General features: G+C 36.2%; 4 protein-coding genes across 15 annotated transcripts in view; 2 read left to right on the top strand and 2 right to left on the bottom strand.

Annotated features, from left to right (window-relative positions):
- RSL1D1 (ribosomal L1 domain containing 1) overlaps nucleotides 1-18 on the bottom strand; it is a 6083-nt gene extending 6065 nt beyond the window's left edge. For both annotated transcript variants that reach the window (XM_075058579.1, XM_075058578.1), the window contains exon 1: nucleotides 1-18. This exon is cut by the window's left edge and continues 66 nt beyond it. The gene's annotated coding sequence lies outside the window, so the exon portion shown is untranslated.
- A 5625-nt stretch (nucleotides 19-5643) lies between these two features.
- Nucleotides 5644-33567, bottom strand: GSPT1 (G1 to S phase transition 1). Its single transcript, XM_075058892.1, has 15 exons — nucleotides 33137-33567; nucleotides 21864-21911; nucleotides 21408-21449; nucleotides 20450-20677; nucleotides 19361-19394; nucleotides 17773-17850; nucleotides 15234-15414; nucleotides 14750-14904; nucleotides 13147-13287; nucleotides 12325-12418; nucleotides 11903-11983; nucleotides 10087-10260; nucleotides 9547-9636; nucleotides 9037-9205; nucleotides 5644-8301 (listed from the first exon to the last, which is right to left on the bottom strand). The coding sequence occupies exons 1-15, from the start codon at nucleotides 33435-33437 to the stop codon at nucleotides 8249-8251; spliced, it is 1869 nt and encodes a 622-aa protein (XP_074914993.1). The 5' UTR covers nucleotides 33438-33567; the 3' UTR covers nucleotides 5644-8248.
- A 4605-nt stretch (nucleotides 33568-38172) lies between these two features.
- Nucleotides 38173-53072, top strand: TNFRSF17 (TNF receptor superfamily member 17). Its single transcript, XM_075058452.1, has 5 exons — nucleotides 38173-38294; nucleotides 40201-40288; nucleotides 51130-51264; nucleotides 51597-51728; nucleotides 52510-53072. Exons 3-5 carry the CDS (start codon nucleotides 51150-51152, stop codon nucleotides 52764-52766), a joined length of 504 nt encoding a protein of 167 aa, XP_074914553.1. The 5' UTR covers nucleotides 38173-38294; nucleotides 40201-40288; nucleotides 51130-51149; the 3' UTR covers nucleotides 52767-53072.
- Nucleotides 53073-54379: 1307 nt separating this feature from the next.
- SNX29 (sorting nexin 29) lies at nucleotides 54380-199150 on the top strand. Of its 11 annotated transcripts, none has more exons than XR_012654569.1 (22): nucleotides 54380-54466; nucleotides 60214-60278; nucleotides 61132-61184; nucleotides 64807-64931; nucleotides 70900-71080; nucleotides 72984-73054; nucleotides 73920-74168; nucleotides 76233-76602; nucleotides 77326-77444; nucleotides 81393-81474; nucleotides 81975-82057; nucleotides 90451-90514; nucleotides 91791-91919; nucleotides 102198-102280; nucleotides 106532-106638; nucleotides 118118-118234; nucleotides 121026-121081; nucleotides 122112-122193; nucleotides 141382-141522; nucleotides 160047-160186; nucleotides 193600-195127; nucleotides 195675-199150. XR_012654569.1 is itself a non-coding variant. In XM_075058763.1 (21 exons), exons 1-21 carry the CDS (start codon nucleotides 54460-54462, stop codon nucleotides 193727-193729), a joined length of 2454 nt encoding a protein of 817 aa, XP_074914864.1. In that variant the 5' UTR covers nucleotides 54380-54459; the 3' UTR covers nucleotides 193730-199150. The 11 variants fall into 11 exon arrangements, 5 of the variants coding, with proteins under 5 accessions (XP_074914864.1, XP_074914865.1, XP_074914866.1 ...); XR_012654570.1 differs by having other exon boundaries at nucleotides 196386-199150; XR_012654571.1 differs by lacking the exons at nucleotides 193600-195127; nucleotides 195675-199150 and adding an exon at nucleotides 157896-158012 and having other exon boundaries at nucleotides 160047-160180.
- The last annotated feature ends 42283 nt before the right edge of the window (nucleotides 199151-241433 follow it).

Below are 241433 nucleotides of genomic sequence, written 5' to 3' on the forward strand. Positions count from 1 at the left end.
CGGCTGCGCACACGCCGCCTTCCGGGGCACGGCCGGGGCACGTCCGCCGGGTGGGGGCGGGGCTCCCGACCGCCCCTCCCCTCCCCGCCCCGCCCCGCCCCGCCCCGCCCCGCCCCGGGCGGCGGGCGGCGGGCCGGAGCCGAGGTGAGGCGGCGTCGTCCCGCGTGTCCGTGGCGGGGGTCAGCGGGGGGTCCTGGCTCCGAGCTGAGCGGCGGGGGTGGCGGCCGAGGCCGTCGCGCAGCCCTCAGGGGGAGTCACCGGCTCACGGGCTAATTGGGCTGGGAAGGGAGCGCCGGAGGCCGCCCGTGCCGCCTGTCCAGCAGCGGGGGCCAGCCCGAGGTCGGCACCGCAGAACCACAGACCCGCTCCGGTTGGAAAAGACCTTCAAGGCCATCGGGTCAGGCCGGGCTGCTCTGGGCTGTATCCGGACGGGGCGGGAGGCTGCGCTCCCTGGCTGGGCGACCCGTTCCTGCGCCCGAGTGTCCTCACGGTGAAAAAAAAGTTTCTGTCGTGCTGGCCTCGACCTGCTGCTGGCGCTGTGCTGGCCCGGGCCGGGGTGCTGCTGGCCCCCTTCGCCTGCAGGGAACGCGTCCGGGGGGCTCGTGTTTCCCTTGCTGCCCCCCGGGTCCTTTCCAGCAGAGCCGCTCCCCAGCCAGCCGTTCCCCGGTGTTGTCGCACGGGGCTGCTCCTTCCCGAATGCGGGTTTGCATTTGCCTTGGTTGAGTGCGGAAGGGGTGGTGTTGCCTAAACCCCCCAGCCTGTCTGGGTTCCTCTGCCCGTGAGCCGTGCCCTCAAGGTTATCGATTGGTCCCCAAGCTTGATGTCGTCTGCAAACTTGACGTGACCGTGCTCCAGGTCACTTCTAAAGGTATTAAATAGAACAGGTCCCAGGATAAATCCCAGCAGCCCATTTGTTACCGGCCCTGGGGTAGAGTACAAGCCATTCTCTCTGCCCTCAGAGGCCCATTGTCCAACCAGTTGTTAGCCATCTAGTTGGCCACCCGCCCAGACCATAATGATTAAGATACAAGAAGATTGTGGGAGGCTGTTGAAAGCTGTGCTAAAGTTGGGGTGAATGCCATCCACTCCTTTCCCCTCATCTGCAAATCTAGTCATTTTGTCATGGAAAGTAATTGGGTTGGTCAGGATGATTTGCGGTTGGTCGATCCACACCGATTGTTCCCAAGCACCTCCGTCATGTGTCAAAAATGTATTCCAAGAAGACTTGTTCCATGATTTTCCCAGGAGCCAAGTGAGCATGACTGGTCTGTGACTCCCAGATTCTCCTCTTGGTGTTTTCTGAAGGTGGGGGAACATTTGCTTTTCTCCAGTCATTGGGACCCTCCCTCAGTTTCCTCTCAGAGCTGACAGTCTTGCTGTGACTTCAGCCAGCTCTCAGCATACTTGAATGCAGCCCAGCTGGACCCAAAATCACTTGCCCCACTCAGCAACCATGCCACATGTCCTTGTTCGGCCTTTTGTCACTACTGTAGCAGTAGAAGTTCTTCTTGTTGCCCTTGTCATCCTGGCCCGGTTCAACTGTAGGTGAGCTCTTATTCTCCTAAGACACTCCCTACATGCCTGAGCAATGTTTCTAAATTCCTTGTTTGCAGCCTATCCCTGATTTTACCTCCTGTATTACTGCCTTTTTGCACTGGCGTGTTGTCGTAAGTTTGCTGTGTAGCCAAGCCAGTCTCCTGATAGATCTACTTGTTTTCCTGGGTATCAGGAGGAACTGTTTTTATGACTGGAGGAGGTTTTCCTTAAAGACCTGCTGCTAGCTTTCCTGAGCTCCTTTGCCCTTCAGGGCTGCCTCCCATGGGATCCTGCCTACTGGTTCTCTGAGTAAACCAGTCTTTCTCCTGAAGTCCAGGGGCTCTACTCTGCTACTTATCTTCCTCACACACCTCTCAGCACCTTGAACTTCCCTATTTCCAGTTTGCTACAGTTGAGGCTACCACTGATTATTACATGCCAAACCATTTCTTCCTTATCTGTGAATAGTAAAGGCAAAACTGCTGCATCTCCATTTCAGTTTAGAAATGCATTGACTGACTACAGGAAGTAGCTTAATTGTGGGATGCTTACTCCATCCAGTTCCATGGTGGGTAAGTGCATTGTCTTCAGATCAGATCTAGCCTGGAACTATTTTGGCCTCATACTGACAGTGCTGTGTGCACCCTGGCAGCTTTGGGCTGTCTGCATTCATCACACAGGTGAGCTGCTACCTGGATAACATGGCTATGCACAACCAGGGGTTAAGTACCCATGAAATTAGGAGTCTTAGTCATTCACTCTTCTCCTCAAGATTTTTTCTCTTCTTTGCCTTTCTAGTTATGGCTTTATTCCTACTCATCAGATGTCTTCCAAAAAAATGTGTCAGTCAGAGTGCCAGTACAAAGAGAAAGGAATTAAAATACCCTAGTCTCTTGACAGGCTGCTTTATATAACAATGATTTATGTTTTCATTCTCCTGGTAGTGTTCATGGAGCAACAGTGGAATAGTTGATGGCTTCAAGACTTCCGCACACTTAGAGTGAAAAAAAATCCTGGAAAATGGAAGTTTTAGTTTTCTGTTGTGTGATTTGTACAAATGAACAAAATAAATGGAACTGGCTAAGAAAAAGAAAAGCTATCCTTTGTTGCCATGTAGTTGTATGAAGTATTCAATAGAGAAATTACTGAAAGGCTAAGAACATGCAGAGTAGCCAAATAGGGCAGACTCAGTAAAATCTTTACAGCATGGGTAGAACTTACGCATATGATACTAGCTGTGGTGTTTTATAATCTGATAATTGTATTAGTCTTGCTCCTATCTCTGCATAGGCTTTGCATATTTTAGAGCAGCCATGTTTTAATAAAACATCAACATATTATTGTGATGTGTTAAAATAGAAAAAGTCAGATGACTGGGACATCTCTCCGAAAATAAGCTAGGCTAGTCTTGCAAGATATGATTGAACAATATATTTGAAGCCTGACTGTACTGGGTCGGCATAGCATTAATAGGATAAAACTAAAGGGACTATTATTAGTGACTCAAATTCAAATTTTTCACGTTAGTCTCATCCAAGTACATTTTTCTGCAACATTTTAAGTCTGACATGACTAAATTTTACTAGATGTGGTTTAACTGACTTAGTATGATCATTTTCTCTTGAAAGGTGTTTGACATAGCTAATAGAGCTGTCTTGGAAAAATAAGTTAATCTCTGGATAAGAAATATTTCTGCTTAATACAGCATGCAATGAATATAAACTATAAAGAGAGTACTTTTAGTTTAGCAAGTTCACAAATTAATAGTTACTCTTACAAGGGAAATTAGGTTACTTTCATCAGTGTTATCGCTGTACACTAAACATATTCTGCTGTAGCCCTCAATTTAACTTTAATTATGAAAGTATATGTTTTTCCTTAAGCCATTTGTCACTTATTTTAATGCTAGGATTTAAAATGACATAATTGCAAACCACTCTACCTCATTACTTATTTAAGAGGATGTTTCTACATATCCCTAATTTTATACTTTCTCCTAGCAAAAGGAATGTACAAGTATCAATTGTTTCTGCTGTAAATAGGTCTTTGAGGTTTAAAATTATTATTTTAGTTTGCATCCCAAAAGTTCCAGTACCAGGCTTGTGTTCCTCCAGATTATTTGATGGCAGATGTCAAAATCCAGTTCTTTATAAGTGTACTTCTTGCAACAAAGCTACCACAAAGAATATGCAGAAATTAAACCAGGAGTAAGAAGTCCCTTACAAAAGAGATCTCAGAAGAGAATCTCCCTGCTAGATCTGGAGTTCGAGCCCTAGTTTTCTTTAGATTGTGTTCCTTTGCAATCCTAGTGTAAGCCTCTAGCTATAATCTAATTAACTGTCAGACTGATGGATGCTTACAGTGCAAGTTATTCACTTATTCAAAGACTACTTTCTCGGAAGAGCAGAGGCACCTGTCTTTGTGACACAAGCTGCAAAATTTTCTTGTTACAATCTTTTGCCTATCATCAGTTCTACAGGCTTAACAGATGACAGGAACACAGCCTCAGGTACCTTTTTTCATCCAACAGTTAGTCTGTCATATATTATTACTCTTATTCAGAAATACGTGGACTTTTTTAGGTGTAAGTAACTGAAGGGAGATGCAGAAAAATCCAATTTACATTGGAAACTGAGACTTTTTGGGAAGGAAAACCAATGGAAGGATATGTATTATTGAAAGTTATATATACACACAACAGATTTTCGGTTTGTTAGCATAAATTTCCACTTTATATTAAGACTAGACTCCTTTCTAGCATTTCTTCAGAGAAAAGAAATATTGTCGGGTTTATAGTGCATTAAAATAAACACAAGGAGAGAAACAGGTTCACAATATAAAATCTTCAGTAGTAACTCCAGTTTTGTTGGTATATTTTTCTTTACCAAATCCTCTAGCGTATACAAAAAACAGCAGAATAAGTAAGAGCTTTTAAGTATCAGTTCAGGAAGAAAACAGTCTTTGTCTGGAGTACATTTCATCTGCTTTAACATCATCATTTAAACAGTCTGCATTAAGAACCAAAAAGCCAGAGTAATACAGAATCAAATACTTGGGACATTGAAACAATCTTTTTTTCTTCGGTAATATTCAGTAGTAAACACTTATAAAAACACATTTCTCATAATTAACATAGTTTTTAATATATGGACTGGTGCCATAAGTAGTCTAAAACAGAGGTTCTTCACTGAGCAATTTTCGCTGGGCTTTTCATGCCACTGAAAGAAATCTGTAGAGGGGCATAAAATTTATGGCCAGCAAATATCCCCATGGATAAACCTCCTTAAAGCAGCCATTTTTCTTACAACACTATTACACCATCATCAATAGCTTGTTGTTCAAGAATACAATTTACTACCAGAGTAAGTGTCTCAGGAAATCCATGCCATTGTGTTTGTGTATCAGTTCCCGATTGTCTGCAAAGATGACCAAGGTAGCTGGAATGGTTTCAAGTAGGTAGTTGATGGCAATGTTAGTCAACTGATTGGTATACCCATTCCTCCATTTAGTGTGCTTTACTTCTTGTAACTTGCAGAAACAAGTAATTACTTTCCTGTTGCAAAATAATTAGTACTGCTGCACATTCAGGTTTGGGTTTTTTTTTTTTACATTTAATTATTGTTACATATACCAAGGCTTTCAAGTTTAAGGACATACAAGGTCTTAATTTATAGAATTATAATTTATGTTTTTATAAGTTACATCATGGCTATGCACTTAAGCCATATCTACACTACAAACTTTGGCCAACAATCAGGGAGAGTAGGTGTGATCTCATCAGTATCACACTGCACATACAGACTGCTGTAAATGCCATTATACTGGGGGGGAAAAAAACCCCAAATCCCTCCTTTCCACAGAAACACACTCACAGTTTTGCTGGTGTTACATCCACACCAGGACCCAGGAATACTCTGCCAGTATCATATGCTAGCACAGTTACGCTGGCAGTGCTCCTAGGGTTCCTGTAGCTTCAATCCAACTTCTGTTTCCACCCCCCCTTTTTTTTTCCCTTCCTTTCAACTGTTGTGGTTGCACAGCTCCTTTATTTTTTTCATCTTCAACACAGCATACCACATGTTTTCACAAAAGGAAGTATTCAGAGTGGTCATTTAAAAAAGTTTATTACATCAGTGAATCAGCAAATAGTATTTATTTCAAACAAAGCCACATTATCTTTTTTTCTTCTTTCATCTAGATTTAGCTGTACTCAATAGCAGTAAAAATGGGACTATAAAATGTGGAATGGAGATGAAATGAAAAAGTTGAGATGTAATCTGAAGACTATTCAAATGTAATATACTTTCAGCTCTTCTAACCAAAATGCAGCCAATTGGTGTAGATTTGTGCCTTACATTTTTGTATCGGCGTATTTGTTATAGAATGCAAATATTTCATACCCCAATAAAACCCTGTCACAGGTTAGCAGTATCTTTAATTGTATAATGTAGATTCTGTTAATGAACTTGAAATAATTTAGCCTCCCTTTACAGACAAGGTGATGTTAACTGGATTTATGGAAATGGTAATCAAACGCACTAGATGGGATGGAGTAATGGAAATGCTCAGACTTCTTCTATCTACTGGTATTGCAACCCACCAGATGATTTTTCAGTTTAATAATAAATACTCAGTCCAGCCTTAAAATAATGAAGTTTTAGAATCCCTCATTAAGTTTGCTCAAAAGTGGGAAAATTCTACTGGAGCATCATGCAGACTTGAGTTGCATTTCAATGCTTTAAAAAAAAAAGTTTTAAAAGTTCTAACAATTTAGGAATCTAACTGTAAGTATTCTCCAATAATGGTCTTTGCAAATTTCAAATCCATGAGCTTACTTCAAGAAAGCAGCCAGATACGTGGAAATCTTAAGTCAATCCAGAATATGAACAAGACAGTAAGGTTCCTTGGCTTTTAAGTTCTTCGTTTAAGATCCAAGGAACTGTGGGTTTTGTTCACTTGGTGGGAAAAAAAAGTTACTTTTAAACTCTGATTTACCAAAAAAATAAAAGCCCAGAGATTTGCAGACATAATAAAATTTATTTAAATTCCATGCATTACGGTAGCTACAAGTGTAGTCATATGAAACTGAAGGACAATAACTTCTTCTGTCCATACAATGTAGCTGTAAGTGAAATGAATGGGAGTTCCACAGTTACAAAGAAACAAACAAAACAAAAAAAAAAAACCAACCCAAAAAGGTTAAATCTGTTTCAGTTTTGAGTTATCTGTGAATTCAGATACAGTCACTAGACTGTAAACTTTTGGGGGAGGAGATGGGCTCACCACAATTGTACAACTGAAAATGTTTAGTTTAAGACATTCTGAAGAAGCTCTGAAGAAACCTTTTAATACTTAACTACTAGTACTCTGGGAAATCAAAAAAATCCATTAGCCTTCATCCTAATTGTTAGAATCAGGATAGCAATTGTAGACAGTCCACTTTCAAAGTGCAGCTAAATAGGGTTTTATTATGCAGCTCCTTCAAGTTGTACTGAGTAAGCTTTATTTTGAACCAGTTTTGCTTTAATTTCTCAAGAAAAACTTCACTGGTCCTCATAAACTTACATTGCTTTTTGATATGCAAAAATTTACAGACTGTGCTTGATTCTGACCCTCCCATATTTCCATATGTGCAAACTCTTAGGGATTTAAATAGTTTTTCTCCCTCTCAGTTCAGACTGATCTTTAAAACAGCAAGGATTATCCAGCCCTCTAATTTAAAGACAGGGTGAACTGAGTAACTTACATAACTGGCACTTTTTAATTAGCCCAGTTCTCCCACAAAATGCAGCTCTTATAAATACTAATAGGCACTATTGCCACAAATTCTCTTATTTTTGCAAGTTTCGCTGATTTACTGGTGGCTAGCATTTTCTGCAGTTAAAAATTTAACAATGCTGAATTTTTATAAAGACACAATATGTAGTTCTAGCCTTCAAAATTGACTTACTGTGTCTAGTAATGATGTTAAGTCAACCTAAATTTGCTGAAGATATTAAGAAATATAAAGCTAATGAAGGTGCCACATTTGCATGAATGTTTTTTAATTTTAAGAATGCATTCAATGAAGGGAAGGGGCAAACTTAATTATTTTAATACAAACTTGGTTGAGTGCCCAATTGCCTCATTTAAAACTGTGTGTGTGGGGAGGCTGAGGAGTTTAGAAAAGTCCAAGTAACCAAATATCTAGGTTACTGGAAGGTTAAAAAGCTAATGCAACTGTGTTACATCTGGATAAAAAACATTATTCAAAAGCAATTCAAATACCGAAAAAGATTTCAAATTTAATAGTTTATTAACATGGTAGTCATCTTTGTAACATGTGCACACACACTCGCACACTCTGAATGATCTGCCTGGAAAAAGAGGTCTTAATATATATGCTGGGGGAAATTAAACATTAAAAATCCTTTAGATTTTCATAATTATAGGCAATTATGTCCACATCACTTACAAAGCTATTGCCGAATCTTTCCAAGGAAGCAGAATTTGGGAGAAAAAAAAAATTCTTTTTGGGAAAATTCAACAGTGGCATAGCAGAGCTCTCAATATGAGAAAGCTGACATAATGTGGACCTTTGCTGTGAAATTTGTCTTTGCAAAATATGGGGAGAAGTTTATCAATGGGCAGAAAATAAGAAGGCGGTGTGAAGTAGGCTTTTGCAGAGTCGATTTTCCTCACAGTATTGTGCGGGGATCATTGAGAAAAATGCTTAGTCCTTCTCTGGAACCAGTTTCAGAACTTTTCCAATTGCAATGGTCTTACCTAAACCAAGGAGACAAACAGTAGAGTTACATATACTGTGAAAAGAATGTGTAAGGCTCCAAGAACATGAAAACTTTCCCCAAAAATACAGGCTCTTCAGAGTATTAGAAATAATACAGAGAATAAATTGTTGTATTGTAGAATGAAAGCACCAGTGTATTTCAAAAGCACAATAAAATCTTAAAAATGGTAAAACTGCTATTCTCACAGTAAAGAATACAATGTGGATTGCAGAAAGCCTGCTCTATAGTCATCTAAGGAGAAGGCAAGGCAGAATCGTTCTACCAGATCTGTTTACTGCTTTTAAAGATAATTTATTTTAAATATGTCCCACAAATCTATGAGTTTTACCAGGGTAAGCATGAGTTAAAAGCCCGACATATAACTACCCTTATCTTTTCTAACTTTAAATAGACAAACTATGGTAATCATATTGCATCCTGGAACGTCTACCTACATTAAGAAACAGTGCTGGTAATTTTTCAAATTCAACCTTTTGTTTCACAGTGCACATTTTTGTACATTATTCCTCTAAAATAAAAACCACCTTTTTTTACTAGTGAGAACTCTGCACAACAACAACAACAATTTTCTTAGATTTACTTTTCCACTGTTACCCAGACAGTGATTTCCACTAGATACCAGCTTTTTCATACCTCATTGCCATGCACGATCTCCTATTTCGAATAACTGTATTTTTGCAGCAGTTAATAACTGTTGATCAAGCAGTCTTACCCTCATCTCTTAAGGTAAAGCGACCCATCTGAGGGAAATCTTTGAATGTCTCAAGGCAGATAGTTCCTGCTGTCCTTAAACGGGCAATGCATACTTGATCTTGTTTCACAAAACGGGGCCGTGTCTTACTTTTTTCTCCTGTTTTTTTGTCTACCAAGCAGATTAAGGCCTGTATAAGAAAAAAAAATAATAGCTATGAGTGCTAAAGTAAGTATTATTTTTTCTTTACAAACAAAACTGAAGTGGTCTAAGAAAGAAAATACTTAAATTAAAAAAACCTTCTAAGATTTACTGCATAAGAGAGTCAGTCATGACTTACCACACTTTTCTGAAGTCTTATGCTAACAGTTACAGACATTTTTGGTTATGGTACTGACCAAAGATTCCATTCAAGGCTGGAGCTTTGGTGCATTAGTTGCTCTACAGATGTATGTCACGACAGAACTTCTCACCCCAACAAGCACAAGCGTGTGCGACTATATTCACATCACAACTTAAAAGGACACTTACTGTTATCTCAACTTCTTCAATACAGGTGTGGATGTGCAGCACAGCATTATAACCTGGGCAGATAATGGATTTGTGCTCAATTATCACTATCTGTAAAACAATTAAAAATAAATGATTTTTTCCTTGTTTCAATTATGAAAGAGCAGAGAATAGCCAATACAGAACTATATTAAAATGTATAGTTGAACAATAAACACACAACAAATTTTTGTGAAAGAAACAACATTTTAAGCGATCAAGTTGTTTACAATATGAAAGTATAAAATGAAGAATTGGCCTGACAAGATCTTGCTTTCACAATTATAGGTATCCAAAACTTCATTGAGAAGTTACATTCAAAAGAAATTATATTTTAAAAAACTCATATTGATGATGTCAGAGTGTTAGGTATATATATTATTGTCAATTTAGAGATATGATAGTATAAAGAAATCTGAACTGAAACTTCAAACTACTAAAGCTTAGATTTGGTGAAACACAAGCAAACTATTTTAATGCTTTTTACCCATCTATACAGCAATTAAATGCTAGTTATTCTACCTGGGCATCAAACGTGCGTCCAGAATGACACAGGTTGTTGGGATCACAGAGAATAAATCCTGGAAGGATCTCTTCCTCTTCAATTCCCTTCAGTCTGATCTTTAGATTTTCACCTGGGGCTACGGAATCAGTTTCTACATCATCAGAAAGGATTCCAAGAACCTCCACATTGTGCTTAAAGAAAGCAAAGATGCAGTTTTCTATTGTGAATATTTTAGTCTGGTACCGAATCATTTTAATACAACAGGATTTCAATAAATAATTCCGTTACAGTTTAAATTAATTATATTCAGTTCTGCAAGCTTCAGAACATTTAAAATATTTGAATGACAAATTACTAATGTTTAAAATAGAATATTTAATCAAATGTATTCTAATATAATTCTGTAGTATATATTCAATGGAAAGCAAATTTTAAAAATATCCATTATTTCTCAAAGTGAAATGAGTTTAAAACTTATAAAGATATGAGAGATACAATGAATGCATATTATCTAAGAAGAATGCAAAAGCCATATTGTTGTATAGACTTGTTACATTCAAAATATAACAGTCTGAATATTAACATAATCCAGGAAATCCTAGAATCCCAAAATTCTACAAGACTTCCTGGAGAAGATGATAAACGTACCAAATGTATATTAATGAATGCACTCCAAGCAAACACCAAAATGTATTTCCTAATGTTCCTATATGTTGTAACCTCTCTTCTGATTTTTCTATCTTTACACAGTACTAGATACCAACAGAAAATAAATATTGGAAAGGCAGAAGAGTTAAAAAAGGAGTAGTTTCAGAAAGATGCCTATTGTTCTGACTTCCTGAAGTTTTAGTTCAATCCTTGTGAGCTGATAAAGTAATAAAAAAAGTGTGTAATCAAAAGCACTATTTACTGAATACAAATTCTGTAACAGTTTAGGTAAAGCCATTTACAGTTTATTAATTTCTCCTAATCAACCCCCAAATAACATGGGTGTCAGATGCATGTCAAGCAGTTTTATAAAAAGCCACTGTCTGTTAAATTACCTTAAAAACTGAAAAGCGTAATCTTAAATTAAGTTTAGTTTCAACTTTCAGCAGCTCTTGAGAAAAGTGACATGGAATTCAATCTAATTAACATATTTTGATTAGGAAATACCAACTTTCATATAAGCTGTAGATTTATTGTACATTTGAGTATTGAGACATTTTCTAGCAAACTACCTCAGCCTACAGAACTGGAAAAAGTGTATCAGCTTAAATCAAGATGATATGACTAGGTGAGAAACCAATGGAAACAACACCATTAGTTGAATACACTATTCTCATCCACCGCCTCTCCCCAACTATGTTTTCACATCCTTAATTTTTTATATTTTCACATTCTTCAGGGCAGCACAATGATTCCAAATAATGATCTTGCATTATGGAACAGCTACCCACCATTCTTAACTAAAGCAAACTTTGGGTCTTTCATTGGAACACACCGTGTACCGTCTGCATCCTTTAATTTTTTTTTTTCCTATTTCCCTTTGGGGAACAGAAAAAAAAAAAAAGGTGGAAAAAAGAAGGAAAGTTTTGAGCAATATTAACCCACAGCAGGAAAAAGGTTTTGTGGGCCAACTGGACAAATGCAAAGTTCAAATAAACTACGATACCCAGCAATTGAGTTTACTAAGGAGAGACAACCTGAGTTTTAAATGCTAAGGAAACATGAAAGCCTAGTTGTGTTCAACTGAGCAACAGAAAATTTTCTGATTTAAAGTAATGAATATCTTTAAGAATCAAGCTCCTTTTTAGGGTAGTGACATTTTTTAATATCTAAACCTTACCATACCTTGTTTGGCATCATCACAAGCTGTTGTCCTTTGCAAATAGAGCCCGACTCCAGCTTCCCAAGGACCACAGTGCCCATATCCTTCACAAAAAGAAGTCATTACATAAAAATTGGAAACATTTTTCTAAAAATTCTGCTCTATTTATGATTTAACTCTAAGTATGGTTACTTAACCCTATGAAGTTATTTAGCACTGCTATACTTAATGTTTTAGAAACTGTTCTCATGAAAGATTACAGATTTTAAGTCTCATATAATGCCAAAATTATTTACTTCCCCTCTCCACCTCTATTCTACAGTTAGAAATGTAGACATATCAAAGAAAAAAAAAAAGATACCCTCTAAAAATACAGTAAACAGCCCTTTTACTGTTTTCTGAAACAGTCCATTTATACTTTCAATCCTATTATTTTAATTTGTACCTTATATTTATCCACAATTGGCAGCCTGATTGGTCCATCAACTGAACGGTTGAAGTTTGGCAAATTATCCAGGTATGGAATAAACGGTAATCCACTAGAAGAGCAAAAGGCATTTGTTTCAATTTCATGAGCACCCTTCCATTTAAAAATTACTCAGAATGGATAAATGCAGTCCAACAAAAGGAATGATTTTCATTCTGTCATCATTAAGAACAGTGACCCCGAAGTTAAATCTATCATAACATCCCATCATTAGTGTCCACTTTACCCTGGCTAACATGTTAATACCCAGAAAGTGCATGGAGTTTTTAAAGTTATGGTCCAGGCATATTTTACACAAATTAATTATTCCTTTGAGAATCTTGCTAGATGTGTAATATGTTTCAGAAATACAAAAATATAAGCTAGGTCCAAACACGATTTTCATTAATATGTTTTAACTGCCACGAACAGTATTGGAGAACATGACATCCAGTGAGAGACATGGCTTGTCACTAAACTGTTCACATCAGTTACTCATTCTAGCAACATGTCAACTGCAGTATCACTGGGAAATTCAAGGGCTAGTATGGCACTCAAACTCAAAGACAAAGAATATTGCTAATACTATTACTGAGTCTGCTAACTTAATCTTCTGCAGTTAGCAAAGGCTTTTATTTGGCTCATTGTGTGGCTGTGTTCTTGTTGCCCTGATCTTATTTCCTCAAGCACTTTAGAACACAGCTGCAATATACTATGCTATACTTCTTCCTAGCTTCACTGTAGCATTTACTTTTATTGAAATATAGCAAATACCCAAGTTGTTCAATTTAAGATACATACATATACCAAGGACAGAATTCTGACTGTTCTTTAAGGTTTGCTCCAGTCAGTCCTGAGCAGGGCATGAAATGAATATCCTTTTTGGGATTGAAGCCAACTTTCTTCAAAAATGGCACCAGTTTCTCTTTACATTCCTCGTATCTATTCAAATGACAAGCAGATCAAGATAAGTTTCAATTATTCCAGCATGACATAATACTTGTGCTTTCAACAAAACCCACAGATATTTAATTTTCATCAGTTAAGTTATTCTGTGAGCAGCAAGCAAACCTAATAAAGCTTAGTGGCCTGTTTACATCTTTTCCCCAATCTTCCAGCACAACTTGGTATTGCCTATTCCCCCTCATTCCTCTGCTCCATAAAGCATAATCAGTTTTATCCATATACCTCCATTACTGGGCTGGACAAGCAGCAGCATATGCTGTATCTGCTTTTAAGCAAAAGATCCAGGCCAAGATAGCAAGAGAGACCAGGCAGACAGCTACTGAGGTCATGCTGCAGGCTTTCACTTTAGTAGTGGCTTGGTCTCCTCCAACCTCCTACATAATCTCCTAAGACTTAATGCTATTTATTTCTATTACTCTACTTCCCCTCATTCAGTTTCAGCTGAATTCAATAATGTCAGAAGGTTGGGGCAGGACAAAGACAGCACAACTGGGCATGCCTTATTGTCTTAGTAAACTAGGCTAATGTTCTAAGGTTGCATAGTCCCTCATAGCTTTCCACAAAAACTTTCCCAATTCTCAACAGCAGAGCAAGTTCTCTAACAACTCTTTCTATTACACTGTAGAAGAAAACTGTACCCCATCATTACACAAGTATCTCTAGGGAAGGACTAAGTTATACTTTTTAGCACCCATCTTGAAGGGGTGAGAAGAAAGATGTGACAGAAGCCATAAAAAGACCCAAGTTTTGACACATAGGGAAATTAAAACCCTTTAGTAACATTTGAGCATTAGGGCAGACCCCCCGCCCCCTTAATCCTTTTTATTAGTTATTTACATATTACATATTGACTTTCTAGTTATTTTTATCTGGCCTGTATCATCATAAGATTCCCTCCCTCCCCACTTCTCAGACTGTAATCATGAACCAGATTTAATGTATTATTTGCTTATTCAATTCAGCTTATCATAAAAGAACAACTCCAAATAATACATGGTGGACACATAAGGTGAACAGGATAAAGCTGTTCTCACCAAATCTAAGCTATGAGTTTAGCAGAAACATGACCAAGCAATCAAGAATCTGGCAAACTAAACTACTGAAAACAGAGTCACTTCCTTTTAGGTTCAGTGTAAAGTTTCCAAGTCAACAATTAAACTATGTTAGAATGCATGGATTTGTTAAATATGGCTGCATGGATCCAAACAGTTGAAAGGGAATGTTTTAAAGTAGCGTAGAACTTCAAGCTTAGTTGAGAGGCACTGTCCTACACACTATGCTTCTGTTTTTCCCCGCAATTTTGATAAACTCTGTCTTTAGTCCAGCAGTCTAGCATTCTTTCAGGAACAATGGGAAGCAAAAAATTACTTAGGAATTACTTGATTTCAGTATCTTTTAATAAAAAGATGAATTTTTTTTAAAAAAATATTAAACTCACCTTTCATTACTCCAGTTTACAGTTGGATCATCCATCTTATTAATAAGAACTATTAAATGTTTTACACCTGCTGTTTTTGCTAACATGGCATGTTCTCTTGTTTGTCCACCTTTCTCAAATCCAGTTTCAAACTCTCCTTTTCTTGCAGAAATAACCTAATTAAAAATACACATTTTAATAGAAGTTCTACAATTCTCTCAAGAGAACAATCAACAATGGGTAATACCGCCTTATTAAAAAATAACTTTGGGTAGTCAAAACTGGTAAAAGCTTTCAAAATGCACTGGTATATCTCCTCAATATTACCTGTTAGTTTCTGCACCAACATATATAAAAATCACAACACCTGTGGACAATTTTATGAAGCTGTTAAGTTACTCCAAAAACCACTCAACTTGGTAGACTTAACAAGGTAACAAAAAATAAAAATTAAAAGCTTAACTCCAGAATATATTCAAAATAAAAGAATCTGATTTGTCCTTACCAGCACAGCAAGATCGGCTTGAGAAGCCCCACCAATCATATTTGGAACAAAGCTCTTATGTCCAGGAGCATCTAGAATAGTGAAGTGTTTCTTCTCAGTTTCAAAATAGGCACGACCCACTTCTACTGTTTTACCTTTGTCTCGTTCTTCTTGGTTTGTGTCTAAGGCCCATGAAAGGTACCTAAAAAAACCAAAACCAAAAACACACCAACCCAAATATTCTATTTTTGTATTTTTTAATAAATTTATGTAATATTTGTTTATCATAAAATGTCTTTTTTTTCTGCTCAACTATTCTAACCACCTCAGCATTACTGAACTTAAGCATTTCCAAGACCAACAGTGACTTTCCATTAAATGTTTTGTATATATACCATTGGCTGTAGTGCCCAGTGCTAGCTCTCCCTCACATTGCTAAGACGCAATTCTAAAAAATGATTTTCAATTAAGTTACACACGTATGATCTAAGCTCAAATACTTTAAGCTTTGCCTCAGTTTGAAAACCACCTCTGGATCAATTACAAACCAATTCCTCTTTCTCAGCATAAATAAAAAATTAGTTCCGATTTGCACATATTCATATTATGAGAATCATTATTATTAGTTCTTATTTATTTGCACATATTAAACACAAGTTGGGTATGAAATAGACACCACCTTTATTCACCCTATCTTTGATACTTTGATCATATCAACTCTTGTCCCCTCCCAGTCATATTTTATCCCATTGGCCATTGACAAACAAGTTAGATTTAAGTTAAACAGATGAACTGAAGTTTCAAAAAAAGATTATTTAGCTCCAGGTTTTGTGAAAATAGAATAGAAAATAGAATAGGTGAATAGAAAGGAGAGAGAAAAAATACCCCAAGGAGAAGAAAAGTAGTAATAACTAAATGGAACTGGCTTAACATACCAGTATTTTTCACTGTTAACAGCAGCTTATAAAGATCTTTAGCTAGTCTTTTGTATTGACTGGATAATGTCTGAAGAGACACTGCTAACTCAGCTGACCAGCGATGAGGGAGGGAGTGTCAGGGACTATTAAATACAAAGACGTCCTTTCCAGCTCAAGAGGTTCTTCAGTCAGAGAAAGCACTAAGCATTGGGAATTATGGATATATAATCACAGTCTTCCCTAGGCAGTACCTGTTTGTCACTGATAGAGGTCTAGATAGCAAGCTAGATGGCTTTTGGTTTGTACTAGTATGCATGTTCCTATGTGTCATAATCTTCACCATGGCCTGTGTTTCTGGAAGATTTCAGCCAAGCCAAAGGTCAGGTTTCACTCAGCTAACAAGAGTCAAGCAGGAATTTATGCCTGGTAGCTGGATGGGAAGTCGTTTTTGCACACAGCGTTTTTTAGGGAAAGATGCATTTCTGACTGAAATGTCAGCTCTGCACTACGGTATAGAATTTTCTGAATCACAAAGTAAAACCTCTCAAATTTCAAGACTCTCAACATAAGAAGCAAGCTAACAAGATCTTTGATAATGACACAGAGGTACATCATACTTTCTGCTGTGTATCATGACATATTTAAAAGAGTAAAAATAGCACTCAAGGAGGCACTTCCTGCAACTCACTCTCTAAAAGAGGAGGGGGGAAGAGGAAATCTGTTTTTCAAACTGTCCAGGGTTTTTGAGGAAGGTCCTGAAACATTTATTACTATGGTCAACTCCCAATAGGGGGATGATGCTTGCTTGATAAAAAGAACGTATGTCACCCTTTCTATCCCCCCTTTCTCACACATAATACCATTAGTTCAGGTCAATGCCCACCCCTTGAGTGCTCCATTGCTGCTCTACCCCTAAGGAAGTCTTTAGCTGCTTTTTTTCCCAAGCCCTTTGAACCCCTGTTTTCCTCCACCACAGCCAAAAATGGAAAGGTTCCAGAAAGAAAATCAATTTTGCAGTTGTTTGAAGGAGAAAGCAGGCTTTATGTATACGTATATATATAGCAGGCGTATATATACGCACACATACACCAGCCCCCTCTCCCCCCCAACCAAACAAAAGACAACAACAAAACCCAAAACAAACAAGAAGCCTGCAAAATATCCATACATGACAGCAGCAGTATCTTACCCAGAGGAAACTTAAGAACTGTGGACTCTACCTTTATTCATATAAAAATGAGATATAAGGTGACAGCCAAAACTATCCACCCACTCTCTCCTCGTCTGCCAAACTGACAGCTTTAATCTCTGTCCCTTGGATAACTCTGCTGTTTACAGGTGAAAGATGTACAGATAGAATGACCCCAAGAGCTGCCTGAGAAAAGTGGTTGCCTTGTATTCCTTTTTACCAGCTAGGTTTACCAAAGCATCAGAGCAGCAAAACCTGTTCCAATGTGAATTGCGCTGTTTTGTATAGTTTTAGTTAAAGAAGTACTGGAGAAAAACAAGAGATTCCTCCCCCCACACTCAAACCCCATTCCAGCAGGCAGCCAGCGCTAAAGGGACAGAGCCTAAAAAACAGTTTCCCATTTTCATCACGGTGCAAAGAGAAAAGCAGGCTATTATCCTCAGTAAGTTCATACCATGTTTCTCTGTTTTTTTCTTTAGCTTCTCTTTCATATTTTTCAAGTGTTCTTTTGTCAACCATTCCTGTCAAATACCTAAGAAAGGAGGGGGTGGGAAAAAAAAGTGCAATTTTACATAAGCAGAAACATAGTTCCAAACAGCTAAATACTTATACAATCCCTACAGATTATTTTAAAAAACTGGAACAGCCTGATGTGAGCAGCAGTGGAATTTTTTCCTCCACAAAAAGCCACACCATTATCTGATATGTAAAAGTACACCAGCACCACTTCAGCTGAAGTATGAAGAATGTCTTTTTTTAAGCCTTAGTTATAAAATGTTCTGCAGAGGCAAGTTTTGAAAAGAAACTACATCTGTTAAGTCCATTTCTGACACTAATCCAATATTTCAAAATTAAGTAAAAACCGTGATAGAGTTTTTCACACCCCACCTCACCCATTTCTGAAATGTAAAGAAAAATATTTTTTGTTTAATTCTTTTTAGTTAGAACAAAGAAACTGATATTTTAAGAGATATCTTTCAGTTACAGAAAGAAGTGAGTATTGAACAGTTTTATTATATTAAAACTTCAATATTTTTCCCTCAGATATTTCTACCTGATTTTCTAATAAAAGTAAACTACTTAGTTTATAAGGAAAATTAATTATAACAGTAAATAAAGGGTTAATGACAAAGTTGGTATAAGCACCAAATTCCCCCCTCCATCTTACAACAAAGGGATATTCTGCCAAAAAGTGAAAGACCACAAAAAGCTTTAGGAACGTAACATATCGGTAGGAGTGTTCAGAATAGGCATCTCCTTCTACAAGGATACTCAGACACATCAGATAATAAAATGCTAATTTGCTCTAGTATGAACTACAAGGTTAAATGTAGCATGACAATTCCAACATTCCAGTTTGGTCAAAACAAAACAAGATGAAGATGCCAAGACAAAGACCTCCCACTTTTGCTGAGAATATTATTTTAAAAACCTAGAAATACTTTGCATCAGCAGGATATCATTTATTTCTTCATGTACCACTTCCCGTTCTTGCTTTTTTACAAACTGCAAGATCTAGCTGCATTTATTTACTTTTGTCTCAAAAATATTGCAGTCTTTAGATACTGTTTCTAAAATAGACTTAAAAGATTAACTACTATAATTTCACATTTTGAAATCAAATTATGCCTGACAATGTTAGCACCAGGGAATAAGGATATTAATTTTTTTTTTTAATCTTCACAAAAAGGACAAAGTTTAACAAAGGGTACAAAGCAGTTTCAAATAGCATTTTAAAATGACAAAGAAAAACAGAATCATGTTCTAAGAAAGGGATTCAGTTTTTTAATTTAATAATGGATGCTTTTGCATAGCTGTTTCCATTAAGTGAGTGAAACTCCTATAGTGATAAGATTTGATCTGCTGGAATTCAGAAATTCCAAACATAATAAGTAACTAAATTGACAGGGAGAGTAACATTTTATTATAAAAATATTAATCTATGCTGATTTAAGCCATAAAGAAAATATTACTCATTTTACTTAATGTACTTTTAATTCACAAGAAAGAACAGCAAATCAAAAGATTAAGAGTTTCCTTACATTATTTGTCCTCCAATAGTTGACTTGCCAGCATCTAAAAAAAAAATTAAAAAATTAAGTCATTCACAATTTAAAAGAAAATCCTAGAAAAAGAAAACAATTATGAACAAGGTCATCTAATTTATTTCCAAAGATATATTTTTAATTGTAATCTAAGTTTTGGAAGCATCTCTCAGCTTCCCTTGTTTCCATAATATTTCATTGTCAATTCAATTACACTGAATTTTGAAAATTCTGTTTTCATACATATAAACCTGGCATTATCCATAACAAAAAAAGCCTCAACAAAGCAGTGATCCAGCAAAAGCATGGGCTAAGAGTGTGGGAAGCTCTTGCAAAAGCCCCTTCCCTGCTTCCTTTCTCCCTTGTACCTAACTTCTGTAGGCTGCTCTGCAATATCAGGATGTACCTCTGCCCACTGCCTCTTTACTTTGTGTGACTCCATTCTGAATTTACCTGAGGACTAAGTTACAGTACTTTTAAGGTGATAAGAGACCATACAAATGAAAATACAGAATTTAGTGTAAAACTTGTGATTCAATAATTTTTCTGTACTTTTGACACCACTTAAGATTTTTCTGAAGCTTGTTGAAACTATTCAATTGGGACATTTTGCTATAAATGCTTCTTTTAACCTTGAATTATGTTCATCTATTGTTTATAGCTCTACAATTTTTAATATTTTGAATAATAATTTCTTAATTTAATAACAATTAGTAAGAACCCTTTGAAAATATTTAAAGCAAGCAGAAAAGGAGCACTGCTTTCTGATTTTGATCTTTGTATCATAAACACAGATATGTCACTTAAGCCCTCAACAGAGCAGGTACTTGAGAAACCATGAACACAGACACTGTTGTGTCCAAGAGAACACAGGCACTCTATCCTTGGCACTCTACCCCTGAAAGACTTTCTTTTAAGTTTTTTAATTTTTCCAGAGTAGCTTCACTAGAATGAATGTTCCTATTAACCTGAAGACATAGTGAATGCATACATCCCTATAAAGAGCAGGATTAATTTCTAATCGCCCAAGTTCTAGATAATACAAAACACAAAGATCCAATTACTTCACATTCACTTACAACTTACCTACGTGCCCAATGAATACTACATTTACATGCTCTTTTTTAGGAGCACCTGGTGGAGCTACAACAGATTTCGGTTTTGGTATTTCCTCCTCCTCTTCCATCATTTCCTGAGCGCTTTCTTCAGAAGGCCCTGCATCCCCTGCGGGACCACCTCCTAGCTCTGCTTCACTTGTTTCTTCTTTGTGGTCCCATGACTCTTCCGGGGACATTTCTGTCTCTCCATTTTCCACTAAAAATTAACCAGTTAGATATATTCAAATAGATAATGAAATTAAAAGCAGTGACTATGGAGAAAAGCCCCTGCCCCAAAGATGCAATCAAAAGACTTCAACTATCCAGTCTGTTAATGTCTTCCAAGCAACTGCTGCTTGTTTCTGAAATTATTATTACCGGGAGCTTTCAAACTAGCTTGTGTGCTGACATCAGAAAACTATGATTCACAGGGGTTAAGAGACTTCTGTTTTAACAAGGCAACAATTTTAAAAGGAAAAAACAAATCTGAAGATCCACTTAGACCATCATGCTGGTCTGAATCCACAGAGACGTACGCCACCATATGTTTAGAAAGAAAAGGAGGGGTAATGGTTTAAGTTCTCTCGAAAGCCATACAAATACAAGCAGAAAGATACTATTTCCATGTTCTGATTGCTCATATTACTGATCACTTTAACATTTTTTTTAATCACCATTTCACACATATTTGTAATATGAAATTATTTTTAATAAAGCACTGAAGCTTTTTCATGTCCAAGTAATCCAATTGCACCTGTCAATGCATACTAGTGTTCAATTACCTCTTTCCTAATCTTAAGTATAAAGGCACAACAAAAGTTAGTAAGGACCAAAAATGCAAAGGCTCAATAAGGCATTCTTCAATTTTGTTTGCAATGATTCAGCAAAACCACTATAGTAGTATTTTATAGTACTATCATAGTGAAATGGAACAATTCTCATCTTACCAACAGATTCTGAAATTTCCATGTTAACAGCAGCATTTGAACCTAGGGAAAAAAAAAAAGAAAAAAAAAGCATCATTAAGGACACATATTTACCATGACAGTATCAAGAACAAAGAAAAACGGAGTGACTAAATAAATAAAAGGATAGTTCAGATGTTTGGGCACTTGCCAATGCTATTTAATATACAGATTGAATTAAAAAAAAATTCTGCTTCATGCAAGCTTTATGACCTTCAATAAACCACTTGGTCTTTATGTGCCTTGCTCGCCTGGCTATAAAATTGTAAATAACCACAGATAACCACACTGCATTACAATAGTAGTATGAGGATAAAGAGAATGAAAATTGGAAAAGGTTCATAGAGATTTTTAAAAAGGAGATTCTTTGCAATAATTTTTTTTACATCATGTTTAATGGAGCTGTGTTGTGTACCATCAGAACATGAAAACAATTACCTTCACAAGAGGCTGTCTGCTCCTCTGGAGAAGTTTCTACAGGTGCACCTGAAGAGAAAAATTTTAACTTTTAAAATGCACTGATGTAACCAATTTCCACACTTAGGCATAAAAGACCATCTCCCAATTTTATTGCAAGATGTGTATTTAAGAAAAAACACCTCCCCCCTGAAAACAGTATTAAGTATAGCCGCCAAGCACAAATATTTCTAAAGAACACTGCCTAGAAGTTGTGAAAATAATACGCCAGGTCTAAAAAGTTCAATTCCACCCCCCCGGAAAGATACACTTAAAGCAAGTTTTAAAGGAAGCAATTTTTTTATAGGTAGTATTTTATCTGCCCATCCCTTTGGGGCATACTGGCTATTTTAAATGTTAGTATCTAATCAGTGTTTAAAAATCTCAAGCCAGTTTCATTGTATCCAAAGAATACAATGTGTGTGGTGTCACAACTGTATGGAAAGGTTCTGCCAGCTTCAGTTTATAGGCATACCTACAATGCTATTGCGCCTCAATTTCACATAAGCATTGAGTAGAAAATTGAAACAAGCTATTAAGAATAAATTCTTAAGATCTTCTGTAGTTATTAGGATCAAGAGATGACAAACTCATTCATACATCTGGTAAGTTTGCCAGTCCTCTTAAACATCATAATATAGTCACATTACTCAGAGGGCAATCTCAGCAGTCACATGCATATCAAAGCCACAGGTATGTTTTCTGGATAGATCACGCAATCTTCTCATGCACTAAACCATGCCACTAAACTATATGCTGAGGTATAACTAATTATTAAAGCTACTAAGAGTGATATGTTCCAATTAACAATTACACCACTTGACATTTCAGGACATTATTCCACATGATCAAGAGGCATTCTATAATTATCCCTAAAACCTCAACCTACTTAGTTTTCTCTTGGTATAAATTCAACTTTGTAATTCTTTGAAACAAGTTCATTATCTTACATTTTTCAGCCACATACCAAATTCATACCCTCTGTTTAGCTGTACTCCATCTCTCCTTCAATGTCATTATAAAAACACAGATCTTACAGCATTACTTGCTCTATACGCATGATGGGACCTAAAGATGAAACAAATCCGCTCAAAAGAACAAAAACATACAGAGAAGGACCTGATTCTAAGCCTCTTTGCTTTCGTGCTGTTTGCGTATTTGCTACAGACTTCTATAAACTGGAGCAGTGCTGCAAAAGCTGGAAGATGGCCAGAGGACAAAGCTTGCAGGCAGGGTGAATGTGGGTCATAGCACAACACCCAGTGACCAGCAGAAAACAGTGGAGTGAGCACAGCAACACAGGAGAGGAGACTGTTCCCTACGCTCCTGTGTTATATCACATATGATCTGCACTCCACGGTCCCAAGCCCACAGCAATAAAACTTTAAGAGAATGACTTAATACAGTAAGTAAAAGCATAAGAATAGAATACCTTGAGATTCCTTGTAAGAAATGATATATTACTCTCATTTGAGAGCTGGAAAAGACTCAAATCAGCCCATTTGAGTGTGGTAAGCAGGTGGCACATAACCTAGATATGAACCTAAAGCCTCTGTTTTGTAACACATCAAAAGACTGTTGGCTATTTCACAGACACTATGGTTGGGATGCATACATATTTTCATTACAAGATCATTTCAACAAGCTTTTGATTTTACTCCTGAAGTTTATCCATAATGAAAAACGTATTAAATGACAGTATTTATGCACTTGCCTTGAAACAGAAGCCTACAAGTGGCTGAAGAGTTATTTAATTCATTAGAAATACACTGTCAATCAACAGCATTCATAACAAACTCAGCTTTTACTTTCTGGTCTGTAATACAACAGGCATGCAGACAGGAGAAAAGTTTCTTCACAAATAACAGAGAGGAGATACGGAATTGTTAATCTGAACAGGTCCATCTGTTAAATTTTGTACGAGTCTAGCACACAAGAGAATCAATAAGACAGTTTGTGTATGGATCCTAAACAGTACTAATGCCACACAATCAAGGGGTAACAGGTATTAAGTTATGACCACAGCCACTTATTAGATTCTGGTCACTTTGGTACACAAGTGGCAGGCATGCTTTGAAAGAGGACACTGAATGACATGAAACATACACTGTTCCTTCAGAGCAGAAAAGGAATACAAACCGCTCTCCAAAAAAATTCATTGTAAAGAAACAAAGTAAAATAAATAATCTTAATTTCAAGAAGAACAGGCTTTAAGTGATAAAGATAAACACCCCTCAATAATTGTTTACTTCCGATAAACAATTTCAGGTTACATGAGGTTATTTCAGACACTGGTACATTGCAAACAAATGTACAAAAGAAAAGTCTGACTTTAAAGGGGCAGGTTTATCATTTGTGTGAAAATGAACAGATTGCCTGAACTATGTCTTTAAGACTATCACCTGAAAAGAAGGATGCAGTCCTACTGCTTCTTAGACGGCTGGGTTGCCGCATTTTGCTCTTTGTCATCTCTTGTCTCGTGTCAGCCCTTAGTGCATGTATAACTACTCCACAAAGGGAGCTGGTCTGACCAAAAACTGAACTAGCAAAGAACCTATCAGCTTTTGGGTGGATCAGCACTCTGAAGCGACGTATCAGCTGGGTGGAAGAGCACTACTAGTGCCATGGCAGAAAGAACAGAAAGGCAATCTCAGTAATTCAAGGAAAAACACTTCACCTTTAAGTTTCAGTTCTGAAACACCCAGGGAATCTTTGGATCACATAAAAAGGAGATGGCAATTCTGCATCTAGTTGATAGGCTTACTACCTAGGACTCAATCTGGGTTAAGACATGAGAAGAAGTCCAAACTCTGCACTGTCCCTGTGGCAAAATGTTTGGGCAAATCCAGTGAACTGAAGTAACCTTGCTGATTTTGCCCATGAGATAAGGACAGTCATTGTAACAAAATACCTTTAAAGATGAGAGAAACTGAGAAAAGTTTTAAGTAGTCCTTCTAACTTACCCTGATCCCTGCAAAATATTGAAGTAGATATGCAAAGTTTTTAATTTTGTGTTTTCTGGAAGTCAGGAAAATAACTAACAATATTTACTGTTAACAGTTTACTGGTAAAAACATTGCATATGGCAAATTAAACACAAATTAGAAAAATCTGTAACACATTTCAAGTTCAGCTTGAAAATTTTAGATCTTCATCAGTGAAAATCATTCAGATTGGAATCTTGTCATATGAGAGAAATTAAAAAAGTAGTTTGTATGAAATCTGGTTTTAAAGTGAGAACATGTCTTAAATGATGCCAAATCTTCAAGTAATGCTTCAGATTCTTGGATTTACACGTGACAAACAACAATTAGTTTTTACATAGCATCCTCCATACTCCATCTCTCCTTAAACCATAAGTCAAGAACTGTTGTTGCAACCTTATTCACTGTATTACACAAGGTGAGCAGTTTATCTTTAGTCCTCTTCAGCATCAGAGTTCTAGGACATATTTTGGAATACCTTTATTGTCAATGCCAAAGACAAAAATGGATACACATGCTGCATTTATCTACTGATAGACCATCAGACAACGACATTATGTAATTCAGAGTCTTGTCTGAATAAGGTAATTTTTTTTTTTTTATTTAAAATTCACTGGAGGAATATGCATCCTCCAAATAACGACTCCAAAATTGCACAACTTTTAAAACATCGTGATTGGTCTCTTTAAAATACAGCTAATGTCCTAAAGAAATACTGCAAGAGTCCACTCTGCCCATTTCATTCCCACAGCATTCTACTATATCCGATGAGTTTGTCACATATTACATCAAGTTTTGTACTTGCATCTTTGTTGTATAATAACCAAAGCTGCACAGGTAGAACGAATTAAAAGTTATAACTCAACCTCTGAAAATATTGTTTTAAAACAGTATAAGCCAGGAACTTCATAGCATTAACAGTTTAGAATGCTTGTACAGAAACAATAGAAAATTGCTTTATAATTAAATTATATTAGAATGAAACAAGAACAGGTATAGCTGGTAAACTGGGAATCAATGTTAGAACAACTGCAGTTAAAATACAGTACTCAAGTCAAACTCAAGTGCTAAGCAGTAATGACAACTTCCATCTTCACGTAAACTGCAGTATTTACCAGATGCACAGAATAAGCTGAGAGACATCTCCACACAAGTGGATACTGTTCAGTGCTTAACCAGTAACTCCTCAGCAGCACTTACCTGAGCCACAATGCAAATGACTTCACAGAATTTATGAGGCCACAATTTGTTGCTATGCCTGGCAGCACTCACAGATGCCAGCCTGCTTTGCTGCTGGAGTGATAAGAACCTAGACAGTACTGGTACCTGGCAAGTGAGGTAGACTATGGGGTTAATGAAACTGCATGGGGGGGGGGGGGAAGAGAGAGAGAAAAGGCAAGTTCCCTTTGAAAGAAGTGTCTTATTTACAAAACTGAGATGGTCTGTATAGTGAGTTTGTTGTTGCTCCTCCAATACAGGCAAGTTCCTTCACAGGAATTCCTGGAAGGCTGAAGAGTAAAGAAATGCATAACACCAACCTTAGGCCATCACCTTTTCATACGTGTGATCTGAATACCTGAGTTCAGTACATATTTACACTATAGCCATATGGTCGCAACGGTTTTCATGAATCACATAACAGATATTCCCCCACCTCCCCCCTTTTTTTTTAAACGAAAGCATGAAGGGAATTACACCAGAGTAAAAAATAAAGGTCCAAGTCAATCACCCAGAGCATGAGAATCAGAATAAAAAAACCCCAAGAGATTCTTAGTTAACAAAAAGCCACAAGAAACTACTTTAAGCACAAATAAGTGCTAGAGCTAAACAAAGTATTTCATATTCAATATATTAAAATACACACAAAAAAAAGGTTTTCAGGAGTTCGCTGTAATAAGGCAGTTGTTCTGAAAGTTAACTTAAACCCAAAATTATTTTCTCCCTGTCTCTGCCCTGCTTCATAGCCTATGACCTAGCTTCACCAGTGGACACAGAGATGTAAGCCCAATTTTTAAAATGCACCAATATAAGAGCAGCTTTAATAGTTTTAACATGACTGTAAAATTCACAAAAAAATTAGCACTTGCTTTGTATTCACAGCATTTTATTACATGTTAGCTTAGTACAAGACCCACCTTTTTCCTTCCCAACTGAGGGGACACCTTAAGTTTATCTTATCTAAAACCAACATGCTTCTTCACAACTAAGTCTATGAAAGTTTATGAGGATTTTCAGAGAACATAATGAAAAACCCTCTTCCTTAAGGCCAAGCATTTGTTCTCAGTTGATAACTTGATTTGAGACAGATAGTCAAGAAATCAAGCTCTGTACTAGAACAGTTAAGGATTCCACTCTCTAACAAAGATCTCTGATAACCCAGTAGGAATAGAAACAAACAAAAAAAAACAAAAAAAAAAAACCCCCACCAACCAAAAAAAACCAACCTCAAAACCAAACATAAGAACCCCATGGATTTTTTAGCAGGCTGAGCTCAGGATTTTAACATTTACACGTAAGAGTAAAATTTACACATCAAGTCTCAGACTGTTCTAAAGAACACATTTTTAATATTGCATCACCTGTCCTAAACTAACTTTTGTACTGAAAGTCAATCAGTGTCACTTTCATATAGACCTCTTCAAAACACAGCCATAAATTTCACTGATTTTTACTACTTTATTCCTTCATAATAAAAAAACCAAAGAAACAACCCTCCGTATTTCTATCTTGGCTTCATACAATCAGCTGCTTCTCTTGCTTGCATGGCTCTCATCACAAAACAGGAGAGAAATCCCAAAATTCTGAAAGTGGAATTGTAAAACCAGATTGCTGATAGAATTCAAGATTTATCACAAATTATTTTTGTGTTCATTTTGATAGAGCAATCAAGTTTTAAAATAACATCATGCTTTCAGATACGTTAATTCAGTAGTCCAAACCAGGGTGCTAAACACATGGTCAGCAGACTGCATGTAGACTCTAGAACAGTTCACCTAGTCCACAGCCAGCTCCCAGTGGTCTGTCTTTTACTGGAGTCATGCAAAGGCCACAAGCGTGATGAATTATTCTAACAGGAGCAACACAATCCTGGCTACCTTCCTGGGGACAGTTCAGATGTAGACAAAGGACATCTGTGTAATACATTGGCACCTTGGCTGCATCACACAGGAATATTATATCTGATCATCTGGCAAGTCAGTGCCAAGACACACAGCCTTTCTGTGCACTGACTGTTTCAAAAGAGGTTGTGCAGCTCATCTGTCTAGAGGAGCTGATACAGAAGAACACTGCTCTAGATCATCAAGTGATGACTCAAATCAAGATTTTTTTCGATAATAAGAATTTATACCATATCCTGGCATTCACAATACAACACTGACTTGCTGTCATGTAAGCAGTTCAAGTTTACAGTTATGAAGTGCTAACAGTAGCATTACCAAACACCCTACTTGTGAAGAAATCATCAGCATATGGCTATTCAAATATTGATACGAGTAGACCATGTAATCCTTTAATATGATAGCTTCTTGAATGGTGGACTACTAGCTTTAGACAAGACTTTCTTAGCAAGTTCATATGCAAAGTGAAATCTCAAGGACTGAATTCTTGAAGACCCTTAAAATACTGTCTACAGAGAATGGTATAAAACAAGATATGACCAGTTTTGGGGAACACGATGATACAGATAACTCATCATCCTACTCTGGAAATTATAGGCTTCAGAACTGAAGCAGAAGATATCAAAACTCCTTCTTTTGTTTCTGATTAGTGGGGTGGGGGGGAATATATGGATGTCCCAACTAGCTACAAGGTCAAGAAAAATGAGGGCAGGGAAAGCCAGAAAGATAGATGTTATATCCATTTATTTACAGCAGCTAAAAGGCTGAGGATGTCCAGCTGCTTGAACATAACTATTTCAAAAGTAACTACTGCAGGTGAGCGAGGATATTGAGGGCGTGAAGCAATCTGAATCTTAAGCCAGATATTTGCATGGCTCAAGAATGTAGGTGCAAGTTGTCTAAATGTAGTTGTTAGCAAGTATGTTCAGAAATTTACCTGAAGTGGTCAGGAAAGCTACTAAATGAAGCAGTAGCACCAATACCACCAAAAGCATAAATGCTATCTTCCTTACATTAGCTGCTATGTGTATCACACACTTTTTGTTCTTGTTACTGTTGTACCAGTGACACTTTTTTCTTACCATAACCACTGCACACTTCAAATCATTGAACAACTCAGGTTGGAAGGCACCCCAGGAAGTTATCTGGTTCAGTCTCCTGCTCCAAGCGAAGTCAACAGTGCATACTTAAAAATTACTTCTAAAAAGAAGAAAAACTAACATAAAATACAGTAAAGCCCGTACAAGGCAGCTGTGATCAATTTTACCAAGAATCCTTTGGATATTCAAGAACTATGACAAAAATTGAACCACAAGAATGCAGGTTGATGCTGCATTTTCAGAATTTTTTCACTTCTCTCACACCTGAGATCCAAACAAAACTTGGATAATAGAAATCTTACTAATGGGGGTGGTGGTGGTGATGAGGCAGTTTTAACTATTCCCTTACACCTCCAAACCATGCCTTGACATAGAAACAAACAAAAAGCTATCCAAATGCAATTACATCTCATACACACTTCCAAGATTAATAAACCATAGTACAAAAATAAGTCATAGATGGTACAGAACAGTGAAGCTGCAAGGTGCAGTTGCGATTAAGAATGTTTAGAGGCCCTAACACAATCCACTGTCATTTTATTGACTATCACACCTTGCCTTAACTCAGGTGAGTTTGCTAGTCCAGCAACTGCTATCTACAGTAAGTTTCCCTAGAAGCACAACTTGTTCATGACATACTTGACATGCTCACTGGAAGGAACTGTGGTACTGCGATGTCTGTTGCAGACAGAAAATTGCCGAGTCTCTGTTCACATTTCTGGTAGAATCCAAAAGAGAGAGATTTTACACAAACAAGTTTGACTTGGACAGAATTTGATAAAAGCAAGTCCTTGCAGCTACAACATTTAGGACATAATGCTTTTAATCTGTTTCTTAGGTTCAAAAATTTAAACAACATGCTTTTTGCATATAATCAAATGATAATTTAATTCCAAACTAATTCTGAAACTATCTGCAAGCAAAAATTATATTAGTGGTAAACATCGGTCAGATATTCTCCCCACTATACAATTTGCAATCAAAAGAAAGCATGCATAAACCAGAAGTTTTAAAGTAAACTACTTGGAATGCAGGTCTCTGGAGTTTCCCAATTTTAGAAAGTTAACGTCTTGTTCCCTAAATGGCTTCTGTGAGCATTATTTCAGTGCTCTAAACAGAAGTGACAGGAATTTTATACAAATTACTAAAAAGATGAAGTTAGTGTGTAATAGTGTTTCCTTTTATGCACACTACAGCCACATAATGGAGATCAGTTCTGTGGAATTTTTCTATATGCCGTGCTGCTACTACACATTTATCTTGACCTACAACATCCTTTGAATTACTAAGGAATTATAACTCGAACAAAACCTCACCAAGAGGAAGTTCAAAGAAGAAAAGTGTCGCTAGAACTTAACTTTAGGCCACTTAAGTCCTCAAATGGACACACAGCTGTTTAGATCCTTCATAAGAATCAAGAATAATTTAGACTTTTCCCAGTACAAACCAGTATTTGTACACACCTCAATAGAGATGACAAATAGAAATATTTTTTTCCTCACAACGTAATGAAGAATGAGTGTCACGAACACCTAATTTCCTATGGGAGCAAAAGCAAACTGGGTTGCTGAAAGTAACCTATTCAGCACCATTGTCTAATCACATGTTGTTCTGACTTATTTCCAGAGCAAGCTCCACCTAGTTCTTCTAGCTAGCAAAGTAGTTGTCACGTTATATGAACATCTGCAAGAACAAGACTGTCAATTACTTTCAATAACTGAGACCTGGAAAAGTATGTAACAAGTATAGTATTCCAGTTAAGAAACTATTTTGTGGTTTGTTTTTTTTTAACTGCAGATTTTTGTCTGCTTAATCTTAGGGACATCCAGGTTAATTACAGAAACTCAAAATTCTAACCCTTAAAGATGATACAGAAGCAAGGTGTATTCAAACCAGTTAGATTATAGCACGATGTAAGAAATGTACTCAGCAACTAAGATAGAAAGAAAAGCTATCCTGATCACTCCAGATGACCAGGAAGCTTTCAGTAAAGTAATCTCTAGTCTCTGGAAAGACAAAGCTCATCGTAGGCCTCAGAAGCAGCAAAAGAGTGCAGAAAAGGAGAGCATGAAGAAATAAATATAGTGAGCAGATGAGGAAATGTAGTTTAAATCCTACCAACAAAAAATTAAATATAGGAAACCTTAGAAGAAACCTTACAAAAGTAGCCTGGGAGAAAAAACAAAGTTATTGGAATAACTTCACAACCCCAAGAAAGTTTTCAGTCACAGTATTGATTACATAGTTAAAAAAAGACTTAGATTCAGGTTGCAATGGCTGAAAAACACACTGAAATAAATTCTGAAGATTATCCAAAGGTGCACCACATGTTCAGCACAGCCTCAAGCTATCTACTCTACCTTTACATTTGTGAACCTTAACATATACATTTATTCTAAATGGAATCCAAGAGACTGCCCATGGCTTCTTGGAAGTGTATTTTAATGCACTTATGTATTGCCTGCCTGCACAGCACATAAGCTACAATTTCTCATAAAAATCAGGAGTGCTGAATAGCTGTAGAGAACACATAATCTAACATTTGCTCTAACACAAAAAACGGGTTAATTTTCTGTTATGAAAATTTTAAAGCCTCATATATGAAAGTTATAGATTTTAGCTGTTAACATCTGATAACTTTAGATACTAGGGAAAGCAAGACTAATATATTAAATCAGAATGCAATAAATAATAAGCCCCAATCAACAGGAAATCATGACAAACAACATAAGTAGTTGTTTTAGTGAAATTAAATTACTAGAACAAATATCTGAAATACTAGCTTGTTTCATTTTGTACCAATAGGGATACAGAAAATTATAGAAAAAAATAGGAAGGTGTTAAACTATCACACTCAATCAGGTCTCAGACTCCTTGAGTGACATTAAAATACTACCACAAAGTTAACCAGCACGTCTGATGTTTGGAAGGACCTTCAGTTTGGAGCTGGAAATTAAAAAGTAGCTCTCCTTTAATTTCCCATACGCAAAGTAAATCTAGTATAAACGTTGGTTGCATACACAAAGATCCTTTGAAATGAAAAGCAGGGTAAATTTCAAGTCAGTCCATTGACTGAGGCCAGCTGGACAAACCTCTCTTCCCTACTAATCATTCATCAGCATTTTATGAGAAAAAAATAACTAACTGATATAATCTTCAAAAAGACATTTGAGATACATCTGAACCACTGGTGGCTGAAGCGGTGCCATTCTCCCCAGCAACACTGAATTTATTACCACCAAAATCTTTGACAACTTCTCTAGTGCTTTAGCAAGAAGACAGCTGCGTGGTTTCCTCTCGTCATGGGCGACCCTTTGCGAGCAAAGGTACCAGGGAAACGTACACAGGATCCACGTACTGCCAGACCACACCAGTTACTGCTGCTCCTTGAGCACAACACCTGTACCAGGGCTTGGCCTCCCGCAGCGCACCCCGCGGAGTCCCCACCACCCCAGCTGTACCACAGCGGCCTGCGGACCCCCTCCCAAGGCCCCCACAAATTCTCCGGGCTGCATCAGACGCCGCAGCCAGCTCCTCTGCCATGCCCCATGGCTCCTCTGCCCAGACTCGGCTGCCTTACGCCCCTTCCCCCAAGCCCCTCTCCTGCGCAAGGCTCCCCCTCCGCGGTACCCCCAACCCTGCCTGCCCTCCCCCCTCGCTGACGAGACCCTCCTGCCGTCAGGACCCAGGGCCCCCACCCCCGGGCCGGGTGGCCTCTCTGCCTGCCCCCCCCAACCCCACCTCGGCCCAGCATTACTCTCGGCGCCCCCCTCCAGCGCTGCCGCCCAGGCGCCCCGCCCGCACCCACCCGGCCCGCGGGCTGCCGGCCACGTCCCAGCCCAGCCCGGCTCCCTCGCCCGCTCGCCCGCCGGAGGCCCTCCGCGCCGCGCTCCAGCCCCGCGTGGCCCTTCCCCTCCGCCGCCGCGGGGGGCCCAACAGCCCTCGCCCCGGGCCCCTCCGCGGCACGGCCCCGCGCCCTTCCAACATGGCCCCCATCCCTCCGCCCTCAGCGCCCACCCGCCGGCGCAGCCCCGTCCCAGCGCGGCAGTTACCGTGGGGCGGCGGCGGCGGCAGGCCGGGCGGGGGCGAGGGTGGCGGCAGGCCGGGCGCCGGGCCCCCCCTCAGGAAGGACGGCACGAACTCGGCGGCATGGACGTTGGGCACGAAGGGCTTGGCGTTGACGTTCAGCTGCCGGCTGAAGGCCGCCCCGAGCAGCTCCTGCTGGGCCTCGGCCTCCGCGGCCGGCGGGGCGGACCCCGGGCCGGCGCCGCTGCCCGGCTCGATGTCCGCCTGATCCCAGCAGTCGGGAGCCGAGTCGCTGCTGCTCCCGCTGCCGCTCCCGTTCGCCTCCATTTTGTGGCTGCCCCACAAGCCTCTGCGGCCCCGAAGCGTCTCCCAGCGTCCGGGGTAAGGGGGAAGCCGGCGGCGGCACCGACTCAGCACTCGCTCCGGCGATTCCGCGTGTACTCCACCGCCCCGACTCGAGCGCAGTATGGCCTCCCGGAGCTCCCGTACCGTCTCCCCACAGCCTGCCCTGCCGCCATTTTAGTAGTTTTTAGCTCCCCGGCGCCTCCTCCCGCAGCACGGCCGAGTGGAGGCGCCGGAACTACGATGCCCATCATGCCTTGCGCGAGCCCATCTTGGCCCACCTCCCTGGAAGCCATGGGAAATGTAGTTGCCGGCGTTTTCTGCGTATTAAGAAACTACAATTCCTGTCAGCCTTTGCGGTCGCCTTTCCTTTTATGCCGTCTCCGCCTCCAATTGCGGGGGGGGGGGGGGGGGGGGAGACGGGACATGTAGTTGGCGCGAACGCCTCAGGCGGGACAAGAACTACCCGTCCCAGCAGGCAAGGCGCCAGCGTTCCCTCAAGCGACGCCAGCGTCTTGCCCCGCAGGTCTCTGGGATGCGCAGTTCGCAAAGGCTGCGGGAGGGCAGCGCCGCCGAAGGGCTGCTCCCCGTTCCCTCATCCCACACGAGGGTCTTTTCAGTTGGGGACGGGCAGCAGCCGTGTGGGACGCTGCCTCGCCAGGGGACATGAGCCTGTCCCGGGCGCTCCCAGGGGCCGCCTGCGCCCGTCGTCGTCGAAGGGCCAGCCCGGCCGGCGGGGGGGCGCGGCGGGCGCTGAGGAGAGCGGGCCCGGCGCGGGTGTCGCCTCACTGGGTTTCCCGCCTCCCTTAAGGACTGAGCCTCTGGAGTCAGGTGAAGACATGCTCGTTTTAGCTTTTATCTATGCAAAATTGCACCTACCTAGTCCTGGAAAGCATAGGTACGGAATGACAATAGTGATGGCACCTGTGTTGGGTCAGTAAACCTCCCAAATGACGCTCACCTGAGGTGAGAGCCAATGTTTCTGTACGTGTCCAGCTGTAAGTTGACAGGATGCGTTAAAAGTTCCAATTCTGGCAATTCTACAGCACACTTTGACTTCTTTATTATAATTGAAAAAAAAAATCCAGCCAAGCCAAATTCATTAGGACTTGTCGAGTACTGAGGTCCTTGACTGGTAAGACTATTAGAACATATAAAAAAAAAAAGCCAACAAAAACCTAAAACAAACCCAAAAACATTGCTTGAAGTTAAGTATGTTTGGAGGAGACAGGGAGGAACAGAGGGGAAACGAGTAGATTTTGGTTAGTAGGCTGCACATGGCTGTGGCAGCTTTTCATTTTGGAAGGTTCAGTGTTAAGTGCTTATAACTAAATGAAGTGAGTGCTTGGGAGAAGGGAGTTTCTTGGAGTGCTCACATGTGAGGACTGAGTCATCTGCAGCACTATTTATATTGAACACTGTAGGGCAGGTTACGGAGTCGTTTTGAAAGCAGATGGGCTTAGAACTAAAATGTAAAGATCTCCATTCAGTACAAAATCCTGTGCATTTTTGGTTGGAGAACGACACAAACTCCCCTGAAGTGGCATTTACGTAACATAATCCTGACACAAGAACCAGATGTTTTCTGGCTGCACACCAGCAGCAACATGTACACCCTTGACAAGCAAAAAATTCTACATGGCAGGCAATACATGTGTTAATGGAAAAAAGTGCTGTGTTAATGAAAAATGTGCTTCCAATTGACCACATTCAGGGAAAACATTAGTGTACAGGGCAGCACTTCTAAAAATAAAAAAAGAAAAATCCCCACTGACATCACAGATAATTCATTTTGAAAGAAAAAAATGTAATTCATAACAAAAGACTATACACCTCTGCTAAGTGGAAGTCTTTCCTTCAAGCACCAAGAGCTTACACTCACCAGAGCCTGAAGAATGAGTTTTAAAGACCTTGTAAAAGCCACTCTCTGGTTATTCTCTGGTGCAGATCTCCTTTCCAGTTTTCAGACACACATTGTTAGGGCCCCTGTTGTCCAAAGTTGAGTATAATTAAGGAAGATTCTCACTTGTGTTACTGTTGTAATATTTAGAATTTTGTTAAACTACAAGTTTCTCAGCTGTGTGTGGCAATCACGTTTCTGTTTAAAAAAAAAAAAGTCATATGCAGTCCCACTGAGGGCTGGAATAGGATATGATCCTTTTTTATCAGGGGAATGGAGGAAGGAGTTTGAAGTAAAGCTACAGGAGTAAGAAATAAGTTTCCAAAGCAGCTAGTATCATAAGGAATACCTCAATATAGGTTTGTTTGGTTTTTTTTTTATTTATGTGGATTTGTTGTTGTTGTTGTTGTGGGTTTTTTTTGTTTGTTTGTTTTAAATACTAACTTTTGCCTCTTAGGTGACATTTATTAACCCCTAGGTATCAAATACATTTCTTTTAGTATGGAAACAAGGTAACACCGTTTGGAACAAACCAGCTCATGGGTTACTACTGTTGAATAATAGATACCTAAGTCCAGTGGAAACCAAGCTTCATGAATTCTGCTGACAGAGTGGCTTGTTATTGTACACTTTTAACGTCATTATGAGCATTTAATAGCTCAGGTTTATAATGACTGCAATGCTGTATTGCAAGCTTGTTTTTTGTTTGAGCCTTGACACAGCCTACAAGTCAGGGAAGGCTTAACTGGAGGCAGGTACTGTATTTTCAGAGCATTTAAGACTTACCTTAAGATTACCAGCACACAGAACATGTAGGCAGCAATTCTTACATACACTTTGGCATTCCTTAAAAAGGCTTCTTGAAGGTTTTTGAAATGGAGCTTCATTCTGCCAGTTCCTAAAGTCCCAAGTCATAATTTTTTATTTTTTTTTTGGGGGGGGGTGGTGGTGGTGCGGGGAGTGGGGCCAAATATGTGTTTGATCAGAGGGATGGAAGTATGTATTACCGCTGATCTCGGGGGAGAAGAATTACTTGTGTTATCCAACATTCCTTCCTTCCCTGACAGGTACTTATTCCCTAGGTACTTGCTAGGATATAAACAATTAGTCCACAGAATTTCAGAAGATGCCAGATGTCCTTCAGAGTGTACGAACCTGTTTTACAGGCTGTGCCGCACATAGGAATTGTGTAAACTCAAACGCTAAATTTTAACAGGGCTAGTAGTTTGTTTTTCCACTTACGAACAGCTGGTACTCAAAACAAAACCTAAGTGGAATCATGATAATTTTACTGGCAAAATATGTACTGGAATGTAAATGGTCATGTTCTCTTAAGGTTTTAAAGCATTATAAAAGCTTTTCTTGTTTAAATCTCTTTTGCATCAAAATGTTTAGCTCTTCACTTAATAAATATTAAAAAGCTTTCCTTATTGAGAACCACCCATATACATCCATCATCACATCATGACTGACCTAAATTATCAAAGCACTGCTTAGAAAAGAAGAGGCTGGAACACCTCAGGGTTAACATGTCAGGACTGGGGTGCAGAGAAACTGTTTCCCCCCCAGTCATGGTTCTACCCATCCTTGCACTGCCTTCTAGCTGTTGCTAGACACTTTGCTGAGTCAGTCTATCTCACTAGATTTAGCTACAGAACAATCCACTTTCTTTTTCCTCCTGGGTTACTGAGATGAATCAACTCTTAAGAGGTGTTTGACAAATGCCAAAGCTGGTATAAAGTAAGAATGGGGAACAGGACTTCTTTTTTAATGAGAGCAAGCTATTCACATATTAAGCTACCTCAAGGTAGTTTCACCACTAGTTTGCAGCCTGTGATAAGTCAATCCTATAGCAGTGAAATGGAGATCCTCATTCATATGATATTAGGAATAGTATTGTGTACTTCAGTAATAACTTTCATCCAAGGTTCCCACAAGCACTTTACACCCTAGCAGATGTACCAAAGAAGTACCAATGTTTAGTTACGTGAACTGAAGCAGAAAAGAAAGATACCCTTCACTAAAAGGCTTCAAGCAGTTAACAGCTCACCACCAACAGGTAAGCTTATTAAACTCCATAAAATAGCAGCGGTCTAAGGGGGAATGAGAGTGGTTTTAGGGTCCTGGGTTACGACTGAATTGACTTAGTTTAGCTTGAGATCAGGTAAGTTCCTGAGCTGCTGCAAAATGGGAAAGAAAGCATTTGGCTGAGATTGGGAGGAGCAGGAAAGGAGTAAGACTTCCCTTTCTGGTGTGGCAGCAAGCTGAAATTCAACTGACGCACTGCGAGCCGTGCCCTGAAATTTAAAAGTATTCAAATATGTACATTAGTTATGCACTTAAATGAGTAGCCTGTTATTTAGAATTGCTTTGAAGCCAGAATGAGCCTTTAAAAACAAAGCCAAAAGAATAAGTTATTTACCCAGGAGGAAGAAAAGACAAGAGTTACAAGGTAAATTACTAAAAGAAAAATATAGGAAACTTTGCTCAGATATGAAAGTGCCATTCTAGAAGTATAGCTCTTTATCTGAGGCTTATGTGAAAGAACAATCTCAAAAGACATTCTAGAAATTAAGTTTAGCATTACTTAGAAAAAGTAGGTAGAGTTAAATGAGTCCAGAAAGTTTTTTTGGAAAAAGTGAATTAAGGCTGTACCTAAGTACAGCTGATAGACCTCTTGAAGGCTGTGTAAGAGTTTTTCTAAATATTTTTCATATTAATGAGGCCTGACACAGAACTGAAAATACTGAACTAGTTTAAGTTTGATTAGGTATCAGGAGATTACAAATTAATATTCATAAACTCTGGCAAATTCTCTTTCCAGGTAGTCTGTGGAGACGTAGCTCAGAACTAGAGAACAAAAAACACACTATGTTTCACCATGATGGCTTTTTCAAGAGCCAAGTCTATCCTAAGCTTTGCTGGTGTTCCTGGAAGCACAAGTGAGTTATAAAGAGGCTTTTATATTTGCACAAGGCCATGTATAATCCAAACTAAGATATCTTGACCTGGAAACGTCTTTTCACTGATTTGTTTGTTCTAACCCTGCTATTTAATAAATGCTGTTTCTGACCTATTACTCTCCCTCTGCTGGACACTCACATAATTGCCCTATTTGTGTTGTCTTAACATTAATGTATTTTAAGCTATTTGAATGGAAGAGATTGAAATAAAAGTCTCCTTTGGTTTTCCAAATGTTTGAGGTCTCCAATCTAGACTTAAAGCCTTTATTTTAGAGCAGTTAAAGCACATATTGCAGGTTTCAAAAAAAGCATAAAATTACTTGTTTTTACTTTAGACAGCAAAAGAAATACATGGACCTATATACCAAAATACCAGTTTATAGTTCTCTGTGTCTATCTCCTTACCTCTCAAATAGTTCATATGCTCAGCTCATTATTTTCCAAGCTAACCACGCATCTCTCACTTTTGTATGTATACAAAACCTTTATTTCTCTTACTTGTGTATCTCTAGAAATACAGAATGAAAGGTCATCCTTTTTAGAAGTGCCACCCCCTTTCTTCAGGTTACTTTAATTGGAGGCTCAGAGTTCTCAGCTGTGTGATCTAATGCTTAGTTAGCCTGTTGTTTAGATTTGAGAAATCTGTAAGTTGGGTGCTAGCTAGTTCTTTTTTCAAGGTGCCCTCTTCAAATGCACAGCCACTGCAGTTTACTCCTTAGACAGAATTTCTTCTGTGGTTTAGATACCATGAGGCTCCAGACTGATAAAAAGTAGGGGGAGAGTGGTTTAGGTAAGTAGTTTTGCTATCAAAACTGTTTGTTATGTGTGGGTTTTTTTGCTATCAAAAGCTCAAAATAAACAAAGACGTGTGTTTAGGTGTGCACGTTGTGAAGAATCTATACATAGTTTATAAACCTTATGACAGTTGAAAATGTGGTAAACAGCAGAAGGATTGCTTAATGTGGAAGGAATGTGCTGAGCAAAGAACACGCATCCAAGGAAGGGAAAAATGAGATCACTTCAATGATATATACAGTGACTGAGTTAGGATTGGGAAGGTTAGAGACAAGAGGGAATCTATTTTGAAGAAAGGCAGAGATTGTGTGGTTCTAGAGATCTGAAAGTCAGGTGTAGGACTGGTGGGAGGAGGCATCATGTCAGTTAAGATACTGAACCAGCTGAAAATAAATCCTGTTAAGTACAATACAGACCTCTCTTCAATTGTTCTTGTGCTTTCATCTTGATTAGTAACATTGTGATTAGTAAATTAACCTGCTGCTTTGTTAGAGTAAATTTGTTTTCACCTGTAAATCTGTTGGATGGGGAGAATAAATATTACAAGCATAAGTTATATAGATTCTCTGGAAATGATGAATGGAAACAGAGGATAATTTTGCTCTGTGCAGAGCATCACAGAGCATCATCACAGGCCATCTCTGTGGCCTGAGACAAATTTGAGAAACTCAGGGGCTGGGATGCTGAGGTGATCGAGCAACAATGATAACTTTTAAGTGCCAGATCCTCAGGAGATTTTCTTCCACTGGCTGTAAGCTAGTATTGTTCTAGCAGGAGACAAGTAACAGAGAGAATTTGCAATTCTGGATACCATCAAATTGTCAGTCTTGTAGCTTGATATAGAGGTAAAAAAAATGTAGGAAAGGTGGCTGGCATTTAAAGTGGGGTTTATAGTCTAACACAGATGCACAAGGTGAGTCCCCACTAGCAAACAGAGTTCAGTTGTACTTCATATACTTTTTCTAGACTGTTAATAAAGAATGTTTTTGTGAGATAATGAAAACGTTGAACTTAGCACTGAAAATATCAATACAGGGTGTTAATGCAGGGTATGTAACATGCTGTTTATTCTCACCCTTTCTTATTGCAGTGACTCCCTGACAGGGAGAAGCTCAGAGCTATGTCCACTGTTGGGTTCCATAACAACTCTAGGCCAGACCTCCTGCCTTATACATGTGGTAAGAGTTTTATAACACTTGTGTTTTACATGGTATCTGTCTGTCTCTAGGGAGGTGGGAATACAAAACTAGTTCCATGTGGGATTTTCATGTGCTTTCTTTTCCTCTTCTTAATTCTCCAGAATTCCAGCTGAGGGAGCATTTTGTCCATTAGAGATCCCTTAAGATTTTAGTTTTGGTAATGACTGAAGCAAAATGGCATTATTGTCATGAAGAAAGAATAACAGTGTCATGGTATTTTTAAAGCTGTTCTTCTATAGCTAGTTAACATGTTCACATTTTTGCAGAAAATAATTACTTCATGATGACATTGTGAGAATGAAATAGTGAGCTAATTTCTAAATAGGACTAATTACTCCAGAATTATTCTGTGCCAGTATTTTTATTCCAGAGAAGGCAATTTGCATGGGGAATTATTCCAGAATAGGGATGACTAAATCAATTACATTTTCCCTTCTGTCTTGAGAGAGAGCACATATTGGTACTGTGATGTTGGACATGGGAATTTGAAATAAAGTAACTGCGTGTTACCTAAACTTGTCCACAAACACTTGAATAGCTAGAGGATTTGGTTAAAATTATCAGAAGAAAAATTCTTGTTAGACTTTAGTGTATGCCAAGCACTTTTTGTCATTCATAGGTGTTCATGCATTTATTTTTGTTCTAACTCCATTACTCCTGTTGGTATTATACCACTGATTAGTTTTAGTTTGTTTTGTCCATCTGCAAAGTCACTAAAATAGTACTATGTGGGAGATTATTTTTCCAACACAAAATGAAAGTGCTTACATGAAAAAATGAAGAAAAAAATTAAGTTTACATTCCGTAAAAACTATTGCACCAACATAAAAATGTCACTGGCATTCTACTAAGTATTAGCTTAATCCAAACTTGCTTGCACAATTATTGTTTTATGCATTGTCCTTAGTAGTTACATAACTATGTTGGCACATGTGGAACGTCAAGACAAATGAAAAGGTATCTTTCCCCAGAGGGTTTATTAACACTGCTTTTCTGTGCTATGCACTTAATCTTTTCCATAACTTGGTTCCTAGCTAGGTAAACTTTGAACGTAATAACAGATACAGAAGCTGTCTGAGATTTAGTTGACAATGTTTATACTATTGTTATTTTAATTACTATTTTTAAGGGACATTTTTTTCTTCAGTTGTTTTCTTCTTTAATCTTTTTTGGAAATACCAGATGTGGCAACAGCAACATCACTCTTTTCAAAGCAGTGGTCTAATTAAAGTGTGTTGAACCAAACAGGCAAAATGCACATTGTTCTTGATTTTGCACTGTGCCCAAACGACATTAAACAATATTGTGTCTAAAAAGAGCATTGTTCTGTGCAGCTTGTAAAAGTTAATGAACACGGTGAATCCTTTAATAACCCCTTCCTTTTGTTTATTAGCAGTGTGTACCCCATTCCTAGAGCAACTTATCTCCTCCCTACCATACAGTTGAAGCATATGCTTAACAAAATACGGATTTCTGAAAATAACTGTTTCGGAAAGTTTTAATGCTTTTTTAGGAAATAACTGTCTGTAAGACTGCTGTTCCTCGAAATGCAGTAACTTTTGGGAAGAAAAAGTGGTGGATTTTTTTTCTATGTACATTGATCCCTCAGATTTTTAGGATTGTTGTGATGAGGTGATTTATAGGGGATTTTTTTTCTTTGGATTTTTTTCTGTAAATAGCTTTAGGGAATTGGAGAGGACTCAGATCAAGCCTGTACTATAAGGCTTGACAGCATAGGTCAGTTGCCTTAGTGAGTGGAAAAAAAAAATTACATGTGCTACCCAGAAGAGCTGTGCCAGCACAAAACGACAATGTAGAAGCAACTATACAGCCAGAAGAATTCCTTTGTCAGCCTAGCTAATGTTGTTTGTGAAGGGAATGTAATAGGCCTAGCAGAAAACCCTCTTTCTCTTGGTAAGTGCTATGTAATTATGCCAGCAGAATTTCTGAAGTACAGTCAGGCAAAAAAGCTGGCACAAGCATGAACAGAGAAACCCCAAAGCAGTGTCAGAACAAAGCTTTGTTGTTGAAGTTATGTGTGGTAAATAGACCTTAATCTACTGTTCTGTGAAAGATTAATTTCAATCTTTGTTTAATTATTGCCATAATGGTATTACTTTCTTCGTTTTTTCCATTCAGAGTTTTCATTTTATTATTTCAGTGTTGAAACCCACAATAGCTTTTTTCAGATTAAATAGTGAAAGATAAAATTCTCCTTACCTTTTTCGGGTGACTAATTTCTGTCACATAAGTAATACCATTTTAACACATGTTAAAAACGGGCACTGACATGGATTTCTGGAAGTTTTAGGCTTCTGCAGATGTTTAAGGAAACGAACAGTCAAATTCGGGTTCATGTCAGGAAATGCTCTGGCTGGATGCTCAGTGCTTGGTATGCTTGTATTCTGCCAAAGTGGCATGTAACTCTAGGTCTTCTGCTCACACGATAGAAGGTTGTAAACCTCGAGTGTGTGTGTGTGTGTGTACAGCTCCAAAATACTACCTCCTGGTCTGTGCTGTTACCTACCTGTGCTCCCTTCACCAGGGAAAATTACTTGATTTCTTGAAATCCTGTTCAGTAGTTTGATACCCTAATAGAATTGACAGTATGCTAAAATTATTATTCTAAACAACAAATAGATGTTTTACTGCCTCCAGATGTAGATTTGAAGTTAAGAGAGGAGTTGTCAGTGGTTGATAATCATAATAGGAGAGCAAAGAAGTATATTTCACACTGGTCTTTATAAATTGTCCCTGGGTGTCACTCTTGAGTCAGACTGAAACACTTTAGAAACAAATCTGAGAATTGTTTTTCCTTTTCTTCTTTCTGTTGTTTCCGCAGGTGACACTTTTCTTCTTAAATTTATTTCCCATTACTCTCCATAATGATGTCAACTCCAGCAGGCCAGCTTAACTTGTCTGAATTATATTATTCTTAGAGGATATCTTGGGGAGTTTTCGAACTTAAGTTACAGTAATGTAACAGCAGAAATACCTCCCTGGCAACACTTTCTGGATTTGCAGTTAAATGACCGATTACTATATTGATAAATCTTTTCTTATTTTGTAAAACTCTACTAATTTCTGTCAGCTTTTTGGAGCAAAATCAAGTGACGAGGAGAAAGCATTTGTTAGTATCGACATGTAATTCTATGCGGAAAGCCAATGCAAGCCCTGTAAATCCCATAACTGAGAAAAAGCTGAAATGTAACTTCACTGTTAAATAAGCTATATATTTATTATTCCCTAAAGGTAAGTATTGCTGTAGGAGAACCATCAGTATATCCAGTCATCTCAGACATATTTTTTTTGTGTGTGTGCACAGCCTATATATAACAAAATAGTGTGCTGCTTAGAGGATTTAATATGTATTATACAAGGCAGTGGATAAATTATTAGCAAAACATAACTACAGTTTCTAAGTAACAATATCCTTATCTTAATGTCACTTAATACATTTATTCTTAGTGCTTCTGGTTTTTGTTTCATTTGTTGGCTGAATCCAAGATTCTACTTTATAATCAGCTTCTGAATTCAGACATTACATCTCACATTAAAGCCAGTTGGTATAGTACACTTCTCCCAATAAAGTGCTAAAAGTTTTTTTATTTTTAACTCCCTCCTATCAAAATTACTAAAAAATGAAAGTTGCACAACAATCTTGTTAAGATAGAAAATGTCTTCCTTACTTCTGTAGCACAGCATTTCCCTAAATCTGTTTTATTGCAAGTGCCATCACCCATCTACATAATAACTATCAAATATATTTCCTGCACACTGCACCAAATAATCCTCTGTTGAATGAGTTAGCTTTTATCTGGCACAGTTTGACAATTGTTTTTGAGAGTGAACAACACAGTGTTTTACTGAATTGAGAAACAGTTATGTTGGATTAATTTCTGCTTTAAGAATAAATATTTGTAGTATGCTTTTTAGAGGCATGGGCAGATAAGAAATGGTCCTCCAAAATGGAATTTCAAAACTGCTATATAGATACTTGTCTTCAGAAGTTCCGGGGAATCTCATGTAGTCAGTGAAAACAGCAGGTGAACCACAGGACATAGATTTTGAAATAATGTGTGTTTTAGATGTGTAGCAAGGTCTGTCACTGGGAATTACTGCTTATCAAGATCTTCTGATTACATGCCTGCTTTCAGACCCTTTGGAAGTAGGACTTCTGAATGTTAGGATGTGCAGAAAACAAAGGCAACAGGCCCTGACAACTGTAATTCCTCATAGTTTTTCTACCATTTGTCACCTCTGTTTCATCATTACATACATCAATAAAACTATATATAGCTAAGGAGAAAAGACTGACTTTTATGGTGGTTGTTTATATGAATGACACATTAGAGACCCTTTACTATCATTGCTCCCCAGTTTGCTATGTGTGAAAAATGCATTGCTTAATAATCAAGGATTTGTGTTTTGGGGCACATCTATCAAAAAAAAGTAATTTATCTCTAAAGGCTGAAAGCTTTGGGAAGTAGTAGTCCAACTGTAGGAGGAAAATAATTGCTGTAAGAGACAGCAGTATTCTCCAGAGCTCTGATGAAATGAGTTGTATTTAGCCTTTTACTTGAGGGGAGGTTTCCTAGAGTTTGAAAAAATGAGACTTCTTTGTATTTACTTCTGTGTCTTATAATAAATGTGTTTGAAGTCTAACTAGCCACATAGGAAAACTGTTTCTGGCCAACTGGTTATAAAGAGTGTAGACATATCTGCCACGATATCTTATGATCCCATATACACAATATCTAATAATTAGACATAAATTAATTTCTACTCAAGAGTTTGACAAGACTTTTAAAATGAAGACTTTGGTGCATTAGTTCGCCAAATTTGTACTTCTGTGGTGGACTTGGTTTCACATCCCCACTAGGTAATCAGCTGTTTATCTTTCTGTTCTGTTTCTGGCCTTTTCCCCAGGCCCTAGGGAGTAAAGCTCTATGAACTGACTGGATTAGCAAATTAAAGCTGCTTGCCGTGTGGTCAGGTAAGCCTTAGAGCCCTTCCTTGAGCTTCAGAGTGAAGAGCAGGACTATCCCTTTCACTAACACCAAGACATTTAATCAGCTTAGCTGTATATAATCTAACCACATCTTTGGTGACTTACAGACCAGTCTTACTAATTAGACATGAATTATCTTTGTGCCAAAATAGGCTGATTTAAAATATATCTCATTACATTTGAGTGACAAAATATTTTAGGAATCACAATTTTAACACTTCTGCATATCATATAACAGATGTATTAAAGTACAATAACAGCAAGCTGTTTTGGGGAGAGAGGTATTTTGGGTACACAGGAAAAGTCATTGCCAGTAAGTAAAATCAGATGCACTTCTGGACTAGGAAAACAGAGGAAAGAGTTTAATAGCAAAAAGTAAAGTAGTTGTGAAGACTCTAATAATACTACCTGTGGTAGGAGTTACATCCTGTAGTTCATTCCATTGTTAATTGTCTCACAAAGTAATGTCAAGTCTTACACTCCTCTCTAATATTTTTTTCCGCAAGTCCTATGTTTGGGTTACATCTGCTGGGAAGCATCTCTGCCTCCAGGAGAAGCTACTTGTGTAGTGTCAATAGATCATCTTAAAATTATGTTTCACATAACAGCACTGAGTTAACAGTATGCCTTGAGAATCTCTGGTTGTTTTTTTTTTTTTTAATTATTATTATCTGGTCTATGCATTTTCTTCCAAACTACTGTCAGTGTTGCTCTGTCAACATGTGCAGAGGGTTATGGAAAGGGGAAGAATGTGCATTGCCTGGAGGACATAAAACTGTATGAAGTTACCATTATCTACTTGCTTCCATTACCCCTCTGAACTTCTTTGTATTACCAGCGACACCCTCAGTAAGAGTGGCAGCTATGGGTTCTTTTTACATAACACATCACGACTTAAGTTACTTTTCCACAAATGTTCTTAATCTGCTTGAGAAAGCAGTGTTGATTTAATCACATAAGTTTCAAACTTAGAAATAGAATGTGTATCTTACACATTACTGAAATGGTATTCCTTTTTTTTTTTTTTTCCCTTTTTCCGGATTATCCAGAAAGATGCTATGATCTGGAAAGGAAAACTTAGGTCCACATCATGAACTTATAACTCTTCATTTCATTAGACCATTCTAAACAGATTCAGACCAGTCCAGTCTACCTTAGACTTATGTGAGTTATTTTAGACAGTTGTTTGAAAAATTCTTGAGCCATCTGGTTTTCTAGAAAAGATTTATCACACCTATTGCATAATAGTATCTTTTGGAATGTATCTTACTTTTAAATTATCAATGATGTATTTTTCTTTGCATCAGTAGGGCACAGAAGCCTGAAGTGTGATTTCAGACTTCCTTTTGAACCTCAGAAGAATCTGAGCTATAAAACTGGTCAACTTTTCAGAAGGTTCTTTAAGGGTGTCACTTTACATTTCAGAAATGAAATTTGTAAGTTTCAGGGATGAAATCATGTCTGCATTAACTGTACCAGAGAAAGTATTCTTACTGTTGAGTGTTAATTTAAATGGTTGTTGTGTTGACGATTTCACTCTACATTTTCCCTGGAATTTAGAAATCCTATTTGGGTATAGCAATGGTGGGCATAGAGAAGCAATGTTATAAGCAGTGTGTCTACTCATTCTAGACATATTTTATTATTTCTCTTGTTGCTTTTAGATCAACATTTCTCTCTTTAGGTCCATTTTTCACAGTTTTTATGAATAGTACCATATCATATCAAATACATATCAGTTGTAGGATACATTATGGTAATAAGTAGAGCAGGAGTGCATAACAAAGTTCAACAAAGACCAATGTAAGGTTTTGCACCTGGGAAAACATAATCCAGGAGTGCAGCACAGGCTGGGATCTACCTGGCTGGGAAGTAGCTCTGTGGAAGGGGACCTGGTGGTCCTGGCAGACAGCAAGCTCAGTATGAGTGAACAGTGAGCTGCTGCGGCAAATCAAACCAACTGGATGCTGGGTTGCATGAACAAGGGCATCACCTGCAGAGATAAAGTCATTATCCCACTCTACTCAGCGCTTGTCAGGCCACACCCAGAATACTGTGTTCAGTTTTGGTCCCCGCTATACAAAAAATATGTGGACAGGCTGGAGGGGGTCCAGAGAAGGGCCACAAAGGTGATCAAAGGACTGCAAAGTCTGCTGTATAAGGAAAGGCTGAGAGAATTGGGTTTGTTCAGCCCTGAGAAAAGAAGGCTTAGGGGAGACCTTATCACCATGTTCCAGTATTTAAGGGGTGGCTACAAAGAAGATGGAGACTCCCTTTTTAGAGGGAGTCACATGGAAAAGATGAGGGGCAATGGGTACAAGTTACTCCTGGGGAGATTCTAATTGGACACCAGAGGAAGATTTTTCACAATGAGAACAATCAGCCATCAGAATAATCTCCCCAGGGAAGTGGTGGATTCCCCAACATTGGACACTTTTAAGACTTGGCTGGACAGGGTGCTGGGCCATCTTGTCTAGACCATGCTTTTGCCAAGAAAGGTTGGCCCAGATGATCCTTGAGGTCCCTTCCAACCTGGTATTTTATGATTCTATTGACTCATACTTTGCATGGGTTTAATAATTTTAATTGAAAGGACTTAGCGAATTTTAATAAAATTACTTTGTAGTGTTCCTGTGAAGTAGATAAATATTACCCATGCAGGTATGCAGGAAAGTTAGACTAACATTTTCCAAGAAAAGCTACCTCCTTCAGTCAATATGTTTGGAAGATACCTTGTAAGTATCTGTGTGTGTGTTTTTTGTTTAAGGCCTGTTTTTTTTGAAAACAGTAAAATAACTACATGCATTGACTTCTGGAGTGCTAAGCATTGTTTTTTACTCTTTGGTCCGTGATACAGAATGTGGGTGCATATGGAAAGAGTCAGACAAGTCTCAGTAGAATCCCTCTTCCATTAAAAAAATTCTGAAGATGACCCGAAGTGGCCCATAAAGGTATTCTGTTTAACAGAACCTATCGCTAGCAAGCATTTCAATGTTTCTTTCTTCAAGGTAACAACACTGAACTTTAAGGAGTTTATCAATTATCATTGTTCAAGCTTAGGATTATCTGTGTTGCCTACTTGGGATTTCTACACACTATTTTAACAACAGCATTTTGCTGTCTCCCAGCAAAAATACTCACTGCTGTCAATCTGAACTTCTTTCTCCTCTTTGTGAAGCTGTGAATTGATACCAACATGCTATAAACCTACCTATTTAGCAAAACTACTTTGTTGAAGAAAGTGTTTGAAATAAACTCAGTCAAAAGTCAAAATAAAAAAAAGTGTCATTATTGTACATAAAAAATGAGGCAGGAAAACTGTAATAAAAGCAGCTGAAACAAAGACAGTCCTCCCCCACACCCCTAGTAGAACTGGTGAAAAAAAAAGTGTGAAACTGATTAAAGAACTGATTCATTCATCTGTTAGAGTGCACATGTGATTTCCCTAGACTACTAAAATAATGTTAGAAGCATTCAGCAGCTGTGATATAGTTTGAAAGTTTTGGAATATGAGAGCTGTCAATTTCATATGGAATTTTACTACAGTAAAGACTGTACCAATCCTGCAGGTGTATAGTGTTGGAACCAGCTGCAGAAAACAATTATAGCATTAGTCAGCTGGTTCCTTTCTAAAAGAATAAGGGGTCTTAGTACAAGTTACAGATATGAATATAAAAATGCAAGAACAATGAAAGTTGTGGCACAGGAAAATATTCTATTTAAGTAAAATTAGAGAGCATTTCACTGAACTCAATGGAATTATTGATAAAAGATTAAAGCATTGGACCCAGCTTGTCTGTCCTGAAATTCACTTCTTGTACCTGTGGATACCATGAAGATACTTTCACGAATATCTGTCTTCTGATCACAGCTGAGAATGTGATTGCCCTCTCCATGATTGAAAAGGTTAAACAGCATCTTAAAAGCAAAACCTCAAATCGCTCTATGCATAAGCTAGCAAATGGTGCTTCATCAGAAATAGGAATGATATTCTAGTGATAACTTAGTTTTTTTCCCCTGAAGTGTGAATGTGTGAAGCAAGTCAGAACCAGTTTTATGACTTCAGTACGAGCATTGACTTCCTGGTGAAATTTCTGGCATCGCCCAGGGTCTGTATCCATATTTTCTTTTGTCATGCCTAAATCAGATTTTGTCAATTCCTGTTTATCCACTAATCTTGAATAGGGAGAAAAGCCCATAATAGAAAGCCTACAGCTGTGCACCTGGCCTATAGAAACAAGTGCAGAAGCCACAATAAGCAGTTCCATCTGCTAGAGACTAGAATACAGACTGCTTTGTTAGACTATTCCACTAAAAACAGTTTGTGTATTCCCACATGTTGCATTTCTTGGGAAAATAAGTCTCACACATAGTAATGTAGTATGAAATTATAATTCCTTATACAATATTTTTCTTTTCTCTTTCTGTAGCCAAAAAGCCAATTAACTTAATTGTCAGGGAGAAATTTAACTATAAATAAGCCTGTAATTCTAATCTATCTGTGGCAGTGATACTGGATAGAGGCTGTTGTTGCAACTTGCTAGATATTACTGGTTAACTTTGTATTTAAAATAAATTCTATTAGATTAAAAAGTCAAGATACAAGTAAGCTGTGTGAATTATTTTCATTGTGGCAGTCTGTTATCAAAGCTTTTTTTACTTGGGAGAAGACCAAATGCATTTTTGGAAATGTTACACTCACTGCATATACACAGATAAATCTATGCATGGTCAATGTGCCACCTCTTTTTCCATGCTGGGTACCGCAGTTTTAGTACAGTGACAGTTTTGCATTATGGAAAAATAAGGGGGAAAATGCAGATAATGCCTTGAATCAAAATTGTAAAATATTCATATAATTCTTCTTTCACTATTAAAACATAACCTTATTAAATTTTTCATATAGCTATGGTTATAAGCAAAAAACCAGCTAAAAACCAAAAAATTAACAAAGCAAAAAAGCTGACCAAACCCTAATAGACTAGATAAGTGAGGCTAATTTGGAATCAAGGAGCAATATACCAGTGGATGAATCTCTAGATTTTGTCTTTCCATTATAACTGAAGGTCTTAGATGTATTTTGTACAACACAATTATGAAGTAACTGCTCAACTTGTACTTTAACAGTAACTCACTTAAAAGCAGAAGACCATTCATTTACAAAAAGTAATTCTTTCGTCACCTATGTGTTCTAAATATTATTGTCCATCCAGGGAAACAGGTATGAAGGAAGTTGTCTGAAGTTGCAGAATGAGTCAGGCAAACCTAGAAACTGAATTGGTCATATCTTCTTACTGCTATGCCTCCTGCCTCTATTTTTTTCATCTTATGTTCCTTGGACTGGAACAAAAATAAAAAAATTAAGCATTTCATAGTTTGCATTTTACAGGAAAACATAATTACTGTGGCCCATCACCGTGAAAAAAAACCCAAAATTCTGAAGACAAGAACAATTGTTATGAACTCCTGTTTGGAGATCATCTTGCTTTTCTACAGTTTGTAATGTTTAGCACCTGTTGAAGAAATGTCTTCTATAAATAACTGTTTTCTGTTTCAGGCAAAATTTACATTGAAAATTATCTTGGTGCAGCTGTTCTGTTTTTCTACAATTGTGAATTGCCAAAAAAGGAACAGTAATTCCTTGGGGGCCTCAGAGTTAAATCCTTTTTTTTTTTAACATGATACTATGTAGTGGAGCTGTGATCAAAGTCTAACTATTATTGCTAGCTGTTCTTAGATTTGCTAAAACTGAGAACTGAAAAGCCCTTTGTAGATGATCCTCACTCTTTTACAATTTCTGGCTTTCCAGTTCCATAATTACTGGCCCTGATGGCACACTGCCCCAAAAATGAATACTTTGATAATTTGCTGCTCTCTTGTAAGCCTTGTCATCTTCGATGTTCTAGTACACCGCCGCCTGCATGTGAAAACTACTGTGATAAGAGTAAGTAATATTTCTGCAATACTTTGTGGCTATGCTGGGCATTTTCATGTTGTAATTGTAAACATAAAAACCTAAAGAAATCTAAAACCTGGAAAGAGTTTATCAGGATAATATATGGGCTCAAAAATATTAAAGTAGTATGCACTGTGTCCTGTATGAGTATGTGTGTTAAGAAGAATAAATTTTTAAAGCTCTTAAAGCTTTATTTGAGCTGTCACTCAATAGAAACAAATTGCTCCTTTGATATAGAAAAAGTTTTATGTGTTGGACATGTTTACTGTTCATTCGTTATTGTTTACAATTAATTTAATGCATCTCTTTTATTTCATAAGGTGCTGATTCAAGTGGAGTTGTTTGGACTTGTTTGATCTTAGGAGTAATTTTAATGTTCACGCTGTTCACCTTAATGGTCTTGTTTAAATGGAAGCACCTGAAGCAACTAAAACAAAACCTGAAAACCACAGGTGAATAAATAAGATTCTTTATCAAATAATTTTAGATCATTGTACATTTTAACTACTGTTACCATGTATAAATTTTGCATATAATTTATATTCCAGATTCAGATAACTGTCTTTGTTGGATTGTTTTGTATTCCTGAAATAGTCTCAATAAAGTTATTAAAGTTATTAGGGAATAAAATATCCAGATGATAACTTGTAAAAGCAGCAGTCTCTCTTTGTTGGTTCTGGACAATGTCAGGATTGTTTTGTTGCATATTCATACCTGGCTTGCTTGCTGGTGTTTGAGAAATCATTTATGAACCCTCAGTAGCAAAAGATCTTCATAAGGATTTCATCCTCTTCTCACTGAATGCTAAAGGAATTCTACCCAGGTAGAGGATACACATTCAATACTAGGTTTCCATCTTATAAGATATTAAACAGTTTTACTTAATATTCTAGCCTGTGAGAAGCCTATATAGTATATTTTGGGAAGGTGAAAATAATTGAGTTATTTTTACATTTTACAAACACTAATATCTGTGGAGTGTTCAGCCAATAAATAACAACTGATTAGAAAATATGTGTTAGATTGCTTAAATGCTTATCCTGAAGTATAGGGGGTATATTGTCATAGAACAAAGATTATCATATGTAACTACATCTTAAAACTTTCACTATATCTTAAAACTTTCACTAAGGTTAGGAACATAGTTGGAACATAATGAAGTTTGGATTTTTAATAACTGTATGTCTGGAATAGCATGATATATATACTAAATTAACTTCTGTATATTTACAGACTCTTCTGTGGAGCCGAATAACATTCTCAAGGCTAATACTGAAAGCAGTGTGAATACAGAAGGAATTAGACACTCACTTCAAAGTGAAACTTTAATGTATTCAGTGGAAGAATGCACTTGCAGTGACTGTGGCTTGGTAAAACCTGAGACTGGCTGTGAAACTTCATTTCCATTACCAGCTACAGAAGAAGGAGCTACTGTTCTAGTTACCACAAAATCTTTTGATTATTGCAACTATATTCTGGGTGCTGGGTGACTATGAGAGAAGTATGTTTTTACTGCATAATAATAAATGAGTTATTCCAGTATAGCTATTAATCTAAATACTTGCAGTCAGTGGAGAAGGCTAGTACGTCCTTATAGATCTTACATTGTGCTTTCATTAATATTGTCATATTATTTCTAATTCTAGTACCTCTTTGGTCAAGTATTTCTACATTATTCTCAGGTACTAGATTAGTTATTGGAATTCTTAATTTCTGAAAGTCCCTATGTAGCATGGCTTTTTCTGTCTTTAGAGATTGTATCTATTTATGCCAGATATATACAAACCCATCAATAAACAAGTTTGCAAGTATATATTTTATGTTAAACTCAGATCTTATGCCAAAAATTACTTGATGCTACACAAGGAATGTTCCAAGAGGCGGAAATGAAGACCCACGTTACGTCCCCAGTCTTGTAAAGAATAATTTCAAATAGCCCCCATGATGCTTGAAATAGGAATATTCTAATGATGAATACCTTTGTAGACTACGGAGTCACGCCCAGTTCAGATAGTATCTCAGGGTCACGGTAAGGGAGGCTGTGGTGCTGTGGAACACCGTACCTGCAATCCCTATGTATTTCCTGATGGTGCAGACTTTCCTTTAAGTGCCAAATGTTTTTCAGACTGTATTCTATAAAGACTTCTTTCTATTTTACTGATTATTTATTTACCCTTGTCATATGTACAAGGACTGCTAACTGGATACAGTCATGCTAGGATACTGTGTGTCCTAAAATTAGGAAAATACTTTTGTCACCTTGCCTCCCAAGCATTAATGTTATTTTCCTAATATTAGGCCAGTTTTATTCCTGGAAAACTGCAACAACAACAGAAGCAACAACAATCTTTTTATTTGTAGATAGCTTTCTATTTCAGGTTCTTGGATGAATGATGAACGAAAATGTTTTAAGACTAGTAAATTATTGCACAAAATCTATGAACGATCACTATTACAGCATCTTTAGGAGGCTGCCCACAAAGCCTGGGCCAGTTATTAGTCAGCTGTGTAGGTCTGGCCATGTGTATAGCCCAAACCCCTGAAATAGGTCTCCAGAGCTATCAAATGTATTATTATTATTACTCAATAATTACTCACAATTTCCATACCCGTTTTTTGAAACATGAACCTTTCCGGACTTTAGCTCACGTAGCACGTGTGGCAGTACGGAACACTTTAACTCCGTTTTTCTCATCTTTCCCTTGCCCGGTATTTCTTCACTTGCCCGCAGAATTTCTGCAGGGGGTAGACGGTTAGGCTTTCTGTGAAGCGGAGGGGTTGCCTCAGGATTTCCCGCCGCGCTACCGCGTCCCCCCGCCCGCGCTAAGCTTTGCTGCTTGACGGAGGAGCGGGCTACAGCCAGCGCCGGCAGCCGCCCCTCGGGAGGAGCCGAGCAGCTTCGCGCCTTTTTCCCAGCAGCGGCGCCCGGCAGGAGCCCGCGCCCGGCGCCTGTGAGGGAAGGCGGCGCCCCGAAGGCTCGCTCGGGACGGGGCTGCGGGCGCACGGGAGCTCCCTGCCGCCCGCCCGGCGCGACGCCGCGGCGCGAAGCGGGGCGGTGTTTACCTTCCGGGGCCGCGGGGCGGAGTTCCGGGGCGGAGTGCGTGCGCTGGCCGGCCCGGCTTCGCGCTGCGCGGGAGGTGGGATCGGGTCCGGCGGACGGAGGGGGCGAGCCCCGCGGCCACCATGAGTGGTGAGTGGAGGGCTGGAGCGGAGCCCTCTCCGCTACCGGGGCGCGCTCGGTGGGGCCGCCGGGGCTCCGGGGCACTGTTGGGGCTGGCGGGGGCAGAGCTTGCCCGGGCGGTCCCCGCCGCTCCGCTGCCTGCTCGGTCTGGCGTGGCCCTGTTCCCCCGGGGGCCGAGGCCCCTTTCTTCCCCCGTGCTTCTCCCCGGCGGGGCTGGGGGCTGTAGCGTGGTGAGGCACAGGAGACTCTGGCCTCGCTGGCCCCGCGGCGAGGGGCAGGGCTCGGCCGTTGCCCGCATCGCCGCACCCCGCTCCTCATTTTGGCTCCCAAAGCCGCCCAGAAGTGGTGTTTTACTTCGTTTTAAGTCCTCAAGCCTGCCCTTGAGCGTGACACTGGCTCACAGCACGAGTGATGATGGTCTCGGGGATTTCTGTTGCCTCAGCGGTGCAAAATCACAGGAAATATTCCCCAGAATATAAATGAGCAGGAGAAATTAATAATGAAAAAATAATACGAACTTACTAACGTGCAGTTGGTGAGAAGCATGACTGGTGGAAAAGAGTGGTCCCTTCCGATAATTAGGGTGTGTTGTTGCTGTTTCTCTAACTCAGCCCTGACGAGGATGTGTCGGTTGTGGATGTGTCTATTGCTGGTCTCCGTGTTACAGTCAAGTGGTGCGTGGGTGTGCTAAATCCTGAGGGTTTTGAGGTGTTTGTGAGGGGAATATTTAAAAGCTTTGCACGAGAATTGGGACCCATAAACTTCAGGGCTGGAAGGAAGCATAGCCACTTGAACGGGCCAGCGTAGAGACGTATTTGGTAGGATGGAGGAATACATTTTAATAGATTTTTCCTGTAAATCAGTGGCACTCAGTATGTCTTAAAACACACTGGCAAGGGTTTGTTTGGTGTTTTTTTAAGAAGGGAGGTGCTTTAATAAATGCTTTCATGGGTCTGTTTATACAACTTCAGTAATGGAAGTTGCGAACAACACTCCGCACTTGAAAATTAGATTGTATGTTTTTCTCCCACTGTGGTGGGAGACCTCTTGCCAAAGATAGTGTAAAAAAAAAAAAAAAAAAAAAATCGAAGAGTTAACTGGAGTAAATAAATGCTACGTGTTTTATGGATAGTAGTAATTTCTGAAAATGAAACAGAAAATGAAAATGAAAACACTAAAGTTGTATTTTTCTCTGTTTTGTTCTCACCCTTGTGGTAAGAAGAAAAAAAAAAAAGACTTTTATGGAAGAATAGATAAGGAAAAAAAATAGCTTGTTGTGGGGAAACCTGTTAATTAGCATTGTGAAAAATGCAAGTAACATTCAAACCATGGAAAAAAAGTTTCTCAAATGTTTCAGATCTTGACACAATATAGACTAAATCCCAATTCTGAAGTTTTTAAGAGTCTGCATTTTCCTACAGAAAACTTCAGCCTTTCAATGATGAATTCAGACTGGGACTAGCCTTGTGCAAATTTGTGCACATCAGAGCCTAAATCTTCCTAGGCGACTCATCTTTGGGAGCTCTGTTTGAATTCTGTGACTTAAAAGGCAAGGTGGCACCTCTCATGGCATAAAGCCTCATCATGTAGTTATTTTTAATACCTTTAATCTTTTTTTTTAAACGGTGAGGAGATACAGGTTTATGAGGAGAGAAAACATTTAATTACTTAATATAGAATAATGCCTAAGGTTACATTAAAGCTAGTAGTTCAATTGCATGGCTAACCTACCCCTGTGTAGTCCTTGCCAAGACCTATATGACATTTCCAACAATTTCAATTAGACAGCAAGATAAAAAAAAGAATGCTAATTGTGCACTCTGATAAACATTACTGTTACACAATACTGTACAGTATTTTTCCAGAATAATGTAAGTGGAACAGATCAGGACAGAGAAATGTGTATCATTATCATGCTTGTTTCAGATAAAAGAAAGAGCTAATGTTAACATCATCAGATTTAACCACGTCCTTTGTTTAGTGGCAGTAACAGCACTGTCTACACCTATTTCCCTGCCCAGTTTTTGCCCTTAAAAATGAAAGGGCTGTTCCTAAGATACAGATAGAAGAAGCTCTCTTCCTAATGGCTGTAATTATTTTAAACGTATATTTTTTTAGCTACAGTGTATTTCTAGTGGATGTGAAGGTAACTTCCTGTTGATTTGAGCATTGCTTTAATATTACTAATGCTGCTTACTAATTACATACTCATTTTGTTGGACAGTGTTGAATAGGCTAAACTTCAAAGGGAAGTAACACAGGGATACTAGATATATGTACTTGTCAAGAATTAGGGGTGGTGTCATTTGTTTAATGACAGTTTCAAAAACCATAAAAATGTGACTAATTCAGGATGAGGCAGTAGAATCATAATAATGTAGTACAAGTTAGTATTTAAATTAGGTCTGTGTTTGTTTTATCTTAAACTTGTACCCTCAGAACCTGTACTACAGCAAGCAAAAGGAATTGCAGTCTGAAATTTTGCATACAAGACTTCAGGAAGTATCTAAGGGCAATCTGAGGTTTGGGTTGTTTTTTTTTTTTAACCTTTATGCTACATATGGTGCTGAAGAGAGCTGTACCTATAAAGAATTGGATGAAAATCCTGTTTTCCTTTATTTGCATAGTCAGTTTTCTTCTGCTGTAGGTGTGGATATTTCTGTCAGGGTATGGAGAGAAGTTTGCTTTAAAAATAGGAAAGTATGACTGTGAACAAGAAAAGATGACAAGGGTCACAGAGGCAGGTGCAGTACCTGAGACTATTTTTAACCCTTTTTGACTGAGTAGATCTTTATGGGAGGGGTCTCTTTAAGTTTCTCAGTTTTTGCGGCCTTATATTTTCACAATTATTTTTAGACTCATGTATAAACTTCCTTTTTTATTGCAATAGTCTAAATATAGCCTTTTTTCTGAGTAATGCTGGTTTTATGCATTCTATGTTTTGTATTTGTATGTGTTACTGCAGTTTTTACCACTGTTCTGAATCAGTAGAAAGGTATTTTGGTTAGTTTGTGATACACCGTTAGTCTTTAAATCAACTGGAGTGGATCACACTTAATTGGTGCTCTTGTCTGAAAATATGCTCTTTTTAATTTTTGTCGAAGACTTAGTTTAGAAAATGAAGACTGTAAAAGAACAAAATCTTAAATAGAGTTGGTAGAGATTTATTTTTACCTTCTATCTACTTGAAACAAAAATGTTGCTAAATAGTACTATGTTTTTTAGGCTTATTACAAAGAAAAATATATCCTCTGCTTGCAAAAACACACAACTTAATATTTCAATTTTTAAAAAATGTTAGACTTTGTGAATATTCTTTTTCTTCTACCTGCAAAATTTCTGTAAGCACAGCAATAGAAGAATTCTGAAGACATGCATTGAGCAGAAACCTCGGCCAGCCCTCATTATAGACATTATGTGGCCGCACAGCCCTGTTAATGGTGAAGGTGATCTGAACTGCTTATGGAAATTATTGGTTCTAATCATGCTAGTCATAATTGTTATTAGTACAAATGTACAAGTAAAATAAAGACAACATACACATTACACTGCACTAAGTCTGTGTAAATTTAAGACTGTTTGATATCACGTGCTTTAGTCTTTTAGGACATCCATTAACATAGTGATCATCTGTAGGTTTTCTGTATTTATGCATTTTTTTTATGTTGTTCACAGTCTGGTATCTAGTTGCAAACCATTTCTTTGTTACCAAATAGACACAAAGATGCCAGAGAGATGTGAATTTAAAAACTAACATGTATTGCATTTGAAAGGCAAACTTAACCCACATACTTAATATTTTCATTTGATAGATGTTTTTCGGGTTGCAAAATTATTAATTACATGCATTTGTTCTCAAGTAGTTTCAAACTGTTAATATAAAGAGAAATGTTGCATTATGCCTATTCCCACAGGTATGTGGGTAAGCATAAGACTGTGGAAGTAATGAGTTTTGAAACAGTGGAGAAAATCTGCAGGTTTGTTTATATTCAATGTTACTGTGCATGAGAGTTTGTACTAAGAGTTGGGATTTAATTGTTTTCCTTATTTTACAGTTATGTGATTTTTATAAGGCATTTAGATGCATAGGCATGTGTCTCCATTTTTGGCAATGCATGCATATTAAGAACACTGAATATAATTTAATAAAATTGTGATCTCTGAAGGAACACAAAGTGGAAGTAGTAGGGATTATATGAATTTAGCCTTATCTTCGCAGTGGCATAACTAGCATAGTTGTTTGGAAGTTAAAACCTACTTGGTATGGGGTTTGTTTCTAGAGTCCTTTACTATCATTGAACATTGTTTGCATCTTCACCTGACTTTCCATGCATTGGAGTATTTGACTAGCAGAACCAAATCTCATACATCACGTGTCTGCACAGTTTGAGTCAGAGTTCAAAATCGGAAGTATAACTTCTTGAAAATCCACTGTACTCGGCTAAATAAGCATTGTGAAGCTTAGTCAGCTAGCAGCTACATTGCACGTTTTTCCTATTCTTTTCTTTGTTCTGGCATTGTGTATTATAGACTTCTGGGTTTTAATTCTCCTGATCCCATATTTAGGATGAAACAAAGGCAGAATAATTTCTGTAGCACAAATTCTGTCTCCTTCTGCTGGTTTAGGAGCAAACTACTTTGAATGGGATTACGAAGATAGGAAATTCTGGTATTGGGACCTCACAGTGTTGGACAGCAAGAGGAAGAGACACATGTCTTTGATGTCATCTCTATTTACTAGAGGGCTTATTGTGTAGTGTTTGATTTTCAGTATCTGGAGGAACTTGCTTGTGCAGAGTTTTGATAATTGGCTTTCGGTCTATGCATATATTAGTTGTATGTTCTTTGAGAGGAAAAGAAGAATGGAATGATTTTAATTCCAGAGAGGTCACAGAGGTTTTTGAAGGATATTTTGAACTTAAGCTCAGAATAAAGAAATGACAGAGGTGATGTAGGTTAATTAAACAATAAATTTTACACATATTCACAGGAGTTTATAAAGCATATTCCAACAAGCAAAGTGTTATGCTATTTGTTGTTGAAATGATTGAGAAGTTAAAGATTGTCTTGTGTAGTTGCTTCTATAGTAACAAACTAGATTTTATAAGTGTTAATCAGAAATAACTATGCTGGCAGTTAAATTTTAAGGGATTTATTGTAACAATTGCTTTCTGTTCACCTGACTTAAAAGTCTTTCTGCAGTAAGGTTGTTGTAAGAAGATATTCCTGCTGTCTCTTTCTCATTTTCCATTCTTTTCTTGTGCTATGATGATATATTACGCTGGTAGTTGTCCCAGTATGAAGATTTATGGGGTTGCAGTGCGAGCTCCATCATACACCTAATATAACAGACTAAAAAAAAAAAGAAAAAAAAATATCTTAAACTAGGTCAATTCCAGGCTTGCAATATGGTACCACAGGTGGTTGTGCTAAGAAGCTAGGGGCAAGCTGTGCTGATTGTGCACAATTATACTGTATTTGGTATTGCTGCAATATACCTTATATCATTAAACCAAAATCTTACTAAAATAAGACTCCAGATATTTCAAACATTATTCCTGTGTTTTAGAGAAAGGCTACTTGGAACCTCAAAACACAGACTTATACTGCATCATTTTACTTAGAGAAAATACATTAATAAATTTAATGGAATAATTGGCTTGGGAGGAAGGTTTTCTGGGCCCTGGTGTTGGCCCAAATGTATTTTTCTTAAAAAACTATTTATTTTAAAATGATATAATTTTGTTGAATTTCAGGTTCACAGAATAATGACACTAAAAGACAGTTTCTTCTAGAGCGGCTACTGGATGCAGTTAAACAGGTGAGAAATCAGATACGTATTTCTACAGTATACTCACTCTAAGTTGTCAGTACTAGCAGGAACTGTCTTTGCCCCTTTTTTCTCCCCTTTATGAGACAAAGAAGTTGTATTTCACACAGTACTACTGAGTTTTTGTGTCTGCTAGCAAACAACTATTACACAGTATTTGTTTAAAATTCTTGTTCTTGACAGATTATATTTGTAGTATTTATAAGTTATAAATATAATAATAATATATCATAAATATATATATTTGTAATACTTATATGACTGAACTAAACTGTAGTGTACTGCAAAGGCTAAATTGGTTAACATTTTACAGTAGCAGCTTTTTTTCTTTACACTAAGATTTTAGTGAATGGTTAAAATACAGGCAAAGATGGGGTTTATTTATGTAGGTATGTATCTTGTATCAACATGAAGTTCAGAAAGTAGAATTTCATAAACTGGATTCAATTTAGGAGAGCTTGGGAGGCAAAGGAATGCTTCAAAAGTAATGGTATGTTTTATAAAGAATGATTCTTCTGTAATTGTAGCACTGAGCTGAATAGAAGCAGTGTTTGTTTTTGTGGGTGTACATTTAAAACTCAAAAGTAGTAATTTTTACTCAATTTTAAATTTATTGAAGGACCTGCAGGTGTGTTCTGGCTAGCAAGAATGTATTTGAACTGCAAGAGTAGCCTGTTGGTGGAACGTGATGTTGTAAAGAACTTTTTTGTTGCAGGCTGTGTTTGCCAATGCTTTATTTTGTACTGCTTCCTTTTTTGTTATGACTTTGTTTCTTATATGGAAATATTTCAGAATATTGAGTTTGTTAGTGTAACAAAAATTCCTTAAAATCTGTTTATTGCAGTGTCAAATACGGTTTGGAGGAAGAAAAGAAATTGCTTCAGACTCTGATAGCAGGTAAAATGGTCTAAGAAACTTTTAACTTGCTTAGATTATGTATCATAATGACATAAAACATATGGCACAAAATACTTGACATGCTCAGAAAACCCCCAGTTTCTTTTGTTTATACAAACACTGACATGGGACTGAACTTTTCATCTTGTTACAAATTTGACAGCTTAACAAAGAGTGTTCTTCTCTATGAAGTTACAAGTGTTTAAGTGGCTGCAGAATTCCTGACAAAGCATTGAATTCTGAGGTCTGAACATGAGATTGGGAGGATTTATCTTCCCTAAAACCTCTTCTAAAATGAGTGCATATTTATTACCAACACACCTGTGTTTTGTGAAGCTTGACACTTAAGTGTCAAGTGTTTAACACGTAGTCATTAAGAAAATTTTCATTCTTATTTTTTCTTATTCCTGACATGTTTTAAACCTGTTTTTCTTCTTTTTCTGTCCAAGAAGTTGTTCCTTTTTATTAATGTAAGTCAAAAAATGTCATTTAATTCCTGTTAGTTGCATTAGTTGTTGGATATGGCATATTGGTTTCTAAGGCTTTTACAAAGATGACTGGCGGACAGAAATTGTCGTGCTTTTTGTATCCTATTGAGTCTTTCTCAGAACCTGTCCTATCGAAGAATCTCAGATAAATAAAATACCAGGATTAAATGCAGTTGTTTGTTGTCCTTTTTCATGTCTTTGAAGTTTGACTCTGCCTTTTGGGAAGAAGTTAATTATCTGTTGACCATTTATAAATGATGCATAGAACTCTCTCCAATCCTCTCCCAATTCGGTCTTTAAGAACATGCCTAAGGGTGTGGTTTCATGACTTCTGGAAAGCCAGTGTAAGAACTCATTGCTACTGAACGGGTGCAGAGGGTTCATGTGTCTCCTCAAGATCCCTGACTTCAGTACTACTCCCTTCTACCACCTTTTTAAGCAATGCCTGGTGATCATCCAGTCCCTTCTGAATTAATTTAATAAAAGAAGAAATAATGCAGAAGGATAACCTTCTGCCATTTTAGCGAGTTAAATCAGTAAAACATCTGGTGAGTGCTAGAGTTGCTGCAAGGAGGGGAAGATCACACAGCTAGAAGCAATGGGAAGTGCAGAAGAGGAGGAAGAAGCAACAAGGGGTGAGAGGGCAAACCCATCACCTTTCAGGAGCAGCTTGTAATGCAGCTCCTTTGCATTACCTGTTTGTGAAACTCCGGGCTAATGCTGCTCCATGGCAGCTTAAGTCTGTCTGACTTTTGGCTACTACTGTCATACTGTTCTGCCCTTGGCTGTTTCAGCCTACAGTGTTTTGGGGAAACAGACTCAGAGAAATAGTTTTCCATTGAACTAGCATAGTGGAAACAGTTCAGTACAGGGTCTGTTCAGCACAGGGTTTGTTGGACAGAAGCTGGTGCGAGGGAGGAAGCAAGAAGATGTAGGTGGGATAAAGGGATGGTGGGGCTGAAGAACCTAGCAGCTAGACTGGCTGTGCAGCTATAGCTATTGGCACAGAAGCATCAACTAGGGATAGTTATTTAATCTTTACTGTTTAGTTTACGTGAGACAATGTATTGACGATGTTTGCCTTTGTAGTAGATTGTGTAAACTCGGCTAAAAGGAAGTACGTCCTATGTAGAACAAATTATCTGGATCTAAAACTTCTGCTTTGTTGCTCAGTGTGCATGAACAACTACTTTGCTGCAGTTGTTTAATAATTTGAATGATGACCTTGAGTATTTGTCTTCTGATAAACAGTGAGAGTTAGGATTCCAAAGATATGATGCTGGCCAAATTTTACTTATAAATATTTTCCTTAGAATTTGGTAGACATGCTGAATAATGGATTATAGCTAGGCAGCTTCAGGATTAAAAAGGAAGTGGAAATTACATTAATGGATTTTTTTTTTCTTCCTAAATTCCATGGTGTTTGAGGTTATTACTATGCGAAACATTGTGAGATAATTTTGAAAATGAGGATAGTCTGAGAATTTAGATCAAAATTCAGTAAAATCCATGATTCTCCAAGTTTTGTTCTCCCAGTGATTTTTTTTTGTCTTTGAGATTATAATTGTTCAGAGGTCTGTGTCTATGTACACTAGACTTCTCCATGTTTTTCTGTATATTTTTATTTAACATACCCTTGTGATGCTATCTAGTAAATACACTATGTATATTGGGCATTGTAGAATACCAGATTTTTTAATTTTATTTTATTTTGTTTTACTAGTGGCTAAATTTTCCTGTAAAATGCTGCATAGTTTTCTTGCTTTGATTTTAAGTGCACATGTATTTTTAATAATATGAGCTCTTTCACAGAACCTAGTTTTGGTTCTGCTTTTTCTGATTTGAAAAAGTTTAGATTTTGTTTTGCGGGGGGGTGGGGGGGCGGGTCATGTGTCTGCTGGAATTTCCATTTTTAACAGCAGCAGTCTTTTTGGCAAAAATTAATCACAACTGCTACACAATCATCTCGAGTATTGTTGCAATTATATTCTGCTTTAAATAAATAAATAAAAAAAATTTTCCTAACAAAGTAAAGTTTTCTTAACATAGATGTACTGGAAAGCATTGCATGTTAAAAGCTCTTCTGTCCAGGGCAGTTATGGTAAATATACCTCTTTTTCTGTCAGTGCTTCTCCTGAGATCTTATGCTTTTTTGTGACCCTGAATAGAACTCTGTTCTTCTGGAATGCTGGGGCAGAGTCCTGAGCCATTTTGTTAACTGTTTTTATTTATTTGCTTGAACTTAGTTAAAGTATCTGTCCTTCCTTTTAGTAATCAGCTTTGGTAGCCAGGTTACAACTTTCTCAAAGCTTAAGTTTTAAGTAGTGTTTATTTAATGGCAAAAATAAAACTTAGAGAAAATGAGATTTCAAACAAACAGGTTGCATTCATGTCTGTTATACCTTAAGCCTTACTATTCCCTGTAGGTTACAATAGTACTCCTTTCTTTGGCAGGCTGAATTTTAAAACTTTGCTGGTTTTACAATGGTTCTACCTCTGTGAAAATTGGTTTATTAACTGGGTTATGTTTAAAAAAAAAAATAGTCAGGAAATTTATAAATGGTATTGTAGAGAACATCATCAACAACTAAAGATTCAACACATCTCCAGAAAAATCTTTCTTATTTTCCTATGCCTGGGATTTCTGAAGGACATAAAAATATATGTTTATTTGTGTCCTAGCCTTGAATTATAGCATACTAATGCCAATTAACAAAATAGTCTATTAACTGTATAGGAGGTTACAGCATATTTTCAGAAAATCATTAATTGCATGTATAGTACAAAGTATATTTATGAAAATGTATTTGCATTACATGAAAAATAGGTAATCTGGGGCTGAAATAACATGACTAACAATCTCTATAGGAGGTGAGGATGATTTCTCAAACTGATTGCCAATTCTTCTGAATGTAATTCATGCCCCAGCTTTGGATAGTCATGATGAGACTGTGGGTATAAGTAGATTATACTGTTTGCAAATAATGAGATTAGTGCATACAAGGGGTCTTTCACTACATATAAGAGAATGGTTCACCTTTCTGTTCTCTGTTCAGAGATTTGGAATAAGCCTGCTCTATAGAAACATAGTTGATTGTTCTTTTCACATGGTTTCTTTAAAAATTCTATTGCAGAGTCACTTGTCTGTGTGCTCAGTTTGAAGCTGTGTTACAGCATGGTCTGAGGAGGAGCCGAGGATTAGCATTAACAGCAGCAGCAATCAAACAGGCAGCAGGTTTCTCCAGTAAAACTGAAACAGGTAATTCGTTAATCGTAAGTATTCTATTTTAAACAGTTGATAAGTACAAGCAAATGATATAATTCTAATGGAAGTTTTGAGCAATGCAACAAACTGTAGACTGTTGGTAGCATACTTAACACTTGGACTCTCATTAAGCAGTGAGAATGGTTTTTGCTTTCATAATCTAGTTTAACTTTCATATCAAGTTTATATAGAAATTTTGGTGTTTGGAAATCTGCGTTTCCTACAGTTCCATCATGAATAGTATCACTGGCAAATTTCTTTTGAATTCTGGTAGGGATAAACGTTGTGTAATTGTGCTGTTAAGTTTTTGCTACAACCATTTTCATTCTTAACTTTACTCTGTTCTTCAACTGCCATTTTCTATAGCATCAGATAAGTTTCACTTCTAAGTATTGATGTAATTTTAAAAACAAAACTTACATTACTTATATTGGTTGGGTTGTTTTTTATTACTTTCTTCACATTTAAAGAAAAGATTCCTTTATTTTTGTTGCCTTCACCTTGTTTTATTTATCAAAAGTATGTGAAGGTGTTAATTGTCATCAGTTTTATTGTGAAGTGTGACATACAGTATCTTTTTTCTTAAACAGGGAACACAAAATATAAAGAAGTTTCTTTTCAGCTTTTGAAACTCCATCAAGTGTAATATGTAACACATAGTGTGTTTTGTTTTATTTTTTTAATATATTCAGTGGTACTAAAATTGTTAATACATTTGATCTCCAGCCATAAACTTCCAGTTACACCAGACAACTGCATATAATGGATATTACATTAACACAAAATGTGTAGCTTGATATAATGGTGTTTTTAAATTGCTGTAACAACAGACTTGTTTCCTGTGGATGATAGGGTGAAATGTTGGGTCTTGTGTGCTGACTTTCCTGCTAATGGGTTAGAGCCTCCAGACTTAGTTTTTTGGGGGAGCTAAAATAGCTATGCTTTTAGATAAATTGGTGAGTTTCCCATGTTTGCCTCTTCTACTTAGTAGTGGGCAGGACTTGACACTTTGCAGACTCTAAATGAACAAGTAAGAAAAAATTCAGCTCTTTGCACAATCTTTACACATTTTTTGGCTCTTCTGTATGCTTTTTTCTCCCTTGTGTGTGTTTGTAATTGGGGATTAGATACTCTGTGGTCTCTTTCAGCCTCTGGGTAGTTTGCAACTCTTTAATGGGTAGTGATTTGGTTATCCACTTTTTATCCCCCCAGTCTGCAATTGAGAGTCTTATGCTTTGTTGCAGAGAATGTTCTCCCCTGTTACACCCTCTCTGATTTATGCAAATAGTGTGTCTATAAGTTTGAAGGTGTCCTGTACAATCCTTATGACTTTCTTGTCTGTTAGTAACATCAAGGGTGTATGAAATTTTTGGTCCTGTCTTAGTGGTCAGATGTACAAAGGCGCATCTCTGATACTGGGGAACTTTAATAACAATTTAGCTATATGCTCGTGCATATGTGTCTTATCTGGGGGCTTGTCAGTGAGATGATGTGGAGGAAGAGGAGAAAGTCGGGAAAGTTATCTATGGTTGGGGAATGGAAGAAGGAGGAAAACATCATTTTTACTGCTTAAGAAGCTTAAGCAATGTATGGAAGTTCAAGAACAAAAATGTGCCTGCTTTGCAGCAAATTGAATGCTGTACTGTGACTAAGAAGAGAAGCTTTTTTTTTAAATGGAAATTACTGGGTTCCACTGCATTTATCTTTGTGAATTACAGTGTTGCATTTTTTTTTTTTTCCCTGAAAGCAGTTGCAAAGTACTTCTATATTTTTATCACTTTCAGGCAAATGAATCTGGTATAAATTATATTTTGTTCTGTCTAATGTAATCACAGGTGTCATCTTTTTCTTTAACGTAGTGGAATGCTGCTGTTTAGGCTATACATTCAGGCTTTGACAATTGAAAAATAAAATTGTTCAGCAGTGTTTTTATTCGAAATTTACAGATACTTCATGACAACTGTACTTTCAAATGGCTGTAAACAATGTAGCATCATGTTGCATCTAAGAGCTTCAGTGTTTTACTTTGTTGTCCTTAAATGAAAATAAAAGTTTTTATTTAAAATTCCAGTAGTAGTTCTTTGGAACTATGACTTAAAAATCCTATTTAAAATATTTTAATTTTTTAAATATATATTCAAGTAAATAAATTCCTAACATCAGTGTGATTTCGTGTCAATTGATGGTGTGGTCATTCCAGGCATATGCAGCTCCTTTAATCTTATATTAAGCAATCTAAACAAAAGCAGCAAACAATAGAACTGTATTCTGTCTTTAATTTGTAATAATATGAGGGTGTCTTCATTTAACTACAGTTAAGGTTATGTGAGAATACTGTAGCTGATGCAGTATTTACTAAAAATTATTAGGACAATGTTGTTGAAAGGTTCTAAATAGATGAACTCTTCCATTGCCTCTGGTTGTTCTTTCTACTGTGTTATTAGAAGTTCCAGACTTGTTGAAACCTTTCTGTCAGTAATAGCAGTGTTTTTTCTGCAGTCAGTCAGAGGATCATAGGCCAATTCAAGTTGGAAGGGTCCTCAGGAGGTCCGCAGTCCTACAAAGATCATCTGTGAGGTTAAACAAGGTTGCTCAGGGCTTTATCCATTTGGGACTTGAAAACCTCCACAGACTGCACAACCTCTTTGGTCAAGCATGTTCCAACATTTGACTGTCCTCATGATGAAAGAGTTTTTCCTTATATCCACTCTGAGCCTTTCTTGTGTTAATTTATGCCTGTTGTCTGCTGTCTTCCTGCTATGTGCTGATGTGAAGAGCCTAAATCAGTCTTATTGATGACTTCCTTGTAGGTACTGGAGGACTGCTATTAGGTGTCTGCCCTCCTCCTCAGCCTTCTCTTCTCCTGGCTGAAGCAAAATTTTGTCTTTGTTGCTTTTTTTGTTTGTTTTTAAATAGTTCTGGTGCTGCATCTTACTACAGATTTATGTATATGCTTTGATGCTATTAATTGTAGAATAGTATTATCTGTTTATAGATAGGTAAACCATGGCAGAATTACAGATGTGGCTTGTTCTCAGCCTCATGGCATGTCAATACCGAAAATGGGAATGTATTTTGAAATCGTTGCTAAGTCACAATATGTTTGTAGCTTTACTACGTTGCATGTCATAGCTTGCTTATGAATAGTAGGACATTGTAGAGTAATGCTGAGGGCTAATATGGTAAAACTATTAGTTGCTGTGGTTAGAAATGAAAATGATAGGCTAAGGCTTATAGAATATAAATTTTATTTAATGATAGTCTCAATTAAAAGTGAAAGAACTAATATTTCCAACTATAGCAAAGAATGTTCTACAATGAGGCACTTGTGACAAACATGAAACTGTTCTTTAATTACTTGACAGAACAGACACTGAAATGCACAATGGCTGCACAGTGTAAATTGTTTTCTTTACTTTTTTTTTGCATAAGAAGGCACTGAACCTGGCTTCAGATTGATCTCTATGCTCTCAGCTTGAGACATGACTGCTGTTTAGGGCTGATTAATGATTGGTGGTATTGCAGTTACTGGAACTGTGATATTATTAAAACTAAGTAAACTGTTTTCACAAAGCGATTAATATTTGGGTGAATTGCATAATGTCACTGTCTTCTCTGCCTCCAGTACAATTGTACGAATTGTATTTTACTGAAATTAAAACGATCTTACTTCTGAATAACAAGAATTGGATTATTTGCTATGAAAAATAATATCAACAGTTAGGACTTGGATTTTCATTTAACGCTAGTCTCAAATAAGAGAACTTAGTGATTTGAAAATGCCACTTACATTACTGTTTTTATAAAGTATGTCATGGAGGGACTTAGAGTATGGAATGCTCTTACTTTATTTCCATTGGATGGATTTTGATTAAAAACTGATGATAATCCAAATTTTGAAGCTTTTCAAAATCCTTGATATCTGTAAATAATCAGAATGCCAAGGAACACTGAGTTTCACTCTTGGCACAAGGGGAAATCTGCTTGTTTTCTATAGTCCTATAATATTTTTCACTTCCTACTTTAGTATTGTTTTGAGCTTTAGCAAGACAGAAAAGTGAATTTTATTGGTCACAAAAAACAATTAAATCACCGTCCTCTTGATACATATCTGGCATTTTAAAGACTTCTTTTTTTACATATGCATGTGTTTTATTTTTGAAATGCAGATCAAGTAAGTTGAAGCCAAAGGAGTAGGACATATGGCATTTGAATGCTCTTAAATGTTCAGTGGAATTCCTTATTGTTTGCATGTTAATGTGCCTATGAGGTCCTCATTCAGCAAAATATATCTTTAGTTTTACATCCTACATTGTCAATTCAATTGTTCCTGTGTGTTTTACACATTTGTGTAATTTAGAAGAGCTCTGGATTATTCTTGCATAGCTGTCAGACCTATTTGGCAAAACTTTTAGTTAATGAGTCTAATCTGCTTGTTACATGTTTAGGTGTCTAAAACTGTATTATAAACCCCATACCCTCAAATGAGCATATTTCACCAAAAGAAGTCATAAACTGTAGTGAAAACCTATTCAAAATCTGACTGCATGCTCTTTATTTAGCAGAGAGAAGGAGAAGCATCATGGATGGCCTTTTCTTAAAATTCTTACTACATTAAAAAAGATTTAGAAAAGTGATAAGCAAGGATTGGCAGGATCAATATGTTTCCTCTTGTGCATTTTTTTTTCTGTTTCTTTGAGGAAATTTTTTACCTGTCTTTTAACATCTGCTTTATGCTGCCTACATTAAGTTTATGATCAAAAGCCAGCATGATATTTGAGGTGATAACGTGCCATTCACTTGTACAATAGAATAATTTTCCTTTTTTTGTTAACTTAAAAAAAAAAAAAAAAAAAAAAGTTGAACGAAGACATTCATTAAATTGTCCAAAGGAGTACCTGCATGTCTTCCTTGAGAGACTGATATGTTTTAAATTTTTTGTAATGCTTGGGTTTCTCAGATTTTTTTTTTTTGCTCTTAAAAATATCCTATTTGCCTTAAATACAGTCTCTTAATATGTTTCTAACTGTATAGATTAACAGTGTTCAAACTGTTCTAGTTATTCAAGCAATTTTATTTATAACAAATCAAAGCCACCTGAACATCATTGTTAATGTTATATTTTAAGATACTTTCAAGCAGTATGTGTTTGATGCAACATTAATGACTAGTGATTGCCAAACTATACCATATAGTAAAGATTCAAGTCTTACAGATGAATCATCTGATGTCTGGTTGTTCTTTTAACCCTGAGAAAATGGTACAAGGTGAATTGTAATAATTATGTCCTTAAAATATGTTCTTATTCAGTTAAGAAACAGGAATATGTAAAATACTAGGTGTTTTATTGTATGTTTACAATTACGGATGTAGATTTTTGTTACCTCAGAAATTTGAGGCAACTGCAAAAAAAACTATTTATCAATATTTGGGGGCAGGGCAAGGAAAGTGGAAAGGGGTATTGTTCCATTTTAAATGTAACACTTTTGGTTTTTAAAGTAACATGAATTTGTCATTTGCATGTCTGCCAATTCTGGAGCTACTGGTTCCTTTGGACCTAGCTTCTAACATTTCACAATCAGCAGTAAGATAGAGTTCTAAAGAATTTTTTTTTCTTTGCATAATTTATTACCAGCTGAACATGTGAATCTGTTCTATGGATGAAATACTAGCTTATATGTGCTTTTAAACGTGAATTCTATTTAAAAATGTAAAATAAAATCCTGTAATATGTGTGTTTGGCTTTTCAGTGAAGTAAAAAGTTCTAAGTGCTCAAATAGCCCAAGTTCTGTGGAAATAAATAACCTATTTAACTGGAGAGTTATGAAGATGGTAAATGATTCACCTTTGTTCAAAGTTACATATCATTACCTGCTTGTTTTTCAAAATTGCATGTAAATGCATTCTGATACGAGCTTAGCATTTTTGGGTGGTTTTTTTTATTATTATTTTTTGATTCCAGAGCCAGTGTTTTGGTACTATGTGAAAGAAGTTCTGAATAAACATGAACTGCAGCGCTTTTACTCTCTGAAGACAATTACTACAGATATTGGTAGAGGCCGGGCTTGGTTGCGCTGTGCACTAAATGAACATTCCCTGGAAAGATATGTTCATATGCTGCTTGCTGATAAGAATCGACTCAGGTACTGTATTTGATATCTTTGTAATGCAGGAAATGTATTGACAAATGAAGTACTGAGATAAAAAAACCTCAACCAACCAAGCCAAAAACACAGCTGTAATAATACACCATATTAATTGCTCTGTTAGTGAAGCCACTTAACCTCATACTTTTGTTTTGTTCATTTTTGAAATTTGGCAGCTATTAGGATAGTGGCTTGTGCCTCTATCAACATGTGGCCCGAAACTGGTTTCATTCTAGCACATGAGAATATATGCTTCTACCCTCATCTTCATTTCCATCCTCACTTCCCTGTTCTTTCAACAGTTTTCCTCACTGAGACCTTGACACCAAGCTTTGAGGTGCCCCTCTCATTCCATTAAAATAGTACACAGTTGCAGCCTTGATCGTACCAATTCGTCGATGGTAGTTGCCTTTTGCCTTTTGGAGATGCTCATCCTGTAATTGAAAAGCTCCTGCAGTCAAGGGATAGGTAGCTACTACTGCAGATCACCTTGAAGCAGTTTTGTACCAGTTTGCAAACCTTCTTCTTACAGAGTTACTGAGAATAACTTACTATGCATTGTGAAATCCTAAGGTACTTTGGATGTGCAAAATGCACTTAAGTTCATACTTAACTGAGTCCCACCTTTTTCCTCATGCATCTTCAGCTTCTTTTCTTTTTGCAAATTTGGGGTATTTTCCTTTTTTATCAAGAACTGTTGAACTTGATTGAGTCCAGTGGATTCAGCAGAAAGGCATTCTTTCCATTTGTGTCAATTAATGGATGTACTGGATAAGATTATTGCCAGAACTGAGCTCATTAGTACCTCCTTTTCATTTTTAGTCTGTTTGAGTTCTCTGTAGCTTTCTTGCAAGACAGATTTTGATATGAAATAAAATAAAGATGAATGAAACAGCGAAGGAAAAAAAAATATGAAAACCATTGGATTGCTATGTCACTAATTATTCTCATGCTTGTAGCAATACTTGCACAGTATCAGGATTATCAGCTCTCTCTGCATTGTACATGAACTATTATTTCTAAAAAGGCTTTTTCCAGAATATTTAAGACTTAAATGTTACCCAGATTCAAATGGGATTTATAGAATCAGTTTATATCCCTAATTCTTACCTGTTTTGGAAACTTTTAAATGAATCTGTCAAAATTGTTTAATATAGGTTGAGGGTTTTCTTGCTATTTGTTTTTATGTTTAGTTAACTGAATGTTGATAGTAAAAATACAGCATCCTGCTGCTAAAAAGAACCAGGTTTAGAACAACTAAATTCATGTGTTCACAGTGAAATTCATGTTAACTTTTTTTTTTCTTACATCAGAATTCCTAGTTGACTCTGACTATTTAGGGTAGTTGATGTGGTTTTGGATATTGAAACAGGTCACCAAATCATAGTATAATAGAATGGTTTGGGTTAGAAGGGACCTTTAAAGATTGTCTAGTCCAGCCCCCTTGCCATGGCCAGGGACATCTTTCACTAGATCAGATTGCTCAAGATGAAGTGGAGCTTTTTGTTTGTATTCTTCTATTCCAATATTTTATAAAATGGCTTGGTAATTCTGGTCAACTATAGTTATTTAAAAACTTATATATGCAGTATAACAGTAAGTGTAGATAAATATTGTGACTGCCAATGTAGTATGAACCTCCTTGCCCTGAGTGGCTTTTTGCCCCTAAAAAAATGCAGAGCTAAAACTGAAGGTAAAATACTATTTAGCATGTCTTTGATAACTGTTCAGACAGTTCTGTATATTTTGGGGCTTCAGGGAGTTACTGTGACATACAATTTGATCCATTGGTGTACTCATTTTTCAGCATTTTCATGTCTTTTAGAAGTGGAATATATGTTAATATAGGACTGCATATTCTTTTTTTCTTCCCTTTTTTTTTTTTCCTTTCAAATTATAGTGTCTTCTATGAAGACTGGTCTTTTATGATGGATGAAGAACGTTCTAGTATGATCCCTACAATGGCAGCTGGTAAGACTTTCCCTTAAATGCTACTGTTCTTGGAAAACTACTTCATTTTGGGATGTTTTATCTGTTTCTGGTTGTGAGGAGCTTCTCTAACACACTCTTTGCTTATGTGGGGAATGTTTGCCAGATGCACATTCAGGGTGAATAGTCAAGTTATGCCAATTTATGCTATGAATTGATGAACAAGACACTGGATCTGGCCCTCCTACAGTTTAAAAGTCTTTCACATAAATTTTCTAACTCTTCATCAGTCAAGGCTAACTTTTTTTTAAAAACTAGCACAGTTTAGAGAAAACAAAAGGGGTTATTCCTGACTAGAAAAGAGCAATGATAGACTTTTATAGTAAGACCCAAGTTATAGGTAAATACATGGAAGGAGAGAGTAAGAGTAAGGAATGATAACAGATAATTTACTCTTCTAGAGTTTGACCACAGAAGTTATGTATTATTACCTTTTACGCCCCATTTTCTCAGACACATGGTCACATGCTTCATTCTGCAAGATAGGATTCACAGGAGTGTTTGTTAATAGAATATAGGAACCAACAAATATTAAAGTTCATAGTGAAATGGGTTTAAATAAAAGGTTATAAATAAACAAGTTCACAGTAATTACTGCTTATTTAATGTGCAGCTGAACAGCTATCAAGATAAATTCAGAACTGATTGCATCAGCTTGAATATAATCTAAAAAAGAATGAACGGTACATGAAAGAAGAAGAATTCATGCATGGAGAACAGTGGGAAATTTTTGGGGAAAAATGTTTTACATGTCATAGCTTTGTTAATCCTTAGGTTCTATCTTCGTACTTTAGTATGAAATATACACTGGGTTTTTGGTCTTTTTTCCTCTTTCTTTTATCTGAAGGTCTGAACTCCATTCTTTTTGCAATCAACATTGATAATAAGGATTTAAATGGGCAGAGCAAGTGCACACCGACTGTGTCTGATTTGTTAAAGGAATCAACGCAAAATGTAACCTCATTATTGAAAGAATCCACTCAGGGTGTTAGCAGCCTCCTTAGAGAGATAACTGCATCATCTGCTGTCTCGATTCTAATGAAACCTGATCAAGACACTGACCCACTTCCTGTTCTCTCAAAGAATGTAAATGCTGGTAAGCGTTTTTGCAATGTTAGTGTCCATTCAGAAACTTAAAAATATTCAAATGTGTTTAACGCGTTATTATGGAACAAAAACCTTAAAAATAAGTGCATTACACATACAAACTAGTTGAGTGTGAAATAAAAAGTATGAAATTCTTTAGAAATACTGGTGTGAATACTGGATGATAAATGTGTATTTTAGCTTTCTTATATCACTGTGAGAGGGCAGGTATACTATCTTATTGGTCAAGTGCTTTGCTTGTGGCCTGAATTTCAATTTCTTATTCATAAGATTATGCCTTGCAGTTTCTGATGTAATGATTTTTCATTTTTAATGTGTTTTCTTTTGGCACTTTATCAGTTGGAAATACAGTGCCATATATCTGTTGTTATATATCAGTTAAAAATCTTAGCTTGTTATCTTCTTCAAGCAGTGCCCATGTTTACAGTCTGAATTCCTATATGAAGTAGGTAATCACCACAAATGAAAATTCACTCATGTGCTCTTTTTACCTTTAAATATGTTAGTGTTGCAACCAGTTTGTAAGAAGTTAGTTACTCACAAAGAGCCAAAGTCTTAATCTCTTATAATTTGAAATTAATCAAGCAAAATGTGATATTCATTATACCTTTTCAGTTCCAAAAATAGCAAAGGAATATTTTATCTTTATTTCCAGAAGTTGAGCTGAAAGAATGTTCTGCTTTGTAAAGGTACAAAGCTGCAGGAGGATTCTGGGATTTATGTGTTTTTCACTTAAGAAACAAAGTTTGAGTTTAGGCTTTAAATTGTTTTGGTTATGTGAAAAAGGAAAAAAAAACCCACATGAGAATGCTATCTGGTAGGAATAGAAGTTGAGATAAGATCTTTTTTTTATTGGCATTTAAAATAGACTTTGTCTCAAAACATGGTTTTCAAAACAAACTTGTGGTAAAGCTTTTGTTGTTTAGCACTTTAAATGAGATTAAAATAGTAGGTGATACTTGAGTTGGGATCACTTTGTTAATATAGAAAAGGCTCGCAAGATGAAATAACAGAATAACTGACCATATGCTGTGCATGACTCTACAACATAACATATGTTAAGTGTACAGTACATGTGTATGCAGTACATGTAATGTACAACTTATAATAAAATTTCACTTTAAAAAGATTGGGTTTGTTCAAATGCTGTTATATGTTGAGTGTTAGAGCAAGTCAGATGTTCAGATGTTTTCATTAAAGTCTATGTTCTTTGCTGGAATTCTATTTGCATTCAGAATGGGTTTTAACATCCTCTTACTCTTAAAGTATGTTAATGTGTTTTGTGGCTATGTAACAGCTGGACTTGAATTAAACAAAACAGTTTAGTACCAATGTGAGTTCTCTTGATGAGTAAATTTCTTATATTTCTTAGAGTGCTTCAACTTTGCAAGATCATTTAGCCTCATGTGCACATTGGAATCAGTGAGAATAGGTAATAATTTAAAAATAAGTGCTGTCACAGCATAGATGTGATGTAATCAGAGAGAATTTCAATGTATATCTAGACTAGGAGCTAATTAGCCGAGGGAGGGAGCCGTTTTAATTTCTTTTTCTGAAAACTGACTGCTCAATTTCCAGAATATAGACAAAACTAACTTTATTTGATTGGAAGTTGTGGATTTTGTTTGTATTGTGATTTTTTTTTAACTTTTCCTCCGAAGAAGTGTTTCATGTTTTCTCTGTTGTGTAGATATACTCTGGAATATACACTAGCCATATAACATTAGAGAAAGTGATAGGAAGGCTAATTTTTTATTTAAACTTAATTTTATAAGTTTGTTGAAGTTTCTTTTCCAGTTCAAATTGAATACTGTTATGAATGCACCTCCAAAATATCTTCTAAAATCTGAATTATGTAAGGCATATAAAATAAAGACTGTAGTTAAAGATTTAAAAGCTCTTGTGTATGGGAAGGTAATGAAATGCCTTGTAGATATAAGTGTTTTTTTCTTTACTAAACTCATTTAGTACATGACTTCTTTTAAGAAAAAATACCAACTGTATTACATTGTTTCTCTTTTCTACACTATGTAAACCTTTATGTTGCTCCTAGATTTGAAATATAAAAAAGATCGAAAAAAGAAGAAGAGAGTGACAAATATTATCTCGTTTGATGAAGAGGAAGATGAGCAAAATTTGGGGGATGCCACAAAGACTCTGATTACAGGAGAAGGTTCAGAGGAGAGTATAGACAGATCTTCAGTTTTTGTATTACCCTCATCTGAAAGCACTCTTGGAAGAAATTTGAATGGGAATGAAAGTAACCATTCGTGGAAGAGCAATTCAGTATTTATGAATGGAGAGTATGAATACCGGAAACTAGATGTGAAGAGCATTGATGATGAAGATGCAGAAGAGGATGAGCTATATGGAAAAACATTAGGAAATAAAGGCACAGAAGGTGAAACTGAAGTTCCTGAAAAGTAAGTAATGTTGCAGGAACCAGTGGTAAATTTTCCATGCTCCTCCCTGTGACCACCTCCCCCCCGCCCCTTTCCTTCATGGGTACTGGCAAATTTATATAACTACTTGAACTATACGTTTTCTCTACTCTCCCCTCCCCTGCCTCTCTTCCCCCCCCCTTTTATTTTTTTTTCTTTGCCGTTGTTTAAACCATTTGGGCCACCGTGATTGATGGTATTTTGCTTCTAAGTTCCACTGAAAAGCAAAATTTTGAGATTTCAGACATGTTCTCCTTGAAGTTCTCAGTTGTTGAAATTATTGCATGATATAGCCAGGCTATAATTCTGGCCTGTTTGAAGTTTCCTTATTCTTAGTATGATATCAACTCTATTCTGGCTTCATAGTAAAACCACAAATTTTAAACAGAGTAAGCCTGTTATCATCAGAGTAGGTAGTTAAACAAGACAAGACAAAACTGAAAGAAAAAGAATAATTTTAGATGCTAATATGCCCTCTTTATTTCTGACACAGAAATCTCTTTGGAGAAAAAGAGGCAAGCACTGCTTGTCTCATCTGCTTTGGAATGGTCTGATCTTTAATGAATTTATGTATGTCTGAACCAACAAACTGGCAGGCAGATTGAAATAAAGATTTTTCTTGCAGTAATATCTCTGAAAGAAATATAAGCATTGTGAATATTGACTTTATAAATAGGTGGTTTTGTTCGTTTGTTTTAAATGCAGGCCTCATGGAATAGGCACATGCAATTCTCAGATATGCAGTTGGACTCCTCTGCAGGTCCTGAATGATGACTCGGATCTTCTATTTCCTGTCAGTGCCGTTGGCTCTTACTCCCAAACAGGTAGGTATTTTAATATACTGAAGTCCAGCAAACTTCATAACAGAATTTCTAACACGGCACAATGGTAAGAAATAATGGGATTGTAAGGACATAGGAGATGTTGCACAACTGGGATGGGAGGTTCAATTAAAATTTGTTCTAGATCTGAATCAGTGTTGTCCATTTGAGTAACTATTTAGTTGAGGAGGATTTATCAATGTCAAATCAGAGTTTTGTTGGGATTAAGCTGTGGTCTTGTATGGTATTTTATTAATGTTTAGGATGGTTGAATAGAAAGTATCCTTATTCATTTTCTATTTATCACTAAGCTGGAATAAGCTGCAAGTGTGTTTGAGAATTTGAATTCAAATTAATCTTGACAGATTGGAGAAAGTGTCAAATATTGGATGCAGTTCAATAGAAGCTGTTATCTGTTTATATACAGGATGAGGAATGATTGGCTAGGAAATATTTCTTCAGAAGAGGATACGGGAATCATAGAATGCTTTGGGTGGGAAGGCATCTTCAAAGATCATCTAGTCCAACCCCCCTGCCGTGGGCAGGGACATCTTTCACTAGATCAGGTTGCTCAAAGCTCCAACCAGCCTGATCTTGAATACTTGCAGTGATGGGGTATCCACAACTTCTCTGGGCAACCTCTTCCAGTGTCTCACCACCCTCATCGTAAAAAAATTTCTTCCTTATATACAATCTAAATGTACCCTCTTTCAGTTTAAAACTGTTGCCCCTTGTCCTGTCACTGCAGGCGATGGTAAAAAGTCTCTCTCCATCTTTCTTGTAAGCCTTCTTTATGTATTAAAAGGCCACAATAAGGTCTCCCCTGAGCCTTCCCTTCTCCAGGCTGAACAACCCCAACTCTCTCAGCCTTTAGTCATAGGAGATGTGTTCCAACCCTCTGATCTTTTTTGTGACCCTCCTGTGGACTCAGTCTAACAGGTCCATGCCTTTCTTGTACTGTGGACCGCAGAGCTGGATACAGTATTTGAGGTGGGGTCTTAAGAAAGTGAAATAGAGGGGGAGAATCACCTCCCTCAAACTGCTTGCCATGTTTCGTTTTGTGCAGCCCAAGATAAGATTGGCTTTCTGGGCTGCGAGCACCAGTTGCTGGCTCATCTCATTTTTGATCTGCCAGTATACTCAAGTAATTTTCTGCAGGAGACCCATGATAGTGGGTCACAAGCTGATAGTGAATTAGCAGTGCCATGTTTCTGCAGTAAAAGCACACTTCATACAGACATGCATAAATGAAAGTGTCATTTGTAAATTTATGCTCAGTTGGCTCTGATATGACCTCAGCTGCAGTATTGTATGCAGTTTAGGGTACTTGCCCTTCAAGAATGATGTGGACCATTTGGAGATCTTGAAGCAAGATCTACATGATGAAAATGGTCAAAGGTATGGAAGAGAAGACCTGGTGCTTTTCCAGTATCTGTATCGATACCAAAAACAAACCAAAAACTTCCACCACCACCAACCCTCCCACCTGCCCTATCCCCCGTTAGTATTTTGCTAGTTGTTCATAAAAAATTGCTTTTATAAAACTTTGGGTATGCATTCTCATTTCAGTGACCACTTAAAAACTTCTCAGTGGCATTCAAATAATTTTTTTATTATAAAATTTTTCCTATTTTTTGCATTACATGTGCCAAGAGCTTAAATGGACTGTTGATTGAAGGCCTATGAAAAAGTGTAATTCAGTTCTGTAAGTTCAGTGATAAAAATAATGTGAATCGTAAAATAATGCTGTACTGCCCTCTGCTGTATTTTAAGAGGTAGCTTTTAAGAAATACCAGTTGTTGGAGAAAAAAAAAAAAAAAGTAAAATTTTTTTTTTTCTTGTGCTCCCACATTTTTCAATTTGTGAAGGAATGGATTTAGAAAACATTATGTTGTTTGTGGCATAGTGTTCTCTTAAATTGTATACAGAAACTGTTAGAAAAAGTCCATGGATTTATAAGTGTTTGCTGACTGCAACAGATTGAAATCTGGAATACAAGTAAATGTTCCTTTTTATGGGGGATGGGGTGTGTGGAATGGGAGCTCGCAGTTGAGCTGTGGGAGTTAGTAGCCAGTCAGACATCATGAGGCATCAGGAGCTAGAGCTCGGGGTTTGTAGCTGAAATCAAAAGTCAGGAGACCAAGCCAAGACTTAGTACTGGAGACAGATGACCAGAGAGGACAACAGTAAGTATGACAGGAGCTTACTTTTACTAAGGAGATGCCAAAGACCCTTTTCTCATCTTGCTTCATCTCGGAACTGTTTTGAAGACAATGCTCAGGCTATTACAGATGATCAACAACAGGCCCATTCAGATCCCTTCTGGCACAGTATACAGATATTTTCAGTTCTCCTCCTGCCCCTCTTTGTCTTTGTGGTAAACCCTGTGGTCCAGCATGCAAGCCAGAACGATATGGCATTGGGCTGGTGAAAGGAGTGTTCATCAGTTATAGGAAACAGCAACACAGATTCTGCTGTCTGATTTCCTGATTTCAACGTCCCATGCTGTCACGGGGCCCTTCTGAACATCCTGAACTGACAGAGTGTGCAGGCAGTCTTGACTAAAAGCCCTATCATACAACCCAAATGTCAACCAGTTAGGGAGAGTGATCCACATGGGTACGGCCACCCTCTCCCCAGCCGTAATGACAGTTTGATGAGATTGAAAGCTGCCTTAGGCAGTTGTTTCCTTGCTTTGGAAGTTACACTTCTGCTAGATGAATGATACCAGAGGGAATGTGGGTTAGCTTTTTCTGAGGGCAGTTCAGCCCAGTAACTGGCAAGCTCATTATTATCATGACAACATTTTTGCTAAAACACGCGTAGTGAGCTCTTGTAAAATATATAGCTTAACCCAATATTTTGGTTTATAGGTCTTAATACAGGTAAATAGCAAGACATATATATTTGGAATAGTTTACAGCTTAATCTATAGTGTTGTATGTTAATATGAGTGTTTTCAGTTTTAGTCTGTTGCAGTGCTTCAGGGATGTGCCAGGGTGTATCATATCTCCGTGTACCTAGAGATGAGAAAGCCTGAATAAAAATTCAGTTGCTTGGAACAAAAATAGAGTATGCATTTTAGGAACTGAGCTTCAGTAAACTCTACAGCTTAAAAAATGAACTTTCTTCTCTATAGTCATTCTGACATAACTCTAATTCCTAATAACTTTTTTCCTAGAATTCCTGCTTTTTAAATTCTGTGCTGTTTTAGCTCATGATTTTAGGATTGTTTTATGGTAACTTTGTAACCCTTACATAGTGAGATGCAGAAAACATCAATAAAATGTGATTTTTGTTTCTTTCCACTTGACCTACCTTAATGACAGGCCCAGTGATGTGTATATTTTGATCCTGACAGCTGTGGATCTGTGGACAGATGCATATTATCAATGCTTTTAAAAAAAATACCTCATCTGTCTTGATTCTTGGTGTTTGGTACATAGGTATAAGAAGCCAGAGAAAAGCCATGGTGCTCTGCTGTGAATGCATGAAGGACTGGTGTCTTTGCAAGGTTTCACATACTGGGGACTAACCACAAATTCTTTTTCTGCAAGTCACAAACAGATTTGTAATGAGTATCAGATGCCATGTGGTGGTTAAACTCCTGTGGATTGCAAAAATAACTTCAGTAAGAAGTCTCTTCATAGCTTTGCAACATTGTTATCAATGTAAAATGTACATCTAAATTACAATTTAGTTGTGCAATACTAATTTTTTTCTAAACTGATGGCTGTGTTCCAAAGGGACTTTACAATCCTGCTGGCATTCAAGGTGAATATGCAGAAGCCAACCTTGGAGAAAGAATTTAAAGTCTTTAAAGTCTTTACTAAAAGATGAGTATTTCTAATTAAAAATGTAACTACTTTTGTTCTGGTTTTGGTTTTATTTTATTTTATTTTTTAACTACTGTTAACTGAAAAAAGCTAATGCTTGTGCATTCTACTTTAGATAACTTGGAGAATGGGGAGGGACATGAACAGGTTATTCATGCGGTAGAACTGGTTCCAAGAAGACCTGATCTTCCTTACAGGTACGTGTCAAATACATTTTTCTTAAAAGAAAAAAAATCTTCACCCTGTAGCTGCCAACTTGTTACTGTTACCTAATGCATAGCTACTCAGTACTGGAAAACAAACTATTTATTGGGGTACTTTTGCAAATGTTTGGAAAGACAAAAACCTACACTTCCCTTTTTGCATAGTTTCTTATATTGAACTTTTCTTAATTATTTTGAAGTTACATAGTCCTGTCAAATAACAGGCAGACTTAGCCTCCTGGTTTTGAAAATAGGTATTATGTTGTTTTTTATGGTATTTTTTTTACTGTGTTCTCCATGGCCTGTTGATTTCGATATTTTGTGTGTATTCTTAAATCAGACTCACAACAGATACATTAAAGGATAATTAAACATAAGTTGATTGAATATGGGTGAATATGATGACAATTCTAGTTTCTGGAATGCTTTTTTGTTGAGTTTTGAATTCAGGATTTTGTTGTCATTTGTTGATGATATTGTGCTTTTATGACTAGACTGGATGTCAGTCCTCCAGCTCAAGTGAATACTTTAAGCAGTATGTTGCCTTCAGCTACTGTGCCAGAATCCATGACAATTAGTAAGTACTTTCTTGATGTATCTAGATTGATGGAATTAACTTTGAAAATCCTATAACTCTTCATTTCTACTTTTATTTCAGTAACATGTGTTTAGAGAGGCATACAGCACTTAATTTCTGAAGTGCTCGTGAAATTAGAAATGACTGCTCTAAAATGGTTTTTGAATTGGCAGATCACAGGTTATGGTTCATTGCAACTGGTATGACATTAGCTTCTCTAAGCTAATGGAAGCTAATGTCATCCTTATACTAGATGTGGCTTGAATAGTTAAATGAACAATAATGATTTAATTTGATTAACATCTTTTAATCTCTGCAAGCTCTGAAAACACTAATGGTTGGTTCTGATGTGATCTTACATATTTTGCCCGCTTTCATTAATGCCTAGTTGGAAAAATACCCAAACAAACCCAGAACTCTTTCTGTGTACGCTCAGTCTGTGGTTTTGATGTGGAAATCTGCTCCAAATACAAATATAGGCTTTCATAAACAAAAACTTTAGTTAAGATTAAGGTGGAGGACAGTCATATTTTCAGTGGTGTGAAGAGTTGAGCTGGACAAGATAAAATAGCCTTTGCTGTAGAAAGAGATTAGTAAAAGTACAGGCAGTTTGTTTACCCCATCTTTAATCTTTTTCTTCACATAAACTTGTAGAACAAAGTTTTGGTTCTTAAACTGACTAGCTGTCTAAACATGTAAGCCAATATGGTTTTATTTTCCTCACTGTACAGAAAGTTTTGTAACTGAACTGGTGGACATGACTTTGATCCTAAAGCTCTGGGATGTGTGTTTGTCTGTTCCTTTTTATAAATTTAAATATATACAGATTTTAAATTATGACATTTGGGAAGTTAGAAGTGATGCAGCCAAAATTCTTTTCTGAAATTGATTCATGAAATAATCAAAATGCATGATCCCTTAAGTTATTCTAATCTCATGTTCTAATGTCACATTCAAATGATACCTATGTCAACATATGTTAAGGAAGGTAGACCATGCATTTTTGCTGGGTACTGTTTCAGGCTCTGGCATGGGTCTGCTGACTGAGCTTTACCAAGCTGAAAAATCCTTTCTTACGAAGTTCTTTACGAAGTGGGAAACTAGTTTGAGACTTTTAAGTGATATAACTGAAGGTGTAGATGGAGTTACTGTTGATAGTTACTGTGATACTTTGGTCACTGGATATTCTCTGCTCATCTTATTACTACCATATCCTTTCGTTCTTACATTTTTATTTTATTTTTTCAGTAACAGAATTTTAATGGAAAACTTTCTGATTTTATTGTTTCGTAGGTGTATTAGGTACCAGCAGGGGCCGCAATTGGTTTCCTTCAGTTGCTCAGTTAGTTCCTATGTGTAGTTAAGACAGCTGTACACTAGAAAGTAAATCTTGAGATTTTCAGTTCTTGATACTTAGAAATTTGTAAGTGAAATGAACCACAGGGTCAACAGAAACATACACACTGTCATTAGTTTCCTATTTCAGAGAAGGTTCTGGTGGAAGGAAGTGGGGAAGCATATCAAAACAATCTATAAAGCCAGTAGAACACTTAGTAAATAACCTAATTATCATTATAATAAAAATTCAGCTGACTATACATATAAGTTAATACCTTTATCACAGCTGATCCCAGATACATTCAATAAAAATGCTTTTTTCAAGTTCATTGTTACTGGTCGTAGATACTCCATACAGGAACAATTCAGTGCTATGACAAAGCCAGACACTGAAGCTCTTTTTCTCTCTTGCAATTAGCAGAAGAATTATTAAATGGTGAGGCTTATAGCTTGGTTGCATAGCAACTAATTCTAACACATCAGACAAGAAAAATGGAATGCAGTAGTGCAGTGAGAAAAGCTCTGAGGTCTCCAGTGACTAGATTTTTGTGCTGCTTAATTCTGAAGACAAAGCCTGAAATGAATTTCTTTTAATCTATTCTTTTCCTGCTTCCTTTCCAATTTACTAGTATAGTACTAACCTTTTCTTGATTCTTTTGATATGCAGGGTAGCAAATTATCTTATGAAAAGCTGTAATTTAAAATCTTTGCCATTTTGAATGATTTTCCTGAATTTGTCCCATGCATTTGTAAGGTATAGGTTAACTTAGCAGCAGGTACATCTCAAAAAAATACTAATACCACTCGAGAAATCCTAATCCATAGTGTTTCACTGTGTATGTTAAGACATCATATGAAAACTTGCCCTACTTTACAGATCATTATGTCTTACAACCAATTTTATGAAGAGTTAAGTTTGTCAGAAGTTTTATGTTTATGCGCCTATTCCGTTATGTCATTTTCCAGTTTTTAAAAAAATCGTATTTATCTTGTCATACTTGAATCACAAACAACTTTATTTCTGCTCCAATTATCGTCATTGGAAGATTATGTTTTCAGCATTGTTTTACACCAGAAAAATCTGTCCTACCAGCACAAGTCTCCCCATTTTGTTTTTGCAGTGGAAAAAAAGGAAGTTCCAAAACTTTAATTTTATAAGGATGCTACTTGTGTCCTTCTTTACAAGGTTCTTTGATTATAGTGCTATTTTTAGTAAATAATTGGGAACTTAGTTTTTGCACTATAATTTTCTTCAGTTTTTAAAGTTGGGCTTAAACCACAAAGGTTAGCAAAGGTTGTAGCATTGCACATTATTCTGTATTTTTTCATACATTCTTGAGAAAGCCCCCAGTTTTTCATGATCACTGAAGAACTTTACTGAATAATCAAACCTACATATTATATTTTTATCCTGGTTGTGTAAGTAAATAAGGTGTAGGTTTTTGTACTTTCTCTATCCTCTAAATAGCTTCTGACCTGTTCTGTAACTTTGTTGCCACCGATCACTGACAGGTACTAAATTATTATGACTTCTCTGAAGGCAGAGCTGTTGAAAGAGGGTGTGTAAATTTCATCACTGAGAAGAAAGCTGCAGTGCATCTTACAGCCTTTTTTTTTTGTCAGGACCCTTCTATAAAGTAGAAGGTCAACACTGTATTGTCGAATTTGTTTCCTACTAAAATTTGCCTTATTAATAGTGACATGACAGGATAATATTTACAAGATTTTGGAGCACTAAATAAAGCCTTAATAGCCAATGTTCATGCAGGCAGCTTAGGGAGCATGTCTTTAAAGGTCAGGCTTCTGATTTAAGATGTAACTAGTCTGCTGGAAGTTTCATTTGTCTCTGAAAATATCTGTGTAAATTTGCACTCAGGAAAATAAAAAAAAATCATTCCTGTAGACTGCTCCCAGCCCACCCTGATATTCTATCTGCAGGATTGCAGAGGAGTGCTGCATGACCTTGTGTACACTGAGAGATGATTTCACTTACAGCTCATTCTTCATAAGAGGTGATTGCAAATCATACTTATCCAATCTTTGGCTAAACAGCAGAAGAGTTGTGAAACTTATGACTTTTCTGGAGGTTGCTGGGAAGTTGACAGGTGTTTCTTAAAGCATGGCACTTTTTTATGTATTTAATGCTCTGAATGTGACCTTATAAAAGCTTATAGAAGCTAGATTTTGCATGTAGTATGCAAGTGAATTAAAAAATGTTTTAGAGCAAATATTTGCTCTATTAGTAGTTAGGCACTACAGATTAATTTCAACAATGAAAGATAATTTTTGGCATTTTAAAAGGTGAGGTTTAATATGAAAAATTTAATTAACACATTCTGTGATTTTTTTTTTTTTTTTTTTATGTTATCTTTTTTCACTGATAAGGAAAGGCCTGGTTTGAAATTCTTGGTTTGCATATGGGAATCCTTTTTTTTAAGAAGTTGTTGCAAAAATATCTCTTAAGATTATATAATTTGAAAGACTTCACTAGTCATCTTATTATATCTGTCTTTCTGAAACTCTGATTATCACTTGAATTTTAGATATGTTGGTGTTCAATGTTGATCCTTAATAACAGTAGTGTATCTCTTTCCATTGATGTTACTTTACCGAATGCAAATGACATATCAAGCACAAAGCAGTTCAGAAGTAGGAACATAAACTCTAACATCAAACAGTTTTCTGAAGTGGGTATACTTGGCTATCTACCCACTGTTTTATTTAAAAAAAAAAAAAAAAGAAAGGGTGGGGGGGTGGAGGATTGAGGTTATGAAGTCCAGAAGTCACAAAATGCCAGATTTATGGTTGCTGCTACAACCCTGATTTTTTTTTATTAATTTTTTACTTTTTCTAACCCACACGATGAATGAGACATAAGTCTGCTGAAAAAATTAGGTTATGGCCATACTCTGATCTCAGAGGGAAGCATAACACACAGATGAAAGCTTATGAACTGTGGATGTTCTGGCAGATTTGAAGTGAACCTGCCACAGTGTATGATACTGGATTTACTTTGTTTTCATTCAGCTGACTGTTCTGACATGCTGCTAAAATTTTTCAAGAAGCGTAAGTGAGAGTAAGAAATTAAGATTTTTGAAAGTTTTGAATGTTATGCCTGAATTAAATAGGATGGTGTCCTAATTCTATTCAGTTACTTTCATCGAAAGATCATGAAATTAAAAGTTTCTGATCTTTCTTTTTCTTGGTAACTTTCTATTGATTTAATTACACTAGTGAATGTTTGACTCCTTTATGTTTACGGTGGATGGAGAGGTTAAAGAAGTGTTGATGATAAACTATATAATTCTTCTGTTTATTTTGAGTAATTGATAGAAAATATGACTCCTTAATACTCATCACTTCAAGAAGAAATAACATAGGTATGACAATGAAGGAATATTGCTGCTAGGGAAAGCACAGGCTGTACAAGCCTTCTTGGAACCCTGGGCTCTTAGCCCGGACTAGTTGTTTGTGTTGGTGCTTTCTTCCACATCTCCACTGCTATCCATAGTTGAACTAAATTAGCAAGAAATACTGAGTACGAAGTCTGTTTACTTTTGTGGCCCTAAATTAAGCATTGATTTTTATCCTATATGTGATAATGAAATTTGGAGTTTCTGCTTTGCTGTGTCCCTACAGTATTGTCACGTCCATAACTTGGAAGAAATGAGGCAAATGGAAATAAAAAGCATTTTAACATCTTTTATTTCAAGAGGCTTTTTTCTTCTTTTATGCAAACCATGGTCTTTAACAGAATCTTGCTTTCATGCTCTGGTTGCTTACATGTGTGTTAGAGAGGGGAGTGAGGGAAGATGGGATTTCAGCCCTCATGCAGAAGATTCTGGGTGGAATAAGGGAAAGAAGATTAAGTTATTAGGCAAGTTAAGGTTACAATTTGAATAGGCTGGTAAAATTGGAAAAATGGAGACAATTTATAATAGCTTCACTGTTTAAATGTTAATAAATCAGTACACATTTAAACAGAGTATGCACACAGGCAATTATTGTAGAGTAGTCACCGCAGCATAAGTGCAGAGACAGCACTACAATAACTTGTCTGAGTAGCAATGGCTTTAATTTATTCAGAGTCAGAGAAATAATAGCAACTAACTCAGATTGTGCATTATCATATTTTAATGACACTCTTGAAATATTTAAAATGTCATTGTCTTAATGCTTTCTTGAGGGGGATTCTGAATTCAACTTTCTAGTTAAAGATCTTTATTTTGTTAGAGTGCTACTGTACTGAAAGCTTGCTGTGGATGTATTTTGCTTGTGTTGTACACTTGTACAAGGCTTGAACACTTACTGGATTATTCTATTTTCCTCATCCTTAGAACACTTTTTTTTTTCCACAGGTAGCCTGATGAATTGTGGTCCATTTTCATAACACTACGTATTATTTTTTTCAGGACTGTTACAACCCACCAATTTTCCACTGCCAAAAAACCCCAACAACAAACAACAAAATAACCCAAGCAAAAAACCCTCAAAACCCCCAACCCTTCCAATCTGCCCTCAAAGGAGCAATGTCTCATCATGACCGAAATAATACTAATAATATTTTGAGTTTCGTGATCATCAAGTTTGATATTTTATAGCTAAATAAAATACTTACATCTGAGAATGTAGGATTTGGTGGTTTTTTTGGCCCATGTCGTGTCCCCCCGCCCCCCCAATCAATGCTAGTCAATAGATGCTATGATAGACCATCTTTTGAAAAATAGACATGAACATGATGGAGCACAGCATATTTTGTCATACATAATCTTTCCATTCTAAGTTTTTCTACAATTGCTATGTAAATTGTAGTGGTTACCTGGTCACTTCAATGCAATATGAACTTTACTCTTGCCAAAAAGGGTATTCCGCCTTTTATATTGCATCTTGTTGACTAAAAAGGTAGTCTGTTCTGCCCTGACTGCTTCCTGCTATGTGCCTTGTGCCAGCAACAGTATTAAACTCATCAGGAAGATCACTTGGCAGGTGCTTGTCTGAAAAGTAGCCCAACAGAAAAAAAAAAACCCAAAACCAATTTTGAGCTGGATCAGTTACTGCTAAGATACTGTGTGTATAAACACCAGTGCCAGAATGCCAGAACAAGGGAGGTGGTAGCAATGATGGGTAAGGCAAGCTGGACTGTCCTTTTTGCTGAAAGGACAGTCTTGGGAAAACTGATTAAAGTATCCATGTAATCACAGCTTTGGTTTTGAATGTGAGTAGTATTATCAAGGGAGAAAGCAGAAGTTTCCAGATTTGTTTGTTTGTTTGTTTGTTTTTAATGTGCGTTAGTATTTAATACCCACAAATTTCACTGTTGGCTTTTCTACAAGGTTTGGAAATTTACTTTTTTTTTTTTTTTTTAAAGTTGTATAGAGAACTCATGTAAAGATGCTAAGTTACTGCAGAAAAATAATTATTCTTTCTGTGCTGAGTTATTGGAGTGCAAAATCCCTCTAATGACGTACTGAAATGTTTCTTGCTAATGTCAATTAGTTCTCAAGCTGTAATGTGGAATGGATAGGAAAATAATTGTCTACTTTCTCCATGGCCAAAGAAGCAGAAATGCTTTGGACAAAATCTAACATGAAGGAATTGGATTGACTGATTTCAAGTGATGAGAACCCTGCTGAATCCTGCAAGGGCGGATTTACCAGCAGATTACCAATGCCACACTAGAATTGTGGTGTACTCACTGACTGATACTTTTGATTGACATAGTAAAAACTTTCACATTTTGTCCACTACTGGAATTTGGCAGACTTTGGTCCGCAGGAAAATGTTAAGTTTTTTTTAGAACTGGCAAAAATTTCTGTAACTATAGAAAATATTAAGAAAGATATGGGTAAATCAGTGAACTGAATGTAAAGCAAAAAAAAGTTGTCCAATGGCTTTGCTTACTTGAAGAAATTAAGTAATATCAGTTCTGTTACTATGGTTTCAGTAAAAGCACAAAAAATTTGCTGACATCTGCTTTGAATACTTGCGGAACACAATTGGCTGGTTTATTATATATAAACATAGGAGCATTTCATTTAACTGTTGGAAGGGGTGTTTTAATGTTGTGTCCCTGCAGAAGCTCTCATAAAATTATTGATTAAGGTACGTGAAATTGTTAATGAAATTTTAAAAAAAATCTAGTTTAGGACATGTATCCATCCTGATGTTTGCTATTCAAATCTTTGAAGACTTGTTGTATTACATGTATTCATGCAACATCTGGAAGTCAGAATCTGTTTTAGATTAGATTATTAAGTCCTAATATTTTTCTGTAAATTTATAGTAAATAGTAATAGTACAGCTGTACAGCTATTTGGTAGAACCTTCATAGTAGCAGAAGGACTCCAGATGAGGCAGCACCTTGAGCTGACACTTTACTGTATGGTATTCGGCTACTCTGGTATCACTGTTAAACCTAAAGAAGTCTTTAAAAATTCTAAAATTCTGTAATAATTTTTTTTAAAAAAATTTATTCTTGGTGTAATGACAAAAGTATTTTTTTAAGGTGTTTATAGGAAATAAAAAGGTTTTTATAGGAAATTACAAGATTCAGAGATCCCGTCATCTTTGAGACTGAGCTTGAGAAGAAATGCCATGAAGAATCAATGACGTTATCTCTGCTCTGGTCTCACTGTTATATTTCCTGTGTCAGAATTTATACCAAGGAAAACAAGCAATTTGAAGAAGTTAAACAAGTAACAGTGTATCTCATTAATATGCATGTAGTGAAAAGGTGCATTGTCCCATACATCTGCGATTAAAACAAAACAGCTGCAGCCACAGGCAAACTTGTAAACGTTTGTATTAAAGCCAGATGCACACTAATTTGATTTGATCAATACTTCTGATACTGTGTTAAATAATGCTATTTTTCAAAGATTGCTCAAATTAGTGATGAGATTAAGAGCATTCTTATGTGCTTTGCTGAGTAGCAAATGATGTTAGGATCATCTTAAGCATGTTGCTGTATTAGTGCCACTATGTACATGACTTTTGGATCTGAAATGAGCAAAAACACATGCAGAAATTTATCTGGTTTTGTCCCTTCTCTTTAGATGAGCTTCGTCAAGCTATCGTGGCCATGATGAACAGAAAGGATGAACTGGAAGAACAGAATAGGTAGTTTTCTTTTTCTAGTCAAGAGGTACTATAGTTTAAAAAAAATCTGTTCTCTAATACAAACTGTCCTTTGTGTAAAGCTATGCATAATCTTCGTGTAATCTTTTTGATGTATATATTACTTTTCTGTGAAAGGTAAGCTTAATACTTCAATATTCAACTGTTGATACTGAAGAGTAATGTTTGCAGGTCAACTCCTTCCTTTGCATTTGAATCACATATAGCTCTTTGTATCCCGGGTCTTTTTGCCAGTTTTAGTTTTTTCAAAACCAAAAGTTATAGCCAAAAGATTAAGATCTTTTAAGATAGCTTTCCAAATGAATAAAAGTTTGTTCTTATACAAATATTCAGAAAATCTCCTTTTTTCCCCTTCTGGTGCAGAAGTGATGTAGGATGGTTAACAATGTTACTCTGAAGGTGGCTGTCATTTGTGAGTGTCTTTATGTTCACTTGGGGTAAAACGAGGATGTAAAAATGATAAGTTGCTTATTTAAAATGCTATCAAACCTACTTTGTATTTATTTAGTCTATTGGAACATATCGTTAGATGAATCAAAATACAAATGTATTCAAGACATACTGTTGTTTTGCTGTAGTAGGGCTATCTTGGTAATTTACATTTTTCTATAGATATGATTGTTGTTTTTTTTTTTTTTAATGTTGAGACTACCAATTGATCCTATTTTCCTGCCTCTTATCGTCTGCACTCCCATAATTGCAAGTTATTTCCCCATTCAGCTTTGTGTTTTTTGGCAGAAGGACCAGGATGCTTTGCATTTTACCATTATGCATCATGCTGACCTTTGCTATCTCATCAAAGTTTTTACACAGAGGTCTATGGCAGTGCTCTCAGTGGAGACAAGACCCCTACCTGTCTCCTGCTCTTGCTAGTAAATATATTGCTTATAGATTATTCCTGAGATATATGGACTTGTACTGAAGCACTGAGACCAGATTATAAGCTGTTTTCTATTATAAATTCTTTGTGCATGGTGGCAGAGTAGTTACCATAATAGGTTCTGCTTTGGATATGCTGATGAGATTGTAGTACAAGTTAATAGTAAGCACTTACAACTGTTTTGATTGGGTCTTTTTTCGTTGTAGCTTTTCATATCTTTGTATAATCAAATCAGGTGAATTTATTACATCGAATAATGAAACTTTGGGATGACATTAATGGTATCATTCAGGCAACCTACTCTGTGATTCGTAGAATATCCTCTAATTACTAGGTAGTGTTTGCAGTGTTCTAACAGAGGCTGCTGCCTTCTTTCAGATCTCTCAGAAATCTGCTTGATGGAGAGATGGAGCATTCTGCAGTGCTAAGGCAGGAAATGGACAACTGGAGAAGGAAAATAGCAGAACAGGAAGAGCGACATGCCACAAAAGTTCAAGCCTTGGCACGGTAAGAAGCACTGAAAGTGTCATAAAAAGTAACAGCAGTGGAACAAGGGAATAAAAGATTCTGCATACAAGAAAAAATAATTTTCAAGTAGTTTAGTTTTCAGAACATAAGTGATTTAGGATTAAAAATCCCATGGACTTTAGTTGAATTTAAGCTGAAAAAACTTTGGAAGGTTTTCTGACAAATTCAGTGGGTTTGTGGTTTTTGTTTTAAGTGTTAACAGTGAGAGTGTAAAATATTAGTAAAACCACTGCTACAGCTCCAGAGGAAAGAATATTAGTGAGCTGAACTTAGGACAACATCAAGTTTAATTTTAAGAAGTAATTAAGAAGTAATTAGACTAATATTAAGAAACATAAGCCATTGAAAATAGCGACAGTTAGATAATGAAACTAGATACAAAAGAATACGTGTATGTGTAAGGTAAATGTTAGAATACTTTTCTCTCTTCATATATCTGTTTTATCCAGTTCTAACGCCCCCCCCCCCTTTTTTTTAATTAATTTTTATTTTACTTTATATTTGGGAGATTCTTGGTATAGCTGTCTGCCCCATCTGGAACAGATCACAGTATCAAGGTCCTGGTTTTTCTCCTTCTATTGGATATATCATATTCTTAATGTTGTTAAAGTACCTAGCACTGGCTGCAAACAGTATTTTCCAAACCTCAAATCTGATAAGGGCACAGGGAGGGGAACAGAAACACCATGTCAATGTTTATTGTGAACAGACTGATGTTGCTGTCCTAGAATAATGAAATGCTTATTCCAGTAGTGGAAATGACTGCTTTGGTATGTGTGTAAAACAGTTTTTTTCAGAAATACACAAGCTAGATTGTTGGGATTCTAGCTCTCAGATCTGGAGCCAGTGAGGACTTGTTTTGGAGACTATTTCATTTTAATATTACTGGAAGTAGTATTTCCTCTGGTAGATGTCTTGTATGGTTCCACACTGAGATTAGTATGGGGACCCCTCTCCCAGCAAGTTCTTACTTCAGTCAGTAGAAATTGTGCTGAGTGGTCCTAGTGTCAGCTGAGTAGGAATATTTGTGTCTTTATTTATTGCTTTCAGTTATATAGAATATTTCAGTGTCAGCTGCTGCTGACACAGATACCCTTCCATATGTACCCTCATGTATGTAAGCAGTAAAGAATGGATTATCCATCCTCTTCAGTGACATTTCCATCCAATCTGTCTTCCTTCTATCTGGTTATTTAAGCATGACTTTGCTTTCCTTGGGCTGATGTTTTTATCTTGTCCTGTTGTCAAGTTGTCATGGCTGACCAGTTTATCAACCACTGTATCATAAGCAACAGTTGTTGCCAAACAGCATCAACAGTACCAATTTCTGAAGTGGTACAACTGCTTCCCTCTAGCTCTAGGAAGGTCAGCTAGAACAGGTTGCCTAGGACCATTTCCAGTCAGGTTTTGAATATCTACACACATGGAGACTCCACAACCCCTCTGGGCAATGTTGGCAGTGACCCATTGGCAATGCTCTTTCAAATGCAGTTCAAGATGCTGTTGGCTTTCTTTGCCGCGAAGGATGCATTGCTTGCTCGTGGTCAGCTTGTTGTCCACCAGGACTCCCAGACCCTTCTCCATAGAGCTATTTTCCAGCTCCCAGCATGTATGGGTGCCTGGGGCTGTTCCTCCCCAGATGCAGGACTTTCCATTTCCCCTTGTTGAACTTCAAGGGATTCATCTGAGTCCAGTTCTCCAGCCTGTCCAGGTCCCTCTGAATGGCACCACAACCATCCGGTGTATCAGCTGCTCCCCAGTTTTGTATTGTCTGTGAACTTGCTGAGGGCACACTCTGTCCCAGCATCCAGGTCATTAATGAATGTGTTAAACAACGTTGGCCCCAGTAGTGACTTGCTTCCAGCTTGACTTTTTGCCACAGCTATGCTGAAAGAAAAGAATTTTAACCCTCCCTTTGTCTAAATGTGATTTAGCTTAAGGAGGACTTTTGAAGGTAAATACTGCTGTAATAGTATGATTTTCTTCTTAAAATTCTAAATAAGCTCTAGAGTAACCTGTGATGCCTAAGATCTAGGGGATGATTCACATGTATAGTAAACAACAAACCTATCCCGAATGTTAAATAAGATCAGTTATCTGTGCTTTATCAGAGAGAAGTGTTTGTTTTCTGCATGCGCAGGCAGAGTGCTTAGTGTCAATTGTGAAGTACCACAGCTGAGATTCCTATAAGCTTTTTATTGCATAGCAGAGCTAGTATCTGAAAATGATAAATATAAAGCTTTCTTTAAAAAAAACAAACCAGTATTTAGAACATTACTAATTCTGCTTTTGATGACACATCAAACTGAACTACTCGCTTTGAAGGAGGGACAGATATGCATAAGTGGGTTTGACGTTCATGTGATGTAGGGCAATTGAGACAATGCAAATACTTCATCATTAATATTCACGTTTCAGGTTATGGGAATTGTATAATCATATTTCTTTGACTCACTTCCCCCACAGTTTTAGAATTTGCAGTGACATATGCATGAATCAGATATTTGTCATGCACATACCTTTTAAAGAATAGCTAAGGAGCCTTTATAACAAGATCTAAAGAGATGCTCACTTAGACTAACTTACTATTTTTAAACAAGTTTATTTAATTTCTCTTATTGCTACAGGGACTGGGTATGTTGTGTTGATTGTTCTTCTGAAAGTCAGCTTACCTTGTCACATGATAAAAACAGTGATGGGAGCAGCTTAGGTACAACAAATTCTTGTATCATAGGTTATTTTGGACTTTGCATGCGTTTCTTTAATGATTCATTGCAACTAATTTTCTAGCACATAAGAAACATTGCTTATAGTTATTTTGTAATATAGGTTTTTCTTCTCAATTGTTTTGTTGGTTCATTCTGTACACTGTAGGTGATGCTGCTGCAATAGTAAGAGTAGTAAAACTTTTTAAATAAATAATATTTTAAACCAGGAATTTGGGCAAGCTGAATAATTTGAAGAATTTGAAGTAACAAAAATTTTGGAAATATTTTGCAAGTGCTGCATAATACACTAGGTGAGTGAGAGGAAACTAAGTTTCAGATATTTTGTAATAGTGAAATCTCAGTGTTTATCTTGAAAACAATTGATCACATGACTAGAGTAAAAAAACTTATTCAATTGTAATATTCTGAACATCTTAAGGCAAGGAAAATAATTCAGTAACAGTCTGACTATTGTAATTTGATGAACAAATGTGCTTCAGATTATGAGAGTTGATATTTATGTGTGTGTCCAAAGGTCTTGCGAAGAATTTGATGTAAATATCTTCCTGAAGGCTTTGAAAACAGAAATTTTCGTGACACATCAGTCAGTGTTGAAATGATTACTTCTGGATATCTGCAAAATTGATTTATTCAGCTGGTCTCCTAGACTCTTTCTGAAAAGTCTCTGATCTCCTAGACAAAATGCTAGCTTACTTAGAGAAGTTTTCGTGAGTTTCCTAAGTTGTCTTTGAAAAATGGAAAAATTCTTAGGTCATTTTAATTTCAAGTAGTAGTAATCTCATTCTTCCATGGGAAGTATTTGAATAACTCTTTCATAACAGTTATGATATTGTTTCAAAAGGAGCAGGCTCAGCATTCAACCTATCTACTAGCCTTCCAATAGAATAGACTAAATAGACTCTCTAGTATAATTTTGTAACTGTTTTTTTGCTGTGTTTTTTTTTTTTTTTCCCTTGTCAAATTGCATGGACATATCATGCCAGCGGCTTCTTGGTAATGCTGAAGTTTTTTAATTGAGATTCTTTTTTCTGTATGGAATACTATTACATCTCTTTGCGGGGCAAAGAAATTTATTGAAGTTGACTGTGAAATTGGATAATCTCAGACTGCATATTCTTAGACTATATTCAGAAATGTTGGATGAAAGCATTTTACAAAGGACAGGCTTTGTATCAAGAAAAGCAGTTAGAGAAGATGATAATGCACTGTGTAGGGAAAGGGGGGTGAGAATTTGACTATACTTTATCTTACACTTCTATGTACCTTCTGTTTACTGTACATTCTGTAACCTAATCTGCATCCTCTTATCTAGTGTCTGTATTATTTAAGCCACATTGCTTGTGGATTTGGCATTTTATATTAATCTATTTTACAGCACTTCATTCAGAGCCATAGCGCTTCAGTGATGGGTGAAATGGTGTGTTGTGCATCTTGAAATGATTGCATCACTTACCTTAACCAGCCTCTTAGAGGAAAAAAACATCTCTTGTCCCTGCTTGTGCAAACTGCTTTGAATATTCCTATATTCAATGATTGTTTTTCCTGCTTAGTTGGTGACATGTCACAAGTTACAAAAACATTTTATAAAAAGAGATGTGTTATTTCGTAAGATTAACAACTTCCTCATACTTCTTCTCCACAAAGCCCTTTTTTGCTTTTTCAGATGTGTTATCAATGCTAAGATAGAGCCCTTTCATAATTTAGGTTTGAACATAGTCTATGTTATGAAGCTATCATGAGAATAGTTTTCAGTTTATCATGCATATAGTGTTTGCCTTTCATGACTAGCAGTTAAGTTTATCACATTATTCCTAGTTACAGTTTTTTCCAGAGATTGGTTTTATACTATAGTCTCATTATATTGTATATAGTTCAACTTCCACTTCTATGAGTAATAGTTCTCATTTTTCTTATTTCATTTAGGGTATATATGATTACAATTAATTGTGATCTTATGCCTCCTAATAGTAGGATCATAGGATAATTCAGGTTAGAAGGCATCTCTGGAAGTTATCTAGCCCAACCTCCCTATATACCTTCTACATATTCTTGCAGTACACTGTTTATTTCAATTCATTCTCAAGATTCATGCAATTTTTTTATTATTTGAAGGTTTGGTACCTTTATAGTGTTTTAGAAAACACTAAGTTTTTATCAAGGCACAGATGTGTTGGATTTTTGTTGTTGTTGTTGTTGGGTCTGGGGCGTTTTTTGTTTTGTTTTGTTTTGTAAGCCTGAATTTAGAAATAAGACATGTTTTAGGAGTAAGCTCCACAGAAAGCAGTTGTTAGTATCTGATGTTTGTGACAGAAACTTAATTACAGTATTCTTCAGGCCACTATAGTTGAAATACATGAGAAACTACTCTTTTTCAAATTCTTTTCTTACCATGCTCAATTTACAGAAGCCCTAGAGGAATTCTTGTGTGGTTTTTCAAGAAGCAGTTGTGTGGGGTTTTTTTTGTTTTGGTTTGGTTTTTTTTTGTTTTTTTTTTGTTTTGGTGTGGTTTTTTTTTTGTTTTTGTTTTGTTTTGTTTGTTTTTTTGTGAGGTTTTTTTTGGTGTTTTTTGTTTGTTTGTTTGTTTTCTTTAAGGTATAGGAAAGTAAGTCCTATAAGGCCTGTTCCTCTGCAACAAAAATCATAACTTAAAGATGTATTGTTCTTTAACCTTTTAATAAAATTTTTGGAAGTCAGCTTTTATAAAACACTTTCTTACTCTGGTATTCATTTCTATTAAGAGCCAGAAATCTTATGACAAACATAAGATGCATCTAATTTGACTTGCATGGTAGACCTTAACTGTGCTTGGTGTATGTATACATGCTTCAGTAAGCATAACTACCTGTCACAGAAACTTTGTGGACATTACTGGAAAATAACCAACCTCCTTCAACTCCCCTTGTTGTCCAGTGTCGTCGTGTGTCCCCGTCCCCCCCCTGCCCTGATAGTTTTTAAAAGGGCGAGATTTCACCTGTGGGGCCCTGGTCCTTCTCCAAGGATACAGGAGAGGGCCCGGCAGGGGGACTGATCCACTGCTGTGTGTCACATGAATAGCATCTCTCTTTGCACTGTCCTCCCTTTGATGTGAGAACATGCTGCTTGTTATCCTGTTACCTTCATCCTCTTGATATGAGGGTCCTTAGGGAACAGTTGCTAATTTTCCTGGCATGAATTAACTTGATGGTTAGGATGTGCATTTATCAGTAATATTGCATGCTATCTTTTCATTCATTATATGCATAAAAGTCAGGTATATGTTTCCCAAAATGTAAACTTGTTTTATGCTGCTACAAAAAAGGATCATTCTTACAGTAGTTTTGATTGTCTTTTAGGCAGGGTTTTCTTAAATGCTAATTTGTAAATAATAAAATTGAGAGGAAGTGTAATTATTTTTGCTTCAAAATTAGGCAGGGAATTGAAGCTATTCGACAACTTAAATTTATTATATAATTGATCATTCCTTGTCATTCCAGATGTTTGTTTATTATATTTTTTGGAAAACTAAGTTTGTTGTTGCTAAGGTATTCTGTGGCTGTATACCATTCGTGGATATTTAAAGAAAGTTTCTTTTCAGTAAAACAATATTTTGTTTCTGTATTACTATGATCAATGTCACTAAATATTGCCATTGAAAAGTAAATCCTTTACTATTAGTGTTTTATTTCATAGTTTTGGCAAAAGGGGTACTTTAGTAATGCCAGTCAAGTATTGCTGTATAAACAAGCCCTGACCATATGCATACTCTTGAAAGAGATTTACTGAATGTTTTTCCTTTTTCTGACTTTGGTTTCAGTACAGGAGTTTAGTAGGATCCTTAAGATTTTTCATATAATTTGTGAATACATACTGTGGTTTCTGTTGAATTTTCAAGTATGTCTGACAATAGAAATATTTACAATTTTAGGGATTTTATGAGGTGGTATCTTCCATTTTAGAAAATTTTAAAAAGTCACTCATGTATCACCATTTAAGGTTTTGATACTTACATTCCTCTTCTCTTTGCTTACCTTTGTTGTTATGTACTGATTCATTACCATAATTAGTATTGTATTTTTCTGCTGGTTTTAAGCAAAGACACTGTTAATGGCTGAGAGTGGATACACATAATTTTTTAATATTCTGATTTATCTTCAGGAAAAGTACTAAAGCAAGAAGCTAACTTAAGAGTTTAATTGCGTCTTAAGTTATTTCACTGGGTAAAAGTGCTATAGAATGAAATATACGCTAAAAAAAGTCGATCCTTACCGCATTAGCTTATAAATAGTTTGTTGGAACCTGGAAATATCTTTATTTGTTTTTCTTTGGAGAATAGTCACAAAACTATGGAGAAACTCCTACAGTTGCTTGAAAAAGCTTCAGATGGAATAAAATTTATCCTGCTGTTATAGATGTGCGGCATTTATAAGATGCTGTATTTAAATGTGTTTGTATTTCTCTAATACTTTTAGAGAGATTTTGCAGATAAATCTGCTCTGTCAGAAACTAACTTTGTATTTATCTTAAGGAAAAAAAAGTGGGGAAATGCATATGTGTTTTTCTTTGTCTTGAAGACATAAAGCTTCAGAGATGTTCAGCTAATCTGCTTCTTATGTGTACCCAAATGATAATAAATCATAAAGAGACCTGGGGAGGAGTTAAATTCTGATTTCATAGGATGCTTTAAATCCATTTTTTCTGTGTGTGATTGGATTTCAAACCTTAGTATTTTTTTCAGTGTAGCTCTTAATGTGCAGTTTTCTAGTTTTATAATCAAACAACCAAAGAAAAGTATGTTGTATATCATCGTTCTGCATGTAATCACCAATGGTATAAAGCTTAATCAACAACACACACTAGACCTGTGCCATTTGAGCAAAAAGAGTAATCTGTAGGGATACTAGATTGTCATCCTCTATCACTGAGCTTATACAGGGTAAACCAACATATTATTACTCTGTCTTTCAGCTACTTATTAACATGGGAGAAGTGATCAAGCAGGGAAATTTCTTATAATTGACGTTTTGGAGATGAGTGTGCTTTTAGTGGCATAGTTCTCTGCTTTCCCATGTATTTCAGCCTGATTTTTTTTTTCCGCTTTTTTTCCTCTATCCCTTTCAACTTGTACTTACAGTCTTGTCATTTGTTCTTCAGCATGGAATGTGGAATTGTTTGGAGAACTTCAAAAGATGCTGAAAGCATTGTGTTTATTACTAGTCTCATAACAGGCTAACAGATTTGCTTCAAGTTAAATGGTAAAGTTTGGAAAAGTTGCAGAAGTAAAGCTGGGGCCTTCACATAGAAGTATTTAACATCCTTAAGAACAGGTAATACTGTTGGGTCAGCAGGACAAGAATTTCTGCAAATCTGACCATTAACTCCTATACAGGAGCTTCTCTTCCTATAAAGTAGTTGCTCTGAATATCTGATATAATGCCTCTTGAAGTCACTAAAGAGTTTCTAGTGAGTGCTTGCTGATTTTTTTTTTTTTTTTAAACATGCTCTGGTAAAAAGAGCTATATAAATTCATATATATCAGAATGGGCCCTCTTTGGAATCTAGCTAAATAGTAGTAATGAGAAAGAGATGTCAAAGTATGAGTAGCGAGGCTCAGGCTTCAGTAGTAAGTTGAAAAGAGGCATATTAGGAAATTGTGACTGGGCCATAGTATGCTGGTTTGAATTTCAGTCTTGTATCAAAAACCTTAAGTGAATTAAAGTCTTTCTGAAGTTCATCTGTACTGTATCAATTTTAAGTCGATAGGCACAAAGTAAAAAAATTTTTTTTTAATGTGTTCTCAGTACAGACAGAAGGCACTGAGTCTATTCTCAAATGTAGAAATGAGATGGTGTATGATTAGTTCATGAGAATCCTTAAAACTCAATGTATTGTAATCGTATAGTTATTTCCATGCAGACATAGTTACAATTCTGGTGAGAAATCTTTTTGTTTAGCTGTCATATAATATTTTTTTCATAAGTGAATTATTTAGACTTGTTTTAATATAGTATATAGAATTAAACTGTGTTTCTGATTTCCCCCCCACCCCCCTTAATCTGAATATCAGTGTCCATCTCTGGTGGAAAAACAGACTTGTTCTTTGTAGTCTAGGAAATGAAAAAATCATAAAAAGCATAAAATCATCCAGGACTTTGTTAAAATTTGATAGCTGGGTAATCAATAGTTTCTTCTCAATTATTTAGCAACCTCCTTCTAAAGGACTGAATAAAACTGAGGTTATGTAGTTCAGAAAACTGATTTGAAATCCATAGAAATATGAATATAGTACCAGTCTAGGGTTTTTATATATAAATATGGTATTGCTTACAACAGCAGTTTATTTGTGTGTGTGTGTGTGTGTGTATTTTTTTTGTGTGTGTGTGTGTGTGTATGTGTGTATATATATATTATGATAAGGACCATCAAATATATTTGCATGTGTTTCTGGATACTTCTCATTCTTGAATAAATTCTCATAAATAAAATGCCTACTGTTTTGCGCATAATCTGTTTACAGCTTTCTGTAATCTGTTACATAGCTATGGTTTCATCATTCCTGGAGCTTGTACCTCTCCACTGGCATATTTTTGACTTGTCCATGTTCTCTTTTCTCTCTAACCAGTTGCAGGCTTCTTGTATGTGATGTCATGTGCTGCATCTGTGGCACCTATGGGTTTCTACCCTGATATTTTCTTAAAGTAAAGTTGTCTGAATTCACTTTCTTGCAACACATTTTAGTTATGTTTCTTTTGTATAAACACTTCTGTCATACTTGGTTAACTGAATGGGCTTAGACAGTTACTTGAATTTTCAGACATGCAATTTGTCAGCTTTGTTTAAAATTCAGTCAGTTAGAATCCTTTTTATTTCCCCCCAGATATAAACTAAGGTGCTTAATGTTATTAGGTTGGTGCTATGATAGTACCTGTTTGAATACTTGTACTTTCCAAAGAAAAATGAGACAAAGACACAGGCACTGAAAACAGTCAAAGGGATAAACTTAATTTCTTCTCTTATGATTTTCATTTAGGAATGGTGGGTGGATAACTTTTACCTTGAACATTGTTGCTGAAGTGCTGGCATTTTCTTACAACAATAAAGTCTGTTTCTAAAGCTGAATTCTTATTTGCTCGACATTAAATACTTGGACAGCTAGTAAAATGATTGTCAAATTTTATACTGGCCATAGTGAATTTCCTTGTCTAGTATCCCATCGTCATTTTTTTAATTGACTGTTGATTTAGACTGTATCATTTTTCTGCCATCAATGTAGCATGGTGTAGAAAATCTAAATTAAACAATTAGTGATGTTTTTTATTATGAGAAAATTGGTTTCACTGATGTGTTTATGTGGCCATGGAAAGCTAGTTTTCCTGGTACTCTGCTTTTGATGTATTATTTAATGTGCAAGTCGTCATTTTTTTTCCATCTTGATGACACAGCTTAGATAAATCTTATTATTACAGATAGTGTGTTTGTTTCCATTGAAGGGGGCTTTCCTCTATTTTGAGAAAACAACAATATTTATTTATTCTGCCCTTTTTATCAACAGAGAAAATGAGGTGCTCAAAGTGCAGCTTAAGAAGTATGTAGGAGCTGTCCAGATGCTCAGAAGAGAAGGTCAAACAGTGGAAGGTAAGGATAAAGTGGAGGGGGAGGGGGGAAAATCCATGCACAAGGGTTGTTTTTCTGTATGCTACCACTGAGATAGAGTTTATTGGAAGCATAGGTATGGTAACCAAATGATGGAAGTGACTCCTGGACTTGTGTAAAAACTGACAATGAAAGAATAACTGGTGAACAGGCATGTCTCTGGTTTACAAGAATCTGCTTTTTTTTTTTGCTTTTTTTTTTTCTTTTTTTTTCTTTTTTTTTTTTTTTCCCCCCTGATTGATCCTGGAATGATCCTGTGTAGATAACCAGCCACCCAATCCTGTGCAAGCCCTGGTCCATAACCAACATTTCAGCCACAGAAAACAATCGCAGTGTGGCTGGGGACATGGTTCATACTTCCACATGCTACCCAGATGACATCAGCCCTCCCCCTGTTGGAAAATATCAGCATCTGAAAAGATGACAGTTCTGTTTCTATGAGAACTGTCCCTGATATATCTCTGACTGGGCTATTTGCTGTTGTGTGAACAGTTTTGTAATGCAGATTGATATCAAACAAAAAGAATGTTATGTAATGGCATACTATCAAATCACTGCTGAGTAGAAACAATTAAGAAGTCTTTACTTTCCTTGCCGAGTCTTGCCAAAACAAATGAAATCTTTTACATGAAAGTGGGGTTAGCAAGAGGTCATTATAAGCCCTATTCACCTCTTCCAACCATGGTAGAGTAATATCTCCCAAAAGTGAAGATAACGTATTTGATATCTTTTCCTTTTGAGAAAAATACTGATGTAGATTTTTGTACTTACTTTTACAGAGTGTTTTCTGGTACATGAGGTGGTCTTCTTTTCAATAAGAAACTTTCCAGAAAAAGCGATCAGATGAAAATGTAATTTAAAAAATAATCTGTGAATTAATGTGATATTGAAACATAAGAATAATTATTTTGAGGAGAGAAAATTTAGTATCTCTAAGTTATACTGTTAGTGTTGTTTTGGAGATCAGTATTTGCAGACTGTTTGAAATAGACTCTGTATTAAGGCCAGACATTTCATTTTCTTTGCTAGGTTGCTCTGACTCTAATGAACAGATTTTATATCTGAAAGATAACGAGTTAAATTATCAGCAGTGTTACTTGTTTTTCTTCAGTGGTCAGTGGTGATAGAAGTGTCCATGACAGGATGAATTGGAGTCTTGATTGTGTATCATCTTCTGGTGGGACCTGTATTTCCACTGACTACAGAAGGTATTTTGAGAGACGAGGTGGCTTTTCAGAAACCGGCACCATCTGTCTTTTTTTTTTTTAATTGTCAATATTGTGTCCATATAAGTGGCTCTGTAAATGAATACTACATTAATTCTGCTCTTAAGGGCTAGTCACTATACCTATCTGTAGTTTAAAAACTTCATTCATCCTTAAAAGGATTTTTGTTAGTGAGAACATATGTTTTTACTTCCGACTTTGCTGGAGTGTAGTGATTCATATTAAGAATTATTCACAGAAACCATTGCTTAAGCTTCTTATAATAGCAGAAATTATCCTTCATTAGATACTGACAGTTTCCATGATGAGTGTAATTATAGGAAAAGAAAAAAAAATTCCTAGGCTAGCTATATTCTGCCATGTTAAAATTATGCAAATTAGTGAGTGATAAGAATAGAAACTGAGTAGGATGGTCAGATTTTATAGATGAAAAAGGGGGATGGAACAGTACCAACATTTCTAAAAATGAATACATGTATGCTTTATGCTCAAAGGATATTTAATCAAGCCACAGTAATTTTCTGTAATATTTATCATTAGTGACCAGAATAAATTTCAGCTACATGCACTATTTGTGATAATTTTCTTATATTCTAACTTCACATGTAGTATATTTATAAAAACAATTTTTTTTTCTTACCTGCCATTGGAGATTTATGTGAAATTTTTAATAGTACTGGGGCTTCTGACTCAAAAAAGTACTTAAGCACATAAATAATCCCTGAGAACTAATATGTTTAGGTACACTTCAAAAAAAGGGAGTGAAACAAAAAAGTTTTTTCTTTTACCAGATTATAGAAACTATTGGACCCATGGTTTATATACATACCTTGCAGTATCTCATCATAGGCATTCATATTTTTCAGATGTAAGCCTTCATAACTAAGAATATTTGCATTATTAGAAAGAACTTTTTGTACTTTTCAGTACAGATATCACTGTTGTCACTTAAGGCAAATTACTGAATTCCAATTGTGGTATAACTTAAAGTGACCGTAATAACTTGTCTTAAGTCAGTTTGTTCTTAATTAGCTTACATGCCTAAGAGGATTAGAGAGTATATTTACAAGACCTGTTTTACTACTGTGTTCTGAGATTGTGACAATTTTGTGAAGAAAATGGGATGAAGAAACTAGTGTTTTCTCCGCTTTTCCCATTTTAAGTTAAAATTCTTTTTGGTTTTTTATATATTAATTTACACACTCATAGGTTAAGGTTCTTGATTTCTAACTAGCCTTACATGTAGAGAGGGACATAGAGTTCTGATCTGTTTAAACCTGGAAAACTCCCAGCTATCCTCTTTTGCTTAATGTTAGGAAATTGTCTTCATCAAGTACGCATAAACTGTTGCATACAACTAATTTCACTGCTGTCCTATGTTATCATGAGTAATTCAAGAATAATTAATCTTCTTCCAAACGGTATCCAAGCAAAAGTCATAAATGTATTGTAGGTTTTAGAACACTATGTGTGTAGACTTTCTGTAAAACTATTTTGAGTCAAAATAAATTGAGCTTCTGCTGTTCTGCTATTTTTATGACTATAAATAGAGAAGAATCTACATGTTTGCTAAAATAATCAGATCAGATGCTACCGAGTATGGCTTTTAAATAGTTTCCTAAAATAATAAATGAAACTCAGCATAATACTTTGCCTTGTGGTGACTTAAAAAAACAAAAAAACACTCAAAATGTTATTATAAATAAATTGCCCAGGAGTCAGAACTGTGTCAAGTTCAGAATATCATACCAGCTTTCAAAATGAGTGATCACTGCCATGGACTGAGCAGCTTGATATTGGTAGTTAAATATTTAATAAGTAAGCATCCTGATTTCTCAGCTTATCAGCACGAGTTGGATGTGTACCATTTTTCAAACCTGCTTAGATACAATAATATTATGTATATGAAAATGCTGATCTTAGAAGTTTCTGGCTGAAGAACTTCAAGCAAGATTTACAAGAAATAGCTCTTAAAATAGCATTCAAAATTCACTTAAAATAATAGTAAACTTCTGAATGTATATAGTCTTCCTTGAAGCAAAAATCAGTTCCCAGGTGCAAGAGTATTTAGTTAGATGAATTATGGTGTCTTCTCTCTACGTTATAGTGGTTGTATATATAGTTTAGATCTTGAAAAATGGTGAAAGCAATTGTTAAACCTCTCTTTTATTAAGGCTTGTTTACTTTATATGTGCTAACTTGTTTTTTTTAGAAATTCATGATCTGTAAGGAAAAGTTGAACTGGACTTGGCATAACTTGGAGGAGACTTACTTAGATAGGCCTTACAGTGATCATCAAATACATATATGATAGCTAGGAACAGGAATAGAATAAACTGTAGTTTTCATTCACTGTGGATAAGAAAAGAAGTAATGGGCTTAAATGGCAGGTGAAGGAAGTTTGATTAGCTATCAAGAAAACCTTTCTGAGAAGAATACTTAAATTTAAATAGATTGTGCAGGGAAGCATGAAATCTCTATTATTGGAGGTTTCTAGGAATAAATTAGATAATTAACTGTCAGGAATGAAATAACTACAGCTGATTCTGCTTTATGCAAAAATATGAAATACTAGATGAAGTATGGAATGTGCATTCTCAGCCCTATTTTCTGTAATTTCTATGATATATAAGTAGTCTGTGCAAGTAATATGAAATGTTTTGGAAGAGATGTAGAAAAAAGACTTAAAAAAGAAGCATAGGTTTAGTTTTCAAAGGCTTTGGGTAGGAATTGCAGTTACTGCCTACATGTATTAGATAGCTGTAGTCACAGAACAGCCAAAAGCTTTTAGTTTGCATTTTTTTCTGCTGAGAGTACCTGTCTAAATATTGCTCACAAGAAAGCTCCTAGCAGCATTTGTATTTTACTACTTGAAATCCTGTTTAATATTACATCGTGTTTTGATACTTCTAGTAAATGAGGTTTTTTAGAGCTATTACTTCTAAATGGGTTGTCTTAGATATTTATGTAATTTAACATTTTAATTTGAGGTATCTTTTTGTTTTAGTTCTGCCAAACATTTGGAGCACTGATGGTGAATTTACTATTCCAGAGCAAAAGCAAGTAGAAAACAACGAGGAACTAGCCAGCTCCTACGAAAGAAAATTGATTGAGGTAAAGTTTGTACTGCACAAATTTTATGGAATTGTAATTTTAACATAACATTTGAAGCTGTAAATAGTTTCTTTGCTGAGTTGTTATTTTTTTCCGCATTAGTGCAAAAGAAAAGTCTGATTTTTTTCTTTAAAAATTAAAAAAAAGAAAGATTTAATTTTCAGGCTTCTGTGGTTGAAATACAAATTTGTTCATTCAACTTCAAAGCATATTGAAAGCAATTCAGAGAATTAAAAACACTTTTCCTAACAAGGGTACACATTTATACTTTGATATCATAATGAAGGTTTTAGTAAATAAACAAGTTCCTTAAGGTTATAACTGATGGTGGTGAAGTTGAAAGCATCACAGACAATAAGTTTCAGATATTGTATAAGTTACAGTACATAATTACAGGTATTGCTGTTTTGTCAGTTGAGCTTTAAAATGAGGACATAGTGAGATCTGTAGCTTTTTCTGTGCTTTCGTACTGTTTTCTGATTGCCACACTGTGTTTCATTTTTGTATTGCTTTACCGTGTAGCTTATTGAATACTGCAGTATGGAAATGGATGATGGAAGCTACTAGTTCTATTGATATAACCACGTTAGAAAGAGTTCTCAATGCAAGATTCACTTTTAAGACTAATGTAAAATTCATTAAAGAAAAAAAAAAAAGAAAGATTAGGATTTCATCCTAAATTTAAATACAAATGATTTTCCAGGCAAAAGTAATGAAATTTATTATCTAATACCCATATCTGCTATTAAATAATAAATGAACATTTTTATAAAAAGTAAAACAATTCTCTATGTCTTTCTCTTGCCCAAAATACTCTGAAATTGGATACTCATATTAACTGATTAACATGAAGATGACTAAAAATGCAGGTCATGCATCAAAGAGATTAATACAGTTCTTCTAAAACATTCATACTTGGTTATCCTTTTCTCATAGGACCATGTGAAACTAATTCTCTCCCTAATGCATACCTTTTTTTGGGTTCTTCTGACTCCTTTCCTCTGTTCTGTACCTATCAAAAGAATATCTTAATTAAGAACACAGGTAAAATCTCTTTCAGCTTTAAAAGCATCCTCCTTAGTTCTACCAAGTTTGTTCTGCATGTTCAGGAATTTGTTGCTAACACTTCTGAGTTTGTGCAAGACAGTGTTAGCGGTAGCACTGATGACACTGCAGTGGATGTAACCCCTGGAAAACCTTGTTGCAAATCACATCCAGAAGTCGTCTACACGTGAGTCTTGCTTACTAGCCTGTAACAGTATCTTCACATAACTCAAAATAGGATGTAACCCCTGTAACAATCCAGATGTATTTACCAAAAGTCATAATTCCTTTTTCTCTCCACAAATGAGAGATGTGAAGCCTTTATTTTCAAAGGTTATCCTGCGTTGTGTTCCAAATTGAGGACTGGGATAGAAACCGATCTTAAACTGTTCTGGCAGTTCCATTCAGCTAGAATTGGGTCTGAAGAATGTTCAGACTGAAGCAGTTTCAGTAACTCTTATTTTGTGCCTAATAGACTATTTCAACTGAAGACAAAGATTCCCTTGAATTTCTTGGTAGCTGAGTAGGATATTGAAGTCTCCCCACAGACAAATGACTAGCTGTCAAGAGAATAAAAAGAATGGTTCTGCTGAGTAATTAGAGATTTTTTTTTTCTGTTTTTCCATTGGAAATTATTTTGTTCATAATAATATATGGAAGAAATTTTCAGTTACTTACCATATTTATAAAAAAGCTTGTATTTATTGAAGTTCTTTAGTTGTGATCTGCAAATCGGTTGATTTAACCAAATCAATAAAGAAAAGTTGTAACTAAAGATTCTGAAGGAGGAAAGAAACTTAAAGAAACTTTTAACTGAATGTTATGCTTAAAACAGAGAAATTTTTGTAAAAATCCTGCATATTTTTTTAATGGTGTATTTCCTTACAAATAATAGTGAAACATCTATCTAGTTACCTCAGTTTCTTCTAAACCTCCGATTTGAAGTTTGTTGGGATTTTGATAGGTCTTTGGATACCTCTAGCAATTCCCATGTTTTCCAGTGTCATATGCTTTGGGACTAGAATGCTGCTTTGCTTTAGAAGAGAAAGTAGGTTGATTTATACAACTTTCAAGCCATGAATAATAAAGTGTGTTTGAAATCATTGTAAGATATGTTTTGGGCCATTGCTGTGCATTGTTAGCATAAGTTTGCTGTACGTAAGGTAAAAATATATTTAATTTGCTTTGTCCTGCTTATGTAAGGTTTGTCAGAGTAACATCACAAGTTTTCCTGTGTTATACACTGAGGAAGAGACAAATTCTTGGTAGTTTGCATTGCAACCAAGCTCCAAATAAACAATTACTACAGACTTGCTGACATGTCACACCTGATATTGCTAAGGATTTAAAATGAAGCAAAACAAACAAAAAACCTAAAACAATTAGGTTTTTTTGTTTTTTTTTTACATCTTTAAAAGACTTGTGGTCAGATTGTTATCTGTAAGATTCTCCAGTTCATCTCTTCTTTCTCTTTGTGGCTGTAGACCAGTAATGAACTAGCAAACATATCTAATTAGAGAGAATATGACTTCAGCTTTCTTTGCAGTTTCATTCTTCGATAATTTTGTGCTCTATTTAAGCGTAATTTTAGTGGTGGGCTTTAACCTGCATTTCATCAAAGTTAAATTGTAGGTTATGCTCATGATGCACTAAACTGTATTATGAGAGAGCTCTGTTAAAGACTCAATAAATGACATTGAATTTTCAGTTTCCTGGCATAGACTATTCCTGTCAGACTAGGGAATGAGGAGACTAGCTCCTCTGGTGGAATAAGAGGCTTTTGATGCACTGAAACTTGTATCACAATATATTAATCCCTTATTGTTCTGCAGAAACATTCATTCTTACAGGAATATTGGAGACAAACCAAACAGTGTAAAAAAAAAAAAAAATAAAATCCTTTCCAACTCTCTAAAGCTTTCCTTGTAAAAGCCTGTGCAAGATACATTTCTAGGATTTGAAATTTTTCTACATAAATTAGCTAGGAATTGCTCAGCTTTTAAAGTAAAGTTCCATAGAAGCCAGTGGTTTGCCTTTTAACAAACTTGAAAATACTCTTGTACTTTTTCCTAAAGCTCATAGACAACTTTTTGTGTGGTAGGTGTCCTGTTGTATTTTTACGCCTGACAGATTGATGTCTGAGCATTTGGTATGTGAGGCTGGGAAACTGTTTTTCTGACTTGGAAGTTGCATATGCTAATCACATGAACTCAAGATGTGAATCACTTTGTTCAAATAAGTACACTCAGTAGATTGGAGTTGAGAGTTTATTTTGAATATTAGATATTCATGAGATCTGACATCCGTCAAAAAGGTTAAGTTTAATGTTTTCTAAATTCCTGACAAATTATGCAGCTCTTCTGAAAAGTTGAATTGTTTCAAACATTTGAAATATCTACGAAAGGTAATCTTTGATATTAAGCAAAGCTTTCACCATTCTGGAGAGTTTAATTTTGCAATTTTCATGCCTTTTGTTCTTTCTTGCTAAATAAGTAATTTGAAGTCAGTATAGAAAACACATCTTAAATTAGTAAATTGGTCAGCTCTTTTCTGTGGAATCACAAGCCCTTCTGTAGCTTTTGTCATTTAAACTATTACTGAAATACACTGAGATGTAATTTCATCTGGTCAGCGCACTTTGGCACAAAGGTAGACTTTTTTTTGTGGTTCTTAAAAGAATTTGTCTTATTTCATAAGAATTGTGAAATATGGTTTTATATGTATGTATATTTATTTTCTCAGTAAGAATTTATGTCCAAATAAAAAAAAATAATAATTTTGATAAGCTGTTCACTTCCAAGGGTGCACAATGCACAGTTTAAGTTACTAAGTGCAATAGCACTAGAAGTGTGGCAAGAACTATTTTTTATCCAACTCCTGAAATACAATACATAGTTCTCTGAATGATGTGTATAGCATCTCTCTCATTGACAGACTAGTCCTGGCTGAGTAAGATGAACAGTTTTGTTTTCTGGGGCAAGAACAATGCGCCCATGAATCACCACGCACTTAATCAGTGATCCACTTGTTAATGTGTGCACTGGTCAGGTTTTTTCTTTACAAACGAACTTATTTCTGAGTCACTGCTGTTTATATTCAGTTAATGGTAAATAACTGTGTTAAGCTGTCTCTTCTGCAAGTTCTACAAGGAAAAAACAGTATGGCATTTATGGCTATTTCTTTTCTTACCCACTGTATTTTAACTGTTACAGGCAAGACTTCAGGAAGAGTTAGTATCTTTTGTTAAATCATGTATTTGGGGAAAACATGGTCAAAGTTCTTCAGGTTGAACACATGCTGTGGTTTATGTTGCATCTTTGGTGGCAATATCAATTTAAGCAGGCAATCCGTTGCTTGAGTCCGGCTTCTGTATCACAGGGCACCTACCCCACAGTTGTAATGGAACAGTAGTTTCTATGTCCATGGTGCAAACTGGTTTGAGAACCTGGTTTGGTTTTAAAAATATTTTCAAGGTATTTTCATTCAGATCACTTTCCTCCCCTGATTGACAGTCCTGCACATACTGAATGAACATGAAGAGCAGCAATATTTTGTGATCACTGCTGAAGATTTCCTTATTGTACAACCCTGGATGCAGCAAACACCAAGGTGCATCTAAAGGATGGCAGCAACTGCTGAATATGTTTCCTAACTATGTTAATCGATCATGATTTATAGGAAAAACAGAAGGTTAGCAGTTAATATCTGTGGAATAGTAAAACCACAGATTGACATGACTTTAAGCAGCACTCTCCCAGGAGGGACTACTGGGGCCCAAAAGGTGTGGCTGATGGTATGGGAAGTTTTTTTATTGTTGCAGTCAAAACATGGCATATGGGGGATAACAATGAGAAAACTGTGATAAGCAAGAAAAGAAACTTTTCTATTATGCTTTTGTGGTTCCACAGTCATTACTAAATACTGGATCCGTACACTGTCAGGTCAGCTGAGCTCATCAATTGGTTTAGATTAGGTATGGAACCACAATTGCATTTGCGTAGCTAAAATATAAAATAAAACTTGTGCCAGTCTGTGTTTTTGTTGTATCTGTGCAAGTTATGGGAGGACAGTTAATACCTGGTGTAGTGTAAAACCTGCTAGGTAAAAATCAGTCTGTCAACAATTTTTGAAAAAAATTAAATAATCAAATTGATTTAGACTAGATAATGTTTTGTGGCCTGTGAAACTACTTTTTTTGAGTCCATGATTTTTAGTATGCAATAATAATATTAATTTAGTTCCAAGTCTTGTTCTCTTGAAGGTGGGCTATAGAATGTTTATGAAAAGTGGTCTCCTGATAGTAACTGTGTCTCTACTTCATTGCTTGTGTTGGATTATCCTTATGAATGCTGGTTGTACATTCAAAGTATTTTGTGTTAATTCATGAAGATAATCCTAGTAAAGGGATAATGAGCTGCAATTCAGAATAGCTGTCTCAGCACAGGAGATGAGGTGAACCCTTCCTCCAGATGTGAAATGAGAAGTTAAAAGCATCTAGGGAAAGATAATAATGGTGGTGTTTAGAGACTTGTTTAGATCTTTCATCTTGGGCTTTGGGTTTTGCTGTGAGGCTACATGGAAGGCTGCAGCAGCTAGAGACATGCTAGTTTTTATCCTTCTTGTTAACACTTATTAAACTCATTATCCTGTGTATCTGATTTTGCTTTTGCTGATTACTTTCATTTTCCCTGGCCAGGCACAGGTCTTGCTAGAGTAGTGTTTTTCCTGTTCATTGTGTTAGTGCTTTTTTGTATGTCAGGATTAATGTAGGTAAACGCTGTGTCGTGGTTTAAGCACAGCCAGCAACTAAGCACCATGCAGCCGCTCACTCACTTCCCCTCTCCCCCGGTGGGATGGGGCAGAGAATGGGGGGAGGGGGAAGGTAAAACTCGTGGCTTGAGATAAGAACAGTTTAATAGAACAGAAAGGAAGAAACTAATAATGATAATAATAACAATAATAAAATGACAATAATAATAAAAGGATTGGAATATACAAAACAAGTGACGCACAGTGCAGTTGCTCAGCACTCGCTGACCAATGCCCAGTTAGTTCCTGAGCAGCGATCTGTCCCCCAGGCCAGCTCCCCCCAATTTATATACTGGGCATGACATCACATGGTATGGAATACCCCTTTGGCCAGTTTGAGTCAGCTGTCCTGGCTGTGTCCCCTCCCAACTTCTTATGCCCCTCCAGCCTTCTTGCTGGCTGGGCATCAGAAGCTGAAAAATCTATGACTTAGCGCTTAATGCTACTTAGCAACAACTGAAAACATCAGCGTGTTATCAATGTTCTTCTCATACTGAATCCAAAACATAGCACTATACTGAGAGCTACTAGAAAGAAAATTAACTCTATCCCAGCCAAAACCAGGACAGTATCCGCCCCTTTTGCTATACCATTTACATCATGCTCAGGTCCCATATTTTCCAATACAGCCTAATCAATCACCATCACCTTTTCTGTCCTTTGAGAACGTATATACACACACACACACTGGACCATCTCTAAAACGTTCGTTGAGTTCATTTAGTCCACAACTTTGGGCTCCGTCTGTCATACTAGTCTTGGTCTTTCTGGGCAGGAGGGGTGGTGCAAAGTCTGCTCAGTCGGCAGAGCAGGGTCAGGCTTCAGTGTGGTGTGGTGAGCGGGTGACACTGGGTGCAGCAGGAGGATGGTACGTAGTGTTGGATTTTTGCTTGCTGAAGTCAGTTCTGGCTCCATCACTACTGTGCTTTGCTCAGTTTTATCCCAGCCGAAACCAGGACACATTGGTAGTACTGCAATATTGCAAGCATTAATATGTAGTTCATTCAACATGCAGAGTTCCCAATGTACTTTGAGTTGAAAGCTACAGCTTATTTTCTTCTTGTTGGTTTTGATGAATTGTGACTTGTGGTTACCTTATGTAGCTATAGTAAACAAACAAAAATCCACACCACAGAATTAAAAAAACCCAAACCAAAACAACTAAAACCCAACCCTATTCCTAGATGGCTCTTTCAGTCTGCCTTGAACCAAGTAACTTGCTTGCAGATGGAAATGTGAAGAATACAAAATGAAAGTTTTTAAAAAGAAAGCAATGACTAAGCATTTTATGGCTGTATAAGTAGATTTGTCTGAACTGTCTGCCATTTTGAGTTTTACTGTTTTTCACTTGTAGAAAAATGAAATTATTACTATTTAGTAGGATACCTGCTCTTTTTCGAAGACCTTTGGCTTTATTTCTGTTGGAGAAAAATGTAGAAGAATGTTGATTTTTTTAAAAAGGGCATCTTCTCATGGGAAAAATACACCCGTGCTTCCACTGAGAGCAAAAGGAAGTAACTTGCAGTTCTGCCTAGAGTTTCTTGGGAAATACATTGTTTTGCATTTTGTGACAATTGGGGAAAAAAATGCCTATACCGGACAAAGTCATTAATTCAGATGTGGCTCATGCAAAAACTTTTATGAATTTTAGCTGCAAATTATATTTTTAAAAAATCTGAGTTCCACTAAACACCCTTTTAAAAAACCTCATTAATGTTTTTCTTGTTGCAAGTTCTTAAAATTCTGTTTCTCTACTATAAAATACTATTGTATTATTCATATACTTAGTGAAACATTCCCCTTCATGATAAGGATTTGTGCTCTTTAAGCATGCTTTCTAATATGACCAGGACAAAATCTGAATGATCATCTGGCCAAGGGAAACTTTGCTCATTTGTACTTTAATTTTCTGCTTTGAACATATTGTCTTGGAGAAAAACAACTGTGAAGATGATTGAAGTCTCAGTAGGGAAAATTACTGCTTAAGCTTCAGTGTGGAATGAATAAAGGAAGATGTGATGCCATAAAATGTTACTGAAAGGATATAATTATAAGGAGACCTCTTTATTGTTTTTAGCAGACCTTGATGTGGGAAAAATTAGAGGAACCTAAGTTAATATTGTTATTCAGAAGTATATCTCATTGCTCCTTTTGGTTTGCTGTGACGGTAATACATTTTTCTGTGACAAGAAAAAGTATTGAAGTAACTTAATGACTAATAAAAGTGATTTTCACAAGTAACATACCTGCCAATTTGTCCTTTTGATAACATATAACAAGTGATTTGCTGTTTTATTTGCTGTTAAATTTTCTTTCTGTTATTTACCTTTGCTAGGGGCATTAATAAATTTTTGTATTACTTCCAGTGTTTTGAGAAAGCTGTTAAATTTACGTGTTAATCTAGCCTGCAAGTAGAAAGTTATTTCAAGGACATCCAAATTAGAGGGAGAGAAAACAGTCAGATATTACATCAGATAGTTTGGATTTTGTTCTGATATAGAAACAGGCACTGAAAAATCAGTCATGATTTCAAATATATAAACTACAGCGTTTTGCATCCATTCATAAATTTCTATATTGCCTTTGATAACCAATCAAACAATTCTCAGTTCTGCAGTTTTTCCTCTGTGCATTTGCAACTAGTAGCATACTGCATCTTTTTGTATGTGCAATACAAAGAGATTCTGCCTCCCAGCCTAGGCTTTTTGTAATTTACAATGACCTGCTAATATTAACCTGAATCTCAAAGGGGCTTATGATATTCTTAAATATTACACCACTCACTCACTTTGAATTGGAATGAGTGTTTAAGCCAGTATGGAAAATAATTTATCCAGAGTTATTGACATTATATTATTACTTTACCTAGTAGAGTTGGCAATTTTGTTTGGTGCATAAATGCTTGTAATTTAGGAAGGAAAACTGCTTGCTAAGTGGCACCTACTATGTTAGTCATAACGCAGAAGTTCATATGGATTTAGATGCCTTTTGTTTTTGCAAAATGAGCTTCCGAATTACTAACAAGTGTTTGAAGTCAAAGACCCTTTTTTATCAAGGCTGATGTTGAATGAACAATTGAGATATGAATACATAGTGTCATTAAGTGATAACGTGGAAGTCCTTATGTTCTGATTTTTATCAGGAGGACCCAGAAAAGAGTGTAATTATGAGGCCGGGAAGTTAGTTTTTCTAATGGGATTAAGTGCAACAGAAATATTTGAGAAGAACAAAAACAAAAGCAGTAGATTAAAGCTGCTTTAGTACACTACTACTACTACTACTAAAAGCTTTTGACTGTTGAAACTATATTAATAAAACGTTAAACCTTTACACTTCAGAAAGTGAGGAGTGAAACTAAATGGTAACTCAGACGTGTTGCAAGTTTTTTTTAATTGTGTAATATTAATCTAAAACTGCTTACATTATCAGGCAAACAAATAAAAATGTTTGCCTCTTTGGTTTTAAATAATCACTCTGTGAAACCTTTAGCTTTTGTACTTCCTGATAGTCCCATTACAAGGAAAGTTTGTGGTTAGTTCGGTTACTGGGTTTTAGTTTGTAATTTGCTGAGTATTTCAGAATAGTTTGTAAATTCAGAATTAACAAGAGAGATCAGTCTGTAGACAAATCATATCTGGGCTTAGTTTAGCTCTTTTTGCGTATATGCCACACTGATAAATGACTGGATTTGAAGGACTCCCTCTAATATAAAAAGAAATCGGAAAAGAATACTTGCAGTTCAACTCAGGTATAATTATTTTTATTTTTAATCAATGATGTCAGCTCCTGGCTTGTCAAATTGAAGCTGTTTTTTCTGTTTGCTTTGATTATGTGAAGGATACAGGTTGTCTGGAATAAAGCATGAAATTAAAGGCAAGCACTAAATTAAACAAATTGAATTAAACTGCTTTATCTTGGGGAACTTCTCTGGGGAAGAGAGAGAAGGCAGAGTGGTAATTTGAGAAAAGGAAAGCATGAAATTCATAGGTAGTAGTGAACTGCTTCCAGAAGGGAAACTATGAACTCATAAGAGATTTGGCAGTAGTCCAAGTCCCTGTGCCATCGTTGAAGGTAGTGGATTGATACTCATCTTATTCAGCTGTGCTGTCATAATGTTACCCCACTGCCTCTCCTATTCTAGCTTTGGATGGCTATGTGAGGAGGCATTTCAAGAGTTGGTGTAACCCGAAAAACACATTTCGCAGTATTGTTGTGGTAGCCTGCTATACCCACTAGAGGGGCCGACCAGTTACTGCTTCTGTTTTCATCTAGCTACTGTTAAAATTGTAGCTTTTCTTGCTGTGCCCTGGGACTGCTCATCTGGTGCTCCACCTCTGATAGTGGCCCTCATCAGTATTCCTTTTCTTTAATACAGGAGTCATATAGGGAGGATTTACTTGGAAACTTCTAACAGTGGGGTTTTCTGAAGAGTCTTTCTTTTCTCTTGAAAATAATTCTACAAACCCTTTTCAGCTCAAATTTCTTTGCTGTAAGGCTACAAATGGCATTATCAGTTCAAGACAACTCTCTTTCCAGGTATATTATGTACTGATGGGTCATCCATCATAACTGAAACTTTCATTCAATTTTATAGTATAATGGTTCCAATAGAATTAGCTAAAAATCTTGCTGAACACAGATTTCAAATTTCTTTTAGCCTTGCTCCCTGTTTCTGCTAGTTTCCCCATCACATTCTCTTGATGATAGCACATTACTGCTACTATTTAGACCTTTGCTATTTGGGAACCCTTGTCCTTTTGGAGTTCTTCCACATTAAGCTGTAGGCTTACACTTCTGTGTAAGAAAAAATCAAGAGCTTAGTATCATCTTTAACCTTGATTTGAGTTTTATTGTTTCTTGCTTCTCTTGGCAGAGAACCAACTTAAGCATAGTTTGCTCTGTAAATTGGTATACTTTTCATCCTTGTCATTCATCCAGCCCCGTTCACTTTCATAAACATCCTGCATCAATTGGTGCTTTCTTGACACTTTGACTCAAAAATGGAGAGCGCAGACATATACTTCATGTCCAAAGAGGCTGTGCTTGAGGCCACGCTATTTACCTATGCACAACAACTTGTGCCACAGTGTAACTGTGGTATTTATGCTCTTTGACCCCTCACAGATTTGCCTGGGATGAGTGGACTTATAGCTCCAATCCTATTAAAACTCCAGTAAGAGTGCAGAATATATTACTCATGAATTATTGACAAAGTTTAATGCAGTTTGTGCATTTTGCATTATTCTCAGTTCAAAATATTGTGATTAGTTTGTAACTGTTGAGTGCTGTGTTCATCAAAGAATTAAACTGAGAACAAAAGTTAATAGGTGTTTTATTAGAATCAGTTGCCATAGGATCTCCTCTGATAGGAATAAAATTGGACATAGAGTTGTATTTTGTCCTATTAAATTCAGTATCAAAACCTCCACTTCAAGGTATGAGTCAAAATTTTTATTACAGTGTCTGTTCTTAATGGTCCATTCAAACTAATGCATTAACAATGAGGTGCACTACTTGGAGAGTATGGTAAAATAAAAAATATAAATAAAAGTTTATACCTGTAAGAAATTACACAGTGTGGGTTTATTTTCAGTTTAGAGTTTTATCTCTTGGCTTTGTTTTTCAGGTAGCTGAAATGCATGGGGAACTGATTGAATTCAATGAGAGGCTGCACCGTGCTCTGATGGCTAAAGAAGCTCTTGTGTCCCAAATGAGACAAGAACTAATTGATTTGAGAGGGCCGGTAAGTGTTTGTTTATTACAATGTAGAATACCACTCTGGAAAAAGCTCAAAACCATTACGTGTGATGAAATAAAATATATATTAGCTTATAAGAAATAACAGCTAATAATACATCTGTCAAGAACACCTTACTTGATATTTCTGATAGTGTTTGATTCTCTTTAGCAGAATTGAATGTACAATAGATATATTCAGACAATGAAATTGTTTTCTACTAACTGTTGCTACACTTTAGCTTTTTGTGTTAAAAGAAAAGTTTGGGTTGAAATTTGAAAATGAACAAGGAGAAAACAGAAGGAGTCAAGAATGTTCCTAATAGTTGTCCATCTTCTGAGGGAGGCATATTTTGATAGTTTTTGTTCATGTGATTATGTGCTATTGCTCCTTACTTTTTTGTTTGCATTGGAAGCATCCATGCCTATTTTATCATAACATTTATGTAAGGTGGCTGACAACAGTTCTGTGTGCATTAGTGAAGCAGAATTTCACCTATAATTTTCAGCCTTTTAGATGGAAACAATCATGTTACTGTGTTCAGAGATGACAAATGATAAATCACATACGTATTATAGTTGTACTTTCTTACTTGGAGATTTTAGGCTGTATGTCCCTGCTCAGAGATTTTGTTTTTAACCATGTATCTCCATATCCTAATCCAGCAGTTAGATATTGATACTATATTTTAATGTATCGGATACTGAGAGAAAACTAAATCCTAAGACTCTTTAAGAAGTGGAAGTGGTACTATATTTTTAAGTGCTAGCTAAATGCTAGTTGTTATTAGCTGCTGTTGTCCAAAATGAAACTGTGAATTGAATACAGTCCTAAAGACTTTTGCGTTATCCTAAGTGGATAAATTTTAATTCTGTATTAGTAAACAAAACTCTGTGCTGATAGCCTATCGGTTACTTAGTAGACTTTAATTAGAAATTTCAAAGTTGGTAGTGTGTGTAACTGCCAGAAATTATGGGATATGAATATTTGATCCCCCTTTCACTGGTTTGAAAATACCAGACAAGTTCTTAACATTTTATTATTACAATAGTATATAATTTACAGTTTCTTATAAAAATAGCTTCCATGATTCTTCACTGTCTTCTCTTTTCCATTTAATGCTGATAATAAATTTTAATGGCCATAATTTATGAATTTAAATGAATTGTTCACAGTGATCTTTCCAAATTTCTAGTTACTGGGTTACAGAATTTCTGCAACAAACAGAGGAATATTAAAACAAAAAGTATGTGCTTTCAAGGGTATGAGGAAATACATTGATGTAACGTCTTCATCACTGTGTTTTGCATTACAATGAACAACACTTTAATTACCATCTCAAAATCAGTAACCAATCTGTTTCAACATAGGCGTGCAAGAACTCATTAATGTCAACCTTTTTCTTATTTCCAAAGTCCACACTCTGAGGTTTTTATACAAAACTTTTACTGAAGTTAATTAAAAAAGCTGTATGTAACTGGTGGTAGGATTTGTAACTTCAGATACAGGCAAAGAGAGGGTGCAGGTTGTAGGCAAGATAGAAGAACGTCTATTTTCTGGCACAAGAGCCCTGGAAAGCCAGGCTGTGTGCTGCCACTGGAGGGTGGACTGGACTGTGAACAGACAACAGCTGATGGTAGTAACTGAGGGAGAGGTCATACTGGCCCTTCCCACCTCATTCATCCAAAAAAGGACAGCAGAGGTGTTCAGGATTCTGTATATATGCCCTGGAGCTGTCTTGGCTCTTCACATTTGTCTTCCTCTTTTCCTTTCTCTGGCAGGAATGACTTATTTTTTGCTGAGCCATATACTTTTAATCTTGGAAAGGCAAAATTCAGTTTTGTCTTGTGTATTGGGAAGTCTTGAGCTGGTCTGTCAAAGCATCTGGGAAGTAGTTTTTCTTTAGTCCCCTTTGAAATTTTATATTGCTTTGCAATGAATAAATACATATTGCTTTAAAATAAGCGATAATATATATTTAAGTTTCTTGGGCAGCAAATCTTCTGAAAAACAGTAATATGCATGCAACATACATTATAGAGATACACTGAACCAATATTTAACTAATGTAGAAGCTGTCTCTGGAAGTTTACAACTTAGCTGTTTTTCTTCATCAAAACACTAACTATTCTGGATTATGCTTTACATTTTACAGTATTTAAAGGAGAGAAGTTAGCCTTTTATGTTTACCTAGCTTTAAAGTAAGGTAAAAAGTTATTGCTGTTTCAGCTCTAAATGCTCCTTCAATCTTGTTTTCTCATAACTGCTACTTCTTTTGATTCTACAGGTTTTAGTCCATCATTGCCATCTTTATGAACTTTTGTAGCTATATAATGCTTTGTAAGAGCACAGCTAAAATAAAATTATCATGTGCCTTTCTCTTAATGGAATGTTGGTTGTAAAAGAAAGTGATTGCTAGGTTTTATATGCTTCATCTCTTCCCATAAATTGTTTATACGCACAATGTACTTTTGTTTCAGCATACTTTGCTTATAAAGGCCAAATAATGATGCTTATTTCTGGGTTTTCCATACCTTTCAAAATTACATGCTTTTACAAAGCCCAATTTGTTTCTTTACAAAACTATAGCAAATTCTAACATGAAGAACTCGCAAGGGTGATATGTTCATAATCCTGTCGCGTGATTGTTTATTTTTCTTTTATTGTTTCTCAGTAATAGTTTTTATTGGCATTTAAAAATTGAATGTTGAATTGTAATTTCCTTTTAATATTATGCTTTCTTAATAGAAAGCATAATAACCAGTGTGTGGGAATTATTTCTGTTTTGTAAATATAGGTCCCTGGAGATTTGAGTCAAACATCTGAAGATCAGAGTTTATCAGATTTTGAAATGTAAGTTTCATAATACACATATTTTTCTCTTTGTACTGTCTTTATGGGAAAGAAGAATAAGGAAACACATTCAATAATTTGCTTTTCCTATATTATTCCCAGTAACTTAATTCTCAGCTTTGGTGTTCCAGTGTTAAAAAGTATGGAGAGCTGCACAGTCCGTGCCCTAATATAGTTTTTAATAATGTTGAATGAATGAGTTTAGATTTATGAAGATTCTCTTGGAGTGCTCTTTCAGTGCACTAGGTCTTGGTATTCTAACAAAAAGTTACTGCTTTCTGTTGCTTTGAGTTTGATAGATGCTAGATGCTATTATTAATGTGATGGACTTTCTCATTTTTACAGAGTAACTCCTAATCAGTACAAACAGTACTACCAAAAACCCCACAAACAACCCAGGTGGTCATCCCAGATCATTCTAGAGTGTTGTGATTTGGAGTTTTGCCTTTATTAGTCAGACTAATAAATCTAGATTTTTGTGGATGAGGGGGTGAAAATGTAGCTGATGTCTTTGAATCATAGAAATTTAGATATGAATTACAAAAAGTGGATGGAAATGACTTCTCCATGTTTGTGCAGTGCTCTTCTGTTATTTAATAAATTCAGGTTTTTGCTGTTTTTTGCTCAGTTTTGTGGACCAAGGTGTTGGGTTTGTTGAACAGTTTTTGTTTCATGTGTATAATCAAATGTTGTCAAATGCATGCTGTAAAAAAAACCAAAACAAACCACAAACCAAAACCAACTAAACAAAAAATGCCCCCGCTAAAACCAACCAAAAACCTGCAAAGGGAATTGTTTCAGTGCTCTTTTTCAGTTACATTAACTTTAGGGAACACTTTTAGATACAGCAGGTATCTAAGGTAGCCTTTTAAGGTTCAGGCAGAACTACAATTTTTGTAATACTCCATTTGAAATGTTAAGTTGCTTTATTGGTCACTTTGATCGTTATCTAAATCACTGGAGGTAGTTGCTTTGCAATTCTTATACATAAATATGATTCCCTATTTTAAGTTTTCTCTTTCCTCCTCAGATCAAATCGTGCTCTTATTAATGTTTGGATTCCCTCAGTCTTTCTGCGTGGAAAAGCTGCTAATGCATTCCATGTTTACCAGGTAAGTGATACATCTTAACACAGATCCTGTGTAAACGTTTCTGACTGAAATGGCACATTTTAATAATTTAAAGAGCTCAGTACAATTTCATTAGAGGTCAATTAACGAACAGCAGCAGTAACTTAATATATTTTCATCCATAGGATTGTCTTGATTATCCAAATAGCATATTTTGAGGGTTGGCTTTTAATATTTAAATACTTTAAAAGCATGCTAATAAGTTGACTGCATTGGCTGGGGTGTACAACAATTCAATATTAATCAGTACTGCCTTCTTCAGTATGCATGTACATATTCTGTTTCAATTTTTGGGATATCAGTGACCAGAAATGTTGCTTGACAGACAGAGAGATGTGGCTTACTGTAGTAGCTCACTCAGAAACATTTGGAATGGTGCAACGAGCCTTCACTATGTGTCATTGGATGTGTTCATAGTATGTTCTGCTTCAGCCGGGTCTGAATTTAGGGGTTTATGCTCTAGCCTGCCTTGTAGTTGAAGCATTGAAATCCTATACTGTTCCTTGATTCCTGGATTCTTGGTTTCAGAACAATTATACTCTCCATGGATAGAATGGCAGGGCAAACTTTAAACCCTCTTTAATATGCTGTCCCAGGCTGTTTGTATTTCTTTATTTGTGGATTATAAGCAGCTGCAAAATTTTTCTACTTTTGTTTCAGCTCTGAACAAGATTTCTGAAGCTTTTTAACATTCCTCTCACTCTGAATGATGATTTTTGTAGAATTTTGAATAATTTATGAAGTGTTGACGGGTAGTTGAAAAATACAGGAAAACACCTACCTTTCGGCCAGTAAAAGACAATGAAAAATAAGACTTTAGCTAATGGAAAGAAAAGCTAACAATACTGAACAGTTAGTAATTTGTTCAAAAGCATTGAATACTCAATCAAATTCACGTGCACAAGTGTTTGTGGAAACATAACTTGTTGACAAGTGTGATTATTTTTGTCTTTTTGGCTCTCACATACTCCTCCACTCTGCTGTCACTGGCTACATGTTCTCAAACCCATTCTGCTATTGCAGAAATTTGTAGAAGCATCAGTGTCTCACACCACCACATCACTTCTTACTCTAATGATGTTGCAGTTCTGTGACCACTAGAGGAGCTCTGGTTCCTCCTGCTTGTTTCCTAGGTTGCTCTGTGTTATTCTTTTCATCCTTCTTTGTCATTTCTTAGGTTTCTCTTGTTCCTATCAGCATGCACCATTTGCTTTCCACCCCATCCACCATTTCCTCACCAGGTTGGTTAGCCTGTTGGCAAAGATGATCTTGTCCCACTCTATCAGGTGGATTTCATCTCTCCCAGCAGTCCTTGATCCTTAGAGACAGTCCTGTAATCATAAAAGGCAAATCTTATCAGTGGCACCTGCTGTGCAACCAGGTATTGATCCACCTGCTCCTACGCAAGCCTTTTCCCTCACTGGCAGGATCTAGAAGACCAGCTGGGCTGCTGTGCATTTCATCCTTGTCCCCAGGGCTGTTTAGTCACCTTGATTTGGTAATTAGTCTTCTCTGGAATTAATGTTGCTGCCTGTGTGGATGAGCAGCAAAGGGTAATATTAAGGGGTACCTCTTGTGTACTATTTAAAAAGCTTTGAGTTTTAAAAGTTCAGTCTTTCCTCAAGCATTTTTACATGTAGACTGTTGATCAAGCAACAGCTGAAATGTGATGTACCCCAGATTTTTTTTTTTCTCCTGAAGTTGCATAGAAATTTTGAGTTTCTGTTAGATAACTGAAAAATAAGACAATTCCAGAAAAATATTTGGTATCTGAATGATGAGGTCTTTTGTGTTTGCAACAATATGACACTCGAATTTCTACATTCCCTTACTTTTTTTTTTTTTTGAGTTGTGTCTGCAGTACAGATTGAAATGAAGGCACCCAGTGAATATCCCGATAATTTTTAAGTGCATTTCTGACTGCATAGGCCTGGCACACTTGTTAATGATGGTGAGAAATGACATATTAACAGTTCTGTCTGTACAGCATTAATTTTGTGTCTTTTTAATGTTACTGATATCTGTTGTTATGTGAAAGACAGAAGAGGGGGAATATGACCCAATAGTTGATCTTATCTTTTCCTGATACTCAGGAGAGCTTATGTGGATGCAATGAACTCAGTTTTACATTTCTTTCACATTTATGTGAAAAGTTAACATAATTTCTAATTACCAAATTCTAAGCATGAATTTTTGCAGTGGGAGACTTATTGCAAAGAAAATCACTCTAAAATGTTTTCTGTGTAAGTTGTGAATAAGACTATGGCTTTCTCAGGTGTGTTTACTAATGGTCTGTTGCTCACACAGGTTTTCCTCATTTGGTTGGTTACTGAGAAGTAGAAACAAAACAATTGTTGCAACTGCTTGTGGATAAGCTATAGGCAGCTCATTAGTAAGAGGAGATGCTGTGATAGATCAAGGAATGTGAGAAAAACTGTCTTTGTATACTATTAAAGGTTCTTAAGTTCAGTAGTAACACTATTACTGCATAGTTTGGCCATTTTTTTTTTCTTTAAATGCTGCCAGTTTGGAGGTCCTGAGTGGTTAAATGGTGAGAAAAAATATAAGAAGAAATGAAAGGAAAGCACATAAGCACATCTCCGTGTCCTTTTTTCTAACAGATAATTTGTGTGTATTGCAAATAGTTGCATTTTTATCAACAATTTTAGTTTTAGTATTTTCTTTTTCAGTTGCATTCTATTTGGTTGAATGGGAAGAAAGAATACTTTTTTATTATTAAACTTGCTTTTGTATTTTGAGTTTTGTTAGTGTTGTTACTACTAAGACATGAACCAGAAACAATTTATTTGTAAGATTGCTAATATGCCAAATCTTTCTTTTTTTTTTTTTTTTTTTGTAGTGAAGTGTTTTTCACTAAGGTATATTAGAACTGGATTAAAAAACATTAATTATTTGAATAATTTAATTTATTTTTAATTTTACTTGTAACTTGATATCAAACAGTTACTAAAGATTTCAAAACTTTTCATGCAGTTTGATGGTACATGACTATGCAAATGGCATCATGAAAGCTTGGAAAGTATGCAGAATTCATATATGCTATAGATGTTCTGCACGTTCTTTTTCAATAGGAAAAATATTGAGATAAACTAAGCTTCCCAATTTATAAGAGGTTCAGGGCTTTATCCAAAATCTGCTGAGGTGAGTAGAGGGTTAGATGTTGCTCTCAGTTTGCTCTGGTTAAGGCCCTACTACAGTGACTTGAAAAAAATTTAGGGGGTTTTATTGTGCTTTTGCACCTTACTTCTATTTATCATTGGCATGGCTTTTTAGAAAATATGTTGTGTTGGTACAGAGTGGATTTTAACAGACTTCATCCATTACTCATCATCAGTGGAAAACAAACAACTTGTAACTGAAGGTTAAGCCTCTTGAGAAGAGGAAAAAAGGAAGCAAAATATCATTGCAAGATTCTAAAAAGATTGAAAATTCTAGATTTACAGGAAGACACTTTTGAGAATTTTATTAAGTTCTTTATGTCTACAATATATACTCATAATGTTGGGCATCCATAGTGTGCAAAATTCTGTTTATTGGTATATGTATTTGAAAAATGTACAAGTTCTTTTGAATATGCTCTATTCATTATCTATTCACACTAGCAATTTATGGGACGTATGTAATGTGGAAAGTTAGAAGCGTCTATCTAGAATAGACATAGAATGTCGGTCGTCAGGCTAGTTTGTCTTTCTTACAGAACAGCACAGAATATCATACACTTCCTCTGGTGAACAATTGTATATTTGCTCAAATTTGTCTTTTAATCTTTAAAAAAAAAAGTGAGCAAGAATTACCTTTAGAAGTGACCTAAAACTATAATTCTTACTAAACTTTGATCTCGGTACCTACTGAGATCTTTCCTTATTGAAGAATACATTAATGGCATTCCTACCAGTTTTTGATCTCAGTAACAGGAGTTGTCTGGGAAGAGTATCTGTCAGCAAATAACTTTGTTTTCTGCCACTGTGCATGTGAAAAAAAGAAATTTTCCTAAATAGACATACACTCTGTAGCATAGCACTATGATGAAACACTTGAAGTGATTGCCACATCTCTGATCAAATATGTAGTTATGTGCTTGCTGAATATATATTCTGCACTTTATAGCTACCAGGAAAGCATTAATTTTTAAAACTTCAGAATAGCCTCAATAACAGCACTGTGCATTTATCTTGTTAAATCTCTGCCAAAACATGTGCTCCTGATTACAGGGGATTTGATTCAGTGTTGAAATTGTGGAAGAGGATATTTAACAGGCTACCAGTATGTAATGAACAGGCAAGGACTGGGAGTGACAATTAGGATAAATGACTAAGCTCATTTCTGAGAGTCCTCTTATTCATAATAAACATTATTTTTGCTGCTTTATCATTTATTTCTCCAATGGCAGAAAATTAAAATGCATGTATAACTCTTGGTATCAGCTACATGAGAAATTGCTTGTAGTATATCAATGTAAAGGAAAGTAGCAATATTGCAGAATATTCATATTGTTGAGATCGTTACCAACATCTTTTGGAGTTCAGATTTCTCTGCGAGTACTTGAGTAACCGTAACTTGAGATGTAAAAACTGACTCTTGGTTGTGCTGGTTAATTCTGAGAAAAAGATATGAAATGAGCTTTGGAGAAAGTTAAAATGTGCCAGTTGGAACAGGCAAAGTTTGAAACTTTGGGTTTGGGTAAGCATAATTTTTAGATAAGCTAAATACTTATGACTGTATTGGAAATTAGCCTTAAGATGCTTAGCCTGCCTGAAAAGTAGATTGTATGTGTAATACTATTAAGGTAAGATGTTGCTGCCAAATGAAGATGTTACAAAAGGGCATGGACCTTGATCATTGCTTTTCCAAATGCAGTTCATGTAAATGTGTTTCTAACATTGCTTGATTTGTTCTGCATTTTCTGTTATTAGAAAGCTAAAGAGATTGTCCTCCTTTCCCCTCCTGTTATGAGCCACCTTGTTACCCTTTGCTGATTTGAAGTTGTGTATCTCTGGAGCATTTCAGTTGATGGAGAGAGGAAGACAGTGTGCCAGTGAAGACTTGCTGTCACATTTATGGTTGATGCACTTTAGAATTGTTGTGCCTCTTCTGTCCCTTTTTGCTCATAAATGCATATTTTTTAGCAGAAAATAAAACTACTGTGTATTTATCATGTGTCTTGCAAATGACCAAAAGAAGGTGGAAAGAATTGCAGAGCACCTCAAATAGTTCGGAAAAGTATGAACCTATCAGTTCCACAGTATCTGTCATCTTTTTTTGTGGACTTGTAAATACTTCTTAAGAATATAAGAATTAGGAGAAATAAATCTGGGTAGCTGTGCCTCTTCAAAATCAATGCCAATTTTGCATTTGTTCTTCTTAAACCAGGAAAAGAAATGAATGGCATGTTAATTTGCATATCAGAAGGGCCTGACCTGGACAGGATAAGAATAGACTCCAGCAGGAGTTTTGTCATAGTGCTCACTTTTTAATTTTTTCTTTTTAATGTGATGCAGATTTGTAATGCTGTTTTGAAGGGCGTTTCAAAGCATTTCATTTTGTGTCATATTAATATTTGGTATGTTTTAGATGTCATGTTCAAAATCAGTACATCTTCCATCCTTAAAAAAAACCCAGATCTTATTCTTCAGTGAATATAGAAGCAAAAGTTTCCAGCTCCAGCATACTTGTTGCATAGTTTCAAACATCAAGTATTTTCTTTAATTTCTGTTAAGGATTATGGATTCTGGACAAGCTCAGAAATCAGGTTGTGGACTCTGAAATCAAGCAACATTTTCTAATGAATCCTGTTAAATGTGGAAATTTTAATCAGAACTCTGTAGAGTTACACTGTACTCTTGCAGTAATATTTAACTGGCAGAATTTACTGGTTATGAATCTTAAGAATTTAAAAACAAGGTCTAGAAACATAGCCAAATTTTATGCTCGGTTTGAATGACTGAGTTCAAGGGGACAGTTGTGAGCAGATTAATCGCTGCTCACAGCTTAGCACTATCTAATACTGCCTTAAAAACTAAGAGCCATAGACTTATATCATTCAACTGTGGCTGTTAGAACAATTAGATGCTGTATAAATTTTAGTGAAAAAGCTATTTAGAATTGAATGTGCACTTAAGTGCAGTTACTAAGTTCAATTAAGAAATATTTTTTCACTTGTTTTCCGAAATATCACCATTTCACAATAATTGATGAGCTTTCAGATGACTACAGTAAACAAATAGTGACTATAATAAATAAAGAGAAAAAATAAACATTGTGATACAGGGCTTTTAACATTAATTAGCTATTTAGGGCTTTGTTTTCTCTTGTACTGTGAATAGTTCTCTGACGACAAATATCCCTACTGAGAAGAGGTGGCTGTAAGTGTTGGGGAGTTCAATTTCGTCATTCCCTAGGGTATCATATGGGACTGAAAGATGGGAAGACTTCATATTTCTAGATGGGCTACTAAGCCATGGTGTGGAAGGTGGTGTTCCCTTTGGTTTTCAGTGATACAGCGTAAAGGAGGGTATGGAGGATTCAGACAATTGGAGATCTAGTATTTTGCTGCATGAATGAAGAAAATGTTGGAAAAATAAAGAAATTGGATTCATCAGGATTTGGATATGTTTCTGGAATAAAGGGAGTTTTCAGAGGGATGATTTTAAATGCAGGACTCTCTTATTGGCACTTGAAGATCATAAAATTTATAAACTGAGAAGCAGAGGAAGGTGTTTGGGATCAGAATAGGAATTTAAATAAACTAAAATGAATTAATTTAAACTCTGTTGTAAAAGGAACAACAAAAGCAAAAATTCACTACTGTAATGTTTAACTATAAAAAGAAAATGAGGAAAAAATGAGGAAGCTGGTTAAAAAAACTAAAAGGGACATCTAAGATGGTTTGCAGGCATAGTGGGGAGACTATTTAAAAACTTGGATACTGCTCAGAGGAAATGCATATCCTACTTTTAAAAAAGAGAAAAGAAAAGAATGACTAAGCAGCAGAATAAGGAAATTTATTAGAAGTAAAGAAATACAGTTTAAAAAATAGAGAATTTAAGTAATCTCCAAAGAAAAATAGAAGAATGTACGCATTCTGGAGGAAAAAAGTAGAAATACAGTGTTGCAGGCCTTTTACAACTTTCAGAAGGCATAAAATCTAATGGTCTCTTTTGTACGTGTCAGGAAGAGGCCACTTGCTAAAGTCAGTGGGACAAATACTCAAGCAGAAGAAGAAGGTCTCAGAACATAAAACAGTAACAGAAAAATACATATTTTAAAATCTAGTTTACCATGGAGTTGTTATGGAGTATTCCCATTCTGGATTATTCCTTGTGGAGAATTAGCAGATTGTCTGTTTTAAATGAAATAGCAGAAGATCTTATTGAACAAATAAAGTATAAATCTCCACATGCAGTTCACCAGGAATTCAGGGGTGAAATAGCTGAAAACTGGCTGATAAATAGAAGATTTTGAAGTGGCTAATCTGACACAATTTTAAAAAGGGTTTAGGGAGATCTAAACCCAAAGTTGTTAGAAATTATTAGGAAAGGGATAGAAAACCAGAAAGCTCTATTACGCTGTGTATAATCTCTGGCTTGTCTATGTGCAGTTCTAGTCCTCTCCAAAGAAATGTATCAGAACTGGAAAGAATACAGGTGAAAAATGAAGCTTTTTGATTTGAGGAGTGTATTAGAAATTCTCAGGCTGCAAGAAAGACAGCTGAGAGGAGAATATGACAGCAACCTTTCAAATCATGAAAGATATGGAGAGATTTGTAACTGTTTCAAAATGCAAGTGGAGCATCCATTGAAACTACTAGCTTGCAGTTTCAAAACAAGTGTGTGACAGTGGTTTTCCCAACATATAATTGGGGTGCAAGACATCTTGCCACAGAGCTTGTGAATATTGAAAGTTTACATGGGTCTAGAAAATAATTGTGCTAACTAAATTGAAGAAAAATCAATCCAGACACAGAAACGTGACTTCTTTCTCAGGAAATCCCGGGATAGCAATATTTTGGAAGATAGGCAACTTTTCTGGATAAATATCACTGTACCTTTTGTTCATGTTCAAGTGTAGTGAATAAAATACATTTCATAATTCACCAAAGAATTTTCTGAACTGTTGAAATCAGTATACCTTGCAGTAATAGTACAGTGGAAGAAACTTGGAGGTCATGGTGTAGGATTAACTAAACAGGAGTTGCCCTTGTAGTGCTATGCTAAGAATGACTAATTTAGTCCTAAAATGGAAATAATAGATATGATTAGGAATTCTCTTTCCTTCCACTAAAGTTTGTCTTCTATGCGTGGCAAGCTCAATCTAATGTTTTCAGAAGCATATCCCTTCCCTTCATACTTGCTCAGCTTTGTTTTGCTTCAGGTTTATATCTCAACTACTGTCTTGCCATTCATTAGTGCTGACAGATTACTAGTATAATTAATTTTGCACCTGAGTAGAAAGATTAATTAGATGACCAGTTGATGTCCTTATTATGAATCAACAAATACTAAGGATTATTTAGACATTACTGGATGAAATCATCTGGGCTGTGACGAGTTCAGACTAGATTATCATAACAATATCTTCTAGCAAGACATCAGAACAATTACAGTTATCCACTTTGAGTCCAAAAGAAGCTTCAGAGGTTTCTTCTCTTACAACGTTTGTGATGGCTATTAGTAAGTGGTAAACTGAGTAGTTATAAGTATTAAAGGACCTAGCCACATATGCAGAAACCAATATATTTTTTACAAAGTAACAGTTAAGAAAGCCTAGTCCTTTAAACAGATAATTTAAATATTAGGCAGTTTTGTAAAATCAGGGTTATGCTGGCAAAAGTCTACTCTTCTCTTATAAACGTCCTGTCTTCTCTAGTTAACTAGTTGCTTTCTGATGACTGCTATTTGTGATCTGTGCAGTTTGATGCCCATCTTTTTTGTGAGGCAGATGCTGCTCAGTCAGCCTACCATTAGAAAGTAATTTCTTGTCTAGTATATTCACAGGGATAAAGACAGAATCCAGATCAGACTAAAAACAAATTTTTGCATTTACCTTTTACCTCTAGATGGTGATAGTTAGTTGCAGTTTCTTTACTGCCTGTGAAGCAAGGTGATTACTGCAATAATATTATTTTATCATATTTCTCAACTGTAGAGGACCTTGTTATTTTCTGCGTACATATGGATACTACTTTCCTGTGAAGTGTACAGCAAATGCCATTGGTCATGCCTTTTGTTGCTATAATTATCAATGGCTGACACTTAAGATAATGAAACTGAGATTTTGTGATTCTTAAAGTGATATCAATATTTAAATGTCTGCTGGCAAATCTGCCTTGTTTGCAGAGCAGTAAACATGTAAGTAAATAAATAAGATTGAGGATAAACATGCTAATTGGACAAGACTGTTGTTATTTGCATATGAATAGCCCCCCCCGATTATCATCAATAAACATTCTTTTCTTACAATATTTTAATCCTTTGACTCTCTTAAGTCTTACTGTTTAATATTGACTGATCTCTTTTTCTCATAATATTTCTTTTTATATTCCTTTAAATGGTGTACTGTTTTTCCTCTCCACTTCGTCTCTGAAGGAAGAGCACTATACCTTCATACGAAGGGACTATTCACAGTACCTGAATGCTGCTGTTTAAACAGAGGGAAGAATTTTCACAGAAATGCAACATAAAAGAGGTGGAGGAGAACAGTATCTGATACTCAAGTGTCTTTGAGGGGGAGGTGCCCAGCAAATTCTTTGGGTGAGAGATGAAACAGTGAAAGCACAGTCTGGGTTCTGCCAGATGTGACTGTTGACCTTTAATTTATACCAGCATAGGCTTCTACCTTTGATGAAATACTAAGTCTTAACAATGGAAGACAATGGATTGACAGTTAAAATAGTTGAAAATTAGGCAACAAATTGCAAAAATTAAACCCAAAGTTGAATGTCATTTCCCTGATGTATGAGGAATTGGATTACTTTAGCAGCTGCAGCACTAAGCAGGCAAAAAGGAGCAAGAAATAACGTTCTAATGATATTCCATCTCAGAGCAGCTCAGGGCAAGTAGAGAAGAAAATGGCCTGGAATGGTTGGGAGAATATGAGAGAAAGATAGGGCTCATGGCATTCTGAAAGAGAGTGGTTTGAGGGTGCATAAGCCCAAAAGGTTGAGTATCCCACTTTTTCCGTAATGGGACCCGAGGATGTGTCAGAGAAGCATAAGAGTAGGTAAAGGAGAAAAAATTTTAAATAGCTGGGATGGAGGGAGTATACAAAGATGAGATCAGTCCTTGGAAACTTTTATAATCATTTATTTTACTAAAGGAAACCATAATTGTCGTGGTTTAACCCCAGCCAGCAACTAAGCACCACTCAGCCACTCACTCACTCCCCCCCACCACCCGTGGGATGGGGCAGAAAATCAGGCAAAGAAGTAAAACTCATGCTTTGAGATAAGAATGGTTTAATAGAACAGAGAAGAAGAAACTGATAATGATAATGATAACACCAATAAAATGACAACAGTAATAATAAAAGGATTGGAATGTACAAGTGATGTGCAGTGCAATTGCTCACCACCCGCCGACCAACACCCAGCTAGTCCCCGAGCGGCGATTCCCTGCCCCTACTCTCCCCAGTTCCTATACTAGATGGGACGTCCCATGGTATGGAATACACCGTTGGCCACTTTGAGTCAGGTGCCCTGGCTGTGTCCTGTGCCAACTTCTTGTGCCCCTCCAGCTTTCTTGCTGGCTGGGCATGAGAAGTTGAAAAATCCTTGACTTTAGTCTAAACACGACTTAGCAACAACTGAAAACATCAGTGTTATCAACATTCTTCTCATACTGAACTCAAAACATAGCACTGTACCAGCTACTGGGAAGACAGTTAACTCTATCCCAGCTGAAACCAAGACAATAATACAACCTAATACATTGATGTGCTTATAGAAATGCTAACCTGGATGCAAAACATACTAGGAAAATAAAAGTAGAATTTTGATTTTCAATTATTTCATACTGACTACAGAAAGAAGAAAACAATTTATGTCCAGTAAAGATAGAATAAATAATAGTTATCTTATTTACAGACTGATTGATGAGATCCTCCTTTCCCTGGCCAGAGCACCCAAAATATTTTATCTGGAGAAAAAGCCAGTAGTTCTTTCATTTTACCTCTATTCTCCTCTGCAGAACCTTCTTTCACTGCAGTGGTTGTCATGCATTGCAATGCCTCTCAGTTCAAAGTGCATGTTTGTGAAAAGTTGTTAATTATTTTGGGGTATTATAAGTAATATTTTGCTGTCAAAAGGAGCTAATTATGTTATTGAGGGAAATCTTCTGTGCTGATTTGATTTGTATTAAAAAAAGATATTGATTCCATCCAGCAAAAGTGTAGGCATGCTGCTTTTGTTCTTTAGTGCCCAGTCACTTTAGTGCTGTTTTGGTGAATAGGAACAGAACTGTAACTACAGAAACACGGTGAGCATAATTCTGCATGCATGTAATTGAATGGAAAGGCCTGAAGTGCATGACATTTTTCTGTTTAGTAGAACAATATTGGCTGTTTTTAAGGTTTATGGCATGCATTGTCTCACATATTTGCCACTGTATTGTTCATTTTTATGAACTAAATAGCAAAAAGTTGAAGATCTAACATAACAAAATATAGTATTTGTAGTCTTTGTGCAAGTGGATAAAATGGTCTTATTGAGATAAAAACTTGTTCACTTTAATTCCTGTTATGTCTCTGTACGTAGAAAGGCACACAAAAAGCTGCTCATACCACAGCTGAAAAGTTTCATTGTTCCGTTTGTTTTTCACTATGCAGAAATTCTTAAATTGGATCATTTTCAAAGTGGGAGCTTAACCATAAATGCAGTCCTGCAGCTGTGTCAAAATATAACTTGCATTTGTATTCATTTCTCACACTTCGAAGGTAACTGGAGAATTCAGCTTGAATTTATATTCTAAACAGAATCCCATTGTCCCCAAGTAAAGTAAAAAAATGTAACTGGTTCTTCCTTTTTGCTATACACTTCCCCTTTGGATTTATACCTTTTACTTCTATATGTTTTGAGTGCAGTAATAGTTTTGATAAAAGCTTCCTAAATAGATTGAAATACATCACTCATCTCAGAAAAGCACACTATGAAATAGGAAGAAAAGGTAGTTCTAATCCCCTGAAAACAGTTATTTCTTAAATTGTAAATTTTGATCAAAATATTTTTTTAATTTAGTGTTCCTGAATAATTAAGATGTACATTAAAGTTGAGTTAGTTTTAAGAATTTTTAAAACTTTATTATCATCATAAACAGTATTTGAGAAACAGAACAAGTAGTAGTTAGAGAAGCTCATCCCAGAACATGTCTGCATCTCTGGTTAAAATGAATGCATTTTCTTCTTTCCACAGAAAGACTATGCAGTCCTTTTTCATAGATTACGTTAGCAATACTCTACAAAAGTACTGGCAGTTTTGTTTTATGGAAATATTGCGGGTTGTAAGACTTGTTTAACCAAATGTTAAATTAATGATTATTTGGGAGTTGTTGCAATGAATATTCCAGGCTTCTAAAATGTCTATAACACCAAACTCAGTAAATGTAGAGAATCAGTAGACAGATTTTATTGATGTTAATAAGTTTTGTTCTATGGTTCAGAGCACTGAAATTGTTTCTATTCAGTTTCTTCTCCCCTTTTTATCATGAAGAAATTCAACAGACATTCTTAAACAGAGGGTTTTGGTTTGGTTTGGCGAGGGGTGGGGCATGTTCATGTTTTTTTAATGGGAAACTTACAGTGGAGGCAGTGAAAATGATAAACTGGGTTAGACAGTTGAGGAGAACTTTTAATGCAGATGAGATCTTGTCTCCTCTTACTACCAGCTCTCCATCAGTAATTCTGAAATGGACATTTCCATCTTGTGCTTGATGTTCCTTCTCTGTAGTTGTAGCAGAAGAGTATGTCTTTATGCTGTTTAGTAGATTACTTTTTGTAAGAATAAAAAATAAATTACCCTTATCTTTAAGATTGGTAAAAGATAACGTGGATCACAGTAAGATTAAAATATTTTAGAAGATAATTTTAGTAGTTCAGAAGATAATTTGGGGACATTGCAAGTGTTGCAGTTTGGACCTGGCATGAAATTATGATTGTTTTATGATTATATAACACAATATATAATTATTTAAATTGACTATTTCGAAGGCAAAAGGTAAAGGACATGCAAGATGTTGTTGGTGGATTCTGGCTGTAGGAAGGGGAAAAGCTGAAATGCTTGCAGTTTGAACTTCATCCATATCATCTCCTTGCATGGTTTTTCTTGGCTTTTCTAACCCAACAAAGTCTTAGAACAGGTGTGTCAACATAGGTAGTTGGAGGACCAGTCTGTTCTATGTAACTTTTTATTTGTTCCAAGCTTACTTTGTCCTGTCTGCAGGAAAAAAGGCAAACTTAAGCACATAACATCTCCCTCCCTGTACAATCTCATCTCCCATCCCCCCCAACGTTCAAATTGCCAGTCTGAGAAGATGCATAAAATCCATTTAAGAACTGTCATTCATTCATTGGTTTATCCTGCTGAGTACTAGCAATATGCCTCTTAAGATATATGTGCTCTGTTAGCATGAGCAGGTTTGATTATTAATCTTCTCATCCTTTTTTATCTTAATCTGTTCTATCTAAGCAGATATTCCTGTATCTGAAGCAAGTATTCTCATCTTACAGAAACATTTTATACCTTCTTTACCAAGCATGAAACTCTAGCAAAAAATTAAACCATCTCTACTACTTCACCTCTACTTTCCTTTTTCTTACTGTACTGAATACTGAAGTACTGAAGGTAAAACTATGGACCAATGGTACTCCAAAATTATTTAAAGTGTTATTTAAAAACAGATGTCAAGAAAACTTTCACCAGTCAAGCTTAGCTGAGTTAACATTTAAAAAGTAATGGTGCTAATTTGCATGTTATGTTTTGTATTCATACTGATTGGGTTGTCTCTACCAAACCAGTTGCTAATTTTTCTTGTCACATGCTTGGGCATTGATTTGAAAGGCGTAAGTGACAAACAAGAGGATCTCCAAAAAACCCTTTTTCATTAGTGAGGGAAGGGAAGTTAGAAATAGACTAATACAGTAGAAATACAGTAATGCAGAAATAATAGTTTTTCCTCCTCCCCCCTGCCTCCGATAATGCTTAGTTATGTGGCAGATGCCACAGTAGCTTCCTTAGTGTAGATCAGTCTCTTTTGCATTCCCTATACTGCTCATCTTTCTTTTTTTTTTTCATGCTTATAAGAAAAACTATGACCTGGTCTAGCATAGGACTGATTCTTTACAAACTTTCTCAGTACTCGTTATGTCATTTGAAGTGTTCTGCTGCTGAAATGTTCCAAGTTCTCTTGCATCTTGTGCTGTTGAATTTTATATGTGGTTTAGTTGAGTTTCACTGCTCACCTTCCATTAGCATTATTCTCTCCCCTTCTGGCATTTTTCTTGCCTCTGGAATGGGACATGGACTCATGGGGACTTTAACTTCAGCAGGTTTGTATTTGTGGAGCTCCCATCCACAGAGTTCTATGGCTAGAATTAATTTTTTCATTATGTATTCAGATCATCCTACCAGGAAATGTGAGCCATATTTGTGGGGGAGATTCAGGAGTAGCTTGGTTTAGGGAAGTTCCTTTCTGATGCTTAATCTGGTGTTTCTATAACCATGAATGTCATTGCAACAGAAGACTATCTAATGTCCCATTCAGTATCTCTTTCTACCTAGAGTGCTTGAGAGAGAGCCAAAAGGTGAATCCTAAATATACCAATCTATATTTTGCATCCAAAAAGAAAAACACCCACTTTAGACTTCTGCAGACCTGAAGAATGAGTGTTGATTATAGGCATTTAATCTGTGAAGGTAGGAACTGGAACAAGTTAGAATTTTGGCCTTTGTCCTGCTCAGGCTTTTTTACATAAGGAGTGATGAACTATGTCAATAGTTACTAGTCTGTTACAAGGATTTGTTAACAGCATTTTTGACTCAGAACTGCTTAAAGATTCTTTAACCTCTTAAAGAAACTTTTGGTTCAAAACCAGTACCATGGGAGTAGAGTTCATTCGTTTCAGCATACAATCATTAAACTAGTGCTTTCAAATTGGTTCTCAGAAGTTTTTCAGCATTTCAGTAATATTAAGTTAGCAGGTAGTTGGCTGAAAAACAAAATACTAAATTACTACTGGTTTTGCTATTTCTCTTCAAATCTTTGACTTCAAACATGTTTGTTATGAGAAAATAACAGATTAATTCATTATATATACTTATTAGCTGAAAGTTTTCTTTCAGCTCCTGTAAATCATAGCTACAAAAAGGTTACCAACCAATCCTTACACAGGAGACCCAATTGGAAAGTGCTCCTAAATTACAAGCAAAAGCTACTTAAAACATTTTTGATATACAAGAGAATATTGAAGTAAAATCTTTTGTCTACAATCAAATAAGCATTCTAACAGTGATTTTGATTTGGTCTGTAAATTCTCATTACCTTGAAAATTACTTAATTAGGTTAGGAAGTGGATGGTTTCAGGAAGACATGGGCATTTGAAAGGAGGTGTAGTGATTTGGAATTGATTTTTAAATTGATCAGAGAATGAGCTTAAAAGTAGTTCTTTCAACTTTCTGTAACATGATCTTAAAATACTGTCCTGTAATTATATGTCATATGTTAAGGTATTTTCAGTAGTAGAAAGTAGTGTCGCTCTACGGTGCAGCATGATAATTTGGGACAAACATGCACAGAAGTATATTTGGCAGCTACAGATTTCATTGATTTCCTATTAAAAGACTGTGAATGAAATTGCAGATACATTGAAGATGATGGGAATAGTCCTAATGACATTTAAGACAATTTCAAACCATGCATCTCAAGTTGTTTGATTTGGTATTATTTAAAAATTTTGCCTAAAAAGATAATTGTTTCCTCTTATTACTGTGCTTAAGTTGTATGGTCTGTGTTTGTTTTAAATGAGGATAACTGTATGCCTCATATGACTAGACTAGAATAAGTTTATACAAGCAGTTTTATATTTAGGATTTACTTTGTCTGATTTCCCAACTGAATTTACATTAAGGGTTGTGAAATACCTTGGCTTGTGAATAGTATTCCCTGTTGAGATAATAAAGCTTTAAATGTGTACTACATCATGAACTTTAATATGCCTTTCATACTCTATTATATGTCAATAAATTCAATATGGCACAGGGCTCCAAATGTTGCATTTTCATTTCTTACCGTCTAAAAGAAATCAATATCTATGTACATAGAAGAACAGGAAGAAATTCTTTAACACTTTTATCTAAGAAATTAATTACATTTTTGCAGTCCTTAAAAATTTGAATTACAGTTTACTGGATTCCTTAATTAGTTAACTATGGGTTACAGCTTAACAGGTAATATTGAACTGCATGATTCACCAAATCACATGTGCAAAGATAACTGCTTAGTTGAATTAGGTTTTCCATATTAAATAACTTGGTTAAAAATAATTTAAGCTTTTTTGTCATCCCCACCTCCCATAGAGCAGCTGAAACATGAATCTTGGAAATGTATAAAAAATTTCAAATGATATCCTGGTTGAAGTGAGAATAGGCAGGGAGAGAGGTTAGAGCTGGGTTGAATAAAGAGTATTTAATATAGTTTTTACTACATTAAATGAATTGTATTGAAATTATGCAAAATACTTGAATTTCATATTTGCCTTCATTTTCCTTCAGAGGTGTACTGAATTGTTAAAACAGATGGTCCTGTAGGTGTTTAATTGTCTTTATCCTGGCTGTATTTTCAAAATGAAAAAGAAATCCAAATACTTCTTGCAGACTTAGAGAGGTTCCATCGTTACACTATTTAAATTCTTGTTACCAAAACTAGTTGAATTTTTGTTTACATGCTATCCTGGTTTCAGCTGGGATAGAGTTAATTTTCTTCCTAGTAGCTGGTATAGTGTTATGGTTTGGGTTCAGTATGAGAAGAATGTTGATAACACACTGACGTTTTCAGTTAGTCTAAACATTACTTAGCAACAAGTCAAGGATTTTTCAGCTTCTCGTGCCCAGCCAGCAAGAAGGCTGGAGGGGCACAAGAAGTTGGCACAGGACACAGCCAGGACAGCTGACTCAAACTGGCCAAAGTGGTATTCCATACCATGTGATGTCATGCTCAGTATATAAAGCGGGGGGAGTTGGCCTCGGCGGGGGGGGATCGCTGCTCAGGAACTAACTGGGCATCAGTCGACGAGTGGTGAGCAATTGCATTGTGCATCACTTTTTTTTTATATTCCAATCCTTTTATTATTACTATTGTCATGTTATTAGTGTTATTATTATCATTATTAGTTTCTTCCTTTCTGTGCTTTTAAACCATTCTTGTCTGAACCCACAAGTTTTACTTTTTTTCTATTCTCTCCCCCATCCCACTGAGGGGGGGGCAGTGAGTGAGCAGCTGCATAGTGCTTAGTTGCTGGCTGGGGTTAAACCACGACACATACACATTTGTAATTCCCACAACACTCTGAATCTCTTGTATTCTTAGATATGCTAATTTTGGAATTATAGTATTAATTTTTTGTCATCATCATGAAACGTGATGAAGTACAATAGTAACCAAGAAATATGCTTGTTATTCAATAGAATCCAATATTATGAATACATGAATTTTTTCTGCAGTGAAATATTATAATTTGGCAGAAGTTGCATGGTATCTGCATGGTACATTGTATTTTGTTGCAAGGCAGAAGCCTCCTATGAATGTGAGAAACTTAGGTGTCAGCAGAGATAAGAGGACTTAAGGACAAAACCAAAGGTAGGCTGCATAAGCTGCTTTTGTGGGAGAAGACATTCACTTGACATCAGTGGATCTCTGAAATACCATGAGGCCTTAGTAAAATTTTGTTTTTTCTAAGGACTTGGCAAATCTAGAGGAGAAGGACCATGTTAATGTTTCAGTCATCAGGAAAAGCTACAATTCAGTGTTGGAATTGGCCACATCAAAATCCAAATTTCATTTTTTCCTAGTATTCTCAAAAATACCGTTGTTACTGCCCGCTCTTTGTGCGATGGTTGTTGGTGTTGCTTTTTTATGTAAGCATTCTCCTGAACTTGCCTGACAACTTACTAAATTACTGGGTTTTCTTAGAGAAGCAAGGCAGTGCACTGTTATCAGTACTATTCCAGCTTAATTTGTGATGCAAAATACTGAGGTTATTAACACACACATGAGAATGAATGAGCTACAGATTCTATAGAAGCAGCTAAGGAAGAGGTCACTGGATCTTGAGTTTTGATGCTTGGATTATAGTTTCTGACTTGTGCTATTTCAGCACTCATTGAAACTGTGGGCTCATTTCTGTAGAGGAAAGGTTATTCCCTAGTAATGAATGAAATCTCAGCTTTCTGTAAGTATATTTCACTTCTGCATGAGGTTTTCCTAGAGAATGTGAATATTTAGCTTGTAATTGGTAATATGCTCATGAAATAATTGAGTGGCAAACAAAAACAGAATCACAAAAACTACAGCTGTGTTAAATTATACTTAATGTCCTATACAAGCAGAAAGAATGAACTGTGTTTATTTTCCAAACAATAAAATTTCTAGTTTAGTTTTCAATGTAAATTTTTCTTAAAAAGTAAATTAAGTTTCATACTTTGGATAAAATTATGTTTTGCAATTCTGATGCTACAAAGCTAATTTACAAAGTTGAAAAACTGTGTTGAGTACATAAAAATCAATTTTATAGTGGTATTAAATTATTTTTTCCTTTCATCACTGGCTAGTAGAATATGCTGGAAACCATGGTAACAAAAAGTGCTACCATGGTTGCCCCAGAGTCACATTAAAATGAGCAAGCTATGTTTGTCTTGATTAATATAATAAAAAAAGAGAAAAGGAGAAGGAGAGAGAAGAATGGAGAGAATAAGATTAATGACCCATACAACAGAAACAGCAAATGTACAGTCAGAGATGTATCTATGGATAAGTGATCCTGGAACTTCTGGTACCATTGCATCACGAATGGGAAGGTGTTAAGCCATGAAGCTTTAAAGAGTGAAGGTGATATATTAGTTCAATGGTTTGTCTTTCATTTATTTCCTTCCATGTCTGTATTTTCCAGGTCTATATTAGGATAAAGGATGATGAATGGAATGTTTATCGAAGATACGCGGAGTTCAGAAGCTTGCATCATAAATTACAGAATAAATACCAGCAAGTGAGGACTTTTAACTTTCCACCAAAAAAGGCCATTGGGAACAAGGTACTTAAAAGAACTAGTAGTATCAGTAAGAGTTGGGGAAAAAACCTTTCTTATTCACGCATACAAAAAAAGAGATGACTATCATAAATATTTTTTACACCTGCTACTTTTATACAGACTTTGCCCTCATCAGCTGCAGATTGACTGATAATGTAGTTAATGCATTGATTTTTCCACTCACTGGAAAGCAAACTTAAACATTTTTACTAAATGAAATATTGATGACATACACAGTAGACAAATGCATAAAACCCCCAAAACTGTACTGGACAGCTGTATATGTAAAATGTAATCTCTACGCCATTCTTTTCAATAAATGTCAGCAATTAACACTGGTAATTCATTAAATATTCCTGTAAATTTTAAAAAATATCAGTCTAAATTCCTTAAATTTCCTGTGCTCTTTACCAATTGTTGTAAGTTCTTTGAACCAACTTTTTAAAGGCATTTGGATGCTTAATTCCAATAATCTGTGTCTTTGTGTTTTAGCTGTCCCATTTTAAAATGGGAATTTCTGTGTTTTCCTATCATATAGGGATTTTGCAACAATTACAGTAAATATTGCAGTGTGTATGTAGTAAATATGTAGTATCGTGTAGTTTAGTCCTTAATCACCAAAACTTTAAAATGTTCAAGAGTTTAAATACACATTGCAATATACATCACAAATGCAGTAAGGACTGAGTAGAGAAGTAATCAAAGTAGTTCTTTACAGTGTAGCAATGATGTGAAAAAATTGTTTCACTATCACAAGTAAAATATTTGAGATTTAAATCATGCTCGTGACTGAAAACATCTATACTAAACCACTGTGTGCTTAAATCAGCATTCCTAATGTTAATCAAATTTGTTAGCTTTTATAAGGGATTTTCTCCTTCTTTTTTTTTTTTTGTTGTTTTTTTTTTCCCTTAGAATCACTGAGTTCCTGTATCAAATATCTAAGAAGCATCAACCATAGTGATCAGTGTAGTCATCAAAAGAAAGCTGACATAATGACTAAAATACTCCAAGATCTTCATGACATTCTATTTGGCCTAAGATCACATTAATACATGTATCACTGAAATGCCAGAATCATGCTAATTATATCTGTTGCAACCTTGTCTATGATAGAAAAAGCATCATTGCTAATTTGTATGAAGAATATAAAATTTAAAAAACAAATAGAAAAAAAATCATATTTATAAATTCCTTAATGGCACTCAGATGTCATTGAATGTGGATTGTGAATGTTTAGAGATAGTAACTCTGACTGACTTAAAATGATTTCCCAAGTGTTCCGTAAAAATGAGTAGGTAAACTTGGCACATGTGATATGAAATGAGTAGTAATGCACACTATCTAGAGTTAGTGGTGGTGATATAAATATATCTGGATTTTATCAATGAAATCTGTAGGTCTCTCTGCTTGGCATAAAGTCCAGAATTAATGTGGTTGTTCATTGCCTACTAATGTAGTAAATGAAAGTACTTATGAGATCTTTTCTGCTTTTTTTCCATATATTAGAAGATCATGCATTTTTCATTTCATTTTTAGTGGATAGTTTTGTAATAGAAACAATGTATTTTCTTCTTTGTTACATAACTAATTCTCCTTCTTTGAAGTGCTGGAGTATCAGCCACTTCAATTAATTACAAAAGCCTTCTTTTAAGCTTTTTTTGATAGTCTTTCATCCTTAATAACTTTAAATACTAATTGAATTCCAACTTCAGTTGCACAATTGATGCATACAAAATTATCAGTTGAGCAACTCGTTAAAAAATTTGCATCCCTTATTCTTTCAATGCTTTAGCTTTGGGCCAAAATTCTACCTTAATCATGCATAAACCCACAATCACTTTCTGTCATATCAGATCTCAGGAAAAGTATCTTTTCTTTACAGTAAGAAGAGGCTGCCATCTATTGCACTCCTGAAAGACTCATATGATGAGACACAATCCAGTTGTATAATCAGAATTGATTAGTGATTATACTTCTGGCTACCTGCTGTAAACAGCTTGCAAGTCCCAAAGTGGTGCTTTCACATCAGCTTTGCAAGAGCTTACCTCAGTCTATCACATGAGCTTATTTCCACAGCACATTGTGTAGGCAAATTTTTGTCCTTTTGGTGGTGCTGTTTTCTATACCGTGTCATAGGATGTATGGCATTTAGGCATATTGCATGGTTTTGTGCAGTATGGTGGATCGTGCTTCAGGAACAATTACCCTGTAGATCCAGCAGAAGTAGTAGCCTCTTGGAAAACATTGCACCGTGTGACTGACTGAGATGGGTTCATGGCCTTGAGATAGCCCTCCTTTCCATGACAGAGCAAGTTGAAGTAATTGGAAGGTTTAAAAATTCAGTGTAAAATTAATTGATTAATGTGGGAATGTCTGTCTTGGAATTCTGTAGAACTTTCAGTTTAGGATGAGGGATTTGTGCAGGAAGTTACACATGTAAATGTTTGGTAATAAGCACTAGAAGAGATACTGTCAATACTACTTTTTTCAATACTGCATTTTTAACTTTAGTGGCTACCAAAGCATGTTCCCTTTTAGATATGCTGTTAGATTTCAACAGATATTTTTTCTCTCCGATATTAGTTACACTGTTTTTAATAGAATTGCAGCTGCTTTCTCATTTCCACATTAATCAATACAGTCTTAAATCAGTGCCTAGAGAGCAGTTTCAGTAGCTAAATTCTGCTAACAGAAGTATCTCTATTCAGTTCATGTTAATCTATGTTTTTCATATTCTTTACAAATCCTTAGTGTTATTGGATGCCCAAGTAACATATTGGTAAAACGTAGTCCTCCACGTGTAAATGGCTAAAAAGAACTATTTTACAGCGTTTTGGAAATGGTGTTGTGTGCTTTTATATCCTTCAGGTCTGTACCTGAATGATGTTATTTATTGCATACCTTTAATATACTGTGTTTGTTACTGTGAGGCTAATGAAGGTGACATGCTTATTCTAAATGTTAGTGGCATTGAAAGAGGGTTTTGCTGTTATTGATACCTCCCTCGATACCAGCACTAAATCTGGTGTTCAGTTATATGTCTCAGATTGAGGGAACCTCCAAGACTACAAGAGGACACCATGTTCTACAGAATGACCTAGAACCACTACTGCAGAGTCACAAAATACTATCCACTGTTTTGCTATGCAAAATATTGGAGCTTTGAGGAGGGAACTTGACTAGAAGAGAGTAGTGTAGAAAAAAACTATGGAGAACTATTAATTTTCCTGCATAATTCTCCTGCTTACTGCAATAGAAATCAGGGAGATCAGGGTCAAATGCAAAATTGCAGTTTGACACAGGGAAAATGCAAAAAGAAAGCAGAATTTCAGCTGAATAAGGATTTTAAAACCTGAGAAAATCAAGTATGGCATATATATTGTCATCAAGTAGCAGTGAAATTTGAAAATATTTAATAATTGTAAAACAATAGATAAGAGAATCTAATATTTATATTAATTAAAATTATTATGTTTTTAATGTATTTTTGCCTTTCACTTGTTTGCCTGAAGTTGGGACAATTTATCTTAACAGTTCATGTACATGATCTTTCAACAAATTATGTATGTACAATTAGAAACTATCTAATGCTTGAGGAAACATAAATCTAATATACAGAAAACCAATTAGTAGGAAATGAACAGGGAAGAGAAAAGAATACTGCTTTGGACAAGTAACCTTTTTTCAATTACAAAGAAGAGTGTGTATTTGCCTTTCAGGTTGGTAACCTTATTTTCAGTGTATAAGTTTAAACATTTGAATGTAGTAAGTTAGAACTAATGTAAAGCAATGAAAAGAATAATTTGATACATAAATGTTGCTTTGAATCAAGTCAGAACAGATAATTTAGTTACTGAAGGAAAATAGAACAATAATGCTTGCAAGACTCCATGTATTTAGTTTCATATATGCTAGTCCCCATGCTGTATATTTTCTACTAATGATTTTTCAATGCTGGTAGCAAATAGTTGTCAAAATCTTTATCAGTAGTCCTTGCAAGAATAAGTGTTTTTCCTTCAGTTTATCAATGTTTTGATTGAGTGAAAACATGAAACGTATTCGTTCTCTTTTGTTGGATGTATAAGAGAAATGTCATATACTCATTGTATATTTTTGTACTTCTTTTTTAAACTGCAGATCATTTTATTTAAAACTTACAAATGCTCCCCATGTATCAGCCTGGTTTGTGGTTTGCTTAAATATTTTATATGTAGGTGTATATAACAAGACTTGCAATTTCAAACTATGGTTTTCTTGCATGAAATAGATTTTTGCCTTTTAGGTAGCCTTCAGGTGCTTTGGATCTTTTGAATTCATACTTCCATTATCACAGTTTAAGTCTTTGTGACTACTGCCTTCCTATCAGGTTCCTAACGTCCAAAGGACTGGTTTGGTTCCATTAGCCAGCACACTCTAGGTCTAGAGTGTGCTGAGTTATGTGAAGCTCATGAAGAGAAGCTTCACACGATCGTAATACTTGATTGCAGAGGGATCCCTGTATGCTTCTGCATAGAAATATAGCTTAATTTTTTTCATTTAAGATGAGCCCTTACATTTAGCTTCTGAACCTTTGTGCTGTGTTGGTTTCTCACTTCTTGAAATGTTGCTTTCAGACTAGTGGTTAAGTAGTAATATGTGAGTATTTACCAGACCTGTTATTCTAATTTTTTGAATATTGCAATGTCCTTAAAAGCTCAGTTGCTACTTCTGCATTGGGCAGACTGAAGCAATTAAAGAATGGACTTTAGTAACTGAGTAAACATCTAAATAAGTATCCTCTTCAAGGGTATTGTCCTAATAGAGGACATATCAAAATAGAAATGGTTCTTTGCTTCCACTGAAGATGTGTATTCAGTGATTGTCTAAGTGTGTAGAAATTGAATAAGGTAGCTTTCCACTGAGTGCTGACTTGACTGCTTGATATCCTTTGCTTTCCTTTAAACTATTGGATACCCCATATGGAAAGAATACACAGCACTTTTCTGAGATTAGAAGAGAGTGACTTTGCCATGACTCCTCAACTGCATAGGAGGAACAATACAGAAATCTAAAGTAAGTTTTCTGTCTAGGAGAAAATGTTGAGGGCAGCATCATCATTTTTAGCCCATGCAACTGCAGTCTGTGAGCTGTTTCTCTAGCCATAGTTTGTTTCATGCCCAAATGTTAGTTCAATAAAGTAAATATGTCCCTCTTGCCTATCGGTGATGAAGATAAATTGTGGATTATTTTGTGTATGTAATTACTTTAAAAGCTTGTAAATATTATATGTATGTATCTTAAAAGATCTATTTGTACATATATATATCCACATATGTGCAGGCATATGACATCAAAGACAGCATTTAGGATATATATGAAGTTGGCTTCTGTAATGTATCTTGTAATTCTGCAAGTTCTATTCACCAGGGACTTTTTTCTGCCAGTATAGCTGCTTTTTTATCAGTGTCTGGTCTGTTTGCCTGTTGCTGAAGACAGAGAAGAGTTTAAGGCAGTCTGGAGGATAACTATTTTAGGATCAAAAGGTATAGAAGGTAAAGATTTTACTGCAAATAAAATAGAATATAGCTTGTGTCTTATGCTTATAATGTTTATTGTTTTTTAAAAGTTTATCAAGTAAAGAGTTGTCTGGCTCTGTGCGTGTGTGTGTATATGTATATATGTGAAGTAATTTGAAGCCATTCAAATTAGAGTTTGAATTTTAATATTTTTGCTCTTAAGGGTTTCACATTATGCCATTGATGTGTAACCCATGTTATGTGCTTCCTTACTGTAGAAAGTTGATCTGCCATTTTGGGCCAGCAGGACCTGTCTATTCAGAGACAGCTACCCTTTTAAAGCTGCTTTTTAGACCAGATGGTGGAGGTACTAAACCCCTTGGAAAGGGATAAGAGGAGGAGGAGCATGAGAGGAATTAAGGTTTTTTTAAGGAAGCCCTCCCGAGTTTGGCAGAAAGAAGCAAGGGAAAAGGCTGCAAGGCTTTTCATCATGCATAGGTCAAGGAGGCAGTGCTGTTCTCTGTTATGTTTCAGAGTTCGTGGTTGAGTGGTAAGCTGTCCTTGAGGTTCCCCTGAGGGGAGCCTTTCTGGGTTAGGGACAGAGGTCGCCAGACCAAAGCATTTCCATGAAGATTCCAGTACTGGATCCTCTGCTTCCTCTTGTTAACTTGTTTTTACTGTCTCTGTGGCATGAAGTGCTTTTATATTTGCAAGTATCTAAGATACAGTTCTGTGTTTAAATTTCTTCTTAGCTTTTGTGCAAGTATTTTTCTGCGGGAAAGAGTGGGGTAGCTGCTACTGGGTTGGGCTGAGGACAGAGATGAATGATTTGATGAGATAGCTGGGAAAAAAACCCACTTGCTTTGCTAGTATTTTTCAGAGAGCATGATGCTACATAATTTTCTTTTAAAGGCTACTGACATATTCAATAGAGGTATTTCTGCCTCCTCAAGACGTGACCTGTGTGTTTGCAATAATTAGTCACATTTACAACACACAATATGAGTTCAAAATTCAGTTTTTATTGTCTGATGCTCACTACTTTACACAGTACATTACATAGTTTTATACACACGTTAACATGGTATGTATTTTGCTATTGTGATGCAGGGAAACTGTGAGATACTGTTGACTCACAGATGAGCATTCAGGACTGACAGAAACACGGAATGAAACTTCCCGCATCTTTCAGATCTGGAGAAGGGCCTGTGTTCATACTTTTTCCAACTTCACTACCATTCCAATAAATATCCTAGACCATCACATTAATAAAAACACTACCAGTAATTGTAGACTGACATGGAAAATCATGTTTGTGGTGTAAAGGAATTAATTCACAAGTTCCATGCATACGTCCCAATGTAAATTTTGTTGCTGTGATAGCAAATGTGATTGTAATAGTCAATGTACTGGTAGTGTTTGAAATACGTGTTTTAAAATAGGAAGTGTAACAATTCCTGTTTAACTAGTACATAGACAGTAACAGGAGAAATATGGAATGCTTAAAAGAGGATGATTCAGAAAGAATCTTAGGGAAGGAAGTAATTTCATTTTAGGCTTGCATGTTTTTCTGTCTTGATTCAGCAAAGCACTTCAGACCATTCTAAAATTTAAGTATGTGTTTGACTTGCATTGAAATCAGAAGTACAGATATATGTGCTTTTGTACTTTATGTGGTTGAGTAAGTCATAGAAACTGTACTTCATCAGATTAGTTTTTCAAAGTCATACTGTCATAAGGAGCTGTGACTTAGAAAGCAGAGAAGAAAGCAAAACTACTAGCTAATGCCTTTGGGGCAGTTGGCTAAATAATTTTTTTAGCACTGTGCTTTGATATCTGATGTCTTCAAGTAGAATTAGTAGAATATTATGACTGATGTTTCAGAATGGGAATATATTTATTAAAGGAGAAAAGCTTTGGAAATATAAATCCTTAAGTTGTATATTAAAAATTTGAAGTTAAGGATTGCTTTCATTAATGCTTACTTTATTTGATTTTTGGATGATGTAATATAGATTCTTAAATTCTATATTATTCTTGAGTTTCAAAGTGAGTAGATTTTAATTTTCAACGCTCTTAGTGGACTTAACTAGTATATTGAGTTATTTTCATATACTATTTTGCCTTGTGGGTTTTAGGAAAAACTGTAGCTAATATAAATTTGACAGACATGCTTGTGCTGTCATATGGTTGAAAAGAAAGGGATCCTTTTGTGTTATGTTCAGATCAGGAAAGGAACTCAAATTAATCTTACAGCCATATGCATTAATTCTATAACACTGTTTTTTATGGCATTCTAAAGCCATAAAAGAAACTTTGTCCTCTAAGTTCACCATGTTACTTCATAACTGGAAAGTTCAATTCTCAAAGTATGAGCTTTAAATAGCTATTGAGATTAAATTAATACAATCTAGTTTTCAAATAGGCAACTTAATTGAAGTACCATACAGGTAGAAATAAAAACAATTTCACACTTGGTACAATTATTAAGATTTCTAGTCACAGCACACCTCTTTGCTGACACTGTCACCTGCACACTAAGGGGGACTACAATGTATTTCAGATTTTGAATCCAGATCCTCTGGGTTTTCTACTAGAAAAGACTGCAGTTGATGTTTTATGTATACAGCACTTAGAAAAGAGCATTCAGTTCTTCTTCATTTCCATTTTTTTGTCATATCACTATCTAAGAGAAGAGAAATGTCAGTAGGAAATGGTTGGCTTTTATATGACAAATACTTTATAGCAAACACTTCATCTTCAAGTTCTGTGGTATGAAATGTCTGGGTTACCTGAAACTCAGCATGAAGGTTAAAGCTAGCACAGTGCAGAGTAGTATATTTCATTTTCGGTGGTTTAATTTAAAAGATAAACAGTTTGCCAACTTGTACTTACCCATCTCTTTAAGAATGTCTCACTGAATTAATGTGTTCATTTAGTACTCAAGCATAACATTTCATGAAAATAGTGAATTGACTCTTTTTCTTTTCAAGTTACAAATATTTGCTGTTAATTGGTGTTGAAGTTTAGGAAGAAGGAACACAGACTACTCTGGGTCTACAAAACAAAATTTTGCCTGTCAAGAGGTGTTTTTATTTTTGCTGTCTTGTAATCCTCTAGTTAAGAGAAGCAATTTGTCCTAACAAATTACTAAAGATAGAGCCCATAGAAACAGTTGAGATGGTCTTGCTTTACATCATGACATTATGGGGAAAAAAAAAAGAAAGTAATGTAATTTACATGCTGCTTGGACAACTGCTAGAAAAATTGCAGTTTTATAACAACTCGTGTCATTTAGGTATTCTAGTAGCCTCCTGGTATAAAATGAAAATATAAAAATAATTTTCTAAATTTATTTCTTATTGTGATGGTGATGCTAAGTTACAAAGTAATTTGGATTAATAAATTGCCTTTCAGAGACACCTTAGCAGGGACACCTGATTACAGAAATAAAACTAAAACCTATTTTCTCTGTGAATTCAAAATTTTACCCACATTTTTCTGTCTTTATGTACCTGTCAATAGGGTTGATATTATTTCCCCCTCTCCCCCCGCCAATGTATTGCTTTATAAATATCAGCAAATTCTAATCTTACTTGCTCTGCAGCTTTTGGGGTGATTGCTAGTAGTAAACATATTCAGTGATAATTTTTTTAAAAGTGGAGAAAACTAAATATTGAATACTTCAGATCATGTGGAATGATGGAGACGCTTTCTGCATGAAAAACCTGCTTTTCCTCATTGTACCATGTAAAATACCTTTACATGAGGGCACTATAAATGACAGGCACTTGGTACCAGTATTCCTCATTCAGTCAATTTTTGTTTTAGAAATCAGAATCATCCTATCTGAGTGTATATGAACAAAAAATTCTATTAAAGGAGCGTCTAGTCTTTTGAGTGGGAGTAAAGTTCAAAGACCATCTTTTATCCCACTACTATTTGGCAGTTGGGGTGGTAAACTGCTGTATTAATGATTTTTTTCTGTGTTGTTTTGGTTGGTTGGTTGTTTTGTTTTGGTTTTTTTAATCATACTTTTACTTGCTGGAGTTAAAACATTTCACATAAACGTATTTGGATACTGGTAGTCCACAGGTGTAGACAGTAGCCAGAAGCTAGCAGCCTTCTTGCAGATCTGCTTTAGATGTCTTAGATGTTGCTGGTTATCAGCAGACTAAGCAGGACTGCTGTAATCTTAGCTAGATCTATCAGGGGAGAGGTTAGCCAAGAGAGTGGTACCTGGGCTGTTTTGTGGCTCCCTGTAACCATCCTTTTTCAGCAGTTCTGTGGCAGTCTGCAGCCATCCATATTCTCTTAGTATCCTCCCCTCGTGACTTGCTGGAACTATTCAACAAGAGGGAGGGAAGTGGCCTAAGTTCTGTTAGAAGGTTTTTAGTGGGAAGGGAAAATATTTACTGAAATGAGGTAGAGAAACAATTGTTACTGAACTTTGTGGGGAATTTTGACAGCAATTTCTTTCACTTGCTGAGAGGGTAGAACAGAAATTTTGGGTTTTTGTTAACCTGTTCGTGGGTTTTGCTCTTCACTATTGTTTTTGGTTTTGGTTTCTTTTTAATTAATTTATTATTTTATTTTTAAGGGAAGTCATCCTGTAAGCTTGTATGTATAAGCTGTACACTGTAAGCACTGTTGTGTACTATGTTTCTAAAGGGTTTTGGGGTTGTTTTGTTGTTGTTTTAAATTTAGAGTCTGTCTTTATTGGTCTTCAGGGCATTTTCAAACCTGATAAAAGAAAGAAATTAAGAAAGAGAACTGCAGTGTTGGGGGAAAGCACTGAACTGAGACACATTTTAACTAATACTGTTGATAGTTATTACTGTAATATAGACTAGTGAAAAAATGGATCTCAATTTCATGAACTGTTGCTGTAGTTTCCAGAATCTCCTTAATAGAAATACAGAGCTGATCATAGTTGGTCTGAGAAGAAAACAGAATTTCCCTGTTCAGTAGTTGAGCGAAAGATAAGCCCTAGGGATCTTGCTCTAGGCTGCAGTTTTCTACTGATGCTTTTTAATGACCAGTTGATTCCTGACCAGTTGACAAATTGACACATGGTTGGCATTTATGTCTTTAAATAACAAAGTATTTAGATTACACTGGATTTTGTTAGCATAACATTACCAATTGAGTTCTTTTTCTAACAGTGGCATTAAACACAATACTGAAAAGAGATCAGTTTTAGTCTTATCCTCAAGCTCTCTTTTTTTCTGTTGATATATTTATTCATTTTTAACACTTTTTCTCAAAGAGGGTTTTGAGAAAGTTTAGCCTTTTGGATGGATGGTATTGCTAGCTTGAAAATGCCAGGTATCTTAAGAAACGTACTTGGCTCCAGGATTCTGTAAATGCCTGTTTAGAGCCAATTTAGAGAGGTAGAAGACATAGTTTGGCTGAGATTTATTACACAGGGGAAGAATTCATCCAAATGGGATTGTCTGTTAACATGCTTGTGCTCTGGACTTGCTTAGAGGATGCTATACAGCAACATTATATTCCAAGAAAGCACAGACAAAACCTTAGTATGACTATAAACCTTAGTAGCTATAATGCTGTGATATATAAACTACTCTCTTAAAATAAAAGGTAAGAATTTTTTCAAAAATTAACATTTGAATAAAAAACGTATTTGCGAGGCATAGACTGGGCTTGCAGCTCTTCTGGTGACCTGAGAAGGCTGGCACAGCTGTCGAGCAGCCATTTCCTTACTGAACAGGTAGGCTGTGCTGAGCAGCATTGCGTAGTACTGCAGGAGATGCCTCACGTCTCAAAAAATTAGAAATGCTAATGAAAATGTTGCAATTGTCCACGTAAGTTTGTGCTAGACTGAGGTCATTGAAAGGACTGTAGCTCACCCTTGGCATGTCTGCTGCTGGATGGGTTTGCAGCAATGCCTCTTTCAAATGACTTTATCTAAAAGCGTTACATACTTTCTGGTATCATTGAAATGAACCCATAGTTGGAAATGGAAATGCATCAACTACTTTAGTAGAGAAATACAGAATAATAATTACAATTACATAGTAAATCTCTGTTTAAAGAAAGATTTCTTTTCAAAATTGACAGTTCCTTGATTTCTTCTTTGTATCTCATCCTCTTAAATTCCTGTTTGTTCCACTGAACAGTAAATGTACAAATAATCTCACAGTGGGATGGGAAAAATGGCAATTTCATGTATTGTATACCCTTGTTTTGTTGTATAAAGCTAGCCTGATTCTGCCATCCAGAAACTGGCAATACAAGGAGGATGGAAATTTTAAGCTGATGTAGTTTTAATGATTTTGAGAATATTTTTGTTTAATTTGGTAGCATTTGGTGTATTTAGTATTGGAAACTGTACATCCATAAAACTGTTTCATGATACAGTAGTTACTGAAGGACAGGTGTATTCAAGTCATGTTTTATTGTGACCTTTGCAAAAGTGTCAATTAGCCTGTAAAAATTAATACTTGCTATCTAACTGTTTTGTAATCACAAAACAATGAGAATGACTCAGCAATTGAGGGTTTAATTAGCTCCCATTTCAGCTTCTGATTTCCAGTTTCATTTTCAGCTTAACGATTTGGTGTCTTTTAAATAGACAAAACCTGATACGATCATTTTGCTAAGACTGGTTGACCAAGATGGTAAAAAATATTGGGCTACCCTAGAATAACCTGAGTTTATTTCTGCATTTGCAGGTTCATTTTTGAATAGCACTATTGTCAGCTTTATTTAGGATGGGATGCATTGTGTGGTATTAGAGGCTGATACAGCTTTCATTGAAGTCCTAAAGCCATATTTCCTTTTATTTTGAGTTGGATTGAGCCCTGAGCTGTTGCTTGGTTTTGTTGTGTTGTGTCGTCCCGTCCCGTCCAGCGCCCCCCCCCCCCCCAGTGCTAACAATAGGAGGTTAGTTAAATGATAAATAATAGTTAGAACATCAGAAGCAGTGCATTTTATGTTGATCACAACAGCACCAAAACCAGAATATATAAGTGTTTTATCTGTCCCTAAATTGTGGCAGGTAACCATGGCAATCATACCATTTCCAACAGCTCATGGAAAATACTTGAAACATCCTAAGTGAGCTGTGCCATTAATAATGAAGAATATCAATGTTTTGCCATCTGCTACATACTAACAGTGTATATGAAAGACCAGCAGTTGTGTGAAACAAATTAAACTGCAAGTTGGAATGAACTTGGCTTGTAATAAAAAACTGCAAAGCAGTGTAACATAAGATATGGTACATTAGACTCTGCTTTTTAGTTTTAGAGCTTAACATCATCTTCTTATATCTGTTGAGAGTCTATAAGATTTCCATTATGTATTCTCATTTTTAGAGATTTGTAATTTGATACTAGCATTTTGCTGTGGACAGAAACTTGGCAAATTCTCAGTCAAAAAGAATTTCATACAATATTTTGGGAGACATTAGTTTCAGATTAAAAATATTTTCCCAGATGTGTTTTGATGCTTCTGCAGTCTGAAGTAGTTTTGCTTGTTAACTGAAATTTTGTGGACTCTTAATCAAAAGTATATTCTCTTGAACTGTAGGCTAGGAAATAACTTTGACAGTAGTTTGTGCAGAAACAGTAGTAGCTTTATTTTTCAGAAAATATGCCTACAAATTGAAGGTGAATGCTGGTATGTTAAGTCACAATTAACAATTTGTGCACAATATAAATTTTCTCTGCATAAATTAGTGCTGATGTGGCCAAGATGCCCTACAGATGTATATCAGAGTCCCTATTTTTTATGTAACTGAGTCCCTTTCTATATAGTACCCTTTTTTTTGACAGGGAAAGAGAGATTCTTAATCAATTACGAAGGGCAATGGATTATGGTTGTAGGCAATGTATCCCTGCATGTACTAGTTCCTTTCCTATGTGCAGAATGCTTTTATGGATTGTTAATCAGGTGGTACTGAATATGTGAGGCTTTCTGTCTGGTCAGATTGGAGCTGCTTTTCAAGTACAATAAGGTAATTTCAGCATCATCACAAAGAGTGGTAGTAGCTGTCCATAAATAATCCCTCACACTAAGGATATATGTCTCCAAAGAGTTTATCTTTTGAATTGAAAAGAAATCTCAAATCTTGAAAGCAGAGCTCCTGCCTTCTTTGAATACTCTTTTGCCCCCTGTAGTGCCATGGGATCAGGGATTAGGTTTATCATGAATACAGTAGGAGATGTTTTACAAGTAATAGTTAAGAGTTAAATTTTTCAAGTTTGGTGTGATCACTCAGTCTACCACTGGACCCAGTTAGAAGAACTGAAAGGGCCAGCTAGCCTTGCCTTTTGGTCTTAAAGTTAGTAAGATTGTAGCCAATTGTTCAAATACCTTCATGGAAAGATTTGCAGAAACGGCTTGTAGGGCCTGACTCAGGAAAATGCTTAAAAACATGTGTTCCCAAATTGGTTATGGAAGAATCTAGTATGTTCTGTATAAAAATGGAGAAAAACTTAATATAGAACAGTCTGTTTTTTCTATAATAATTTCAAATTATATATAATTTGTGTCCTATAAACAGTAACAGCTCTTGAAAGTATAGGAACCAAATATGTATAATGCTGGTTTTAGTGCCATTTCTGGTATGTGCTTCTTGAAAAAAAGTCAGTGCCACAATTATTCAAAATTTATTTTTACAGCCAGATTTGAAAGAACTTACTGTTTTTTTTGTCCAGAGCTCCTGCTAGTGCTGTTTTTTTTTAAAAAAGCAACATATGTAATAAAGGCAGGTAAAATTCATAAAGCATTCCTGTAAATAAAAAGAGACATTTAAGAGGCAAAGAAAAGATCTTCCTTGTCATTTGGATCCCAACTGGTCAAATAACTGGCTTGATGATTCAAGATGCAAGTTCTTTTTTCTTGTTAGAGACAAGACCTGCTATTTATTTGTCTTACCCATTCCATTTCTTCTGTACATTTTTCTTACATGAATTTTGGAAAATACCTTTGATCTTTGTAATAATACCTATCCATATTTTTGAGAGCAGGTCTCCTTTTTCAACCATGTCAGCAGGATCTCTCTTCAATGAGATCTTGAAAGTGTGCATTTATTTAGTAATGTTACTTTATCTTCCCATATATGCATTTATTTTCCTAAAAATGAAACTATATAACCTTTAATACTGTGAAAATGTAAGGGTTTTTTGCAAAAGTGTATGTAGTTGTAATTTTAACAAAATTACTTTGTCCCCATAGTACATTCATATCAAGCATACATAAATCTGTTTCCTGTGTGAATAGATATGCAAGTGTAGATTTGTATTGACAGATACAGTCTCATACAGTCACCAAAAACATGTACTCAAAGTATGGGTTTTTTTCACTGATACAAATCCAAATCAAAACCTTTCCCTTTACTTTTTGCTTGTAAATAAAAATATCGTTTAGGAGTTAGAATATAAAATACTAACTAGATTTCAATTGTAGATAGTTGGGTCCAATGAAAAGAGGGTAACAGTTACCTCTTTAGAATTTCAGACTGAAAAAATTGGCCAGGCTTTGAACCAATTGTGGTTTTCCACTACCACTTATTCTATTTACTGTTTTGTGACAAAAACTCTTTATTACTGCAACAACTTGGCAGTAACAACTATGTGGTAAAATAATTTCTCTGAGCAGCCGACCTGCTGTTGCAAAATGCACATTTAATGATATAGATCTACAGCTGAATCATTTTGACCTTGGTTTACGTTACTTCTGGTAAGGACAATGGGCCTTAGTACATGGTACAGAATTTCACGATTGTGCTCAGTGTTTGTTTTAGAGATCAAATTTATATCAGGCTAAAAGAGCATTTTAAGTGTTTTCAGGTTGAGTTTAATTTCTGAGATGTTATGTATTTCACTTGAATAAATGGCAGAAAAATAGCTATATTATAAGCACTAATTTGATCAGCTGTAAACGGCAAAAATGCATTCCCTAAGCATGTTCTGGCAGTCTTAATTAGAAAACTCCTTTGTGTCATTATTGTCTGTAGTTAATGAGATTCTTTACAATGACATAAGGGATAGAAAGTACCTACATTCAGCATTTTGCTCCTGTGTTTATAACAAAGTGGTCCTGCCTGCGAAAGATGTATTTATTTAAATACATGTGCAGTACAGAAGTCATACTAAAAGAATGCAGCTTCTGCTTAAGAGAAAATTTTAACATAATTGAAATTATTTCACTGAATGTACTGTTGTTAAGGATTTGTGACCAAAAAAAAGTTAAGAACTGAAAAAGTGCTAATGAATGTGGTACTTGAAAAATGGAGATTTTCTTAGGGGCTTGAGAACATAACCGATAGAAGGGATGAAAGTAGAATCAAGGAAGTGTAGTGGGGGTGAGGCCAGTTCTTTGGAATGGCTCTAAGCTGAGGCTGTGTCTGTGCTGGGAGCCGGCTTGTAGACCAAAGCAATGCTCCTTCGTCCGTTGTATGCAGTCAAGTAGGACAGGGGGAGAGGACTACTACATAACTGAAATGGTCTCACATGCCAAACATCACCACTACTCATGTGGTTGAAGCTTTCAGAACCAAAGCTGTTCCACAACCTTTTTCTTCTTCTCTGAAATCTATGTGCCACACTTTCTTGTCTTCTGCCTCACACTGCTGGTGGTAGCAAATTACCATCCCTGCCAATGGGATGATGTGATACTTCAAACCCTTTGAGTGAAAAGATGGGAAGACAAGGCTGTTCCTTGAGCTAGTCAAAGAATCCAGTAGGAATAAAAGTCTTAGTGAAAAGAGGGAAAATAATAAAATTTATGTTAGTCAATTAGTTAATTCGTATTGCACTACACTATTATTTATTATTAGCATTCCATTTTATTTTAATATAATGTGTCGCCATGTATTAAAATTTTTGCTTTAACATTTCCCAACAGCTTGTATAGACTTCTGTTCCACACATTTGTCCAGACTTCGTCAGTGCAGCGGGGCAGGGAGCAAGCTGTTGCTCTGTTCTGTTTGAGTAGTAACTGTACTCAGTTGTGGAGTACTGGGTGAGTGACTCTGCAGAGTGGATTGCATGAAGTGTCAACAATGCAGCTTTGTTCTTTAATAAAGTATCAGTTTCCAAGAGTTTTCAAACTTCATTTCTTCGTTTTTTAGTAAATCAATTAACACTAGAATCACTTGCTATACAATTTGTGTGCGTAGTGTGTGTATGTTGCTAAAAAACAATGTGACTGATAAAGAAATGGCAAACCATATAATACATAGGTTTTTTATTTTCACACTGACCTTGATTATTACATGTGTTAATATAAAACTGGAATGTGAAGCAGGGCTGGACATCGGTGTAAGTTCATACCTAGAAAACAAAAAAAAATGCATCTGTATATATTTCGGAATTTTGTGAACTTAATTAAACAACACAAGCAGTGCCCAAGTTTTCGAAGCCTGTAAGTATGAATGTCTTCGACAATTATCATTGTTACGGTAATTACAATTACATGTTATTAAGTAATCACATACAAATAAAAGACAAGAGCATAAAAGACTTCCTTAAATTATAAAAAAATGAGGCTATTTTTAGTATACAGGATTATTTGCCAATATTTGCAAATGTTCCTTACTTAACATTTGTTGATATTTTTTTTTTAATTCTATGAATTTAAATTACTACTTTGAGAAACGTCATTCAGAATCTTTTATCATTTTCTTATGTCTCCTAAAAATATTGCTGTTCCTCGTAACTTTTCCTAATGAGAGATAAGAACAGAACAAAATGTTAATAAAGGTTCTAGGAACTCTACAGCAGTCCTGAATTTGAGGAAGCATCCCTGCTTTGACAATGAGTTAGTCTGGTTTACCTAAGGAAGGAATAATCTTCCGGTTTGCATCCCATGCATGGCAGCATGGCTTGAACCTTTTTAATACAGTGAATTTATTCAGTGTTGTCAAATGTATTTATGGTGTTTTGTTGGTGGGTTGTAATTTTTTTTGCAAGAAACAAGAATTTGTTTCAACTGCTTTTCTTACACAGATAAATAATACAGGTTGGATAAAATCTTATAGATAATAGTCTTCCTTTGAGAGCTGTAATTGTCTAATAATAGTTTTGGCTTAATGCCTAAAGAACATACTCTGACACTTAAACCAGGTGATCAGAATGCCTGCATTCCTGAGATACAGCATACTGGCTGTAGCTCAAACCAGCCAGCACCCAATTTCATTGTAAACCTATTATAGTTTTATGTTAGTTTGAAATGTGTAGACTTTATGTATAGGTCACTGTAACTGTGATCCCTCACAGGAAAAAGTTGAAGCTAGATGTAAGTTACAGGATGCATGGCCTTATGCTTGTTGTTAGACTTTTAATTTGTAAGTCCCTCAGCAGAATGTGGACTTTATAGAATTATTTTATTTATTGGGGCCAATATAGTATAAAATCCTGAGATCTAAAATACAATAGGAACTTCAGTAAAACGTTTTTTATGAGAGTTGTGATATAATCTTTCAAAAAGCAGTCTACTACGTGAAAGCTGAATCATAAAATAGTAATTTATTAACATAATAACAAAAAAGCTGGAGAAGTGTTAATCCATTCTGGAGTTTGTGTACCCAACGCCTGAAAAGTATGAATTGTGAAGAAATTGTGGGAATAAGTCAGTATTTCCTTCTGCAAAGACTGGTAATTCTGGATCTCAAAAAGAATTGCATAAATTGTTATGCCACTGCCTCTATGCCACTGTTATGCACTGCCTTTCTAAGATTGTAGTATATTTATGGAGATATGCTATTAGGAGAAGAATTCTGGTCCATAGAAGAGACATTCTGCCAAGGAGAGAATTCAGCATCCTGTCAGTGGATGTTTTTGTGAAACAGGTTTTTATTAGGTTGCATGATTTTCCTTCTCTCTAAGGTGGCTGGAGTCATGGGTTTTTTACATATTGCTAACACATTTCTATAGACATAATAAACATAGATCATCAAAAGATGAAATTTTATGCTTGTTAGGACTGTTTAGTTACATTATAGAACTGAAAAACGTATTCTTTGTGCCATTTATATTTTTTCCTTTCTATTTTTAGGATGCAAAGTTTGTAGAAGAGCGACGCAAGCAGCTACAAAATTACCTAAGAAACGTAATGAACAAAATTATTCAAACCGTGCCAGAATTCACAGCCAATCCCAAAAAAGAGACTCTTATTCAGCTGATGCCCTTTTTTGTGTAAGTATCTGTCAAATAGTCAAGAAAATATTAAGTTTTTTAATCACAATTTAATTTAAAATATAATGCCAGCATCTCCAAAATCTTTGAAACAGTGTTTTTTTAAAATAGAAGTCTCCTGTTCAAATTATAAGTGCTTTTGTTATATTTAAAGGAATATATGACATATATAGTAATTTTTGTTTATTTAAATGGTGAGTTTGAACAAAAATCACTGTGTAAAGCTTTCAAAAATATCTAAGTGACCTTAAAATCTTCATCCATGTGTACTCTTCAAACATTAGGTGTTTTCAATTTCTTTAATTTGGCCTTTTTCAGTTTTGTTTTGCTTTTGTTTGTGTGGGGTTTGTATTTTTGTTTTTAAATTTATTTTGGGGGTTGGAGGTGGAGCACTATTAGGGTACTTACTAACTAAATTATGAAGTCAAGCTGTTGAACTCTTTCTAGCTACATTTTGCAATCTGCTGATGCGTGTTCTGATCTCATTAATGTTAACGTTGAATATGTCCAGAAATAGTTTAACACAGTCATCTGTTAAGAATCTCAAAACAAACCTTTTGATATACAATCATACAAGGGATATCATCTGTTAAAATCTTTCCATTTTGCTGTAAGCATCGTTCTTAACAGTATTTGTAAATGATATCTAGAACTGTTTAAGAAATAATATTAATGAAAATTTGTTTTTTAAAGTGGTGTTAACTTATTTCTTTCACTAATAATTTCTCAGTATAATGGTTTTTCAGTACTACTTCTGTACAAATTATGTATAGATTGAACACACGTTCATAGTAAGCCATCATATTAAATTTGCTGTCCACAAGCCTCTGCACAGGGATTGCGCATCTCTGCCTGTGAATCCATGGATGGATCAATTTGCAGAATCAAGACCAATTTAAAATTCATATGTTTCAGTAGAAGCATGCATACTTAGCTGTACTATTTGCATGGTCTTCTGTAGGGTTTCAGATTTCCAAGTTGAAACTTTATTTCAAGAAAGCTGTATTTATTAGAAAATGTAATAGATAAACGGAAGAATGCCAAGATGTATTTTGTGGCATTCATGTTTTTTCAATTTCTCCTGGATTTGAAAAAGCAAAAATCAATTTGATGAGACATCTTGATGATGGTGATGTTATAAATGGCAAAATGATGTTTGTGGGGACAAACATCTTGAGAGACATACCTTTTTCTCCCTAAGAACCTATTTTGTAGAATTTGACTAAGGGCTGTAAAGATTGAAAAGGTTTCAAGTACTTTGAGTTGAGGGGCCCATACGTGGCTTTTTGTTAAGTCATTTTAAAGTAGTTGTCCTTCATGTTGTACTTCATTTTGTTTTTTTAAAGAAGAGAGGGGCAAATAAAAAATACATTTGCAATTGAATTTTCAACTCAAATAGTTTTTGCTCTTCCTGTCCCATTAAGTTTTATTTTTAAGATGGTTAAGTATAGCTGTGTGAAGTAGTGGACCGATAATTTCTTGACAACTTCATTTCATAACTTGCTGCTTTAAATGTAGAGCAGGAAAATAAATTCCGAACAGTGTGCTGTTTAAGATCCCCTCTTTTCATTGGATTGTTATAATTAATTAGCCTGAGTTCCACACAGACAACAGGTAATGCAGAATGACATCTGTAAGTCAAGGCTAGATAGTTTTTCTTCCTCAACCAGTTTGCTTATGAAAGAAATTAAATTTCAAGCTTTGTGGGATATAAGATATTTTAGTAAATGATGATTATGATTTCAGGTGTACATTGACTTGCTGTAGTAATTATCATTACCTCAACAGTGCAAGAGGTCATAAAGATAGCAACATGACTAATATTAAAATATGACAAAAGTGGAAAACAGTTTCAACCAGAAGCTATTAGATTAGGAAATACTGTGGATATTCCAGTTAGAAATATTAATTTGAAGCTTTGGCCTTAATTGATGGAGAAGATATTCTAGTAGCAGTTCATTACTTGAACTGTGATGCATTATTTACATGCTTTAACCAAAATTGTTTTGGTTTTAGTTTTTTATTTAATTTCAATTATTAGAATTTCACATATTTTTTTTAAAAAATCTATCAGTAATTGTACAATTCAACAGTGACCATACTGTGAGATAATAACTATAAGATTATACAATGATACTACTTTTCAGGTGTTTTTTTATATTAATACACTGTTGTTACAGAAATATTTTATTACAGTATCTTTTAGTCTACTTTGAGAAATGACATTTCAAGAATAGTTTATTTATAATCTCTTAGCCACTTATGTTAAAAACAGGAAAGGAAAACAAATTTCCCCTTATTCCTCAGCCCTAAACAATTAACTTGCTTTCTGATAGTTAATCTCATCTCTTCTATAAATGTGTAAATAGAATTTAGATCTCGTGTTTTTGTTTATTAAAAAAAGTGCCAGGTATGAGGACCTGCACAGGAAAAGATTCAAAATCACAACCCCACATAAAGGGTTCTACTGATGATGCACAAATCAGAATAAACACCATTTCCCTGTTCTGCTGTTGTAAAAAAAAAAAAAAAAACAAAAAACAAAAAAACAAACCAAACAGGAACTCCCAACCCTATTTCTTTTAATTAATGTAATGAGCTGAATGAGATGGATACAATTAATTTCACAGAAAGAGCAAAGTTTTATTGAGAAGGCAGCATATTTAAGTAACCTGTTTTCTCAATATGTGTACAATTTAGTATGTGGAACATTGTGATCCAAAATGAAGCAGTTATCTCTAAGGAAAGAAATTTGTTCAAGGAGATTTGCTCAAGGAAATTTGCCAACACCATTTTTCAACAATTTGTAAACACCAATATGATGCACTGCATTGATGCTAACATTTTCTGAGTATAGCGATAGGTTGCATAAAGACCATGTTTATTTTTAGAGGTTTTTTTGCATTTGGCAATTTCATTATTCTCAACACATCAGATGAAGCAATGGAATATAGCGGATTCAAGATTATTCTTTGATATCTGGACATTATGGCAAAAAGGTTCTGTTCATATATGTATCTGTGAATTATTTCCTTGGAACTTTTTCTCAAATAATAGAGGTATCAGCATTCTCTCTTAGCTAGAGTAGATAGTTCTTCATGAGAGTATTAGTGGGATTCTGGAAAAGCTTGGCTGTTGAGCAAAATAACTATATACCTCATCTACAGCAGACAAAGTGGATTTTTAATGCATTTGTCTACTGAGATATCAGACTCTTCCTCCGCAGCTAGAGCAGTAGTATTAGATTAATATAAAGATCTTTCAGACAATGATAGGAGTGCATTTTAGAAAGAATCATCATTCTAGGCTATCATTTGAATTCTCAATGTCCTTTATTTTCTGAGAGTCATGACCTGGCACTGCTGATGAGTAAGAGAAAGCATCTAAAAGAAAATGCACTTCTGTTCCACTTCATATTGCCAACATTTCCAGTATTGTCCTTCCTTAATGTATTTTGAGCTTCATCAACAGGAGGTCTTGAACGTGCTGTACTCTGTGAAATGTTTATTACGTTATTGAGTTGTAACCTTTGTACCGTACCTGCAATTCTTCTACTCTGTTAGGTTTTAATAATATTTTGGTCTAATAATATTTTAATATAAACAATATAATAGTTCTGATACAGGATAAACCATATAATAGTTCTGATATATTTCATTTGTGCTTTACAGCACAAATGTGTGTATAGTTGCTGATTACATCTTTATTAATGAAAGAGTTAGCAGTTACAAAACACTGAGATATTAGTCGTAGGACTGTGCTATAGAGAGTAGTGATACCTCAGTCTAGGAGATAAAATTACAGTCTTAAGATGGATAAAAAGTCTCTAGGGCATTAGATCTGTCTATTAGGAAGCAATGAAATATAAAATTAAAAAGAAATATCTGGTCTTAAAGAGTTTCTTCTCACTGCAAAATTAAATGACCACACTTCAGTGCGAAAATGGAGAATGCCGTAAAGATTATGTCTGATTAGGCATCCTGTAGATAGAAATTACAGGGTCAGTTTTATTTAATCACTTTTAAGATCTGATTTAGGTCCTAGAATATGATTATGGTGAATAGAAAATAAGATTAATACCTCTAAGACTGAATCCACTGATTATTAAATGCTGGAAGGAATGTTGCCAAAATTTTTTGTTGTGACGTTGTTCCTTTGGGGATTTCTCCCTTCCAAGTGCAGTGATTTCATACAATCAGGCACAGATCTCATGAGGCAAAACATTTTAATTGATTTGTATCAAATAGCCTGCCACTGTTATAAAGAAAGAAATAAATTTTATTTTTAAACTCAGATACAATTAACAGTTTGCAGTAAAATATTGTGAATCAGTTTGCTAGCATTTCTCTTCATTGTTGTATCAAATGCTAGTGGTTAATCATGGAAATGTAATTTGGTTTGATTCCTTATGCTGTGAACTGTCATTAATGTATTCTTTTTGTTGTCAATCTCTATAATTTGTAATCTCAGTTTGTATATTTTTCAATTTTAATGCTGTATTAGCTCAGTCACAGGTTTGGTCAAAGCTTCCCTTATAGTCCACTTTGATGTCTTAATGTAGAAAAGAGATTCTGGCTCTGCTAATTTGTCTGTTACATGCTGAATAACAAATTCTTTGTAATAATAAAATTGACATCACAGGTTAAATTTATCCAGTCCATGCAGAGCAAAACCTAAATCAAGAATTGGCATTGCTGAATTAGATTGCTACATCTGCTAGCTGGTGAAGGCCTGTCTGTTAATACTTAAATCAACATTTATTTGCACTCATGATTGGTACATTACAGATAAATAAAACTTGTTATAACAAGTATACTTGTGTTTTAATCACATTTTTATCAATCTATCCAAAAAATATCACATATGTTAGGTCTTTGTAAATACATACATAAGAACAGGAGGGATCTTTGGCAACAAGTATTGCAGTTCTTTGGACCATATAATTGAGTCTTCAATATAAACCATCATAATAGGTTATATGATTTCAAGTATATAAAAAGCTAAAAACTGTAAAAAGTTGTGAAAAGAAACAGTAAAATGTTGTGATGTTCCATTTTTCTATCTCTGTGGTTTCTGTATCAAATGTCCTCATTTTTTAGAATATAAAGATTTTCTTCCCATCATCCTCATAATGGGCACAAACTGAAATATAAGAAAAATAAGAAAAATCTTTTTTTGCTGTAAGGGTGATGGAACACTCTAACAGGTTGCCCAGAGGTTGTTGACACTCCATCCTTGGAGATATTGAAGACTTGACAGGACACAGTCCTGGGCAACCTTGTGCAGGGGGATCGGCTAGGTGATCTCCAGAGGTGCCTTCCAATCTCAAATAGTCTATAGATCTACGATCCCCAAAACCTCAACCTGCAATTTTAACCTGAGTTACCCCACACAAAGAAGTGTTAGCTAAATATACAGCTGGTCAAATAGATGTTATATGTGAACAAAAAAATCCTAAACAGTGTGAAACTACTAAAACATGTACTTTGCTTTGTAGCTATGCAATGCTATTCAAATAAGAATACTGCCACTTTATTGACTCTTTTGCTTTGGCAACACAAACATTTGGATTAAAATATATGCAAGAATGGTATAAACAGAACTTTGTGACTGTTTTCACAGATTACTGCACTGAGTATTTTTTTTAATCTTGTTTTCTAGGCCACAGCTACATGTTACAACAGTTTCTAGATAAGTTAATTATATGTTCTGCTGAGCTGCAGAGCTGGACATTTGTTCTCTTGTGGTAGTTGCTCAAACGTACGCTTTAAAGAAAGCAGAGAATCTGTTCAGTAAATCATCAGAAAAAAGGCTAGAGCAGATTCTGAGAAACTGTTGTCTGCAGGATGTGTTTGAACACCAGAGGAGTCATCACTTCTCCATGATGATAAGAGGATTGTAATGTTCAAAAAATATGTTGTCTTCATTTCACTGGATGACATTACTGGCAACGTATTTGATAGCAAAAGTTGTGGTTTTCAGGTGTTTTGTGTCAGTTGTCTTTAAGTCACCAAGTAAAATTGTAGTAAAAAAATTCACTGTTTCTACCTCTCTCTCTCTTTTTGTAAATGCTTCCTCCCTCCTGGGAGGTAAAGTTATAAGAAGCCTGGTAGAGAGATACAGGTACCAACTGACAGGCAAGCTCAGTAACAACCAATCAGCCACTCAAAAAAAATATGTTGCACTGGAAATATTCCTTTAAGATTTATTTAGCACTAACCAGTGTGTAAAGCCAAGTATCTGGTTTTGGTCTTGCACACCACAAAGTTAAATAATGTGGAAGAATAGGTGTTTGTTCTTAGTGGGTTGAAGAATTTTGGTTTGGTTTGGATTTTGGGGTTTTTCTTTTCACCTCTATTTCAGTTGCAATTGTCAGTGTGTCACTGAGAACATTTAAATGTGTATATTAAAGGTATGAGAGGTAAAAAGAATGTTAACTTCTATAGAATACCATTGCTAGTATTAAAATGTTGCTTTCAGGCATAAATGAAATAAATCTTTTAAGAAAATTACTGTGAGGTTCCTATGGATGTTGTCTCTCTGAATTAATTTTAAAGAAATTGAAAATTGACACTTTCAAAGTTACTTTCAAAATATTTTAGAGGATAAAAACATTTGCTCAACTGCAAACTAGTCTAAGTAACTTTATCAGTTGTATTTCATTCAATAGCTTCATCTCTCAACAAGGGACAGTTTACTATACAGCAGATATGGGCACTGTTTTAGTATAAAGAATGAACTAAAACCTTTTCACAGAAACATTTATGGAATATTATTTTAAATAAGATCTTTGAATACATAGCCATTAATATATTCACATATAAAGGTAGAGGAGAAAAACATTTTAAAACAGTGCTTTTACTAAGTGTTCTTGACCAGTGAGAGTATTGAGATGAGGTTTTCATGAACTAATCAAAATTCTAAAGGAAATGTAGGTTTATAAATTTCTGCGTTTGCAGGACTTTAAATCTCAGTCTCAAATGAGGTGAAAAATGTTTTTGTAATCTTATTCTGCTCATGTCCTTTTCTAATGTTCTCTGCCTCATTTTATGATTTGTAAGAAATCTGCTTTATAGGTACAGAGAGTTTTCTAAAATATTCTAATCATTTCATCCCTTTAGGACTTGCTTAGCTGGACTGATAGTACTGTATTTATAGCAGCAGTATAGCTATTATTTAACTAGTCATTCTGGATGAAAAGCTACAAAAGATGATTCTATGAAAAAGCAAAATAATTCTAAAGTATGTTTCTCTAGCATATAAACAAAATAGCAGTAATGATAGTTAATACAGAATTTATGCGTTGAATTGGGAATTCCTCCTTTTATTTGAATTCCATACTATCTATATATAACATAAATAAGCAAAAGCCTACACACATACATATATACATCTATATCAACCCAGAAGTGAATGTTTTTGTTTTTATAATTTTATTCTGCAGAAGAAGTTAGCTTGGAATATTTTCAGGTATTGATATAATTATTTATACATGAGTGCTGAATAGTCATTGAGATTACTCCTTTGACATCCATGTAGTTAGGGTATGGTTATATATTTAGTTAATTAGGCATTGCATCAGTTACATATGTGTTTTGGGAAACACTAGTAACAAGATTTTTATACTGTATTTTTGTTTTGCCCATTCTATAACACGTTGGGTCTGCAGTTGCAGCGCAGAAGTTCTTGGGCCAAATGGAAATGAGACAGCAAAATTGTCCTGTCCATGCAGTTTGCGGTGTATGTGGTGCCAGTATGCAGCTGTTAGTGCATCATCAGATAAACAATAAGATTAAAAGCAAACAAACAAGCAATCCCAGAAATACTGCAAAACAATGTCATTGTGAAGTAAGGAAGTTTAAAATGCAATTTTCAATAGATTAATTTCTCAAAAAATGAGTTGGTGATGGCATGACGCTTCTTAAAGCTATTAGTGTACATACCTGTGCCTTCTAATAGAATAAATTACAGTATTCAGCTAATGCATTCTAAAGTATTGTGGCTACTGGCCAGATTTTTACCTGATTGCATGATTTGAAGTGGCAGCTTGTGTTATCAACTTGGCACTGAATGACTTCAGTATCTAACAGATCATACTTACGTTCTGAAACAGTAAGCAAGCACTCTGAAAAAGAGGAATATCATTTATATGAACAAACTTGGAATGGCATTTGCTTAAATATGTGACTTTTAATTAGTAAAGCACCTCCTAATGCCTGAAACATGCTAATGAAACTAATTTATTGCTGTGCTAATTGATTGATCTACTTATAAAACTATGTAGAGACATTACACAATATTTATCTTTCAATATAACTGTGTTGCCAAGCATTGATGATTGTTGAAGTAAAAATATCTTAGATCTCTAAAATTTGATTAGCATGTTCAGATAATGCAGGAGGTTCCATTGCAAAAACGAACTATTCTTCTGTGGAATTTTTGCTGATGATAGAATTAAAATATTTGAATTGGAGTGGATTGTTCTTAACAAACATGTAGTTGTCTCACTGTTATTCTTGGTTACTGTGTTCTTCACTTTGTAACTGACAGTTTTGTTTTTAGTCTCTCATAACCTATGAGGCTTGACATCAGACTTAAAAAAAGCATCATGCCTGTTTTGATCTAACTGAAATGTGAAGAAGTAGGGCAAAAATTGTTTGGTCAAAGTATATGAGAATTCATACTTTCATGTCTTTTCCTTCTGCAAGAATTGTATTATGATGTTACATTATCTTTTATTTTGTGTTTTGGCACATATCAACATTGAAGACGTGTATTACATGGCATTCTACAAATGTATTAAATTTTCCTTTTCCTGCTCTGAGTAGTTGAGAGGGTTTATGAATGTTAGAGGAAAACGAGGAAGGAAAAAAATATATCAGGAGGAGTAGAAGCAGTGATAAAGAGGGCAAGAATAAGCAGGAAGAGAGACACACAGGGTGCTGAATGTTAAAAGGAAAATGGGTTGAATGTAGTAAGGAAGTGCAGAGAAATATGGATACTTGAGGCTTACTAGAAGCATTTGGCTTTATAAAGCTAGTTTTATCTAAACAAATGAAGATGATGTTACAGGTGCAGTTTTTGATTTTACAAGTGATCTATCTGGGATTTGACAGGTTATCTGTGAAATAATTAAAACTTTGATCCTGGCTTTAAAGTATAGCACACTAAAAACTTGAATAGTCATTGGAAAAGTGTATCAAATCTGTCAGATGGCATTTGTTGCAACTCTGCTGCTCCTTTCCATGTGGTAGAGAGGTGTCCTGCATCATCCTATTTTGTTCAGACCTAAGGTTTGCAGATTTACTTCTTACTTTATTACCAGTGGTTAGTCTTTTTGAATGGTCTGAATAAATGCTGAAATCTGTAAATTGAGCTAGGAAAAGACAGTTACCTGTGGAAGATGATTACCTCCATAATGCAAACTACAGCTTAGTTTTATACTATTGTGTGTGAAAGACATCGCAGGAGAGCTAAGGAAGCTGTGTTTAACTTGAGTACATAATTGACCAAATCTTAGTTTATCTTTGAGGATTTTTCTGGCACACTTATGTCAATTAAGAGTGTGTGTATGGAAAAACACTCCCTTGAAATACTTATGGAAGATGCCACCTATGCTGGGAAGGATATTGTATCTGTACTAGCAAGAAATCTTATTTGCTGTTCTCTCTTTTGATCCCAAGGGGTAGTCTGCAGTACAGAGATGCTATTAAAAGTATTGTAGAGAGAAAAGCTCCTCAACCTGATTTGTGATCATAGCAATGATGTATCCAAATTTGTGTTCATGTTCCCTGTGTTCCTTTCCTCCTCTGCCCTGCCTATAGTGTGGTATTCTCTATTTCATGTTTGACAGAATTGACGTCTTCCCCATCAATGTTTTTTCAATCTGTGATTTTCTTTTGATAACCATTCTGAGTTAATATATACACATTCCAGCCAAAGAGTTTTCAGTCCGTGATGTCCTAATTTCAGGATAGTTATCAGAGCAATACTATTAGCAGCATTCACAGTCTTCAGACAGTTGCTGTAGATGCAGATATATTCCAGATACCCATCAGCACTCAAGATACCTGCTGACTTCAACTCGGTTCTGCTGTTAGTAGTTTTACAGAAGTTAGCGGTCAAGTAACTACTCACTAGAGCTTCAATGACAATTCTTAATCAGGAAGAATATTATGCATACTTCCTAACTTTATATGCCTCCTGTAAATCATTATCGAGATCTGCTTTGCATACTAATATTGTAATCCTTTACATATCAGATCAAAATTTGAGCAAGGTGAAAATTTGGAGTCAGAATATATGTTTTGCTATTTTTAAAACCATTTTTGTAGTTGTAAATCTTTTTCTCTGTTGTTAAAGTAAAAAGGACTAGAAACTCTGTTCAGTTTTCTTAGTTCTTTATTCTTCTTAGCTGCATTTCTATAGGTTGTATTTCTTTTTTTCCAGCAGTTGGTCTTAAGAGAAATTTGCCAGCAGTGCCCAATGTAAATAGGTTTTATTCAGGTGAAAGAATCTGTTTATGTGCATATCTCTGACTCCTGCCTGCCTGTTTTCTTGCTCTTGCTCACGCTTTCTTGCTCTCACTTGCATTTTCTCAGTCTTTCACTTCTAAGGCAGTACTGAGCCAGAAGTGTTTCAGTATAAGTACAACTGAAAACATGTTCTCCTGCAGATTATGGGTGATAGTGGAAGTATTACAGAAACACATCTTTCGCAGCTAAGTGTTTTAAGATTAAAGAATCTGTAAAAGTGCGACTTAACAGAATTCAATGGCAAGGTTCACTCTATTACTTACTACATGGGAGAAACATACAAAGGAAGAATGAGTTAGAATTGATTTAGGATGGTTTGCACAGAGATCGGAGATGCAAAAAGGTAAGAGAGACCCTCCCGTTGAGTCACAACGTTCAGAATGGACCCCCTTGCTTTCTAAACTCCTGATGGAGCTTAGGTGCGGCTAGATGCAAACTTAGTCTCAGACCTGGTCAATGATTTATGGCAAAGGGATTCAAAGCGTAAGGAAAACCTCCCATTGAGTCACGAGGTTCAGAATGGATCCCTTTGCTTTCTAAACTGCTTCTCAGAGAGGAGTCTAGGTGTGGCTGGATCCAATCTTAGTCCCAGGCTTGGTCAAAGGTTTATGGCTAAGGGAATTACATGTGCACAATCAATCCTTTGTATCACTCAGGATTTCAAAGTTTAGCATGCTCCTAGTCACTTACCGATCCATCCAGGCATCTGGTGGTAGTTTGCTCCAAAGTTTGAGCCCTCAGTTTCCTGAAACACTCTCAGGCATTGAGTCATAAAAATAAATAATTTAATAGGGTGGTACAGCAGCAGGGTCAGCTCGAGTGGGGTGCCTCCAGGGAGGTACCGATGGAAGGAAGGGGTGAAGGAGAAGAAGAGGAAGGAAGGACCAGAAAAAAGAAGTCCCTGGGCAATTAAACCCCTACAGACTATTCACCCACCCCTCTCGCACTCTTCACACTCTCTTTGCACATCTTCCACACGCCCTTTGGACCAATAGTGATTCTGGTCTGACACCTTCTGACTCCTTATTGGATTCCTTCACTGTCTCCAAACAGGCTATCATCTCCTGGAGTTGCAGGGGCTGTTGAGGGTTGTAGCCTTGAAGCCTCATTATCTCCTGATTTATGCTGGCTCTGGAGACCCCTGTTTTGACTAAGTAGGTACACTTTCAGTAAATCTAAGTGAAAGTTTACAGCTTGTGGCCTAAGGCTTCAGCAAATCTAGCTACTTGTACCAAGTAAGTAAAGCTAAGTAAATAGCATACTAAATCACACAACTTTATAACTCCAAGTGATTCATTCTATTTAAAACTTATTTAAGCTAAACAACTAATATCTCTTAATACTGAGATGTGTCCCTGCTCAAGGGGAGAGTGGCCTGGCATGCAGTCCAGTTGCCGTCCAGGGAAAATTCAAATTGGGCTAATCCAATGATCTGTCATTGGTAAGAGATCTCGTTGCTGGAGATCACTGCCATGCGGCCACGCTGCCTAGCAGGGAGAGCTCAGAGGAGGCTCACTTAGGCTGTCATATCTGTGGGATAAAGTGGTTGGCTCATAGTCAGATAGCATACAGTGGGAGAGGTATGCACAAGACTCCTTGTACCCCCAACTTCCACTCTGTCGTTCTGCTCCTTTGTGGGTTTCCTAGAGGAGTTCTTGGCCCAGCCATGGCTCAGGCCTTTACCTCCTTTGGAGCCCGTACCAAACTGCTGCTGGTTTGCTTCAGGGGGCAGTCAAGCGCAATCGACACAACATCCTTCTAAACTCACCCTAATGAAACACCTCAGTGTTGTATTGTTCCGGGACTAAGACACCTCAAAGAAAAGGCATTTGTCATTTGTTTGCTTTGGTGTGATGTTCAGTAAAACTGGTATGTCGTGCAGCAACTCCATAATACTGAAGGGGTTTATGTATTGTGTTTATTGCCTCATTATTGAGTCTTGGCATTAAAAAAACCAAAAATCAACTTCACTTTCAAATGGTATGACTCCTACACCGATTACCATCTCAATGAAGACAGTGAGACTTGCTCTGCAAAGTTAATTGCTACTAATTGTTCAACAGGCCTCACAAATAGGTATTTATGAGCATATTTCCATCAAGTAGATTTTTGTCATGCTTCTGCATATTCAAAGTGACCTTTACAATGCTTATGAGAAGAATAATTTAGTGTATACTGTACGGGAATTGAATACTCTCCAGTCACCATTGGAAGCATTTGAGGGCTTGTGATATTTTATGTTTGCCTCAGAATAAACTCTTGGTTAATGCTGCCTGAGAAAATAATGATGTAAAAACAGGCAATACTGTTATTTTGTGTCTAAAACTGTTGAAACAAATGAGGGAGAGGATATGATATGGTATTTTTTTTACACGTGTGGAAATGTACAAGAAATGTTCTCCATTGCATGGTTTAGAAGAATGGGCCAAAATTTTAAAGCAAGTAGATTGACAGTAACAGTCAAGAAGCACTTTATATGTTGCTGTTTGTAGCTAATCAGTATATATTGGCTTCCTCCACAAAAAAATACTTATAAAGCTCTGAAACAAATGGAGATTATGTCGAACAAAGCCATGTTCAATGTTAGAGCAAACGTCAGCACTGTACAAAACAAGCTTTCAACTGTGCTGTGCATTTTCTGATGGGTCTATTTCCATCTGTCTTTTGCAAATAGTAAAAATGGCTCTAAGAGTTAGTGAAAATGCCAGGTTGCCTACCATGAAAATATGAAATCATCAATTTACTTAATATTTTTTCATTTAACACCTTTATAACACGCAGAAATAGTTTAAGGTCACTTCAAGTTCCTTTTAGTACTCTTGATTATGCCTGGTTACCAGTTTGTATAAGGCAATTGTTTTGCATAACCATTTTTCTTAGTCTAGCCAGCTTGGTTCAAGATGGGATGCTGGTCAGTTTAACTAAGGAATTGGTGGGATCTAGATGCTTTTGAATGTTTTTTTTTTAATTGGGCCTCAGGAATTGTATCACCACTTTCTGTGATTTTCCCTCCCAGTTAACAACAGGCTTAGTAATGAAAGATCATTTTGAAAGAAGAGTTGTCATTCACAGTAGCATTTACTTCTTCCTTTTCATCTTGCTCTTTTACTGCTTGCTAATAAACTCAGCAAGTCTTTAGCAAGAGTCAGGTTTTCTAAACTGCAGTTTATGTCCCTAACATGCTTAACTTGTAGCAGTGCAAGAAAAGGTTAAGATTTTTCTCATGAAAGAACACACAGCCAGTTAAAGTTTTGTGTCATTACAGCAGTGAGCCTGTTTCCTTGGTAACAAGCAAGTCACGTGCACTCCCTTGTTAAAAAGTGAACTCTTTACATATTCAGGCATTTCTATACTGCAGCAGGTGTTTCTGAAATTGGTAGCAAAGAGTGGGCTCTAGAGCCAGTAAAGGAAATTCCAATTTTGAGTCTGGGCAAAATAGGGAGAATGCATTTGTAATTCTCTAGTTTACTTTGCAAGCAATGTAAAATTAAACCAGAGAAGAGATTTGCAAGAATATAACTTTAATCTGTTTTTCTCTCTTGCAGTTCTCAGCTCTGATTTTAAATTCACATTTCTGTCAATGAGGTAGTAATATAACAAGTTGTAATGCTGAGTACTCAAAAGTACAGGTTAGCTTACATCAATAAAGTCAAATCTTTAATACATTTCAGAATTAAATCAAAACAGCTGAGATTGTAAATTAACTTGAATAAAACCAAGTTAGTTGGAAGACTGATGCATTTGAGCACCAGTTCTGGATATCCAGCAATGAGTAGTCACAGATAGGAAAAACATTGTGGAATAGGAAAGGATTTGTTTGTGTCTCACTTCTACAAGTGAATGTGACTCGCAAGACTCTCCACCGCCTTGCCTGTGTTTGAAAATTCTTGTTTCTGTGGCTTGTATCTGTTTTTGAGAAAGAGGTTTCTTTCTGCTTCCTGTGCTTGGAAAGTTTAGTCCTTCCTTGAAGGTCAGATTGGGTTTTTTCCTCAGCTCTAGTGGCAGCAGTGACAAAGGAGCCCCTCTCCGTTGAAGTCCAGTTGTAAAAAACTCAATTAGCTATCCATTTTCTCTGCTGGGATTTTTACAGCAAACACTAGCCTGGTAACTGAAAATAATGCTGCTTAAGACTATAAATTGTAAAATGCAGGATGTGACTGCCATCCATTCCCAAATATATCTAACACAGATATGAAGTCAATTTGTAGAGCAAGACAGATATTTAAAATAAATACAAAGGTCACTTGTTATTTTAGTAGAAAGAGGTAACTACTAAATTTTTAGACATCCAGCCATTGCACTGAGAGAATATATAAAACCCTTCACAGAGTTCTATAGCTTAGGGTCTAAATATGAATCAACTTGTTTTCTATTGCCCATCAACAAAAACATATCATTCCTATCAGTATACTTACTGCATATTCCCCTAACGGGCAAGTATTTGCCAAGGTGGATTTGGTTAGCTAAATCATAAACTATTTCTAATTATAAACAGACACACAAGAAATCCTACTTGTATTTTGTCTGTATCTAATTCATAAACAATAGATCCAATAGTCTTTAAAGCTCCATAAACCAGTTTTGAATCTGAAACAAATTTTTGCATCCTAGCTATGAAAAGTGGAATACTGGAAATGCTAATATAATTAAATGTGCAGTACTTCAAAGTACCGTCCTCATTCTTGATAGCATGAAATCATTTTACTATGGAATAAGGTATCAAACAATCACTTTACCTTCTTCTTCTTTCAGCAATGTTGATAGCCATCTTGAAACTTTTTCTTTGTGATGAGGCATGATTTGCTGAAGTGAATGGAAGAATAAAGTTGTTCTTGTCAGGCTAGCCATATGATAGCTTTACCTGCCATTCAAATACAGAATTAACGTATGTTTTTTGTAAGCATTGTGGTTTTGTACCAATATGCTTACTTTAACCCTCTTTTTACTATCAGCACTGATTAATATATTTAATTAATGACATACAGGAACAGAATTTAACCCAAGAAGATGTCATTATCATAATATATTAGGGTGCAGAGCACAGTGTCTGGGTTCTAGTTTAAATTAATTTAACAACAATGCATAAAACCAGAAAAGTCCAGATTGCAACAGTAGTCAGTTGTTCACCAGAGTCATTCTTTTAACTGGAGTGACATGTCCAGTAAGAACTTTCAAGTGAGGTTTTCAGCCTGGAGAAGTATACAAAAAATGCCTTAAACTGGTAGTTTGCACAAAATATATTTTGGAAGGTAGAACAGTAGAATAAAAATGTATCAAAGACTCAGTAGGATTTCCTCACAAAGCTCGAGCAGTCCAGTGTTGTGCTCTGATTGAGGTCTGGGTGGCTGAAAAACTGAGAGAGTCGACGGGGAGTTGAGGTCTGTATTGTAATAAAGAAAATGTGAAATGAGGGCAAACTGAAAGGTGAAGTAGGTGAATTGATTTGAAAGAGATAACGATGTCTAGATTGTTAGTGCAGGAGAGAATTGGTTTAGGTGGAGAACTGTGAGAATGACTTGACTTCTGGGCGACAGAGGTTTGACTCGGCTACATAGAATCAACTCAGCACAGGAGTTTGTTAAGGGAAGAATTAGGCATAAAGAAGAGAGAAGCAAACAATAGCAGGGAAAGTACTGGGTAATCTGTGTTGTGGTTGTTGACGTGAATTAATAAAGAAAAATCGGGGAAGGTGGGGAGTAAGAGAATAAATGAGTAGAGTAAGAGTTGAGGAGCACTATGAAAAGTAACAAGCAAGAGACTAAGACAGTTTGGACTGAATGAAGAGAATGTATGTGAAAATGAGGTAAAAAAGGAAGATGGTGGGAAAGAATGAAAAGAAGGAAACATGGAAACACTCTCTCAAGGGATTTGTTTTCCTTTACTGGATTTTGTGCACACAGAAGAGAAGCCATTTCACTAGAATTGATTGGGATTTGCTTTCATTTATTGAAATGGCAACGGTAGCTGAAATAGCAACAAAAGAAGAGGTTCACCGTAGGCATAGAATTTTTACTTAAACACTATGTAGAAGGTATTTTGTCTTTCCTTTGAAAATGAGCCTTGAAAAAAACCCACATAGTTGATTCTGGTATTTTAAGAGATTCTTATTGGGTATAAAGATTCAACTCCACCTAGGATCTTGGTATGACAAGGTCTGGTGCAATAATATCCTGCATTCAGTTGTTACCCCATGTATAGAGCAAAGTAAATGACTGGCAAGAAGAGATTCCTCTACTTGTAAGTCTGACCAGCTTGGTGGTCATTCAGTGTACCTGTTCTCTGGGTACTGGGACAAAACTTTGTCTTTCTTCCTTTAATCCTCAGATCTATAAGCTGCCATTCTCTCTGTCTCATACCCTGGATATATTTTTGCAAAGTGCCTTTTTTCTTCACCTAGCAAATAATTTAACTTCCTTTTACCTAAGGAATGACAAGTTTTCGGAATATCGGCCTTGTTGCAGCCAGACCAAATGATATTCACCAATTGCAGCTAACATGGCTTAACTCACATTTAACTTTCATACTTCTAGTTTTAACTCTTTTCCAGCAGTGTTAAAGATATCCTGAATATACAAGCTGAGCTGAGGGTTAATGAGATTATAGCATCACCAATAATGGGCAACTAAAAGCTAAGCTGTTGAAGTGAATTTTATTCAGAGTATTTGAAGTTCTTTTTACTTAATATTTGTCTGCCTCCAATGAAGAAGATACTTTTGTATTTAACTAAAAATTAAGATTTCCAAAGTGCTGCCATGCATATTTTAGGCTTCTGAGGAATCTTTCAGCATAATTCAGGATGTCTAGATGTAAAATTCAACCTTTTTATTTTAAGTCCTAGAAACTTGGAAAATGCACAAACAAATGTCTTCTATTTTCTGTAACTTCATCATCTGCATACTTTTAAATGAATTTTTGCACATGTAAACATTCAGTAGATTCTAAGGTAATTTATATGTTGATTCTTTTTTTTTTTCCCCATGCTGTGGTATATATACAGTACTCATCCTGAAACCTTAGAATCCATATCTGTATTTCCTCTGTAAGAAACATTACCCTTGTACAGTTCTAAAACTCTGTTGTCTCTATTTATTAGTATCAATATACTGTAAGTGGATATATAAAATAATGAAATGTGCACATGTGGGGCATATGTGCATCCTCACAATATTAAATCTAGATGGCAATTTGAATACTATTTAAAATACAGACATTTGTGATATCATCCATATCAGGCTACAGTGGTCATTCTCAAAGCCTAAGGTATGAACTCTATGGAAAAATACAGGAAACTGAAACACTTGCCTAGGTAAGCTAACCAGCAACTCTTCCAGATGCAATATTATGGTTGATTCTGACCATATTTATATCTCTGATTCTTTGTGGCATCCTGTTAGTCTTTTAGTTGTGTGCGCTGCTCAGTCTATGCACGTTGCATAGCTCAGCCAGGCTTGCCCAGAGCCTCAAAGTCTGCCTGTCAACTCAATTTACCAGTCTCTCTGTTAAATTAAGTCTCATTGAGAGCTTGAGATAGGTGTATTCTCGGTTCAGCAGGCTCTGCAGTGAGTTAATATGCTATTTGTATTGTGTTTGTCTCCAGATGGAATGCCATAGTGTTATACTTAAATCTTGGATAAAACAAATGCATGTTTTAGTTCTCATATAAAATGATAATCAAAAGCTGCAAAGTATAACCATGAAAATAGTAAAATACAAAACAATGTACGTAAGACTTTTTTCCGTTAACCTCCTAGTCTGCATCTGATTACTAACAGTTGTAAAATAATGACATTAGAAATTTTTACATTTGAAAGAGATTGACATCTCTATAGGATTGATAAAAACTTTACTTGTAAGCATGTAGAATGTATTTCTACTTCAATGGCTAAGAAATCTTACAGGGCATTTCCTTTCTTCCTTTCACACTCTTCCCCTGCTCCAGCTCTCTCCCACGGGAGACAGTCCTCCACAAAGTTCTCCAATGTGAGTCCTTCCCATGGGCTGCAGTTCTTCATGAACTGCTCCAGCTTGGGTCCCTTCCCCGGGCTGCAGTCCTTCAGGAGCACGCTGCTCCAGCGTGGGTCCCCTGTGGGGTCACAAGTCCTGCCAGAAAACCTGCTCCGGCGTGGGCTTCTCTCTCCAGGGGTCCACAGATCCTGCCAGGAGCCTGCTCCAGCACAGGCTTCCCAGGGGGCTCACAGCCTCCTTTGGGCACCCACCTGCTCCAGCGTGGGGTCCTCCCCGGGCTGCAGGTGGAGATCTGCTCCACCGTGGACCTCCGTGGGCTGCAGGGGGACAGCCTGCCTCACCAGGGTCTTCACCATGGGCTGCAGGGGAATCTCTGCTCCAACACCTGGAGCATCTCCTCCCCTCCTTCTGCACTGACCTGGGGGTCTGCAGGGCTGTTCTCTCACATGTTCTCACTCCTCTCCTGGCTGTAGTTTCTGTGCTGCTGCAACGTTTTTTCCCTTCTTAAATCTGTTATCCCAGAGGTGTTATCACCACTGTCGCTGATGGTCTCAGCCTTGGCCAGCGGTGGGTCCATCTTGGAGCCAGCTGGCGTTGGCTGTTTTGGACATGGGGGAAGCTTCTAGCAGCTTTTCACAGAAGCCATTCCTATAGCCCCTCCGCTACCAAAACCTTGCCACGCAAACCCAATACGCAGGTATACGTGATTTGTAAAGGAAGCTAAGTGTAGTACTCTTGTTTGCAATTGTCTAGTTACTTCTTTTTACAATGTAAAACAGTTTTTGGCATGATTACTTGAGTAGGATTCTTTTTAAAAAATTGCTCTAGTAATATACCTAATTTAATGAAAAAGGTTTTTATTTTCAATGTATTTTCCTAATTTCTCTATTAAATGAGACTAGGTATGTCTGGACACTTTATTTCCCAATTACCTTTTCTGTCCATAACAATTTGCCCCATTATTCTGCTGGAGCTGACTTTTCCAGAGGAGGAGAGCACAGAAGAGTTTGCAACTCAAACAATCAATAGTTGAGAATGTGCTAAAACTTTGGGATTGTAAGCAAGTGCAGATGGCTAAATGTTTTTGCTGTCCCTACTGTGTGATGGTGTCTGCCTTCCAACGTGTGGGAGCTCTCATGCTTTAAACTACCAAAGCTGTATCTTTCTGTGCCTTTTCAATCAAAATCCTAAATATTAATATGTTTTAAAATGGGCACAGAATTTTCGATATAAAAGGTCCACAAACATACAGAATATTATGTTACATCCTAATACATATTTTCATGTAGCATCCAAGTCATCAAAGAGCACCACGCTGGCAAAAAAAATCAAAGTGAATAATTTTTTTTGATATGAAGATAATTTTTTTCTCAGTATAATTTTTTAAACTATTCAGCAGGTGAGAATCCACTAAATTGTCTCTATAGTGACAGTTACCGGAATGAATACATAATGGTAAATGTGGATGATAAGAGCAATTTATTGCATGGTTGTTCAGGACTGTTCCAGGTACCTCACGGCTTCATGTGTCACATGTACACCCCACACATACCTCTGATATATCTGAATAATGTTCTTTTCACAAAATTTGCCCTTCTTGAGCCAGTTTCCTGCCCACTAAGTTACATTACCTCCTGGTTAGTAGAATCTGATACCAGATTTCATGACAATTATAAACCTAAAGCATTGATACCCACTTAATTACCTTTGTCTGCCATGGCAGTAATGTTGTCCAGGAAAACAAGTTAAACAAGACCACCCTTGCCCAAATCTACATGAATTCCCTGTAATGGAATTGTGGCTTTCAAAGCTTACTTTTTGGCCTACTAAATCCTGCAAAACAGTTTGTAATATTTATTCTACACCTGCACTTAAACTAGCTGATCTATAATTGCTTGTTAAGTTTCTCTTTCTGGAGATTATTTTAAGAAATTGCCAGCTTTAGATATTCACAGTCAAATATCAGCATATGTAGCTGAAGATTGCATAACAGCTAGTTCAGGAGATATATTTTGGAGAACTTACAGGTAGGGGAAGGGAACCATCTGCAGGTCTTCTACAGAAAATAAGTGTACGACCAGAAAGTGTTTTGGAAACTATTCATATAAGCATGTTGTTTTGTAAGAAGCCATCTGGTCAGTCAGAGCAATCTATGTGCAAGTACAGACGAATATGAGAGCTCTGGGATCCATAACCCTTAGTTAACCATTCATGATCTTCAAAACAATGCCTTCGAGGAGACCCCTTTTGATGATGTATTATTCCACCGTGTACAGTGATAGCTCGAGTGCTCCAAAATCTGATCTCTTTGTTTGGAATGGCAGAGTACTGGAAAAGCCCATAACATTTCCAGGAAGAGAAATTTTCAAAGTTACATTCTCCATACAGCTGAAAGCAGATTTCAGGTAGGTAGTGTAGCATGAGGGCTTTGAGTGGATGGGATTGTGGACTTTCTTTATTGAGAAGTTCTCATACCCCAGATCACTTTTAGTGATTTTTTTAAATTAGAATTTGAAATGTACAACTGAAGAGGGAAGTATTTTTTTAAATATATGTTCATAGAATGAATAGAAACTGATTAATGTAACTGAAAAAATCAATCCAAATAATCTCTTATTTATAATATACTTATATTGTATTTATAATATATTTGGAAGTTGCATACCATGCAAACATGGCACTTTAAGAGTTTTTTTGAAGCCATACTATTCCAACAAAGGGTGAGGTTATTTCTACTTCTGACTTCTTTGATGTGTTGAAAGGAACTTAAGGATTTCTGACTTACTTTAACCAGTCTGCATGGCAAAATATATCACTTAAAACTACACTAGCCTGGCCTGGGTGACATGACCTGGACAAAACTCAGTCTGGAGTTCCATGAGAAGTTCAAATCTCTACTTAGAAAAATATTACATAGTCATGAAACTGATAGACACAGTTTATAACAGATAAGTCCAAGTACAAACAACAGTGGCTTAAATTCAGAGTGTATAGAGTGTATGTTCAAGAGAAAGTCTTTGACTTCCCATTTTCAGCTTGAATTCTATTAAAGGGAAAGCTTGATTAAGAGATTTGCCAACAACGCAGACCATCTAAAAAACCACTTTCATTCCAAGACTTTCTAAAACATGGATGAATGGAAGAAATCACAGACCACTAAGTGTGTATTTGATATATAAAGGCAGCACTCTCCAGTGAGAGCAGGATTTAGTGGATTTATTGTTTAGGAACCAGGGTCTGAGTAACATGACCTAACAGGTTAGCTGTATCTCCTTTTAGTCAGGGCAATAGACCTGTGTTCTCTCATTAGTTCCCAAACACCCATTGTCTTATCAGCAAATTGTCTTTCTGATACTCTGTGAAATTGAAAATGGTATTTTTTTCAAGATATCTGATGCAGAAAAACAAAGAACGATTCCTGTAAGTCACTGCATGCTTTCATTTCCTACTGATGAGAGTCACAGTGGGGCACAGCAAGCATCAGTCAAGCACTGTTTGTGTTCTGTAGCGTGTAGATGAGGCCTTTGTGCAGAAGTAATCACTCTAGATTAAGGAGAGGGCCCTTTTCATATTGGATGGTTCTCTGTGACATTTGCAAACATTTTTGGCACAGGATGGCATTTGCAAACAGTTTTGGCATAGTGTATTTATGTAATGCATTGTCAGAAATATCGCAAGCTAAACTCTCAAACATGAGTTTATGATTTTTGCTACAGATCTCCTGAAATGTCACTGTCTCAGTTCAGTTGCCCTTGAGGAATCTGTTAGGGAGGAAAAAAAAAAGGGGGGGGAGTAAGTATTGAAAATACACTGTTCTTTAAATCAGAATGTGTGTGTTTAAATATACGCCCTTATGTAAATTTTACGTAATTACTAGAATGGCAGGTTTTTTAAAAAATTAATTTTCTAATGAAACAACATGACTTTAAAATTTTTCTCTTCATGTAATTGTTAGATTTGGAGTATTGCAAGAAAAACTATGCTGTAATGCTTATTTCACTGGGAAGAAAACCAAAGATTAAGTTTAATTACTTTTCCACAGTGGAAAAGATTTTGAGTCAAAGAGGCTTTGCTGAGAGGTGGATATATAAGCTTTATTCCTTTCTCTTAGCATATGAAACAGTAAGGAATTCTCATGAAAATGTGGTTTAGAAAAATCTGTTTATACATCTTATATTGCAGTCTTCCAGTGCTTATTCATACTCCTTTCTGTGCAACACTGACAGTAATGGATAAATGGATGCATCCATTCAAATACATGAAGCAAATAATCTTCATGAGGGAGGTATCTTTGTACTTGTGCATGTGCTTGGCTTTAATCCAGACCATAACAAGTTTGTTTATGCCTAACTGCACAGTTTTTCAAAAGGAGGTGGGTTATTTCTTTTCCTCATTTGAACTTGTATTGAAAAATATTTCAGCAGCCATCAGTTTCTCATGTGAAAACAGCATGAATTAGCTACAGGCCATCACTGAAATTCAAAACATCCTACAGAAGCTTTGTTCCTTAGTTTTGTTAATCTGCCAGCTATAAACATAGTCCATTCAATTCTGTTGTATTTCAGATGCTATTTTTGTGGTGTATTTTTAATATGTTTGGCACTTCTGTGGTAATAGCAGAATCCATGAACAGTTAGCTGAAGGATTCTAGAATAACTTGGTGTAATTATAGGCACTCATCTATTAATAACAAAAATTAACGGTATGCATGCATACTTCCCTGCCATATCACTTCACGTCATTAACAAATGAGTAAAGAAAGTGATTATTGCTAGTTTTTTGGCAATATTCTTTAGACTGCTTCAGGGGTCTCCAAATACATTCTCTGTAGGTACAAATTAGGCCAAATGTCAGTTCAGAAATGCAAAATTACCCGAACTGTTGAGGTCTGTGCAGAAATAATAGAAGTAGCTTCATTGCACAGATACCCTCTCCATGCTTGTTCCACTTACTGTTTCAGTATGGCCCTGACCCAGGGACAACATGACTGGAGTGCTTTGCATATTTACAACATTGGTCTAAGTATAACATCAGGCTATTGTTGTCTATGATGATGTAGTCAGAATAGCTGCAGATTTCCTAATGCAGATCTGCTTTATAGTGAAATGGGCTTCTTCAGTTTACTCTTGCTAAAATAACCCAATTTTAGACAGAAATTACAGGAAGTATTTGTACTGGGATGGCTGACGTACCCATCTCTGAGAGCAGACCAGAGTAATTCTTCTTCAAATCTTCACATATTAATTACAAAGTCCCCCAGAGTTTGATTACACCAACAGCAGTATGAAGGTTTATTTTTAATTTAAGATTTTAAAAGTGTAACACAATTACACTTAATATTAACAGTTTATTAAATCACATGATATGTAGTAAGGAGAACCACTAATACGTGGGTCTGCAGGGATTGCTGTTCACTGTAGAAAGTGTTAGAAATCTGTGCCTTATAAACAGCTTGCATAAAATTGCTTAATTTTGCAACTGCAAAATGAGCCAAAGAGCCTGTTTCTTACTATTCCGTATCTGTTTTAACTCTGGAATCTTGTTTCTGAAATTTTATTCTAACCTTTAAGAACTCAAATTAAATTCTTTATAAGAGATTTAATTTATTAGTCCTAATACAGTTTCTGGGTAAATCATAAATATACTGAACAGCTCTGAATGTCAGGCTCCTTTAAAAATCTTTCAGTAGAAGACTCCTACATATTAAAAGAGATAAATCCCAAAGCACTAGCTATTGAGAATAGCTAGGTATGACCAAAGGGAAATAAAATGGGGCTGGTTTGCATTGTCAGGCAGACTGAATATTTTATCATATTTTTACTGTTAGCGCTACAGCTGAGTCAAATGTATCTAAATCCTGAAGATGCCCAACCAAATCCAGTGCCCAGCTTTTTATATGTACAGGACAGCTGTATGTATAAGATTAAAAATGCTTCATGTCTGATTGTAGAGCTGTTGTTACTGCAGTCAAGTTGATGTATATCACCTGTGTAGGGCATAAATAGCCTTCACATTGCATCAGCGTAGTCCTTTGCTTCTCAGGCCTGTATAGTAATATCACAAGGAGGAGCTGTAGGCACATGCTGTATATGGTGTCTTCTAAGACTTCTCTCCTGCTGCTTGCAAAGCAGAACAACCCTAACAAAGATGATTCTGCATCATCTTATTGCCTTCAGGTACTGTATACATTCATGTGTAGTATTGACCTGTACATACAGATGCTTCATTGATCTATTTCTAAACCAGGGAGTGATACCTCAGCAGCTTTTTCAGCTACCATTTAGCTCACAATTTATTCAGAGCCATAAAATGTCCTATATCAAGGTTGGCTAGTCTTCCTAACACCAAAATCTTCACGGGGCCGAAAGCCACAAATCTCAAAGAGATAAGGAGAGGAGGAACTTCCCGGGGAGTTCATAGGTGAAAGGTGAAAGTGCTGTTCTTGTGATTCTGGAACTTCCTTATAGGGCAAAATTCAGCTGGGCTACAGAAGCAGATACTTTTGAGTAGCAGCGGCCATTTACAGGCTTCTCTACATAGCTGAGAACTGAGAACATTCAGCAGCTCCCAAGCTGCTGCTGCCCGCTTGCCAGGCATGCAACTCCAGTGCTGGAGTTGCAGTTAAATGGCTGCCAGCAATATGAGAGTCACAGCTGATCACCATTGTCCTAAATTGTTTTTTCTTTAATATTCTGGCAAGGAGCAAGCTTATTGCAAATTTTATTTATTTTTATTTTGAACTCATCGGCAAAGTTGCATCTGCATTAGAGAGGGACCAAGATGATATAGTTTTTAAAGATTCTGAATCTGATGATACCTGGAGAACCGACCCCAAATTTCAGGAGCTCATTGCCCACAATTTACCGCGTGTTTAACTCCCACTGGAGTCAGTAGCAACGTTTGCTTCCTGTTAGCCTAATTTGGAGTCGTAATTTAAAAAAGGATGAGCCTATATTTATCATTGCCATTTTCCTTCTCACAGAGAAAATAATTCAAATCTGACTAAACAGAAAATGTGATTTTGGTTGCTGATTACTGTGGCACCAGTAATCTTCTTTTTGCTGGCCAGCCTGCTGCGTATTTAGTTTCTGTCTAATCCATCAAGAACACTGCATCCCAAGCTGGCTCCCTTAGTCATTTACCAGGCAATGTCGTGACTTCTTTGATTAGCTTCCCTTTCTGTGTTGGACTAAATGTAAACATTAGTCCTTGTCTTCATTACCAAGAACAAAGTCAGCATTTCTCTTGTTATTCTGTTGACAGTACTCAATTCTGTACTTTATTTACATATTTTCCCATCTTGATTACTTTTGTTTATTTAGAGAGTACAGGTTTAATTCCACTATGCCAAGTCTCAGCTCACTCTCTGTGATTATGCTTCCAGGTGCAGGTGCACTATTTTCTATGTGCTACCCAACTCAGTGTGAATTTTTGTTTAGCTTAGGGAAACTAAAAATAATAGGCTAAAATTAAGAACAATCTAAAAGCTCCCAAAGGTTGAGATTAAGACCTATATTTTTGAGGTTTTAGGTCATGGATCACAATTAGTTTCAAGCTTATGGCTGGAGTGCAGTAAGGTGCCCTTAGTATTTAAAAAATAAAAACAAAACCCAGAAAGAGTGATTGCCACAAAGCACTGTTCCTCACTTTTATTATTGCTAACATGTTTTCCAGAAAAGAGCTGTGATTCTGTGGGATTCTAGGAGCAGTTTTTAAGTTTGTCCATTTTTCACATTCATAGCTATTATTGTTAACATGGCATCCATTCAAATCTGGATCTGACCCTGAGAACGGTCATGTAAGCTCTCTTCTGCCTTGTTGCATATGTTAATATCATGCTGTAATCTTCATGAGAAATGAAGATACTTGAGAGAAGCAGCTGATACCTCTTAACTTGATGGAGCAATTAAAACTCAAGCACTTGCTTGGAAGATCAAAACAACATGTTTTGATCACAACTTTTCTTTATCATTCCATTTGCTTTTGTGGTAATTTTAAAAGAAGGGGTTTGTTTTTAAAAATAAAATAATAATGGTAATTGTTTGTGCAGGTTGTTTTTTGTGATGGGCAGTTTACTTGCAAAACTCAAAGCCAAGTTGCATTATTCCCATGGAGACTATTTAAACTATGTTGAAAAGTGTAAATACTAGTGCTTCTGGGCAAATATTCTTGCCTGGCTGAATTTGGAGCAAAGAGTCAAGGAGCATGGTGGGGGAAAAGCCTCTCAACAGGGAAACAGCAGCCGACTAGCTACACCAGGGCCATTACCCCCAGCTCAGAACTAAAGCACCCACAGCTGTTTGCTCCCTGAGCAAATGGAAATGTAGGTGGCAGATTTCCAGAATAGGAGACTGGTAACTGTGCTGCATTACCATGAAGCCGAATTATGTGGTGTTGAAGGTTAAAAGTCAGATATGGTGAATATGCACCATGGTTTTAATTGAAATTAGTCTGACTAAGTACATTAGTGAGTTCAGTATCAGGTAAATGATAGGGATGAATGGGTAGGAAGAAATGTTTTAAGCTTTCAGATTTTTCTTCTCTGTGATATTGGCAAAATTAGGCAAATTAGAGGAGATGGTAAATGTTTTTTTTTCCATTGCTTGGCATGAAAGGTGGTCAACTTTTTGCATTTTTTTGTTCTGTGTAAACTAGAGGCAGGTAGTTCACAAGTGTTAATATATAACTCCTTTCACTGGCTTCTCACACGCTGGTGTCTGAGAACACACTTTCTGTAAACTCTTTCTGTTGTTACTTCCAATGCCAATCGTATTGATTATGGGCTGTTTAAAAGCTAATTTGATAATTAAAGTTGTCTCCATTCCATGTCATTTTTGCGTGCAAACAGCGTGTGAATATGGAGGAGGAAGTGCCTGGCTAGGCACTGTAATGCACTGCTGTCTCTGCACATTGAAATTGCTACTTGTCAGACAAGAGTTCTATTCCTTTTATTTTCACATATATGATGCATTGTGAATCTTGATGCACGTCTTCTGTTTTTAGTTACCTCAATATTTTCAATAAAAATGTATCCTAGATCTGTCTCTGCTTTCCTTAAAGATGATAATTACAGTACTAGCAGGAAAAAATAAATCCAGGTATTCACTGAACACTGTTCTTCTGAAAGCAAATCCTCCATTTTGTTATTATATAAACAACCTTGGAACATGTTCAGCTTCTGAACCATTTGTTCATTAAATTACCTATCACTGAGAAGTTGTAAATTATACTGCTTACACAAATTGAGCTAACCCCCAACAGAGTAGAATGTTGGCGATTTCTAGATGGAAATGGATGGAATAGCCAAACTTACTGCCTTTCAACTAATCATTGAAATACATGAAACAATTATATCCATTATAAAATAGTGTATTATGGTGAAATTTTTCTTATATGTGTGTTCAGTGGTTTCTGGCTTTCTTGTTAGTTGTGAAGGGATCATTTACATGAGTACCATATTTATGCATTATTTTATTCTAGCTGGGGAACCACAAAAGATGGAAAGTAACCATTCCCTAGTGCAGATGTCATTATGCATTAGAAAGCCAAGGAACGAGACTCTAGGTAAAAGTATTGCTCAGACGTAAACTAATGAAAGGTCATTTTTACAGGGTTCTGAGCATTTCCTCAATGAAAATGTATTTCATCCAAAATTAATCATAGGTTTTATTAATTTTATAAATATAACTAATGGATACTAAACATTTACTGTACAGTAACCATCTTGTTATGCCAACTTCAAAGTAAAGTTAGTGGAAGAATTAAAAGATCTGATCATCAGAATTACGTATGGTGTCATGGTTTACAGAAAAATTCAAATATCAATGCAGATGATGTTTGTGAAGAAAATCTTCATGCTGGTAGTGAACTGATTTGTAGCATGAGAATGTTCAAGTTAGGATCATTCAAATTATAACAAATGGAAGCATGATTATGTGTTTGTAATTATTTCACAGCAAGAAGAGATTGAATACATCATTATGAATACTGTGTTCTGTAGAAGTATGTATGTGGGAGTAGAAGGAGCTGTATATTGATCAAACAGTTGGATAGAATATTAGAATTAATGCTTTTCATTTCTTGATCAATTCAGATCTAATTTTGATAGGAAATGATTATTCAGTTTTTAACCTGACAACTTTGCTCTAATAGTATCTTCAGGATTTTCAATGTCGAAGTGTACTGTAGAGGATTATCTTACCCATATCTTTCTGTCTCTTCTGTTAATAGCTGACTATTTAAACATCCCAACTCAGTCATTTATATTAATAGATGGAGATCACTGTTTCTTATTAATAATTATATTTAATTTCTAAAAAATTGGGAGTGATGGCAGGAATGTGGCTGCAATTATTCTTACACTTCAGCAACTAGAAACAAGGATTTTACCCAGATCACTGCAAAGCAGGAGTTACTAGAGTATATAAAATGATTTGAAGAAGTCAGAGTCTTAATTAATAATGCCACTAAACAGGTGTTTTAGCTGATTTTGATTAGCAGAAGGTGCTGAGGTATGTTGTTTTGGCAAGTCAGAATTAGTTCTCATTTGTCTAATAAGGATCTCTTAATATAGTATAGGCATTGTTTAATACTATTTTTTTGAGGAGGCTGCCTGCCTGAATCTAGTTTACCACATTAAATACTGGGGTTATAACCAGGAATTAGATTATTGTAATGACAAACAAAAATATTAATAACACAAGAAACTGGCAAAAAAGTCACCAAATTTATCTGCCACCCAATGCCTTTCTTCATGAGGCATGTTTAATACAACTCAAGCAAAATTAGAATCATGTCTCCAGAGATGCATTTACATGTGAGAGATAGGTAGGTAGGTAGATATGAAATACCTTATCCTGAGCTTTGCTACACTCCCAAGATGTGCTTATTACTTCTGTTCTCCAATCTCTGGCTGGTATGAAAGTATTTCCAATTGCAGACTTGTTATACTACTTTTATAAGAAACTTCTCTCTCTAATTTTATCCTGAAGAGTAGACAATGAGATGGGAATTAAATTTCTTCATGTAAATATTCACAGCATCAGCTAAGAGAATACTGCAGTTCCATATGCTAAGTATGTAAAGAAAAACACACAAAATGTGGTTCACATTTTGATACACAGAGAGCAATAAATGAAAGTTATGAATAAACTAGAAGCTGATTAAAAAGACCAGTTATTTTAAGCTATTTTCTATAGATGCACCTCAGGCAGAACTTGACACCAAGACAAAATCGATGAAACTGAATTGGTATCCAAACAAACACTGGGCAGATCAATCGGGAATGCTTAAAAGCTAAACAATGACCTGGTGGGAAGAGGGAATTGATTGCCTCAGCAGGTTGCTTTTTTCTTCAGAATGGGACAAGGTGAGAATGTAAAAAAGCACTTGGACATTCCACTGCTGAACAGGGTAATACCTGGCAAGCATCCGGCTGCCTGCCAGACTCAGCCTAGAAAATTAAACCCTGTTAAGACTTCAGTGGCTAAAAAGGTAATGGAATTGAAAGAAGAATGTTGTATTAAAACTGAACAGGGGTAACTCAGACAGATGTAGACTTCAAGAGTAAGTGCTTACCACAGGGACTGGGGGTAGCTGTTCTGGAAGAGTTATTCTTGACTAGCTACTCCCTGGTTTAGTTTTACATATTTTAAATCTGTATTTTAATCAGAGTAAAACTATCAACTGTAGGTGAACCCTAACTCAACCCCCAAAAACTAGCCTAGAGACTGTTTTTGCTGAATGAGTCAAAAGAGAGGATGTGCAAACATTGCACGTAGGTATGCTTATTCCTTCCTCCTCAATCCCAAACATAGATTGGCAAAAATAGATTCAGAACAAGTTTCTCCATTTCATCTTCATGTGCATTTGCCAGAAATAGACAGGATCATTTTAAGGTCTTCATACCTCTGCCCAAGAGTTCATGGCATATCTGACCTGTCGAACTGTCATTAGGTTTAAAAAGGTGTCTTCTTTAGTGCCAGAGTCACTGTAAGTATCATTTGACCTCAAGGCCAGAACTAAATTATTAAATCTAGTAACAAGAGACAGAAGAGATAGGAGATTAATCTTTTCCTCCTACTTGATTACTGTGCATTTGGGGGGGTGTGTGGTGTGTGTGTGCTAATTTTTTTCCCAAATTTAGTGGTTAATCTTTCTGGGTGTTATTGGAAAGTCACCATTTTAACTGTAGAGTAAAAAGCAAGAGCTGAAAGACACAAGTGAGATCACAAGTTTTCTCATCAGGTTTTGGAAGAGGGAGGATGGAAAGGGGCTTAAGATAGATACTTTTAAATGTATGACTTTTTTTAATACTCTAAACTTTTTTCCCTATAAAACAACTGTTTCCATGGAAGTTGATCAATTCAGTTTCAGCTCCATTTTCCTTTTTCATGCTGGATGCGTGAAGATCTAATTCCTCAGATGTAAACTGATTTCTGTAAACCTACATAACATAATGATTTGTCTTAGAATTTGGATTGTCATTATAAAAATTAGCTAAGACATTTAAGACAAATTATCTCTAATTTGGTTATTAGATATATCTCGTTCTGGAGTAGCATCATTTAAATTAGCAGAATTACTTGCAATATTTGTCCTTCATTCATAGACATTGGTGTTCATGTAATTATCCTAAGATGATCTTATTACCTTAACCGTGCCTATCAGGGCAGACTGATATTAATTGCTATCTCTTCATTTTAGGGGAATTCATTTTGCACCTTTTGCACTTTTTTCCTTGAATGCCATTTTTCCTCCAGAAGAGAAAGAGTGACTTCCCATTGGGCTGACAGTAATGTCATTTTGTGGACATGCCAGCAGGAGGAGCTTGTGTATTAAAATGTACTTTCAATAAAGCAATCACCAAATTAGAATAATTGCACATAACACTGTGCTTTCTTCTGCAGTGTAAACTACCATGTATCTGTAAAGCAGCCGTCTGTCTCCCTGATAAAGCTAAAGTACTATCAACAGTGACCACCATGTTGGTAAATTAACCTATTTTAGATTGAGAAAAGCCCAATGAGGTGAAAATTTAATTTTATTCCATTGTATATTTGATACTTAGATGATTTATGTTTACATGTTCTGAAAGATACATATTTTAACACAAACTCGCAACCCTCTGAAGCCACTATCCCATGCGCTATTTTACAAGCATTAGAGTATCAACACTGCATCACTGCCATTTTATAAATAGTATAAAAATAATGAGTAATAATATTCCTGTTACTAACTGAAATCCATGCTAATGAGCACAGCTGAAATTGGATTCACATGATCAGAATTCTCTATAGCAACTTAGATAGCATTGCTGAGTTTCAAAATAAGAAAACACAGGAGCAGGGTTGGAAGTCCAATTATCCTTGGCTACCAAGAATTAATAACATATTAAAAATGAATTTTTAGAGTTTTTATTTTAGTGGCAAGAAAAATAAGGAATTAAATATCTAACTTGTTAATCTTATTATTAAAGAAGAGGATGATGTATACCACAGGTATTTTATGCAATTTTTTTCATTTGAAGGACTTCTAGTTACCTAGGAAAACTAAATACTACAATAGGAGTGCAGTGAATCTTAATTTAGAATAATCCTTTATTATTTTAACTAAGGTTATTTTAGACTTTTCTGCTCAGAAATCTAGACAAGTAAAATACACTGCCATTAAAAAATGATAATTTTATTTTCTGTTAATGTTCAGCATCTGAATTGGGCACATTTTTTCTATACTGGTTTTTTATTATCATTTTAGTGAGTAACAGCCAATGTGTGCATTGTAGTTAAAAAGCTAATGGCTACCAGTGATACAGCTGCCTTATCTTGCAGAAGTGCTCTGCTTCCTACAAGTGAATTTTCCACTCAGTCCCAGCACTTGTTAAAGGCTTTTGCTTTGCTAAGATCTCTCCCATGTGGGTGCTCAAAATGCTCGAGTGGAGCCTGAGTGTGCCTATGGCTTTTGAAGGGCTGTCTGACCTGTGAGGAAGGTCACTCTGCAGGAAAAAGGGAACTACACGGAGTAAATTCAGTGATTGTTTTAAAATATAGCTGTCATTGTTTAATCTGGCAAGAACTGCAGATGAGCAATTCCTCCCTTATGGACTTGTTAATGGACTCTGAAGATAGGTATTGTAAGGTTGGGTTTTTTAACTTATAAAAATAATCTTGGCTTTGTACACTGTGTAATTTTATTGCCTAGCTGAGTTGCAAAATGCAAAATTTAGTTTTATTTCTTGATCTGTATGTAAGCAGTATAATTAAAAACCACGTGGAGTCCTCTAAAAGAATGGCAAAAGTACAACGCTATCCCTTTATACTGTAGTTTTCCGAGGAGTCTATAGCCTCTGAGTATCACCTAGGTAAGCTGGAATTTTCTGTTACTGCTTGTTTTTGAACTTAATGTACTTCTTCTTGGAGTCTTTTCCAAAAGGCTCATTTATGTAAGACTAGTCTGTTGTGGGTCAGGAGAGACTGAAGAATTCCCAACAGGGATGTATTACTAATATGTACTTCATCACGTAATGATACATCCATCCATTATTAGAGGATTGTTAAGTAGAGCATCATGCAAGCTCTTGTCTATTTTGCTTGTACTTTTATCACTTCAAAATGCTTTTCCCACCATTTCTGAACTGCAATTCATAGAGATATGCTTTTATCCTGTAATTTGCAATCTTCCATAAAGTATTGAAAGTTCTACTAGTTCTCATTTTTGAAACAGCCCATTTTGTAATTCACACTTGAGATACCAGTAGAAAGAATGCAGTTCTGTGTAGTTGAAGATGTGTGCTGTACTTTGCAGTCATGTGCCAGGCTCTCATAACATCTGCTTTTTTCATGTTTGAAATAACTACAGAATAATTTACATATAACATAAACTAGCTACTTCTGTCTTTATTTCTTGTCTTCCTAGTGATATTCCACCTTCTGGAGAAACAGTAAGCAAAAGCAATCGCTCGAGAGTGACTACACGCTTCCCCAAACTATCTCGCAGCCATCAAAGAGAGCCACGAAGCCTGGAGCCTCAGAGTGGTGATCTTTGACACTTTTTCATAACTGTGAATACTAGCACCACGTACTTTAAGTTGTTCTGTGATTCCTTCCTATCCTATATTTATAATTTAAGCTCCTGAAGAGACTACAGCTGCATCAACTTAAATTGTGAAAGGAGACATTCATTACTAAGGGTCATATCCTGATTAACTGTGGAAGGCAGTAATGACTTTCTCAAAAGAATATGAGGGCTCTTCACGAGGGCTCAGCAAACTGATAGGCATTTTCTTTGTTTTGTAAAGCTGCATTGCACATACTCTCCTTTGTTCTTCCGAGGTTCTTCTGTTACTATGAATTCCTTGTTTGTATTGTGTTGTCTCCCTTTCTAAAGGTACATTTTTCTGTTCTAGAGAGACATGGTTATCATGTCAAGACAATTTTTTTTTCCTTAGAAGAACAGTTACGATTATCACTACTTAATATGTCTTGTGCTTAAAACAACCTCACTAATTTATTACCTTTTGTAAATAGAAAGACTGGGGTTTTTTTTATTGTAAACCTCTGACACACACAAAGGTTTTTAAAAAACTTGACAAAGTACATGACAAGGGAAAAACATTACAAGTGGAAAAATAGCTTTTGTACATTTCTAGTTAGATATTCTCAATAGCTTTCATTTGTGGGAAGTAATTCTTTAAAATCAGAGAATGTAATAATTTTTTAGTGACATTTCAGTCTTGCCGTAAGGCTGGGTGCACTATTATTGATTTCTACAAACCACCACAAGGATACACAAAATTAGCATGGTACAAAATAGTGTTTTCAAGTCTTGGGTTATATTTTGTTATTAATTTGTTGCTGATGTTACAGAGCAGTCCATCATTAACAGCACAGTGTGGAATTCTTACTCTGATTTTGTAAAACCCTTCACATGGTGATACTTAAAAATTGCCTGTAATGAAAGTGCCTGTTACCCATCACCTCTTATCAAAAAGTAATTTGTAATGGTACTACTGTAAGAGTAACTAAAAAAATGGACAAGAATTATTACAAGTGATGGAAGTCCTGACATGGATTAACTGGAATCCAGTTCAGTATCCATTAGCTGCACTGCCGTAGGCAGTTAATTATATGTTAGCTATCTTCTTCTCTTCATTAAGTTTAAGCAGTGTACATTCAAATTTTCTGTCAGTTGTATTCTGGTTTTCCTTTGTGTAAGAACATCTTTCTTCTGAGAAGTTTTTTGGATAATGTTCCTTAAATTGATGTATCTTGTCATTTTATTATCCAGTCATTATATTAAATTCTCACGTCAGTAGATATTGAAGGCTAATATTACTCTGCAGAAAAAACAAGCTGATGATTAATTACAGATTTTTTACCTCAGTGCTTTACTAAAGTTCTACAAACTGGAACTTCTGTTCTTCAAACCTGTATTGTTTAGTCAGGTAAGTGGTGCAGTCATTTTCAGTGGCACTTCTTGAGTGACTAGGGGTTCATTACACACAGTGAGTGGCATCAGAGGGCTGGTGCCTGACTATGAGCCCCAAATGCTGGATTTCTGCCATCGAAATACGTAGTTTATAGATTGCTCTGAATAGCAAAATGTGGCAAAGATGAGTGGAATTCACTCTTCAGGTCAGAAATTTCAGTAGATGAAATACGACGAAGTAAAATCATGTCGCAGAAATGAAACAATATTTTTCAGTCAGTAAGAGATCTCAGTTACAAAATAAATAGATAGATAAATAGAAAATCCAAAAGGCCAGCCTGGGACCTAGCTAATTTGTTTTTATTAGAAGTTGAATTACTGTTCGTGTTTTGTGTAAACTACAGTGGGACATTTATTTAAGAAGAAAGGAAAGTGAGTAGCTTGTCAGCTAACACTTCTCCAAACCCTTCAGTCTGATACACTGCTGATAGTTTAGATCGTTGGAAAGAAAAGTAGCTATTATGATGGTCCTCCTTTGAAACAATTCTAAATTCATTTTTCAGAAAGTGGAGACTTGGTTAGTAGAAATGTGACACACATCTATTAACGTTGAATTGTGAGTAAATCTGAAAGAAAACACTGTGTGGAAACCTTTGTGATGTATCTGTCACATGAAGCTGTATTTATTTTCAGAAAATAATTCACAGAGTACTTATTTAGAAAGTTGCAAAGGGTAAGAAATCTCATTTAGTGCAGGCTTATATTTAATTTTTTTTTCAGTTGTTTAGAAGGAATTCTTTTGTATCTACATTTGGCTCTTAAAATTATTTCATTCCTGATTATTTTGCTTGTAATTTTTAATGTATTTATGTAGATCACATAAAAATACTGAACTTGTTTACTGTGTACAAATTGTTCTATGTTAACTTTAGCTGAATTGTGTATCAGCTCCTAAGATTACAGTCTGCAAACAACGTTTGCTTTGTGATACAAGATACCATAATGGGTGCATTACTAATCCATTTAAAGCTCATCTGTGGTTTCTCTAAAATCTCAGAAAATAATTAAATGAAAGCCTTTCTTCACAAGATAGCTTTCCCACTTTATACACCCGGTTATTTTGAAGGTCAGTGAGGTACTTGCATGACTGCAAGTAGATACCTAGTGATATGAACGCCCAAATTCTTAGCACCTCAAGACATTCTAAAATGCCATGTCTTTGAGAGAATTGTACATATCTGTCACAAATCCCACTTCTTCTGTTTATTTACCAGAATCGGCAAAGACTACTGAAGAAGGTTGACCAACTGGTATTAAGAATCCGAAATGGTTATATTATTCTTATAAAATACCTGTAAGTGTAACAATGATTCTATCAATTGGGTGATTTTATCAGTTTATCCTGTGTCACCTAATTCCATGCATGTAGTTACAATTTTTGTACAAATCTGATTTCCTTTGGTACTGACTAATAGCTGTTAAACCCTTATATGTGGTCAGTGGCTGGTGGGCAATGAGTTGGTGGGTTCAACCAGTTCTTGTTGGCTACTTTGAACAGCACTGTAGTCACAGAATAGAGGACTCGGGACAGGCTGGTCCCTGGGGTTCTTCCTGTAAGCTTCGGGCTATGGCCTGGTATAGGCCATGTAGAGGAATTTGTAATATCGTTCCCATTTCATTCCTGTTTTATCTTTAGATGTAGTAGGTCTCTAGGGCTGCTCATCTGGAACCTTCAGTGACTATTCAAAATAAATTGTAAAAATAAGTGGCACTGCTTTTATTTTTATGTTGTTCTCAAATCACATGCAAAATGAACAATTTCCTAAGAAACACAGGGAGGCAAGACTCTTCCATCTTTTGCAGATATGATTGTCTATCAGTATTCATTACATATTGACTATGTTTTTTCAGAACCTCATTTATTTAGAGATTCTGTCATTCATTATAGAGAATGCATTGTATCGACTTAGCTTTTGCATTAAATCAAGTTGCTCAATAATAATAATAATAAATTTGCAAGGTTTATATGAGGCAGGATATTGACATAGTTATAAAGGCTTAAACTGATATGTCCATTAAGTCACATACTCATAGGAAGACTAATAATTTCAAAGCCAGTGTTTATTATGGAATATATTGTTGATGTGATAGTTGTAATCAAATTATACTATCTTACAGAATCTACTGGAAGTCATAAACCATCATGATTGGATTAATACAAGTATTTAGAGAAAGGGCATAATGGTATTAAAGATCACTGGCTCAAAATTGTGACCTACTGCTAAGGTGCACTGTTTTTGTTATGTTTTATTGTATAGAACAAGATCTGTGTGGTAGCTGTCAAATTAATTAAGAAGAACCTACTAACAAATGGGGTTGACTGACTCAGAGCAGTAAGCTAATAATAAATGAGACTCAGTGAACCCCAAGTGAACTAATGATACTGTCTGTCAGGACATATTAATGATTTAAGAATATGATTGTGATACTTTGTTAACAGAATCAGTTATTAGTACTTTCAGATATGGATGTCATTCTTTTTGCATCAAACCACACAGGGATCTCGGTTCTGCTATAAGTTTCATGCCATTTTAAAGGTTCAGACCCCCCAACTCCCAGCCTAAAACATTTTTCATCTAATATCTTGTAATTCTGAGGACAGATAATATATACCTGTGGGTAGAAATAGTTACCTGCTTGAAATTACTATGAGAAACCTGTGGGACAGCCATTTAAAAGAAAGAAAAATACTTTTTCAACAAATTCTGCTCCTATACACCCTTGCAAATCTTGATAGCAGCACTGTGCTCTTCTAGCTGGAACTCTAGTATATATGAAAATAAACATGTTTAACATGAGAACACAATTTTCTCCCTGGAAACAATAATAATACTTCTGTATTAGAGCTTGAGTCACTTCTGGAAAAGTGGTTAAACAACTCAAGAAAGTAAAGAATTTCTCTCCTTCAGTTTCTGTAGGTTAGGATATTTCAGTCAGTACCCTGCATCACATGGAATATTAATTTGATGATTATTTAGTCATTTCAGTAGTTTCTTAGCATTGTGTATTGAAAGAATAACTTTAATATATGAAATATAGAATATGTTTAAAAAAGGTCAGTTAACCTGCTTTGTATTTCACATATTGAATGGAAGATAAAACACTTGTTCTACACAGTGGTCTGACATTGTACATTTCATTTATTTCTTATTCTGCACTAACTGTGCTTTTATGGTCCAGTTACAGATAACTTAGATTATTTATAAAATTTCTTTTTAAAAAATAATCAGGACATACTTCTAATTAATAATAATGGATTAGGTTTTGGTTAATAAAGGCATGAATTTATACTAGAAAACAGCACTGAAATGTTTAGAGAGAAATGAATTTTCCAGATTTACAAATCGCTGCAAATATCTGGACTTAAAAAAAATATTTTTTTTTTGTTGCATCAAAACAAATGTATTGCACTTCCATGTAGGGGAATCAGTTTCTTTAACAAGATTTCAGGAATTATGTCCATGCCATGACAGAAGTTAAACTGTGGTAGTTGTTTTTTTGAGTGAATTATTAATCATTTAAGAAGCTAAAAATTATAGAAATGTAAATGTGGTTGAAAATCTAATTCTGAAAGGCTGCACTTTCTTTCCTACTTAACACTGAGATAAATAAGTATCTTGTGTGGGGGACCAAACCTGTTGGCAACTGAAGAAGCTGGATTTCCCTTTCGATTGGGGGGCAGGAGGGGAGGGCTGTTGTTCCTGTTAAACTGTAGGAAAGATAGTATTAATTCTGAAGCGTATCTATGTACAGCATTCACATAAGTATTAATAAACTGTTTGTAATATTATTTTAACTTGTTTATGCTAATGTTTACATTATAGACTTTTTAAGCAAATGTGTACATATATATAATTTTCTAAATACTTTCTTGTATTTTTTTTTTTAAAATATCCTGTGGTAATTTTGTTGTAATCTGGTTGAAATATGCTACTTTACCAGGAACAAAATAAAAAATAACATCTTTTCTTGTTTGAAATAGAGCATGCTTACACCTTATTTGTTCTTTTCAGCTGTTTTGTAATTGTCTCTGTGATTTATGTTAATTTTTTTTCAAGGTGTGTCTAGAATGATGTATGTAGGTATCACACTTTAATTTGTTAAAGTCTTATTATTTCCCTGTATAAGAAATAGTATTTATTGAAAGAAATCTTGAACATTTCAGTTTATAATCACATATTAGATAAATCACTCAAACAAGAAGGAAAACAATGCCATGCAAGTTTTTGTCTTGCAGGTTGCTATTACAAAATCTCTGTACTGAATTTACATGGTATCTACTGGGAATTAAATGGCATACATATAATTTCAGTATAACTGGTGTTTCAACACAGATCAGGAGACTAAGATCTGTACTGTTTTCATGTCTGTGATGCTGATTTGCTCTGGAAATACCACTCTCTCTCTGATTTTACTTCCTTTATTAGAAAGCGAGAATTCTAAAGCTGTTTTAAAGTCTGTCTGAAGGTCTGTGATACGTGTACAAGCTGATAACCCCTTGAAGAGTGGTGACTTTTATGACCACTGTGTTCACTAGGAAAAAGTTATGAGGATAACTTTTCCCTTACTTTCTATTCATTGCTGGAGCAGAACAAGGAAGGCCTCTTCTCTGTTCTTTCTGCCCATGTAAGATAAGCCATGTTCCATGCTGCAAGCCAGAATCTTATGGGAAAAGACACTAAAAAAAAATCCCTTGAATGGTGAGGTTTTTTGCAAGGATTGATTTAACATGCTTATATTATTTTGTGGTGTTTGGCTTTCTTACAGAGTCCACATATGTACGTTTGATTTCCTTTTACTGAGATATGACACATTTGGATATTCAGATTGACACTTTCATATCCAGTTCATAACTGGATGCTTCTAGATTATGTGAAAACAAGCTGCTAGATTTGGATGCTTCATTGAAAAGGAAGTTTTAAATTGGAAGCATGGTATACATTTAATAAATTTCCACCAAGCAGACAAAGCTCTAATTTAACAAAAAAATAGTGTTAGTAAATTCCTCATACTCACAGAGTAGTCCGATTAATTAAATTAAAAATTTTCAAGCCACTACTATTATACAGAGATCTAATTAGCTGAACTGCTCATGTTTAAAAAAAAAAAAAAAAGTTTCTACAGAAAGACACTTTAAAATTCATAGTGATGTTTAGGTATCCGCATCTTTTAAAACCTGTGGTAGGTTAGGTATCTTTATAGGAGTTAAATGAAAGAACTTTTCTTTTAATTTGTCTTGGCAATCCATAAGATTTTGTTGTTTTTAAGCAAATGTGGATGAGACTTTTTGAACAATTCCAGTACTGATACTAGCTACTAATAGTTACAGAGTATAAGCTTTTCATATCTCAATTATTTAAGATAGTAAGCAAAATTATGCTTAGAAAGTTTTAATAGTTTCAAGCCATAGTTTTTTCCCATTTCTGTCTGCTTGAGGTACTAGACCACAAATAGCCCCAGGTTATTCATGGGGCTTTTCTTCAGACTGTGTGAAGTCAAAGATCTCACTGTTCCAGATGTACAGAGTTTCAACACTGCACAAGAGGTATCAGTTCTGAATGGGTGCTTCTTGGCCACTTGAGTTTCATTTCCTGGTCTGCCAACATGTCTGAGCCTTTGAACTGCTGTGGGAAGAGTAAAAGCTGATCATTACGGGAAAGATTAGATTCAGAAACCTGGGCCAGAGAAGGCTGGAAAGAAAAGGGTTTATGCAATAACCCTTACATGCATATGGCAGAACCAGCGGCTGGCTGAATTTAACCATATCCCACTGCCTTGTCCAGATGATGAGATGATGATGCTTAATTACCACTTTCAAAATCCCAGGAAGAACAAGATCATTTAAAGGAAGTACTGATTTTTCTACGAATCCAGGCAAAGATTCAGGTTGCATTTGGTGAGTTGTGTTGCCTTGGTGTTTCTGTGTGGGCCTACAGAGTTTAAAATTTTTCTCTTTTCCTGAAAAGACCTACGCAGGATTTACTGCTTTTTTTTCCCCCAAAATTTTAAGGAAATAAGGAGAAACCTTTGTACAAACAATCTGTCAGAAGAAAGAGCAGAGATATTTTTAAGATAATGTTTAAAGTGGGTTATGCTACTGCATTTCAGTCTTTCCAAATGACCTTTTAAGTATTGTAAGTGAACTTAACTGTATTCCCAAAATTAAAATAATAGATAACTGATATTTTGATATATTGTAAGTCATGGTTGATTTTGTTCTAGAAAATCATTGTGCAAACTATGGCGTGTGTGTGTGATGCTTATTTTCTGATTTTTTTCTTGCCATTTTTTTGATCTGCATTGTAACAGCAGGCTTTTATGATGTGTGGTTTCTAAGTACCATGATGGCAACTTTCTTTTTACTTCCAATTCAACAATATCTGTGCCATTTTTAACGTTTTTTCGTTTCCCAATATTTTACAGTTGCTCAGCAAGTGCATATACCTCATCCAATACACTGTATTTGTCATTGCTAAATATGTATGTCCTTATGTTTAAAGTGATCTTATATCCCTACTCACATGCAACTTATATCTGTTTCATTCATTTAGGCCATTCATTAATTGCACCATTAGATGTCCTTCCTATAGAGCTTTCTTCTGAGCAAACTGTTGTGCTCTGCCCTCGCTGTGTGCATGCAGTGCCTCTTACAGAATAGGGTGAGCCTCTGCACTTTTTGCATTTTGTTCCAAACGCCAGGCATGCAGTGGTTAGCGCTTGTTCATTGTATGTGAAGCTTTATATACTCCTTTTTGTACACTTGGACTTTTGCTCTTCACACCTTCTTGTGTTGAGCTTGTGATATTTTTGGAGTCTCTGTTGGATCACAAAGACCTGCCCTCCCACAGTTTTTTGGAATACGTATGTCTGGCAAATTCATCCTTACATAGTGCTTCAGCTCTGACTTTAACTAGTTCATTTTCCTATTGAGAATATTTTCATAATTAATTTTATTCCTGGTGCTACATGTTGTTCAGAAACAGCTGAGGTATATCAAGGGTTTGTTTTACTCAGTGTCTGAGTTCTAAGTCATCAACTCTGCGTGACATAAGCCTCTTTATAACAACTCCAACTAGCATCTACCAGAGCTGTCAAATAGAAGGCCTTTCTTTGGGAATTCTTGTTGTAAAATAGATTTCACTTTCATATTATATAGCTTCACTCTGTGAAAAATATTTACAGGTTAAGGTAATACAGCAAAAAAAGAGTTAATCAGGTTAACACTAATTTTTAAATACCTAATTTTTATAATTTTTTTCCTTTTTCCTTGCTTGGTTCCCTATTTTTTTCAAGTGCTAATTCATCCATGAACTAAGTCATTTGCACGTGTCAAATTCAGTGACAGTTTCTATGTCTCAATTTCCAGTAGGAAACTAAATTATGTTTATTAACGTTCCCAATTTTTATGTTACAAGAAAATTAATTTTCAGCAGTAGAGATCCCCAGGTGCTTTCCAAAGTGGGAATGTAAGCTTATAGAGGAGAAGAAATGAAATATCTTTTAATATAGTTAAGTAACTTTCCAGCTACAAGTCAAAGCAGATGACACCTCAGACATTTGTCATCAGAAATATGTATCTTGTCTTCATTGAGGTACACAAGCAAGTCTATGTCTTAACTGCAAGACTATAATAAAAATCAGTATGTCCTTTATACTGTGCTATTTAAGCTGCTGAATGGTTTGCAGGATCTGCTTTTCAGATTTGAGCTTTAGATACATATGAATACTTTGTAGCATACAATTTAGCTATTCACTTAGATTTATCTTGAAGCAGCTCAAATTCTCGGTAGGCTTTTGTTTAATACAGTGGTGGAACACACAGTTCTTTGTGCATCTGAAGTGATACGTATAGTTTCAAGCAGTTAATAAGATGAGGGGCATTTTGCAGTGATACTTTAATTTCAAATAATATATTAGATATAATTGGCATTTTTTGAAACCATCTGGTTGATATTTTTTAAGGGTAAAAAAAAACCTGTGAACTGGCAAACAAGATACATCAGAACCTCTGAGTAGCTCTACTGTATCAGGAAACAGAGGGTAATTGGATGCTAGAAAAAAAAGGAAACAAAAGAAAGCACACATTCTGATGCATCAAGAAGTAACAGAAAAAGGAGTGAGGAATTCAATGTAGGAATACATTAAAAAAAATATTAAAAAGTTGTACTACATCAAACTGCCACCATATGTTCCATGATGAGATACAACAAAGTAGATAATTTATCTGTTACGGATTCTGTCAAGCCATAGAACCCTTTGGATATGTCAATAATTAACAAATAACATCTGTTGTCAACTGCTGTACTTAATCAGCATGGGCAAGGTTCTCCTCCCTGCATGACAGAGAGAGACTATGATATTCTGCTTTCCCTTAGTGACTGAAAATTTCTTTGACCACATCGCTTTATGCAGAACTCCTGCTGAGAGATAATTAATGGGAAATTTGGACATGCAGAAACAGCAGAACACAGCTAGATTGGCACTGCAGTGCTGACTGAGGGTTTTGACTTAGCTTTTGACTATTTTTCAGTCAGATATGCTTTTCCTGATTGCCTTAATGCCCTACTGTTTATATAGATTGCACTTCCAGAGCAGATGAGCAGCAGCCTTTTCAGATATGCAGAGAGACTAATGATAGCCCACTACCTCATTTAAAGATGCAGAACAGGTATGTTTTTGTTTTGTAGACAACAGGAGCACAAAGATGTATTAAGTCAGACCTCGTTAACTGACTCCTTGGATAGAGGAAACTGTCAAATACAATGCCCCTTGAGAACCACCAATATAAGGTAAATCGAAAAAGGGCAATTTAAGATCCTGAAGTAGTTCTTAACAGAATTGAGTCTCAAAGCTTCTCTCAGTTGCAGTAATAGTGGAAGTCCACAGGAGCTGATCTCTTTATCCTCCCCGTTTCTGAATCCATCCTGTCCTGACAATGTCGCAAGATTCCTCCAGACTAGAGGAATATTGTGTGCATTGAAGTAGCTCTGTGCCCTTTAAGTGCAGCTGGTACAGAGAAATGGGGATTTGTAAGCCAAAGATCTGACCTTTCATTCATATCCACGTGTTCAAGAAAGGGTTTTAATAGAAATCTTCAAAATCTTGTGCCAGAACAACAATTTGAAGTAATGAGATTTTCTTTTAATCTTCATCAGGATTCATTACACAGATAATATATGATTCATTACATAGATAATGTATAATCTAATTAGTTAAGATAATGCTCAAAACTCTCTAGTAGGAGATGCTTAAGTTGGTAAATAATTTTCATAAATTTAAGTAAATGTATTTAATCACAATTGGTTTGTTTCTGCAGGTGCCACTGTGCTGATGTAATGTGACTTTTAAGTATCCCCTCTGCTCCTACCAGACTGGTCTTAGTTGCACAGAATAATTCAGTCTCCAAGATTACCGCTTTTCTCTCTCCCACTGATTGTGATAACAAAATACCAATTTTAAACCATAACTGTTTTAACTAAGACACTATAGTATCATCTATGATATCAAGGAGCTAGATGGTGTGCACAGTCCCATTTTGAGGAGCAGTGTTACCTTCATTCCCGATTGCTCTGCTTCGCTAACACAGGGAACTATCTTGCTTCTCTGTCCCATTCAATTGGGTTAGGAAACACATAGTCAAACACCGCTCTTTGTTCTTGACCCATGACCAAGAGTAAGTTAGGGCTGAGAATCCTCACTTCCAAGTTTGTCTTTGCACATAGACTGTTCTGATACCATTTAAAGAACAGAGTCCCCTTCCTGAGTTTCATATAAATACACTGTAAACGTCATTCTCTCTTGTTACTTGTTAGCTCATGAGGAAGTCACATCTAGACTTCTGCTGCCTTGGCTGTAAAGAAGGGTGCTGAAGAGCTGAAATTGTCACGGGAACCCACAGAGATGCATTTTTGGTTGCTCAAAAAGGAGGCACATGAAAGATGGAAAATATTATCTGACCTGATAATGTAATTCTATTTAAGAAACAGAAAATGTGCTGGGTAATATATGCAGACACCTCTGTCATGAAGCCGCACGTGGTTTCACACCCAATTATGTGTGACCACCTTTGGTTACCATAGCAATTCTCTCTTAATTAGAAACTCACCCTCTGCTTATGACCTGTTTGTGCTAAAGCATGAAATTCTGCCACACACTTAGGCACTTTATTTATTTGTTTATATATTGACTGTAACTTACTGTGTCAAATGACTTCTTTATGCAGTAGTACTCTGTTTCTTTGACTCAAACATTGATTGGACTTGTAAAATTCTTCAATGTGTCCTTGACCCACTTTCAGTCTGTGTATAATGGGCAGGCAATACCAAGAGAGAAGGCGGTGGTGTTGGAGGTGTTAATATATGTAATGATATGATCAGTAGGGTGGAGGCAGCTCTTTTACTGCTACTCTGAGGTGCTCACAGAAGAAGGAGTCTTTATGAAACTGCATCAGCCTGCATCCAGGCTCAAGTTGTTCTTATATCAGTTTCAAAAGAAAGGAGTGTCTTACTCATGTAACAGTGTTTGATAATGTATGAAGTTGGCTATATTTGTGTCCATCATAGGGTGGACAAAAAACACCACAGGGTGTTTTGATGATAGAAATAAGGGATTTATTCCTGTTCTTACAAAAATAAAAATAAGATGGGGGGGGGGTGAGAACAAGTTATCTGCAATGTTGAAGTCAGTTCTAAAAGTTGGGCATCAGATCAGTACTTGGGGCACAAGCTCAAAAGCAAAGGTTATGATCCTAAGTGCTACCTCCTGTAATTCTGGGGAGAACGGAGAATCGTAATTCTTGGAGTCCAGTCCAAAAATGTGGAATCACAAATCTCTGTGGTTTCTGATCTAAGTGTAGAACTTCAAAGTACAAACACCTCTTTCTAAGATAAAACAAATCCCTCCCCACACAAAATGCTATAGCACAGATAATTTCTTTTGAGGGAACAGGAAAAGAATAGAACACAATTCAGAAATGTACTCAGATATCAATGTACTCAGTACATTGATAAGGCCAATGTAAGAACTTGCTTAGGAGAATAGAATAGAAAAGTACAGGACAAAACAGAACAAATTCATGCATTACAAGGTCCAGAGAGATTGTTTTTGAACTTTTGATCCACTTCTAGCAATTACTTATAACATTCAAGGAGTCTAGTCCTTTAGTCTTTACTCTGAAGTTCTTGGGCTGGAAGAGGTTCAGGATTGCACTTCTTTGAAAATTTATTTGACATAAGATATGAGAGGATTGAGAGAAAGAACATGAAACACTCAGCTTAAAACAAAAGATTACACCATTTGCTATCTTTCATGAAGATCTCTTCTGTATGTCATGACATACAATGAGAGAGTCTAGCTGTAGCATTTACGTAAACTCATCAGCCGGGTTCGAGGCCAATCCAATGTGGAGGAATTTTCACTTACTGTATGCTATGAAGATCATATAAATGCTAATATCTTACTAATATGTATCATGCTGGGTAGTAAAAGCAAGAGTAATCTTCCCTTTTACCATATAGTATATTGCACTGTGTCTCCAGATTCTTGTTTAATATACATTTTTGGTTACTGCTTACAAATGCCACTGTTACATATGAGCAGGACCAGACAAACAAAAGGAAAAGAAACCCAAACCAATTTCAGCTTTGTGGTCACTTTATGGAGGTTAGGAGATGTCAGCTGGGTGATAGCTGAGCTCTCTCAACTTTTCTTTTTCTTTTTTTTTTTTTTATTTAATGCTTCTCCCAGCTTAGGCTTAAACCTGATACTGAAACTCAAATACTAGATTCAGAACTGAAATGCAGCTGTTACTTTTTTTGAACATGCCTGGCGTAGACAGAAATGGTGTTTTTAATTTAATCTGTCTGAAAACACTCCTTAAACCAGTAATAAATAGTTCTTAAGAACCACAAGTAAATTGGGCAATAGGCATGTATCTTTAATTATAATTTTAGCCTTAAAAATTGTTCTTGAGTCAGCTGTACAGCATTATTACAATAAGAAAACCAGCCTATTTTAAAATCTAATGTCACAGTGCAATTGATTAAGGTAAAAAGAGGTTATCCAGCAGTCAGAAGCTTAACTGAGTACTAAGGAGAGCAGTCAGTAGGTATACATGTTAAGTTTGCCAACACTCCCAGTATACAACAAATGACTTGTTACATGGTATCTCTGTTGTGCCTGGATTCTGAATTTCTATGAGTCATATCTTGGTTTACTGAAATAGAGTAAGATGAGTAAGAGAGTCAAATTATAGGGAAAAAAGTCTGCAAGCTGCATAACGTCCAACACTGTTACAGAGAAGAATGATTATTCAACTTCTTTGTGCTCTTTATTGGCTCTGAATTTCACATCAGATCCCTCCTGCCATTGGATTTCTCCTACAGGGAGGAGTTTTATAAAAACCTCATGAATAACCAAGGTCAGTCTTAATTACTGCGTAGCCCGTAACAGTCTTTCTCCTTTCTGATTACCCTTCTCTATTGAATTTGTATTCATGTATAACTGCAAAATTGCATCATTTGTAACACTGTAAAGGCATATAGCATGTCTATATAACGAAAGGAATAAAAGCAGTTTCCTATTACCACCACATTAAGCTGGGATTGGATTTTGCATTATGAATTATCATCGTATTGCACATATTGCTAAACAGGAATGTAATGTTCCATTTAGATGTAACTGAGGTGGAATGTGAGTGAATTTTAAGCATTTGAATAAGGGAAGAGAGGGGTGAAAGAGAGGGAGGGAGTACATCTAACGTTTTTAGTTTTTTAGGTTGTCTTCAATGTATAGCAACCTACAATTGTCATACAGAAATTTTTCACTGAGAGAGGTAAAAAACTATGCAGTATATTTGACTATGGCTGTCATCGGGGACAGTTTGAAAAATCCTTAATTGCGACATTCAGAAAAAGAAATAGCAACAGTGTCCCACAGATAAGCGTCAAACATTAGAATCCTCTGGCTATGCAAGGGCCGACCACATACGGATCCAGTTCTAAAGCAGTATAAAGCCATACTACAGAGATACATTCTAAAGGCTGAAGCTTTTCCTCAAGACTCATTCTTTTTAAATTATTTAGAGTATAAGGATCATCAGTAAAATATCAAATAAGTTATCTGCTCAAGATGAGAACTAATGCATAAATGGTAATGCTAAGGTTGTAGTTTTATAGTATGTAGTTCAAGATAAGCTAGTGTGAAAAGTAATTCTTTTAAATATGCTTTGTAAAATCTTTGTCTATTTGTGTTTCAGCTGTTCATTGTTACATAACTGTTCCCCATGGTCTTTGAAAACCGGGTTCACTCTGAGGTTAAATTGTACCTTGTCAAAGCAAGGATGTGACCCAGTATGAACGACTCGTATGACTTCATTTGTTTTCCTGCTTTGTAAATCTTTTGACTCTGTGTACATGCATGCGTAGGAAGAGAGCAGATGTGAGGGAAAGGTCAGGGATGCTGTGAAGTCTGTGAGGCTTTCCTTTTACCTCCATGAGATTAAGATGCCTCCTTAATGCAGACACATAAAAACACTCCTTAGTGAACATTGTTTATTTTAAGCAAAGTATAAACTAGAAAAGAAAGGGAAAGTACAAATCAGGTAACACGCGCATACCAAATGACACCCAAATCCAGTATTGACCCGCTATCAGTATAATATTCAACTGACACAATGAAGGTTCCTTCATATATATGCATATCAAAGAACTAAATATGTGAACATTGATATTTTGCAACATTGAAACTGGAAAACTGAAACAATTTGTGTGACTGCGTGTGCGTATATGTATGTGTGTGTGTATAACACACACACACACACACACACACACACACAAAAGATTTATCTTTACCACTAATGCAAAATACATGGAAGAATTGAGAGTTTATAAATTACATGTTCTAGATGAAAGAAAGTAAATGTTATTGATTCTTACTATATTTAGGGAGTTAGGGTATGAATTGTCCCAGGTTACAAGGGGAGTTTGTGATATAATCAAGTGTCCCGACATGGTCCAGGACAATACCAGGCAAGAGATCTGAATTTGATCCCTAAAGCAGTATAGCTTAGGGACATCCTGTCACAGCTGCTTTTCCTTCCAGTGCTAAGGATAACTAGAACATTTTTCCCTCTGAATCAAATCTGCTATCAGTTCTCTCATGTAGAAATGGAAGGCACAAATTCTATAGACTCCTTCATTCTTCTCTTCCTCCTGAAGAAGTGAGTTAGAAGTTCCTTGAGGCTATGCCTTTTTATGTATAATATCTCTCACGTGCCTTACTTGCCTTTGCTAAAATATTTGGGGGTGACAGAACTGTTTTACAGTTTCCTATAGGTACCCATGATGGAAATGGATGGTGGAAGCAAGTCTTTCTTTTTAAAGGAATTTTTCATACCTACTTGTGTTTTTAAAAAAGCAAGTCTCTTTCCTGTGTATATTAGATTACAGTACAATTAATTTTAAAAATTTAGGGCTCTTCAACTTCTAGTGATTGTTGGAATGACTCTCTCTCCTTTGCCTCTATCATTACATATTACTCACAAAGCATCATCTATATGAGAGGCATTTGCTTAAATACAAAGATTTTCCTTGACCAAGTAATTTCACCCTGTGGAAAAGCATCTCTTCCAACATGGTCTAATATGACCATTAAGATCTCAGCTGGTAATAACATTGTCTACTAAGAAATTTTGGCTTCTGTTACTCATTCAGAATTGCACCTTTTGATTTACATTGATAATAATAATGGCATTTAGCATTTATGGAGTTCTTTGCATTGCACTGGAGGATGCAGTTTTAGTAAATCTAAATTGCAAAGTTTTGCCATGCACTGGAGAACAGAGAAAAAAAAATTGCTTCTCTGTGGCTGTGTATCTTTTGTTAGATTTTGGTAAAGTAAATGGTATTGAGTTTGACATTATAACAAATTATAATCCTTTGAACAGTTCAAGTTATTATGTTCAATTAGCTATAAACATGGGACAAACAGTGATCATTTTCCCATTAAAGGTGGGTTAGCCGAGGCTGTAGTGGAGTACACAGTATTTTAAGATCAATGTCACCATAGATTAACTGCACCATATATTGAGAGGCACTGAGGACTCCCAGTACTTGGTTTCTCCAGATGTGCCACATTCTGATGACAACTACACAGGAAACGCTTTCCATGGGCTGAGCCTGCAGCTCCTCACCATAGGCTACCTCACAGGAAAAAAGTCAGAGTAGCTTTGTCTAAGGCATAGCCCAAGGTGACTGTTTGGCTGCTGTGACTCTTGTTCTCTGAGTTCTCTTTGTCTCCTATTTGTTATCTTCCTTTTGCCTGTAGGTTAGAGTTTCACAAGGACTTTCAATTAAAAAAAAAAGCCATGCAATTCATTACCTTTATTCTGATGTCAAAAGATTTCCCAGAGTCAAAATTTATTTTCACATTTCCACGTGTGTTTTAGACTTGTTTCTCTACATCTGGCAAACATAGATGCCAATGGATCATTTTGGAACTGGATATTGTTTGAGGATTTTCTCTCTCTGGTGTCTCATTTGTGCTTACCTTACTCATATTTTCCTCTATTTCAGACTTGCGTTACACAGCTTGGAAAGCAATTTGTCTGGCCTGCTCACTGGCTGAGGGGCAGTGCATACTTGCTGTCTAGCAGTTGGCAAGTCATCTCAGGGTTACCTGTCCTGGAAGGAATCATAAAAGGTTGTTATTATTGTATCCTTTGAAAGGAGGGCTGGTATCAAACAAATGTTTGTGTGATGCTATCTTTTTGTGCTTGTGCAAGAAAGCAAATGTGCTTACACATGGACAGGGAGCAGGAGAGATAATGCCATAGACTACAGCTGGTCACAGGCAGTTGGGGAGGCATTGTTTTGGAGGGAAGAGGGAAAGAGCACTGGATCGGTAAGCCATGGAACAGATGACTTACAGCCCAAAGTTAATAAAATAAGGTAATTCAAACCCCACCTCTTCAGGAGTATGTTCATTATGAACCTATATGCCAGTTTTCCTTCTCTTATTCTCAAGAAAAAAGCAAATTTTCATGGATGGAGAGAAAAGCCTAGTTTTGACCTAATGGAGTTGAAATGCAATTGAGACTAAGCTTGAACATTCCAGGAACATTTAATTGGAAATAGCAAGTGGGGAGTCTATGGAGAGCCACAGTTTTTGCTCATGTGATGTTCCCTTGTTTGCAGATCAGAGATCTCATAATGGTCAATTAGCAGAAGGGTGGAAATAAAAGCAAACATCTTTCACTGTTCTTTTTTGTAACAAAGTTGTGCCTGAAGAAAAAGGCACTGAGACTTTCATTGGTGACATCTGTGCAAACATATTTCTCCTCCAGTAGGCAGTTGGTGGAAAAGATTTCCAAGGCATTTCCAAGGAGTTTTAGGAACCAACTCATGTTCCAAGGTTAAGCACTCCTCACTTTGAATGGTTACATACACCCTGTACTGCATGGCAGCAGACATGAGTGGCATTCAGTAATTCAGGAAGAAAAGTTGTTTATTCAGTAGTCATACAATTCGAGCGTAGAGGCCACTGGCATAAATAAATGAAAGCAATTTACATGCATACATAAAGAACATAGTATGAGATTCCCATTTGTAAAGTGGTGTAATGTACTACAGAGGCTTTTTAGTGTGAAAGAAAGGCATCAGAAGCAATTCTGAAACATAAAAAGCTGACTGTGTATAATGCTCCCCCAAAAAGAGCCATATGAGAAAACAAGGCATCAGTAAAGGGTATTGTGAAAAATATTAAAGCAGCATACTAACAGAAAACCTATTGTGTATTTAGTCCAATATTTACAAAAGGGCTTATGCTCCAGAATTACATTCAAGGAGTAAAACTCTGGGACTTCAATGTCTCCCACTACTCTTAAAGAAGTAATCTTTCTAATTTAAGATACATTAAACCCCTCCAAAAAACTTACTCAGGTGGTGAATTCGGTTATTATTCAGATAGTAAGTTATACTTGAAAGCATTCATAATCTGCATGAAGCAAAGTGGACTTTCCTTCAGCATGAGAAATGGATGCTTTTCCCCAAGAAGAACTATATAAAAATAAAACCAGAAAGTTCCACTACCTTTCATCCATTTTTTGTATTCCCCAGATCACCTTATAAATACAATTAATACAGTACTAGTTGTTGACAGAGATTTATAAAAATGACCTCTATTATTTATTTCTTATGGTGTTGGTGAAAAGCACATATAATGGTTTCTGCTTAAAATTCTTGCATTTTCATCTTCATGAAACAGTATTTTTTGCTTTTCATATTAAGCAAAATGGCCTACTTTATTTTGAGACAGTTTTCAGCAAGTAAAATACATGCATTCAACAGTTGTGTAAACTGTAAGATTCAAACATCTCACAAAAATAAAAGTCCATGTTATAAAAATACAAAATAGATATGTACTAGAAAAGATACGGCTTAAAGTGTTTAGTTTTTAATGTATGATGAAATACAAATCATATATATATTGTCCAGTATGTAAGATTTTGTAATCCTATTAAGAACTCTAGCTTCATGCCAATAAAGTCTCGATCTATAATTAATTTTAGTAAAGCAACATAATGTGTATATTAATATTTTAATATAGTAAGTGCTTGGAGAGACAAAGGAATGTAATTTTGGTAGGCAAAGATACGGAGATGCTACACTTGGTGGCCAGATATTAGCTCCCCTTGGGGTCCTGATTTTGTAGCCCATTAAGCACATTCTTAAGTTTTTTCCTATGGAAGAGGGCACTTAAACTCAACCTGAAGTTTAAGATAACACTTCCGTGTTTTTTCCAAGCATGATTCCTCTTCCAAATTTTTGAGTCATTTCAGTATGGAATCATCTGGCTAGTGAAGTAGTGGATCTGTTTCCAGGCAGTAAGAGAGGAGCTAATGAGCCACGTTCACCTAGATCTTACGTTAGTGCAGTTCGACCCCTCCTTCCCTCACCCCCAATTTGATTTTACACTGAGCAGAGTGAAATTTGGCCACAGCTGAAATTTAATGATCTACACAAAGACCAAGGCAAGACTAAGACTAAGGCAAGGCAAGACAAGATGGTAGATTTGATGGCCTTTGTACTGTCAGGAAAACTTCTGCAAGGGAAGTAGCAGTAGTAGCCCCAGTGGAGGAGCCACATCCCTGCCATTTATATTTGAGTTAGTTACAAACTCAGAAAATGCCATAGCGGAGTGACTCAAAAGACAGCTTTAGGAGTGCTCAGAACAAGAGGAGCATGTTGTAATTATGGCTGGTCTGCATAAAAACTGAACTGTAGAATTCAATCAGTCTGTTGTGTAAACCAAAAATTGCCTTGAGCGAAAAAATTAGAATAACTTCCACAATAGGGAGCATAAGCTATGATTTAGCAAAGTTAAAATTCATGTAATCCTATCATCCTTTTTAAAATATTGGAATTAATATTGTTTGAGACAATAAAAAGTTAATCAATAGTGCCCCTACAAAAATTAATACTATTCCCACATATAAGATCAGCCAAAGGCAGCATGTACATTTTAATCAGGGAACACAAACCCAAGAGCTCTGGGGGGAACCTGGAGTGGTTGTCTAGGAAACAACAACAAAAAACCCAGTCTATGAATACTGCTCTTAACAAGCAGTCAAGGTTCATGCAGACAGTGCAACTTTGCAAGGGGCAGATTCTGAGAATTAGAATCTCTTCTGAGAATTCCCAAATAACATAAAGTTTTTGAAATGTTGCATAATTTAGACAAACAGGTGTGATTCAACAGCAAAAAAACCTGCAGCATTGTCGATAGCCTGAGCCAGTCACCACACCTTGCATATATATTTTGCATTTTTTTCAAGTGGCTGATTTTTTTCAAACCATCTTCACATCCACAGGTAAATAAACACCAATGAGTGTCTGACACTGGCATATTTATTGTAGGTGTTCAATCTGTGCGCGGTACTTGTAAGACAATATTGAGAGCCAGCACATAGTATTGTACTCTCCCAGTTGTAACAGATTGGTGGGATGGGGTACTGGCAAAACATGATTAAAAGGTATATATTTGCTTGGGTTTTAATTTCATGCACATCTTAGCTTTCTGCAGATCAGTCTGGAATGTCAGACAACTGCGACACATCATATCCTTTTATATCGAATGCCCTTAGGTTTTGTTCCAATCAATTACTGGTTTTACTTGTGAAAGGCAAATTGAAAGTTCATGAACAAAAATTGAATCTGCAAATTATCTTACCATCCTGGATATTTGCAGTGTCGAGGAGTCAGCATTAAAGGATGAACTTTGTAAATTGCCTGGTCAAAAAAGAAAAAAGCATAGTGTTTGGGGTTTTTCCCTCCCCCCCCTCACATTTGCAGTAGGACAGTATTATAGAAAGTTGAGAAATTGAAAGTGTTATTGATTGCAACGTTTTTTATGTCATCTTCTTTGACAGGTATTTTGGATCAAGGCTATTGGTACCTGAAAAGAGTCTTTTGACTCTAGTCAAGAAACAGTTACCTATGTAATATTACAGACACAGCGAGTGGTCTTCTCTTTGAACAGCAGGCATGTGTGTTATCTCCACAGTGCAGGAGGAAAGGCCATGCTGATAAGGGGTGATCAGTAATGCCAGTTTCCCTGACACATTTTCTGTCATCCTCCTGAATTTCATCTTCTCTTGGATACCTCTCAACCACCCCAGCCTCATGGAGACAGGTATTAAGCAGGTCTGAAATCTGAATACAGCAACAGCAATATAGATCTATGAATCCTGTGGCTGGTTGGAAAACAGAGTCCCCGTTAGCAGTCATTTCAATGAGCTCTGAGGCGTTTCTGCCCAGATGCAGGTGGCATTTGGCTCGTTTGAAGTTGGGAGGACGGACAGATGGGTGAGCTCCTTCCAGCCCTGGTCTCTGCAGGCAGCCGAGACCTCCCTCAGGTGTCTGAAGGAGGCTCATGTGCCCTTCACCCGCTCTCTTTTCCAGCCGAAATCAAAATCGCAGGCTTTGTCGACAAGCTTTCCTCTCTACACAAAGCATCTGCCACCTTCTTTGCAGCGGAGGGATTTTCTCCTCTGAAAGGTCACCTCAGCTCCCAGCCACCACCGCTGGCTGCCGATCAGGGTTTCTGTGGAAACTTTTCCTTATTCATCAATCTGAAGTCTTCCCATACTATCTGTCCGCAGGGTGCTCTAAATTAAAACTTGAGAGACTTTTTTTCCCCTGCTTGAATACCTGCTCCACCCTGCAGCAGTTAACAGTGACGGACAGCATTTTCCGCACCCAGCTGTCCCCCCGCCCACCCCAGCACGGCCACTCTAACCTCAAATGGCAGCAGGGCCGGCAGTGCCACACGCTTACAAACCGAGCTGGGGGGAGCAGGCGGCCTCCGAAAAGGCTGGAAACTGTGGCGTCTGCTGTGTAAGTGCCTCCAGAAAAGATGCCTGAAAGCAGATTCTGAGGCTCTCTCCTCACAGCGCCTCACAGATGTTGGGGGGGGAGGGGGGTGCCCGCGTTTCCCTCCCAACTGGCCTGGTGTCTTCCCGGTGGTGCCCAGGTTTCTCTCACAAGTGGCCCGGTGGTGTCGCAGGGGTGCCCATGTTTCTCTCACAAATAGGTGTTTCCAACACCCGGTGCCGGCTGGCTGTGCCCGTGTCCCCGAGGGCTGACAGCGGGCCGGTTTCTAGAACCGTCCGTGGGCGGCAGGGAGGGCTCAGCCCTGATCTGGGTGGCTCAGCCCTGATCTGGGTGCCTCAGCGGCGCCTTCACCCATGCTTGCTGCCGGCGCTGCCATACTTCCCCTGACCTTGCCTGCCCTGGAGAACATTAATATGATTTTTTTTTTTTTTTTTTTAAAAAGGGATTTTAGCCCTAACCCTTGTGTAGCCCTAGGGTGACCATGAGATATAGAGCCATACATGGGAAAACACGTTCTGGGAAGCAGTGAACTGATGCTGATCAGTGCATGGCATGTCCTGTCCGCAGCGTGCTGCTGCTGGCTGGGGTGGACAGCTGTTTGGCTTTGGAAAAAGGCACCAGATGTTTAATGCCTGTCTATTCAGTGAGAAATGCCACGAGGCTGTTGACTGCTCAGCCCTTTACGGTGTTTCCCTTATGGTCGCTTTGTTTCTTTTGTTCTTCCTTTGCAAACTAAATGAGGAAGGAACTTGTGAATTAATAGAGGAGGAGGTGTCAAAATTTAAATGATTTTTTTTGCTTGTATTTACTCAATTTGCAACACTTGTCACTGAGGGAAGTAGTGTAGTTACTCATAAAAGAGAAATCCTGTGACTTTTAATGTGAGAATTAGCGAGGCAGAAGGTTCTGGAGGAAACATGCAGTTCTCAACCACCTCAGGAAGATCAATGAAGTTACCCTTTGTACCTAAGTTGTGGTGAGTCCTCTGCTTTCACTGTTAATGTCATTAGCTCATTTGCAAAGGGTTCACTTCTTTTTACAAAAGTCCAGAGCAAAATACTTGAATTAACTTCATAATTAGTTTTTGAAACTTACAGTCACTAGTCATTTCTAAATACATATTTGTGCTATTGATGGAAACCCTCAAAAAGCTTGGAAACCATCCAAATCTCTTAGCTCTTCAAAATTAAGCTAGAAACCTTTGTTCTTTCTATCCAGCCCATGTTACAGACTGAATGCTCTTTTGTCTTTGCATGTATTCATGTCTCCCTTGGTACTTTACTTCAGCAGTGCTCACCTGCTAAATTAATCTAAAATGAAGTTTGCAACCATATATCTGAAGTGTCCAGGCCTCAGAAAGTACCTGAATTGTGATATGGGACAGGGTTCAATTCAGTTATCATTTCTAATACAAGTTTAGGTAACAGCCCTTCATAATTCTTTAGCCAATTATATCTATCTGCTTGCAGACTACCTATCATGTGGTTTCAGTTAATTGTATAGCACCCCATCGAGCTAGTAAATACAGTTGTCCTCAACTTTTGATAGAACAGAGGAAGAAAAACAGATATGAATAACTTTCCTGGTATGACAGATGGGACTGCAGTAAGAGTATGGTCTTTATGTTTCAGTTGCACTAATATGATACAGATCAGCATTACAAAATAAGCCCACTAACACTGTGGGTAAAGAGGAAGTCATTGGGAGGGCAAGGAAAAGAATTTATGAATACCATTTCCTAATTCTTCACTCTAACCACTAAACTCTATTGTCATTAAGATCTCAAAAATAGAGCGTATTGTTATTCCTAAACTGTTATAGTGTATTTTTATTCAAGGTTTTCATCACATATCGTAATGTATTACAGAAGATGTTGACAAAGCAGAATTTCTTAAAGGAATGACAACCTATGATGTGAAGCCTGCTTTATTTACAGTGTCTGTGACTCAGTGGACTGATGACACTGTCACTTGTTGGAAGTTATAAATGGAAAAGGCTACAAGTAAACCAAGTCTCTAGCTTTCCAGTCATATGCAAGGGAAGTGCTATCTGGTAATAGGAAATTATATAACCATGTAAGCACACCATTTTTTACACAGCCCTGGAAGCAATTTTGCCCCCTGTTGTCAATTTTGTATACATGGTTCTTTACTGGGACAAGTGAAATATGCATCAGATACAGGTAAATGTACGGTTGGTGGGTAAATTTCTATAGGAGAAATACTGGGAGAAGTCTGACCCTGACCTTCTTTCACCATGAAGTGTTTTGGACAGATTCTTCTGTCTTTGAAAAAGGAATACAGAATTCCTCTGAATGTGAAGTGAATGAAAAATAATCTCTGTTCAGACAATGAGGAGTTACTTAGTTCTCAAAACATGTCAGAGAACAGAACTCTCCAGTGTCTGCAGTAAAATGGCATAGAACATCTTTAGTAGCTTATTTTCTGGTGATCTGCAGCATAATAGCTGTGGAGCAAGAAGATCCCCTGGTGTCTGTTAATAGTGGTGATTTAAAAAACCACACCAAAACAAACAAACAAACAAGAATCCCCCATTCCTGTGCTAATTAGTGAGTGGCACACTGCAAACTGGCAAGGTAACTATGGCTGGTTTAGTTAAGAAAAAAGTGGTAAGCATGCAGAAAAGTCAGATACGGAGATAACCCTCACACAAAACTAAATATTGCATTTAAAAAAGATACAGTGAGTACAATATTAGTCTCTGTTGCTTTTAGATGTGGGAGGATAATTCATCCATTATGATTCAGGGAGCAGAGGCAGTCACAGGCCATATTTTCTCATTGAGTATTGATGGGATGTATTTGTACACAGTGGTTGCGAGTGTTTTGGATCATTATAGCTATGCCTCTTGTGAAGTGTAGGTGTTTGCATTCCTGACTTTCACAGAGCTGGGAGGGCTTGGAAAAAACAGTCTCTGAGCTGGCTTATGTTGAATATGCGTGTGTATGGCTTTCTTTAGCAGAACCAGGAATCTTTGCCAAGCTCTCGGGTAATGAATGAGCTTGATGAAAGTAGAGGATGTAAAGGTTAAATAGAAAAAGGAAGGTAGATGAGTGCATGTTTCTTGAAGGTTAGCTGTAAGGAAGTTCAGGGATTCAAGCATTAATCATTGGGTTCTGCGCATATTTATCATGGGCAATTACTGGGTACATCACTGCTACCTTTGAAGTGCTGTGTCCTCTCTCCTTCTTCACAATAACCCAGGACTGTATGTTTGTTTTCTTCCTTATTCTCCTGTGTGAAGATAAAGGTTGTGCCCTTCCTATAAAGGTCATGAAAAGGGTAATTTTCCCCTCTGGTTTTCCTTCTGTACCGCTAAATTAGAGACACTGGGATGACTCCTCTGTAGAAGACACAGCTCTGCCTCTAATTTCCACACTTTCTATACACAGAAAATCCACTTTTCTGTTTCTCTGGGAGCTTGGGGAGGTTTCTTTAGTGTTTGAAAATGAAGCATTATTTTCTCTTCCTCACGAGAGGACCCAGCTTGATCTTTTGGCTGCAGTGGGAAGGAAGGAGAGCAGTGCTGTAAAACATGCAGGGCAGGCATCATAGCCTCTTGATGGATGTTTCCCAAGTTGTTGAGTCAACAGCACTATTCAGGATCATTGCCTGGACCCTGGGTTTGCATGATTTCGTACCTTCAGAGTGACTTTTCAAATTGGTTCTAAAGTTACCTAGCATGAATTTTAAAAAGATAGGGCATAAACAGAAGCAGATCTGCTGTCCCTTGTCTGTTACTATCAGAAAAAAGGTATAAGTAGACCATGGAGTCCAGGAATTGTAATTAAATTTGGTGTTTTTTCCAGGCTTTTACAGTTATTGAGGTGATTGTTATTGAAGACATTTTTAGACTTTCATCCTCTTGTAGGTTTTATCTTCCGTGTGTTTGGAGTCAGTGTGAGTGGGATTTCACAAGTATGTCTGTTGTTAACGTTTGGACACCACATTTCTCAGACATTTCATTCTTGCTGTGCTTAGCTGTAGCAGAGATTTGATTTTCCTTCCTCTTTGCTGTCTCTTCTGTAGAGCTTTGGTGTGCTGTTTCTGCAGTGGTTTGTCACTTTGGTCTTTTCTTACACTAGGAGTATTTTCCAAGCAGTTCTGGAATAGCTAATACTGATTTAATTCTGACACTGTTGGTAATGGACACCTTGTTTAGATAGATTATTTGATCTTAAAGCTGCAGAAAAGAAATATTTACATATTATTCCTTATAAGAGAAGTTCAGGTCTTTATAGGGTTCTTTTTTTTAACGTGTACACACTTCCAAATACTGTGTCTTCTAAACTATGAACTCTACAGGGTAGCAGGCTTGCCATTAGCTCTGTTTGCTTGTTTTTCACCAGTAAACAGCAAATTAAATATTAAACCAGAAATGGCAAACAGAAATTGTAAAGGAAGAATATGTGATGCAAACTCTGGCTTCTGGGGAGGTGGAAGGAAAAAGAGAAGAAAATAAAATATCCAGATTTCCAAAATGTACATGTAATCCCCTTGTCTGTTTGAATGTGTTGTAGAATGTAAATCTCTATTACCTCATATTCCTTTGCCTTTCCAGCTGCCTTGCTTTTTATGACACATGCTGCATTCAAATTAAGAGTAAGCTTTGTGACTCCTCTAATCTTTTATTTCATATTTGCATATAAACAGTAGGTATACAGCTCCAAAAGGAATGCAAATATTGCATCTATGTCATAATTAGTATTAAGACATTTAAGAAAAAGGGAAGATGGATTTATGGTTCGCTATAAAACATTTTATTGAAACAGCTATTTATCATTATAGATATTAACTCAAAGTTGTCACCAGCTGAGTGGTGGTTTTGGAGATTGCATGATAGGGATGAAAAGAAATAAGCCTTCCTTTTGTCATAAGCTTCCCTTATGACAAAAATGGACTGTCTTGCTTTGTACTGTGGTCTACTAAGATATTAAATCGGATTTGCTTATTCATCTATGTAGCAGTTATATGTAAAATGTTTTCATCCATTTCATAGACCTATTAGTAACACCAAAATGTTGGTATGTTTAATACTACAGGGCAGACTGTCTCACAGTTCCTGTTGTTCTCAAAACAGTGTAGGGTCAAGGAGACTCTTGATGTGTTCTTAACATTATTTCCATATTCTTTAAATGCTTTGCAAGTTTGTATAAGCCTTACTTGGATTTTCCTGGTTTTAAAAAAAGAATCTCATCCTCAAGGAACTCCGTGTTCTCTTACAAATTTCTTTTAAGATGAAGTAACAAAAATTAGGTATCTCCCTCAAGGCATTTCTTTTCAGTTAAAAAAAAAAAATCATACAAGAATTACTTTTTGATAGGCTTTTCCCCAAGGCTTGTTAGCTGTACAGAAATCTGAGTAGGTCTGGTTATCCTGTGAAGATTGTGTTTCATGTCTTACACTTTCCAAACTGCTTACTGCCTGTGATAGACCTTTCAGACTTTGCATCTTGTAACATTCTTTGTGGTGAAGTGTACTGGCAAAATACTCCTGCAAGATACAGTTCTTTTATGCAACTTCAGTACATGCTTAGTGGTGAGTATGCTAAATTTGGTTGTGTAGATCCACCACCTGGGGATAATGAAAACTTGCAGTGGGGCAGAGAGGCAGTAACACTCTACTGTTCGTTGTTTCTCTGTCCATTCCTTGGGAGTTCTGTTGTTGATCATAACACCAATAGTAGTAAAAATTCACAGAGGATCTTGTTGGGTGACTTTGCAGTAGCATCCCTGTAGTCTTTGTTTTTCATTTGTGCCATTGAGATCTCGTTTCTCATGGCAGTTGTATTAGGATTTGAATAAGAGAATCTTATGCTGCTCTGTACTGTCCTTGTGTGTTTCTGACGTAGCTGCATGCAGTCCCCCTCTGCTACATGAATTCTTATGGGGAAAATGGTTTTACTGTTCATTGAATCTCTAACTAACTGTTGCATTTTTCTGGAAAGCATCTCTGACATGTAGCAGGGTATGCCTATAACAGGTAAGTGAGCTCTGCCTCAGTGTGAGGGTAGGGAGAGAATCATTCCATTCTGATCTTTGCATTACCTGCAGGCTTCACATTGACATTTTTCTCTGTTGAGGTGGAAAGGGACCACTTGCATCTGTTTATTTGATGACAAGTTTTGATGGTTACAGATGGGGTGAATGGGATTTGACCTAGGAGCATATGTGTGAAAAGTGATACAGTCTAGTGCCTTTTCTTTGGGCAAACTGCTTTACCATATGATGAACATTCAGCCAGTCACTCTTGATAAGTCTTGCTGCAAGTGACCTAGAACTTTTTTTTTTTGTTTCTGTTCCTTTTATAATCAGGCAGGCAGAAACATTTGCTTTGATCAGTCATCTTTCTATTTTCTTCTTCCTTTACCCCCAGGTACCGGCTTTTATCATTTCCCACAGCTCCATGCACACAAACACTATAAACAAGTAGTAAAGTGTCTGAGTCATCAGATATAGTTCCTAGGGGAGTCCTGCAGAAGAGAAGTAGATCCTGACTTTTGCTGCTGTTGCTGTGCTTATGTTAAGAATCCCATGGCACTGATCTGGTACTCATTTATAAGAAGAAAAATTCATAACCAGATGAAGAAGTTCAGGAAAATCAGACTATTTGTAATCTTCTGGTGGGTCTTAAGGTGCCTGCGAAACGACAGATACATATATAGCAGTAACTGTTTCCCATTGGGTTTTAAAGCAAAAGCGGGAAATAACTGCTGTCATTAACTACTAAATTTGCATATTTATTATATTATGCCAATGAAGAGCAGGATTGTGAATAAACTAATGCTATAATTGACAAGGGATGTTTTCTGGCTGGTGCCTTATGTAGAATCTTATTGCTGTGACAATTGCTGGTTTGATGCCTTCCCAAATGCCGCATTTTCAAATAGCTTCTTCCAGGGAAGCATCCTCAAAGAATTCCCTCTAGATTTGATAGCTCCTGCCATAACGCAAATTATGTTTTTTGCCTACATTTCTACTCAGTGTTCTTTGTATTAGAAAACAGTATCCAAAGTCATACATGGATGAAATACAGAGACTTTCAATGAAAGGTCCATAAAATGTTTACAGACTATCCTTCTTCCAATCTATTATTTGCTAAGATAACCTTGCAAACTTATGATGCATATGTATTCTGGATGTTGTTACTTATTTCTACTTTTGAAAGAGAATTATCTAGGAGTGTAAAATAAAGTCAGCATCAACCCAATATAATCTTAAAAAAGTACTTTGTATATCCAGAAAGCATGAAGACAGCTAAAGCACACTGATAGCATACTAGTGCAGCTGAAATCAGATTTAACATCAATATCATAATCATATGGTCATCAGAATCTGGTGTACTGTAAATTATTAAATCTGATCCTGACAATTGTCCCCTGCAGCTTGTGGTCTTAAGAAAGTGATAAGAGCCTTTAAACAGACAGAAGTCCTTGGCTTGTAATAATTTTGTAATGGCAGTGGACTTTCATTGCCCATGGCAAGGGCATTGACTTAAAAAGAAATCTAGTGAAATACAGGACAGAGAGAAGAGGAAAAGGTAATAAATATATAATAACTGAGATTTTTCTGATGTGAGTTGAAATTTACATGTGGCAAACGGAGCAAGAACTGCAATGATAGATTTGCTACAGATTTCAAGAATGCCCAGTGTTGATGTTTATGTTGCTGGGAGAGGCCTACCAAAGGACATGGATGCTTTGGTCACCCATTTGTAGTGAAGTAATTTTCAAAGGCCAACACTTATATGACATCTCCCTGTCCACACTGGTACACACCAGATTGTCATGTTATCCATGTAGTGTGGAAAAAGTCAAGGCAACTCTTTTCAAGCCTCCTGTTTTGAGAGAAACACCACTCTATTATTATTATCATAATATTCATATCCCGGTCTAATAGATACCTGTTTCAGAGCTTGCTTAACCTATAGTGCCATCGTTGTTCTGTAAGAAGGGATCAGTTAAGTCATTGCCTAATGCTATAGCTGATAGTTATCAGTAGTTAGTAGCTCCAAAACATACACACCTACCTGATGTGATCTTCATATTCATCTTCAGGACCATCATCCCAGTCTGAGGGTCTTGAAAACAGTGCTGTTATTTACAAGAGCCTTCATGTGTCTTTGTGTGTGTGCACTCTCCAGACAGGTAAATTTTTTGTTAGTACTGAATATCACTACATAAATGCCCCAAAATAAGTTCTTACTTGTTACTGGGGAAAAAAAAGACCCTAAAATAATGAAATTGTGAAATATGTGATGTTCTAATAAAATTCAGGACTTTTCCCTGTTGTTTACTAGAAGTTTTTTAACTTGGAGAAATGTATTTATTCTACATAAAATATAAACATGCTTTTATCATGTGAAATATGCAGCATTCACTATGACTAATAAATGCCAGAAAACAAACATACAACTTAACAGACAGAGGTGGGCCTTTGCCAATGCAGAGTAAACTCTGTGGAGTACTGTGCAGAGTCTGGCTTGATATTGCAAGTGTGTGCAAGCAGGCACTAGGAAGCGTTGTTGAACTGTACTAATAAATATATGGACCATAGCTGTTTGTTTATAACCTGAGACAACAATATAGCTGTGAGAGCATTAAGGAATATATTACCTTATAATAATAAGTAGATTATTGATTGTTACAAGAGTTTAATGAGGATAGTGGAAGGAAGACAAGAAGGATATATATTGAGATTACTCTTAAGCTTTCTAGTTTGCTCTGTTTGAAATCCTGGTAGTAAAAAGACAGCTTTGACTTTAGGATAATTGTTAATGAAACGGGGTAAAATGGAAAAGATAGGAAAGAGTGAATTTCAGATCTAAAAGTAACAATCTCAAATATTATATGGGGCCACATATTTTATCTTTAATGGGATGATGAAAATTAAGACTTGAAATTTAGTGCTATGAAATCATGTATTTGTGTTCTAACTCAGTAAAAAGTTTTATATAAATTTTGGAATTTTATATATGTCAGTACTTGTACATCAAGTTGGTACTGCTCTCAGTGCTATAACTTTGTATTTTTTAACTCTGTACGTTTGCACAGCAAAGAATTTTGGTTGAGGTAGTACTCCTTTATTAATTATACTTCATTTGAATAAATACCTCAAGCTCCTTGACTTCTGAGCGCACAGCTTCTAAGAACAGACATAGCACAAGAATTACATTAGAAATAGGCTCTTTGACATGGCAAAAGAAACTTTTTTAATGTATGGAAAGCACTGCATTATTAACCAGGAATGTGTTCCTCTCAGTAAAGGTCTCGGGATACTAAGGCAGAAGAAATCTTAACCAATATTCAGTTGATTCTTATCTTACAAGGGAAGCCCGTTGGTACTGTAAGAGCATCATGAAAGCATCTCTGGAGTTAAGACTTGACTAAAACAGCTATGGAGTGTTTATCCATCATGCTGGATTTCAGAAATAAGAAGTGGGAGGAAATCCAAAAATACAATTAGTAGTATCTAAAGAGAGTAAGTGTATGATATGCCTTGACAGCAAATCCAGCAGGTGAGAAATTTTTATTGAACTAGAAAATTATTGAGCATGAGAATGCCCTTCCTGCTTCTATTAACTCTGACATGGTGTGCCTGAGTGTTTGCAAGCAAATTACTTGATATTGCCAAACCCAAACATGTAAAAATGAGTCAGGTTCTCAAAATCATGTTCAACTCAACATTTTAAAGAATGTTGTTGGTGGGGTTTTTCCTTTATTTTTGGGGGGTATGATATGCTGCAGACAGATGATCTTTGTAGGTTATTTTAGTTTATTTTCAGCCAATATAGGGATCTGAAACTTCAAAAAATAAATGCTGAGATTCTTACTGAATTATTACAAAGAAACATGTTAACGAACCACAACCCCCCCCCCCACCCCCCCCCCAAAGTACAGGTCTTGACATGTATATTAGTTAGCAGTGGCTGGCACTCAACCAGTTGGTTTATTTTTTTTGTTTTATAACCTACACCGAGGTAATGTACTTCGGCTAACACTGTTTCTTCATCTAGATTGTAGTATTCAAACATTTTCCAAAAAATCTTGTTTGTTTAGTTTTGCACCTCCAGGAATGAAAATTACCATGGGAAGAGTGTGTCAAGGAGCAAGGTCTTGGAATCTCAGCTATAAATTTGTGTTGATAGTAGGGAGGTTTAGTAGTACCCTACATGTGGGCAGACACACTGTAGCATAATGCCATTTTCCTGTGGCTTACTTCTCCTTGACTTTGTAGTTTATGTGAAACAAGCAAACAAATAAATAAGAGAAAAACCCAGAGCTCTTTCTTTTCTCTTTTTGCACATGTGTGTTTTGTTTCTGACAAATTTATTGGAGAAGAAAGCAAGTCAGAAATTCTTAAGATTTGCTTAAGGTATACACTCAATGGAATCTGGTTCTAGCTGTAGTGACTTAATAGATATAAATGGCTTTTTCCAAAAACCTCATCTTGACAAAAAGATTTGGCAGCCAAAATGTGTCTACAATACTAGGCTTCTAGGAGGTGAAATACAAAAACACATCTGTTTTTTAATGCATGGATTCATGCATTCTAAAAGTTGAAAACCATGGATATACAAAAGCTATGATTAGTAGATCAGACTGGCATTCTCTCTGAGCAAATAAGAAAGACAGGTTTTAATGATATGAATAAAAATAACATGTTAACAAGTAGATTCTTACAAAATAAACTTGTCCTCATCTGTTACAAAGGACTTAAAGCTGTGTTTTCAAGTGGAATGGAATTTTCAGAGTAAAATTCCAGGTTGTTGTAGAGGTTGGGACTTCTGTTTTTTGTGTGACATTTTGTTCCAGTTTGCCAACTTAACGACCAATAAGCAAATGTCTGCAAAACAACAGGGCTACCCAGAGAGTGAAACCAGTTCAGCAAGCCCTTTAATATCATTGTGTTTTCTTTAACAAAACTGGAACAGTAAGTGGAACTGCGATCAGAGGGTGCCAAAATAAGATTTTATTTTTCATAAGTATTTTATGCTGGGTATCAAGGGAAGAAAAGGTTATGTGCTTGTTTCAGCTTAAGTACATTCTTTGAGCAGGGTTTGGACAGATGACCTCCAGACGTCCCTTTTAAAATAAATTTTTCTCTGTTTCAGTGCTTGATGTATCAACAAAGCATGTCTGTATGTGTGAAACAAAGTGAAATCATGTTTCTGATATCTTTGCAGACAACAATATGCACAAGTAGGGATATTGTAGGAATATTAGGGAATGTTCTGTTGCCTCCAGAATACTTCTGTACTTGCACATTAATGTATCAGAACCCATTAACATATCAGAACAGTTCATGGAGGTCCAAAGAGGACACACATAGGCCACACTCCTTGATGTAGTTCCCAGCAATTGTGGTGGGTTGTGCTGGCTTTCATTCATTTGTTAATTTAGCCTTTTCAGGCTCTTCCCAGTTCAGTATCTGTTTAATAAAGTATATTATTGACATTCATCTGCTTCATTATCCCTTACTCCTAGACCATGGAAAGGCACAATCCTAGGCACTTCTGCTCAACCTGCTGATGGGCTTTGATAAAACCTTCCCTTGGTAGTTGATGTCCCTCCCTTACAACCCCTTGCTTACTGGAGGACTTGTCACAGAGTAATCTGGAATCCAAGTTTTATCATCATTTATCTTGGACAGAGTATGCATCTTGGAGCCTGAAAGTCTTAGGATGTTTTTTCTGTTTGTTTGTTTCTAATGAAATTCAGCAAAATGAAGTGACTGGCAAACTTATTTACTTACTTGAGACTTGCATGCATATGAATATTTTACTGAATAGCAATGTGAAGGACAGGATAACCAGTCGCCACGTGACATAGTTCGCTAGTTGGTATATGAATATGAAATTATTTCAATGAGCTAAGGTTACTTCTTTTTTCTCCAACACGTCAATAAATAGAAGTATTACATGTGCTTAGAACTCTAATGTGATTATGTCTCCACAGGGTAGCAGGATTTAATGTGTTGCATAGAAAGTTTAACATATAGTATTATGCTTTTGCTTACTGTATTTGCAACCACTGTTGGTGCAAAAACTTGAGCTGACACTAAAAATAACATACATTTCATCTGTATTTTAGAAGTTAAAAAAGTGTTAATTGATTGTCATGAAAAAGGTTTCACAGTCAATGAGGAGCATTGTGGAAGCATAATAAGTCAGGTGATGATCTAGCATAAGCAGGTAGAATCCAACAAATTTATTAGTGTGTCTGAAAAGTTAATTTGGCCACCTTAATCTGTTTCATATAATCTTTAAGACAAAGAAAGTAACCTAGTTTGATTTTAGTGTCCAAGAAGCCAAGAGAAATTGTCATTATTTAAAATCAAGAATAGTTCAAATCAATGAGATAATATCAAAACAGGGCCTTCCAATATTATTTTAACCTCATTTTTCCCAGGAATTTTGTAATTTTGTTGTGATCATAAGCAGTCTTTAAATTGAATTAGAAGTGAAGTTCCAGATTAATGTGTCTTATTGCATCCCTTAGGCTCTTTCTTTTTTCCATATTCAATTCTGATAGCACTATATGCTGACAGTTCTTGTATAAACAAAGGAGAAAGCTATTTGGAGGGCAGTGATTAGGTTCATCCTAATGAATGGCTGCCAAAATTACTTTTGCCTGAGTTCTTGCCCTGTAATTCTCAGTGACCTCAGTGATCCTGCAGGTCAGTCTCTGTTCAAATGAAAACTGCAATGTCTGAGGATGGGCATTTGAAAGCAGAAATGTGTAAATATTTTTGAAACATTCAAGTCTCTATGCCAGCATTTGCTTTCAGAAGTGCCATCTTGCACATGCAGATCCATTTTCTTCTCTCTCCTTGGAATGTAAAAATAACCAATCTTAAAGAATTGCAGATACTATATTGTAGGACTTAAGTAAGCTGTAATCATGAGACAAAATAACCTGCAGTTAATCACTTTTATTCCTGTTCCTTTGCTCTGTAGCACAATGGGGTTGTAGTTATTGACCATCTTAAAAGGCATTGTTCTGACACTGTGCCTCTCTGCTGGTACTCAGTAGAGCACTGAGCCTGCAGTAGCTTTTCAAGTTGGGCTGAGGCTGGCAGCTGTGTTAGGATGTGTAGCTCAGTTTTTCATGTTGCATAACATCGTCATTGTTTGCTGAGACTTTTTCCCAAAGAGTCCTGCTTTGACTGAAGCACTTAAATGTGATGGAGTCACAGAAATTAGGGATAGCTCATGCTCATCTGACCTTGAAAACCTAGTCAGTTATGTACTGGAACAGAATGAAAAAAATCAAGTGTTTGTCATGGGAATTTTAAAAATTGTTGTAAAAATACTTGTCAAATCTCTTTTTTCCTGAGATAGGAAACCGTCTTCTACCACTGGTCCTCCCAAAATCTTCCACTAGGTAACTGATGCAGAGGACTAAAAGTGAAGGTGGTATGTTTGTATATTTGATAAATACTCTGACAGACACAGAATTTGAAAAAATTTTGTGCAAATGTTCTGGATCAGCCAATCTGTTCTGCTGTCCTTTTGAAAATCATATATACACACTGTCTTCCAGAGGTGCTGCCTTATTTTCTCTCTTCAGCCTTCAGCTGGATGGAATTGTGGGGAGACTGAGAGTACATTGGCTATTGGCACAAAAAGAAATGCGTCAGGCTACAAGTTCTTACATCCACAATTGTGGTGAAAAATAGGTTTTCTTAAAGAGGAGCAAAGCTTGTGCAATTCCTCTGTATGATCAGGAAGTACTCTGCAACAGAGAAATGTTAACACTTCCTGTTGCTTATAAAATCTGTGGCTTGTTTTGACTGTGAGTTTCAGTCTTTTGAACAAATGCTTTAGTTCCGCAACTCACTCAATCATCCAGATTTCTTTAGTTGCATTATACTACCTGGAAGGAAAAGAAAAGGAAGAGTTTACTGACTATTGCTGTCTGCTGGAAGTGAATTATCAGATCTACTTTTCTTGAGACAAATGTTGATAAGAGCTTTGTAAAGATTTTTACAATTTGTAGCTCATTGACAAGTTTGATCAATACTAGTGTGGAGGCTTTCAGCTGGGCCTTTCTGCAAAGGTCATTCAAGTGTGATAGCTGATAGATATGTCTGTGGTGTTTGTTGTGCTAGATGGCAACGTTGAAGAGGCTCTCTGTGTCTTAAAGTAGACACTGGTATGTTTAAAAAAATGCATGTGTTGAACATAAGTATGAAAAGGGCTTTTTCTCATGCTTTCTTCCTTCATGTGCATACATTTTCAAAAGAAATCTCTGTTGCTCTTAGGACAGAGTGTGCTCTGTGTTGTGTGGCAGTGATAAAGAGGAACAGTGGTCAGTCTCATACTTAACAATCTAACCAGATGATCAACATGCTTTATCAACTGATTTCAGCTGTGGAGCACTCTTGAAAGGTAGGGACTTCTTTGTCTTTCAGAAGAAGTATTGTAAGCCTGTGAACCAAACTGATCATCTGCTCTATCTTAAGCAGAAGAAGGTATGGTGATCTGTAGTGTATTCAGTATCTCAAAGCAGTATTTTGCTTTCTTGCTCTCAATTAAAGTGGAAAACATGCTGTTGAGAGTGAAGTCAAAAGCATATGATGAGTGCAACTCTACAATCTGAAGCATACCTCACTGGGAGTTTCTCTTTGTTAACATACAGTGTAATTTATGTATAAAGATGAGGGGGAGTTCTAATTATGCATTTACTGAATATGACATGTTATAAGATCATTGACAGCTAATTAGAAACTTCCAAACTTGTTCAGCATTCAAAGACCTTTTGTAATCAAATATAAATTTCAAATATACGCCTTTGTATCTAACCTTATGTAGATTCTGTTTTCAGTGACCTTTAATAAAAAACACACCAGAACTTTAGAGGATTCAAAATGTTGACTAGTTTTCTCTTGCACTAATTCCTTTAGAGTAAGCACAAGAGCTTTTAGAAAAAGTTCAACAATTTAATTCACTAACCAAACATAAATACATAAATATATAAAAAGGATATTGATATCCTTTATAAAGGATATATAGGAAGGATGGAAAGGGTACATAGGAAAGGATATAAAAGCATATATATCTCCTTTATAAAGGGTAAAGTTGTTTTCTTTTTATCACTCTTCTGTAGCTTACATAAGATAGCCTTGCTGTCTTACTCTAGTTCTTGGTTTTGAGGTGGCCATTTCTTATTTTCCCAACTGTCACTAAATAGTACTGTAGGTGAAAACTTCAGAAGCAGTATACAAAGACTGAGGAACCAATTTCCCAGCCCTTGACACACTACTTTCAGCTTAGAACTGGAAAACTTTTGCTGCTTGAATGGCTCCTGCTGTTAAGAAAAGCTAGCACCTTAGCTGCTTGTCAGCCAAACAAAGTATCTTGGAAGATTTTGGCTAATGGTGGTACCTAGTGACATAACTGTGGTGTAATGGAAGCAGTCATGGGTTTTGACCAATTCTAGGAGAAAATGCTTGAATGAATTAGTTGACACTGCAAAACTCACAATATGATTATTTGAAGAATTTATTACCCTCGTTCTGAAGTGAAGTAGTATTACTCTGTATGCAAGACACTGCAAATAACTTACTCAGCAATTTGTCCAAAGCATATTATGAAATGTGTTCAATAAAATATTCCCATAGCATTTGATTGGCCTTAGTTCAGGGTAGTAATGTCCTAATTTACAAGTAGGGTAAGGAAATAAAATCACTTCCACATGTTTTCGTTGATGCTAAATATTAGGTATTAAATTTTCCCAGTACCTTTGCTACTTTTACACTGTGCTTAGTGAAATTTAATGTCCAGGAGCAGCAATGATGACAGGCTGACATTTCTGAATACAACCCTTCCAAAGAGTTTGATACCAGGTCAAGTAATCAAATTAGGATATTTCGGAGGATTACTAAGATTTTAATTTCTTCCTCCTTTGATGTCACTTAGAAAGTGGCTAACAATTCCAGGACATCAAAATGTTTTTGAATAATGCTTCTGAAGGCTTTTAGAGTCTTAATTTGAGTGAAACTTAGTTCTACTTTGCAAAGGCTGTAAGACTATTCAAACTCATTAGGTTTTTTTACTAAAAAGCTTTCTTTGATAAATGGTTATTTTTATCAAGACTTCTAAGTGCATTAAAATGCATTAGTCACATGTCTTGTTCAGTACTCATCACTAAAATATTAGCTACTCAGGGCTGAGGTGATAAAAAGGTGCAATGCACTTGAATACTCAGTAGTACATTACTTGCTGTCATGGTACCAGTTTTCAGGGAGAGTTCAGTCAAGGAAAGTTCAATCTGTGAAAAAAAGATCTACCAGTCTATCGTTTCTTTTTCTTTCTTCTTTATTAAGCCTCTGAACATGGAGAGCTGGCCAGACAATTCCCCTGACTATTTCTGGGCATAGGTGTTAATTTAAGATAATTTTATTGAATCTAAGTTGACACCATCAGTGTCTGAATTCACGAGACCCTCCTGGAAACTTAGCTTATCCTGTTCCCTCCTGTAATGCTTCAGTGTCTCACACTGTAAGAAATCCTATGCACAGTTGGAGGCCTGTTAAGTTTCTGCAGTGAAAACACTGGACATGACATAATTTAGTTTTCTGGTAGCATTAAAGTAATGAGTCAGAGATGAGCAAAAACATTGAAGAAAAGGTTCTCTGAGTTCCCCAGCTGAGAAATAAATGGTACTGATGGATGTGCTCTATATTTACTAGTTTTTTATTGCGTCAAAGAATGCAGATTTCAGATGTGTTTTTTTTCTTTTAGTTTGACTGTTCTTGCTAATTGAGAGACTTCACAATGAAGCCTTTTTTCCCCTTACCTGGCAAACGCTGATGTGCATTTTTTAAAGAAAATGAGTGGTTATGATTTGTTTAGGTGAAGTCTTTCCTATGGCCTTGTAATCAGGCTATTCTAGTATTTTCCTACAGAAAAGACAGTTCATGTTTAAAGCCACAGATGGGCTGACTGGTCAGTGCAGAATAATAAAGATGTAATTGGCATTCATTCTTGGAGTCAAAATAATAATTTAAAAAGCCTCAAGTTTTGGATTTTCTTTTTTTTTTTTTACTAATAGCATTTACAAATATTTTGCTTAAATATTTAGAGTAATTTCTACAAGTACATTCCTCTGTGTACTAATATAGAAACTTCTTGCAATGCAATATTTCTACAGCTTGCTGTTAGCATTGTTATAGAGAGGAAAAAGAGATAACCATCTGAGAGGAAAGCGATAAGACAGTGTATTGAGACACCCCAGAAACAGGTGTGTGAGATCAAAGTAAATTGCAGCAATTCATCTTCCGCTTGTTAAATGTATGTAAAGAACTTCAGAAGAAAATTGCAAACTTTTCTCTTAGCCCATAAGGCTGTAAGTTCAGAAGGTAAGAAATAAACCTTATCATTAATTAAATATTACATTAAGGATTTGTATACTCAATGACACTTCCAGAACTGTGTTTTTCCTTACTGGGATACAGTCCTAGATATCTTCTGTAGGTTTCAGGGTAAGAAGATATTTATTTCTCTTAAAATACATTAAAGAGTCATTAAAATTAAAAATTGATCACATTTGCCAAATCATTCCCTTTAAATATGTTTATTATTTTGTAATAAGCAGTAATATTCACCAGTTAGTGTGTGATGTGTTAGAAGTACATCATGAATGTGTACTAACACTACTATTGTGAGTGAACTATGACATGTCATTTTTAATATTATGCTGAAAAAATCTGAGTGCTGCCATCAAGCATCAGTCTGATCTCTGTCTCATTAACAGACCTTACTTAAGATGTCATTCATTCAGAGTTAATGGGAGGAATAATTAAATATCCTTTGTGTAGTGGTAGTTGAAATGGTAAGAAGCCACCAGTGAGCTGTGTGAGAAAGTCAGTTAGAATTTACACTGTAGCTGATAGATGAATGTTTGCACTGAATGTGTGCTTAAAGCTCTATTTTTGCTCATCTTTGGGGCAGAAAGTGAAGACAGCCAGTGGAGAATGAGAGAAGTCATGAGTAGTAATAGAAAGGATTATCTCCTCAGGAGAAATGGGAATCTTTCCATTGTAAATAAGCAGTTTTACAGCAAAGAAATACTTGGATTGAACAATCAATTGCTCCAGCTAAAGGAGCCAACTAATTCCAATTTTGGCTAGTAACTTTACTTAAAAAAATGAGGTCAATCTCTATCCTCCACACTGCAGCCATGGTTAACAGCGATTTGATTGTAGAGCTGGAATCTGAACCTCTGTCAGATCTCCGAGTCTGTCTTGACTATGTTGTCTGGTTTACAGCCAAATACAGTTTTTCTGCTAAGGCTCTGTCAGGCTATGTCCTAGTTTCAGAACAATATCTTCACTATGTTCAGTCCCCAAGGGCAGTATCTACACCAGATTTAATTAAAACTGGGAATGCTAATCAGCAGGTCTTCCTGTAACTGTGAGATTTCTAAGACCTTGACTGCAGTCGCTGTCCCAAACTTAAGTGGCTTTTGCCTTCTAACATTGTGGGAAACATTGAAATAATGCTCCTGGATCACAGATCCCGGAGTCTGCAGTGCCAATGTTCCTTACAACTGAAACTTCAGAATAGCAGCCAGTTCATTCAGGGATAGTACATCTTCAAATACCTCAGCATAAGGGTTGCATAATTAAATTCTGCAACAAATACCCTTCCTACATTTAAAAACATAAAATAACAGCAAGAATTTTTACTGATGAGTATGCGTAAGGAAGACAAAAAGGACCTTGAATAATTTAATGCCCTTCTTTGCAATGAATTAGATCACATCTATGCATTATAGCAGATACCTGTTTCAAGGTCCTGAGACCTTGATTAGGCAGATTGCCCTAACCAGGGCATCTCTGTTGCCCTTATGGCCTGTGCAACTGGATTTTCTTCCCAGAGTGTGTATTACAGGAGGACAGGGAAGTAGACGCGTGCTCAATAGCGAGGAAGTAGGTAAATGTCCTGAAGTGTAGCAGTTGCGACTAATAGTTGAAGTCAACATGGGGAAGAATTATTTACTTTGCTGCTTTAAAGAAAGAGGAGAGGAGCGAGAAAGAGGGAATCAAGTGGAAATATTAAGCAGTAAATGTAAATGCTTCAATTTGCATTGCTATGATGTCTGATAGTACGGAAATTTGATGGGTTATATTTTACTTCCACAGGAAGTTTTGTGTTTATATTTAATTTCTAGGAACCTAAAGGCAAAGCAAAGCAATTAAAATGTTGAAGACTTAAAAATAAACTTCAGAAGCTTCAAGTAAAATACCTTTAGCTGATTAGCGGTACAGTGCATCTTTAATGAGAAATAAATTAAGATTGCATTATTTCTTAGGAGGATAAGGAGAGGCATTAGATACCTGCATTGATAATAGAGGGCTTAGAAATAATCTAACACTATGAGCTGCTTTTCTAGGAAAAAATAGGAAACTGCTATATGGCCTAATACACAGATAAGAAAAGCAGTGAAACAAATAAATTTGTAGAAGTCCTTTCACTAAAAAGCTTATTGCAAAGTGAATTTTAACATAGTCCCATCACTTTTTTAATCTCTTTAGACTCATCCCTTTCATATGTATCCATGTTTCTCTATTTTTGTCAAATCGTTAGTCTGTCTTGAAGTCTGATTTTAATGCAAACTAATTTATATAAAAAGCACAGGCTGTAAAATTTAGAATTAATTGTGAATGACCCACATATAAAATACTACCTCCTGTATTTACCCACAGCAAACAAAATTCTATTAAAAACTGGGCTCAGAAATACACTTTACGAAATATTTCTTCTCAGTTATCCTATTGTGGCAGTGTACCAAATGAAGGGAATAAGGAAAGTCCTTTGATTGGGAAGATTGGCAGCATTTATGTTTTTAAATCAATTGAATTTTAAATACGCATTTATTGTCTGGGTTAAATTGCTACACAGTGAAAAGGAATGCTGTTCTCTAAACAGTAATTGGTCTATTTCAGCTCTCAAATTGGGTCACAGTAACAGACAGTGTTCTCCGTTCTTTTTCTCTCTCTTTTTCCTCGCTTTCTTGAAAAAGTGATTGAAGCGCTAATCATTACTGCATTGAGGCAGTGTACTCATAAAAAGAATATTTTTTGTGAAGGCTAGATCCTCTTCCTTACCCGTTTCTGATGGTATCGTATTGTAAAACACCTTGAAGAAGAATGTAGAAATCTGCAGTCTGAACAAAATATGCTGAAACGCACTGAATGAGTACAGCAATCCCAGTTATTGCTGGAATTTATTTTTGGTAATGAACACTTCACTTTCTGTATTGGACTGTGGTATAATGAAATAAATTAGAATGATTAATCTTACACTATTTTACAGTCATATGCCTAAACATGCTTTTTAGTAAAAAAAAAAAAGGACCAGGGGTGATGGGGGGGGGGGGGATGTCAATACTGGTCTACAAAGCTCATATGCTACATCATTACTTTTCTCCAGTTACATCTCACATATTGCTCTGACAATTAAATAGGTTGGGTAGAGTTTTGTAGAAGGTCATTGGAGGTCATGTGAGTCAAAGCAGGAATGCTTTGGATCGGCCTGCTGTTTTACTGAAGTATGTGCACACTTAAAGGGGTATGATGGGATCTGTGGAGCTGTAAGGAGATACTCTGTCCTGGTTTGAACACCGTGAACATCAGGGCAATTGGGGAACCTACCTGTATGTTATCTATAATGTGTAATATTAACTAGTATTTATGTTGTTGTTAACAGTGAAAATTTCTTGATGTTGAATTGCTGTGAGTATCCACGTTTGATAAAAGCCATAGACCAGATTGGGCCACTTGCCAGCAGAGAACTAGTCAAATATGCTCCCAAAAATGGGACCACCCCATCCACCTAGAGTGTCAGGGAGAGGATGGTGCCAAATTTCAACTGAGGGTAGCCAGTAGCACATAATGGGTTGCTTCCCAATTGTTTAATTTCTTTCTCATGTCGTTATGTTCTTTGATGTCTTCCAGTTCACATCCTGCTGGATGGAAGGTGACTTCATGGGGTGAAAGCTCAGGCCCTGACCTGTTGACTTCTGCCCTAGCCTTACTGCACTGAGTCTCACCCATCCTATCTTAGATTTAATGTATAACTATGAGATAAGCCCACAGGTGTGGGAGAGCTTGAAGAGAGATGGTGGCAGAGAAAACTTCAGAGTGAGGAACTTCACAGACAGTGTCTGAGTATATTTATGATGTTTGTATCAGCTCCTATCCTGCTCCTGCTGTGGTGGAGGGCTGGAGTGAGACCTGGTGGGAATGGTGACTCCCTTCTGCAGCTTGGAAAAAGTGAAGGAGAAAGAGGCTAAGGGAGTGGCTATCGTAGGGAAGTCTTCCTATCCCATCTCTATTTCACTCTCACTGTGGAGAGGGGGTGTACATTAATTGCTAGACCAATAGAGGGCAGAAGAGGTTGGGTACCTGGATGAACTGTGCTTCAGTGGAATTAAAGAACTGTGAGAGTAGGAATCTTGGTAAACCCAAGTCAGAAAGTGCTCATAAGTGAGGAACCTGAGGCATTATCATCTTTAATTAGTGTCTGGATTAAAGTTATGCTACCTGGAATGGGTTTAATGCATGGTACTCTACATTTCTGTGCAAATGTGTGTGCTTACTACTCTTATTGCGTGCTTCTTACAAATAGAGCTGTTGCTGCAAATTCTCTACACAGTTGATGATCTAGAAAAAGGTACATTTTCTATGGGAGGGAGGAAGTGCTTGCATCCCAAAGACATCCCAAATCAAGTAGTAGTGCTGACATTGTTTAGACTCCAAAGATACAGAAGATACCAGGCTCAATAATAAGTGTCTGGATGCTTATTAGATTATCACGTTGCATGTAACCAAATCTGTGACTGCTTTTCAGCTTTAATTGTCCTCTTTGCACATAACAGCATTTTCTGTCATTACAGCGCAGAGCTGAATGGCTGAGAAGACTTTTGTGTTGCTGCATATTTTGTTTTGTTTTTGTTTTGTTTCACAATGAGAAACGAAAATATTTAATGTGAAAAAATATGATTAAGAATATTAACCAAGATTTTTAAAGTAAAATACGTATCTTTTAGCATGTTTTTATTAGGCAATGTCTGAGGTGAATTTCTGTAAGCAGTAGGAGGCCTGCTGCCAAAGGACACTTTGGCCTCTTTGGAGTGAGCATAGCTGGTCTAGAAGCTCAAGTTTGAGGCATTTTTTTGCCTGTGATAGACCAAGGATAGCCCAGGGATGTTGGATGCAAACAAACATGACCCTTGTTTTGAACAGTTTAAGATTCCCATGATTTTTTTTTTTCCTACCACAAATCATCTAAACAACTTGAACAGCCACATGGTTTAGAGAGATTATAACTTGTAGTAGGCCTAAGTTTTGTCTTATTTTGGTTTATTTTACCTTTTCTGCTATATTGATTCTTATTTTAGGATGAGTTGATTTTGTTGCCTTAGCACAAGTAGGTGTTTCCTGAAGGGTGGGTAGCAGGTGCTGGGAATGATAATACAAGCTATGGTTAGTATTGGGAGCAATGATCAGAGGAAGAGGTTAAAATAAATGTTACAGTCACATAAAATGTCTAAGGTTTGAATTCAAGTACAAGTTTATAGTTACATAAGCATAAATTACAGATTAAAAAAACCTGTCCCACAAACCTTCACGAATCGTAAGCAGCTGTAACATCAGCATGCAACCAACTGTTTTGTTTTTTTTTATTAGATAGTTGGCCTGGACACTCAGAGCATGGCTATTCCCTCTATTTATATTAGGTAGCCTTCTTGCAAAAAAAGGATTTTGGTGGTTCAGAACAGTCAGGTGCAACCTCCTCCAATGCCCAATGGCTTCTGTGACACACCTTGGCCTTTCACCTTTGCGGAGTAGGATGTAAGTAGGGCTAGAGGTAGGCAGTGCCTCCTCCAGGGTTAGCCTAACCTTAAGTAAGGTTAGGAATCTTGTCTAAATCAGTGAATCACCTAGATTATCGCAGTAGTCAGTAGAGGCATCTTCAGGGGCAATTCAGTCCATCTAGTTTACACATCTATTGCAGGATAGGATGAATTACCTGCTGGAGTTATAGATCTCCATATGTATAGGAAGGAATCTAGTTAACCAGACTGGAACACCAGCTTTTACACACACACAGAGCTGAAGTAAAGTGAGGTGGCACCAGCTCTTCCTCATTGGTTACGACAGCCCAAGACTTGGAATTAATAGAAGGGCAAGACTAATTTCAGCTCAGGCTTTGTTAAAAAAAAAAAAAAAAAAAAAGACAGAAGATTCATTGTCTTTGTGCTCTGTGCCCTGTTAGCACCCTCTTGGCTTCAGTGCTTGTGGTGTGCTGGAAGAACCATGTTCTTCTGTGGTAATATTATCTTTGTTTCGCATTTATCCAAATGAAAGTCACTGGTTTCCTAGCTGCTGTGCTGTTGATGCCTTATTCAGAAAATTTCTGGATAGGCAGGTTGCCATATGTAGGACTGCTGACCTCGGTTCATTAGAGCAGTATGAGATACCTTCCTATATTTCTATGTCTTTTTTATGAGGAAATGGGTGAGAAAAATTTGAATATACATAGATAATGCCATTAACATTCATTTAAAAGGCCGTACTATTTTTTAACAACACTATACCTTTCTAAAGAATGTTCAAGAAAGATAGGGATATATTTAGAAGATGGATGTTTCAATTGCTGGCTACCCAAAAGTGACATAACAACACTATAATTTTTAAATAGGATGAGGCTTTAATGGGTCTCCTAGAGGAAAAAATAAGCTGTTTATTAGTAGAAATGTACTAACCTACCTGCATCTGACAAAGTGCTAATGGAGGAAATTACTTCTAGAGAAACAAATGAAAATGTCAATTAAAAAAAAGTAATGGCACTCTGAGTTGTGGGTTGGTGGTGGGTGGTTTTTTTTTTTTTCCTGTTCTTAATAGAAGTGCTGGGTATGTTTTTTTGTATTGCTTGAAAACCTTTTGGGTTGTCTATCTTGCCTTAGCTCTGTGTTTGTGGGGTTTTTTTTGTTTGTTTGGTTGGTTTTGTTGTTTCCCCCCCTCTCCCCTGCCTTCTGTATATGCTGCATCAGAGTTGGATTTCATTTAGACTGGAGACTAATTTAATATTCTGGTCTAATGCTTTTTCTGTATTATATATTATTTTTTTCCAAATTTTTTACAGAGCATCGTCCAATGAAAAATGTGTCCAAGAGCACAGTGCCTGCATTCATCAGCTTTGACTTGCCTAATCTTCAGATGACTTAGTAACAATTAATAAAACCCCTGGATGTTGGGGAGAATGGGATTAGAATGGGTGCAAACAACTCATGAGTCCTTGTTCCCTAATAAGAGGAAATAATTTTGATTGCCAAATATCTGAAAAAGCTAAATAATCTAAAAAGAATTTTTCCCAAAAAGCCCGACAAATCTTTCATTGTTTAAATCCTCCTTGTTGTAAGTCTGCTTTTAGTTGTGTGAAGCTGACAGCATCCATTGTCCTTTTAAGCTCCCACTGGAATAAACTTACATGCGGTGGATGTGGAAGCTGCCACATGGCTGCTTGCCTTCTGGGTGAATGGAGCTCTAGCAACAGATTCACCTCTTGAGCCTTATATGCCTGGCCATGTAAAGGTTTCTTGTATTCACTCTTTTTTTTTTTTTTTTTAGTAGATGTCTCATATTTGCCTAAGAAATTTGCCCCTCTGCTGGATGTTTTTTTGGTAGTGGTTCATGGCACCTGAGCCTGGCATGCTGGCAGCCTAAACTACCTGGCTTTGCATTTCCATACTTGCCAGTGAAGTGATATCTCGTATGTCAGCATAGAGTAGGAAGAGAAAGAAGTTCCTAGTAACTGTAGAATATTAGTGAAGTGGAAAGTCCCTCTTTACAATTTTCTAATGCAAACCAGCATTTCTACATGGTGACTTTTTATCGTGAAGGACTAGATAATGTTAGCGTTTGCTTGGCAGGCAAGCTTTCTGATAACAAATGTATGTGTAAATGTTTCCCTTACTTTAAAGGATATTGCTGTGTTCAACTGGTAGTTGCAAAGAAGGCTTAATGAGCGCATTAAGGAAAGAAGCTTATTCACAGCATTAACATTAGCTGAAACAATAATGTGGTAGCCTGCAATGGCTTGTACAGTGACATACATAGATGGAGGAACTGTGCATTTTTAAGCAGTGAAATGTTTAGTTTTTAATGCTTTGTATATTTGCTTATATTAGATGTGTGTCTAATTATTTCTTCTCATAGCAGAATAAAAACAGCTCCTTGAGGATAATGTCTGGAAAAAACAGGCACTAGAAAACAAGTTGCTGTGCTGAGGTAAGGGTAAGAAAGCAGTCACTGAAGCAGAGTGAACACAGGACATTCAGTCTCCAAAGAGGGATGATGGAAGAGACTTTATCTCTGCCACTGCCCATTCCTAATATAAAATGTGATTAAGTTTTAATAAGACATCAAGTGTTTATTTTCTGTTTGTAATACCCAGAAGCTGAATACTGTAGTCCTATCAAAATATTGCCTCTATTAAAACTTGCAGGATTAGATGCTGGACCCAAATGAATGAAAGGCAAGCTGTACACAAACAGAGTGTATTCAAGGCTTAATGACCTTTTTGGAAAGATTTGGAAGTGTGTTCTTCAGTTTGTTCCTTACACTGAAACTGGCAAACCAAGATTGATCTCAAAGACATTTTTTTAGTAATTTGCCTCCTGTTCATAGGTCTCCACCTCAGATTGTACTTAATTATGTAGTATTTGGTTACTTTCACAGGTTACTGTGGTGTGCTAATATGAATTTTCCACATTTAATAAGAGTCAGCAGAGGTTATCTCAGCCTTTTAGCTGCCCGGAGGAAACCAAAATGAACTGTGG

This window comes from Buteo buteo, chromosome 27 (assembly GCF_964188355.1).
Source record: "Buteo buteo chromosome 27, bButBut1.hap1.1, whole genome shotgun sequence".
Lineage (NCBI taxonomy): Eukaryota > Metazoa > Chordata > Aves > Accipitriformes > Accipitridae > Buteo > Buteo buteo.

Coding starts and splice junctions, on each gene's coding strand:
- GSPT1 (XM_075058892.1), bottom strand. CDS start 33,437: ATGGAGGCGAACGGGAGCGGCAGCGGGAGCAGCAGCGACTCGGCTCCC. Junction 14,905..15,233: donor AAGCCGATCTTGCTGTGCTG/GTAAGGACAAAT, acceptor ATTTTTAATTAG/GTTATTTCTGCAAGAAAAGG. Junction 9,637..10,086: donor GACGCACGTTTGATGCCCAG/GTAGAATAACTA, acceptor ATTGTTTTACAG/ATAGTGATAATTGAGCACAA.
- TNFRSF17 (XM_075058452.1), top strand. CDS start 51,150: ATGGCACACTGCCCCAAAAATGAATACTTTGATAATTTGCTGCTCTCT. Junction 51,265..51,596: donor TGAAAACTACTGTGATAAGA/GTAAGTAATATT, acceptor TTATTTCATAAG/GTGCTGATTCAAGTGGAGTT. Junction 51,729..52,509: donor ACAAAACCTGAAAACCACAG/GTGAATAAATAA, acceptor GTATATTTACAG/ACTCTTCTGTGGAGCCGAAT.
- SNX29 (XM_075058763.1), top strand. Junction 77,445..81,392: donor TGGCTCTTACTCCCAAACAG/GTAGGTATTTTA, acceptor ATTCTACTTTAG/ATAACTTGGAGAATGGGGAG. Junction 141,523..160,046: donor AAAAGGCCATTGGGAACAAG/GTACTTAAAAGA, acceptor TTCTATTTTTAG/GATGCAAAGTTTGTAGAAGA.